The 288,358-nt window shown below is 39.1% G+C and overlaps 2 protein-coding genes, 1 non-coding gene and 1 pseudogene across 3 annotated transcripts in view; 2 read left to right on the top strand and 2 right to left on the bottom strand.

Moving 5' to 3' along the window:
- The window catches only part of DHRS9 (dehydrogenase/reductase 9), a 19,587-nt gene extending 14,472 nt beyond the window's left edge, over nucleotides 1–5,115 (top strand). Inside the window, exons 4-5 of the mRNA XM_019727493.2 lie at nucleotides 1,025–1,188; nucleotides 4,006–5,115. Coding sequence (XP_019583052.2) covers nucleotides 1,025–1,188; nucleotides 4,006–4,229 — 388 coding nt within the window. The 3' untranslated portion in view covers nucleotides 4,230–5,115. The remainder of the gene's footprint in view (nucleotides 1–1,024; nucleotides 1,189–4,005) is intronic.
- A 31,584-nt stretch (nucleotides 5,116–36,699) lies between these two features.
- LRP2 (LDL receptor related protein 2) lies at nucleotides 36,700–233,246 on the bottom strand. Its single transcript, XM_019727374.2, has 79 exons — nucleotides 232,968–233,246; nucleotides 197,299–197,406; nucleotides 194,960–195,082; nucleotides 189,229–189,345; nucleotides 175,999–176,109; nucleotides 175,590–175,703; nucleotides 174,279–174,395; nucleotides 172,698–172,850; nucleotides 171,227–171,346; nucleotides 165,796–165,924; nucleotides 163,931–164,100; nucleotides 162,750–162,973; nucleotides 161,195–161,401; nucleotides 157,568–157,770; nucleotides 155,542–155,682; nucleotides 153,581–153,784; nucleotides 147,908–148,100; nucleotides 145,810–145,935; nucleotides 144,817–144,947; nucleotides 142,032–142,169; nucleotides 141,424–141,705; nucleotides 139,831–140,073; nucleotides 138,602–138,721; nucleotides 138,380–138,496; nucleotides 135,971–136,348; nucleotides 134,503–134,751; nucleotides 133,046–133,257; nucleotides 132,087–132,271; nucleotides 130,839–131,067; nucleotides 129,723–129,900; nucleotides 127,634–127,762; nucleotides 122,288–122,454; nucleotides 121,130–121,273; nucleotides 117,002–117,111; nucleotides 113,050–113,227; nucleotides 110,677–110,890; nucleotides 109,342–109,581; nucleotides 106,710–106,898; nucleotides 103,824–104,744; nucleotides 103,522–103,687; nucleotides 102,980–103,138; nucleotides 101,269–101,558; nucleotides 100,325–100,528; nucleotides 99,015–99,257; nucleotides 96,135–96,260; nucleotides 94,655–94,774; nucleotides 91,855–91,986; nucleotides 90,290–90,491; nucleotides 85,425–85,720; nucleotides 83,854–84,370; nucleotides 80,933–81,085; nucleotides 80,250–80,420; nucleotides 78,244–78,467; nucleotides 76,688–76,865; nucleotides 75,372–75,568; nucleotides 73,997–74,242; nucleotides 73,178–73,306; nucleotides 72,043–72,162; nucleotides 70,797–70,913; nucleotides 69,932–70,048; nucleotides 68,933–69,070; nucleotides 66,413–66,535; nucleotides 64,813–64,941; nucleotides 60,892–61,023; nucleotides 59,631–59,762; nucleotides 57,449–57,592; nucleotides 55,829–55,994; nucleotides 54,042–54,170; nucleotides 52,747–52,967; nucleotides 51,781–51,957; nucleotides 49,224–49,343; nucleotides 46,559–46,649; nucleotides 45,651–45,718; nucleotides 45,384–45,501; nucleotides 44,782–44,911; nucleotides 43,584–43,685; nucleotides 41,890–41,997; nucleotides 38,486–38,557; nucleotides 36,700–38,307 (listed from the first exon to the last, which is right to left on the bottom strand). The coding sequence occupies exons 1-79, from the start codon at nucleotides 233,044–233,046 to the stop codon at nucleotides 38,146–38,148; spliced, it is 13,962 nt and encodes a 4,653-aa protein (XP_019582933.2). The 5' UTR covers nucleotides 233,047–233,246; the 3' UTR covers nucleotides 36,700–38,145.
- TRNAV-AAC (transfer RNA valine (anticodon AAC)) lies at nucleotides 215,818–215,891 on the top strand. Its single transcript has one exon. It is a non-coding gene; the product is annotated as a tRNA-Val (tRNA).
- A 5,074-nt stretch (nucleotides 233,247–238,320) lies between the features above and the next one.
- On the bottom strand, nucleotides 238,321–239,821 carry LOC109445257 (interferon-induced protein with tetratricopeptide repeats 1; annotated as a pseudogene).
- Nucleotides 239,822–288,358: the final 48,537 nt, after the last annotated feature.

The following is a 288,358-nucleotide window of genomic DNA, read 5'->3' on the forward strand; positions in this document are numbered from 1 at the left end:
CTCACCTGGTAAAGTTAATTGGGTGACTTAAAGTCATTTGTCCCTGGAGTATACGTCACTTTCATGAGTAGGTGGGGAGAAAAGTCTTCCCAAATACCCTTTTGGCACTGTTACTTTCCAAAACCCAAAGGAGATCAGAAGACAAGTGAGTAAAATACAATTAAGTTGAAAATAACCTTTTTTATTTTACTTCAAGCAACATACCTTTCAAAATATTTCAAGGGTCGAACTAATTTGCATTTTTATAAAATATACTTCAAAGTAAACAACAGGTGTGTTGCTAGAATGGAAGACCTAAGATAAATCATATTTTAAGTTCACTGGTAGAGTTCTTCAAAAGTCTTATGGTAAAGTCTTCTGTAACATGAATAATTGTTTCCCTAGGTATTCCTAGAGGAAATATAAATTTAATGTAGGAAATCATTATTCATATAGTAGTTTGCCATTCATTGGTCTGCTTTAAAGAAAGGGACACCATGATGCCCCTAAAAGCCTGTTGCCCAGTAAATGCAGACACTTTTGAGTTTCTCCAGCGATGTGATGAAAGAGCTCGCTGAGCAGCATAGGGAGCAGGTTAGGCAAGTCAGAGCTGTCACACTGTGTCCCTCAGCATATCCTCACTGGTGCTGCAATCTCCTCAGATTCCTAGAATGGAGGTGAACTTGTCTATCCAGGCAAGTCATTGGTCAATGTCACCATAAAGTACCCCAAGTACTGAACAGAAACCTGTCCTTAGACCACATGCTTCTCAATTTAATGAGAGACTACAGCTTAGGGGAAACACCACACTGGGAGAGGGTGCTCCCAGATCCCTTTCCTGTTCTGTCACTACATCAGCCCTCAGTTCACCACCCTGAACGTCAGTTTTCTCATCTGCAAACTAAGTGGGTAGAACAAGATGCTCCTTTCCAATGCACCCAATTCTGTGATTCCACGAAAAGATTCACAAGAAAATAGTCACCCAAATAGCAAACATTCTCCAAATAAACCTCCATTAAACATCTGCAATGGGTTCTTTTCACAGAAGGGACATGAAGGCTTTTGGTGTGCACGTCTCATGCATCGAACCAGGATTGTTCAAAACAGGATTTTCAGATCCAGTAAAGACGACTGAAAAAAGACTCGCCATTTGGAAGCATCTGTCTCCAGACATCAAACAACAATACGGAGAAGGGTACATTGAAAAAAGTGAGTTTCTGGGTGACCCCAGGGTCCTCTGGGATTCATTGTCCTAGGTACCATGAAGGAGACTCAAACATAAATTTAAAAATAAGGTTCTCATAGTAATACACCAACAGAGATTTTAAACCTAGGTCAGGTATTCCTATTAATTCCAGTGTCATCTCTTCGTTCTTCGAGTGTTTACAAACATTTATTGAACATTTGCTAAGTACCAAGTTTTGTACTAAGCACATGATAAATTACGGATATCATTTACTTCTCAAAAAAAATTTCAGGAATAGTGAACAGAGACATGGAAAGTGACATGTCCTACTCAAGGTAGGACAACTCCTCCTGATCGTGCCCGTACTGGAGCCCATGGGCTTCACCTTTACACAAAACTCCTCTTTTTGGTAAATACCAACCACTCACTCAACATTGCTCCAGGACTTATGAAGGTTACCAAATATAAAGACTCAGACTTTGACCCTTGACTAGTTTACAATCTAGTTGACAACACAAAGTAACTAAGTAAGGCTGGAAAACAATGAGACTGCACAGCATGCAAGAAAATTGATCCTTTACTTCTTAAACATAACCCAACAGGCCCAGAAGGGTGTTAGATGGTGTGGTCTCTAATTACCCAAGGAATTCACAGCAAGAAAAAAAAATCATTGCCTTTTTGGGACAGGCCAGGTATAAGTAAAGCCTGAAGGACAGGAAGGAATTCTTTGGGTAGAAGCTTTCTGGAACAGGAATGCATGAGAGTGGATATGGAAGGAGAAGTAACACAAGTCCAGAGAGTCAGTCAGGGATGGAGGAATAATAATAAAGATTAGACTATGATAACATATAGTGAACATTTACCATGTACTTGTCACTCTTATAAGAGTTTCATCTGCACCTTCTCTTTTAAAATGCCCCAAAAACCCTATGAAGTAGATACCAGCTTAATTTCACAGAAACAGAGGCACAGGTAAGGAACTTGCCTCAAGTTGCACAGCTGGTAAGTGGAAGAGCTAAATTTGAACCAGGTACCCTGACTTTGCTCCACACTATAATCTCAACAAGGCATTAAAGAGCTGGTCGAATTTCTGGTGTCAGGGCTCCACCTCCACCTCAATCCCTCTGGCTGGTAAAATTTACTTCATATTCTTTACACACTTACTGAGATCCTGCTTGGAGCTGAACAGGGCCCCACCTAACTATGTGTCACTCTCTCCCTCCAAACCGTGATCCTGCCTCTTCATCAGGCGGCTTGGTAAGACAGCCAACTGTAGTCAAGTTCACGGCTAGGAGTTTGCAAGGTGGAGCCAACACCAAGTCGGATCCACCTGCGTATGTTTTTAAAATGACTGACTCCCTCAACCACCCCACCCATGAGAGAGAGAGAGAGAGAGAGAGAGAGAGAGAGAGAGATACACATGTATATATCAACTGGAACATCTGGTTTGACAAACCTCCCAGTGCTGACATGTCACTATAGGTTTAAAACCATGGCTATTAAATGCTGTTTCTCACTCATTTACCAACTCTGAAGGCTCTAAGTAGATTCAGAAACAAAACCCTCATTTAAAAAGATTTTCCTTTGATATTGACATTGATACTTTCTAAATGCCTATGAATACATCATCAACTTCCATCTCAAAATTATTTTTGCATTGGCCCCTGGTTCAAACGTCCCGTCTCAGAAGTACCAACTGGCGTTGAGCCCAATTTTACACTGGTTGTTCTTATTGGAGTTTTCCAAGTCAGGACTTGGGAGATCAGCCAGACTCACAGTTCTGAAGTAGACCACAAATTTAAGCTCACCTTTCTTCGTTTCCCAGACTGGAGAAGTAGTAGTTTAAAATAGCCACTGAGATTTGTTAGGTAACCTCAGCTAAGCTCTTTGAACAATCCGGGGCCTGAAGTTGAAAGGAAAATTTAAAACAATAGATTTCCCTTGAGAAGACACAACTCAGGTATGTCTTAAGAGTGCAGGACGAAAGCTCCAAGCTACTACCAATCCCTTGATAAAATAACTGCCTCTTCAAAATTGTCTTAGCTCATTGCTCAAATACTTCATTTGCCTGAGAACCAGGATATGTTTAACTTCCTGAGTCAAGACCTTTGGGGGATGATTGTCTCTTTATTCACTGGATTATAGAGGCTTGTGGTATATGAGTACACACATATACACATGCACAAGTACACGTGTATACCCACGTTTCCTATAAACATAATACTCCCTGAAAACAAATTCGGAATCAAACCCATAACTTTCTGGGCTCAGGAGGCTCATAGACTTTATTAAGTATCTTTACCTCATTGCTTTAAAGTAGTGCTTCTCAAAGTTAGGTCTCTAGAGCAGCGCTGTCAGCTGCACCTGGAAACTTGATAGAAATGCAAATTCTTGGGCCCCACTTTACATCTGCCGGAGGTGGGACCCAGCAATCTGAGTTTTAACAAGCCCTCTAGGAGATTCTGCTGCTCACTCAAGTTAGAGCCAGTGGTCTAAAGAAAGCACTGCTAGGTCCATCCATATTTTGACTGGGGGTGAGGTGATGTCAGAGGGGTAGTAGATGGGGGAAAGGGGGTTATCACTGTGTGAGGGACATAAATGATAAATGTCTATTACATTACATTGTTTTGTACACCTGAAACTAATACAAAATAAAGAAAGAAAGAAAATAAAAATAAAGAAAGCATCGCTGCTTCCTTTTATGAGAAACAGACAGAAACCTGTCACAATGGGCCTCATTTATAATGGCAGATTCAGAGTTCCCACATATGTGTCTTCCCCTTGGCACCCTAACCACACATACCTTTGCCAAAGAGTAAACATTTTTTCTCTTTTTGTAGGCCTAGACAAACTGAAAGTCACTGCATCCTCTGTGAACACGGATCTCTCCCTCGTGGTGAAGAGCATGGACCATGCTCTCACAAGTCTCTTCCCAAAGACCCATTACGCAGTTGGAAACGATGCCAAGACTCTCTGGATACCTCTGTCTCACATGCCAGCAGTTTTGCAAGACTTTTTATTGTTGAAACAGAAAGTGGAGCTGGCTAATCCCAAAGCAGTGTGACTCAGCTGACCACAAATACCTGCCCCAGGCTATGAGTTCTGCTGGTTTCAAGGACACATCTCCTTTTTGAACTCATTCCTTACCTAATCCAACGTGGACTCATTTAGGTCACGTTTCTTTGATAAATGAAGGGATCCCACCATCACAGATGATGTCTCAGGGTCCCTTCTCAAGTGTTCTTTGCAAAGAAGGGCAGGGGTGGCACATCACTTAGAAGGGCAGGCATGGTAGTTGCCCAATATTTAGGCTTTGCCTGCTTGGTATGACATAAGAGAAAGTGAAAGACTTTCTCATCCAAAATGCTCTCTGTCACAGCTTGCCCCATGCTTTGGGACTTAGAGTAACTCCTGAATGTTAAATAGTTGTTTCTTATCAAAAAGTTCAGAGATAAATAGAATACTTTCCTAAGTGGATTAGAGATGTTCTGTTATCTTGCTGAGAATAAAACCCTGAAGGACTGTAACTCCATACACTTTGATAGGGGTGGGAAAAGAAAAGGTAATGAAGTATAATGTGACTGGTATGAGCTAATGGGCAGCAGTAGGAGGGAAGGAAAAGGAATAGAGGACTGAAAAAAAGAAACAGGTATAAAAGTGGAGGCAAAGACTCAAAACAAGCTGCCTATTCTACAGGGAGCTATGGAGGATGAACAGCCCATTCAAGGCCACCGTGAACACTGGTGCACACACCACTCTGGTGGAAAGATGATAACACCAGAGTGACTAACAATTCCAAAAGAAGAAAAAAGTAGGGAATATTAATGTGTCTCCTGGGGATTGTAAATATGACAAGACTAAGACCATCCAACTGAGAATGGTTGGAAATCCTGTATTTGAGGTGTCTCTGAAATCCCCTGAAGACAGAGCTAAATAAAAGACTCTCTTTAGCCTACCGTTACAGTGAGAGCCCTCTGCTTCTTGCTCATATTCATGGTTCTAAATTAGATTGATCCTGGAGCCACACCCCATCCGAGAGAATAGTTCTCTAAATGGATGCTTCCCCAGATTCCAGTACACAGCATCACTCACAAAGGTGTGTTGAATAATTATATGGAAAAGCCTGAAGTGTCAGAATACAACATTTGTTGCAGGGTCATATAGGGTAAAAGAGCCAGAGAATTTATCTATGGGCATGTGCAAACACATGCACACAACACACGCTTATTATGAAGATCTGCTGCTTAAAACGATGTCCATTTAAAGGTATCAGTAATTCTTTTCATTTTCATTCACTTTCATGGAAACATCTGTTTATGAGGTAATTTCCTTCTTTCAAATATACAACATATTGATGACTTTGAAAAATCAAATTATCAATGGTGTCAGTCCACCTGGACATATATTTCATTATTCTGAGGGGAGATACACCCTTCCTTTTTGTGTCAAAATGAAGAAAATCACAGCAAGAATCAGGTAAAAGAATTCTCAGGCAAAGTTAACTAAACTATTATCATTAACTCTCTGTGAAGTCATTTCCTGGCCCTAGAGACATTTCATCTATATACCTCTGATTTCCTCTAGTTATAATTAATCACCGATGGCTTAGGTGACCCTCATTCAACTTGTCCTTAGAGCTGAAGTTCATCAATATTGTTTGCTGGGGCTCCTCCTCCTCCTCCTCACCTTGAATTCCCAGATCTTGGCTTCATTTCACTGCTTTAAAAATATCTGGCCTGCTGCTCCCTGATATTCCAGGCCTCTGGGGCTGCCAAGACTTTTAGAATCTGCAGGAAAGTCCTTTGCTAGCTTCAAGCTTTTCAGTCCTGCTGTTGGGCTGACCTAATGGTGTTATTTCCTTTGTTTGGCCTAGACCTGAGTTCTTTGCTCATTTCTCCAAGTCGCTACAGTTGGGAACTCCCTGTTTCATCCAACCCAAAAAAGCTCTACTTAAATGAAAGCTCCCAAATATGGTAGCAGCTCAAAATAAAATCAAATATATTTAATTCAACAAAAAAAAGTTGGGGTGTTTGGAGTATAAAGATATAAGTGTCAACAAAAGCAGTAGGCCTGGGGGGAAGGGTGGGAAGGAGGGAGGGAGAGACATCACATCACTGCACCAGGAGTCTGAGGTATGGGTTCCTAGACTTCTCTCCATCTCACCATCACTTGTGGTCTCTGTGCTCTTGGGAAAATTGTTCCATAATGTTTTGGGGAACACATGTGCTAGGAATTCTAATGAGTACTGGCCTGTAGTATGGAACAAAATGAATACAGGCTCTTCCTTCACAGAGCTTAAGCTAATCCAAAGGCTGAGGGCCCTACTCAGGATGCCTTAGGGGAGCTTCTCCGGGAATCCATGGCCAAGATAAATTGAGATGTTGTCTTCTACCCTCTAGCTTGGGGAATCCCTCCTCACTTAGTTTGGAGGGATCAGGAGAATCTCCCAGATTTTCCCTCTGATCTGATCTAAAAATCTAACTGTGTGCTCTATAGCTCTATCTGGACATCTACAATATTTTCAAATCTAGAGTTTCTGTCTCCCTCTCCTTACCTATCCTTTCCCCGTCCAGCACTAACTAGTGTTAATTTTATCTCCTGAGGAGATCTCAAGCCCTCTACTTGTCTTCATCTCCAGGGCAACCATTTGTTAAAGCTTCCATCATCTCTTATCTCAATTATAGCATATTCACCCTTGTGGACCTTCAATGATTGGCCCTCACTGCAGTCACAATTGTTCAACATTAAAATCTGATCACTCTACTCCTCTTCCCACCACCACCTTCTTAAACCCTTCAGTGTGTTCCCACTGCACATTGCCTGAAGACTGACATGCATAACATAAACTACGTTACCCCGCGCTCCTCACTCGCCTCACTTTAGGCTACTATCCTTCTCATGTTGCCACCTCAGGGTCTTTGCCCATGCCCCTCCTTGGAAAGTTCCCATTTTACCTGCTTGTCTAGTTCCCTCATCCTCCAGATCTGAGCCCCACCCTCAGGGAAGACCATACAATTCCAAATTCTGACCACCACCTTTTCATCCCAACTAGGTTCCCATCTTATACAGTCTCCCCGTGCCCTATAATTTACATCAGGGCTCTCATCACAGTCTGTAATTATGTATGGTCAGTTAGTTAACATTGGTCTTCCCTATCTGATTTTAAGTTCCATGAAATCAGGAACCATTATGCTTTGCTTATCTTTATGTTCCCTTGCCTCGCACACTGCTGGCAGATAGGCCAGTGTTAAACAAATATTTATTGAATGAATTCAGAAATCAAGTCTATATTAGCCTTTCTGACTAAGGGGCAATCTATCACTTAAGCTCAAGCTTGTCGACTCGATTAGTTGTGCCATCAATGTGTCAGTTCAATTTAAACCCTGTAAATTCCTTAAGCCCTTGACACTTCCACAAGGGCTCCTTACCTCTGGTTCTGCTGTCAGCTTCCCCTAAAAGACTAGTCAGTGTTGCCATAGTGATTTCTCATGATCTGTTGGTCCAGAAACACTGTGAAGGAGCCTCCCTCCATGTTGAGCCATGTGGGACCCGGTGGTCACAGAACAAAGAACGTCAAGAATCATTTCATCCATTTCTCTGCCTGTAGACAGGACATGTCCAAGCCATCCAGGCTGAAGAGAATCCCTTCAACTTAAAATCTCTGCAGAAACTCCATAACTTCGGTGGGTAACCCAGCCCAATATTTAATGAGGAAAACTTCTAGGAGCTTCTAAGAAAAATGATGAATTTTAGCTCTTCTCCATACCATTAATCCCAATAATTCTCAAGAACATGAGAGATACAGTCCCATCAGTGGAGGAAATAGATAAACATTCTCAAAATGAAAAGCTTTTTAATATTTAGAAATCATTTGTGACAACTTAAAATAAAACATAGCTTATAAGAATAATACTGGCCAACAGTTTAATGAATTTTTACATGTTGAAAAATGAGACAATTTTGTTGATATTACTGACATCCTTCCTTAACTCTATGATTCATTTTTCTTTTAATGAGTAATTTCTCTCCTAGTATATAAAGCACTAAAATAGTCAGGGCTGTAACACAGTTTCTGGTTTAGCAGAGTTTCCAAATTCTTTTTTCACACAGCGCCTGCCCAAGATAGAACCAGATTACAGCTTTTCCCTGATTAGTCCCTAGAAATAAATAGCACTCCAGCCTGAAATAGGTCAGGCAAGGCAACATAGCATTCTACAACCAGCAACTGCCCTGAACAGTTCCATTTTAGTTCCTTTTGAGAGATTGGAGATGGAAAGGATTCTGCTTTAGATACATACTATAAGTGCTGGGCAAAAACCATTCAGTCCCATGCCTAGGTAAAATATTTACTCTCTGACCTCTAGGTCTGTTTTTTCCACCTAGATATGGCAACTAGAACTTGAGTAAGACGCCATCCAACGAATGGGGGTGCCTGGGTTGTGGATCAGGTAATCAAAGCAACCTGGCTTGCCACCAGGTATAAGAAAAATAATAATGTCATTTAATAATTAGTACACATCAGGTTCTTAATGCATTTGCACATTACATGAATGATTCCACCTAATCCTAACCATATCTAAGGTATGTGTTTTTGTTTGTTTTTAATGTGGTAAGAACAGTTAAGATGCAATTCAGCCTCTTAACAAGTGTACCATACAGTATTATAAATTATAGGCACAATGTTGTATAACAGATCTCTAGAACTTAATCATCTTGCATAAATGAAATTTTATGCAAGTTGAACAGCAACTCTCCATTTCCTCCTTCCCCCAGTCCTTAGCAACCACCATTCTACTCTCTCTTTTATGAGTTTGACTATTTTGTATACCTCACATAAGTGGTATCATGCAATATTTGTCTTTCTGTGACTGGCATGTTTAACCTAGCATAATGTCTTCTGGTTCATCCATGTTGTCACATATGGAAGCATTTTCTTCTTTTTTAAGGCTGAATAATATCCCATTGTATGTATATACCACATTGTATTTATCCATTCATCTGTTGATGGACATTTAGATTGTTTCCATATCCTGGCTATTGTGAAGAGTGCTACAATGAACATGGAAGTGCAAACATCTCTTTGAGATCCTGGTTTCAATTTTTTTGGGTAAATACCCAGAAATGGGATTGCTGGATCATATATTTCTATTTTTTAACTTTCTGAGGAACGTCCATGTTTTCTATAGCAGCTGCACCATTTTACATTCCCACTAACCGTTCACAGGGTTCCAGTTTCTTCATGTCCTCACCAAGACTTATCTTTTGTATTCTTGATAATAGCCATTTTAACAGGAGTAAGGTGGTACCTGACTGTGGTTTTGATTTGCATTATCTGATGATTAGTAATTAGTGATGTTGAGGACCTTTTCATATGCCTGTTGGACTTTGTATGTCTTCTTTGAAGAAATGTGTATTCAAGTCCTCTGCCCATTTTTAATTGGGTTATTTGGGTTTTTGTTTTTGTTTTGCTATCGAGTTGAAGGAGTTCCTCATATATTTTGGATATTAGGTATGTTTCTCAGACATCTGGAAATAAAGTCACAGAGAGGTGAATAATTTGCCCAAGTTCATACTGCTAGTAAGTATGGGCCAGACTTCAAACCCAGGCAATCTGATGCCAGAGTACTCAGACAACTGTGCTGTACTACAGAGAAACTGAGTCTTACACACTTTTCTAAACCTCCATACTGGGTCTATACAAACAAAACCTTTATTGAATAAATCTAAAAGGAGTCTTGCCTAGGCAATAATTATTATGCATAAGAATGATGCATAATTTTGAGCATATATAAATACGTACCCTTTTTGTTTGCCTAACTTCTATTTAAAAGTTTTTCTCACTTATGATACAATAACAAAAGTACTTAAAGATTACCTCTCAGGTCCTTGAAGTTTTCTAACTAGATTTCTAGATTTTTCTTCTATCTTTTTTTTTCTTTTTTTTTTGTTGTTGTTAATTGTATTTATTTATTGTTAATATTGTTGTTTGTTTCAGGAATTTATATGTAATCACGTTTTGCTAATCTCAATAAAGGCTTTAGATCATCTGTCATGACTAAAAACCAACTCTAAAATCTTTTAGCTTTTAAGATCAGAAAAAGAGAAAAGGACCTAAGACTGGGCTGTACCTCAGACTGTTTCCCTGTAGCTGTATCTTTTTTAATGTAGAGAAATGATGCAGTAGGTACCCTGGGAGTTAATGGGGGACTGTCCCACTGACGGTGGCTACCGCTAGCCCTGGAAATATTAATGAGGGAACTGAGGGAATCTTAGGAGGACCTAGGTCAGGGCCTCCTAGCGCTAATGTTACAGTCTAAAGTAGTGCTAGTAGAGAGCCAGACATTCTGACTTGGCTGAAAGAGGACGTGTAGCCTAGTATGTCTCACAGAGATGTTTCCACTAACAACATGCCCAGTATGGTAACTTTCTGCTCCAATACCACCGAAGGATGGGAAGGTCACCACCTTCTAATTACCTTATTGATTATCTCCAGTTAATAGAATGTTCTTTAATTATTTTTGAACCAGAATCTATCAGTGGAGAACACAGAGGGGAGAAAAGGCTACTGTTTCTGCAAATATCGCGATAATAATAGTTTCTGTTCATTGAGCCTTTAAAATGAGCCAGGCTCCACCCAGAGAACTGTCCGTGCATTTTCTCATGTAGTTGTTACAACATTTACACAACTCATCTCATTCCAGGTGACATAGAATGGTAGGGCTGGGGTCATGGATGGAAGTTACATAGAGTTCAAGTTTGGCGCTACTTAAAGAGGAGCTTTGCCAGTAAGAATTTGACTGAATGGCAAGCACAGCTGGAGGGCAAGCACAGAAAGGACAGCTCTCCAGTGGAGATGCTGAGAAGAGATTCAAGTGATACGTGGTGGGGGTGGCTGACTTGGGTGACATTTCAAGACTTTCACAAACCTAACATTCTATGATTGGAGCGAGGGGCTTTCCTCAAATATGGCACATACCAACAGGTAGACAGCTAAGAATTTCCAGCCCCTAAAGCCTGAGAAAGAAAGAAGCCAAATATCTCTCACCCCACTTCTCACAAGGCCTGAAATTTTATTTCTTCAAGCTTTGAAAGGTGGCCTTAACCTCTGACGAGGCGAGTGCTCAAAGGGGAGCGACCAGACATCCAGATGGACTTAAGTTAAACTTCAGTTCATGCTCAGAGGCAGCCTGAAAGTCAACACCGGGGAGGGAAGGCTGGAAGTATTCTTCAAGCCTCCGGGATGCTTGCAACCCGCCTGTCCTTTACTAGTGTAGTTGTGTGTGTGTGTGCGTGCAGTTATCGAAAACATATCGAAAGTTATGTTATCGAATACATATGCTTACTCTTTAAGATGGATATGGTTTAAACAAATACAACTGTGCAAAGAGTATACAGTGAAAACCTAGTTTTCCTCCCATCATACCTCTAGTCCTTAGATAGGAGCGTCCTCGGTGCCCTTGTTGAGATGCGTAGATAAATATTGATGTATAGATATCCTCCTTGCACCCATTTTTACACAATGGTACCAGTGCTAGACTCTACACACTTTTCTCTATAACATGTTTAAATTTAGTGAACAAAAGAGTAGAAACCTTTAAAACAAATCCTCACAGTTTCCTTTTTAAATCTGACCCAGCCATAGGCAATAGATGGCTGTCAGTCCATCATTTTACTTCTTCAGTGCCTGACTTAGACTAACATACAAAGTCATTAAGTAATGGTGCTGTTATTCTTTCATTAAATACATCTTAAAGTTTGTATTCCCTACACCCTGACTTCCTCTCTAATTTAGTGCAGCAATGGTCCTTACCCTGGATAAAATAATAAAGGAGATAAATGTGTTGATTGTAAGTAGTTCGTAAGAGTGTAATGCTATTTATCAACACATCAAACTAGGCGGTTACAATGCGTTAATAATTGATTCTGAATAAAAGTTGTTCCTCTGTGAGAGGATAGTTAACTCTCTTAGGAAACCAATTAGAAAACGCTCCACTCTCTTTTTGGGATATCTAATCCCTGAACAGTGTTTGATTCACTGAGTCCATTACATGTTATCAACAGTAAAGGGCTTCTGGGAGTTAGACACTGACTGAAACCTTCCTATTCACTCTTTATTCCTTAAACCTGTTCTTTCTGTTATTGTAGATGAAACCCAGAGATCTGCTTACTTGACTATTGGCCAAAAGTAGCAAATGAGGCATTAACAAAGTTGCTCTGTTTGATTCCAAAAGCTAAACCTCTTGGACAGTTCCCTGTTAAGTAAACCACTTCTCAGCTGAGGGGATATGGCGTCACCATGGTGGTTATTATTTTGACATGATAGAAGGGAGATATTATGGGTTGAATTTTGTCCCCTGCACAAAAAGATATGTTGGAGTCCTAACCCTCACACCTCAGAATGTGACTTTACTTGGAGACAGGGCCTTTCAGAGGCAAACAAGTTAAAAGAGGTCATCAAGTGGGCCCTAATCCAATATGACTGGTGTCCTTACAAAAAGGGAAATTTGACACAGAGACAAATATTCCTAGAGGGAAGAGACACAGAGAGAAGATGACCATCTACAAGCCACAGAGCGAAGCCCGGAACAGATCCTTCCTCCACAGCCTTTGAGAGGAGTCAACCCTGCTGCTACCTTGATCTCTGACTGCTGGCCTCCAGAACTAGGGAACAACAAGTTTCTGTTGTTTAAGCCACCTGGTCTGTGGTACTTCATTACAGAGCTATGTAGTGGTATTAATGTGGGATTGTTTTGGCAGAATCATGCAGTAAAAACAATCCTTAGGAGCTCACTAGTCCACCAACCTGCCTCTAAGCATCTTCCCCAGATGACTGCCCTTAAAAAATAGTGATAAGGCTGCCTAGAATTGCTTCACGAGTGGTTAAGAACAATAACTCTTTGACCAAGCTGCTGGAGTCAAAACCCAGCTCTGCCCTTAGCATTGGCTCCACCATTGGCAGGTTACTTCATTTCTGTAAACCTTAGTTTACTCACTTATAGACTAGGGATAATAAGAGTACCTACATCAGACAGTTGTAACAATTAAATTAGTGAATTCAGGTCAAAGCTTAGTGCTCAATAAATGTTAGCTACTGTTATTGTTCATTTTTTTGGCACCTTCTCAGATTTGCTTAGGTTCATGGCAGAACTTAGCTATAGGTCAGCGCCTTCTTGGCCTGGTGTTTGAATGGAATGGCCTAAGATAAGGACAAGAGCAACTTTTGTTCTTCTTAATTTTACAAGGTAAGTGTGATAAGAAGGTATTGGATCTATAACAGAGCACACAGAATGACGAAAGGGAGAAGAACCGAGACCTGTGGGGGAAAAACAGCCACACGAAACATCTGCTGGTCACCATTTTCTTATCACCCACTCTGTGGAGAGTCCTACCTGAGGTGCCGTCACTACAGAGGACAGAGTCCAAAGATGGAGGGCTGGCCTGCCAAGGGCTGCAGTTATTAGAAGGGTGTTAGAATCGAGAGTGGTGGAGTTTCAAGACCTTCAGATCTTTTGACCCATTTTCTAATTTCAAAGAACAGGAAATAGAGGCCCTGAAAGGTGGGGAAATTTGAATAAAATTATGTCAGATTCACAAGAGACCAAGGAAATGGGCTTCCTCTGTTGTAAGAAAGATAAGAGAGTTCTGTTATGTAAAAGGAAAACTGATCCCAGAGAGTGACTAAATAGAAATCTGAGAGGACCAACATCATCATGCCTGAGGAGCTGTGGAAATAAGATGATGATGATGATGATGATGATATTATGAAATACTGGGCAAGGACTACATGTACAGCACTATGTTAATTGTTTTACATATATGATCACCTCATTTAATTCTCACAAGACAACCTTGCAAAGTGGTTACAAAGAATATTAGAGCTCAGATAGGATACTCAACTTACCCAGCACCTAGAGCTAGGGGTTAGCAGTTAGGACCATCAGCTTCTACTTTGGACAGCCACTTAGAGGCAGCCACAAGCAACAGATGCTGCAAAGGGCCCTTCTCACACTGTGAGTACATATTTTTACAACATTCAAGACACAGCAATGAGAAGTTATATCTTTTATCGGTGAAGTAGATTCACTTGGTCTTCCATATAGAGTTTTGAACTGAAAACTATCATGATCAAAAATAACCACTGCAATCACCTTGGTGTAAAGACAGGTTCTCATACAAAATCTTTGGTGACATTTGGGTCTAGTATTGACTGCTTTTGTGCTACCACAGACTTGCTGAAATCGTTGCTTTTTGCTTAAGTAATGACATAGCAGTAGTTCCCCTTGTGCTTTTCTAGTACGATATAATGAAATGTAGTGAAAACCACAGGAAATACTGTGGTCAGGTTTTGAACTTGAGCCATCATGTGGACGTAAACACTGTGACAAGAGTTCTGTGGAATACATAAAAGGGCTGACATAAGTGGAAGGTCTTAGTCCTTCTTTAGGTGAAAAAGCAGCCTGTAGATGGCAAGAGAAACCTCAGTTGGGGGACCTGACTTATGGCCCTTGTTACAAATGTCTCCATTCAAATCCAAACTGAGGGCAAACCAGGGGGACGCCATTTGGGACACACACTCAACCTCCAAGAAGCAGTGTGCTGGCAAGAGGGAACATGGAAGGATGACTGCATGTGTAAGTCCTGGCATTTTTCCTAACAGCATTGTATTTAGCTTAAGTTAGATGACAAGCGTTTCCTGAGCACATTCTGTTTTCAGAGCCAAGAAGAGGACTAGCAGAATGTCCCGTTGCAGGATTACATAAGCTCTTCCTCGCCATCTCATCCTTAGATGGTTAAAATAGCAACTGCTCTTCCATTTCAGCAGGAAGTGAAGTAAGACCACCTGTACTTCTGTAAATTGCCAAAGAAGCTTGCAAAAGGTACCTTATGAACCTAAAATAAGTTAGTGCAGAAGGAAAGCATGAATGAATAGTTGTAGACATAGCATTTATTGAACACTCTTTATGTGAATGTGTGTTACAATACATTAGCTGACATAATCTTCTCAACAACCTTACGATACGTGCTATTATGATGCCTTATTTTACAGATGAGAAAACTAGAGATTTGGGAGAGGTGGAGTGACATGCGCAAGGACACAAACACACACACACACTCCTGACTGGAACTCAGTCCTTGGGCATCAGACACACATGGGTGCCCTGCTGCTCCTTCCCCCACACACAAGGCAAGCTTTCAAAATGATCTATGTTCTAATTTACTCCCCTTTCTTTTAAGTAGTTAAGGCTATAGTAAGAGAAGTGAGCCTGTAAATTATTCCAATCCATACCTATACCACCTAGGCTACCAACAATTTCTCTTTTCTCCCTCCGTAGTGAAAATGGAAGGCAGGGGAGTATTTTCTAATCAATCCTGTGATAGAAAAGCTGCCCCAAATAAAGATAAGGGAAAATGAGAAACCAAAAAGATATTTTAAAATATCAGAAAAATATTGTTATTTTTCAAATATTGTTAATCAAATATTGTTAGAAAAATATTTTGATATTACGTTGGAGTGCGTCACTAGGGAAATCTATGCACGACTTTTAGTGAAGCCTGAAGCAGTACATCAGCAAGACAAGAGTTGTCACTGTCTGGAGGTTCTCTGCTGGCAACTCCAGGGAAGGCCATTAGGGAGTAGATCACCTCATTCAGCCACCGAGAGTGTACGCTTGAAAGCTCAGCAGTTTAACACAACTGGCAAAGAGCAAATGGCCACATCTCAACTGGAAATGGTTGCATGAGCTATTTTATATTCACGTTTGAGGGCAATTTACTTTTTAAAATCAATTAAAACAGCAAAACAAAAACCCACAAACCCTTGTAATATTTTTATAGACGGAAAATAGCATATTCATGAAGCCAGCCCAGGAAGCTGTATCAAGTAAATTTGACCTGGGAAGCTGTTTCAAACTGGGATGAAGGACAGGAAAGACGCAAAAGGGACTGTGATTTACTAAGAGATACTTCACATGTTGTTTCATTCTCATAGTAACCTGAAAATACACTTATTCCTGCCACCATTGTGAAGGTGCCAACATCAAAAAGATAAAGTGCTTAATACAAAGTCACACTGCTGGTTGGTGGCTAAGTTAGGGGTTGAGCTGTAGTTTTAATTCCCAAATTCAACCTCTTTCCTCTGTTTGGACCTGGTCTCCTCGTGGTGACACTCGGTGAGTAAGGGAGCTGTGGACGTGGTCTGCCCTTTCTCCAAGTGGTATGGGTGCAGGACACAGCCGCTTCCAGGACCACTTCCTGAAGCTTCCTACCTCTCTTTCTCCCCCCAACACCCCTAGCCCCAGGGAACAAATGAAATTAAGTGAGAACCCCTCCTTACTTCCGCATCTGTGCTCAGTTTGGGTCTGAATTAAAGCATGCTAGCCCAGTGCTGCCAATTGGACACGAGGGGGCGCCTGATGCTCACAAAATCCCTGGGATTCCCAGGAAGGGTCCTGCAGTTCCTGTTTGACGTTATTGGCATGGAACACAATCTATCCCTGTACCCCTAAGGCGTATCACTTCTAATGAATCAAAACATACCATGTTTTGCAACAAAATCACTTTTTTTTTGTTTAATGGGCTTTTCCTACTGGAGAATTCTTCCTTTTAGACCATCTAAATCTGACATCCCTCCAGTTTAGTGCTATGAAAACACAATGAAAGAACGGTCTCTTTCATCTTATGGAAAACTATCATCCTCCTAGACCCTGCTATTCCTGGTCCTTAGGATAACCCAGAATAACACAGAACACAAGGAACAATGATAAATGTAATAATAAAAACAAAGGTGGGCTTTTCATTCAAGATGACAGAGTAGGAAAACACTGTGCTCACCTCCTCTCAGGACCACATCAATTACAACTAAGCCACAGGACAATTATTGAGAATCACCTAAAGTCTAGCTGAACCAAAGTCCTACAACTACAGACATACAGAAGAAGCCACCACAAAACTGGTAGGAGGGCAGAGATGCAGGATGGAATGGGCTGGTCTCACAACCATGTGTGACCATTAAAAATTAGATATCTTGGCTGTGAAGGTTCCCCCTCTCCAAGGGGTCCTAGCCCAGGGTTTCAGAGCTGGGGAGGGAAGTCCCCGTAATTTCTGGCTGCGACAACCAGCAGAGATTGTGGCTGAGTGAGATGGAGGGCAGCGTCACTCCCAGGTGCTACTTTTAAAGGGACTGTGCATGGACTTACTTGCTAACAGACTCATTTGCTCTGAGTTCCAGCCCAGGGGCAGCAGCTTGAAAGGCACCAAGGACATATGGGGAGGGACTAAATAGGCTAGCTTCAGGGCAAGGGCTGGAGGGGCAAATTTCTCCTGGTTGGAAGAGCTGGGGGAAGCCATGTTTTCTTGTTGGTCCCTCCTCTACCTGTGTGCAGATGCAGGCAGATGCTGTATCTGAGTCACCAACAAACTGGCTGTCACTTTTTGTGATTCCCTGAGACAATGCCCATCCAACTTTCAGGCACACCCAAGCTGCTTCCAGTGGCTTTTCCATATAAATGGCATGCCTTGGTTCATGCTGCAGACATTCCTAAAATCTCTCAAAAGTCCCAAACCCCAAACAAGCAGCATCTAGCTTCAGTTTCTCCCATACTTCTGCCTGAGCAGCCCTAAGCCCGACACTAACGACAGCCAGCCTTGGTTCGCAGCTTGGCCTCTCAAGGCAGCTCTAAGCACAGCATGGGTGACAGCCAGCTCTGGATTGCTTTGTGGCTCATGCCAGGTGGCCCCTGGCAGGGTACAGACTGAGGCTGAACTTGGCCTGCAGCGGGTCCCCTCCCAGGAGACCCCAGAACTGACAGGCCCAGTGAACAGCTTCAGACTTGGGCAGAACATCACCTCCGAGGACAACACATCCAAAGACAGACTGGACAGGCACCAGAGCCCACTAAAGCAACCCCTGCTCTGCAGGGTCAGCCCCTGCACCACAGCTCCTCCACTGTAGTCACAGCCAGTCCTCACAACCAATCAGCCTGTGCATCAATCCCTCCCACTGACATGCAAACAGCAATCTAGTCTCCATTACAACAGGAGGGCCCATACACACTTGGAGCACCCCACTCTGGTGACCAGGGAGACTGCACCACTGTGTCCCACTGAACACCTACTACATAATGCCTCTCTACTGAGACTGGGAGGCATGATAGCCCAACATAGAAAAAAACACAGGGAGGCAGCCAAAGTGGGGAGACAAAGAAACATGCCCCAAATAAAAGAACAGAACAAAGCTCCAGAAAAAGAACTAAACAAAATGGAGACAAGCAATCTACCAGACACAGAGTTCCAAACACTGGTTATTAGGATGCTCAGTGATCTCAGGGAGAACTTCAACAAAGAGATAGGAAACATAAAAATGGAGATAGAAAACATAAAAAAAGAGCCAGTTAGAAGTGAAGAATAACTGAAATGAAGAATACATTAGAGGGAATCAACAGTAGATTAGAAGACGCAGAGGACCCAACCAGCAATGTAGAAGACAAGATAGCAGAAAACACCCAATAGAAATAGCAAAACAGAAAAAGAATCCAAAAAAATGAGGAGAGTTTAAGGGGCCTCTGGGACAACATGAAGTACACCAGTATTCACATTACAGTGGCACCAGAAGGAGAAGAGGGAGAGCAAGGAATTGAAAACCCATTTGAAGAAATAATGATGATGGAAAACTTCCCTAACGTGGCAAAGGAAATAGATACACAAACTCAGGAACACAGAAAGTCCCAAACAAGATGAACACAAAAAGGCCAACATCAAGACACATCATAATTAAAATGCCACAGGTTTAGACAAAGACAGAATCTTAAAAGTAGCAAAAGAAAAGTGGTTAGTTACATACAAGGGAGCTCCCATAAGACTATCAGCTGATTTTTTCAACAGAAATTGTGCAGGCCAGAAGGGATTGGCAGGAAATATTCAAAGTGATAAAAAGCAAGGATCTACAACCAATATTACTGTACCCAGCAAAGCTATCATTTAGAATTGAAGGACAGATAAAGAGCTTCCCAGAAAAGAGAAAGCTGAAGGAGATCATCACCCAACCAGTATTATAAGGAATATTAGAGGAACTTCCTTAAGACAGGGAAAAAAAAAAAGATGAAAAATATGAATAATAAAATGGCAGTAAATACATATCTATCAACAATTACTTTTAATGTAAATGGATTGAATGCTCCAATCAAAAGATACGGTGGCTGAATGGATAAGAAAACAAGACCCTTTATATAGGCTGTCTACAAAAGACTCACTTCAGATCAAAAGACACACATGTGATTGTGCTTATATATGCAATCTAAAGAACAAAATAAACAAACAAAATTAAAACAAACTAATAGATACAGACAATATTTTGGTGGTTACCAGAGAGGGGGAGGGTTGGGAATGGGTGAAAAAGGTGAAGGCATTAAGAAGTACACATTGGTAGTTATAAAACAGTCATGGGGATGTAAAGTGAAGCCTAGGGAATATAGTCAACAATATGGTAATAACTATGTATAGTGACAGGTGGGTACTAGACTAGTCAGGGGGATCACTTTTTAAATTATATAAATGTCTAACCACTACGTTGTATACCTGAAATTAATATAAAATAATACTGAATGTCAACTCTAATTGAAACATTTTTAAAGGGTGGAAAAAGGTGAAGGGAGATAAGAGGTTCAAATTTTCAGATATAGAACAAATAAGTCATGGGGATGTAACGTACAGCATGGGAATATAGTAAATAATATTGTGATAGTGTGGTGGGGTGTCCGATGGTTGCTGGACTTAGCATGATGATTACTCATTTAGGTATATAAATGTTGAATAACTATTACGTACACCTGAAATTAATATAATAGTGTATGTTAGCTATATTTTAATAATAATCTTTCTTTTAAAAACGTGATCAAAAATACTCTAAGGCATAAAAGAAAAATGCCCCCCATCTCCCAATCCTGCCCATCTCCTGCGCCCAGGGCTCACTGTGCTTACATGTCTTCATGGAGAAAGGAGTGAAGATGTAGGAAGTCAGACACTTGGAGAAGCTGTTGTTCATTCTACGCAGGGAAGCGCAGAGAGCCGCAGAAAGAAGGGGAGTGGCAGGGTGTTCTCATCTTGTGAAGCCCTATGCATAGGCCCCAGGTTCTCCCCTACACGCTGAGGCCTTTCAAAGCTGGGCTCTTGGCAACAGCCTTTGAAATAACCAAGAGCTGGCAACACAGGTTTGACATGAATATGCAAATAAGAATACTGAAGTCTCCCACTCCATGCTTTTGGTTCTTTTTAAAAAATTCAGCCACTAACCATGACTAACAGAAAATAAAGGAGAAAGAAAAACTGGTCTGCCCTTCACTTAGTTTCTCTCACTGACCTTCTTGTGCTAGAGCCAAAGCACTTTTCAGATGAGAGAGAAAGATGGCTGGGGTCTCAACGAGGAGCTGGGACCACTAAGTGCTAAAGATATTTCCACCTCCCTTCTCTAACAAAAGCTTTGGAATGGATAAATGGGCACTACTCAGTTCTGTCAATCAACCTCCATTGCTCTATTTTCATTGCTACTAAGATGTATAAAAAGCTAAAGTTTGCTACAAAGCCCTCATCAATGTATTCAGGGAAATCATGGGGCGGCTTAATGAGTAATGTCTGTAAACTTGCCAGGACTCTAATTGTGCGTATCATTTCCTTACAGTCTCTCCATCCTGTCACTCTGGTCCCAATAATCACTTTGGCTTCCATACTTCTTCCTTTGTTTGCCTGCTCCCCGGAGATGGGCCTGGAGGGAGGTACCTCAGAGGCAGGCACGTCTCTATAACAAGATGTGACAATGAGTTTGGGGAATTCGCTGGCTAAACATAATTATAAAAAAGAACTTTGCATCATTATCCATTGCTTTTCTGAGGCACGAATGAGTGGTAAGGCTCCCCTGTTCCTACCACTCTCAGGCCTGGGGCCGGCACACAGCAGGGATTGACTAACTGACCCACCCTGCCTGTGGGGGAAGGGACACATTTAAATAAAGCCTGAATCAACTGTCAAACCAAACCTAATACAAACAGCTGAATGCTGAAGAAACAATAACATGAAACATGTTCAGAAGATTAATTACTCCCATGTTCAAAATTCCTGGCACCCTTTAAGAGGAATCAGCATTTTGGACATTTCTTTGCCTTGATATCATTAGTGAGCAGGGGATTTCAAGCTTTTGCCATGAGGATAGAGTCATAAGATGCAGGGTGAGAAATGGGGCAAAGATTATGTTTTTCTGCTAGAGCAGAACCAGGAAGAGGTGGCCTTACTGTCAAATGGAACATGGCAAACATACCAACATGCATAAAAAAGAAACCCTCCCAGGTCCCACTCCTGCAGACTGGTAGATTACCACCATGTCCCCAACCCACACACACCCTCCCAACAACATTCCCCAGCTCCTGGCCCTAATTGTCCTCCTGTTTTTTGATAACTGACCTTGCCTTTGGTATGAAACACAAACGCTATGCACCTGGAGCTTCTTATGCACCAACCGTCACAGAAACCTTCTCTGAGACTTCAACACCTTTTAATGTTTCTTCAACTTTATCTCTTTATTGATATCTGGACAGACATTAGGAGTCACATTTTTTAGATGGAAATAGTGAACCCAGGGACCACAAATGACCTTCTCAGGCACAGAGGACCGCAGCCACAATGAAGCATCCAGACCAACTTCTGCCAGCCCAGTGGGGACGGCGGCTGGAGGGGGTGTGCCTGCGTGTTTACCACCCTTGGCCTTTGTCTCCCCCTGAAGATCATTTGAGTCACCTCAGGGCCTTACAACCTCCACTGGGCAGTGGACACAAAGTGGCTTTATTCTAGCAACTGTCCTTTATGAGCAGAGGCGAGAGTGTGGGTAGGGTTGGAACCACCACTTAGGGTTAGGTTTAGGATTTACCTTCCAGCTTCTCTTATTCAGCCTTCATTATTGGGATTAATTGGGACATATTATCATAATTTTTGAAGATAACCTAATATTTGATAATCTTTAAAAGAAATTGCAATGTTCTAGAGAAACACAATGTCCAGATAGCACATTCGAAGCTCTGCTGCACTGGGGCAACTCCCAGTGTTCCATTTCTTTTTTTCCCCAATCCTTTAGCAACAATTCCTAGCATTCTTACCGAGGGCAGGGAGAGGGGAAGGAGACAGTGGGAAGCTCTCTGGCTGCCCTTTAAGTGAAACTGTCCAATCAGTTTGCTGTAGCTAACAAGGGGAGGCAAGGAACCAAATGGACACAATCGTACTGCATTGTAACCTGTTTGATCCGTCAACATTTATACCCATCTGGCACGCTCCTCACCTCTCTCCTCTCTCTTCCTTGTCAGAGGGAAGGTGGGAGGAGATCCCCAAGCTGAAATCTATAGGTAAATCCCCACATTTCAAAAGTTGTGAATTCCGGGAATCTTTTTATAAGACTAGCACTAGTTCTGATAGGAGCCAAAAAGGTAACATTCAGGTAGGGTGGGGTTGAGCAGGGTCCTTCTGAATGCCCAGCTGTGGACATCAATAGTCCTGCCAACTACCCATGGGCTCATTTCCCAGCACCCCACATCCCTTAGGGTGACCAGGTCAGTCCTCGGCGGCTGAAGAGTAATCTGATCATTCTCCCCACTTCCCCACCCTGACATGGCTCCTGCTGCTGCTCTCCCAGGTGAGAGGACACTTCCCACCAGCATGACAAACCTTTGATGGGATACCTAAAAGAGCACTTTCCTCTCTGGGTTTCTTTAACACCCCTAGTGGTGTATATCTTCCCTTGGCCCTCTCTGCCCATTTAATAAATGTCTTTCCCCAGGTAGGTGCCCCAGACCCCCTTAGGAGCCTGGCAGGAAGGGAATATGAACACTTAGATGGCCACACTCAAGATGGTCCTTGCTGCTGAAACTCAGCTAGCCTAGAATGTTAAGGAGCAAACGCATCTCTGGCCTTCAGTTTGCACCCCTCCAATTTATTCAAGAATTTCCTGCTGTGGGGCTGTCAGCCCCGGGTCTGCCTTCACTCTCCCTGGGGGCCTGCCAGGTCTTTATAATGCAAACAGAACTCCCCAATGTCCCCCACCAAAAACAAGCCCTGATTTGTCTGGACAAATCCAGGACAGGGTCCAGAATGGGTTTCCTTCTGAGACCAATGCCATTAATCATATGTTTGCAATTGAGAATAAATCTCATGGAAACAATGTATCAACTGGTTGTTCCGGTCCCTCTCCAGCTCGCAAGAGCCCATTGAACCAAACGTGGCTCAGCTGTAGAATTAACTGTAGTAGACTCAGTTCTGTGATTTGACAACAGAGGTCACACAATCAGGGGGGAGGGGAATGTAGAAAAAAGAAAAGCAAACGTCTTTCTCCTTTTCTGGGTACAGGGCCAGCCCTGGGAAAGTTTGTAAAACAAATGAAGCATGTTGCATCTTTGGCTTTCTGCCATCTCCCCCACGCATCCTTTCCCCAGGACCTAATGCCCATCCCACCAAGTCTTGCAGGACTCTTGCTGTTTGAAATCCCTCAGCTAGGCACCCCCTCAGGCTGGCCTACCTCTGAGCAGGCTTTAGGCACCACCATTCGTCCTGCCACCCCCTCCCACAGTCACTCTGCATAGGTCTGCCCTCTGCCTGGGTTGTAGAAGGAAGGCAGCAAAATGACCTACTGATCAAGTATGAGGGTGGACTGCACGTGGGTCCTCCCAGATGTGTGTGCACGAACCCCTGGTGGACGTTCAGGCGGGTAAGCAGTGGGGCGCAGGGGAGCCCTGGTGGAATAACATCAGTTATGTCGTTATGAGCATCGGTGGAGCTCCAGGCCCTGTGCTAAGTGGTTTATCTACATTATTTACTCAGCGATAGTTGAGTACCAAGAACAACAAGCACTAAGATTATAGTGCAAAGGAAACACGTCCCCGTCCTCATGGAGCTTACTTACATTCTTGTGCATTACCTCCATTTGTTTCCATCAACACCTAGAAGCCTACTACTGTCACGTTTACTCATTGAAAACTTGAAGTGCCTAGCAATTAAAACACACCTCAAGCGTATGCTGGTTAAGGAATGAAACTAAGACTCCAAGCCAGGCTCTCTGTGATGCCTGAGCCCATGTCTTCACCATCGGGTCTGGTCACCTGGGAGCCAGAGCTCCCCAACTCCCCACCCCCACCACAAATGGGGTAAAAAGCCTGGGCTCAACAGGCTGTTCCTGCTTTTGTCAGCCTCTTCCCTTTCTTGTCTTCTGAACTCACAGACTCTCTAGAGACCCCAAATTTCCCGCAAGCTGAGGGGAGGGAAGAGGGGCCAGGAAGGCTGGGAGCTGTGGGTTATACGTGAACTGCAGGCTGTCTTTAGTACTGTAGCCTCCATGCATCTAATTAGAGGTTTTCTCCTTGAAGCCTTTGAGCCCGTAAGTGTCCAAGGGGAGAGTCATTGTATAGATAGTGCCATCTTGAAATAAAACATTTAGTGTAACAAAATCATTCAAAAGCTATTACCTGGAATCTGAATAATTGGTGTACTTTATACCAAAACAATTAGAAAATATAAATTCCCTTTGCAATCTAGTGTAAGACATGCACACTCACTAGTCACTGAGTTGAAGAAGCAAGTAGAAACATTTAAAAAGGGGCCAAGGTTCCCGTGAGACCTGAAAGTGGTTGCATTTAGTCAAGGTTAGCACAGTCTCAACCACCCCTCACCTTTCTAGAACTGAATACCTGTTTAGTTCTTCAGGGTGACTTGTTGTTTTTCAGAGACGAAAAGAAACAACCGGGACATGCCTCCTCTGCTAACATTTGATCTCAGAGAAATGCCCTTTCCATTTGCAAGATCAGAAGGCTTCCCTTCTGTAATATAGAGCTTTAGGGGCCACCCAGCTCAGTTTCAAGTTCTGTATTCTCAGGAGACTGTTAGCCATGTCCTTCCATTTGGAACAGCTGTCACATGTGTAGTTCTAGTCAGCAAAAGGATTCTGACCCAGAAAGAGACTCCCTGACTCCCTGCACCATCCCTCCACCCCTCTCAGACTGCACTTGCCCATACAGAGGTGTGTGCCCCTTCCCACCCTGCCCCCTCAGCCTCCTTCCCCAGGGCAAGGCTTCCAAGAGACCAACCTCACACTGCTCAAACGCTGCCTCTGACAGCTTGGCTGGAGAGTATAACTAACAGAGGAGACGGCAATGAAAAGCGAGAAGGTGAGGGGCGACAGACTTTGAAAGAGCAGAAACGTAGCTCTTTGAGTTATTTTCAGTAATTTTAAAAGCCCAGTTGAAATGGTGTTTACCCTTTAATAGCATAAGTGAACAGGCTTGTCAATACCGATAAGCCAGTTTATTCATTGTTCAACAAATTCATTAAGCACCTACTAAGTGCTAAACCCTGAAGATACAATCGAGGTAAATAAGGCAGATGTGTTGCTGACCCATGCAGAGGCTTACATTCTGGAGAGCGAGAGAGACAAAACTAAGTAAACAGACTTACTACATAAAAGATTGTAGCTAAGATGAAGAAAGAAAACTAATTAGCGATGTGACACAGGAAAACAGAGAGTGGAAACTACTTGAGGTAAAATGGACAGGTAGGATCTTGCTGAAACTGGTAACTCTGATTTGACTTAATTAGTTAAAAAATGGAAAGCAAAGTAATTGTTACTCAATAGATATAATTATTTTGATAAATGATACTTCTCAAAGCATGGGCTCCATGGAATTAATAAAAGGGGGTCTTCCTTAAGGAAGATTTTAAAACACTAATCTTTGAAGCCCCATTTAAGAAATACAAAAACAAGCAACTTGTTGAGATCACACGGCTACTTTTTAGCCAACCTGGAATAAGACGTGGGTCTCCTTCTCTTCAGAACAGGGCTCTTTCCATTACATCCTGCCTCCGATCACAGAAACGACCCAGGTAGCAGTGCCCACCGAGGTTAGAGATGTGGCTCTGGACTGAAGCCTCCTGGGTTCGCAGCTTTGCTCTGCCACTTGCTAGCTGTGTGATCTTGAGCAGACTATTCTAACTGTGTGCCTCAGTTCCCACCTCCATAAAATGGGAATGCTGATAACAGCACCTCCCTCAGGTTGTGGTACACGCTACAAGAGACACAGCTGGTTCTTGAATAGTGCTGTTTTGATGAGAAAATAACTGATGAAAAACAAAGCCCTCTGGTTTCCTCCTACATCCCAAAGCTGGGCACATGAGGTGACTGGGCGTGTCTGCATGGTCCCAGTCTGAGTGAGGTGGGTGTGAGTGCAACGGAAGAGCGTCCCGTCCAGGGAGGGCTCCCACTGGCACCCTGAGCTGCTGGGATGGGCTCCCGCCACCCTTAGCCCTGAACTGAAATAAGTGGGTTGGAAAAAAATCATCTTACTTGTTTTCATACATCTTTCTTAAATGTATGTATATCAGTAGGCCACATTTATTTCAGTATTTAAGACTAGAAGTGTTTGAGGTCTTTATTTACAAGATTGGTGATGTTTTTGTGACTAGAAATATGCCATGGGAACATAACTCTTGCTTATATCAATTAACCTATGGTAGAATTGGTTTCGTTATATGTCGTTTTGCTTAAAGTTGCAGGTACCAAGCGTCTCCCCGTGACGCTAAGTGAGGAGTTACTGGGCTACGTGCAGCCCCCTCAGCACAGAACAGCGCACACTGCCTGCGTGGGAGACACCAGCTACCATGGAGCCTGATCTCCAAAGGCCAGAAACCTGGAGTGATTCCACCAGTGGCTCTCAGCAGCCCGGTTCTGTCCAACAGCACCGGTAAGTTTTAGGGATCAAGGGACACTGGAGGGGTAGAGCTTCTCTACCTACATCCAGGTGAACTTTCAGTAATGGCTCATTTCCTCTCAGTAATCTTTCTGGAGCTGTAAAATTCCCATTATAATTCCCATTATAATGGAGCTGAAAAATCCCCATTACCTAGTGATGTCATAGTCATCGTGCTGTTGTCACTATTGTGACATTGTGGCCATCATGACATTGTAGCCACCCTAATGTCGTAAGGCAACACATTACTCACGTGTTTGTGGTGATGCTGGTGTGAACAAACCTACTGTGCTGCCAGTCGTATAAAAGGAGGGCACATACAATTATGGACAGTACATAACACTTGATAATAATATTAAACGACGATGTTACTGGTTCGTGTATTTACTATACTACACTTTTTATCATTATTTTAGAGTGTACTCTTTCTATTTATGAAAAAAATACATTTTTCTGTAAAACAGTATGCTGTGATACTCCAGCACCAGCCTCATACATCTCTTGTTTATTGCATCTCTTGATTACATCATTTTATCTTGTGCTGATTTAATCTGTTTGTTTGTACAGTAACATGCTGCCCAGGCTTGTGGCCTGGGAGCAATAGGCTATATGTATCATACAGCCTAGGTGTGTAGTGGGCTCTACCATCCAGGTGTGTGTAAGTGCACTCGACGATGTTTGCACAAAGACAAAATCGCCTGACAATGCATTTCTCAGAACATATCCCCACTGTTTTTTTCTCTTTCTTTTTTTTTTTTCAGTTGAAGTTGATTGGGGTGACAATGGTTAGTAAAATTACATCGATTTCAAGTGTACATCTGTAATGCATCATCTATATATCATGTTGTGTGTATATCCCTATTGTTAAATAGTTCAGGACTGTATTTCCTTACTTAGCTAATGTTTAGTCAGCACCTATAAAGTGCCAGGTTCAATGTTAGGAGCTATGGGTGTAGGAGTGGAAGCTAACAATTACCCCTGAGACACTCACACAGGGTGGGGGAGACATACAGGAAGGAGGATGATTATAAGGTGTGACAAGACTAGTATGGAGGTGAGCTGAGAAGGTCAGTGAGAGTTCAGAAAAAGGGCATGCATTCCACTTGGTTAAAGAGAGACCTGCCCAGGAAATTACAAATAGAAATTAGGATAGGGTTAGCTGTCTAAGCTGTTTGACTCCACCATCTGTTTGGAGGTAGAGCTCAGAAAAGTCATTGGAGCGCCCTTTCACATTTTTCTGCCTCATTGTTTCCCAGGAACAAGCACTTTGCATGGTCGGACACAGCAGGAGGCCCACCACTAACATTCAGCCTGTCCTGGCAGATTTATTTCCCCACAGAATAAATCAAGGCATTGGTTCATTATATATTTAAATGCTAATGACTCTTGTGAAGAAAAGGTTAGTGCTGGTGGCCCAGCTAGTCAGGGCTGTCTTGGCCCTTCATTGTGGGAGAAGTCAGCACCCAGCAGGGGAAGGAGCACCCCAAAGCCAGGCCAGCACAAGGAGGTCCCTCACGTGACTGAAGTCCTCTCCTCCAAAGGCTCTTATTAAATTGCATTAGTGTCAACTGAAGGAAAGATAGTAACGCACATGGGCCAGAATTGGCTTCTCTGTCGTCAGTAGAACATAAGTCACTGAAGGATTCCTTTGGGCAGGAAGTTTTGATAAGAGTTAAGAAAGATGTTAAGACTAAGAAGCTGTTGGGCAATAAGAGCAGAATGAACAGGGATGGAGAAGGAGTCGGGTGTGTGTGGGTTAGGGCGGGATATTTCCTTGCCGTCCTATGTTAGAACTCAGTGTGGCATGATGGTGCACACCCAGAGGCCACACAGACTGTCCAAGTTACGGTCCTGCATCCAATGCTGAATAGCTATAAGACCTTATGCAAGGTATATTTAACCTGTCTTGCCTCAGTTTCTTCATCTGTAAAATGGGAATTATAATAATAATCGACTTCATAAGATTGTTGCGAGTATTAAATGAGTTAATACTTGGAAAGAGCTTAGAAGAGGTCTTGGCACATAAGAAACATTCAATAAATACCTGCCATTATTATTTTGTTGCTAGATAGTATAGGTCACTAAGAATCCACAGAATTAAAATGGAGGAAATAAAGGAAATTTTTTCCTAGGTCATGATTTTGTCTTAAAGTATGTTGTAGTGTGCTTTATAATTTACAAAGCATCTTCCCATATGTTATCTCCATTTTCTGATCTGTAAAATGGTGAAAATAGTACATCTCACAGAAGGCTTCTAGAAGGATTAAATGAAATACTTCACATAAAGTATTCAATAAATGTTAGCTGTTTCTATTCGATACTATTCCTTGGTACCTAGCAGATGCTCATTCAAAGTTTGTTGAGTGAATGAATAAATATTATTCTCATGAGAGCCATATGAAGTTTATTATCCTCGATTTTTTTTTTTTTTTTTTTTAGGTAAAAAAACAGAGAAGTTCAACAGCTTGCACAAAGTCAGCCAGCTAGTTAGGGAAAGAGTCGTGGCTCCAACTCTAGTTCACTTTCCAAGATACCAAAACTGACTCCTCAACCAGGACTTGGTGGCCATGTGCTTAAGGTATTAACACTGGTGGCTTTACACTCTAAACATCAGAGCCTAGACCCATTCTGAGAAGTAATTCACATGGTCATCATAGCTGACTATGGCATTTCCTGCTGGGCTGGGCTGAGCTGTGTTTCCTGACATCTTTTTCATGCACTCTGACAGTCAGAATATTAGAAGGAAATACCATACCACAGTGATTATCAAAGCCTTCTAAGGGCATCTTGAAAAGCAAAAACAAAAATAAAAAAGGCCCCAGGTACAACTTGTACCAGACTGATCATTAAGAATTCAAGTTTAAAAGAGAAAGACAAATACCATATGATCTCACTTATATGCGGAATCTAGACAGTTTTGGAAACATGGAGGAAAAACAGAGGGTTGCTAGAGGGGCGGGGGGATGGGGATAAGGGGAAGGTGAGAGGTTTTGGGAACGTATGGGGGGGATGGTGGATGGGGGAGGGGGGTTCACACAGTGTGAGGGATGTAAATGATAAACGTCTAAGTTTTGCTTTGTCTCGTGCACCTGAAACTAATAAAAAAATAAATAAATAAATAAGAATTCAAGTTTAAAGTTTTATGTGATATGTATTTTACTACAATTAAAAAATAAATTCAAGTTTATCTGTCAAAGAATGGAAAATCATGATTAATTTATTTTACTTCTAGATTCATTTGTCCTTTAATCTAGAGGCCATTCATGGGCCTTGTAACTCATCAGAAGTCAGCAGGATGCCCTTGGTTCTTCGCAGGTGGCTCTTGCTCCTCAGGCAATCCTCATTCTCTAAATCCCCTTCATGTGCCTTGGGAAATTTAGTGTGCGCTCAGGTGCCATGAAAGGCCCCTGTAGCCTTGGATCTGTAAATGATGTTTGCAGGAGTTTCCTGAAAAAAAGGAACCCTGAATGGCAACTTTCAGCCCTGCAATTGACAGGCAGGCTCTCAGACACTTCAAAAAAGAATTTACTAAAATGCATTTCTGATAGCTTACCTAGAGAGATACAGTGTTTGAGGATAAAAATTAATATGCTATCATTTAATCTGCCTTCTTTAAAGTTGCTATAACAAGCTTAGAACCTACTGAAGCAGCTTCAGTGATTTTAAAATGAACTAAATTTCAAATGAAGAGTGAAGTAGAAATAAATCATTGAACCGTAGCGCTTGAAAGCTAGAGGAGAACTTAGAGATAACCTGTCCGACCCCTTCATTTCCCAGATAAAGCTATTAATCTGTGGGGAGGTGAAAAGACTTACCCAAAGTCACAAAGCCAGTTAGTCAGAGCTTCACTCTCTCCTGAAGACCTACGTGCCAGTATGACTGCAGTCTGTGTCAGCTGTTGATATGAGGCCCTTGGCAAGGGCCAATGACAGACACGTGAACTCCCCCCACCCAAAGCCTAGGTACCAGCACCATAATATGAGTAACCAGTGGAGATTCTAACCATCCGGGGGGGACAGAAGGCTTTGGGAAATCCAGGAAATCCTCTTAAACAACCCACAAACAGACTCACTCGCTCACAGGAACTCACCTTGGGTTCCGGCAAAGAAACGGTGACTGGGGAAGGCGGGGAGGGTTGGAGACATGTGGGGGCGGGGTGCAGACTGAGGTTGTGGCTTCAGATGAGGGCTGGAACATAGTCACAACTTTCCCTGTTTGAGGTCTTTCTCCCGAGCAGCCAGCAGCCGGCAGCTACCATCTTTCTTGTGTTGAGCCCGCCCCCACCATGGCCAAATCTGAATCTGATTGGCCTGGTGAGCTCCATTCGCTCCATCCTGCTGACTCACTGAGATCCTGCCTCACCCAGCTCCATACCACGAGGCTTTATCAGTGCCTGAACCTTACAGGACCCGGCAGGTGGAGGCAAGCCACTGGGTGTCCTGACATTTTCCGGAACAACCCCAGACCCTGTACTGGTGGCAGCCATCCTCAGTTCCGCATGGCCTCTCCCAGACATCTCTAGGTCTCTAGGTCCAGCATAGTGACCAACTGGGGATTGCTTCGCAGCACCTACCAGGTAGTCCTTGACCAGTCACAGGCAGTGGCTGACCTGGGCCTGCACTGGAGCACCTCCCAAGAGGGCCCAGAACCAACATACTTGGAGGTTGGCTTCAGACCACAGCACAGCACCACCCAATTAGCCCCACAAGTGGTACATCAAAGGGCGATCTCAACAGACACCAGAGCACACGGGGTGGGGGTGGGGTAAGCCCCCTACATAGCAGCCCATAAGCTGTGGACATGGCCAAACCCCACAGCCAGTCAGCCTGAGGGTCAAATTCACGCACTGATGTGCCAATAGCAATCAAGGCTCAAATATAACAGGATGACATACACAACCCATCCAAGGGACACTCCTGGAACACCCAGCATAGGTGACCAGGGAGACTATGCCATTGGGGTTCACAGCGCACCTACTACATACAGCCATCCAGCTAAGACTGGGAGACATAGCAGACCTACCTAATACATAGAAACAAACACAGAGAGACCACCAAAATGAGGAAACAAAGAAATGCATCCCGTATGAAAGAACAGGAGAAAATGCCAGAAAAAGAACTAACTGAAACAGAGGCAAGCAGCCTACCAGAGACAGAGTTCAAAACGCTGGTTATAAGGATGCTCAAGGAACTTGAGGAGCACTTTAACAAAGAGATAGCAAACATAAAAAAGGATATAGAAACCATAAAAAAGAACCAGTCAGAAGGGAAGAATACACTAACTGAAATGAAAGGTACACTAGAAGGAGTTACCAGCAGACTAGATGAAGCAAAGGATCGAGTCAACAATTTGGAAGACAAAGTAGAAGAAAACACCAATTGGAACAGCAAAAGGAAAGCAGAATTTTAAAAGACCTCTGGGACAACGACAAGCGTAGCAACATTCGCACTATAAGGGTACAAGAAGAAAAGAGAAAGCATGGGATTGAGAACCTATTTGAAGAAATAATGACTGAAAATTTTTCTAACCTGGTGAAGGAAATAAACATACAAGCCCAGGAAGTGCAGAGAGTCCCAAACAAGATGAACCCAAACAGGCGCACACCAAGACATATTATAATTAAAATGGCAAAGGTTAAAGACAGAGAGAGAATCCTAAACACAGCAAGAGGAAGGCAACTAGTAACTTATAAAGGAACTCCCATAAGATTGACAGCTGATTTTCCAACAGAAATTTTGCAGGCCAGAAGGGATGGGCAGAAAATATTTAAAGTGATGAAAAGCAAGGATCTACAAACAAGACTACTCTACCCAGCAAGACTATTATTTAAAATCAAAGGACAGATAAGGAGCTTCCCAGACAAGAAAAAGCTAAAGTTCATCACCACCAAACCAGTATTACAAGGAATGTTAGAGGGACTTCTTTAAGACAGAAAAAAAAAAAAAAAAAAGATCAAAATTGTGAATAATAAAGTGGCAATAACTGCATATCTATCAACAATTACTTTAAATGTAAATAGATTAAATGCTCCAATCAAAAACACAGGGTAGCTAAATGGATAAGAAAACAAAACCCTTACATATGCTGCCTACAAGAGACTCACTTCAGATTGAAAGACACACAGACTGAAAGTGAAGGATGGAAAAAGTTATTTCTTGAAAATGGGGGAAAAAGCTGGAGTAGCAATAATTTTATTACACAAAATAGACTTTGAAATAAAGGTTATAACAAGAGACAAAGAAGGATCTAGTAATCCCACTTCAGAGGGTATTTATCTGAAGAAACCCAAAACACTACTTCGAGGGGACATGTGCTTCCCTATGTTCTTTGCAGCATTGTTTACAATGGCCAAAATGTGGAGGCAGCCTGGATGTCTGTCAATGGAAGAATGGATAAAGAGGAGGTGGTACATATATACAATGGAATATTGCTTGGCCATGGAAGGGAATGGGTTCTTGCCATCTGTGGCAGCATGGATGGACCTCGAGGGTATTGTGCTGAGTGGAGTGTCAGACAGAGAAAGACAGATGCAATGTGATTTCACTTATATGTGGAATCTAAAAAACAAAATAAACAAACAAAATTGAAACAAACACACAATATTATAGATTAGCCACTTTCATTTAGATTAGTAGTTCTAACCCACCTGCACATTAAAAATCACCCAAGGAGCTTTTATAAATAATTTATTTTTTTTAAAAAAAATCTCTTCCCTTCGCCTCCACTTAGCACATGATAACAACCATGGCTACTATGGATTGAGGGCTTCCTTTGTACCAGGCTTGAGGCTGTACACTCTTCACATGCATTTTCACGCTGGATTCTCACAGCCAACCTCCCAGTTTTAGAGTAAGGAGCTGGGGCTCAGAGAAATTAATGGCGGGAGGATCGCCTGGCTCCTCTGATGAAAATAATTGGTTGGGCAGTTGTCCTCTTGGCAAATGACTATCATTTGGGGACACTAGTTATCAAAACAGGAATATGTACCTTTCCTCTCTAGTCCACATAAGCTGAGGACGGCATCAATGACATCTAATAGCTTCTAGAGCTATTACGTTTTGTTTCCTATCATTTATTTCAGACTATCATGGACCCAAAGTGAATGCAGACGCTTGTTGATTTTCAAACAAAATGCTCTGGATTCACTTCCAGGAAGGAGCGGCACAGAATTGGTGTGACTGAAAACTTTTGAAGTGGCAGGGGGTCAGCATGACTGGTAACTTTCCAGAGTTGACACACCCAGGTGATTTTTTGGGATGTACCGTCTGCGGTGGTTGTGGGTAGGACCACTGGTGGTGTGAGACAATGCACTGTCTCCCCCGCCACACCACCCCCAGCAACTGGCCTTCCTTTCCAGGGCGTCAGACCTTTCACAATATAGGTCCGTCTAACCTCCTTTGAAGTTCCATTCGTGGCCCCCACTCATCTCCTCCATGCTCCCAGCTAAACTGTATTTGATCAACATGGACTGCTTACTATTCTCAAGCACCTTGTGTATCTTCCTACCTCCCTGTTTTTGCTCACGGTGTGTTTTCTGATCAGAGGATTATCCTCGAACTCCTTTGCTGGCAAACTGCATCTTTCAAGGTCCAACTTGAAGATGCGTGATGAGCCCTGCCTGCTCTTCTGTGCTCCCACATACCACATTATTGGGATTCGTTTCCTCCACCGGACTGTGAGTTCCCTTGGAGAAGGTGCCATAGGTCTGGGTTGAAGAGAACAAGCTCTGGAGACAGAGCTGGGTTTAAATCCTAGCCCTACTGCTTCCTAACTGTGTGTCTTTGGGAAAGGTATTTAATCACTCTGTGCCTCATCTGTAAATTGGGGGTAACAGTACTTACCTTACAAGATTGTTATGAAACTGAGATAAAACACATTAAGTGCTCAGAACTGAACCTGGCACATGGTAAAGCGCCACTAGCTATTATTTGTATCCCTAGTGCCTAGAACACAAGAGACTATGACTATTGAACTGGGTGCTATGGTGGCAATTTTCAACTGTGTATGATTTGGATCCTGAGGGAAGAGGTACTTGTGTGATGATTGGGCAAATACGATGAAAGGATGTGAGTATCTAACTTATTCAGGAAAATGGCAAACACACAAGAATAGAGAGAATAGTATGCTGAACGTGTACCCCATGTCCAGCCTCAACAATCACTGACTCATGGCCAATCTTTTTGTATCTACAATCTTCTCCTTGCCCTCTCCCCAAAGCAAACCCTGGATTATTTCAAAGCAAGTGACAGATGTGAGGAAAGCAATTTTATTCTTTATGCTTTTAAAAGAGCTTTCAAAAATGAAACACATAATAATAATATTATCCTCATTGTGATTTGTGCCTTGTGACCTAGATGAGTGCAGAGGGGAAAGCTGAAGAAAGGCTGAGGCAAGAGCAGCCAATGGCTCCAGGCTGCAAGTCCAGCGGTCTTTCCAGGACACCTGCGAAAGCCTATGCATCTCCAACCAGCTTCCTTAGAATCCTTCCTCACTCCAGGCCTAACTAGTTCTTAATTATCTTTGAGCCAGCATGAGCTATTCCACCTTAAAAATCAAGTAATAGTGGTGTTTTTCCCAATTTAGAGAAAAAAAAACAAGTTAATGAATGGAATTCTCAATTGAAAATTCTCCTCACATATTTTTCTTAAACTCATGGTCTTTGCTTCCATTTGTCTGCATCTGAGTGCTGGTAGAACACTGAGTAAGTTTGTGAATGAATGAATGAATGAATGAATGAATGAATGAATGAATGAATGAATGAATAGCAAAAAGAAAAAATCAATAGGAAACCCTGGAAACTGTTTGACAGCTTTCTGTGGACACATCTGCTGAAATTTTATATTGTGTAGTATAATACATGTCTGCTGGTAAAATTATTCCTGCTTCTTGGGATGAAATGGTGAGCAACATGAGCTTTTCAGTCCCCTAAGCAGTGCCCTGCCCTGTCCTCCATCTGGCAGAACTTCTGAAGAGCTGCTCCGCCTGGAGAGAGCAAGGAGGTGGCACAACCCTTGCTGGGAGAGCCTACCAGGAGGGTGACACGTGACTCTCCCACTCCAATGTCCGTGTAAGTCCCAGAGGAGGATCCCGCAGCAGCAGGCTTTCGGGTTCCCTTCTACGACAGACCCAGAAAGGAAGCTAAGCAGGAAACTCATTCTCATAGAAGAAATTCCCCAGAATAATTTCTTATTGAGCTTAAAGCCCAAGACAAGTATCAAAGCTAGAAATTACAACCATTTCCAAGGTTCTCTTGCCTCCCTTTTACTCTTGGTATTCAGTTTCTGATACAGAACTCACATCCGAGAGTTAAGACATCAAAATACACCCGCTGAAGCTTGAATTCCAGTTCTGAACCAAACCCTCTCCAGCTGTGACCATCATTGCGGCTCTTTGGTCTCAGCATGAGCAGCTCCAGGATCCCTCAAAAGGGGGTACCTCCCCTTAGATCTGGAACACAATTACATCCTAAACCAGAACCTAACCCAAGACCTAGGGTACAAGGAAGGAAAAGGGGAGGTGGAAATTGACTCTGAAAGGCAATTGAAGGGGCTGCTCACGCAGAGCTCAGGTGAGAACCCAAAGGAGGCTTACACTTCTTTCTGAGATCACGCTGCCAGGCCTGTCAGGGCTGAGGGCTCTGGAAATTCCTCTGGCCCTACCCGAACTCTGGGCATCCCAGTTTCCCGGGTTCTCCAGCACTCAAAGCCCTAAGCTCTCTGCACAGCAAAATACCAGATTCATGACCTGGGCTTAAGAAGCACACAAAAGAAGTCTGATAAAATACACATTTATTAGAAATTTTTCAGCAGCATCATTTCCATTTGCTTTTCTAATCAAAATACATTTCAAAGTAATTACAATGAGCACTCAAAATATGAGCAACAAGTATTTTGAGAACTCAGGAATAAAATAATCAGTAGTACATGTTTCATCCATCCATCCGCCCATCCATCCATCCATCCATCCATCCATCCATCCATCCATCCATCCAATCACCCACCCAACCATTCATTCATTTTTTAAAATGTGCAATATTAGCACAGAGAGCCAGGAACACTACTTAGTATGAAAACAGACTATTCCTGCCATGGTTCCAGTTATAGAGACTATACCCACTATTCAAGAGAAGCTGAACTCTACATTCTGATATAAATGTATGATTTAGCCAAAGGACCTAAAGAAGGCTCAATAAGAACGGTTTCCCTTTCTATTCAGTTCAACTTAGGAAATAAAGTTATTATAATGATATTTTCACACACGGAAACAAAAACCCACTTGAGGCTTTGCTTAACCAGGATTTGCTTGGTACCTTACTTTATGAAAACACAGATTGGGTTTTAGTAATTCAGCTACTGAGCTCCAGGACCACCTGAGAGTCCAGGCAAGGATGTAAACCGCCCTTTGGTCCATCAAGTGAAGCAGTTCATTCAATTAGATACAAACGCTTTGCCGACTAACTTGCACTTCATGACATGGGATTTTTTTTTTTCCACAGATATTACCAAATAAAAATGTTGCCTTGGCAACTAGAGAAATAACATATGAAACAGTGTTCTGGTTAGACAATGCAAACATGAAGAAGGGTGAGACTGAATTGCTTTTTCTACCTTCTGTATTATCTGTGGTATCTGCAGTCAAATCCCGATGTCTATACAATACACAGTGCCCTCTATCAATATTAATCAGGTTAACTGTAATATTTAACATTAAGTGCTGACATGTGAAAATGAACCCAAGAGTGGGGCCTGGATTCTTTCCTGGATAACTCTTGGGAATCTGAGTGGTGCCTCTTCTTTAGACATGGCTAAAGGCCCCAGGTCAATTCCTTCCTTCATTGGATCATTTACTGTAATGACCACCAACCAATTCAGCAGGTAGTTTTATTAGCAAATTTAATGATGTGATAATCTTTCCAAAATTTACAAATGTACAATATATTTATAACATTACCTTTAGATAGCTTCAGTGCAAAGATATACATATAGTACATTGTGATAATTATTTGTAAAAATATGAGATGGCCTTAAGTAAAAAAAAAAAAAAAAAAAAAACAGACACACAAGGCATAGTTTCCAGAAACTTCCAACTACAAGTGAACAGGGGGAAAAATATATTTTTTTAATAAAGTACTGAATGTTAAGATTTATTTCATCTGTTTGTAAAAAATATATGTGCAAAAGTGTGTTTCTAATTATTCCCTAAATAATTGTAGCGTAGCTACATGTCAGAGTCTTCTTTAACAAGGTTTGCTGTGTCTTTAAAAGTGTCTTCTGTTGCAGTGTAGGCTGGAGCTGGGGGTTTTTTCGGACGAATTTTAGCAGGGAGAGAAGGTGATGGAGGTGGGGCCACAGCAGCACTTTCCTTTGGTTCATTCTCCATCTAAGGCCACAAGGAAACATAAATTAGCCATTTATTCCCCCAACATGACTGGAAACAGTTTTGCATAAAGAAGACGAATCTTACCAGCTTGTTCAGAATATCGAGTGTATGTCCAATTTAGCCAACAAGTTATTGCTAAGGAAGAATGCCTGTGCTAAGAAAAATTGTTAATAATTACCTCTGCATATATTGGATTTTCAAAGTTGGTAGTTTGTTTCAGTTTTCGTTTGAAGATATTCCATTTTGTTGCCTAAATGAAAAGCAGGAAACAGAAAACTTTCAGTAATGATAATTTTTGTGAGTTTCTTCTCCCATGTCTAGGTTTTTAAATTTTCTTTTCATGAAGGAAAAAGCAATTTGAGACCTGGTACCATGTGACCTGGCCCATGTGGTCAACTGTTCAATTCCTCCCCGGAGGGTTCCTGAACATTAACTGAAACTCTCTGGGCTCTTTTCATTTAATAATTTTAAAACACTTCCTAAGTTAGAAATGTATCGTTTACAGAATCTGTGCCCATAGTGTCCAGAAGCTTTGACAGAGACAGGCAAGAGATTTTTTAAGGGGCTGCCTGAAATTTTAAGGAAAATGCCAGATTGTACTCTCATTTCCTAAAATGTTCTTGCTCCTTGGTCAACTCAAGCACATATCCCTTCTCCATTCATCATTTCTTCCTGTAATCGTATTAGGTTGGTGCAAAAGGAATTGCGGTTTAAAAGGTTAAAAAGGGTAAGGTGGTGGGGGGGTGGGAGATGAGGGTAAGGGGGATCAAATATATGGTGATGGAAGGAGAACTGACTCTGGGTGGTGAACACACAATGGGATTTATAGATGATGTAACACAGAATTGTACACCTGAAATCTATGTAATTTCCCTAAAAATTGTCACCCCAATAAATTAATTAAAAAAAAAGGTTAAAAAAAAATTTGCAAAAACCGCAATTACTTTTGCACCAACTGAATACTTTTATGGGAAACTTTCTATGTCAGGGACTCTTCTGAGTTTTACAAGTTCCTGACTTAATCTTCCCAACTACTCTGTGAGCTAGGGGCTCTTACTATCTCTATTCTACAGATGAGAAAACGGAGTCATAGCAAGATCATATAACCAACTGTAGGTATAAGAGCAGACAACAACTACAGGACTTAGAGGCCCATAAACTGAAGAACGAAAGAGAAATCATCCCAGATTATGGTGGATGCGCCGTCTTGTGGAAAAGTTGGCTGCGGTGGCAGTGGGCACAGTTCTGGCTTCCAGATGAAGGGAGAGAAGGGACCAGGAGACGGGGAACAGATCGCCTACTCCAGCAGGTAGCTAGGGTAGCCTATATGTTCTACAGAATATCTCTTGCTCTGTGAAAATAGGGGGCCAGCATGAGGGAGTGGGGAGCAGATGACTACAGGAGAAGAGGCCCTTCCCTTTAACCTGCATTTAAGTGAGCTCCCCCTACTCTGTGTACGGTCTCCCCCAAGGGGAAGATGAAGACACTCAGGTCAGAGCCCGGTCTCTAGAAGCTTACACTTAAACGGGGAAGGCCAAAAACTGAAACGTCATTGCTTCAGTATGGAATCGTTATTTGGAATTAAGCAATTATTAACAAGGGAAATGATGGTGATTTTCATTTTTATCTCCTTGGCAAATTCAACGCTTGTCAACATGACTTTTGGAAAATCATAGGACTGAGTCACAGGAGTTCATGTTCTTAACTTTTAAGTTCTTTGAGCATATTTATCCATGGGAAATACATTTGTGAGCCTCGTTGGCACATTAATGTCAACATAGGGTGACCTTCACTAGGGCCTCTATAGTTTTCCAGTCACACTGGCTGTTATCTCAGTGCCCAGGAGGCAACCAATACAGAGCATGGAGGACAGACCTTAAAAGGTCTCAGCCTCGCCTGATAAAAACAATAACTAACTAACTAAGAGGAAGAACTGACACACTGCAAAGATGGAGGTGAGAAATAAAAGGACTACAACTGGTGAAGACCTGCTCTTATCTGAAAGAGTCTTTCAGTGTTCGTTTTGCTTTTGATGACTGATGCGCTCGTCAGAGGGTGCAGGGGCCCCACCACGCTCGCCTTCCTGCTCTGTGTAGGGAGGAGGGTCACTGGACCACAATGGACTGGGCATAAAATGGCCCACTGCCTCGGGCTTCAGCCAGACTTGGGGAACCAAATAGGTGACGTTCAAGTATTCTGGTGTCTGTGGAAAATTAATCTTCAAAGTCTACTTTTTAATGTTGCTTGAAGAAAAATTTCAGTCTCTTGTAAAATATAAAACTGCAAATTCCTTTCTAAGACAACATTCGTGTGTGTGTGTGTGTGTGTGTGTGTGTGTGTGTGTGTGTGTCTCAGAAGAATATATTAGTAAATCCAATGTGAAAAGGGGGACAAAGAGCCCTTTGTTATGAGCTCTTCTCATCGGCATCATTTAGTGCAACTTTTATTGTGACCTGAACAAGAATAACAGGAACCAATCTCTGAAGTACTTGAAAATCCAAAATGATCTCCAAGCTAACTTTGCAAATACCAGCTCTGGGTATAGATTATGCAGTTTGAGAAATAAAGATTGTATAAAATGGTAAGATGTCTAACTACCCTTAGACTTGTGTTTATATTATTTCATAGAAGTCATAGAACCTTAGAACTGAGACATTCCAGATCGTATTGTTCTCACCTGCGAAGGTGGGGAGAGGATTTCTGGGCTCACAATGCACTGGGGGAGACACTCCTGGCACTGAGTGGACTGAGGCCAGGATTACTAAAATTCCCTGCGATGCATATCGTTTTATACCACAAAGAACCATCCCACCAATTGACCAATAGTGCCCTCAATGAGAAATATTAAGGTAAAATAGTTTGCCCAGAACCAAACAGCTAGATCTTCGATAGCATCATGTGTGTCCATTAAAACCAATAATATAGTATCCATTAATATACAGCTTTATATCAATTTTATTATTGAATTTCTCTGTGTAGACCAAATACTCTACAAATTTCAAGTGGCCTGCAGACATGGTAGGGAAGCTCTGTCTAGTGGTCTTTTTTCCTTTTAAGCTCCACTATTAAACGCTGTGCTTGGCACACTGAGGGCAATGATGTTGGTTGGGCAATTAGATGAACAAAGAGGGTATAAATTAGTGCCATCTAGTGGTGAACCTAGGTGACGGCAGTAGAGCTAAGAACAATATCCGTTATTAAAGGAACAAAGATGTCCACTGTAGAAAAACTGCATTACACAGGAAAGGAAAGGGTCTTTCCTATGTATCCTTGACACAGTGAACTCTTTATTGATAGTAAGTCATTCTCTCAAATTAAACGCCTCTAGTCTGAAGGGGCTGCATCCAGAAGTCTGTTGCCCTTCTTTTCGGAACATCACGCTCATCTCAATGTTACAATGTAGATTTATTTTGGTAGAAAGTTTTTCAATTTATAACTTTTCAAAATTATTTTTATTAACTGACGATATATCTTGGGGTCTGTGAGCCTATCAGGGTCTCCCTAGTTTGCGTAGGATTAACACCCCTAGCAATTGCAAAGTCCTTTACAAATCCCCTATTATCTGTCATCAGCCTCTGTTACCTGAGTTCCATCAGCACTTGGGGAAGTTGGCTTTGTGTCTGGAGCTACCTCAGAAGGGTTCATGGCACTTTCATAGTTCTTATTATCCACGTTTTCAGATGCAGTCACCTGTGCAAATATTAGAGGCCATTAACCAGTGTGGAAAGAAGTTTTGCTGTAAAGTTTCTTACCAAGTCTTTGGTTCTATTTGCTCTCCCACAGATCTGCTCTGGCACCATTTTTATTACATGCAACTGACCCCAGGACCCAGGAATAACTACCCCTCCCATCTCCCCAGAATCAGAACCACTAAGTCATTTATCTCATGCCTTAATCCTGGGAGGCAAATATACCCACCACTGGTCACGCGCTCACTTAGTCACAGCAATCTCTACTGTGTTCTCTGTACCCCCTTATTCCCACTGTTGACCATATTTTTGGATAAAAGATACTCTGGTTCTATATTGGCACCCGATATTCTAGAAGAATAGCATAAATCATTCCCAAACTCATCGGTGAACTGAGAATCTTATCTTTGGATGTTTAAAATAAAATTAATAATTCCAGAGGACTGCTAAAAGGGGGTTGAATTTTTGAAACAAGAGGCATAATGGAATTAATACTCCTCTAGACATTCCTTCTTAAGCCCAAATTACCGTGGATATCTAATTAATACATTACAGGTAGAAATTCACTCTTTCTTCTGTATTTTTACATTTGCTTCATTTCTTCTCAAACTTGGATATATGTTTGTAAACATGTCCTCATTTTGCTTCAAGGAAAAATGCCAACTAAAAATGTTATATCTATTTCACCATGTGATTCAAGTTTTCCTATCTGGATATGAAAGGATTAGACAAAATGCTTTCAAGAGTCAACTATTTCTGATCTTAAGAAAGCTATTCATAAAATAAACATTTCTATCTTGTATTAAAATGTACCATATCTTGTAAGTTCAAAAGAAGTGCCGGTGTTAACAATAAAACTGTATTTCGCTGAGGCTGCCATTGTTTGGACAAAGAAAGAGAGGCTAACAGTTGACAGACAGTGGGAGTGATGCTGGGGCCATGGATCCCAACCTAATGAAAAGTCGTTCCCTTCGTCCAGACTCCTAGCTCATCTCCCTCGTCCTCTTGAAGGTGAGTGAGTAACAGGGCTGCACCAAAGGGAATTTAGATATCTGCCTTTCAAGGGTGGAGACTTTTGTATACATGTTGTGCTTTTCAGAAAAGCATGAGAAAGGCAAGCGCAGGGAAGTCACCTCAAATCTCACCCTCATGATACCAACAAGAACCCAGAAGGGGATAGCCAGTCCCCACATCTCTGCACAAGGACGCGACAATCATCCATTCATTCATTTCACAGATATTTATGGAGAGTCTGCATGTGTCAGTTTGCCAAGCCTCTGAACAGACTCATCGCTCTTGCTCTGACCACTTAGAATGAAAGGGCTCTTAGGTCTGCACCCGCAGAATGGCTGTCAAACCTCAACGACTGTGCCACAGAACAGGATTCTGATTGTTTTCAAGTCTCATGTCCTTGGATGAGTCCTGCCACTGCAGACAGTCAGACAGTGAAGCTGAGGACTGGAGCGCTGTGTGTCCTTCCACGTGAGGGAAGGTGAGGCAGCCCGGCCCCTAGAGGGCATTCATTACGCGACAGCACCAGAGCCAGCAGCAGTGGCACCGAAAAGAAAGGACGATGCGACTTCTCACCTGTGGAGGCTGAGCCACTTTGATAGCACTGTCCCTGGTTGCATACATTGGGTTTTCAAATATTATGGGCTGCTTCCCCATCTCCATGGCAAAGTGATCACTCTGATAAAGAAAAAAAAAAATTACTGATCTGGTTCACACATAGAGGAAGGTGTCCCCCTCTCACCTGGAGGCATGCTAGGTACCATGGAGAAGCTCCTTTTGAAAGCCCAAGAAGAAACTGAAAAAATAAAAAGCGGAGGGGGAGGGGAAAGAGGAGAAGGAGAAGGAGAAACCAGCAGAGACACAAGGCCTCCATATGGCAAACCATTATGTAACGTAACATAAATGTACTAATCCATCAGCTCAAGAAAATAGAAACAACTCTTCCTATATCTACGGCTCCTTAGTACAAATACTCACTTAGGGACTGGATTTGGACAACAGAGAAAAGGGTGAATGGTAGAAGCAGAGCAAAGAAGAGAAGAGGGAGGGGAGAAAGAAGAAAGAATGGATAATATTGTGCTTTTAGACAGAGATAAAAATGAAAGCTTTGGGGAAAAGACAGAATACTGAAAATGATTTCCCAATACTTATTATGATTGTATGGATTATACTGTACTAGTCCACTCACGAAATATCCATTTGGTTCTCAAAGAAGGTATTATTGTACCCATTTTATAGATGGGGGCAGTGAGGGTCAGAGAGATCAAGCTCCATGCCCATTATTACATACTTAGAAGGTGGCAGAATTGTGATTTGAACCAACCATTGGCTCTAAAAAAAAATCATGATTTATTCCATCACTATACATTGGTGGGAAAATATATGAGACTAAGAAACATATATTTCCCTACTCCTTCCTTTAAACATACAAAAAGTCATCAAGTAAAAAGAGAATATCATGCCCTCTCTCCCCTTTCCCAATAATCATAAAACTGTTTAAGATTCCAATTAAATATTCCAATTAAACTTATTTATGATTCCAATTCAACAGCGTAGAGCAGGGGTAAATTTCAATTTTATTACTATTTTTACACACATTTCTGCAACAGACCTAATGTTTTCTAACTTTGTGTAGTAAACACTTTATTCTGAGAAATATAAAGTCTGTTTTTGTTTTCTAGGTTAATTTTATTCTTTATAAAAAGTGTCTTTTTCTTTTTTAAAGTAAAACAATAAAAATGACAACCTTCAGTTATTCTGAAACCATACTCACCATCACCATTGCTCTGTCAATAGCAGACTCAGGCCCAAAACCAGACACTCCAATATCCATGTTAACATCCGCCCCTGATCGGAAGGTCACCCCATTTCCATTTTCAGAAGATTTGACAAGACTGCTTAAGCTGAAAAGAAGTAATTAAAATAGAGTTCCTATTTTTTTGTCACAACCTTTTGCAATAGTACCCTTTTCCTCCATCATATTGCTAAATCTTACTTAAATGAAGTGTTCAATCCCTTCTCTGAATGTATACACAAACATGGTAGTGAACGCCCTTAGCTACCTGGAAATATTAAAGCTTTGGTACCCGCAGGGATAAAGCCTGGCCCATCACACAGCCAACTACGTTCTCCAGCGTGCCCACCATGGGGCACAATCATTTGGCCTATAAAATGGGATTAGCATTCAAGCTTTAAAGAAGCGCTTGATTAAGAAGTTGTGATTTGAAGTGACTTCTTTAAGTTCACTACTTTTTCTTTCTGCAGAATAGGTGAATTGCATATTGTGCTTTCTTGACTTAAAAAAAAATACTAAGTTATTCACATAGTCGTATCGCACAGGCTTCTAAAATCAATATTCCACACAGTGAAACTGACCTGGGCAGCTTGGGCAGAGAAGGCAAAAGGGAGCCAGTTTTCCTATAGTGAAAAAATCCTAATGTCGCCAGAGCTCCAATAATGATGATCAGAATGACTGTCAACAGCACAGCCATTGCTGCCGTCCAGGAGGGAAGAAGAGAACATATTAACATGCGAAGCAGAGGAACCATTCATTCTTCAAAGACTGGCTTAAAAAGAATATAAACAGCATTCAATTTAGGTACTGTGAAGTATTTCCAAGTTGTTCATATTCTTAAAACTCACTTGTTCCTGGAGAAACTCCTCTTGAAAGCCCTATTTCACAGTAATTTCCCATGTAGCCACTAGGACACCTGAAAGTAAAAGAATTGTTCACAAGGGGTTGCCCTCTTAGGTGTCTGTTGCAATTTATAAGTACATCTTGAGGTAGAGAGAGGTTTGACTGAGTAAATTAACATGTTGAACAGACAATGTATCCTGTATGACTTTCGTTTATTCTGCCAAGAGATGAGAGGCAGAAAGAATAGCAATCTGACTTTGGAAATTCACTTTCAATACAATAGCTGTGGCACCTACAAGGTCAGCCTTATCAAATAAACTTAACTGGCGTCTTTTCTAATCTATGGAATGTTTCCTTAGAGAGTGAAAATGGAAACCATGATTATGTCCTTTCCTCTGATGTACTTTCATTAAATGCTTTTTAAAGACCTCCATTTATCTTGTTCTGTTAGAGCTTTCTCAATAATTCTCTTCTTTCCATGTCTTTAGCTCAGACTCTGCTTGTCATGTGTGCCTGGTCCTGAAGCACCTCTGATGACAGCTGCTCTCCCACAATCCAATTGTAACTGACAATACCAGGTGAGTAAGAAAATGTGGTCGAAGTCATTTCTCTAACGCCTTGCTCCCCAAAGTGTGGCCCACACTTCTGTGGTTTGTCCCGGCAGCTCGTTGGAAATACTCTGTGAATGACATGAGCTTTTGAGCCAGACCCCTGCTGGTTCTTCTGCATGTTACAGTTTGAGAAGCACTGCCTTTGTTCTCTGTGGATCCCCCCAAGGGAGGGCCAGCTGGGTAAGGTGTGACAATTAGTGAACTGGCAAGGTTCCTGTACCTGTTTTTCTGGCTACTTTAAGGTCTTGAATTCCCTCAGAAGAGGCAAGTTCTACAGCTCAGAACTCAACATTCAGACTTACTTGCATTTGGGGAAGTCATTCTCATCAAAATAGCAATTTCCTCCGTGCATACACCTGCATGGGGCGGGCATGGTGATGGGATTTTCGATGGCTGCAGAAAGGCAAAGCCATGCAGGTGTTAGTGAGCCATACTCAGCACAGCACTAATATCATGCAAACCTACTTCCAGCCCAGGGTCTGAGGATGGGGGTGTGATGAAGGCAGGGAACTTAGTCTCCCTTTAAAAACATTACCTTCCCGTTAAGTCAGATGAATTTCCTTACCAATAATAAGGTCTTGGAGAATAACATACATTTGATGGAAAGAAAGGGGCAGTTTATAACATTTTTCCCCACCCACAAAACAGTGGAGAGATTCTAGACTCCTGAACACACATTAATAGTCAAAAGAAACTTGTGGTAAAGGAATCTCTTAGGACATTCACCTTCTCGTTTGAAGTGTTCAGAATTCTCCTCTATGAACCCAGTCAAAATCGAGAGTTCATGTTAGGCATACCTCCAAACTTCAACTAAACGCTCCAAAGCATCAGCAAACCATCAACCAATAGACAGACACATAGATACAGATATGTGGATGCTTGAGAGACAGGTGGTGAGAGATCTCTTCCCTTTTTTAAGTCCTCCAAAACTGCCTTTGCTCTGGGTCCCTGCTCCAGCTCAGACCCCCATATCTTTGGATATGCCTGATAGGTCATTAGAGTTTCCATGTCTTGTGCCTAGAAGATGCTCAATAAGTATTTATCACCTGTGTGTTTATTTAAGGAGTTCGGATACCCTTTTGGCTCAGTCCCTCAATTTGAGTCTCTACTTAAAATTCTCTTTATTAGAGAGGCCTTTCCTCCATCTAAAAAGGCAACCACACTCTCTTCCTTCTTTTGCTTTACTTTTCTCCTTTTACTTTTACCACCTGACATATATTTATTGGGTTCTCTACTTATGGTCCTATTAGAATATAAGTTCAACGAGAGCAGGGGGTTTGTTTGTTTTGTTCACTCTGTTATCTCCAGCATTTACCACAGTACCTAGTACATAGTAGACACTCACAAAACACTTATTAAATTAATTGATTAATTAATATACCAAAGCAAGACCCCATATGCAATGACTACCATCACTAACATGCTTGCTTTGGTTACAGTTCTTTTAAAAGAGAATCTTAATATAATCTACTTGGCAAAAACTGTAAATGAGGAAAGTAGCAAATGACATGACAACCTGGACAACACCTCTCCTTCAAAATGAAATTGCAATCAATGTAAGAACAATCCATCTACAGCACAAATCTCAAAAGCTTTAAATTGTCATTTTGTTCACAATGTTGCTAAATATTGTAATCTTGCCAGTATTTCCCCAGTAGCCCTGGAATGAGAGTAGGAGTAGGGGAAGGGAGGCAGAGGGAAGCCATTTTTATTCCCTGAGCTCATTATCTAAACCTGCCAACTTTTCAGCCTGTCTGTAGAGTCTACAGGTCCTGTCTTGTGTACCTGCTTGCTCCCCCTGGTGGTAGAAGGTGGTGGTTAAGCCTCTTCATTTCCCCATTGGCTAAAACTGGGAGACGTGAGCCATAAAATGGGCTGCTAGTGAACTGCAGGATGATTTTTTAATGTGCTTATCAAGCAATGAATAGTTAGGGACACTAGTTATTCCCCATGGCTTATTAGCTCCTCAATTTAGTCACTGAGGAAAGGTCTTGCCAAGCACAGATCATCCATAGCATTTGGTATGAGATTTCAACCACTGCTTCTTTACTCTAGCCCCCATCCCCCAACAACATAATGTACCTTTTAAAATGTGGCCCCTCTGCACTTGAAATGAGCATGTGAGGAAAACAGTGAACCTCCTCTAGCCCTCCTCTCTGTACTGTATAAGGCCCCCTACTGCAGGAACCTGGTCTTCCACCTTGAGGAATCCAGCTAAGGTTGAATGTATTCTGGGGTGATAGTCATCCAGTAAGGGGTGGAGAAAGGAGGGAGAGGCCTTACAGAAAATCACATTTCAAAATGTCTTTGCAAAACAACACAACAGTAGGTTTAGAGGCACTGGATCTATATCTCTGCTGATCTTAGCAAGTAATTCTCAGAAATCATTGGAACACAAGTTCTGTTTGGCCCCTTAAGTCCCATTCAGCTCTGTTCATATTTGCTCCATCTCTCCTTCCTCCTTCCAGCCACCTGTCATGTGAGGCGACCTGCAGGGTCTCAGCTCCCGCTCCCCGCATAAGAATGCAGGATATGGATAGGCCAAAAAGGAACACCAATGAAGCCATAGATAGGGGAGTCATACCACTATAGTCTCACTGGAGGCTGGATCCACATGACCTGCAACCTGCTGTCCGCTTCTCTGTGTGCCAACCAACTGACTAACCAACCAATGCAGCCACGATAGTTATATCAGTGGCTAATTGGCTAACTGGTTACAGCTGATGGCCAATTAGCTGCAGTTGATGGCCATCTACTACCCGAGCCAGCACCTTTCCATGTGAGGCCGAGAGCCTGGAAACTGCTCTCTGGAACTCTGTCACCACACCATCCCCACTCCATTCTGCAAAGGACCCAGTCCACAGAGCCTTCAGGCTCCTGAAGAAGGTGAAGCATGGGTAGAAAATCTACTAAAGAAGGCAGAGCAGCTCTACCAGGCCCCTGTGGCTTCCCAGGCTGTGCCCCTACCTGCATTACACTCGGTGATGCTCCCCTCTACAAAGGTAGACCCTTGGGGACAGGCGCAGCTGTATCCTCCAGGTCTCAGGAGGCAGAGATGGCTGCAGATATTTTTACAGCGGTTGGGCACTGGAAAGCAGATGAGAACAGCAGTTAGGTTCTGAGGAGGAAATGAATACCCCAACCAAAGATATGCCATTCAACTGAGTTGTGGCCCTGCCAGGTGACATGAAAGCCCAGGCAGCATCCTAACATCTCTAGGCCACGTGTCACCTGCCACCCCACCAAAGTGGCACAGTCCCTCCCGCTTCTGCACTACTCACATTTTCTGCTGACATCGCTTGTCTTCTCTATTGCCTTGGCAGGTTTGGAAGGCAGTCTGGTCACTGTACAACCTCACAAACTAATCAGTGCTAAGCAATTTGAGATAGTTCAAAACACCAGTAAGACCCCATTATTATATCAAGATTTGTCAGTACCCAAATTTGGACAGGTCATAATGGTGGTCCATCCAAAGCCTATATTGGATGCAATTTCCACCCTCAGCCTCCAAGGAGAATTTCCTTATTTGTAGGACAAGGATATTTAAATCTATGATTATCAGGATCAACAGGGAGCTATTGACAACGATGGATGCCACAGAAACTCGTATTTAAATTGGTCTGAGGTAGACATCCAGTATTACCACTAAAAGTTCTTCAGGTAATTCTAGAGTCTTCTGAATTCTACCTTAGCATATATTATGATCTATCCAAGGATTAGATAATCTCTAAATTCCTTCTCAGACTATCATTCTGTGATCCTGAGTCTTTATCATCCACAATGTAACCAGTGACAAGGCATGTCGATAAAATAAGGCATGTCCCGAATGCCTCACTCAGAATCTGTCCCATTTCCATTTCTTCAGCTCTCTAGAGCAGAGGTTTTCAAACTTTACTGTAATATGAAACAACGGGGGAATCAGATTCAAAACTGCAAGGATGGGGTGACAGTCTGCATTTCTAACCAGCTCCCACATGATGCCAATGCTACTGGTCTATGACTCCCACGTTGAGCAGGGATTCCCCAAATGTGGTCCCTGAACCAGCAAATTAGCATCAGTTGAGTACTTGTTAGAAACTCAAATTAGGCCACCTCAGGCATATTACATCAGAAACCCCTCAGGTGTAGCCCAACAATCTGTGTTCAACAAGCTCTCTAGGTGATTCTGACACAAGCTAAAATGTGAGAACTATTGGTCCAGAGTGAATGCTAACTGGGCATAGCTGGGTGGGGTCTCTGGCCTACACAGCACCCGGCACTGGCCTTTGGGGGCTCAGAGCATGGGCTGAGGGCAATGCTTCCCCTTCAGAGGAAATCTCCGGACTTGGCTCTGTCTGAATCCTAGGCAGTCTTCTCTGCAGGGGCCAGAGGGGGCTCACCAGGTGTACTGTGCTCTCCCCTCCTGCCTTTAAAACTGCTGAGTGGGAGAGCCACAGGAGCTTTTAGGACACGAGAGCTGGAGTGTTTTGGAGTATCAGCAATTACTACCAACACAAGGCAGTTAGTCCCTAGATAGGGCCTTTGCCACCAGTGTCACTTCCTGTGAGGCTCAGCTCTGACTTCCAATTTGCCAAGGCTGATTCAGGGTCTCAGATTATCAGTGAATTCAAGGGGACCTCAGGTTCCACCTTTGTTTCACATACAGGGATGGGAAGGGAGGTGACTTGTCAAAGGTCACACAGCTGTAGAGATCAACCTGGATCTAGGTATACTGATCACGGGACCAGAACAGAAAGATGCTGAGCTTTAGGTTGAATGGAATTAAATTTAAAGATCATTTCTGTTTAAAACCCATCCGTTGGTTGTGTAACTTGGGCACACGAGTTATTACATCTCTCCCATCCTCAGTGTCCTTATAGGTGACATGAGAATAAAACCTCATTATACAGTTTTGGAGAATATTAATTAAAGTAACAGATGTCTGGGTTAGCACTGAAGAGAGAATCTGACATATAGAACTTAAAAGTTCAGTTCCTTTCCTCACTTGAAAAATGTCCCTTCCCTTTCAGCTTATTCCTTACGATGAATTAGACCTGATGAAGCAGAACCAAGAATTAAGAAAATGAGAAAGAGGAGAGGGGGTAGAAATGCATCTGATGGACAGTTTTAGAGTAAGTCTCTTATAGCTCAGGATAACTTGACTAGTCTGGTTTTACAATTGCAAGAGCGAGTAAGACTAATGATGTCCAGGAAATCCATTTTGTGACTTATTGACCCAACTCACACTTAGCAGGGACCTGATGCCTGCTGGATTCTGTGACCTAGAAATATAGATCCGTAACTCCAAACAATGAGGACTGAAATATTTTTACTTCATTCTGCTGGTGGTGTACATAATTTCATTTGACCTCTAATTTTCTTTCTTTGGTCAAAATAATTAAAATACTCTCTCTCTCTCTCTCTCTCTCTCTCATTCTCTCCACGCACCAAGAGATCAGCCTATTATAATGCACTACCATTTTCCAACAATATAGCCATTAATTTGAAATAATAATGAACATCATATTCCAAGGTTGATGATTACCTGACTGATTATATCTGTGTTGATGAAAGACTCGAACTTGCGTGAGCCAAGGGCTCACTGTCAGCATTTTCTCTTTCTCGTCTTGCCCAAATTTATCTTGTGTCCATACTTCTCCCTTATCCTTAGATACCCAGTATAACCGGCCTTCAAAGATGTCCACACTATAAGGGTTCATTGCTGCTTACCCACAGGGTCAAAACAAAACAAAACAAGGTTACTGAAAAGAAAATACCCTAACCCCACTTCTCCATCAGACAACATTCTGCTTGAAATGATCCCTAAAACCATGCCTTGAAATTCCAGGAACATTCAGGCAGACTTTCCGTATATGAGACTGCAAAAGTGTGCTGTGCTGGGAAATCAAGATAATCGATATTAAACTAGATTAATGCCTACCGACTAACACAAATCATAGGACACTTGCTCACTTTTAAGTTGCTGATTTTATTTTATTTTTGGGAAATGTTCTGTATGGCAGAGATTTTTTTTTTCTTTTTTCTTTGAACATAAGACACCACTTATCAGGTAAACCTGATATGTGCTGGATTGTTGCAGTAATGCTGAGTCTGGATAAGAAAACAAAACACTTCTTTTCTTCTAGATGTTTCCAGTTGTACATAATAAATAATCTAGCACATTAAAAACAAATGTGTCTAGAAGTGGCTAGACATGGATGACCACTGATACACATGAGTGCTGCCTCTACAAGACAACCTAACAGGAAACAGTTATTTTGATACCTGCTGCTGAGAGCATTTCTTTAAAATTATGTAAAAAGAACAAAAAGGACTTAATTATTGCTAATAGTTTCATTTGCATTTAAATCAGCAACTGGGAGCTGGAGGGGAGTGGTATCTAGGAAACTATATAAACCATTTATTAAAAGCAGGGTTCCTTTTTGAGAAAATGAGCAGAGACTGGAACTAGATGATTTTTTAATACATTAAATTCTAACTCATTTCTCACCTGCACTGGCAATGATTCTCCTATCAGTCCCATCATATTTTATGGTTTCAATAGTTTTCTCTTTGAAGTCACTCCAGTAGATCCGATCATTGTTCAAATAATCAATAGAAAGGCCAGTTGGCCAACCAAGGTCCTCATGAACCAGGGTGTTCCGATGCTGCCCATCCATCCAGGCAGACTCGATTTTAGGTTCTTTGCCCCAGTCGGTCCAGTACATCAGCCTGTAACAGAAGGTTTCTTCATTGCAGCATTTCATCTAGTGAGCCATCTTCCCTGAAAGGAAGCATGGACTTCCAAAAGACAAATCAACTGTTTTCCTGGGTGCTAAGTGACACTATTTATCTACTTTACTTTAGAAGACAGGGAGAGAAAGGGGGTAGCCAGTGCATCTGGGGTCTAGCCTTCTGGAACACTGCACTTCCTCCATAGAAACTGCCCAGCACTGCCCGAGGATATACATTCAGACGCTTTAAAATATATATGTAATTACAAAAGCTGTTCCTTCTTCAAAAAAATATTTATTGATGATTGCTGTGTGAGAGGCACAATTCTGTGTTTGAGATGTATCAGAGAACAAACAAGGATTCCTACCCTCATGGAGCTTATGTCCTAACTCTTTTAAAATGTATTATTTTCCATCCAATGAATACTTAATTAGAGAAGAATTTCACAGACCAGGGATTGCATTACTTCGAATACCTAAAAAGGACCAGGCAGGCAAGATAAATGAGTGGATCAGAGCAGTGACAAATGTTGAGTGAAGGGGAAAGCAATACCCTGTCTAAAGGTTCCAGGCAACACCGAATCAAGGAAAACATACCTACCTAGTGTTATGAGTCCTTCTGATTTTTCAAGGCCAAAATACAGATTAAAAAAATTTTTTTTACGTTAGCAAATAAGTAAAACAAAAAACTTAAAGCTCTGTTAGTTCAAATCAAATATGCATATGGGCCATATTTAGCCGACCAGCCACCACTTTGCAATCTCCAGTCTAAATCAATCATCAGGCATAGGCCAATCCTTAGATTCCATTGAGGAATGTGTGGGCTATGGAAACAAGGTTGCCAGAGGCCTTCCCCTTACACAGCATCAGTCTAAAGCCTGCTTGGTCCTAAATGATCTTTAGGGCACATTATAATTCTTAAAAAATAGTCATAGATACCACTACAAAAAAAAAAAAATCCAAGAAATGTTCAGTACAATTAGGAAAAATATAATTAAACATGCAATTTTTTTTTTTGAGAATCCAGTAGAAAATATCTGTTAGAATGTTAAAGACTCTTTCAAGTACTTACCCTAGTTTAGGATTCACAACCACTGCAGCTGGTTGATCCAGTTGGGTGGAAATCAGCCACTTTCTATACCTTCCATCAAGTTTAGCCACCTCAATCCTTTGACTCCTGGCATCTGACCAGTAAATATGCCTGAATTTAAAGCGACAAAGTTAAACGCCCGAAAAGTATAGACTGGTCACTTCTGGGGAGGAGGTTTGAAAATGACAGCATTTAACTTGGAAGTTCTGGCTGGTGAGACAGCTACTCAGATACTGTGATCCCAGCACAGTATCCCTCTCTCGGGAATGCCCCAATCTCTGCAGCCAAGGGGACATTTGGAAGGTTCCAAGTAGAAAAAGGAGGCAAGGAGGGGACTCCTGCCTGACCAGCCAAAAAGCTGAACCAGCCAAGATCCAGCATGAAGATGGACCTCACATCTGGCATTAGTATGAGACATGTACTTCTAGGGAGAAGTCGTAAACACGGTTGGGCTGCCCCTTTAATCCTCACTGGCTGTGAGGCGGCTGAATCAGCCAAGAGCCCCACTGGAATCAACAGGAATATGGCTTCAGTTCCAAGGATGGGAAATAGGCTTTCAAAGTAACAAGCTCAGCCAGGCCACCCTGTCTTCTTCCATCCCTAAAACTGCAGGTCTCAGTCTCTCACAGGCAGAGACCGTTCCTTCTGTTTCTTAATTGACTCACTCATTAGGCTGAGAAAGAGGTAAAAACTTCAAACAAGAAGACACGTGTGCTATTGCCGGCTTGGTTTTCAGAAGGAAGTGTTCAAGTCTAGAGTTTCAAGTTCCTGAATCTCTGAGGCCTTGTTTCCTGACAGAAAACGCTAAAATAAGTCTCCTGTTAGCCTGCAGTCAGAGTGGGGACTTAATTAACTTCTTCAGAGATGTTCAAGTCTTCCAGAAATACCAGACAAGTTTATTTAAAGGTTAAAATTAATAAATATGGTGAATGACTCTCCATTCTCCCAGAGGGCAGCAAGTCCCTGAGCCTTCTCTCTCCAATCTTTTTCCATTATTAGTTCATTTTCAAGGACATAAGGGATTCTATGAATGCTTGAGCTCTGATTCTAATGTTACCACTTTTCCACAAACATTGCTCCAGTGCAAGGCTCTTTGATAAAGAAGGAGCTTACTGACTTTTCCATATCAGTTTGTGTCTCATACATCAACCTGATGATAAACCTACTTAAGGTTCTTACTTTTAGGGCTCATCCAAAATGTGTGGCTCTGGTTCCTGGGGTTCTAGAAAACCTAAAAGAGCAGAATGGAGCTTACACTACCTCTATTATCAAAAAAACCCAAAGATGAAACAGGAGAGTCAAATTTCCAATTTGTTCAGACAACATAGCCTGTTAAAAACACATGTAGATTGTTCCTCCCTGAAATGATGACCACAGAGAAAAATGTTTCATCTCAACTACTTTGCTGGGAGAATTGTGAAGCTGTCCCATTTCTTCACAAAATAAACAGTGCTGAAAAGTTAATTTTGGAATCTAGAACTCTGTTGGCAAGAATGTTCTCACAGATATAAATATAGAATCTTGACCTTTTGCTTTCCCAAACTTTGTCATGGTGCACATAGGATACAGGAAATGATAATGTTTCTAGGACACAGTGGGGTATGCAGAGGTGGTCGTTGGGGCTAGAACAAGCCCAGGCATCACCCAGCTGCTCCAGCGGCTGAGCATACCCATGTCTGGTCCAGCTTAACTCATGAGCCCAGGTGTGCAGGAAGCAGCTCTGACCAGGAAAATAGAACAAGCAAGAAGGGAATGTGTGCTAAACTTACCTTCCTATCCAGTCCACTGCTAATCCGTCAGGCTGCATTATGTACTTCAGGCCCAGGTTAATTACCTGCACATGATTATTGCTGCCGGATTCAAAGTTGGGGATGTAGGCACGTTTGATAGCACCAAAATCAGAGCCATGCCCTAACACAGTGTAATATAGGACACCTGCAGAGGCAAGACACACATGTCAGTTTCCTGTTAAGAACATCAGGTAAGGGAGGAACTGGGGTCTAATTAGTTGAACTACTGTTCAATTACTGACATCTCTATCTCCTCATTGTTCCGATAATATTAAAATTCAATAACATCAATACGATCAAACCTCAAAAACTATCATACTTGAAGAGCTATAAGCAATGAATGTTTTAATTGATAGCACTAATACATACTTAGTCATCTCTATTTGAAGGTAATGCATTAAAATATATTTCAGCCAAGAGCTTATTTACTCTCATTAGGATCAAGTTCTGTTTTCCAAAATAGAATTATAGATAAACCAGGAGCAGGCTGTTCCGAGTCTGAAATCATACTTGGTAATAGTGACAATAAAGGAGCCATGTAGATAAGTCCTATTTATGTACAGAATAAAGGATAGTGGACAGCAGACATTTTAAAAAGCATAGGAAGATTGTGACTTTTAAGGCATATACTTTCCTAGCTATATACTAGTCTTAAAAAGCTTATTGTATTGCATAACTAAGTATGAAAACACAATAATAATAAATCATACACTGCATAGTTACTGAGAGTTTGCAAAACAGTTTCCCATCTACAATCTCATTTGATCTTCAAAACAACTCTGAGTTAGGCAGGAAGAAAAGATTACTGTTCTTATTTTATAGATAAGAAAAGGAGATCCAGACAATTCTTACAATTATGTAAGGTCATAATACAGCTAGTAGATAACGGAGACAGGAATAGAAGTTTTCTAACTCCTGCCCCATTACCGTCTCCCACACACTGACCAGAGCCATGACAAACTCAACAATAAGCATTCTTCATTTTTTCATTAATTGCACTAAATTTTTTGAGCTCCCACCACATATATTGCACTAGATGTTGGGTCAGGTACTAGGCATGTAGACATGAATTAGATTCAGTCTCTGGTTCCAAAGAGCACATGGTTAATGGGTAGGGAGAAAAATACGTGAACAAGTAGCCGTAACTCAATGTAACATGTGTTTTGGTAAAAGCATGGATAAAATGCTACAGGCTCACGGGTGAGCAGTCATGGAACTGTGCCAGGAGGAATTCCAGAAGATGTCACTGAGAAGGTGACACCTGAACTGGGTCTTTGAAGTTTGAGTAGAAATTTTCTAAGTGTACCATGGCGGGGAAGAACAAGATTCGCATGAGCAAAGACAAGGAGATACTAAACAAAGGGCTATGAAGTGGTCCTGAAAGTATTAATCTCCAGAGACGGCAAAAGGTTTGGTGAGAAGTTGGGAAAGGTTGGCTGGGACCCACAGCCATGCTAAGGTGTCTGGAGCATGCTGGATTGGAGGAGCTTGCTCTTCTGCTCATGGAACAAAATTCACTCAAAAAATTAATTCTCCAAGCTCAACACCTTGTAAGTCAATCCAATTCACATCAAGGACATATGCAAAGCGGATACTCACTGAGCGCTATGCCCTCAGGATCCCAATCATAATCAACGGCCTGAATATGTTCCTGTTCTTCCAGATAATCCCCGTACTTCTCAGATGAGAGATTGTATTTTCGAATTCGCACATTTTCAGGAAGCAGCAACAAAGGAGGGTTACCTGTAAATAAATGAAAGCTGCTTTATCTGTTTGAATTCTCCCTGAACTTTCTAAATATTAAGTATATAAAATATATTTTATATAAACTAGTACATATCCTACCCCCATTAAAAAAAGTAACATGAGTTTTTATAGGAATCTGACTCTCTCTGCTAATCAATAGAGTTGACTACCCAACTGGGTTGCAAAGTCTAGGACCGTGGGTTCATCTCTATTTCAGGTGCAACGCTAACATTTCTGTTAGGGACATTATCAGTTCTTTATTCTTTGTCCTCAGTGGGCAACAGTTTGGAGGAAGGCAAGACTGAGACCCCTAGAAAACGTCTTCTTTTCCCCTGAAATTTTTTCTTTATTCACTGACAATCAGACAAGATTGTAGGCATTCATCCTCACAGAAGAAATACATTATGTATAGATAGTCTTACTAAAAGTTTGCCAGTAAGTCCTCATTCCTCACTCTTTACTGACAGATTTTGTGATTCTTTTAATGGATAATCAGCTCCATGACCCAATTTAGCTTCTAGCTAATGACAAAGAACAGCTTGTTCTTGATTTAAATTTTTTTTTTTACCTACAGCAGCTATTCTAATGGTGACGCATCCTGAGATGTATTGTCTATTTCTTTTTATTTAATGTACTTGTCTACTGTCAGTTGAATCTAATTTAAGTTACATTTGAAAGTTCATTTTATAAATTTCCTATCTTGACATTGTTTTCTATGAATATTCTAATTTATTTCAGTCATCTCCTTAGTTAAAAGATTTAAACGCTTTTTAATTTGCTGCTTAATTACCAAACCAACTGTTCAAATGCCTTTACCCTAGTTTTCATTCAGAGTCAAAAATGTTTGGAGGGTAAAATATTTAAGTACGCTAGTCAAATATATGCATTAAAAGCACAATTTGTATGAAGAAATTAAACAGCCATTTACCCATAATTTGCAAAATAAAATGCTCTTTTCTTATCAAGTTCCATAAACTCTACTACAAACTTCAGATTCAAATCTGTAAGATGATAAAGACCTATACCTCTTAACTGGAATATGCTGATTTAAATCAGACCTCTGGAAATTTGGACTATAATACTTCTGAATTAGTCATTCTCTCTTTTTTTTTTTTTTTTCATTTCTACCTAGTATGTATTACTGCTTTCTATCTATCAGGCCTGATTCTCAGATACTGGCCTTAACCTGAAATGTAGAACTAATGATTGAAATTACGAATGTGCCAGGCTTTCTGGCACATTCTTTCTATCTGTGATCAGTAGTCCATGGACCATAAAAAAGGGACATGTCAACCAGATGTGTTTGATTTGCACCAATTGAATGTGACTGTTTTTATGATCCATCTTGGATTAGAGGGTCTCAGACTTTGATGTCAGTGGAGTGGGCGCTGTAGAGCTAGAGCTTCATTAATTTCATTCTGTCAATGATCATTCTATGAGAAAGCTTTTGTCGTTTGAATCTTCTGGAGGGTGATATCCTGTCCACCTTCTGAAGTTTTTATCAAGGTGGACAAGAGGCTAAGTCCAGAATAATAAGTAACACCTGATTCCTGTTTGATTCCTACCGTGTTTCCCCGAAAATAAGACCTCGCTGGACAACCAGCTCTAATGCGTCTTTTGGAACAAAAATTAATATAAGACCTGGTCTTATTTTACTATAAGACTGGGTATGATATGATATGATATGATATGATATGATATGATATGATATGATATGATATGATATATGATATAATACCAGGTATAACATAATACTGGGTCTTATATTAATTTTTGCTCCAAAAGACGCATTAGAGCTGATTGTCCAGATAGGTCTTATTTTTGGGGAAACGCGATATATGTTTGTTGGGAGACTAGTTATTATTTAAATCTGGCAAGGGAGGAGAGTGGAGAAGAGACTGGATGGGTTTTGGAAGAGAAGTAACTGATGAATTAAAAATAAGACTGAGAGTCTACAGTTTATTTTCTGGTATATCATACTCATCCGCATTTATTTCACCAAGAGTCAATTAATCCCGACATGAACCCATCGTACCATCAGCTTCGCACCGTTTTCCATAGATGCTACTCAAGGATCTGAAGCCTTCAGCACAGTAACACTCGTAACTTCCTTTGGAATTTTGGCAGTTCTGGGGACAGGTCCCAAATTGCTCACATTCGTTGATGTCTGTAGGCAAAATAAAACCAAATACGCAACATCTGTTCCCATCCATTCTTTAGAAACCCTGCTTTTGTTTAAATCCATATTCACAAGCAATGAGGACTGAGAAGACTGCAGATGAAAACAAGCAGATACCAACATGTATAGAACACTTACTAAGTTTCAGATACTGTTTCACATGCTTTCATGCTTTTTTCCCTTGTTTAATCTTCCAGAAAGACTCTATGAGGTATGAACTATTGTTAAACCCAAAGTCCCAAAGCTGGTAAGCAATGAAGACAGGGTTTAAACTGAAGCAGTTTGACTCTGTACAATAGCAGAACAAAATTTTCCCTTTCAGGAAGCAGATGTTCTTTTGTTGTTGTTTGGTACCACTTCCCCTTCTGCTAACTAGCTTCAGGAATGTAAGTCATTGATTTGGTTTTTCAATAGAGTTCTTAAGCTTCAGCTTCCAAAAGAACTGTTCCAATCATCTGAGCATGGCACGTCATGAATTAGAAACAGTAAATTTAAATAATAAAGGACACTTACAATCATACTCATCCCTTGCCATCTTCATAAGCTACCTTCCGACTCTACCTTAAAACTCATTTATGTCTCACATAAGTAGGCGTGTAATAAATATGTTGTTTGACTTAAGATGAAGAAAGTAAGACTTGTGTTTGTTAAAAAACAATGGTCTCATACAGTGATACAATAAACAGCCATCATCATTGAGGCCTTCATAAATCATATCAATTTCACAGATTTTACTGCAGATGAGCTATCTGCCCAGTGCTCTGCTAGGCACGGTAATATAGCATGGAAAAAAGCAATTGGCAAAAAAAAAAAAAAATTGGCATTCCCTGAGCTTTGGGGTTTTTTTCACAGCCCAACAATTTAATGAGGAAAATAGATCTTGACATTTGTCACCATTGGTTATATACATCATGAATGTAGAGCTCACTACCTCATTCAGAACTGATCATTACTATCTAACAGTAAAATCACTGTGCACCTGAGTTATTTTAATGAGCTAGAACCATGAGGTTAGCCCCATTAAGGGAATTAAACAGTGGTTTAACAAAAGGGAATGAATAGAGAACATAAAATGTACACGTTTCTCCTAATAGGAATTGGAGGAAATACACTCTACCATCACAGGAGTTTCTGTCCAAAATACTGGCTTTGAACCCAGGTCTACAGGAGCAGATAAATCCTCCTTCACTTAATTGGGTACAATTTTGTTCACATAGATTTTCAGTACATGATCTTTCTTTTCCTTTATCTGTAAAACAAAATACCAGCATTACAAATGGAAGGTATAAACTAGATTAGTCACAACTACACATTGCTAAGTAAGTTTGGGACAGCATGAATAAAATGCATGTAATTAGTCGTAATTCATACTACTGTTATTAGAACCATAAATCAGTATACATGGAAAGGAATTTTGCAATAAGTATATATCAAAGACTTCAAAAATATTCATACTCTTTTACCCAGTTATTCCACATTAATAAATTTTCCCACAAAGAATAACAATATGCAGTATGATTTATGTTTAAGGGTTATAATATTATTTATAATGAGAAAAATTTGAAAACAACTTGAATGTACATTCAACAATAGGGAATAAATTATGGTGTACTGTGTTTTATCAAATCTAAGACACCACACTTATTTTATGTAACAGTAAAAATAGAAAAGATCTGGGACTTACACTATGGCATGTTATGAATTGTAAGATACATCCTGGTTTCAGAGATATTAAGAGTGAAAATAAATATGCATCTTAAAATCAATGAGTTATGATTATCTACATGATAGATTGCTACGCAACCATTAAAATTCATGGTTTCAAATGATGCTTTGACATAGTAAATATCTATAATAAAAATGGAGAAAAAGATTGTAACAACATAAAACATTTCTTTAAATTTTTTTAAATACTAAGAATGATTTTTTGCACATATATGTGCAAAAGAAGACAACAAAAGTACATCAAACTTAGATTAGTTTTCTCTTAACAATGAGATTCAAGCAACTTTTACTTTTAATTGTTAATATATTTTCTAAATTTTATATCTTTCATAATAAAAATATTCAACTGATAGTTTATCTTTGTAGGGCCCATGTGACTGGCCCTTGTTATCCCTGTTGTTCTGTGGTCCAGATCCTCCAGGACAGACTTTTAATAGCTCAGACTCCACTGACACTACTTGCTCATCACCGCCCACAGTTCTTGTCTGTGCCAATTTCTGTCCAAGCTATTTGGCTTTCATTCTTATCAGTTTGCTTCTTTTATCCTGAGTCCTCATCTACCTCCAGACCTAGATCTTACAGGGAAGCTGACAAAGATAAACACAGATAGTGAGTGATGATGGGATGTGGGGGGCTGAGAAGGGTAGTTGCCTCCACAAAGGATTCGAGCTTCATCTACTTCTCAGATGGTCACAGCCTTCTGAATATTTTAGTCAAAGAGACTGTGGTATCTCCTGACTCAATTCTTTCAAATGCAAATAGATTTACATCTACCTATCTTCTACAGTAGGGATGAGGTGAACTTAACCACTTCTCAGGGACCCTTAGGGTACAGTGACTATATAAATATATGTGGTTTAAATAAACTAAAAACATTGACTTTCAAAAAAAAATAACTACAAAATAAAACACAATAGCACTCATGGAATGCTTCCCTTGGAGTTCATACTTCAGAGCTCTACACATGAAAGCCTTATAATAAAGGTTTAGTCTGAGCTCTTAACAACTACACATTGCTGAATAAGTCTATTCATATTTTCTATTTCTTCTGGAGTGACTTTCAGTGTTTCCTGTCTTTCTAAGAATTCATCCATTTCACATAAGTTGTCTAATTGATTGACATAAAGTTTCTCACAGTATTCCCTTATTATATTTTAAATTTATGTAAGATTGGTAGCGATGTCTCCTCTACATTGCTAACTAAATGTGACCTATTTTTATTAACTTGGATAGCCTTCAGCCTGTCACATAACCTCTCTGAGTCTCATGTGCCTAGACTCTAATCTCCTCCCAGCTCTAAAGTCTATAATGTGATTAGAGGTCCCAGGAGGTAACAATTTGTGGACAAACTGCTCTCTTGAGTGAGTATACTCATGTGAACAAGAGTCCTTAACAAGAGCAGAAACCACATAACATTATGAGATTGTTCCTCAAATTTGAGGGCCTTCTCATAACTTCTTGCATTTGAAAACAGTCACCATTTTAATCCATATAACAACAGATTTCTCCAAGTCCAGACATAGGACAATTTATTTTTAAAATAGACACTCTATTTTCCATCTTATGAAGAAGGAATAAGAACTCACTGAGACATAGCAAGTCAATCTACCTTTATAATCACATAAATAATATTTGCAACCTAAGGTTAACTTCTTTCCTTTATACCTCAATGGTACTAGAAAAAATATTAATGTCTTTCCTGATTTAAAATATTTTTTAAAAAAGCAAATATATGTCCTGAACACCTTAGTGATCCTGTTTAAAAGAAAAATAAAAGAGGAATAGGAGATAGAAGAGGAGAAAGGGAAAAGAAAGTCAAGTAGATTAGATTAAGTCTTTGTCAAATTATTAGCCGATAACAGTAAGACTGAATTCCATGTCACATATCCACTTAATATCTAAACAGAAATGCTGCTTTTATACCTAAATTAATGTATGCTACTTATTTCCTTTAAATAAACCTTGCTTTCAATTAAACATCATTTGAATACAAAGTACCGTAGTCAATTATAAGCCGTTTAGCTGGCACAGGCAACTGAAACAGAAACCAATGTTTGACCCAAGCCCAACTTGGAAATACTCCCAATTCCTAGAACTGCTCACATAGCAGTCTTGGAACATCAAACCCAAATCTACCATCCAATTTTGCAAATCCTGTCACATTCATGCTTTTTAAAAATATTTAATCAAGTACTGCATTATGTCAAAAACTCTAAAACCCCACCGAGAGAGTGTATGACGTCAACTCTGTAGGGCTGGTTATTCGTCCCCCTTTGCAATCCATGCAGCAGAAATGTTTGGGATGCCTCAGAAAAAAAAGTGATGAAAGCCGAAGAAGTTGGAAACACACGGAGCTGACTAAGGTGACTACGTCAGAGACTCCCAGAGTTTGAAGAACTCCCTCCTTTCTCCTGTGAAGAAACAGAGGCCTGGAGAAGTCAGTAGGTGCCAAAGGGGCACAGCTAGTGGCAGAGGAACTAGAGGCCAGCTCTCCTAGCCTGGAGTCACGGGACTGTTCAAATTCTGCCTCTCCCACTCTATGTAATTTCACGCAAGTTACTTAAGCTCTCTGAGCTTCATTATATAGTCATTACAGCAGTGCCCCAATGGGGCTAACTTGAATGACAAATTAAATGATGTATGTGAAAGCATTTCATAAGAGCTATAAAGGACTGCAAAGGTGCAAATTATTAACATGTCTCTTGGTTGTGTTCATTATCCTTTTCCCACACACATTCCTCCCTCTACTTTAAAAATAAAAATAAATGTTCCTTCCAAGGTCCACTGTGATAGTCCCATCTTTACCAACTACCTTTAGAAGCTTTTTCCCTAAGTGCCAAGGATACTGCATTTGGCTTAAGGTGAAAAAATATGCAGACTGATAAATAAAAAATGTAGCCAGGAGGCACCTAGTGAATTGGGAAGAGAACACCTAGTGTTCTGCAGTTAGATAGATCAGAATTCAAGCCCTGACTCAATCTCTTTATGGCTGAAAGACATGGCCAGTTTCACCTCTAAACCGGTTTTCTCATTTGTATTATAAAAAGGGAGAGACGGAGGGAGAAAGAGAGAGAGAGAGAGACCTAACTCGGGATTGTTACAGGGATTACATGAGGTAATCCCTGAAGCGTGTAGCACAATGTCTGGTATAAAGTAAGTGTTCAATAACAAGCAGCTGTGGGCTGGACTACAGTTCAAAGCACAGTGTACATTACAGAGAAATATATGATTATCATCTACTTTTATGTCATTGCATGCTTTCCTTCTATAAGCCTGAGTTACCACAATAAAGTAAAAATAAGCATTTACTTACTGCAACCCATTTCATCAGACTGGTCACCACAGTCGTCAATGTCATCACACGCAAGGTGCTGTGAAATGCAATGCTTGTTGCTACATTTAAATTCATCTTCTCTACAAGGTCTAGGGGTTGAACCTACACCTGTAATTTAAGAACAAGTAAAAATCAAAACATTTTCTTCTGAGACACAAGATGCCTCCCTCTGTGGCAGAGACAGTTATTACTCACAAATAAGCCCATGCTTCCTGGCATTTCCCAGTCTCCCTGGCAACTATGTTGGGATCATGTGACTAGCTCTGGCCAACGGACTATAAGTTGGAAGTGACATGTGTCACTTCTGGGCTGAAGCTATTAAAAGCTCATGTGCCACTCCCTGCTTTGGCCACGTGTTTCAGGTGGCCTCGCTACAAGATGGAGGAGGGCTGTGTAACCTGCACTAGCATTTACGTGAGTGACAGAGAAATCATTGTGGTCACACCACTGAGAGTTTGGGATTTGTTGGTTGGGACAGCTAATATTAATTACCCTGAATAATACAGATGCAGGGTACTTTCATAACAAAAACCTAAAATATTTGGCATTGTCTTCACAGTTAAGAAGCAAACGATGCGGAAACAGATGCTGGAGGCAGGAAAGATGGAGACTTGTGTGATGCAATGGTAAAGCATTTGGTAAAGCTGTCACCTTGGAAAAGTTGAAAGGCAGGCCAGGCTGACTGAACTTGTCAGTTTCAGCAAAGAGGGTAGAAAACAGAGAGTTAATGATATGCATTGCTTGCCATTACCTGAGTTTGGCAAGGTAGTATAAGAAAGAGATAAGCTCAGAGAAGAACTGGCTGATTTACAAGCAGTACTGAAAGAAAGTCAAGTCTGGAAATTTGCAGTGTGGGAAAAGCTGACTGCATTTAGATCCCAAACAGTGAGAGTCTAACGTTTAAAAGGCTTTGAGACACAAAACCCCAGTAAAACCTCTTAGTTGGATGAAATGACTGCCCGTCTACTTTTCTAAATGGCCTGAATGTAACTGACAAACAGCTGACACAAAGGTGCATGAGGGAAACAAAACAAAGAAATAAAGCAGATTCAAGAACTATGTCTCAAAAGGAGCACAGAGTGAGGTTATTGACTTTTATAAGTGACTGGAAACAAATAGATCCAAAGCCGACTGTTTCTAAGAAAAATATATGACCAAATAAACCAAAGCACTGTGACTGAGACTTTTCAAAAGCTCTTGGGCCCCCACCCTTTACAAGCAGGAAGTGGGCTGAGAAAGCTGGTCATATTCCTGTTTCCTCTTCACTTGAAGAGGAAACTAGACAAGGAGGCAGAGTCAGTGCGGAACAATGGACACAGATGTTCCTTCCCGAGCAGCGCCATGGACTCTGCAATGACTGTCCTTCATTCCCCATACCCCATGGTGGGGGCCTTCCCTTGCCAATCTCTCCCTCAAAAGAGATAAGAATAAGTAGAGAAGGGTTGCATCTGAGTAATACATGTGTTTTTAGGGTTGGGAAACAATTGTCAGCAGCGATCTACCGTCATAGGTATAGCTCAAGCCTCTACAGAACAAACTGAAATCCCAGAGGTCCTTTCCCCTTTTGACTTTTGCTTACAGTTTTCCTCTTTTTCATCACTTCCGTCTCCACAATCGTCCACATGGTTGCACACCTCATGACTGTAAATACAGCGATTGTTGTCACACCGGAAACGGTATGGTGACTCACAGGGAACACTCACTAAAACAAAAGACAAGAAACCAAAAGTACAAGTTAAGAGTAAAATACGTGTCAATATTTAAACACTCCTATGCCAGCACCAGGCTTGCTTGATGCATCCATTCATTCGCTCATTCGATTAAGCAATGAAACATCCCTCCTGAGTATCTAGCACATGGCACAGCACTGTGCTAGGCATCAGATCCAATGGGGAACAAGGAAGGCATGGAACTCTTAAGGAAGGCATTGTCCTCATGGAATCCTCATCCTAGCAGAGAATGGGACTTTACACATTAACCATTCAACTACAATATTGATAAGAGCCACAAAGGAAACACGCTCTGAAAGCATCTACTGGGGGTACCTGATACAGATCTCGGGGAGAGGGGTTAGAAGAGGTTTCATGTGGAAAGGTTCTGAGTCAGGAAGGTGCATGGCAAGCTTTCGGACATGAATAAAAAGACTCTGTGGCTGGAGCACAGAGTGAGGACAATTGTGGCCGTGAGGCCGGAGGGCCAGCAGGACTATACATGAGCTCTTAGTCTAAGAGCCAGGCGGCCATTGTTTGTCCCTCTCACTGCAGTTGTCATTGAGTCTCCGGAACATGAAGTCTTTTCATGAAAATCTTACACCATGATGGCCTTTCCTTCCTTTATTCCCTCACCTATTACATTTAAAGTTGATATCTCACAATCAAACCCGACTCATTTTGTTACCCAGAGTTAGACCTCTAACTGCTGCTTGTGCACCTATGGGGAACCCAAGACCCAAGGATAGGCCCCAGGTACCTTACTTGTTTGGTACAGGGGCAAGGTCCTCTATATATGGACCAGGAATTCAGTGACCTCAACACACGTGTGTGTTCTTTTTTCACATGGAGGACTTGGGCTGTTTGATTTCCTTCTGCCTTTGTACCACACATGGAGTAAGAGGAAAGACTTATAGTGATATTGGTTGGGGGAAAGATCAGGTTCAAGAGCTGGTTCTTGGAAGTATGGTTAATAGAATTATTCAAAGAATTATTTGCTATGAAAGGCAAGTTCAACATTATAAAACAGTGTTGGTCACTTTTTAATGTGGCTGTGTCTCTGCCTCTCAAAAGTTTAATACTACTAGCTACAAGCACTTTATCCCATAGAGGAAAGTAACTTCCTAAAGATGTCTTTGAAAATTACATATGCTTAAGATATTTTTCAAGATTCATCAAGTTCAAAACAAAACGAAACATGGATAGTTCCTAACAAAAACAAAGGTGGCAAGAAAGATGGTGGGATGCCACTGTGAAAATATAATGTATGCCAATTACAGTTCTCTGAAGGGAAGGAAATATGCTGATATATCATTTTCTAGAATCAAATCCCTGGGTTAAAATGAATAGTGATGAGTCTAGGAAACCAGAAGAGGTGATGTGAACTTGAGAAGCAGATTGCAGTGGAGTCAGAATAGGAGCTAATCAAGAGTTCCAGCAGGAATGTTTCCGGGGGTGCCTTCTCCTGTGTTGAGGGTTTTATTTACACAAAATTCTTAACCTTTAGCTTGTATCAGATTCATCTGTAGGGCTTATTAAGTGCAGAGAATGGTGGGCCTCACTGCCGGGGATTTGGATAAGGTACAGCTGGGGTGGGCCCACGAATTTGCATTTGTAACATGTTCCCAAATGATACCAACTCTCCTAACACAAGGAAGGCACTTTAAGAACTACTGCCCTAGAGTCTCTCCAACTGCTTCAAGCATGTAGGAAAATAGTCAAAACAAACTCTATTTTAAATCACTTTGTCAAAATCAGTAGTTTTCAAACACGGGACTAAATTAAAAGCTAAGGAGTTTTTCAAATGTACATTTGCCCAGCCCCCATACATGGAGAGTCTAGTTCATTAGGTCTAAGCCTGGTGTGGGCTCAGGGCATGTGATTTTAAAACACTTCTCCCCGAGTGATGCTGATGTGTACCCCAATTGAGTTTCACTTGTTTAAAAAACAAATTTACATCATATGACAGAAGGGAATTAGATGGCCTTGAATTATAACGTAAAGGAAAGTGACTTTGGGGTTTGGAAGAGATGCTTTTGAGGGGCACCGAAAGTAGGATGAAGCAGGAGAGATCCAACACATCCATGTATTCAGACTTCAACCACCACAGATCTGCCTCTATTTATGTATATTAGGTTTCCAACTAAGACTTCTTTTGAAGAAATTGTGTTCTAAGGCCATTAAATGTTTAAAGCCATGGATGTTTGCCAACTTTCTCATGTTCCAAATAGAGAACTAAGCAAGAAGTCCAAGTGAAATTACAGTAAAGCAGATCATGTGTCTGGTACTCAAAAACTGTACAACTGTCTTTAAGGTCACATGCTCCACGTAAGAGACATTGAGATTTTGCTAACTAGCACTCCCATTCACTCCATTTCTCTCCCTCTTACAGCACAGATGAAGTTCTTCATCGGAACCATCGCCACAGTCGTTATCGCCATCACATATCCAAGACGACTGGACACAAACATGATTTTTACATTCGAACATAACAGCTGGGCAGTAGGTACCATTGGGAAAGCGAGTGGCTGTTGGTGGGGAAGACACATATTCAAATTATTAGAAGCTACGGGTTTTGATAAGTCAACCTGCTATTTCTCCTTTAGCTCTTTCCATTATCGCCTGCTCTTTCTTACTCATGCAGAAATACCATGGCCTTAAACTGAAATTCTGATGGAATACTTCTTAAGGAGAGTTTTCCAAGCCCAGTATTCAATGACATGAGTCATTCGGTGGACAGCACTGGACTTTTCTTTATAGGCATGTGCAACTGTTCAGCTCTGTCAGCACTGGCTTTACCCATGATCCATGTATACAGTCTCGTTGAAAGCAGCTTTTAGGAAGTGGCAGCCTCATTATCAACAATATCTACCAGGGAGCATCATCAACAGTTATCGTTTATTCAGTGATTCATAAAGACTAAAATATGAATAATCATATTGACATTGCATTTTAAAATAATTTTTATATGCCATCACGCAATTCAGAAAAATTTTCAATGCTGTAAATTCATTATATGCTAATACCCAATCCAAGTTCTTTATACCCATTAATTTATCGCTCAAATAGTCTTCTTTTACCTGCAATGTTTTTATCCAATCAATGATTTGTATAGTAGCTGACACTATGTAAATACTTTTGATAGCACAGATACTTAATGTATTCTCTATTTAAAATATTATTAATGAAATGCCCTTGAAAGACTACTGTGAAATATATGGATATGGTGACTCAGACCCTGGGTAAATTGATAATTATCAATGAACGCTGACTAGAAAATACCTATGGCCTTTTCATCTAAGAAGTGGTGGCTGATGTAAGAGGTGGGGATTAAACTGCCATACACATACAGTTCAGATAAACAATGCCACAGGCATCTAGGCACTTACGACAAGCAGTTTCATCAGAGGCATCCAAACAGTCGATCATTCCATCACATTTCAAGTCGTCAGGGATGCAGTGTCCACTCTTACACTGAAAATATTCGGGATGGCAGGTCCTCATCTCTGAAGAGAAAAGACGGTCATTCCCAGAATGCTTTGGTATTCTCAGACAGGTATTAGCTCCGTGGAATGTCATAAGCACTCCATCATATTCCTAGCCATACCCTGTCACTGGCTCACAGCAAACCCACAACTTGTGGTTCGCGAATGAATAAACTCACAAAACTCACACCTTCTCCTTACAAGATAGGGAGATGGAAGTAACCATCTCTCCTCTGTTAAATAATTTCTATCTCGTAAGCTTTTCCTTGGAAATCTGAGTTCCCCAACTTTTAATGTTTGCTTATTTTTCTCAAACCCAACCCTTACCCATTAAAGACTTGGGGTTTGACTCCTATTCTAATGCTCTGACCTCTACACCGGGGAACTACAGTGCTATAACCCTTAGGGCCACTTTCTGGGGAACAGTAAGACCAATGTTTCTATTTGTTTACAAGGCCGATGCAGATTAAAATCTGCTCCTAGGAAATGTTTAAGCTATAATGAGATTTTAAAAAGAAAGAATGAAAGAAAGAAAACCTCTTGCTATTTTCCCCTATTGATCTAGACTGCTGAAGTTAAAAATAAAGCATAGAAAATACAGAGCAGAAGGTACTGTGTAATGCTAAGGTTTAGGTAAGATATAAATTACACAGAAATCGTTTCACTCTAAAACCTTATAAACACTCCTTGGAAGTCCCTGCTTCTGTCAAATGTGCGGACATTAGGACGAGACGCTACAGAACGCCCCTCAAAGGCCTCTGACAGTTACCACAGTCCCGCTCATCTGAGTTGTCGCCACAGTCATTGTTAAAATCACATATCCACCGCGAGGGAATGCAGCTCTGATCGTCACACCGGAACTCACTCTCTGTGCACTCCCGAGGGACTGAAAGGGAAAAGCACGTGGCCATCAGTGGGCACCAGGAGTCACGTGCGGGACAGGTTCGTGAGGGGGTGGCAGTGCCCTCAGTGCCCAATGGCCTCTGGTGTTCCAGGTCACAGAGATTTGCTTGGGCGGACTGTCCATCCTCCAAAAACAGACCTTCCTCCTCAATTTCAAATCTGTAAGTGGTGATTGAATCTTAAGATAAATTTGGATTTCATGAGACTCAAAGCTAACCTCCAATAGGATTCAACACGAACTTTCTTATAAACAATAAAATCCCAGCTGGATTGCCCTTTTGTGTAAGAAGTTTTTCACCCGATTGATATTTGCAAGTGTAATCAGCATCCTGATTTTCTCAATTGCCTATGGCAAATGATCACATCTTACTTCTAAAAGGTGACTCCGATTAGAATGTATTTCGTATTAGTCAAACTGAAATTGACATATATCACGAGTCAGTGGTATATGTCCAGGGAAGGGCCTCATTAAAGCCACCTTCAAAAACGTATCTAATTATTCATGACTATCTAGTTTGGTGGGATCCAGATCTTTGGCTTCCTTTCCTCGTCCTTCCTGTCCAATTTCTTATAGTCAGCACCTTCACTGAGAGCAAGGAACTAAAACCTGACCTGTTATCTAACCATTAGACCTCCTAACATAGTCAGCTATTCCAGGAAGTTTGAAAATCTAAAATATAAGTTCTCTTTCTTTTGCTATTAAAGCCATTTTGGGGCAAGAACTTTAAAAGCAGGATCTTTGAATTCCTATATTTCTCTTGGTCCTGATTTTCTATTTCTATTCTATTTATCTTATTATATTTGTCCTTTATTATAAGTCACCTCAAGGTCCTTTTGGGAAAAAAAGTTGGGTGTAAATAAATTCGACAGACAAAAGATGTACACTTGGGTAAACATGCTCATCCCAAAGTTTGATTATAAGCATCTCAGAAGGAGATGCGTATGCTTTTAGTTAAAGAAAAAGTAGAAATGCACCAGTCAGCAGAAAAGAAGAGCAGGTAGCTGTCATTCTAGCCCTTGAGGACGAATGGCACAGACAGTGGAATAATGAACAAACAGCAGATATCACAGCTGTGGTGCGGCGTAAGGATGACAGACCCCTGAACACTCACCACAGTTTTCCTCATCGGAGTGATCTCCACAGTCATCATGCCCGTCACATTTCCAACGAAGAGGGATGCACTGGTGATTATTACAGCGGAAAACCCCCACAGGTTTGCATGTCATCTCCTCTGCAAAGCAGTCGTTGCAAAGAATTCAGAAGCCAACGAATGGTCAAGAAATGCCAAAATAGCACTGGCTTTCTTGTGAGACAGCCTGAGAATTATGCTACCATATGCTCAAAGCTCCCAGAGGGAGGAGGAATGCCAGCAGCATTCATTATCAATATTCCTCCTTTGGCTAACCTGAACCTGTTCTTGAAATTAGATCCATTCTCTTTTGTAGAAACTGTTCTAAGAATGAATTGGTATCTGGCTTATCATTTGCAACAAAGGCCTGAAAAGGAAGATTAAGGGATGCTACCAGCAAATAAATCATTTCCATCACATTGATTAGATTCAGTGTCATTATTAAAATAACCTATTATTTCCCTATCTCTCTTCCAACTAACCCTAACACACACACACACACACACACACACACACACACACACACACCCATGCATAAACATTTTGGTTTCAAGTTAGAGTATATGCCTAACCTTGACAAATTCCATTAATTCTTTTGGCCTTTTGGCCCTAAGTTCTTCCCAGGTTGCCAGAGTGACTACAGCTGACCAACAGATGATATGGAAAGTCATAAAAACATTCAGAATACAAAAATCTCCCCATATGAAATATTAATTTTGAAATATCCTGTTTGGTGGTAGATACCAAATCTTTTCTCTACCCACCCCATCAATTTCAATCAATCTGCAAGAGTAGACAAGTAATTGAAACTTATCAAGTATACACAAGAATACTACATTAGGGAGAAATTTTACAAGTTCTTAATATCTTAATAATGTCTTCCCCAATTATAGCATCCTTTGGGATGAGATTTCATTTAAGATGCTATAAATTAAACTCCCCCAATAACTCTGTAAAATGCTACCAAAATATAACATGTTATCGGAAGAATCAGTAGATGGCCCTTTTTCAGAAGTAAACAAGGAAAAGACGACATGGGAAATCCACTCATCTCCTAACAATGGCACTGGACACTTCAATTTTCTTGTCCCCTCCCCCTCCCTGCAGTGCCTCCTACCGCAGCCTTGCTCGTCACTGTTGTCCCTGCAATCATCGACACCATTGCACACAGCCCACTGTGGTACACAGCGGTAATTCGTCTTACAACTGAATTCCGTATGGTTGTCACAGCGATAGGCAGGGCCCACTGAAAAGAGAGAAAGTAGCGAAGTCAGAACTCTCAGACCTGCCAGGAAACAGCACCAAAACACACCTTTCCATTGTCATGTTTAGGGAGTGATGCTGATGAGTAACAATTGCCAAATTGACTCGGGCAACGTGTCTATTTTCGGCGTGATCTGTTCACCAAGAGGAGAAAGAATCCTGTTTTCTCACTATCTCAGTACCACTCATTTGTGTTGTGGTGTAACTTTGTGGGAGGAAAATGGACTGGGTTTGAAATAAAAAACTGGGGTTGAAGTGTCAGCTCTGCCACTAAATAGGAAGATGCCCATCCCCTGAATGTGAACCCCCGTTTCCTCATTTATAAAATGGGAATTGGTAACAACCACTTTTCCTACCTCATAGTGTTTCTCTGAGGCTCAAATGAGAAAGTGCTAGATACACAAAATGTAAGTTCTTGTTATCATATTCTGGACAGATAGACATTCAGTGAGGAGAAACCAGCCACTTCAGATACAGGGGTCTGGTTCAACTTGCAGGCCATATAGCTGCACTTCGTCTTGCAGTGCTAGCGTCAGCAGAGAGAGCCAAGGGGGGTGACCCATGGGCTGACGCAGGGCACTCCACATCCTCTCTCAGTCCTCACAGAGCTTCTCCTGGTTTCCTGCTCCTGGTCAGGCCACGCCCCCCTCCCGCTCCCCCCACAGGCACGTACTGCACTCCTGGATGGGCTCATCCGAGTAGTCTCCACAATCATTGTCGACGTCACACTTCCAGGACTGAGGGATGCAGTGGCCATTGGCACACTTAAAATAGCCCGGCTGGCAGATCCTGCTGGCACAGTGGGAACTGTCTTCATCTGAGTTATCCCCGCAGTCATTTATCGAGTCACACTGCCAGGCTTCTGGGATGCATCGTTTGTTGGCACACTGCCATTCGTTGGACTCACATTGGTGGTGCTCTACAAGCAGGGGCATTTGGTTATCAGCTTGTAGCGTCAGGAACAGAAGCTACTAATGTACACTGATGGATCCTGGAGAACTCAATCTTAATTTCCTTTGAGAGGAATTGTGTCCTCATGCACTTATTATCAACCAGTACGACTATATAAACAGTTATCCCCTGGACTATTACTGTCTCCTAAATTCTTAAATATCTTTTCATTAGGTTGGCGCAAAAGTAATTGCCGTTTAAAGGGTTAAAAATAATTGCAGGGGCCGGCCAGGTGGCTCAGGAGATTGGAGCTCCATGCTCCTAATGCCCCAGGCTGCTGGTTCAATTCCCACATAGGCCAGTGCCAGATGGCTCAGTTGGTTGGAGCGCGTCCTCTCAACCACAAGGTTGCCAGTTCGACTCCCGCAAGGGATGGTGGGCTGCGCCCCCTGCAACTAACAACGGCAACAGGAGCTGGAGCTAAGCTGCGCCCTCAACTAAGATTGAAAGGACAACAACTTGACTTGGAAAAAATCCTGGAAGTACACACTGTTCCCCAATAAGTCCTGTTCCGCTTCCCCAATAAAATCTTAAAAAAAAAAAAAAAAGTAATTGCAAAAACTGCAATTACTTTTGCACCAACCTAATACATGCAAAATTAGGGGCTAAGGACTGAATCACTGACGGCCTACTAAACGCACCTTCTCCAGGCCCTGTTATCCTAATGAACAATGTTTTTCAAACATTGTGTTTGTTGCTATTGTTGATGTGTTGTTTTAGGTTGGAGGGTTTTTGTTGTTTTAGGTTTTTCTGGCTTTTTAAAAATGGAAACATAAACATTACACCTGAGAGTCCTTGATTAAAATGAGGGTGGGAAACCCTCATTTTGCCCTCAGTGTTAGCTCTCAAGGAGGATTCTATGCATAGCACATGGTAAAGAACCAATATAGTCAACTTACTATCTACCTCAACCATTTGCTTTACAGAGACCTTAAGAAATCTAAAACACTTTGTAAAAACAGATCTAGAATGGAGTTTTCTCCTAGGTCTTTGGACTGCTTTTTGGTTTATGACACACAGAAAATCCTCACAGAATCCTGACTGTACACAGTGAACTATAGAAATGGGCAAAGAAGGCATAAGGCAATTCAACACACCGCAAAGAATAAGGTCTTCATCGGACCCATCAGGGCAATCTTGGTGGGCATCACATAGGAAGTATGGGCTGGTGCAGTTGCCATCCTTGCACTGGAACCGTCCTAACCGGCAGTAGCGCGGCGGGCAAATGGGGGGTTCATCGGAACCATCTGAGCAGTCTCTCTGTCCGTCACATTTCCACCAGATAGGAATACACCTGCATAGAGAAAGTATACCTCATAGCAAAGCACCGAGTGGGGGTGATAAAGGAGCGGGCAATGACTATCTGAAGAGAATGCAAGTCATGACACGCATGAGTTCTCGCATGGCCCCAGAAGAGGACAAAGTAAACCTTGGTTACTGTGTGTATTTTCAGAGAAAACAACTAGATGAGCTAGAACAGGTTTGTTAACACTTAGATACATGCTGAAAAAATGCTTTGAGTATGATGATTAAAATCCTGCCAAAACAAACAGTGGTGTGTGTTTGGAGCTATGGTTCAGGTAGTGGTAATTGACTAGGATTGTCTGTCAGAGTGATAAAAGAGACATTTGGGTATTGGTTGGGAAGCTGGAGGGCACTAACATTTCTTGAGATCTTACGTCATGATCAGTGTATGCTAGATTCTTAATCTAAGATATCTTATTTAGTCATCAAAATAATCTGCCATTGAATCGTAGATGCTATGATTTATATTAACACCTCCCCACACACACACACTGCCTGACTCAGTCACCCTAATCATCAATGGCTTGTGGCCATTGTTAGGAAAATAATCTATAGTTATGTTTCACAGCAGACATGAATGATCAAAAATGGATTAGAATGTGTAATCCTAGATCTTCTGCCATAGTTAACTAAGGAGCTAGGCCAGTATATGTGTTAAAAAGACAAGAGAAAGTCTATCACTCTTCTGTAGTAGCTAAGTAAACACAATAAAAATAAATGTTTGGCTTATAAAAAAAATAATAAAAAAAATCTTACAAAGGAAAAAAAGAAAGTCTATCACTCTTGAACGCCATTTTTCAGTGTATATGTATATTCTGGCCCTGACACTTAGGACAATTTATTAGAAATGAAAAACACATAGTTTGCATCCTCTCTACAGACATAAAACTTGCATACGTAGGTACAACCACATGGTTAACAAATTCCTTCTACTTATCTAAGAAATTATCTGAAGTTGGAGACTGAGAGTCTTGGTACATTCTAAATGAACCACTTTAATTAGCCAAAATCTTGGTTCATTTGAAAACTTCCATACCCTGGAGCCTTGCAGTTCAATGTGTATCTAAGGAATGGAGAGGCAGTGGGGAGAAGGAACAGAGAGCCTTACTTTTCATTGTCAGCACACAGGAATTGGGTGCTAGAGCACATAGGCAAGCAATGGGTACTGCCATCGAGGCGGATGGTCTTGAAGTCATCTGGACATTCGCAGGTGAATCCTTTTCCTCCTGCTTCGATGAGGCAGAGATGAGAACAGCCACCGTTGTTGGTACCACAGGGATTATTCACTGGTGAAAGAAAGAAAATAGATGTTCATTCACTTAAAGAGAACATCAAGCACAGATGAGGTGATTACCCACCTGATTAAACTTATCACCTCTTAGTAACAAAAATCATTATCCTAGTTTCATGCTTTTTCCTAAAGTTCGTAAGTAGGATGAATGAGAGCTGAATAAGCAACCCTGTGCTTTGAGAAAATTGATGTATGTGCTACCAGAAGTAAGGCATGTCCAGGGTGTTTGGGGCTACAAAAGATGTGTTTCTCCAAGTCTTTGGAGAGTAGGTGGGAAAGTTAGCTTGCATTCATGTGTCCTGAACCTAAGTTAACGTTTTAACTTCCAGCAGATGCTATATTGTCTCATACTAGGGATACAGGCAACAGAAGTGTGGCGAAGAATGAGGTGGATGGATCAACTGTGGAGCATATCTACTAATTTTCTGGGCTGCTGCTTGGAAATGAAGATTAATTTGAATTTCTGCTAAAATAATATTAAGAATATTAACTTACAGAAAAAAATACTGAGCTTATTTTGCCAATTCTCATTTTTCCTTACTTCCAAGTTTATTGTATGTTTTAGCAAGACACCACAACAAAGCAGGCCCCCAAATTCCATTCTACTCCCAAAATATACCAGACATTTGCTAGATTATCTCTAAGTTATAAAAAAAGGCTTTAGTTGTATGAAGAGGAATATAACTTCACAAACAAATAAAAAAAAATTCCCTAACTTATGACACACTGAAATGTGTTGTTCTCGACATTAATACCTTCTTGAAAAACATACATTCAATACACAATGTCATATGCAAATAGGCGTTTAATAAATGATGTTTTATAATTAGTATTATTTTCTTTTAAACATTTCTTTCAACTCAATTACTTTAATAGATTGATCTTGGTATTAAAAAATGTTATAATTACATATAAATAATTATAAGACATCTCTTAGGTATTATAATTTATTGTAGTTGTATAGGAAATGTCCTTATTTTGCAAAAGTGCTTTCTTAAATATTTAAAGCTGAAATGTCACAATATTTTTAACTTGCTTTAACATACTTCAGTCCTCGCACCAAAAGAGATGAAGTAAACATAGCAATATAACTGTTAGTTCTCATCAAAAACAAAAACCCAGATTGATCATTAAGAATAGAGCCACTGTTAAAAAACAAAAAAGAGAGAGAGTTTTACACAGCCTTTCCAGGAGTAGGGGAATAAACTCTATAGATATTTCCATACCCTCAACTCTCAACATCTGCCTTATAGAAAACATTAACAAGTAACACCATTCCCTTTATAAATCCTGATGTGTATGCTTAAAGAAACAAGAATGACATGCTCAAGAACTGAAAGCAACTGTGCCAACCTTCTGGATCACCTACTCACCAATTGGCTGCCTATATGGATGATACACACGGATGTCATATGGCTTATGTGTTGTGTTCACCAGCATCATCCTATCTGATCCATCATATTTGTTTCCCTTTTCAACTGTCCTTGTATTCCAATCTGTCCAATAAATAGTGTCTTCAAAAATGGTAAGAGCAAAAGGGTGAGACAGTATCCCATCATACACTGCGTGTCGATGGCGGCCCTCCAAATCAGAGTACCTGGGGTAGGAGGAAGAAAGTCACTCAGTGAAGATAACTCCTCTCCTATAATGCCTTTAAGGATAGAGGAATTGATAAATTAATTAATAAATTCTACCTTCTAGAAGTAACTGAAGTTCAGATCCTCCCTAAAGCCCTAATCTTTATTTAAAACAAAAATAAACTAAAGGATAAAAATATCCTTTACTGAACAAAAGATGGAAAAGTTGACAAAGCAATGCCTTAAAAATCGGAATATCCAGAGGAGTTTAAATAATCACAAATTCCTTCCAGCACATGCAGCTAGTTCAGTTGTTGTAGGTTAACAACGTCTTACATTGATGTTCTCCATTAAGCATCGTTTTGATATCCTAGGATGAACACCAGTCTTGTTTCCTAAGGCATCAGAAAAAATCATAGGATAGCAACATAAAGCTGGAGTTCTGCCTTCTCATGAACATTTCAGGAGAGAAACTGTTCTAGGAGACAGCTGGATTCTCAGTACAACCTGAGCAGTACGTGCTTGCTGAATCAAACTACAGGGCTGCACGGTTAACTTGCATACACTGGCAGCACACTAATTATTAACCACCCCCTGGGAACTATTAATGAGTAAACCTCCACAGGAGATTCTGTGATTTCAAGACGTCACAGAGCATCCACAGCCAAACATCCAGGCCCTCCTACTTCCAAGGGCTCGTTCATTTCTGAGTCTATGTCAGAATATCGATATTTGAATTTTGGAGCAGATCCTAAAACTCAAACAGGAGTAGAATGAGCTAGCAACTAAGAAGCTTGATAATGTTACCCATGTGATGTTAGAAATATTTTTCAAAATATCCCAATTGATAGTCACTTATAGAAGCCTTGAAAGGAAAACCTGAAGACCTTCTTGGGTTCTGTTGATAAGACTGCAGATAAATGACCAGAACTTAGTCACTATCCATTTCTTAAAAAAAAAATATTAAAAAAAAATCATAGCCCAGAAAGTAGTTTTGAGATCTTCCTTTTCAGTTCTTGCAAGATCTCTCTCTACATGGAGATCTCAACACACCATGATGAGTGTTTTGTCCAGTGTAGACCCCCAGGCACACCTACAAAGATGTGTTGGCACATCCCAATATGTACAAGAAATGGACTGGATGCTCTATGGAAATCTATTGATTTACACAGTCTATGAAATCTATTTCTGAACACAGGCATTGCCATCCCTTCAAGAGCTGATCAAGTCAGCATGAGCACTGAACGGGCTGGTGCAGTTGGTTCATTCATTCCAAGATCAGAATGCCTGATATTATGATTTGACTTTTAGACAGTAACCTAGTGCCTGGATTTTAAAATACAGCCACACAAATTTGATCAAAAAGCGAACAGAATATTGAGTAGCTAGAACATTACTTTCTGCCTCTAACACTCCTTAAAATACTATCCATGTGTACACTGCCCATTTCAGTTAAAGCCCAAGTACAAGGAAAAGGAAATTAAGATGAGTTGAGCACTAAGCTGACTAGCACAGGAGAGAGCTTACCAGCTCCATTTTTTTCAGATGAAAAAAATATGAAGTGAAAGCACCAGGACAAAAACCTGATCTGTATAACTTCAAGGTTCACTGTCTTTCTAGTGCATCATACCACAGAGCTCAGTGAATTGCCTGTAGGCTGTTTTAGATAGAAGTGACCTCAGAGTGACTTCCAATTCACAGGCCAGGTAGAAGCTGCCTGAGAATGATACATTGGCAACACAAGCCCTGGTGTTTGGAATAAACAGTTACCCAGTTGACTTCATTCTTTGCTGTATACGTACTCAATGTAACCCAGGTGAGCATCGGCCCAGTAGAGTAGATCATTGGTGTAATCAATGGTGATGCCATTGGGCCACTCCAACTTGGTAGAGATAATCACAGACTTATTGAGTCCATCCATGCCGACTCTCCCAATGTACGCTCGGTGAGCCCAGTCTGCCCAGTAGACATACCTGTTGGAGCCAACACAAAGGGTCAGTTCCTGAAGCCAAAAGAAGTCAGCAGCCAAAAGACATAGCTCTTCTCCGATGAGAGAAATAAAGTATACATTCTACAGAGCTTCTCAGAAAGCAATGAGAACTAACAGAAAATAATCTAAACGGGGATGATATACAGGGAATATTCAAGAATGAACATGATTAACTAGGGGATTTCACTGGGCTTGATGTGGAAAGTAAAGGTCAGTTGTTTTGTTTTTACCATAATTTTCTTTGCATGCAGCCAAAGTATGTGACTTGAAAAGTGAAATGAAGAGTCAAGGCAAAGAAAACAGAATAGCTCATGAATATCATTGGAATAAGCCATGCGTCTACCCATTATACTAAACCATTTACCAGTTAAGAAAAGCAGAAGACAAATCCCAGCAAGATATTGGCCTTGAGATAACTACATGAACAGCCTTTCTGGCAACAGAGGCAGAATAAGGGCATGAAACAAGAGTCCAGGGTTACAGGGAAGACAATACCCATATTGAGGGTGAAGGGCAATTCCTCTGGGGTTATCAAAGCAGAAGGTGTTGTTGGCATCCAAACAGTGCTCGGCCAGCTTGCGGCGGTATCGACCATCAAGGTCAGAGACAGAGAGGCAATTCAGGTGGGCATCCACCCAATAGAGCTTTCTGAAATGCAGAGCCAGGAGTTACCAGTACATCCAATTTGCTTGTGAAAATGCATATTTAGCCACCCAACCTCCTATCCAAGCTACCTTGGAATCACACAGACAGCTATTTGAAGGCACTTTCCCCAGGCAAACAAGGACAAGGGGAGACAGTTGGCCTTCCTGCAATGAGGCAACAGGAGATGCAAGAACATGTGCTACAATTCCCACTTTAAGATGATGTCACATAGGAAATTCTGGGGCCACACCTCACACAGGGATTCTGGCTTTACTTTCTTTGTGTAACGTAAGCCATCCTTCCCAGGCAATGCAAAGGCTTAGAGGAGCAGGGGAGCAGAAGCCAGAACAATGAGTGTCATGAACTACAATTTAAATGGTTGAGCTGAGGAAACAGACTTGTCTAAGTGTATCACTGAGGCTGCACAAAGGAACTCTGAATTACGGCATCCTTAAAATAAAGAGAAACCTTACGCCACCCTGGCTCTGTCAGACTGTTGGCAAAATGAGTTTCTTACCCTGTGCCAAGTTTTACTTAATCAAATTTAAAAAGCTTTAAAAACGTATTGTAATCTGTTAGAAACTCCTATCTCAAGGATATTTCAGTTCTAAATATTTCTATTAAAAAAAGTCCATTTATTTTCTACAAGGCAGGGGTTCTTAATCTGGGGTCCCTAACCGGACATCAGGGTAGCTTGGGCTTTAGGGAGCCTGTGTACCCTCTAAAATTGGTACAAAATTGTGTGAGCATAAATGTGTTACGTGCTTTTATCCAGAAAGGGGTCCATGGTGTTCACCAGAGTCTTAAGTATATATAACCTTCCACAGGGTTCAATGCCCCTAGACTTTGAGTGTCATTAGAGTCCAACAATCAATTCCAACTGGAAGAATGATTTTCCTTCCTGGATGTCTCCTTGCAAGAAGTAAGCCCTGATCCAACCATGCTGGATGTGATAATATTGAACTGTTAGGACAGCAGCATCCTTTCAGGCTTCAGGATGAGGGAATGGGTATGCATAAAAGCGCAAGACTTGCCATTTAGTTAGGTAAATCCTGAGGAATGAGATCGCCACCGTGTTGGATTCCATCATCACAGAGGCTAAGAATAGCGATAATAGCAGCGACCGTGTTTCCCCGAAAACAAGACCTAGCCGGACCATCAGCTCTCATGCGTCCTGTGGAGCACAAATTAGTATAAGACCCAGTCTTATTTTACTATAATGTAAGACCGGGTCTTATACTAATTTGTGCTCCAAACGATGCATTAGAGCTGATGGTCCGGCTAGGTCTTGTTTTCGGGGGAACAGGATATGCCTTGAATACGTACTAAATGCCAGGCATTAGGCTAAAAACCCTTTAAAACATTATTTTATTTAAGCTCACAACAACCCTAGGAGTAGGTGCTATTTATTATTACCCCTGTTTTCCTGATGAGTCTGTTGAGACCCCGGGGTTGTATGATTAGTAAGTGGTAGAGCAGGAATTCAAGACTGGCTACACCACAGTGCACTCCACTCTGTTAAGCTTCCTGCCAATTCATTAATTTCTCTTCATTCCACTGTCAGAAGACTGACCCTGTGAGCACTCTTTTCAAGAGAATGTGGAGAAGACACTCCTTCCCCACTGCTGGAAAAATTAAGAGGACTGAGAGCCAGCAAAATCTTCCAATGCGCACAGTGGTGCTTTTAAAAACGAATAGGTCAAGTTTAAGGGCTTTGGAAACTAAGCACCCTCGTGTTAGCAGTGGGCATCTTTATTGATATTGGGGAAACCGTTTCTCATTTCAATGCAGTTCCAATCTTACAAATGTCCCCTAAAAACTTAAATGTAGTTACGTTCTAGGCTTCCTGTGTGTTTTAAGGACTGTTCGGCCTGGTTGTGCTTCTCCTTGAACATCACTATTCTTTTTGACACCTCGTAAAGCCCCTATACATAAAATATTCATATTCAGTATGGTATTCATTGTTCAGCAGGCACTGATTAAGCACCTATGGTAGGCCAGATAGAACTAGGGAGCAAACTCCCCACTCCCCATTTTACAACTTTACCCTTAAGAGAGTCAAATACAAAAGATGCAGAAGAGTCCTCTGGAGGTCTGGGCTGACTGCAGCAATAACATTGGCAGTATACGCGCCTCCAGCTTCATGTCTGTTAACCACAAAGCCAACTACTTTATGCTGCCAGGTCTCTGACAGATGGAATAGTCAATAGAGATGTTAAGAAGTGTGGTTGATATGATACAGTTTAATTAAAATATCCCTTGCCTACCTTAAAGATCCTCTTTTTCTTGAAGGGCTACCTCAAATCAAAAGTTTCGGGTTAACCATTCTCTATTTTATGACCAGCCCAACGCTGGGAATGACTAGCGTTGCAAGCTAGCCTGTGAACTCCAGGGAAGCAGGGGCTGCTCTAAACCCCTAGGGCCTGGCAGAGCACCTGCCATGCAGCAGTTGGAAATGACTGAATGCACCAGTGAATCCCTTAACAGCATTTCCAGTTAACTGAATGGCCAATAAGAACAGAGCTCTTCCCTCATTTGTGATGCCCCTCCCCCCAAAAATGATACCATAAATTCTTAAAATCACTAGATTTTAGGTTCTGTGGTATCCCACTTGAGTATTAGGTACACAGCAGGGAAAAAAATGCGGAAGCATTAAATGTATCCATATATTAACCCACGTTGGAAAGATCAATTCTCTGTTAAGATGAAAACAGTTAGAATTTTTTTTTTTATTAATTTAACTTTTAAAAGGCTCCTCCGTGTTTTCTTACCTGGCAACCCAGTCTACAGCCAGACTTTCTGCAGCTGGTAGTTTGTGCTTCATGATTGTCTCCCTGTTTGTCTTATTCAGAAACATTCTCTCAATGACTTTTTTCTCTATATCAATCCAGTATAACCTCTTTTCTACTCGGTCAAAATCCAATGCCACAGCATTGCCCAGTCCTTGCAAAATGAGGGAGTAAAAAGAGCCATCTATAGTTAGATTTCTCAAATAGTAACGGTTGCTAAAAATGAGATAGGGCTCGATGTTACTGTTCTGCCGGCAGCTCTTTCCATCTGGTTCTCGGATGTAGCCTGGGGCACACTTACAGATGTAGGAGCCCATTACATTCTCACACCTCTGGCTACAGACAAAGGGCGTCTCCTTGCATTCATCAATATCACTACAAGTCCGCTTGTCAGACATAAGCTTGTAACCAGGACGACAGGAACAATAGAAACTGGTTAAGGTATTTGTGCAGTTTTGGTCACAGCCACTGAGTGAAGGGTCATTGCACTCGTTAATGCCTGTAAGTAAAAGAAAGTTATTAGAGAAGCTAAATGTCAGCAATGGATCCACCATAATGGTCCCAAGTTAACATTTCCACTCCACTGTACAGCACCAATTCTTAATGAATCATGCTACAAGTCGACAAACAATAAGGGATTTCTCAAGGCCATATGCTATTCAAAAGTCTCCAATTTAATCCTTCACCAGTGGTTTTAACAACTAATACAACTAACAAGCTTAAGTTCGACGTTGAATCCTATACACGGCAAACTTCTTTTAACCAATAATGTACAAAGTAAAATGGCAAGAGAGAGGAGAAAGACAAGCAAAAGGAAAGAGCCTGGCCAGTTGTGTTCTGGTCAAACAGGCCTCCAGGCTGGGGTGTGGGCATTGGGAATGCCCTGATATGTAGCATCTTCCATTTTGGTGGTGTGACTACTTATACTGTGGCCAATTTCAGGCTACCAGTGTGACATCACTGAACACTGGGAAGAGATGCACACATTTGGCTCTCACAGATGGGATGAGCCACCCAGCACTCCACTGGGTATACCTCTGGCTGGTCCTGTGACACATGGCCAAACTCATGCAAAAACTCAGGGAGGAGAACATGTTCTTATTAATTCTATATTTTATACATTGTAGAGTGGTTTACTTCTGGAGGTTGGGATGAGGAAGAGTTTAAAACTCTTCCCTTCAATCATCTGAGTATGAAGATGAAAAACGGGCTAAGAAATTCTTGCAGAGGGGCAGTTCAGGCAACAAGTCATTCGAAGAGTTCAAAGAGAATCAACATTGTTTGCCTTGTATAACAATACGATTGGGCACTGGTGGCCAGACTTTGCTCATCTTCTGCTCTCTGTAATGAACTAACTGACAAAAAGCCTAAAAACGTTTGTGTACTGAACTTATATACCAAGAAATCTTTGCTTTTGATAGATAAGGAATAGTAATTTTCTGGTAATTTTTTACTTAGAGGACAGACTGGAAAGTTCTGATAAGTCATAAAGGGTTGCGAATCCATATTCGGTCTCCTCATTTTCCTTTCCCCAAATCTTACGTCACACTCACCACATCCTTTCTCATCACTGTTGTCTAAACAGTCATCTAGGTGGTTGCAGACTTTCACCATTTCAATGCAGTTCCCATTATCACACTTGAACTGATGAGGGGGGCAGGTGGCTTCCGGGGTCTGGCACAGGTGCTCCAGCTCATCAGAATCATCTCCACAGTCATTTTCCCCATCACAGGCATAGCCCTTATAAATGCAGAGCCCGTTCTGACAGGTAAACTGATTCTCATTGCAGGTGGGGTATGAACAATCCCTCTCATCACTGTAATCACCACAGTCATTGTGCCGGTCACACCTGTGTGATGAGACCCAGTACAACTCTTAGAGAGGTTGACGAGACTCAACGATCTCCTCTACCTGAATGTCAGGTCCACCATTAACAAGACCACCCATGTCCTTAGTCCCCTCAAATCTTCATCTACCCCACCAGTCTTCAGCTCCATAAGAATCTAACATTTAGCATTTCACACAACATCCCCAGAGGATAGTTGCTACCACTGGAAATGTGGGTCTAGAGCTACTAAAAATAATTGCATTCATTTTTTTTCCCCAGTTGACTGATAAAATACAACTTTTATAAATCTGGTGTTCATCGGATATAATCATCAAATAATAAGACAGTGTATGGGCACAGGCAATATCCTGATAGCCATGTGTTAGAAGTGCCCACACCCAAGTAGATACTCAAAGGATAAGTGCTATATATTATAAATGATGAGATTATTAAATGTGTCCTTGAAGAACACATGTCTTCTAATAGAAGTAACACTTACACTAGCAGTCCTGTTCCTTCCATCTTTCGTTACAATATTCCTGCCACCTACCATGAGATATGAGTGGTTATGGTGATAGGAAGGAGGGAAAACTAGTAGGTTAGCATGGATCACTGATTGTCAAAGGAAAAAGGCATTTCATACTTCTAGAAGCTGTTTTGGGACCTAACATTTCTAGGCATCTCGAGGACAATGTAATTTCCTGAAGTTCTGTAAGCCAGATTAGTCTTTCTTGTCTACATTATTCCAAGATCCCATCAAAGTCATGATTACTGAAGGGTGTCTTGGTAACAGTAACGAAACTCCTCATAAATATAAAGGGATCTTGAATAATTATTGGCAAAACTAATGTTTGGCAATTCATAAAAGAATTTACTTTTCCAGACAAGAAAAAGCTAAAGGAGTCCATCATCACCAAACCAGTATTACAAGAAATGTTAAAAGGACTTCTTTAAGAAGCAAATAAACAAAAAGTATTAAGAAAATATCACACAGAAAAAAATTCACTGACAAAGGCAAACACATAACAAAAGCAGTGGATCAACACTAAAGCTACAAAAGTTAAAAGACAAAAGTAGAATGATAAAGTGTAATTACCACAGTAAATTAAGGGACACACACAAAGTAAAAACTAATGACAAAAAAATAAATATGGAGAGAGTGAGTAAAAATAGTAGTGATTTTAGAATGTGTTCAAACTTAAGCAACCATCAAATTAAAATAGACCACTATAAACATAGTTTGGTATATATGAAGCACATGGTACAAATTTAAAATCTATAAGAGATATACAAGAAATAAAGAGAAAAGAATCTAAACATAACACTACAGAAAGTCATCAACATACAAGAGAGCAAGAGAATAAGAAAGGAACAGAGAAGAATTACAAAAATAATCATAAAACAATAAAATGGCAATACTACATACCTACCAATAATTACTTTAAATGTAAATAGATTAAATGCTGCAATCAAAAGACAAATGGATAAAGACAATGTAATGCAAAAATACAATGGAATATTACTCAGCCATAAAAAGAATGAAATCTTACCATTTGCGACAACATGGATGGACCTAGAGAGTATTACGCTAAGGGAGATAAATCAGAGAAAGACAAATACCATATAATTTCACTTACATGTGGAATCTAAAAAACAAAATAAATGAATAAATAGAAACAAACTCATAGATACAGAGAACAAACTGATGATTGCCAGATGAGAGGGGCGTTTGGGGGCTAGGTGAAAAAGGTGAAGGGATTAAGTACAAATTGGCAATTACAAAATAATCACAAGTATAACATAGGAATATAGTCAATATTATAATGTTATAATATAATATTATATGAGTACAATATTGTAATAACTATATATGGTGTTAGGTTGGTGCAAGACCTATCGGGTTCACTTTGTAAGTTATATAAATGTCTAACCACTATGCTGTACACCTGAAATTAATATAATATTGAATGTCCACTGTAACTGAAAAATTAAAAAAAAAAAACTTTAAGAATTTACTATGGAGGGCGTACAAGTTGGAGGCAGATAATTAAAAGATGCTAAGGTATCAAAGCTGAATGTGGTCAATTTTACAACTCCTTTATGGTCAGGTCTTCTAATCAGCACACCCCTCCACAAACCTAGGGTATTGCAAATGTGATTTATATCAAAATGTGTGCATGTAACTGTAAAGAAAGCTTCGATCAAAGCAAGCTGGCTCAGCCCCATTTGGCCTCTTAGGAGCTATTTAACCCATTTCCAAATGATTTAAGATACCAATGCTTTCTTTCCTCCAGCTTAGATGCAACTCAAAAGAAAAAAAAAAAAGTCAGGTAAGCAAATCACCAGTTTTTAGACACAATTGCGTGTCAGTATTCTAGCGAGCTGCTTACAACTCTGTCTTATCCAAGTTCTTCAGCAACATCAGTAATGAGCCAAGAGAAAAAAGTCGTTAGGAAATACGATCCCTTGTACCACTGCACCAAATGCGGGAGCACTATTCTGCCAAGCAAGAGAGAGGGTGCACGTTAAGGATGCACTTAGTGGGGGCCACTGGCACTCCAGGCAAACAGAATTGGGAGTTATTTTAGACCCTACAGCTCAGGTTTCCAGACAAACAGTATTTCTTCTCTTCTGCCATAGCCCTTGGCAAAAACAATTCAGAAAGCTCAGACAAGGGGGTGTGGGGGGAGGGAAGGGAAGAGAAGATGAATGAAGTCAGTTAAAGTCTGGTAGGGCAAGTAAGTCAGCTGTGAGATCACAGTAATACTGAAGGCAGAGCTCAGAGAGATCAGAAAGGCAGTGAAATAATGTAGATCAAATTAAGACCTGATATAATTCTATTCCTTAGATCCTATGTCTAGGTTTTCTAAGATAGATAGTATTAAATATTTATTAATGTCAAAAGGACCAGATCTCAGTACAAATAATAGAACTGTTGAGCAAGTAGGGAGAAAATATAAAGATTGATTCCTTTCCACTTACAAGGACTAAAAATCTACAGATCACATCCATATCAGATAAGTATAAACAAAGCATATTTAAATGCAAGTTCACTACAAAAGGAAAGAGTTCTGTCTCCTGAATGTCTTCAGGTTGTCAGTACTCAGATGACCGCCTCTCAGCAATGTCTGTGTGGGCTTCGTGGGAGATGAGTCATTGCACAGGAGTACACAGAGTACATTTCCTAGACATTTCTCTAACTCTTTAATCACTACCATTTTGGGGAGCAGAATGCCAAGTCCCTGTGCTTTCTGCATCCTTCACAGAAGATAACCTAACCTTCTCTGGCTTCCTCAGGACCACCTTCATGAACACACGGTTCTGCACCATGCTGTATTCCAGCCGTACCTCAGGGCCTGTTGAGAGGCTGCCTGCCCCTAAGCCAATGGCCCCGGAAGCTCTGCTGCTCTGATCTTGTGCCTGTTTCGTGTATCTTTTCCATCTCCTTCCTTAGCAGGCTGTAAGCTGACAGTTCTTGTCTCAGTATGCATGTACGTCCTTAGTGCATGTAATATGTGTATCTCTTCTTAGTTCCAGCTCCAGGTGTCCAAATGCCTAGTACATATTTTCACCTCAGGAAGTCCTACTACATCAAACTCACCTTCCACCTTAGGCAAACTCCCTTCTGCACTCCCCTTCCTTTGTTAATGCTCTTACTATTCTGCCAGTCAGGATGGAAACCTACACATCATTTTTTTCTCTATTTCCCTCTATATCTGAAAAGTTTTTAAGTGGGAATAGTGAGCAGTTGGGGCACTAAAAATATATAAACCTTTGGAATGTCCTATTTTGGAAAAAAACGATAAGAAATCAAACACCAGAATACTACAGAAGAGGTCCCCAAAACTGGCAGGCTATCAGCTGAATCTGTTTGACTGACACAGTGGTAGAAGTTTCAAATCTGTTTTAAGCATTTAAAAATCAAAATATTTCATAAGAAAATCCAGATTTCCGACGTCTCATTACAAAAGAGCTAAAAGGTGTGGCTTTCCTGCGACTCCTGCATGATGCTGAACGGAGCCTGCGCTCTCCTCTCACCCCACCAGCCCTGCCCTGTTGCCTCATTGACTCTGAGCCTAAGTGCCGAGCTCCATTGATCATCATGCTGGCACTGCTATTTTTCTCACAGCAGAGAGAAGAAAGTGAAACATTTCTTATCCCCATGCCTCCTTTCTGAATGGAAAACCAAAAGGGTCACCTGCTTCAAGAGAAAAACTTTCTTATTTCAAGCCCCCTTTATTCATCTCCCTGGCCCTCTGCGCAGGGTTACATTGTGCCTTTTATGAGCCCTAAGCACTTTCAACTTCACGGGCCCCTTCCTCCATAAAAATATTTAAAATTATATTTAATGACAGCATTTATATAAAGGTAGACGTACATTCATGTTATATATTAAATAAAATACTTTCTTTGACCTAAAATTTCTCCTTGTTTTCCTTCTGATTTTAAAAGGAAGCTAGACATTTTCACTGGCCACAAAAAATACCACGGGCCTGAGGCACTGTGACCACCTGCCTAATGGAGAAGAAGGCAGCTCTACTCCCATGGGTGCAGGAAGTTTATCAGGAAATGTTTTAATCCCCAATTCACCTGTATGAGTCCGGGACACACTGTCCATTACTGCAGGTGAAATCGTTTTCAGAGCAAGAGCCTCTGGTGCAGTTCTGCCGCTCGTCGTAGCCATCAGTGCAGTCTGCGTCTCCATCGCACACCCACGACTGGGGAATGCACCTCCTGGATGGAGGCACATTATTTACACAGAGAAACTCAGAACTTGAGCAGCTGTGGCTCTCTGAAACCAAAGCACATGAGAATCAGAAACCACAGGAGCGCTCCTGTCAGCAGGCAAATTCATTCTGAGCCGCTATTTCTCTTGCTTTATGTTACTTAACAGCCTGAGAGACAAAAGGAAATGAGGGGAAAACAAGTTGACACATCAGATTGCTATGGTAATAACAGATCATAATAAAAATACCGCCAATAATTTTAATTGCTTTGGAGCTTGGATTTTTTCAAAAGTAAGAAATAAACATAATAAAATACCTCACTTAGTTTTCCATAAAATTAATGTGCGATCATATTTTTCCCTTAAGGCTTCAATAAACTACTCCCATTTTGTTAACTGGATACCAAAAATGCCTTACGTTTGGTAATATCTTTTAGTTTACAAAGTGTATGCATGCAAACACAATGTGAGATAGGTATTTTAATGCCAATTCTACAGATGATAAAATTGAAACTCAAAATGGTTTACTAGATGGCTCAAAGTCATAACACTTTCTAAAGAGCTAGGGCTTCAAACCTAGGTCTTTTTTTTCTCCAAATTTAGTGCTTTTTAAAGTGCATTATAGATACCACCCCAAGTAGAATTGGGGTATATAGGAGAAACATATAAACAAGAATTGTCAGAAACCAGGTTAGGAAAGAGATGAGATAGCAATATGTAATCATTAATGTCCCAGAATAAAAGAACAGGTATTTTATTTAATCTCATTGTGGGTGAATATGAGACAAATAGAAGGGACTCTTGGTGAAGGGGTTCAGAGAAAAGTATATGCTGCAATCCATGTCTGTGCACCTGCCTACCACCCATTTCAGTGGTTGGAGAGCTGTGGACCAATCACCAAAGTCACTGACATGAAGTTACGATCAAACGCTAACCATCCAGGATCCATCATTTTTATTGTTCTACAAGGGAAAGACACTTTTCTAATACACCTTGGCTAAGACTTCCATGCCCTGTTGGTAATGGCAAATGGCGTTCCAGTCTGTTCCATAACCCTCCCCCAAATAACAGCTCTACGGAAAGAGATGAAATTGGAGGCACAATTAATGCTACACTGTTAAAGCTACTAATAATATTAGGAGTGGCCTACTTAGTTGTCTTTATCTGCTCTAGAAATATAGGAGATTATTTCCCTTAGCTAAATGAAAGAGAAAAAAATAAACATTAACATCATTTTTCATCATCTAAAAGCATTTAAGTACTTGATATTAAACAATTCCAGAATGGAAAAATAAAGGTAACTTTCTATCGGTGTGCATTCGATTAAAAAGGAATCTGCCTGACAATCATATCTCCAAAGACGGAAAAATAAATCTACTGAGTTTCTCTGGAATGGGACTTTGCCAAGGAATTCATTGGTTTCACTTACCACAGTGATGTCTTTCATCCTCATCACTCATGTCCCCACAGTCATTATCACCATCACAGATCCATTCTCTTTGGATGCACCTTCCACTGTCACACTTGAACTCATCACTTAGGCATGTCGACTCATGGTACACTGAAAAAATAAATAAAAAGCACTTTTGGTAAAAAGAATAGTTTGTAGTCCAGAAATCTTGAGAGAAGTCTGCTACAGCATAGGCTGTCTGTAACACTAATACAAATTCTTTAATCATATCCCCACATGTGCCTATTCAACTAAGCAAGTTGTCAAAGACCCATAAATTCAGGGACCCCTCAAAATTTTGCCCTAGAGCAACAGAAAATTTAATTTTAACTATTAAAACCACGGCACAAGGATGACAGTAAGGAAAAAAAGGACCTTTCATAAACAGATAAGAAAGGAGTACAGATCGTCACATATCCCCTTTGACAAAGCAACACCACTTCTAGAAATCTAGCCTATAAGAATGTTCCCATATGCGCAAAAAGAAATTTATAATAGGATATTGAAGGGAATTAGAATAGGCCTCCTAGCCAAGATGTGTTACTTTTTTGGCATGTAGGTTATTTTGAGCTGAAGGCAATAGAGACCCTGTGGGCTCAAGAGAAACCTTTACCTCTCCCTTAAAGAATTTACACTGGGGGACCCTGATCATAATAAGAATATCACCAGAAATAAATTTTTATGACCTATCTATAGGACAGGGCAAACGTCTAATTACTGAACATCTGCTCTCCTTACAAACTTGTGAATGACCTTCCTCCCCCCTGGAGCCCAAGGAATCATACCTCATCCTTCTAACTTTGTGTCTCTGAAGTTCACAGACAGAGCTTCATATGTGGGGCCTTTGACTTCTCATGTATGTGGGGTTCCCATATGTATGTATGTAATTAAATTTGGTTATTTTCTATTATTAATCTGTCTCATGTCAATTTGATTATTAGATAAGCTGAAAGAATCTAGAAGAGTAGAGGAAAATTTCTTCCTCCCTCACAATGTTCATTCTAGCATTAGTTTTCATAGTGAAAAAAATGGAAACTACCTAAATGCCCATAAGTTAGGAAAGGAATAAAATCACATGGAACATCCATACGTCACAGTAATATGCAGCAGTGCAAAGTAATGAGATAGATCTATATTTGCTAACATGCTGACACGATGTTGCTAAGCTAATTAAAAAAAAGTGGGGGCAAATTGCAGAAAAATATATATACTAAGATCCCATTTGTGTTTTAAAAGCTACCTATCAGGATATATGGATAAAGGTGAGAAGACATCTACCAGACAATAGTGATTATCTCTGGGGAATGAGGGGATTGAACAAGAGTGAAGAAATGGGAATTTTCCTGTTTTGCATACATCTTATTACTTCTTTAAAATAATTCCTCTGCATATTATGAGAATGTATTCATATATATAGATTCTGTGTTTATTTTTATTTAAATATGTCAAGTAGTTGGTACTAATTGCTATCACTATGACTTTGGTTCTCATGGAAAAATCTGGAAACTATATTCTTCATATAATTGAACCCCGAATTCATATATTTAAAGCAATCTCTCATACTATTCTACTCACATTATTTCCTTTATAGCTTCTTAAAACTATATGTGCCCTTTGTTTTCTACAAAACTTTTAGTGTTTTGTAGGAAAAAGAACTTGGCAGAGCTTCAAATACCACTCTCCAACTATTAGTCCCAGAATTTGAACCAGAAAGAAAATAGGAATAGAAGATCCTCTGAATTCAGCTGCAAACTATGCTAACAATTCTAAGAAAACATCTCCCAAATAAAAAGTTTTATATATGATGGTATTTGCTGCAGTGACATTTATAATAGAGGAAAACTATAAGCAATCTAAATGTTTAAAATAGAGGCAGTTAACTCAATGACAATACAATCACTCAATGGAATATTATATTGCTGTTTAAAAAGGGATATAAAGACAATATAATAAGGGTCAGAAAACTTTCTCTTAGCCAGATAGTAAAAATTTTAGGCTTACAGGCCATATGTTCTCTGTACTTGACACTACCATTGTTGCAGAAAAGCAGACAATATGTGACCACCTTCTAATAAATTTTTTTTTTTATAAAGACAAGAAGTCGGCCCATGGCCATAGTTTGCTGACCCATATACAGCAATATGATTTATTGACAGGTAAAAAAAAAAATCAGTGTAAAAGATTGTATCTTTATATTTTTATATTATGCAAAAAAAAAGTTCATGGATCTAGATTACAATCTGGAAAGGTAGCAGCCTGCAAATATAAACAAGCACAACTTCTTCCAAGAATATACCAAAAGGTCCCTGGAACTCTTAGGAATTTCAGATGGCCGTGGACCTTACCTCACAAACTAGTACATAGACCGAACAGGAAGAGGGTGTGTGTCCCTTCCTTGTGTATATGATGATTCCAATCCCTTTGGGATCCTCCCACAGTCTTATGGGTCAGAACTCAGCCAAAATCAGAAATTCCATTTCAGAGTCTATTAAAATTAACTGAGTTCTACAAGCCAGGCACCACGTTAGGAGCAACACCAACATAGTCTCATTTTATCAGCATCAATCAGCAACCTCCATATCCTGACCAGCAACCCACACCATGCCCTGCACAGCTAACACATTTTTAATGAATGTCTGCTGAATGGTTTCAGCATCTCAGCTGAAAATAGGAGCAGGGCGTGCAATCATTTAGTCATGAACCCGGTCTATGTTTGAAGTAGTTGGAAGAGGTTCTCTAGCTGCATCATAACGCATTTCATGTTTGCTTCCTCTCTTACCACAAGTGGTAGGTTCATCAGAGCCATCAAGACAATCTCTTTCTTGATCACAGTACCAGTGGCTAGGAATACAGCGTCCAGACGTGCAGTGGAACTCACTGTGGCTACACGTGTGAGAGGCTGTGAGAGGAAGGAAAGAAGATAAAAACCCATAAGCAAAACATAAGCTTGTTCCCATCAGTCTTAACAATCTACCTATATCTCTGAACTGAATAAATAGTTGCCCAAAAAGGAAGATGGAGGCTTAGGAAATGAGCTTTTGTATATGCTTTCCATGAAGAGGAAGGAGTATGGAAGGGAGAGAGGGCAAGCAATACTGCCCCAATTTTCCGGAATATTTTTTTCCAGAAATACCAAAATAAATTGTATTTGTTAGAAATAACAAAGTACTATCTTTTTGATACGGGACATCGCAGATTAATGTAAGTGAAGACATGCTTCTGCCATAACATAAAATTAAATAAGTTCTATGGAAATAATGATTAAAAGCAAAACAATAACATAACCATATCTGAGCTCACCACACACACACAACCTTTAGCATGTCAGACCATGATTCTAGAGAATTAGCAAAGTTCTGGTCTTACCCATCCTTGTTATATGAGCTTTTGTTTGAGTAAATGACTCTGCCTGTGCTTGAATATTGGTTCTTTTCTCCAGGAACTTTAGGTAGCTCAGGCCAAAAGTATTTTCCAAATTGTTATGTGGATACAAACTAGAATCAGACCTTGTAATTCTTTTGATCTACAAGGCTCCCTCGCTTTGGCCCATGATTTTGCCAGGAAAAAACTAGTAAGAAAGCAGAGGTCCCTAAAAGAAACAGTACTAGCTCCTATCTGTGTGTCCTTATCTGACAGCTACATCCTGAATTCTGTTTCTTCTTGCTGCTGTTTCTATAACTGACTCCTGCTCTTGGACTGTAACCTGGCCTGGTGATAATTACTGAATTCTTAAATTATGCATCTATTTATACTAATAGTCTCAAAATTATCAAGTTTAAGAAAGGCCTTTTAATTTGAGCTACAAATACAGGAAACTGTGATTGAACCAAATTGCTAAATACGAAATAAAGGTTTCTGAAAATCAAACATATTTAAAAATAGAAAAATCCTTTAAATTATGAATGGCCACCATACCCATATTATGAGTAAATATAACGGCTTAACATGCAAATTATGCCTGAAGTTCCTGAAGGCAAAAGCCCTTCCACTTTCAGAAAAATGGCTCTGCAATTGTAGAAGATTAGGTATCACAGCAGGTCTCTGGGGAAATAGATGGAGTCGGACCTCCAACCAGGGAACAGAGAGGGGCTTCTTATGCCCCTCCAATCATCTCCTAAAGTAACTGCCTATTGCTTCTACTGACAAGGTCAATTTGAGATGACAAATTGAAACTATCCCAAACACCCAGGCCATACATCTTGTATTAGCTGAAGGCATGCATCCTTGGAACCACAGAAAGAGAAGCAGGCTTATATTACCGCAGAAGGTTGGGCTTTCGTCACTCATGTCTCCACAGTCATTGTCTCCGTCACACAAGTAAGTACGAGGAATACAAATATTGGTACTGTGACATTTCGTGAATCCAGGCTGGCAAGTGCGATCAGCTTGAAAAAGACAACCCGATAAACATTTGGTATATGTCCACCACATATAGATACCATAAAGAATGTTCATGCTAACAGATCTATTGCAGAATTCAAACCATCGGAAGGGAGGCATTTTGAAGGCTATCACAGAGGCAAGATCCATGACACTTAAGTAACACCATAGAAAGATATTTCCAGCAGATATATACTGCAGGGAGGGTAAGGGACACACAGAGAGAGAGACAGAGAGAGACAGAGAGAGAGATGCTTGTATTAAAAAAAAAACAATGAAAAAATAAACGAATTTAATTGTCACCCTATGGATAGACTGAGAATACTAGTAAGGAGGGAACAGGGTGGAGAGGACAGGATGAGAAACTTCTGTCATATCATTTCGTCATATCATTTTGACTTTGGAACCATGGACATCATTTTGAATAAATAAAAACAATGAAATAAAAATGGGAAAAAGAATATAAATCCTAAAATTTGGAAATAGTAACAAATGAAGGTAATATAGTTAGTCAAGTTGATAGCATAACCATACAGAGAAAAAAAATTCAAATGACTTTAAAACCAGTATTTTTAACTGCATGTCCCTAGAGGGAAATAATCTAAGAACAAGGACCTAAAATCTTAAATTACATTTGGTAGATTTATTGGTAGTGGTATTATTTGTGTGGTTATTTTGAAATTATTATAGAATAAAGCAAATCAGTTATTATGTTAATGTCATTAGAAACCAAGATTTTTAGCATAAGAAAAGAGACAAGATTATAAAATCTAGGAAGTTAGGTAAAAAACCTGTAATCTTAAATTAAAATGGAAAATACCAACACAAATTTATATTTTTCCTTAAAAAATTGTATTTCCTAGTTTTAGCCACTGAAAAGGCTCAGAAGCAATGAAAACCAATAGGAATGGGTACTCCAACCCTACGGTAACTTTCAAATACCATAAAAGGAATGAGGTCTCCTTCGCTAGGTGGTTACTTCCAGGTGTGAGACAGGAAATGTACAAGTCTGAGCTATAGAAGACTGAATGGACCATGTCAGAATAACAGAGGAGCCAACTAAGCAGAGCTCTGCTGGCCTGAGATAGGACCATTGAACATCCAAAAGAATAAATGACTTTAGTGCCTTAAAACTCATGTATGTAAAATATGTCAAATATGTAAAATCCATGAGTTTAACAAAATACTAAAAGCAAAACAAAAACTTAGAGCTCATTATTCACCAACATATTACTCTGAAAACTGACAAAAACAGGAAAAGCATCAAACATTTATCCTACATAACTGTATTTCAGGGTAACAAAATAGTTGATAAGGGAAATTTCTTCTTTATGGACCTTCAGCTAATCAATGTGGATGGAATAGCAGAGTTTTTAAATGCCTATTTTGTAACCCTTAAAGAAGTAATGGATTTATGCAACAACCATCCGTGGATGCTAAAACCATTGGGTGAAGGGTTGATGGGAACTTCCTAAGGGAAGATTCAGACTGACTTCTAATCCACTAATTAATTTTTTCATCGCCTAAAGAGGAATCAAGCACTATGTGCCTCATAATGTGATGCAACAGGACCTACACAGTTCCACCAATGAAGTATTCTTACCCAAAGAATTGAACCTAATGCATTCAAACCTCAAGGCCTAAATACCAGTTAGTAAGAAATAAGAGGAATAAAGTAACATATTAAATGGCTCAATTATGCAATTAGTCACATCCAGAATGTGGAACATTCCACAAGACAATTCAATAGCATTTTAAAACAATGGCAACTGTTGTGGCATAAAAGATATTAAAGAGTTATAACAATCAAAATCCATGTGTAGACTTTGAATCTTATTGAATAGAGCAACTGGAAAAAGACATTTTGGGGATAAGTGACAAAATTTGAATATGTACTGAGTACTAGAGGATATTAATTAAGTATTGTGACTTTACTAGGCATTATAATGGCATAGCAGTTGTTTTTCAAAATGTCTATCACTGATATGCATGTCTACTGGAAGCTGCTTTAAAATACTCAGAAAAAAAGTGGAGGGAGATAGATGAAACAGATGGGCCATGTTGAACCTGGATGATGGGTATATTATATAATTCTTTTTGCTTTGGTGTATGGTTACAATTTTCTGTAAGAAAAAGTTCTTTTTGACGCATACCCAAATAAATATTGTGGTAACTCCCTACAAAAGCAGCAAAGCATGTAGATGTATCTAAACTGAAAATACATTTGAACTTACACTCTGCTTTTTTGTTTTCCCAAGATGCTGAAGGGCAAACCCCAGAAATTTTGAATAAAATCAATTAATGAAAAAGCAATTTCCCCCCCCAAAAAAAAATGAAAAGAAAAAAATCATTTCCGTCAACACTATACTGTATAGCTTTTTGCACAACAAACATTCCCCACAAAACATTTATGCAATAATTTCTGTCAGGAAATATGTTGGTAGTTTTAAAACAATCAAAAATTTTGTCGAAAATGAAATTTTTAACTGACAGATATATAAACCAAGGATAAAATATTTAAGGTGATTTAAGTAATCAATAATTGTATGGGTCCATAAATTTATGTAAATAATTCAAATATTACGTAGAGTTCTTTTTAAAAAATCATTTAGTAGATATATTTAAATGAAATTTATGTTTTACATGAATATTTAATTCTTTGTTATTTCATAAAGACTTTGTTTTTATATAAAAATTTCATCTTTTATGATGTAAGACTTCAGACCCCAAAGCACAATAAGTACTTAAGATGAACTTACGGCAATTTTTCTCGTCTGAAGTATCATTATCATGGCAGTTGTTTACACCATTGCAGACAAACGCAAGAGGTATGCACCTTTTATTATTACAAGTAAATTCCGTGGTGGCATTACAGTCACTGAACAGGCACCCTTCCTCATCACTGTTGTCACCACAGTCGTTGTAGTGATCACAGCGATAGCGATATTGGACGCATCGCCCGTTGTCACAGGTGAAGGCTGTCGAATGGCAAGTGTGAAACGCTAAAAGGAAGAAAACACAGTGAAGTAAACTCTTGATTAAAGCATTATCCTAACTTCTAAAAAGATGTAATCAAATAAAATAGACACTTCAAGTTTACCTTCCAAGGCAAAAACGGCTGCAAAATGGACTGCATGCAAAGTGAGACAACACCTTAATTTAGTTAGACAGAGCAAAATATGTTGCGTGCTTTTTTTAAGCAAATGGCAAAGTTACTCCATTTCTCTATCATCTCAATTTCAAAGTTTATCTCAATCATAGAAAAGCATGAAATAGAGTGTCTTTGGGGGGAAAAAAACTCTTCGCCATTATATAGTCTACTAGAAAAAGGTCACTAACCAACCTCAGAAAGTCTTAAGAAAGTCCATTGTGTTTTACTCACCCCATTCAGATGGAAGCTGAATATTGGGAAAGATTTTGGTAAAATTATTGAATTAATGATCCTTCTTCTATGAAAATTAATAAAATGATAATAATCACCTATTGGAGTTCTTAGTTCCATGCTGTTATGCTTAACAGGCATCAAGTCTCATGCTTTCTTTTTATATATTGTTTCTCTTATGTCTCACAAGAATCCTCGTAATAGCTCCATTTTACATATGAGATGCCTGAGGCTCAAAGAGGTTAAGTAACTTTCCCAGGGCTATTCAGATTGTGTAAATGGCACAGTCAGGATTTTTATTCAGTACCTTTGCTCTTAAACACTACAGAAGGGCTTCCTAATAAAGCATCAAACGCTACTCCACAGCATATACAGAGGGAGTCAAAAACATGTATACACGTTTTAAGAAAGGAAAAAACTGCATTAAAATTATAATACTTGATACATACTGATACCAAACATGAATGCAAGTCATGCGTATACATTTTTTTGGCACCCCCAGTATATCAGTTTATATGTGATTTAGCAGAAATGCAGTCTGGATACTCAGAGTAACAGGATTTTCCATTCTAACAGGATACTGAGGCACAAAGCTCAAAGCTATTCACACACCGCAGGATACTGTACCAAATCCTTGACGTAAAGACTTCATGAGCTCCTAACAAACGTCCCAAGAGTCCAACTCACCACAGACACTCTCCAGCTCATCACTGCCGTCCCCACAGTCGTTGCTGTTGTCACATTTCCACTGCTCCAAGATGCAGTGCCCGTTGAGGCAAGTGAAATTGGAACCATCACACCGTATACCATTGTCCACAATGCAGTGCTTATTGTTGTTGGCCAGATACCAGTGGTGCCCCTGTGGACACTGGCACTCAGCACCATTTGGACCTGAAGAAAAGTAGGTCCAGAAAAAGCAAACGATTTGTGTAGCAAACATTCATATTTTATTCTCCTCCAGAATAGCACTGGTAACAGCTTCTATATTAAATGTGCTATAAGACAAGCCATGGAAACTGCTCCCATCAATCTTTCAACTACATTCTGAGTCATTTTTCCATCAGAACAACAACCACCAATTAATAAATGTAGCTAATTCACCCTGACCTTTAAACAACTACCTTTTGTCTACATTGAAACAATTGCAATGATTCTGCCTCCTCAGCAAAGTCTGCAAAGCAAAGGTATCAAAAGGCACACTTTCCTATGAATTTGTTGTTCTGTATAAAACACACTATGAAGCACATATCACACATCATATTAGATATATTGCAAACTATAAATAGTACTTCCTAAGTGAATGAATTAAATCCTTTCATAAGAAAGATAAACTCAATGATGGAATTTCTATTCAAATCATAAAGTGTGGCAGCCAAACCCTCATTTTTCTTTCTATTTCCATCAAGCTTGAATTAAAAATGCTTTCGTAAGAGAGCTCCATATCTAATAGGGAACAAAACCTGTCAAAATCTTCCTGTCAACATGCAACCCCCCAACTCTACTTTTTAATTACCCTGAAATCAAGGAAAATTTGTTCTCCTGTTAGCGCTTAATATTCCTTCAGCTTTCCCTACCAGTTGTCATCATTATTATTACTCTCCTTGATTCTATATCCATGGGCAATGTCTTACCTGGTGCACAAATATGGCTGCAGCCCCCATTAAACTGGTCGCAAGGATTACTGCACTGCTGTGGGTGGTCCTTTGCAACAAAGCGAATACCCGTAAGCCGGGAGGGAAAACTTGGGGTCATTGCAGTCTGGCCTGACCCATCATATTTGTTAGCTCGGTAAATTTTTCTTGTGGACCAGTCAGTCCAGTAAATGTACTGGCCATTGATAGTCAAGCCAAAAGGACGAAAGGTTGTGCTGACAATGACCTCCCTCTCCATGCCCTTTAAAGTGCTGCGTTCAATCTTGCGCCTAAAACAAAGTTTAAAAAAAAAAAATGCTGTAATCCAGAAAGAATAATTGACATCCCAATGCCAGAGCCTAGTCATTGCTTTACACATCCCTCAACTTTGTTTTCAAGTAAAGCATGTGCCAACAAGAAATGTTTCTTCTGGTGGTTTGCTTATCAAACAATGGTCTATATAAATCATTGATTTCAAATATCAATATAACCTACAAGTAATCCTATAAATAGAACCAGACTCATATTAGTAATAAGAGAATATTCTGAAATAATACATGTAATCTGTGGAACTTGGTGTTTAGCACATAAAAGTCACTCAAAATGTTAATTACTTTTCCCTTCCCACTCCTTTAATGACTTTTTCAATTTGTCGTTTACTAAGTACCTTGAGGTATTTACCTGGAAAATAATCCAAATTTAGACACAAAACATCACTGCTTTGTCTCAAATGAGAAAATGAAAAAAAGATCAGGTTGTTAGGTGCTCAGTGTCACAAGACCTAAAACATACCCTGTTTCCCCGAAAATAAGACCTAGCCAGACAACTAGCTCTAATGTGTCTTTTGGAGCATAAATTAATATAAGAAGACCTGGCGTTATGTTACTTTATGTTACGTTATGTTACGTTATGTGACGTTATGTTACGTTACCTTACGTGACGTTACGTTACGTTACGTTATGTTATGTTCCCGGTCTTATAGTATAGTAAATAAGACTGGGTCTTATACTAATTTTTGCTCCAAAAGACGCATTAGAGCTGATCGTCTGGCTAAGTCTTATTTTCGGGGAAACACGGTAATAATATAAGCAAGAAAAATTAAGATTTCTGACATATAGATACTAGTCATAATAAACAAAATCATCTCATCTCTTCAACTATTCCATTAGGATAATTGGAATGTGAACAATTTCAAGGGTTTCTTGGAGAAGTATATAAAATATAAAATTAGAGTTGACAAAAGTTTCTAAGGAAAACATGAAATTGGCTGAGAAGAAGCTGGCTCAACAAGGATCTATTTGAGAAGATGACCGAAAGTCAAGACTAAAGGAAAACGTTTTTATAAGACACTGAACACTAAGGCCCAGAGAGAATATTCATGTGCATTTAAGTCATTCATATTTTATGGTAGTTACATGGGGTCTGTAGATTATAAATTGAGTGATTACATTTGTAATTATGGCTGAAAATAACTCTAGTAAAGCATCTTGAGATGCCTTTTAGTTCATAATTATTCAATCTCATGACATAGATCACTTTTCACAGGTATGTTCACCAGGCTAGAATATCATTCATAAAACTGTGATTCTACTATTTGGCCATGTCTCTTTGGCATATTTTATTTTCATCACATTATGCAAATCTCTCTCCTTTGGAAACAGGAGAAAAACTCTTCGTATCAACACCTGTATGAATAACCAATGACACATACAGACTAGCATCTGTCCAGTACAGAAGGTCTTCCTCATGGTCCACAGTGAGCCCACTGGGCCAGACCAGGCTGCTGTTCACAATGGGTTCCCGAAAATTTCCTCCCAGTGTGGCTCTCTCAATTTTGGCAGTAGTACCCCAGGAACTCCAGTAGATGTACCTAGTCATCCAAAAGGAGTCATAATTAACTCATCACAAGAAAATTCATAATCTTTTTTAGTTAAAAAAGAATGGCAGCATTCTTTAACTGTAAATTGACATTAACTTGACAAACGTAACCCTACTCCATTCCCACCCACATAACTTGCCCAAAGGGGGTCTACTGAGTCAGAGGATTGACTCCCTAGTATGCTGCCAACCTTTCTAGCATAACTATGATTTCCTTCCCAGGTAAAGTCATACATGACCTTTCACCCTTGAGTCTGTAGCTACACTGTTACAAGCCCATAAAATGTTGGCCCTCTATGAATATAAAATAATTTCAGGCCCCCATCCCTACAGAAATAAGTAGACAGAAATATGGTAAAGAAGACGATGGCATACCCTCCGCAAGGATCTAACACAATTGCTCTTGGCTTTGTAACGTGGGCTATCACAGTGCGCTTAGACCCATCCTCAGCCATGGAGTTAATCGTCTGGTTGGTATAGTCACTGTAATAAATTCTTCTATTGACCCAGTCAAAAGCAATGCCGTCAGTAGTCCCTATATCTGGACACATACCAACAAACACACATACACAAAGACATTAAAGTCTCAATATGCATTTTAGAATTACTGGGTCATCCACGTGTGTTGATCCCCTTGTGTCAACTTCTAAGATAAGCTGCACCTGGAGAGCACTTACCTGAAACAATGACAACGGGAGAACTGATCCCTGCATTCATGTTGACATAGGAAATCTGGCCATGTCTAGCTTCTAAATTTTGTGTGAAGTAAATTCTGTTATTCATGCTGTCATAATCCAGGGCCATGGCATATCTTCCCACAGTTATTGCTTGGAAAGGTGGGCTATGGTCTTCAGGATCCAAGTGTAAGCTTCCCAAGGAATTCTCCAAGGCAAAGATGAGGAAATTTTCTTTTGGAATGGCACAACTCTTGCCATCACTGTTCAGAGTCCCAAAAACACAGCCACATTTTGGGGTGTGTGATCCAGGAAGAGCAAAGCAGAGATGGGAGCACCCACCATTATTTTCCAAGCAAGGATTGTTGTTGACCTCTGCTGGTGAACGGGGCTGGACGCTCTGGTCAAAGATGGTCACATCTCTTAGCCAGTTGATATTGTCCCTTATCACTGCTGGCAGCTCTGTGTTCCCTGGCTCCTTGCTAGCTTGGAAGATTTTTTTTAAATTTCTGTCTACCCATATGATAGAATCTCCAAAAACAGTGATGGCATAAGGAGTTGGGTAACGACTGCCATATCGAATCACTTTCAATTCCTTCCCCTCAATATTGATCCTTGAAATTACATCTAAAGTATCATCAACCCAATAAATGTAGCCACTGCTATGGTCCACTGCCAAGCCCCGTGGTGTGACAATGCCCTCTGATACAAGCACAGTTCGATTGGTACAGTCAAGAAAAGAACGTTCAATCTTTGGGTTTTGCCCATAGTCAGCCCAGAAGAGGTATCTGTTCTTGGGGTCTACAACAATATCCCTGGGCATATCCACTGTGACTCTAAGGAGAACACGGCGGTAGGTGGTATTGATCCTCAGAACTTCTATCAGTGCTTCAGATTCAAAGGCATTGATGAAATAAAGATTTCCTGCAGGAAAGTAAAAGAGCATGCTGATGAATGGAAAACCAAAAAAAAAATAAAATGAAATAAAATAAGAGGATACTTCTTCAAATTCAGAACAAAATACCTTGTTGAACAAAAAAACCTTGAGGTTTGGCTCAATATATATTGTCTTTTCCAAGATGATAAATGTCTCCATTTAGACTTAGAAAAATAAATATTAACTCTTAGGATCTAAAGAGATTGTTTCTTCAAATTTAAAAGAGAACATGCCCATCTTCAGCTTCTAAAGCACATTAGAATTCATAGCAAATGTCATAACCTACTTTCTATTGAAACATGTATTTTCCAGAATGTCTTTCCTCTTTTACCTGAATGTTTAACACCTGAATCTTCAAAGACTCTAAATATACATTATCATGGCATAACTTCTTCTCCAACATGAAGAAAGGAGCAAAGAGAGAGACCCAGCAGGATCACAGGTTGTGGATCAATGTCATCACGTGATCTTTGTGCTTAGCATTATTAACATGGGATCTTTTCCTAGCCTTTCTAACTACTGTGCTTCCCCGAAAATAAGACCTACCCAGACCATCAGCTCTACTGCATCTTCTGGAGCAAAAATTGATGTAAGACCTGGTATTGTATTATATTATATTGTATTATATTATATTATATTATATTATATTATATTATATTATATTATATTAGACCAGGTATTATATTATATTTATTATATTATATTATAGACCTGGTTTTATATTATATTAAAATAAGACCGGGTCTTACATTAATTTTTGCTCCAGAAGATGCATTAGAGCTAATGATCCGGCTAGGTCTTATTTCAGGGGAAACATGGTAGTATAGGTGTTCTCATCACATGTACCTTCTAAAGCCACCAAAACAAAAGTGCATTTGCCTTTGAGTATTACAGAACAGTGAAGATGCTAGAACAAAAAGACCATGGTGTGAAGACAGTATAATGAGTAGAGAGTGATCCCAAATTGATTCCATGTAGTTGAAAGTCTGTCATTAAATTATCTACCAAGGCACATCTACTTTGTTCTATATCTGACTCAAAATGGCTCTAGAGTAATCAGGCCAATATGTAGTATTACTGATATACTCTTTTCATTACCTATCTCTAATTGCACTATATGTATACTCCAACACTTTAATCCAGGGCTGGCAGACTTCTTCTATAAAGGGCCAGATCATAAACATTTTAGGCTTTTCAGACCATATGATTTCTTTTGCAAGTACTCAACTCTGCCATTGTAGCATGAAAGCAGCCAAAGATGATACACAAACAAATGGACATAGTTGTGTTCCAGTAAAGCTTAATTTACAATAGGCAAGTGTGCTGCATTTAGCCCATAAGCCACAGACCACTCACGCTCAGAAATAACATAGTAAATCTGTAATCAGGAATGGGATTTAGGAACCCAATTAAAGCCTTATTTGACCATATTACCATATTCACTATTTGCAATAAACTCTATTATAGTACCTAGACTTTTATAATACATTTTAGAATTTCTATGTGATGTCTACTTACCAAGATTGATTAACACTCAATGATACCTATTTTTATAGAATGGTGTTATATTCTAAAAATTATAATACATTTAATACATTTGTTTCTCAGTGTAGCATTAAAAACGAATGGTAATTCAAAATTAAGTACATGAATCAATACAACTAAGTTAATGTAATATTGGGCCCAGCATTTCAACAGAACTACAATTTAGTGCCTAATGATCAAAAGAAATTTTATACATTAACAAGAGGAAGCAATTAAGAATTTGGCAACTAAAACTGCTCAGCTTTAAAATAAATGATTTCCATTTCATGGTTTACATTATATTTTATTATCAGAGAAACAGATCTGATGCATATATAATGTTAGACTAAACTTTCTGGCACAAAATAAGATGATAGAAATACAAACACAAAAGACCTTTCAATGAAATCACTGTACAGCTTACCTACCTGCTACCCAATCCACTGCAATACCCCGCACTCCATTTTCTCCTATTCCTTGGGTAATGATGTTTGTAAAACCAGATCCATCTGGTTTGACTCTACGGATTGCATTATACGATTTCTCAGAGATGCTAAAATCACACCAATAAATAAAGCCGGAAGCTATATCCACGTCCACATGCAGTGCATTTCGTCCTGGAACGTTTAAAAAAGATCATGAAACAAGGCTCTTGCTGGAACTAGAACTTTTCAATGCCTACCCTTCCTCTCAAACCCTCATTCCCAACTGTCTGCTCTGACTATGCCCCCGTTACAAAATAGAACTGTTTGTTTCCCAGGCGAAACAAGCACACCTACCACCCAGATCTTGGTTTCTCACATTTCCCACAGTAAGGAGCACTGGCTCCTGGGAGAAATGGATGATGACAGCTTGATGTAGGGAAGTACGAGGTGAGCCTGGAACATCTCATGGTACCAGGAAGCAAGGAAGCACTCAACATGAATGAGATCATGTCAAAAGAACACAGCCACTTTGAGGATCCCCCTAGTCAAAATGGACCGACTGGAGCATCAGAAGAGTAAATATGTTAAATGATTGATAACACATTGAGTTAAAAAAGAAAAATCTGGAGTTCATAGTGATAATAAATATTTTTTAAAGATTAACCGGGTAAAAAGGACAGCTTTCCTAGAAGAATATTACCTAATAAATGTAGAAGAAATGATAGAATAAAAAAATTACCATTTTGCAATCCTAATTAATCGTTTCAAATAAGAATCATCAATAGCTGCTAAAACCAATGGGTAAAAGGCACTTGGAGAACAAGGTATTCATTGGGTGCCAAAGTATGACCCCAAAGATTTCACACCAGTTACAAAGGGAAAAAGACGCGTATACAGTTAAAAGGCTGGGATTTCATGGTGACCACCTTAACCAACTGATCAAGTTTAAGTATCACAAAGAGAAGGACAAGTGACATTATGTTCTTAATAAGATTCTGTGTCAAGTACACAGCATCACCTATGAAGTATTCTTGCAAAATTGGTGTTCAACCCCAATTTAATCAAACCATTAGACTTAATTTTCATTTCATGGGAAGTACAAGCTGTAAATTGAAAAAAAGTTTAAATGACACCAGGAGACATTCCAAATACAATGGTATGGGCAGGTATGAATCTTGATTAGATCTTGGCTGGAACAAAACAACAGCTATAATAATATTCTGAGGCCAACTGGAGAAATATAAATATGAATATTAGATGATAATGTCCTTAGGAGCTACATGCTAAAGTATGTAGGGGTGAAGTACCATGGTATCTGTGATTTATTTTCAAAAAGTTCATTAAAATGTATATATACACATGCATACACACCCACATACAACCACACAGAAATTGAGAGCTCAAATGTGGTGAAATGTTAACAACTGTTGAATCTACCGTGTTTCCCCGAAAATAAGATCTAGCCGGACAATCAGATCTAATGCGTCTTTTGGAGCAAAAATTAATACAAGACCCGGTCTTATTTTACTATAATATAAGACCGGGTCTATTATAATATAATTTATAATACAATATGATAAAATATAATACAGGGTCTTACATTAATTTTTGCTCTAGAAGATGCAGTAGAGCTGACAGTCCCGCTAGATCTTATTTTCGGGGAAACATGGTAGGTAAGAGTTTAAGGATGTTAACTGTACCTTTCAACTTTTCTGCATTTAAATTTTTTCAAACTGAAAAGTTGGGAGAAAAAAATGATTGACTTTATAATATCTTTACAAGATGTTAACTCAGATGCATAACTTTTTAGATACGGGAAAACAAAGATGAGCCATGAGTACATGTGAATCCAGCAGGAGCATGTGCAGTGCCAGAACACTGACAGCTTTCACCATAGGTTTTCTGTCTTTTCTGACCATTTCTCTCACTCCTTCATTCCCTTCATCCTTTCTTCTTCCCTTTCTTCATTAGCCTGTGACATACTGCTTATGATGCTACTAAACACTTAGCTCCTCTTGTGGTAACACACACCTAGAAACCTCTTGGCTCATCTAGGAAGCGAGTGATCCTTTTCTATGTTCATGGTACGCAAGCCAAAAGCGCTGCAAAAATATTAATTATTAAGAAGACTAATACTCAACTCATCAAATATATATTGATAAATCAGACTGGGGACTATTTCATTACTATTCTAAATAGTAGTATACTTGTACCCTAAACCTCCATTAATTAATAGTCAGAAACAGGGTACAGTTCTTCTGAGCACCAACTCCGTAATACTTCTCGTGATCTCCTGCTACATTGTGTGTTGCTCTAGGCCTGTCATTCTCAGGGTGGTCCAGGAACCGGCAACGTCAGCATGCCCTGGGAACTTGTAAGGAATGAAGATTCTCTAGCCCTACCCCAGACTATTAACTCAGAAATCCTGGGGATGGGGCTCAGATCTGGTTTCAACAAGCCTTCCAATTCTGCTGCACCCTCTAATTTGAGAACCACGCGAGGCTGAGACAGTTGAATGGGAAAGACAAGCTTCATTACGTGCTGAATCTAAACATAGAGACATGATTTATGGCACCAAGGATTTCCATGTGGCACCAGATGGAGTCAAATCTGACTTATATTGGAGTTGGCATACCTTGGCCTGCCACTGGCACCATGGCTTCTGAATGATCTGACAAGTCCAAGCTAAAGCCTCTGATTGCAGACAGCATCGAAACAACAATGAAAGAACTGTATGGAGAGCAGGTCTGATTATCAGGATTGAGTTTAAATCCAGTGGCACAGGCGCATGAGAACCGTCCTCCTGGTACGGGCAGGCAGATCTGCTGACAGCCATTCACATTGTTGCTACAGCCATTTGAGGATTGGGCAGAATCTAAATGAAATCAAAATCAGTTTATAAGTTTTGAGCCTCCATACTTGCCTCTCCATCTCAAACATTTAAAATTAAAGCACCAAATAATGCACTATAAAAATAAATAAGAAAATATGATATCTGAGTTAACAAACTCAAAACAATATTAGAGAAACTAGAATTTATGCAACTAACACCTAAAGGTATGAAAGCAGGACCACACCTATTATATAATAGTGAGAGAATGGAGCATCAATTGTATTTCTTCCACAAATCTTGTAAGAATTAAGGCAGCCAGTATACAAATTCTAATTTTTTCCCACTCTTGGCCTAAGTGCTGGCATTTAAAATTATATCAGTTTAATTATATGATCAACAGTGTGATGTGCAGTTTTTATAAAGTATATTAATAAGAGTATTTAAAGGGTTTTTTTCCACATGCAATAAATATAAACACCAAGTGGCAAACTAGTTACAGGACAGCTAACAAACTGATAATCTTTGGTCAGAGAGTAAAATAAATAATAAAAAATAATCTGTAGGTGATAATGTTAATTTAAAGGGTCAAATCAAAAGTTAGATTATTTCGGAAAAAATATGTTGACACAGGCAACATCTAAGAGTATTCCTTTTAAGATTAAAAATTCTATCTGGTTAACACTTTCCCAGCAGTAATTCAATTAATATTTACTGAGCACTTCAATGTGCCAGAACTATTCTAGTCACTGGGTAGAGAGCAAGAAACAAGACAGATAAAATGACTGCCCTTATGGAGGTCACATTCTAACACGAAACACAGGAAATAAACAGATAGGATAATATGTCAGCGAGTGCTATGAAGCAAAAGCAAAACAAGGAGTTTAAAGTGATGGGGAAAGAATGGAAATAAACTTACACTGAAATCAATCTGGCCTTTCAGATGCCAAATTGGTCTTTGACACTTAGCCATGCTTAAGACATTTAAGACATTATCATTTTTTAAATATTTTGGGTAATAGCCATTTGCATGCATGTGTATGTACATGGGTCTGTGTATGGGCATGTGTTTATATAAGTGTATATATGTAAATATATTGTTCATCCATGAATATATATGTTTCAGTAACAAATACTTACTGTGTCTGTGATAAACTCGAAGGCCCCTCAGATCTGGAGTATTATCTCGAAAGACCACTTTGTTGGACCCAGTGGCCTTGTCAACTCTTTCAATGACCTCATAATGTTCATCAGTATAATAAAGGAAAGGCCCATAAACAGCAATTCCCCAAGGATGGGAAAGCTGGTTTACCAGGACCATTCGCTCTGTACCATCCACGTTTCCTCTTTCAATCTAAAAGATCAGAGTTTTCATTATAGACTGATTCCTGGTGAAATGAGACACACATTTAAAACTAATATTCTCTTAATAATACCTCAAATTTATACAGCACTCTGTCCTTTACAGACATTTTTCATATCTATTTTCTGATTTGATAGTCACAACTGCACAGAGCAGTAGGTCAGGCAAATGTCATTGTGCCCATTTCACGGATAATGAAGCTGGAGTCGAGTAAGTCAGTCAACTTTTCTCAGATCACATGGTGAAGAAAACGGGCCTGCATGTGATATTCTAGTCAAGGACACGCATTTAATGTCTAACTGTGGGCTATTACACAGTTGACTGACCCCGCATTTAACATCTCCACCAACAATTTCTGCAACGGGGATAGGAAACGTGCTCCACACAATCACAGAAGACAGCAAGACTGGATGGGGCAAAGAGTAATGCTGTTATAGCAGAACAGGTAACAAGCCTTAGTCAAAATGATTTGGTAAACTGGAAAAGAACACACAAGAATAGACGTCCCAATGGAAAATGACAAATTGTCTGCTTCTAGAAGAAAAACAAATTATAGACATAGCTCGTTTGATTTCATTCCGAAAACATGTCTAAGTACCTCCTCTGTGCCAGGATGTGAGCTGAGCACTGGCAAGAGAGGCAAACAAGGTCTCACGTACTTCCTCACTGGACAAGGGAGCCCAGCAATTACAAGAGCAGGTTGTGCCCGGGAAAGTGACGGAAGTTCCAGAAGGCTAGAGCACGGAGGATATAAGCTTGTAGGGGAGTTGCTGAGGGAGTAATCTGGACCCGATCAGCTGACCAAGCATGACTGAAATATTTGGAGCTACTCCTCTAGGCCGGGGTTCTAGGCTGAGCAGTAATCTAACCTATTTGCTGTGGTTTGATGAAGACAACATGCCTCCATCATGAAAGCAGGTCCAATAATGAGGGCCATGGTCTAGTCAAGGCTAGAGAGGAATGGCTCAGAATGGTGGAGGTGGCACAAAAAGGGTTGGACCTGAGGAAAGAGGCAAAGGACAAATTACCAGATTTTGTAATGATTAAATAAGGACATGGTTACTAAAATGAAGAAAAAATATGAGGATTCTAGTCTCGGAGAGAGGTTGGAGACTCACACCATTAACAAGCTCACAGATTCAGGAAAGCAGATCAGAAACAGAAATAGGAAGGGAGGGAGGTGGTAAGTACTGTGTAGGTCATGCTAAGTTGTATACAGAAATCATACCACGTGACAAGAGCTTCTTCATTATTGCACACATGTATCAAAGTCTGTAAAGTACTTTCACATACATCACTACTTGTTTTTAATTCCCAAAGTTTATCACCATTACAAGTACAATTTATTTATTTTTTTTCAAGTACATTTTAGAAGTAAGATTAGTCAATGAACTGAAAACCAAATGTACTGCACAATATTATGGACAGCACCAATGTCAAAGACAGATCTCAAATTACTGCCATTTAAAAAGCAAGGAAGAGACTAGCACACATTCAATTCCATATCCAAGGCAATATTTTAATTGATCAGTAATTATTGACTACCATCTTTGTGCCTAGTCCCAGCTCAGCTGCTTAAGCATAGCAGTGAAAATCAAATATTATTTCTTTGAGTGAATGAAATTATATAGTTTCTGCTTCTTATTGCAGAATATAATAAACTCAACCTTAAAGTTTAAAATTACCAGTAAAGGTTGTTTTCACATATGTTCAACCATGTTATGATATTATAAAATAATATGTAGCTAGGAGGGGAGGTTGAGGGTAGAAATTTGCTATATATATATTTTTTTTTTCTTAGTCTCTACAACTGGAGAGCCTGGAGAACTTTCAAAGAAAAGCACTGAAGTCACTAGCACATGAAAGAAATGGCTCTTCATGGACAAATAAGGAAGAAGAAATGGAATTATTTTATCTAGAAATGTAAACATTATTCTATAAGAAACTATGCACATACTATAAAAAATTGGACTTCAACTAGAGCAAGATTTGCTCAAGGGAAAGAAGTTATTGGGAGAAAAGGCAATAAAACACTGGTACAAGTTGCCACGTGAGATTGTTCAAGACCCACTGCCAGACAACACAGAACAATCAGCGTCAGCTACGCAAGCTCAGCAATGACGACCAACAGACAAAAAGGGTGCTCATACCACGCCCCTGCTGGTGACCGCCCAGTAGAGTTTCTGCTCCTCCATATCAAGGGTGAGAAACTCTAGGTGTTCAAGGTTCCCAGTGAAGAGAGTCTTTGGAGATGTGCCATCCATGTTAGCACTTGCAATCTTGGCAGGAACCCCACTGTCAGTTCCTTGGTCTGACCAGTACAGTTTCCTACAACCATGAAAAACACCAACATTTAATGAGACAGAAGGCAAATTAGAGTGAATGCCGTTTCTAATTCAAATATTTAAATGAAAAGATGTGGGTTTCTTTGTCCTCAAGATGCATACAATTCAATGGACAATGTCTGACACATCAATATGTTGGTATATACGATGTGGAGGAGCGCTTAACCAGTGTTCTATCAATATCTGTACACTTCCTAGATATTATTGGGGGAGACGCCATTTTAAATGGTACATAACTAGGAGGTTAGTATCTTCCATTGGTGAGTGACCCTTTAGGTTGGTCAGGCAGATGGAAAGCTTATGACTAAGAAGAAGCCTACATCAGTAGTCAATTCCTTTCTAAGACTCACATATTGCCCAGTACCCTGGGAAGGGCAATGTAAATGTTGTCAGGTATCTCCCTGCTCACTTCTCAGGCTTTGTACTTAATTCTCCAAATCATCATCTACCACAAGACCCGCTACTTTCTTATCTAATATGATTTCAGTGATGAAAAATAAAAAGTTTGACGTTTAACACAAAAAATAGGAGAAAGTAAGAGTAATATTTTTCTGAGTGCAATCCCATTAGCATGCTAATATCAGGAAGTATGTGAACTTTTTCTTACCTTTCCATTTCACAGTGAGATCAATGAATTAACTAGACTCAATTTGCATACTTGAACCCTAATCGCCATACAGAATTACCAAACCTGTGATATATGAAAGGTCATCAAAATATATAAAGGGTTCTTTCTATTTCCACTGAGGACATAACTTCTAGACTTGAATCCAATTTTCAACTCCTTTCTATCTCTTCTCCTGTTATAGCCAACAGACAATCCTTTCATACCCTTTTCTCACAAGTCCTCAAACTCCTTAATTCCATTCATCTTTATTTGCATACCTCTTCCACCACCAATCCAATATACCCATCCCACAAACCTCATCTTCCTCTCTATACTTCTCTCCCTCTTAAGTTCTCAAACTTTGAAATTCTCTTTGACCAAACTCTCCCATCTTTTCCCTGCTTCTATTTTATTTCTCCTGTTGAATCTTCTTTGCCCTTAAAACTTGCCTGAGCTCCCAAACCTCCAGTCCTTCCATGCCTAGACCTCATGTGTAACAATTTTAACAACATTCTCATTTATTCTCTTTATCTCTCATTGTGCCTATCTTTCTAATTGCTAACCCTGCATTCTTGCCATTATTGTCTTTTTCCTCTCCCATTCTAGGCTACCAAACTATGCTGGACAAAGTCACCAAACTCTTGTGAATTCGGAGTTCATTAAAAATTTAAGCTACCCAACCCTAGCTGAGAATATTCACCCTTAGCTGACTTCATATCATGTTCTTCATATAGGTTCTTTCAAGATCGTTCCTATTTTTCATAAATTTCTAATCCCTGGCCCATGATTTTCACTCTCAGTTAATTATTTCTCCATCATTGATCTTTCATCTGCTTTTAAAAATATGCTCAGGTTTCCCTATTCTAAAAAAAACTTTTTCTGCTACATTTTACCTTTTTCTAATTTTTCAGTACCAAACTCCTAAAAATAGTCACAGTTCCTCACCTTCCTTTCACTCTTTAACTCTTTTGTATCTCTAATGAATATCTTGTCTCAAATGTCACCAGCAATTCTATAATTGCCTCAGCCCTTTATTAGTGATCATCCACAGAAGTACTTTTTGCAGCAATTGATTCAACAACATTAACCATAACTTTCTCAAGAGTTTCTTTTACTGAATATACAAGACATCACATCCATGAGTCTCTGTCCCGTTTCCCTTCCCACTTCCTCGAACAAAATTCTAAGCTCCTCTTTGCCTCCTAATCAAACTTGTTGCTCTTAGTTACCTGAACATGTCCTCACTCTTCTGTCACTGTTCTTGACTTCCTTCCCTCATAGAATGGGAGGTATCTTCAAAGCTAGCTCTGCCTAGTGAAATTCTAGGTGTCTTTTAAGATCCAGTCTAAATGGCATCACCTCCATCAACCTGAAAACGTCTCTCTGCAGAACTCTCAAACCAATTTTTTTAGCCTCTCTTATGGCTCTTAAGCATATATAGACCTGGTTAATTAGTGTCTATGCATAGGCTTTATCCTCCTTACTAAATTACAAATTATTGAGGTACCAAAGTTACAGGTTATGTCTTATAATCTTTGTATCTAGCCCATATACCCCCGACCTTGGCAGAGACTGCTTTCGCTGGCCAAAATCAATGTCTCCCTCTTCTTTCTTAGTAAAAAGCTGGACTATATGTTCTGCCTTCTTTGCAGTTAGTTGTGACCATGTGATTGAATTCTCGCTGAAGGAATGTCAGCGGAGGGGGTATGCACTACTTGTAGGCCTGGTCCATAAAAACTACCCAGCACATTCCTGAATGCTCTTCCCTTTACAGCCTAAAGATATCAACACCCAGGGTGACCCTGAAAGTCTCCTACTAAAGATGCCATCAGCCTGAGCCTGGGTTCCTGAATGACTGTGTAGAGTAAAACTTCCTCACACCCTCTGCCCAAATGAAAGACAAATAAACTTCCTTTAAGCCATCACACATTTTGGAGTTTATTGCAATAGTTAACTGATCCAAATTAATAGACCAGCCAATGACAGGAGTACAATAAAGAAGTGTCTGATGAATGAAAAATGAATAATGAATGAGCTTGAGTCTCAAAAGTGGGACTTTAAATCTAAGATAGTCCTTCTTCTGGAAAGGATAACTGAAAACCAGGACAATCAAGCAATCATGGAATAGAATTTTTGCTTTTAGTACCCTTTAAGAACGAGTTTGATTCGCACATCACCGTTATTTGAAGTAGGGAGCTAATACAAATTAGTTCTTCAGCTCCCTTCCAGGACTAAGAATCTGCTCACTTTCAAACAAAAGGTCAAAATCCACTTGGAATGTCATAGTTAGTTCTTTAAAAAAAAAAAAAAAAAAAAAAAAATCAATGCTCATATTTTATAATTTATTATTCTGGTTTATAATTCAGTATCGTAGAGCAACAAATTGAATAACTGATCAAACAAACCAGAGGACTCTAACCTCTGTCCACTAATTCCACTTTGTCCTAACTGTTCTCCCTGCCCCTGGCCTCTTCTACTCCAATCCTAAGCAATCTTTCTGAAATACAAATTTAGTTCTATCATTCCCTTCCTCCAAACTCCCTGGTGGCTCCTAATTTCTCAGAAAAACTAAAATCCACCTCCCCAGCATGACATTAAAGTCTCTCCATGATTTGTCCCCAAATATCTTTAGCTACTGTATTTCCCATCTGGTCAACTGCATCCTACCCTACGCCTCTGGTTCCAGCCCTCTACACAATCATGCTAAATACCACAATGTTTCTACACCTTCAGCACTCACTTGGTTTCAAGTACAACTACCCAGGGCAAGACAGTCTCCATCTACTGGAAGCCTTCTCCTCTTACAAGATCTATTTCAAATGTTATCAACCCTCTTAAAGCTTTCCACATACACTCAAAGTCAGAATGTATACTTCATTCGTATAATTCTACTTTACTATTCCTGAAATTCTTGCTTGTTTGGAATTAATTTTCAATCTAATGTCATTAATTTTAAGAACACAGAAAAAAACACATATCTTTCACATTAAATATAACACAGAGCTATTTCTTTTCCTCACCGATCTATATTTTTCAAATGTCGGCATATGAAATCGGAAAATGTCCTAAGTTTGAAATCTTCCATTTAATCAGACCATAACACTTCCAAACACAGTGCTGTACAGGTGTGAGCCATCTTGGAACACTCACCCATTAGCAGGATCGATAGTGATGCCAACCGGAAAACCTACTCCAAGAGCTGTTCCATCATTGGTAATAAGTGTTTTTCCATATCTGACATCTCCCCGGAGTGTCAAAACCTAAGACATAAAATCACGTATTAGAACTGAGTTTCATAAGAGGAAAACAAAGAAAACTGAGATGAAGGAGAACTTGACACATACAACAAATTCCAAAGCATGATTAGAGATGAATGGGAGGGTTTGGTGAGGTTTAGATATAATTCCTAATTGCATTTCAGGGCTATGAGGAAATCAGCTCAATAGAAAATGAAAGTAAGAAAAGCAAAATCACCTCTCAAATTCCTAGTTTTAATTCACCTAAAATTTCAGAAGAGGAAAAGGGTATGAAATAAAAGATTCAAATGGGCGGACATAGAAAAATCACTGCTGGAGAGAAACTACAAAAGTGCCATCAGAAAAAGATAAGACTCTGGAAGACAAATGGGAACCCCACAGCTCTCCTGCACCCCAGTACCTGAGCCATAGCACCCCGTGGCCCATCACTACAACATAGTTGATCAAACAGTGAGAATTTACTTCAGAGTTCAAGTGAATTCTGTTCCAAGTTAACAGCCTGACTTAAAACCCAAGAGTTCAAATCCCCGCCCTGCCACATCTGACTGAAACAAGTAACATCACCTCTCTGAACTTAGTTTCTTTATTATTACAATGTGGATGATAATGGCACCTTCTGCTTAGAGCTCACAGGATTACCATTTCTCATGTAAAGCATTCAACACAGAACCTAGCAAAACTTTGTTTAATAAATGTTTCCTAATTTTTTATTTGTCCATTTATTGGGCACTTACTATGTGTGCAATAACTATTGTGCCCAGGAATTCTACTAAGCATTATTTAATTCAATCTTTACAATAATTCTGCGAGATAAATACCACAGAATTATATTATGCCCATAATTCTATTATGCCCATCTAACAGATGATGAAAAAGAAGCCTGAAAGGTTTATTAACGTTCCCAATGTTATCTATTTTGAATTATTATTGCTATTATTGTTATAATCACAATGTTAGCAGAACCCTGACGCATCACAGAAAGATGTGGATTACTGGACTAGAGGCAGTCTCTTATAGGAACAAGGCTATTTTAATATGCACCTGAGACGGTCTGAGAGGAGAAACAACTAGTAAGAAATTAGAAAATGCTTGTTGATTTGCATGAAGGTTTTTCTATAAAATTGTTTTTCAATGCAAATAGTTACTTGTGTGTCTGTGTTTGTTTCTCTCTCTGCCCCTCTCTCTGTCGCTCTGTCTCTGTCTCTCTGTCTCTGTCTCTCTCTCTGTGCGCGCGCGCGCTCACACACACACACACACACACACACACACACACACACCCTTCTTCTCCCTCAATCTTCTCTCTAAACCTCTCTCTCCTGTCTGCTATCTTTCTTTCTTCCTACTTGGACTAACATGATTTTTCTTTCTCTTTGCCTCTTTCTGCTACCATTTCTCTGCTTTTCCTAGGCCTAAGGGTCTCTTTAGTTCAAAGGAAAGTTCCTTCCTTGTTTTTTGGAATACTTCAAGCTCTCTCTCACACACCCATTCTGTAGGCTTCACTTTTTAGTTACAAAATGGCTTTTAGTGAATGGGCACACAGCTACCCCTAGTGGAAAACTATTTCTTAAATGTTTCTCTTTTATTTTCAAGTTGGAATTAAATATGAATTACTCTTATGCTGGAAAAGATTTTGTACAGGTAAACAGTAAGTGAACACTATTCTTGTTTTCGTAAGCAATCTAACATTGTCCTGGAAGAGTCACAATTGATAGAACCAAAGGGGAAAACCAATAAAAGCACTAAAATAGCAATTTATCTATGGATCATTATTCTCATAGGTTCTTTATAGATAGTCTAAATATATTGGTGATTTGAGGGAAACAGGGCCTGAGTATCATGAAGTACTTTCACTTATTGAATAATTAACCCCATTTTACCAATAAGAAAAGAGAGGCTCAGAGAAGTTTAGTAATTTTTCCAAGGTCAAACAGCCGATGAGTAGAGGAAACACTGTAGTGTTCCCAGTCACAAAATACATCTTCGTATCCCAAGGTTTTCAATAAAGTATTTTTCTCTGCCTTGACTGCCTTCTCCCTACTTCTTCATTTGGCAGAAATAAATATTGGTCATCTTTCAAGACTGAGCTGACAAATAACCACTTATAAAAAGGCTGCCATTCTCTCTCCCACACTTTTACCTCTGCCCCCAACCACACAGCACTTTATATTCACTGCTTCTACCACACTTATCCCACTGCAGCAAAGGTATTTATGTGTCTAGTTCTCAGATGTGTGAGCTACTTAAAAATCAGAAAAAAAAAACTGTTTTATTCATCTTGGAATGTCCAGGATTAACCATGGGATTGATCCATAGAAAGCACTTACTAGTGTTTGTTGAATGAATGAATAAAAGAGCCAGAAAGCTAGACTCAACGCCAGGTCTTTGGACTCCAAAAGCAAATTACCTTTCCCCCATACCTCACTGCACTGGGGCACAATCACGAACTTCAGGCTTATAAGGATACATAGACATGGACACGCACATGCACACACACACGTGCTCAGTTACTTTTCAACTGGCACCTTTCCAGTCTACCGAATACTAATGCATGAAACATGTTCCCTATTTTGGGAAAACTATCAGTCTAAAAGGGAAGACCTCCATTTACAAAGCAAGAGATCAAGAGATAGAATAGAAGCATATTAATTGTCATTTGGAATTAAGGCAGCTTTGTACTGAGTGGAGTCTGGAGAGATATGAGTTCGGTATTAAGGGTCTTAGGCTATAAATTTTGCCTACATTTTGATGGGAGAAGATATTTTTGTTGAGATTATGAAAAATACCTTCCGTCACTGTCAGAAGGGGTTACACCAGGCTGGATTGCTAGAGTTGTGGTTTATAACACGGCAAAGTTAGAACATTGCCCGGGAATCAGGCAGTGAATGTTGAAGCCAAATTTTTAACTTCTGTGGGCTTCAGGTCTTTACTAAAAAACAAAGGGCTTGAACCAGATGAGCCTCCAAGTTTCCCTGTTAAAGGAGTTGATTCTGCCCAGTTTTCTACATTCTGGGGGTTATCATTTGTGCATATCACAAATGCTCCTCTCATTGTGAATGATTGCTACACTTGCCTGCCCTTGGGAATACTGTGAAGATTAAATGAGATGATGTTTACGGAAGACCTTTGTAAAATGGTAAAGCACTGCCTGACATGAGCTGCTCCTCGCAAACCTGCTCTAAATTAGCCACTTGGCTGCTGTGTGCCCTCCTCATCTTCAGTATCTCTCTTTCTGAATGCCCTAAACAGCAACTGACATTGTAGCTGGGGCGTAACCCAGAATGGTGGATTGTCACTCTCCACGGCACTGTTAATGGTCCCTCTCCAAGACCCTCACTTTGCTTTAGGACGTTTCACTGTCAAAATTATTATGAATTAATAATCCCTTACATGTTTTAACCCTGTCCCAGAGTGGAGAAAACCAACACTAGTCAAGTTACTTCTGATTTACTTCATATGGTTTCATACCTGCACCCCATCTAGAATTTCTTCTGGGAATTGGAGTAAAAAAGAACAGTTATCGCAAAGAGGAGAGTATCAAAGGAATTAGAATCAAGTTTCTACTTTCTGTTTCACTGTTAGAAAAACTGTATTGGAGCCATAGAAAGATTTCCATCTTAGAACAGAGGTAACTTATAAATTTCGTGTGGAACTGAAATAGCATTGAAGATTTGATGAGGAAAGAGAGTGAAAATTCTCTGCCTACTATAATCTTCCCTTTATGCTAAATTCCTTATGTAATTTTTTACCTTTTTATATATTTTTATAAATTATCTAAAATCCTTTTATAAGAACAAGTTAGTACTGATGTTTGGGAGGAGACAAAATAGAGTGGTAAAGATTCCAATAATTTATTTTTAAGTTGGCTTTCCTCCTTACCATCAGAGACTTTGATAGCTAATACTCTCTTTGCTTTTGCTTCTGCTTAAAAATAATTTAAAAATCCATGATAGCATTTCCCGATAATAGATTTTACAAGAATCAGAAAACAGTGCTTGTGTAAGTAGTATTATGGAATCATTACCTCAATTGACTGAGTTCCAGGATTGGTATAATAAAGATTTCTTGATATCCAGTCTAAGGCCAGGCTCATGGAAGAACCCAAACTAGATAGAGGAACAAACACTGTCCTGTTGGTGCCATCGGTCTTCACTCTGTGAATTTCACCCTGAAAATAAGGACAAGAAGAGAGCTGTCTCAAGTCCACCGCTTCTACATGGAAACACTTTCTTCACCGTGGCTAGTGCCAGCTACCGAGGAGTTTCTTTAACACTCCCCAGATTTGGAGAAAAGGCATGGGTTCAGCACCATTGGGTGGCCTCATTGTGTATAATGCTAATGCCAGCAACACTGAAAACACTGAGTTTTAAGTGTGTCACAGGATACACAAGGCTTACCATTCAGACTATCTCTGTTACTGGCTACAGAGCGTTATTTCTTAGCTACCACAGGCCAGAGTCATAAAAATAACCCAAGTTACAAGTGCGAATCAGGCCAGGAGTATATTCTGCATAGTGGTGACAAGTATCAAACACAAAGATCTTTCCTTTCTCCCTCATTTGTATTCTCTTTGCCCCGTCCCCATCCTCACAGGTTTCATTCCTAAAGGCTGAGGAAGGGGCCCAAGGGAATGGGAAAGGAATTGGAAAAATGTTCTTTTTATCCTGGAGGCAAAGATTCTAAATGAAGGCCCTAGCAGCTACATCAAATGCTTTCCTGGAATTCCTTTAGGGAACTACTGCTTTTCATCTTGAGTTATGATCATTTTTATGTTAGTCTAATACCTTCTACGAGTTTAAAGCTCCTTAAGGACAATCTTTGTGGCTGCTGCTTCTAGGCATGTATTCTGCAGTTGAAAGCAGCTAGTTCAGTGCAGAGCAAACAGTAAGCACTTAATAAACACTTGCTGAATGAATAAAGAATACCCAATAGATCAATGTGTTTATTATTCTAAAGCTAAAGAGTTTTCCAACCTTTTCTTGAGGCCAACCTCCGATTTACATTCCTCACTGAGTCAAAACAAATAAATAAATAAAGGGAAAAAATAAAAACTCAGTGGTAAAGTAACTTATTTCTGGACCATTTTCCTTTTATCCACCCAGCCAAAGTTTGCTTATAAGAAGGCATCAGTGCAGGTTCTTTGAAAACAAGTTATATACTTGGAATGTTATTCAAAACTTACTGGATTCTCAACCCAATAGATGAATTCCTCTGAGTCATCAAATTCAACATCATAACCATTCTGTATCCCTGATATGGGAACCATAGCATTGTTGCTCTTCACCTCAGGGTTAAGGGAGATTCCAAAAATTACACTGCGTCTTACAGTTATTAAGAAAGGTTGATCATCTGTAAAAATAGCAAAAAATCAGTCAACATTATATCCCACTATTCTCAGACATTTAGAGTAATAGAACACAGTGGATTGTTACCATCTTTTTTTTTTTTTTTAAAAGATTTTATTGGGGAAGGGGAACAGGACTTTATTGGGGAACAGTGTATATTTTTCCAGGATTTTTTCCAAGTTGCTGTCCTTTCAATCTTAGTTGTGGGGGGCGCAGGTCAGCTCCAGGTCCAGTTGCCGTTACTAGTTGTAGGGGGCGCAGTCCACCATCCCTTGCGGGAGTCGAACCAGCAACCTTGTTTGAGAGCCCACGCTCCAACCAACTGAGCCATCCGGGAGCTCAGTGGCAGCTCAGCTCAAGGTGCCGTGTTCAATCATTAGTTGCAGGGGGTGCTGCCCACCATCCCTTGCGGGAAATCGAACCTAGCAACCTTGTGGTTGAGAGCCCACTGGCCCATGTGGGAATCGAACCTGCAGCCTTCGGAGTTAGGAGCACCGAACACCAACCGCCTGAGCCACCGGGCAGGCCCAGAGTGTTACCATCTTACAGGATAAAATACCACTGCAGCACTGCAGCAATAAATATAATGCATGGAAGCTATTCCATCAGGCAATCCAGGGCCTTCCATTGGATTTCAGTGGGTCACTGGGTCACCAGACCTCCAACTCCACACACAGTGCTTCTGAGCTTTCCCAAGGCAGATCAGTATTTACCTTACTCTTCATCAATTCCCAACTTACACTGATAAACCATCCACCTTCACTAAGCATCACATTCAGGAAGTTCTTCCATTTCTACCCACAGACAAACCTCGCTAATACTGAATAACTTAGGGAAAGGACAGTTGAATTTTGCAACAAAAAAAAAGTGAGAAAACATATAAACAATTCTTGGTGAATGGCAGTTTACTAGTTTTAAGTAGGCTCAGAAAATAAAACAACAAAGCATTGCCTGGTGTTTATTAGAGACTTTAATTACAAAATAAATCCAATTTATAATCCCACCAATTGTTTGACTAATGAGTGTCTTCCACAATAGATTCTAACTCTCAAAAGACAGCGACTATGTCTAATTTACTCACTGCTATGGTCCCAAAGCCTGGCATATTATAGTTGCCTAATAAATAACTGCTGACTAAATGAATGACCATGTAAATAAATAAATGGACGGATGCATAAGTGAATATGTAAATAGTGTCTTCTAAAGTTTTCAAAAGTATCTGTACATTGCAACTTAAACAGCCTCATAATACGTTATTCAAACTATCAGTTCACTTAGCCTCCTTAATAGATAATAAAAGGTCCTTTTTCAAAGATAATCTTTATTGTAGCTGTAGTCCCATTTTCAAAAAAAAGGAATGTAAATTAATAAAATTCAAAAGTGGGGTTTTACTTTATAATTCCTCTCTGAGAAAAGGAAAACTTTGGAATGTGCATTTTGGGTTAAGACACATAATGAGACACATAATAAGCTATGTCGCATATTAAGACACAGTGTAAAATGATTAATCGTTGCATAATTTTCATTGGCTAAAAATGATGTTTTATTATTTTAATAATCTGGGAAGCTTTATATCTTCAGCGGGATTATTTTGACACTTTTTTCATTAATTTTCACATCTCATTAGCTTTTCCTCATTCCTGGTATATTTATTACTGAGAAATAACTCAGCATTTGTTAACCTAATACAAAGTTAAAGTAAATTTTGCAGCTACTAATGCTTTCTGCTTTACAAAGTTCTATAATATATAGCCTTTTGTCTTTTACAACAAGCCTGCAAAGTTGTTTTTAACTGAGGCCGATGAGACTCGCAGGGGCTATGTGACCTGTACAGGAAACAATGCGACAAGGATTAAATCACAGGTCCGTCTTCTCTTGGCTACTGCACATTGCCCCTCTTCCAAACAACTGCAATAGCCATAATAATCACCCCCATTTACTGAGAATATATGTCACACAGTATGTACCAGGCAAATATTATTTCACTTAACTTATCTCCCGGAAGCCTCATAACCCTATCTGTTAGATAGTTACCACCCCCATACATCCACACACAACTTTCAAATGAGGCACAAAGAAATTACTAATTTAACCAGTCACACAACTAGGTCTCGTGGACTCCAAAAACTATGTTCTTAATCATTAATTTGAAAAAAGTGCAAGTTGGGTGCTACTTGCTGCATATCCATTACCACTCAATCCATTTGACTTAATAGCAGTAACAAAAAATGAAAGCTATGAGTTCAGATATACCTTGAAATTATATTGACATGATATTTACTTATTTATTGATTATATGTTATAAATGCTATTGGTTCAGTAAAAACAAGAAATATTTCCCAATTTCACAGAGGACGAAATTTAAATTTGACTTACTCAAAACCTAATCCTGCCCTTTTAATGGGTAATTAACTGGAGCAATTCTCAACCAAAACACTGTTTTAAGACCTAAAAAGCTTTGAATTTCTCATCAGACATGGGCCTTCCTGATTCCTCTGACGCACTCTTCTCTCAAGCACTCCCCAGCTCTACTCCTCCTTGGGCCATTGCCCCTTCCTGGGGATGTGTCTCAGGGCCTTTACCTGATTGCTGCTGGGGTACTGAGAGGGCTTACCACCAATAAACATTTGTGGGCAATGGACTGGCGCAAAGTGTGAGATCCAAGGTGGATGATGTCAGAGATACACTAGAAAGGAAGTGACCACTGAGACCAGTGGCATAGGAGGGTGCATGAAAAGTGCTCTGTAGGAAAGAAAAGAGGAGGAGGGATTTTATGACACTGCACACGTATAAAGGAGCAAATGGGTGAAAAACACAGGACTGCAGAATGAACAGGGAAATAAAATGATAATGGAGGATCTGTCACTCACTCAGCATTTACTGAGTGCCACTATGTATCACAGGCAATAATGTACATCAGTGAATCATGTGGAGGCTTTACCCTCAAGGAACTTCAAGTCTGAGGTCAAGACAAAGTATATGGGCCTTACGATCCCCAATGTCAATAGCCAGGAAGGAGTAGGCACAGAAGAACCCTGGGTTAGATGGAAAAGAGTTCAGGAGGAGGTGATATTTAAGCTTTCCAAGGTCAGTATGTCTCAGTCTTTTCAAATGAAAGAGCATCTCTTCATTTTTACGTTTCATGTCATGATTCCATTTAGATTAGTGTTAGCAGAGAAGTAAAGAGACGACAGTCAGGAATGGGAAATTTATGTTGTAATTAAAGGGTGAGATTTATGACTCCCAAATCTAGATCCCCCTTAACTCAGAACCTTGCAGAAACTGACCAGCACTGCAACCCTTCCTAGAATATGGGCAAGGAATGTTTGCATCTTTTTTTGCACATAATCACTGAAGCAATTGTCTCGTGTCCCTCAGACTGAGTCAGAAAACTATTTTGGGTTTGAAGTTATTTTAGGAGGTGCTAGGGAAATGTATTGGTTTGAGTTTTGTTTATTTGTTTTTGGCATTATAGGGAACATATTTTCAACAGAAAAACTATCTCATACGAAGAAAGCTCTCACTTTAAAATATCTATAACAAAACTAGGAAACATCCCCAAATTCCCTACCCAACTTTAACCACTATTTGGCATGTGTGGTTAAGTCTTCCAGGCTTTTTTAATGCGTGTTTTTATGTGTCTGTTCCTAGACAGCACCTGCTTTTTCACTTAACCTTATCACATAAGCATTTCCAAAGACATTCCACTTAGTAAACACTATTTTAAAGGCTATTGAACATGTACGTTAAGTCAAATGTTTTCATCTATAAATGTTAACAAGACTTCCAAGCTTCTTGTTGAAAAATATGTGTGACCTTTTTGTAGTCAACATGTATTGACACTCAGTTACCTAACTTGTACTCAGAAACCAGTGGGAAAATAGCAGAAAGTTCCACTTCAGTTAAGTCGGCCCATGGAAAAGCCAGTAGTGGAATTATTTGTGAAACAAAAGGTACTGTTTAGAATTAATATTTACCAATCACCATCAGATAGTAATATTGATGACACCAATCCCCAATGCACAATTCAACCATCTTTGTGTGGTGAAAGAATGCTTTGTATCCAAAATGTCTATAGCCCAGTTTAATCTTCTGCTGAAAGACTCTGAGGACACACTAAATTAAACAATGTCAACAAGGATTAGATGCATAATAAATCTCTGAAGAAAAATGGCAAATGCCAATCCCTTTGTAAGTGTCACCAATAATTAAAATCTTTCATCATGGACATATCATTGCAAAATATTACACGCTGTTGGATTAAGCCTGCATCTGCATAATTTGTAAACACCATAAATTTCCTGGATTCAGCATATATTTTCCATTTGAAAATTAAATTTCCTGGTAGATCAGGATTCTATTTTTTCTTAATGTAAGAATTTTTTATCATTAAACATTTAATTTTCTTATCTACAGCCATTTTTATGAGTATCAAAACACAGTCACTCCCCTTCACTGAGAAATGAAGGAAACTTAAGCTTAGAATAACTCATTAGATTTTTAATAAGCAAAGGCAAAATGTTTTTTTAAGAGTTTATTATACATCAAGTACATACTTCAGAAGAAATCTCTTTTGTGGGTTGATTGCATCTTTTCCTTCCTTACTTCCTAAAGCACTGAGTATAACCCTTCTTCACATACTCATCTATCAACCCAGCAAAATATCTAGGATGAGATAAAGATTAAATTGCTCAAATAATCACTTAAAATATTTCAACAAAGAGAACTTCAAGTATCAGATAAGAATAGTGAAGTTATTGAAATTAGAGTCAGAAGACCTAGACTACAATACTCATCACTGACTATTGGCTTTGAGGATAAAAATGAGATATGGAACCTGAAAAATGAGGCCACACACTAATGTAGAGAAGTTTTGCTTCTTAGATGCAGAATTTGGAACTTTCCACTATCATAGCTTGTCTAACTGTAACCAGGTAAGAGAGAATATGAAATTAAAGATTGGTGAATCACATACACACGTAATATTAGCTCCATATACAGAAACTATATTACAACTGAGGTGTGCAATCATATCACCCCAGATAGCACACACTCCACAGATACCTGCCAAATCAAAGGGTACACAGCACACACTCCGTCAGCAAGTGGTTTAGAGTTTACATTGCTTTGCACAAACTTTGGCAAGCTCCACCTTCAGGACACACTTTAGGGGCATACAGTACCTCTCAAGCAGGTCACAGAATCATGTGAGAGACTCCATCCCGAAGCACAAACACAGGAGTAAAGCTGTGGTTTCTGTGAGGAAAGCAGGCATAGATGGCTGCAGGGGGCAGAGGCACATGAATTTATGCCTGCAATAAAAAGAAAGAAGTAAACGTTGCTGAATGGAAACCATACACACACACGAAAGTGCACAGAACGAATGGATAAAGAAAATGTGACATATATACAAACACACACACACACACACACACACTGGAATATTATCGGGCCATTAAAAGAAGAAGGAAATCCTACCATTTGCAACAACATGGACGGACGTTGAGGTGCATTATGGGAAATGAAATAAATCAGACAGAGAAAGGCAAATACTTACATGTGAATTCTAAAAAAAAAACAGAACTCATAGATTTGTAGCTATGTGTGGTTATATTCACTAAACATTGTAGTGATCATTTCACAATATATGCATATACCAGATCATATTGTACACCTAAAATTAATACAGCATTATGTGTCAATATGTCGCAATTTAAATAAATTTTTAGACGTGCACAAAGTCATGCTGTTACTGTGCTCCCAGAGGCCCCAGGTATTTGGAGTACACAAAGTTACCTCTGTTGGTTTGGTTCTTTTTCTGAAACTGTTTTACCCTTCCCTAACATCATGTTTTCAATATAAAATTCATAACAGTCATAAGAGGAAGGAGTGACTTGCCCAAGGTTACAGATAAATCCAGTCTATAACTGGATTATGAACAAACAGCCACTGAGTAATCCAGGGCTTAGTATAAAAATATGATGCTAAGTATTATGTGTCTCCTTGCCTGACATAAAAGAGATCTTTTTATATTAAATGAAACCAAGGCATGTGATCCTTATGTGACCTTGACATTTACCTACTGTTGTCCAAATTTTGGTTAGATAATAATTTTTTAATTTTTTATTAACGACATCTTTGTGTGTCTCTGCTCCTTGACAAAAGGATCCTGTGTGCATCCCAAGCTCACAGGATGTTCTCTAGATCTTACATGTTCTTATTATATATATCTTGTTCGATTCATTAATCCATTCAGTCACTCAAAAAAAATGGTGAGCCATCACTATGTCCCAAACACCATTCCAAGCACTGGGAATACTATAAACATGGGGCAGATATTCTAACAAAAGGAGACAGAACTAAACTCATAAATTGTGTGATTTCAGAATGTGAGAATAAAGAGCAAAATAATCATGAGAAGGGAAGGCTATTTTAGATATGGTGGCCAAGGGCCACCAGGGAGTATTTGGTAGACTCCTACGTGACATGAAGGAGCAACTCATGTGAGATCTGGAGGAAAGAAGTTCCAAGCAGACAGAAGAGCTAGTGCACAAGTACAGAGGTGGGAAGTAGTTTGGTATGCTTCTGGGGCCAAATGAAGTCCGAGGTGGCAAGAGGGAGTGGGAGAAGAGACCAGGTAGATAACAGGGACCAGATTCTCAAGTGTGATGAGAAACCATGTAGAGTTATACGGAGAGAAGATTGAGGACGTATTCCCTTCTCCCACCAGAAAGAACACTACCAAGGCCAAATTTTTAAATCACCTAACCACCCACACCATGCACTTAAGGATGATTTGACATGGCTGCAAGAAGACACCTACAGGGCAATGGTGCCACAATAAATCAGTCCTAAAAATAAGTTGCTTTAAACCGCAAAGTGGTAGCGATAAAAGGATCTAAGGGACTAGCTGTCTGGTCTATGCTATATTTGTCAGCCAAGGAAACTGAGACTCAGAGAACAGTCACACAGGCAACAGCCAATTGCTGAATAAAATGACACATTAGATCTACTGTTGTTACATACAAGATTTGAATTTTCCATGACAAATAAAAGTAATGGAAATGTTAGGCCCAGGGTGGTAAGTAAAGGAAAATGTATTGCCCAAACAAAAGGGGTCTGCAACATTACGTATTTTGCATTCCCAGAATAAGTGTTTTCCAAGCCACTCCCAGGCAGGATGTCTGTCTGTCTGTCTGTCTGTCTGTCTGTCTCTCTCTCTCTCTCTCTCTCTCTCTCTCTCTCTCTTTCTCTCAATTTTATCTCATTTACCACTTGGCTGTTTCGCAGGATGAACCGCAACAATCCCAAAGGGCTGGTGGACATTGTAAATTACGACCGATTGGTTCCCTCCATGCCACTTGTTGGCTTGAGTAACCTGTTGAGTAATGCGGTCAGTCCAGTACACGGAATCTTCAAAGAGAGTTAGGGCATAGGGATGCCGCAGTATCTGTGAAGCAGAAGAGAGCAATGAGATCTCGCCCAGAAATAAAAACCAAGGTGAACAAAGTAGAAAAGGGTGCCCAAGGAGATGGTTTCCTTTAGCATTTAATTATTTAAGAAAAACATAGGGAAGTCATTGTTCAAGAGACAGACAAAAAATATACCGCTTGACCTACCTCGCACTATACCACTCAAAAATCCTTTCACACACGTGTCATTTAGTCTTCATTTTTACTGTGATAATCACACTGGGCATCCTCTTTACAAACGAAAGCAAAACCAGAGTGCAGAAAGTAAAGTGACTTATCTGGAGCCCTTACTCCCAAGCTCTAGCGGCCACCCCATTATCTACATTCCTTATCCAGTGTTATTTCCAGTCTGGTTCTGCCACTCACACATGTACATAAATCTGATAGAGCTTAGACGCATATTTCCTGAAGGTGGGGAGGCCCCCCCAGGGTCTCTTCAAGTCATGGAACTGTGAACAATGACAATCTTAAACAGAAATCAATAACAGTTCTTTTGGTAAAGTACATATTTTCTGTATAGTCTCATAACTTGTGAAAATAAATTCAACAGAATTTCCTGAATGGAAATACAAAACATATAACAAGCTATCATTTAACTGAGACAGTAAATATAATGGTTAATTTTTGTTTAACACTTATTAAAAGGCACAGGAGCAACAGATTAATAGCTATAGATCAACTAAATCACACGAGTAATTGATCCTTCCTGAACATAACATAATCTGACATGAACTGAATTTTTAAAATATGTGTGATGTTACTGATAAAAGCTGAATTGGCCCTTATTCCTGTTGATATTTCCTGGATTGACCATGTAATGTCCATGACACAAAAATGAAATTCTTAGTTTTGTTACTCTATTGCTTTCCAGGAAGCCACTATGATTTTAGTTTAGTTTTCCTCAATACCAACTTACCAAATCACTGGCTATCACCTGCCTCCGATGGTGTCCATCATAATCACAAAAGTCTAAGTAATCCAGATAGGCATCCAAGAAGTAGAGCAGTCTGTTGGGGTAATCAATAGTCAAGCCATTGGGCCATAAAACCTTGTCCTGGACAATGACAGTGCGGAAACTGCCATCCATGCTGGCTCGCTCAATGCGAGGGTGATGGCCCCAATCAGACCAGAATATCAGATGGTCACTGTAAAAAGAAACCAATTACCAATCGGTGGGGACATATTTCAATATGGAAAATAACTGTCACCTAAAGTATTAGAACATCACATTTATGCTCTGCTTAAAAGAAATCATCTCCAGTTCAGAATATATGCACAGAGCTTATTTTTTCCTTTGAGTGTCACAAAGTAAAACTGTAATCATGTCATCAAAAGCCATCTGGGTGTTTTTATAATGTTCATAAAATGTGCCGTACATTATGACACTGCAATGTCTCAATGCCAATTCATGTTTCTGTACAATCCACAAATATTTGATCTAGAAAAATTCATCTATCCTTGATTATCTACCCTGTTATGGTTGAGATAAGAGAATCAATTTATTTATCATCAGACATTCATCTAAGTTTCAGTGGTGTGTAATACTCTACAATATCTAGAAGTCTGTGTCACACTGAACATAATTTGCCCAAATAACCATCGTGCAGAAAAGAATCGAAGTGAAGAATCAAAGTAAATTCAAGGAAGGAAGCCCTTGGAGGTGTCTAAGCAAATGGGAAAATTGAGCCTTCTTCCCTTTAGGACCAACGAACAAAAATGTTCTTCTTTATATGATGTAAAAGGAAGTGCTAGTAAATGACTTGAAACCAAAGTAGGAAAAACTGGCTTTTTTGTTATACAACCACGAGGTATCAAAGCTACAACAAACTGGTCCATCTGTGGAATATTACTGTATGCGTTCATTAGAAAGTTAATTATATAATTCTACAGCAATAATTTCAGTAATTGTATTTCCTGGCTAATAAATCAAGGTGGTCTCAAAGTGAGCAACCACTTGCTCTTGTGTACTTCATGAAGAAAACTTTCAGATAAAGGAAAGATAGCAACAACCAGCTGGACGCCTACCATTTCTATAGAGATGTTTAAACAAGGGATCATTTTAAATTTTATGATATGAATATCAGCCTGTTGTTTTACTGTTGTTTTTCCCTCATTATAACCATGTCAAGGCAACATCATTTAAAAACACTGAAGAAAGTCTTACCTAATTCTGGGATCTAACGCTAGTCCCCTTGGCATTGTCACATTGTCACTAATCAGCACAGTCCGATGGCTCCCATCCAGTTTAGAGACTTCAATTGTTTGCAGAACATAGTTTGTCCAGTAAAGATTGCGACCTACCCAATCTACCACCATACTTTCAGTCATGGTGCCACCACTATCAAGCACCTAAACACAAAAGTGAATAAAGAATGAATTCTAAAAGGAATCATATGAAGATCTGGCATAAGGCATCTAACTTGTCCTAGGATTGCTTGTGAGCATTAGAAAATTTTGTCTTCCCGTGTAGATAACCACCAAATCAACAGTAAGTTTTTGTAGGAAAAACATACAAGATTTTGAAGAATTCACTACTCTAAGATAACTCTACAGTTGGATAAGTATCTAGTTTCGTTTTGGTTTCAAAGTGTTTGCAATTAAAAGAGCTCTATCCATTCACTAAATTGGCAATCCAATGAAACTTTATAATGTCCAGATGCCAAAAGTAACATCTTTATTAAGTACCAACAATTATGAAATAAAGTTCTAAGGGGCAGACGAAACATGACCATCAAATTGGCCAAGAAATTGAAATTGGATGATGGACTGAGAAACATAACTAAATTCAAACCAAGAAAAGCAACCCCTTAACTCCCCTGCATTTTCCTCTGCTCTCATCCACTAGAAAAACTTTGCAAAGGGGACCTCATAGATTTTGTGAAGTCTCTGTGTTGCGTAATCTGGAATTCAGAGTAATGGATCTGCCTTTAGAGGCTACATACTTATCTAAAACACCCATAAATTAGTCTTGGGTGTTTTACACCCAGGTTTCTTGGGTACAATGTGGCCCAGAGGGGAATATGAGTTACCCAAGATGAGGTAGGGCTTTCTTTCACTCACAAGTAATAGCAAATAGACCCAAGACAGGATAATTAGGCCGAACATCAGTAGAAATCTACTTACCACTTTTCTATCTGTTCCATTTTGTAACACACTCCAGATTTTACCATCAGTTCTATCAGACCAAAAGACACGACCACTAATTGAATCAAAATCAATGGCTACAATGTGAGAACCATCCTCAATAAGTGCATAGATATTGTGGACACTGGAGGTGATATTGTCAACAATAATTTGATTCTGACTTGCCACGAGTAACAAAAGATTTTCAGATGCTGTCCAAGATGAAAATGCAAAAATGTAAGTAATTCTGGGAGAAAACAAAACTAAAGTGTCTCAAATATTTGATGTAATACTTTTGGTAACAGAGAAAGATGTAATTCCAAACTACAGTAATGGGAAAAACAAACAAAAATCCCCATAAGAATTATTTTTTAATCATTTCATTCCTCACCTAAATAGCTGATTTTTATGAGTATCTAAAATAAGCTTTTTCTATAATATTTTTCTTCCTTGAATTATACTTCAACATTTGACTAAATATCAATCTGGAGTGAACTATACTTGCATTCTTCCTATTACTATAATTACTTTTGTACTTTGCTTATCTTCCTTCCTAGATTGTAGGCGTCTTGATAGCAAGAATCATGTCTTAAATACTTTTGTTTTCCCCAAGTTGTTCAGCTGTGGCAGAGACTTCTAATTATCTCCCAGTATCCTCCCTCCTGTTCTTCCTTTTTAGTAATAAATCATGCCAAGTTTTAGATTGGCACACAGCCACTCAGCTTGAGATACTTCTCTGCCTCCATTTCAGTGTAGAGTGACCATATCACTAAGTTCTGACCAATAAGATGTGAGTAGAAACGATGTATCAAATTTCAGGTCACATCCTTAAAGGAAGCTACTTGCTCTCCATTTTCTCTTGTCCTTTCCTATTTTCTGAGAGAGAGCAAAGACTGAGGCAGTAGCACTAGATCCCTAGATGGAAGCCACACAATGAGGATAACAGACCAGCTTTACCCCCTGGATTGTCTACCATCTACGCTCCTACTTAAAAAATAAATTGTCTAATTTTTTTTTTTGCCTCCTTTATTTGGCCACTTTTAATGTACCCAAATTAATATCCTAATACATAGTATAATCACTTTCACATAGTAGAAACTGAAATTAATATTGGGTGAATTGAATTCATTAAGCATTATATAAAGATGATTAAATATAGAAATCATTTTTAAATAATATAAAAACCATTTTTATTTACTCTAAATAATAAAAAAAAAACTTCTATCTGTATATGTTTTAATGCCTATTTTCCAAAATATACCAAGATCTTTATGCATAATAGCTCATGTAATCCTCACAAGAAACTGAGGTTTAAGGAGGTTATATAACCTATCCAGGATTCAAGTCCATTTGACTCCTAATTAACAGTCAAATCTCTACGTGCAACATTTGATCTTAAGCTCTGGGGTATGTTGTTAATAGGCAGAAGTTAGTTCACTTTCAAGTTCAGTCATTACCTGTAACTTTGCAAGTCTTTCCATCAGTGTCTAACATGTATTCTTTATCACACCAGCACCGGAAAGAACCTCTTGTATTGTAACAGTGCTGGCTACAAAAGCCTGGGATATCACATTCATCTATGTCTTCACAGGTCTTAGAATCATTGGCAAGCAGGTATCCCAATGGACATAGGCACTGAGCCCCAAAGGGCCCTTGAACACACTGGTGAGTACAACCAGCATTTAAATTTGAGCAGCTCTCCTGGTCTAGAATAAAGAAAAAGAATCAGAATGGGCAAAAGTTAGGAATTTTTGCTTTTTGGTTCACTCTGTTGTAATATTTGTCATATAGTCTCAGGCCATCTTCAGTATAATACTCCGGTAAGAGCTAAGAGCAGCATTCACCTGGATGAACTCTACAGGCTATTTATTCAGTGTCTGCTCTGATTTGCCTAAGGATTTACCATCCTTCACATCCATTGGGCCTGGACCACTTTCTTCATTACAACTCTCTATTAAAACTCCATTTAGTGCAATGAGGGAAACTTGGGGAAATACTGTTGACATCAAGAAACACAATTGTTATGGATAAAGCATGCAAAGAGACCTAAATTACTTCCCACTTGCTTCCTGTTATTCTTCTACCTACACAGAAATGGACAATAAGACTTTGACATTTAAGAGCAAGGGCTGGAAGTTCTATGAAAATGAATACATGGAAGGGGAAAGGCAGTTGGAACATTAGAAGGCACAGATCCACTAACATGCCATTCATTATTCTTGACTTTCTGGGCCCAAACGGCAATGCATGAAGTCACCCAAAGTCAGTTCATATGCCTGGGGATGCAAATGCCCTCTATTTCCATGTGTATTTTATCTTAGTTATGAATCAGGATATGAAACATGCACTAGAAGGGGAAGTAAGTCAAAATGATTAGGACATTTTCAGAACAAACAGAACACATATAAAATCATAAGAATCGAAAATACTTGGCAATCATACCTGGCTGGGGTTCATCTGAGAGTGAGCATTGATTAAAGAAGAAAGAAAGAAAGGACAGTAATTAGGATTACATGCCAATCACAGACTTTTAATCACAGCAAACACAAATCCCCAGACCTCATTTGTTTTGTGGCAAGTTCTGATTGAAATTAGAAAACACTCAAGTTAGAAAAACTTATGAGCACATTATCAACAGAACCAAATTTAATTTGACAATCTAATGGCCTCAATTAGTCTTATTGTATTAAAACAAAATGATATAAAAAGAAGGAAAAACACAGAACCAAGTGCAAAAAATTTAATGAGAGATATTATCCAGTGATTTATTTGAATCATGATGGTTATCCCTACACAGATTTGAACTCAGAGAGGAACTGAAATCCCTTCCTCAAAAGCTACATGGTGACAATGACAATGATGATGCACCACAGGCCACTGGTCAAAATAAATTTAAGTCCAGTAAACTGTGGTCAGGAAACTTACTGCAAAGTGGGGACTCATCTGTCCCATTAGGGCAGTCAGGGACGCCATCACATACTGCACTCAGATTCACACAGATGTTATGGCCGGGGCAACGCCATTGCCAACTGGGACAGAAAAAGGCCTGGGTGGGGCAGTCCTTCTCATCACTCATATCCCTGCAGTCATTGTCCCCATCACAGAGCCACTCTCTGTGGATGCAGTTTCCGTTGTCACACAGGAAATGAGAAGGAGGGCAGGTCTTGAGCACACAGCCGTGGTGCTCATCCGAACCCTGGATGCAGTCTGGGTGCCCATCACATTCCCAGCTCCCTGGGATGCAGAGACCATCTGCTTGGCACTGAAATTCATCTGGGTGGCACATACCAGGAGGCCTGGTTTCTAAGAGAAAAGCATGGGGAAAATGGGCTTGTGAGTGTAATTTAGAATCTCTTTTATGCAATTCCTAGACTCAGAGGAAATGATTTTAGATCAATGATAGGTTTATACTAACTATGACAAAATCAATATTAAAATCTAAAATGATACATCTAGGGTCTTCTCCAACATTGTTGTAGATAGAAATCTTTATATGTGTCTGATTAGTGGCTCTGACAATAAACTAAGAACAGGATGCACAACTCAAATCGAAGATAAATCCCTGAGTCAAAAGAACATCCTGGGGCCAGCCAGGTGGCTCAGGTGGTTGGAGCGCCATGCTCCTAATGCCGAGGTTGCCAGTTTGATTCCCACATGGGCCGGTGAACTGTGCCCTCTACAACTAAGATTGTGAACAACGGCTCTCCCTGGAGCTGTGCTGCTGTGAGCAGCCAGAGGTTGGCATGAGCTGCTGTGTGCTGCTATACGTGGCAGGCGACTGACTGCCTCAGCCGGGTGGTGGGAGCACAAGGCTCAAAATACCAGCATGGGCCAGGGAGCTGTGTCCTACACAACTAGACTGAGAAACAATAGCTTGAACCGGAGCAGGGAGTTGGGAGGGTTGGGGGAGGGGGCAGAAAAAGGGAGCAGGAAACAATTATAAAATATTTTTAAAAAAACGACTATAAAATTTTTTTTAAAAAAAGAACAATCTCTTTTCTGCATTTCTAATGTTCATTCAATTATAGATTAAATAACACAATGTATCTATCTATTAAAGAATCATCAGAGCATTTCAATAGAGCTTAAATAGCTATGGTCACTTTGAATCTCATGTGTTTAATATCATACATTTGGATGTTATTATAATTGTTCCTCATATGAGCTGTATCCAAAGATACCATCACACATTAAATAAACAAAAGGTGACAGAAGTCCTTAATTCTTTGCAAACTTTCTACTTCTCATCAAGCTGTCCTTGAGAGATAGATTAAACTTGTATCCCTGTTTCACAGGGGTGACACCAAACTCCTTCCCAGTGACCTAGTAGGTCAACAGCAAGTCACTGGCAACTGGAAGTTTAACCTCATATCAGCACAGAAGTCTATGTTTTTAGTGTGAAACAGGAAAATCAATGATTAAGAACTTCTGGGTGTGGTACACACCTTTAAAGTATGCAAACATTTTGTTCAACTATTCATTTCATCCACAGAGTTAAGCACTTCTTTTCTGATTGGGAAGAAGAATTGATGGAGACCTACTTTTTATGGTACAAAATATCATTTTTCAAACAAATGACCCCCTCACTGACAATTTTTTACAAGTCTAAAATCCATTTAACACAAGAAGCAGACAATAATAACTCCTGGTCATTAAAGGATTCTGGCCTGTAGAGATTATAGGTCTAACAGATTTCTATCCCACAAAGTCCTCCTGGAATCCTCTGACTAGGAGGAATTTCTTTTCTCTGAGCCCTCATAGGATTTTATCTGTATCATTTCTAAGGCCCTTGTAACTGTCCACTTAGCTTTGTCTCTTACTTTCTATAATTTCTCTTACCAGACTATAAGGACAAAGGCCACTTATATTTTAGCAGATATTCAACGAATAACAGCTGAAAGAATGAATTTATTAGAGTCAATATCTAATATTGCTCCACACCATATCCATACATGATTTGACCTCCCTATTGAGATTTAAAAGAAACCATTAAAATACCATAAAATATATGCTAAGTCTCAAAAATTTGAAACATACTAATTTGGGATGCCCTAGTGAGAACAAAAATATCTCTAAGAAATATTTAACCTACTTAAGAAACTATTTGAAAGTGCCCATTTATACAACCACTTGGTTCACAAATTATAAAACATTACTTAGTAATGCCTCATCAACTTTATTATATATTCAATACAGCATTTCTTTGATAATACTTTGTACTTTTGGCCGTCTTCCCTCCAGTATGTTTGAGTTAGAGAAAATTTATGGTAATATCAATGCTGGTAAAATAAAATTATTCCTTCACCTGAAACATGCTGGGTATATGGTACTTACGACAGTCTTTCTCATCAGAGTGGTCATTGCAGTCAAAAACACCATCACAATGATATGTGTTGCTAATACACTTATCCTCACTGGCACATTTGAATTGAGAAGAAGTGCAATTAATTACTAAGAATGAAAGAGAAAAGCATTAGAAATGAGCTCAAGGAGAAAAATGACTCAACATTGAGATTTTTCTGAACATCAAGAATAAAAATCAAGCACTCCACTTACCACAACCATCCTCATCGGATCCATCAACACAGTCTTTGTCCCCATCACAGACATAAAATATGTCAATACACCGATGGTCAGTGCAGTGAAACTGACTAGGTAGGCATGTCGATGTAAAGTCTAATATCATCCAAAAACAAAACCAAGTAACAGTTAGTGCTTATTCAACGTGGGCCAGCGCCACACTCAAAAATGCTAAGAGAATCGTTATCTCAATTGTCTATGTGTTCCAAATTCCTTCAAATCAGCCACATTGCCAAAGTCAGCCCAGCAACAGCAGTCAAAGTTAGGACAGTTTTTTAGAACCAGGAATAAAAAGACGATGGGCCAAGTCAGAAACTGTGATTACACCTTTAAAAAGAGGCCACACTTAGAAAGTGAGCGTGATGGGGTTGGGCTGGACGATACCCCATGAATGCTGTTAAGCCCAAGACTCTACACCATAGCTAAGCAATGGAGCCTGACTCAGCAGCATGGTTGGCACGACCCATAGACCTAGTAGCAACAGTGTATAGACAGATCAGGATAACTGAATTTAATCCAAACTTGAAGCAGAACAATTCTAAAACCAGGGTGCTCCTTTGCTGAAGAGACACAGCCCTAGAAGTAGATATGCTGGCTGCCCCACCCACAACATGCAGTTGTATTAAGTATATGCATAGAATGTGAATGCTGGAAAGGATCTTAAAGCTCATCTTTGCCAGAAGGAAAGTGACTGGCCTAGTCACATAACCAAGACTAGAACTTAGTCCAGGGAACTTTGCAGACATGAAAACAACCTAAGGGAAATTAGAACTGGCAAGGTGAAAAGCAGGTGGATAAGATTAATGAAAAGTTAAATGTGCTGTGCCTCTTTATTCTATTGCATTTTTTTCCTGTCAAAAGAAAAACCAATAGTCAACAGTCTGGATATGTTTATATGATTTAGCATAAAAAATTATTTTAAATATCTGAACAATTAGTTGAGGGATTTCTTTTTTTCAGTTTCTATTTGGGTGTTAGATTTCAGAGGCAGTCCTCATTTCGCTTTCATAGAACTCAATATTTAGGACTCTCTAATTCCCATGTCTTTGCTCTTATGGCCAGTTTGACATGAGGATTGACAGGTAAAAGTGGCTAAGAGACAATGAAAATTGTGTGAGCCTGAGAGGAAACGTGTGCGTGGCCTACTGATTGTTCACATTTATTTACTCAGCTGACCGACCAAGAGAAATCAGTGCAAAACTTACTGCAGTCCTTTTCATCAGATCCATCCCCACAGTCATTATCTGTGTCGCAGACCCAGTTCCTTGAGATACACAGGTTATTATCACAAGTAAAGAAAGACGCAGGACAGGAAGTGGGCGTGTGGGCGGGGCAGTTCTGCTCATCACTTCCATCCACACAATCACTGTGCTTGTCACAGCGCCAGTGGGCAGGGATGCACTCTCCTCCGTGGCTACAGGTGAACGCTGATGGTGCACAGGAATTGTCTACAACAGAAACGAAGGGGTCGTGAAGACCTGTAAATGAGTTCTCACCTTGTAAAGACCCAATTCTTTTTCAATAGGTGCATTATATAAAATACGAAAAAATGTCCAAGTCATTTAAACCATCATTATCATCATCACTGTCTGGCCTTTATTTAGCAATGATCATATACCAGACACTTTTCTATGTGATTTATATGTTTTCTTCTCTCTTAATCCTCACAAGAACACTGTGAGGTACATGTAATTATCTGCAGTTACGGATGAGGAATCTGAGGCTTTGGGAGGTTGAGAAATCTGTCCAGGATTCAAGCTCTAGTTGGTGTGACTCTAAGGCCCATCCTTTACTTTTAAGCTTATACTTCCTCCAATAACAATTGCACACTCAGTCTACAGAAACCTCAATAATGTGTCATTTGAAAAATGCAAGTTAATAAAATATTTGGGTAATAATCTGCACTTTTAGAAAGAGGGAGATAATACACAAAAGGAAAGAAAACTTCAGAAATTTCAGAAAAATGTACAAGTGGGAACTAATATTTTCAAATCTGTCCTTCTTTTTCTCTAAAAAGACAGATTATTATTACTATTAATCTCACCTTGATAGAGACTTCTGAGATTTCAACTGTTCTCTGTCTTTTTTTTTTTTTTTGATAGAATACTTTTGTCTTCTGCAATAGCATTTATTATGCTCCAGAATTTATAGACTGGATTACCATCAACAAAAGAATATAAAGGTTAAGACCACCAATTCACCCCTAATTCATTTTACACCAAACGGCAGGGGAAGAGGAACATAAGCCATTAGATTTTCTAAAGCTGTGGGTGGCCCCATGGCTCAGGTGGTTGGAACGCCGTGCTCCTAACGCTGAGGAGCGCAAGGCTCATAATATCAGCATGGGCCAGGGAGCTGTGTCCCACACAACCAGACTGAGAAACAATGGCTTGAACCAGAGTAGGAGGTGGCAAGGAGGAAGGGGATGGCGGAAGAAAGGGGGGTAAAAGATTTTCAAAAGCTATTATTGCAAGTACTTATTCTCTCAGATGCTAAAGATTACATCCAGCTTATTTTGATTTGACTTTTTGAGTAATGACTTCATTGGTCCAAACAGCCAATGGCAAAAAGAAATTTTATTGAAGATCATCCAAGTCAATGCTAGAAATCATTTGTAATATTATCTATGAATGATATTTATTGTCTAGCTTCCTAAAAGCATTTGGAGTACATGTTTAAAAACTGAAATTTTAAAACTTTTTTTCCCACAGAGATCACCCAGGCTTCTTTTCTTTTCTTTTTACCCCCACCTCTCTCTGTTCATCCCAGGAAGTATCTCCAGTGTATAAGCTACTTACTAAATGTGCCACACAGATGCTCATCGCTGTTATCATGACAGTCATCAATTCCATCACAGCGGTAGTAACTGGGTACACATCTGCCGTTGTTACAGGGGAAGGAAAAGGAGCCACACTGCGCCAAAGGTGGTTCATGGGACGGGTCTTCCAGGCACGTTAAGTGATTGGAAGTCAGGCTCATTCCGTAGGGGCAACCACACACCCGCTGGAAATTTGGCACTGGGAAGCAGAAGTGGCTACAGTCGCCATTCGGATGGGTGGGTCGATTACAATAGTTAGAGCCTGTGTGGTTTGTGCAGGAAAACAAATGAGAAAGAACATTTTTCATACCCAATACTAAAAAGTACCTTCCTCTGGGAAATCAACATGCCAAATATAACATTCAACATAAATACAGAGAAGTGCTAAAATGTGGTTTTTTTCTAGCAATACTTTTAGAGTTAGTAGAGTAGAGCAGAGATTTTTAAGTCTTACACTAGTAAACTATTTGGGTAACAGGAATATAAAACTATCAGGAACTATATTAAATAACAATTACTGAAAGATAAAAAGGAGCCACCATATTAAATAAATCCACCCATATAAAAGAGCCCGGCAATCTCACTCACCAATTTGAATACTGTCATCATATGATTTCACATGCATTATATTACTGATGCCACTTCGGATAACAGTCATGTCTCCACCATCTGTTTTCCTGACTCGAACAATAGCACCCAGTCTCCAATCAGTAAAAAATACGTAGTCTAAGAAGAAACATGGGTGATTAGTACGTTTATCACAGCTCACCTACAAATAACTTGAAAAAATGCAATAGTTTCATAATGCTTGCCGCAAATGTGAGAAGATTCTCCCATTAATATCTGTAAAATGTTTGTGTAATCATTTTCCATGACTTGTTACTCTCAAGAAATAACTGTTAAAGAGCCTATATATTTAATAATACTAGGGTTTATGTTAAGGTAAGCATGTATGGAGCAGTGTGATGGCATTTAATAGCAATTAGGCTCAGACTTCTATGGGTAAAATTAAAAAGCCTCAGGATTCTTCTACAGAGCATTAAATGGAACCTCAAAAGACTGAGTTTATATACCAGATAAAGTACTAACCTGATGAGTGCTCTAGGGCAAACACTTAACTGTGTGAGGGCTCATTTGTCTTGGAAAATTAAGGCAGTAGACTAAATCGTCTCTAAGCTTCCTTCCAGGTCAAGCATTCCATATCCCATGTCTTAATGGGAAAATTTTTAAAAAATTTTTTCACTCAGTTTTAATAAGAAGCTATTGAGAAGGAAAAGTACAGATCTAGTCCAAAAAGGAAACTTAAGTATATGTTTCGAGGTCAATAAAATTATCCACAGAAGTGTGCCTATACCTATAACCACATTAATGTTTCATGAAGCTCATTATAGTAAGATAATGTAAGATTCTAAACATCAAAAGTTTAATCATGTTCACTTTACACTAGCAACTGAAGCAGGGAAATAAATGTATACATTTCAACAGTTTCTAAAAAAAAAGGAGTTAAATTCTCTTTAACAATAGCTTAGCTAACTAAGAGTTCCAACTAACCAGAAAATGACTAAGATGTCACAAATATTATCATTAGACCAGTTTTCCTTAGGCATGGTCTAATCAATGACTAGTCAGTCACTGCACTCACTAAATACCTAGACTGACTGGCAATCTCGGTCCCATCACTCATGAAAGTATCTTATTCTTAAATACAAAGGAGTTCAATAAACATTTTAGTCCTGTGTGGTGTGACAGTCAAGCAAATCCAGGCTTTGTGTTTTTTTTTTTTAAAAAGGCATAATTTCCATGGTGTTGCACAATAAAAGAGATTTCCATTAAAAAATTCATAATGAAAGACAGTGTTGGAAGAAATTATTATTATTATTATTATTATTATTATTATTATTGTTATTATTTTGGGAATGTTGTATTGTTCCCCTGGGTATGCACTCAAATTTTTTCATACTGGTAAAACCACAAGGTACTGAACTGCCTTTTTATTCAATCCCAAAACATTCCAACAAAGAGCAGAGAAAATTTAACATTCTTATAAAGTTCCTATGTGACAGCAAATAGCACATGTCTGATATCGTTAGTAAAAAGGGAGTGAATGCATGGGGGCAGGGGGCTGAGTATAACTGACTCATCAAAAATCTCATCAAAGCATTTTTAAAATATTTGTGTGTGTGTGTGTGTGTGTGTGTGGTGTTTCTTTCTTTTTTTTTAATATATTTTTAAATATCATGCATTCCTCCACAGATAAACAGACATCAGGATGGAATATGCAATTTACTAACTATTCATTCCACACTACATGGGTGTGAAAAAGTCTTTATAGTCAGTGTCTAGGTTTTTGTTTTGTTTTTTAAAGCACTGTACTAACTACTCAGAGTAGGACATTTCAACCAGGGACGCAACTAGCTGTTGGGTAGTGTCATTGGTGGATCACAAAATGGTACCCCCTTTAAGTGGACGAATTATAGTTTATCAGGCAAAAGCCAGGTAGATTTTAAGTGTCTGATATTTAAAAATAGATTTTAGTCTCTCCTCAGCCTCTTGGTCAGGCACTTGAAGCCATACAATCGTTCACAGAAACCCTGTTTTCAAGACTAAATAAACCACCTGTTTGATGGCGCCAAGCTACATTCTTATTCCCAGCAACTAAACTCACAACAGCGTGTCTACACTCAAGAGGAAAGATGAGAGAAGGAAAACAGATACATTGGTGTCAATGTTGTTGCTGTAGTTTCCCAGAATTCCATGCTCCCAGCAATCTTTCCTAGTAACATTAAATTATTTGGAAAGGTTGATGAAAACAAACAACTGTCTTCATAAGCCATATCCTAACATTGCTGTGTAACAAAGATGTTGTCAGCTACCCAACACTGTGATTAAAAAGCTTCAGTTATTCAGTGAGTATACAGTTGATAAGTATGTGCTCATAGTTTTTCCACAATGATGCTAAAGAGGATCTTGCAAACATCAGAGAACAATGAAATGCTACAATAGTTACTACAAACAGCTCTTGCTGTTTATTCTTGGAAATGATGAAGGCAGTAATTTACTATTTCTTCGTGTGATATTTATATAACAGAGAACTTGGTATGTTAAATTATATAATACATGAAATCTACATTGAGCTATACCAATATAAGTTGTCAGTATTATCTGAAAGTGTCTAAAACAAAAAATACACTCTAAAAGTGAAATATTCAGTCAACAAATCAAATATTTTGTCTATACATAATAGCACCATTCTAATTTTTGTACTCTAAAATGAGATTTAGCAGGATTACGAAATTGCCAAATGAGGATGAGTCTACTGTTACAACCTGCAATGTACAAAAACAACACAAATGTTTATTGCTTCAAAATTTACCTTGAAAGATGGTAAGTCCAAATGGATGTGTCATCTGCTGTATGTGGCCCAGGACTCTTCTATCTAAACCATCAAAGGTGCTGTGCTCAATTTTATCAAATAAGGCATCTACCCAGTACAATCGTAAAGCACTAAAATAATAAAATAATTCGTTATTTGTTATCCAGAAACTAGCAAAGCACCCTTTACAATGAGGGCATACAAAAACAGTATATTCAGTTGACACATTTATTAAAGTTTTTAAAACTTAAATTATACTCATTAAAACTTTAATAGTTTCATGTCCACCCCTGCGCACACACACCCCCAGAAACATACAACTACTTTCATGAAGTGATTTTCAATTAAATCTTTGAGTTAGGAATTTTACTTTTCTCCTTGTTAAATCAATAAGAAAAACATTGGTAGTAAACTTATGTTTAAAAAGTTAAATACATTTCTTCCCTTTTTTCTCCTATAAACTATTTTGGCATTTCATGGCTGTAACCTTATTTACCCTGTTACTTTTACCTATATTCCCAAATAGATCATCAAGTTTTTGAGAGCATACCTTATAATTCAAATATTCTCCCGAAGTGAATATAAACAAATATACAGTTGTTAATTGACACCAAAGATTTCCGAGCGTCGAGATGCCTCCTATAACAATTAAACATGGCCTCCACTTCATCAAATCCCTATCCTACTTCAAATAAGGCTTGGGTCTTGTCTCTTCCACATTGATCTCCCACAAGGTCTTATCATTCTGCTTCCTCTATCATTCTGAATATTCATGAACGCATTAGTTTTCATCCCAGCAAAAGCTGGATAACTGTGTTTGTGTTTTTATGCTCTTATATCATTCTATGTCTTTCTCTCATCACCAATCAATGATGTAAAAATACCTAAGGGCATGTAATACCAGTGTTCTCACTCCATCATAGTTCCACACATTGCCTCATTCGTGTTCCTCAGTAAGTGAGAACTCAGTATTTTAGGATGATTTCTACTTACCCCCAATCAATGGCCAACCCATTTGGCCATCCAAGAGTAGTATTTACTATAGGTAAAAGGTTAGATCCATCACACCATGCTCTCATAATTTTAGCAGGACGGAACCAATCAGTGAAGAATATATACCTAGAAAAAGAGGTAATAAATCAAAGATGTTAACACTTGGCAAATTATATGGCTTAGTGAGATATAGCACAAACACAGGTTCTCCAGATACTTGCTGCAAGTAATTTCATTTTTTGTATATGTTATTGGGCTTAAATGATGAGGAGGGAGGAGAACAGAATCTGTTTATTAAACAAATTGAGTGTACAACTTCTCTAATTCTTAATTAAAAGTTTAGTTTTCAACATATAACCAGTCACAAATACAAATGGCATTAAAATGGACATCCAGAGCAGAAAACCACTATGCTATACCTAGGACCCAAAACTATTGTCACCAAGTAGATTCTTTAAAAAGACACAATTCAGGTTACATTTTAAATACTCCAATGTTGTTCAAATGAAATAATAAACTATGATACAGAAAACATATTTTAATCTCTCTCTTTTTCTCTGGATTAAACATCCAAGATCCACTAAATCTCTCTTTGGTCATCTTCCACATGGAATTGATAAATTTGCAGGAAAGCATTTCATCCCTGATGAAGAATGCATTCAAATCAACACCATCTTACCCAAGGCATCTCTTTTTATTCTGAGGAGTGGAAAAAAAGGTAAGTCTGGGGGAAAAAAAAAAACTTTTCTCTTTCATATGAGCCTCAGGAACAAAAATAAGTTTTTTCCAAAATGTAACTTTCTAAAGTGTGACTTCATATTATTTTTAATACAGGAGCCATTAGGAAAGGAATTTAACAGCTTTTCAAAACCAAATGCCAAAGATTTAAATAAATTCATTAGAAAATCAACTCTCTATAGGGCAATAAAATTTCTTGCCAATTATTATCAGTTTTAAAATGTTTCTTACATTTATTTCATAAGGAGAAAATTAAAATATAAAATAAACATTCTAGAGAAAACATACAGAGTTGTTAGACCTACAGGCTTTCTAGTCAAACAGGCCTGGACTTTGATTAACTGTTTCTTAAAAGCTTCGGGTCCTTTAACGAGTTATTTTATCTCTCTGAGCCTCAGATTCATTATTTCAAAAACAGGTATTATACATACCTTGCTCACAAACTAGTTTTTGGATTAGACAAGAGTATACCGGGGGTGCCAAAAAAATGTACACAAGTGGACACTTTTGTCAACATTGCTCAAGCAGTAATTCGTGGTAATCAGAAGTGTCTGGATGCTGATAGTAACCACTTTGAACACCTCTTGTAATTGTAGAAGTCAAACGTATCTTGTATTCATCTTTTGTTATTGGTATATATTGAGTATTACAATTTTAATACAGTTTTCCTTTCTTAAAATGTGTATACATTTTTTGGCACCCTCTGTATATGTAAAGTGCTTACTATGTGCCTGCAGTGAATCAGGCTTTGGTGAATTATCAGCCATCTTTTTTTCTTTTTAATTATTCCATTCAAATATAACTACCTAGTTCAGACTTGTTCTAAACAAACATATTAGCTATTAAACATTAAATAAGAAAGGTAAGAACCTAAAAAGAAATAGTGTAAAGTGTTCTGTCTTTTCTTGTCTGATACCACCAATTATGGAACGGTTAAACATGAAACTTTACCTGTGTCTGAAAGATTTTATTCTGAAAACTACCGAATGATTAAGCAAGTTTTACTAAGCTTTCTATCAATACATTAAAGCAGGGAAGAATTTGAGCCTTTCCTGATAATTCTGTTCATATTCATTTCTTCCCTAATGAATCTGTATCACATTATTTGGTCCTCTGCAATTGTGGAAAAAAAACACACACATCAGTGAAGACTGGGAAAGCTGAAACTAAAGAGAAAGTTTTTTGAAGGAGATAAAGTGATTACTTAAGCTTATGCTACAGGGATAAAATTTAAGGTGATTTCAATTTATATAGTTCAATCTCATATTTGTTGAACTTGCCAAATCCCTATTACATCATTTTTCAATAACTTTAAAAGACATACAGTTTCGAGCTCTCGGGAAAACATGAACACACTTACCCAGCAATAGGATGAACTACGATTGCTCGTGGATTATTTAAATTCTTGACTATTTCACGTCTCGATTTATCAGCTAGCCTCATGACACTGACACTCCTGTAAGAAATGTCTGTCCAATAGAGATTCTTTGAAATCCAGTCAAAAGTCAAACTTTCAACACTTTCCACCCTGTTAGCTGTGAGAATTTCTCTTCCTATAAGTTAAAATATGGACATGGTTTAAACTAAGCATATTTTGTAAGATACATTTTCATACTACTGTGCATTTAAATTTTGTGCAATATATCAGAGTTAGAGCAGATTTCAGTAACACGTAAAATTCTTTTTTAAAAAATTGTAAACTACTGAGCAACAACATGAGATAAACCTAGAATCTATCCATTCGCAAAAGTTTAGATCTCAAATAATAGATATGATTCTGATAAATAGAACCAGGAGTGGTAGGCCTAGATTTACTCCCTTGTTCAAGCTTCCAGAAAAAAATTTCTCACTGCAGAACATCTGAAGAAGAGATACCTGAGTTCACATACTCACAAACACCGCCCACAGACAGCTCTGATAAACTGACACTGCCAGGTACGCCTGGGGGATGTCTCGGAGGTATGACTGCCCAACGCTCTCACCGACAGTCTTTTATAGCCACAAAGTTGCCAAGTTTGAAAAAGACCAAGTTTGAAACCAGAAAGGAAATCAAAACTGGGTACAAGAGAAAAAGGCCACTTTCCTCTTTGTGAAAATTTATGCCTTTTCCCCTATTTTTCCTTTTCTCACCAAAGGAAATCTGAATCAGAGTGAACAATCACACTTCTTTCTTTTGAAGTAAGAAAAGCAATCTTTGTGCTTTTTCCATGCTTGTTCAGAAAATTGTAAAAATAAAAAATTCCTCCATACTAGACATTTAGGAAACATAATACTGCTAATAGTATTTATTAATAATAATAGCTTATATTTACCACCTTCTTTGAGCCAGGAACTGGCACACGTACATTACATGGATTCATCAGCTCAGTCAAGAAGGAATTATTAGTAACCCTATTTTACAGATGAGGAAAACTGAAGCCTCTTAAGAGAAATGTAGACACTGCCTTCAAGATATTTATAATGAATGGGGGAGAAAGGAGGAGGTAATTATTCCGAGAGGCAAAAATAAGAGTAATAGGAGCTGTGCTGGAGGTCTGCACAGGATGGCATAAGAGCACAGACTCTGAATGGAGCATATGGCTAGGTGGAGGGATGGAGAGGTTTCCCAAAGAAAGTGGTGAATTAGGGGCTGTAGAAAAGCAAAGACTGGGGGGGGGGGGGGAGAGAGAGGTTGAGAATTCCACATGTTTGGATCATGGTTGGAAGTTAATGACTTAATGATAGGTAAAAAAAAAAAAAAAAAAAAGGAGGAGAAGTTTAGGTAACCACCAGATTTCTGGGAGGAAATGGGAGGGGGACAGCGGAGGCAGGGGGAGTGGTCGTGCTCTTCCCTGGAGGCAGGAGGTCTGTGAGAAATGGGATAAAAGTGTCCAATTAGGCATATTGCTTTTGAGGTGGCTGTGGGATGTCCAGGTGAGATACCCAAAAGGCAGTTGGCACTGTAAGTCTAAGAGATTTGGATGGAGATTCTGATCACCACCTCCAAGAAGCCTTCCCTGACCTTTGCCTCGTTCCCCAGGTTCGGAGGAAAAACCCTCAGTGAGTGCCCTCTCCTAAGTGTCCCCACACTGATTTATAATTGCTACACAGATGGAAATCAAAGACACGGAGGGTGCAAAAGTAGGCTGGAGAAGATGCAGAATAAGAAGAGGACTGATGTTGAACACTAGAGATCACAGTTATTTATAGGATAGGCAAAGAAAAGACCTCTAAGAAACACTAGAAGAATGATCAAGCAATAGAAGGAAATCCAGAGTGGTGTCGGACTGGACTGTCATGTAATAAAACATTTTAAGAAGATGACCAAGTGCCAAATTTAAGAACCGAAAGCTTCCAACAAAGAGACTGGAAGTGACCAAAATGAGAAGGGTTCCAAGTGACATAGTGGGCAGATTGGGATGAGGTGAGGAATAAGTGAGAAATGTGGAATTGGGGACAGGAATGTATAGACCAATCTTTTCAGAAGCTTGTCCACGAAAGAGAGGGCTGTAACTAGAGAGGCTCATGGAGTGGTGGGTGGGTTGATTTTTGTTTTGGGGATGAGAGAGACTTGAGCAAATTGATGGGAGAAAATCAGCAGAAAAAGAGAAGCTGGAGAAGAGAAGGGATAATTGATGCAGCAAATTCCCAGAGGGCTTCATTCAGCCAATCCTGACTTCAATTTGATTTCTGACAACTCATTGACACTTATTCTTCTCCCAGGAAAAACAGAGCAGTGTAATACCTTCTTCACTGAAGCATAGAGAGTTTATCCACTGACCATAAGAATAATTTAACTTGCTCAGCATGTGGACTTGAAATTGACAAAAAGCATGATGAGAATTGCAGTTTGACGAAGCAGAAGGAAGCTGACCTGTCGAGGTACCTGCAGGAAACCCAATACTGCCTTGTGGTGAGAGCTGAGATTGACTGGAATTCTCTCAACTCAGCAGACCTAATTCTAGTCCCCAGAAAAGATGGATTCTGCTTCAAAAGAGCAAATTAACCACACATATTTACCTCCTCTTCCTTCCAAACTTTATCAAAATGACAGTAAAAGAAGAGCAGATGAGAGATTTCCACCGTATGGAAAAGAAAGGGATCGGAGGAGGAGTAACTCACTAAGTGGAGGGAGAAAGCTGCAAACTAAGTGCCAGCAGAGGGGAGACCCACACGCACACACATGCAGAAACCTCAGCATATGTGCACTCAGAGACACCAGGCTCTGTGAAAGGCAGAGGCAAACAACTAAGAGGCTTAGTTAAAAGTTAGTATTAGGAGCAATTAGACCCCCAGGTCCCTCCCAGACCCTAAACATCTATTCTACTCCCTTCCATCTACCTCCTCTAACAGAACAGAGATTTTCTTTTCCAGAGGAACTGAAGCAGAGAGGCTATGGGTTCAGGACACAATGCACAGAGGAGAGTCGGGGACACTGAACTGACAGGTCTGCGGCTCCCTGTCCTCTGTACTGCTCCAGACTATTGCCAGTCAGCTCCCCCACCTCCTCTTTCCCTCCACCCTGAGGGGAACAGAGACATCTACTAAGGAAAAACTGCCTGTCTCCAGAAAAAGATTTACTAGTACTGACATTTGTGAGCTCCCCAACCAAAAGGCTGCCTCATCACCTGAAGTTCGCCAGCTGGTGAGGCCCATCCATTAACCTTGCTTTTAATATCAAACAAGGCTACAGAAATTGAAAGAAAGTCTCCATCATGGAAAAGCAAGTTGAAAATAAATCAAAAGGAAAAAGGAACCTAAAAGAGGAAGATTCACTTTTTAGTGTAATTAATATCTTCAGAGAAATAAGATATTGAATTTCTAGAACAAGAACAAGTTTTATGGGGAAAAAGGGAATAATCCAAGAACATAAAGGAGCTCTTCAAAATTGAAAACATTATAAATAAAATTGAAAAATTCAATAAAAGGGCTGAAAACTAAAGTGCCAAAAAGAAAAATAAAATCTAACAGAAAGGAAAACAAAATGAAAGACATTAAAACTAGGAGAGTAAATAAAAAAACAAATAGATGGTTAATTTAACATTTTACTATTAAGAATTACAGAGAGATTAGAAAAAAACAGAGGCAAGAAACTCTTCCAGAATAGGACATAAATCTTCAAATAAAAGGGATAACAAAAAGATTCTAAAACCTTCCGGAAAGGAATGAAAACAAAACAATAATGATAACAAGCCCAAAAGGTCAAATACATTGAAACGGTACTTGACATGATGTAGGATTCTCAACACTGGATACTAGAAGACAGTGAAGCAATGTCTTCAAATTTACAAGGTAAAATTGTTTTCACCCTATAACTCTATACCCAGCCAAATAGTCAAGGTAGAAGGCAAGATAAAAACACTTCCAGGCATACAAAAACTCAAAAACTATACCACTCTGCTCATTTTTCTTAATAAGCTACTAGGTCCTGTGTTTCAGCAAAATGAGGGGAAAAAATCTGGAAAGAGAAATAAATGTCCTATGCAAAACAGGAGATCCTGCACTGGAACGGGGCAAAGGGAAGTCGAAAGACAAGAGCTATGCACCAGATTCAGAGAGAAATGAGTCTCAATGGAACAGAGAATAGAAGTCTCCAGAGGGGGAAAAAATTTAATCATCTGCACTTTATAGATAGATAGATGGTAGATAGATAGATAGATAGATAGATAGATAGATAGATAGATAGATAGACATTTGATACATCTGTTGGAACATTTGGGGGGGGGGGGGAATATATGATAATTATATAGGAAACTGAGCAAAAGAAGGTGGGGCAATTGATAACTCCAGAAAAAAAAATCAAAAAATGTTCAAGAAATACCATCACAGAATACTACTTGGCTTAGTAGTGAACAATACTAATATTTATATCATTTCAATAATATAAACAGCCTAGTATAAATTTAATCAAAAATTACAATCTAGCTTTTTAAAGAGCCTGGGCAGAGAGGGAAGTTGGAGGAGCGGGAATGTAAGAGTTAAATCCTCATTTGTGACAAGGAAGTAAATAGTCTAAAATGACAAGAAATAGTAGTATAAGCAAAGTATTACAAACATGGGGACAAATAATGGAAGTGCTGAAAACATGGAAAGCAATTACTTCTGAAGAGCAAGTCTGGGTTGGGGGAAGGATAGAATAGGGTAATACGGTTTTTCACTAGTAACAAGTATAATAATAGCTAATATTTCCTGAATACTTACTATTTTCCAGGCATTATTTTAGGTGTTTTACATGCATTAGCCTAAATTTTTCTCAATAACTGTACAAGCTATGTAATAGCTGCATTATTATTATTCCTATTACACATTTAGGAGAGTGAGATAGAAAGAAATTAAGTAACTTCCCCAAGATTATAAAACTAGGAAATGTGAGAAGCCACGGATCAAAACTCGGCAGTCTAGCTCCTGAATTGCCCTTCTTCGTTGTTATGTTTTACTGGCTAATTTTTTTCAAACTGCAGGGTTGCAAAATCCAAGTTCTGGATCGTACCATCATCCAATAAAGTACCCAAACGTAAGATGAGACTGACTTTAATTTATCTTTCTGTGATCAATATGAAGATTTTAACACAATTCCAATCAATTAACAATTTACAGTAAACCCATACTCGCATATAATTCATGTCTTTTTAAAAATGTTATTATTCCAAGCCCAGCATTCAGGGAGCACAGCATTCCTAAGGAGAGTGGTCCCATTGGATCAATCTGGCTGTTTGCATATGAGGAACAGCCTCTCGCCAAGTAACCCATTAACTGTTTTCATGCACTTGACACTCTTATGGAGTGTCAGCTCCGTTTACACTGCTTTTGTCATTGTTAAAATACACCCTCATTTATAACTTATTTTGAAAATAAAGGAGAAGTATTCATTTTAATTTAATTTGTAAGAAAAGCAACTGATTTCTTTCCCTGACCTAAAAGTATGTAGCAAGCTTAGTAAAAGACTCTGCTTAAGAAGTGAATGCAAAGTTTTCTAATACTAAAGCAAATTATTAGCATGGTTATTGAAAACAGACAAAACATGCAAAAAAAAATTTTTTAAACCCTCTCTCACCTGTGCCATCGACCTTTTGTTTATAAATCATGTCCACTGATGTATCTGAAAAAAAGATAGTATTCTCCTGGGCATCAAAGTCAATTCCAACAAAGAAAGAAGGATTTCCTGTCACTGGAACCATGACGTCTTCCTGGGTAGAGATAGTGAATGGGATCCCACGAACAGCCACTTCAGATGAGAAAATCAAGAACTGCTTAACAGCTATAAGGAGAAGGACAGAGAGCAGTCAGGCACAGGATGGTTCTTGCCCTCTCTGAATTCCAGAGAAATTACTTACACATCAATAAAACAGATTTTATAATTCTGAAACGTAATTCTGAAATAACATAAAAAATAAATCTGTGGAAAACATACTTGGAGATAATGAAGGCATACAAGTATTACAATCTTTATCTTCCTGAGAAACTTATTCTTATGATGCATGTATATAAAAGAGGGTGCCTATATGCTTTATTTTTAAAGCCGCATAAACTGAACTGCCTAGTAATTCCATCAAAATTCTCGAGAATATACTTTTGTCTAGAGATCATTACCAAGAATCCTCCTGCAGTTTTTGAGATGTCAAGACCAGTAAAAGAAGAAGTAACAGCAACCAGGTCGATTATTGAGAAGAAATTACAGGTGTGAAAAAAGGGGAGAAATAGAAGAAATAGGAAATGAGTGTTGTTTAAAATCAAAAGAGACAGTGACAGTATGTCAGGAAATCAGAGAGATAAAAGATGTATATCCAAGACAAAGATACAAAAATTGCAGAAGGAGCTTAAAATCAAAATTAGTAGACAACATAGTATTGATATAATAGTTAGAAACATGATTTTTTTTTTAAATCACGTTTGCTTTGCATGAAATCTGTAGCATGCAGATTTTAGTTTAATGATAATTGTCAAGACAGCTCTTCCTAGCATGTTATCTTTGACTAAGACCAGATACTAAAAGAGATGTTGGTGGATAGTGGCAAATGGCAAGAAAACATCTAGAATACATGATATTTGGATGGTAAAATTGCATTTTAAAGACAGAGTTGGATTGACTGAAAGAAAATTTTGATGAAAATACATATGCTGTGCTGGTATGTTCTGCAGGTCTCTGGAGCCATTTCTATCTAAAACTGAGAAATATGAATTTTTAAATGAGGGTGATTTTTATCTATATCTGGGATTATTTACAAAGCTAACAAATTTATCTGAATTGGAATAAGAGAACTTACATACTAGGCCAGAAGAAGCACCATCTGAGGAGCAAGAATTTGTCCAAAGCATAAAAAGGAGCACTGTCAAAGTCAGAATAAGAGAAACAAATACTGTAGAAGTTGATTTCATCAGCAGCAGAGGCCAAGGCAAGGGCTGGATTATGAGTAGATGTGTGAGTAATCAAAGAGGGAAAAAGGAAGTCGTTAAGGTAAGACTGGATCCCAGAGTATAAAGGCAGATATAAAGGGAACATTTGAACTGAAAGGAGAAAAATAGATGAGGAAAGGAGCTGCCCCAACACTTGAGTTTACGTTGGAAGATAGCAATAAAGCCAGGTGGGATCAAGATGTGATTACCTGACTCAAAGTGGCATAAGTAGCAGTCTAGGACAGGTCAATCAAAGTGATGGGAAGTGCTAACATCTAAAGTGGAAAAGGAATACATAATAGAAAAAAGAACTCAAAATTAAATCCTATGGAATTTCAAGAGCATAGTTTATAAAGGAGACAAAGATTTCAGGAAGGAGACAAAGGGGAAAGGGAGCCCCAGGAAATCCAAGCTGTGAAATTAAAGGCGAGTCCCAAGGGACAGACAGAAAGGTACACAGCTCTGAGCAGAAGGGGAGCGGTGCCCACTGATGACGATGCCCTATGGGCTACAGAACACTTATTCTCAGTGAAAAAGTGTCACAGGACGCTTGCCCAGTCCAAGAGCAGCACGTACCCCTGTGGTGCCTGCCAGAAAGACAGTCCAAAACGGATTTCTTACCAACGCAAAGGTGGCCATCCACATCCAGGTTGAAGCCAAAAGTGCACTTGCAGCGGTAACCCAAACCACCGTTATCTGTTCTGTGACTGAGGACGCAGACCTGCTCACAGCCCCCATTGTTACTGCCACATGGATTGCTAGCTGGAGGGGGGAAAATGCACAGCGTTAAATCTCAGTTAGAAACGTATAATTATCCCCAACATGGAAAGCCACTTTGAGCCCTGTAGGTGAAAGTAAATAATGGGTTTAAAATTCGGAGACATCACTACCGGTTGCTACATCCGCATCTAGATGCACTGGCCCTCCCAATCTCATCGCTGCTCTCCCATCTACTCAAACAGGTGGGGGCAAAAAGCAAGATTCCTACAAAAAAAAAAAAAAAAGCAAGATTCCTACAACTGGATCATTCTGGGGGTTCTCTCCCCCCAGTAATTGTGTCTGCTAGTCTCAGTGACTAGAAAATAACTGCTTCCCAAAAAAACTTTGGCGCTCTTTTACCATTCATAAGATATAATAAATAACTATAACTCACTGGATGTTTACTCTATAAGAAAGCCAACTTACAATCAATGACTCTAAGACATAAGCAGCAGTACCCCAATTTTGCAGAAAAGGAAACCAAGTCTTCAAAAGATGAAACAATTTGCCCAAGATTATTCAGTGGATAAACAGTGACACTAGATTGAAATTCAGATCTGACTCCGAAACCCTACATGTCTGCAACACAAACCAGTTTGCACTTCCAAAAACCATCCTCAAACACAGCGACCTCAGAAAGTTCACTGTACACAATGCTGCCACAGCTAAAAATGTCATATGTGCTTTTCAAATTGCCTTCTTGACCTTGACTTATTTTTTAAAATAGTCTCTTTACCATCTCAGGTGGATTGATTTGGAGTTTACAACAGCCAGACATCATTCTGAGGCAAATAACAGAAATAATTTGGATGATAAAATTGGGTAATATTTTCGGTCATGGGCAGATTTAAATAGTTCGTGAACTGACAATTCCAAAGAGAGATTTCCAAAATGTTTTCAGATACAGTATGTTTTCGGATAAAGTATGTTTTCCCAGGATGACTACATTAAAGGATATTCATTCATCTGAATGGTTTCTTTGGGAAAAAAAAAAAAAATCAACCTAATTATAGTCTTTTTCCATCAGCCAGATAGGATCAAAATGTGATTATCTGACTCCAAGTGACAAGAGTGGCGGTCTAGGAAGGGTCAGAGACCCATCACTTAACATGAGAGTTTCGGAGTGAAATTTGTCATTCTCTGAATTACTGTTCATTGATAATAAGCATTCTACCAATATAGTCTAGTTGTTTATATTTCATTTCTTTGCTGCACAAGTAAATACAGAAAAGAGCCATATATAGTCTAGACAGTCATGTCAATTTAAAACCTTGAAACACAAACAAAGTGTACTATAAAATAAAAGAAAACTAAACAGTGTCTGAATACAAATATTTCTCTTTTTGGATAAGTGACCATCCAGGGTCACCAAACCCAGTCAGCCTATGACAGATCGAATGGAAACCAAAGAACAGGTGTCTGACATATACAACAGAGAAGAAGAAAAATAAATGGCTCTGACAGCACCTAAAATGATCACTTAGGCATGTCATTGTCTTCTTCTGGGCCTCAGTTTCCTCAGCTGTAACACTAGAGGATTGAATTACAAGATTTCTCCCAGTAGAATGAGTTTGGTTTCTTTCCTGCTATATCACTTGTATTTAGACACGATCTGGCACATTGCAGGTGACAATAAAAATCTGCTAAATTAATCTCTAAGTTCCCTGTAGCTTTGACATTTTAACTCTGAAATACGTCAATTTCTCAAGCATGCCCAGGATCTGAAGAGCCAATTTCAGAAGGTTTAACTCTCTAGATAACTCTTCATATATTTGAGAATATCATCCAAATCTCATGAGAACCTCCTCATCATTAACTTGCATAGCTTTGAGAAAACCTTTCTACCAAGGCCAGTACCAAACAAGGTTTCCATTGTTCTGGAGCTTACCATGGGGCTGCCGGAGGGAATGGTAAACAGTCACTCCAAAGGGCCTCAGGGAAGACTGGTAGTACACTTGTGGGTTGGTCTCCGTGAACTTGTTTGCCTTCATTACAGCCATCTTTGTCCAATCAGTAAAGAATACACTCTCTTCAAACAAGCTTATTCCAAAGGGATGAGGAATGCGTGAGCCTCCATGAAGCACTGTTTTCCTGTTGCAGAAGATATATATCATACAAGTTTTTGTTTGTTTTTGCTTTACTTTGATTAAAGGTGGAATTACTTCAAGCAAATGCTTAAAAAGCTAAATTTCTTCTTACAAATATAGAAGACATAAATAATATACATTTTAAGATACCGGTGTATTCCCACCTATATTTGAAAGAAGGATTTTCATCTCTTGGACAAGACCTTTGAAACTTCAACTCTAGTCTCAGTCCTAGCTTGTTCTAGATTTTTTAAGAAATTACTGTTTTCTTATCTGCTCTTCATTCTTTTAAGGTTGCCCCATATATCAAAGGACACAGATGGGACATATCATTTTGAAATCCGTAAATGAGAGAGTGTACGAGGGAATGGCAGTCTGCGAGAGCATGCCTTCCACACGTACTTCACACTGAACCACTGATCATTTCTCAACAATTAGGGTGCAGGACAGTGAGTTATAAAGTTCAACCCACCGCAAACACAAAGACCTGTTCCTGATGTCACTCTAGGGAGAGAAAAAAACAGTGCTACCACTTTTAGGGTTCCTCTCAATGAAGCCACCAACTGACCATACATGCAGTGGAGGCATAGCGTGCCCAGAGCTACTTAAATGGGAAGAAAACAGAAGTGAAAAGTGCTAAGGGGAAGAAATCAACAGTGCCCACTATGACTACATCTGCATAAATGATGATTCAGTTAGGCCATATTAAAAGTGAGATGGAAGATGGCTGATGAGGAAAACTTTTTTTTTCTTTTGGCATAATAGACCTCAAAGAAAAATCTTAGCAGCCTCTCAAAACTAAAAAGCACAATACAGCTCTAGGAAGACTCAAAGATACTAACACTAGAAACATACTAAAGGAGAAAAAAGAAACTAAGGTGACAAGTTACTGCACACTTTGAAATACTCAATAATGACATGATACATTAAGATTGGAGAATGGTGCTGGGAAAATTAAAAAGTCACATGCAAAAGAAAGAAACTAGACTGCCATCTGTCACCATACAGAAAAATTAACTCAAAATGGACCAAAGACCTAAATATGAGACCTGAAACAAGAAATTACATAGAAGAAAACATAGGTGCTAAACTTATCTTGGTCTTAGAGAGGATTTTATGAATTTGACCTCAAAGGGAAGGGAAGTAAATGCGAAAATAAATAAATGCGACTATATCAAACTAAAAAGCTTCCACACGGCAAAAGAAAATGTCAACAAAACAAAGAGGCAACCAACCAAATGGGACAAAATATTTGCAAATAACACCTCCAATAAGGGGCTAATATCCAAAATATATAAAGAACTCACACAACTCAACAACAACATCAAAAAGCAATCCAATTTAAAAATGGGCAGAGGACCTGAACAGACACCTCTCTTAAGAAGACATACAAATGGCCAACATATATATGAAAAGATGTTCAACTTCACTAGATATTAGGGAAATGCAAATCAAAACCACAATGAGATACCACCTCATACCTGTTAAAATGTCTATAATCAACAAGACTAATAATAAGTGTTAGAAAGGTTGTGGAGAAAAGGGAACTCTCATACACTGCTGGTGGGAATGTAAGTTGCTACAGCTACTATGGAAAATGGTATGGAGGTTCCTCAAAAAAATTGAGACTAGAATTACCATATGACCCAGCAAACCCTCCTCTGGGTATTTACCAAAAGTCTGAAAACATTTATCCGTAAAGGTACATGTATCCCTATGTTCACTGCAGCATTATTCACAGTAGCCAAGACATGGAAACAACCAAAGTGTCCTTTAACACATGATTGGATAAAGAAGATGCCATTTGTGACAACGTGGATGGATCTTGAGATTATCATGCTAAAAGAAATAAGTCAGACAGAAAAGGCAAGAATCATATGATTTTACTCATATGTGGGACATAGAACTGAAAGCAACAAAAAAATAAGACAAACAACCAAAAACTCATAGACACAGACAACAGTTTAGTGGTTACCAGAGGGTAAGAGGGGAGGGAAGGGTAAAGGGGGCCAAATACAAGATGAAGGAAGGCGATTGGTGGTGCCTTTGCGTGGTGAACACATAATGCAATATACATATGATGTATTATAGAATTGTACACTTGAAACCTATATAATTTTATTAACCAATGTCACCTCAATAAATTTAACTTTAAAAGGGGGGGCACAATTATTGATACATCCACAAAAAAAAGGATTGGAGAATGTTTTTTTCAGTTAGCAAATTCCAGAACCCTGAATGACACCAAAGCAAGAGGCAATGCCTATGGTTTCAGCTACACTCATGAGCTTTAACATCACTTTAATGTTTCTTCACAGCCAGCAAACCACTCAGATTTTTCTGAAACTCTATTAATTTTTTATCTTTTATGTTTCACTTTAACCTCAACGTAAAAATATTTGGACTATATAATATATGCTGTGAAAGAGAAAAAAAATAAGCAATTTCTCAATTATTTTTATATGACTTAATGGGTTAACTAATATTTTTTTCAATAAATTAATTCATATTCTCACTAAAGGAACCAGTTTCAGTGACAAGAAGCCATAGTCTTAATACCCAATCACTTTATTTAACCAAGTAGAGACTGTTCCAAGAATATAAAATCCAGTGACAAACTGTGATACCATCCTTACAAAATAGCTAAAAGAGAAAACGAAATGATAATATTCTTTTCATTGAGAAAATAATAAAATCAAGTCATTTAGAAAAGTTTAACTGGCCAGTTTGTCTGCTGGATGCACAGAATAATTTTTGTTGGTCAAAATTTGAAGACCATTTTTAAACCAATTTTTGAAAACACCAAAAGGAGAAAATAGTTAACAATTTAACTAATTTTTCAGTTAGTTTTAATCAGATTAAGAAAATGAAGAAAAACTATGCCACATTCTACATTCAAATATTCTAAGTATCTTTGAAGTATACCAGGTAAAAATACGAGTCAGAATTTCTCTTTGAAATTTTAAATATATATAAGGCCAGAGAAATATCCAATTAATTTCCACCAGAAAATGTTAAATGAATAATAAAGTACTTATTTATTGGGGGAAAGTTAGAACACTAAAAGATAAAGTGATCTTTAGAAACAAAGCATAAGGGACTCAGAGTATAATGTGCCTGGGTATAAATAGACTCAGGAGTTAATGAAAAAAATGTGCTTTATCTGGGAGTGGAAGAGGAGCTGGGAGGAGAAATCGAAGAACAAATTTCTAGGCAATATTTAATGATTATTATTATGGAACACAAGAAAAGTTAACAAAACTCAAAGCAGGTCACATCATGCAAATGTCAACACAAAGGTCATTCAAACCATAATTTCAACCAAAAAAGCAATATTTTAATTCTGGTCCATTGATATTCCTCTCCATAAATTTTATGTACTTTCTCCAAAACTCATAAAGTTATAAATATATATATATACTTCTTACCTTTGAATTCCATCATAAGTTACAGTCTCAATGTAATCAAACCGGGAATCAACCCAATAAACACGCTTTGATACAATATCCAGAGTTATTCCAGCAGGCCATCCCAGCTTTGTTTTTACCAAATCTTTACGGTTAGTGCCATCCATGAAAGCCCTTTCTACGGTAGGTCCCCCAGAAAGGCTCTCCAAATCTGAGAAAAATAAATAACTACAAAAGAAAAACAAAAGATGAAAGAGTCAGTTATTTTACAAGTTTAGCTGGAAAATGTATTTTTAGATCGTGTTTAGATCCATGGAAATTTCATCCAGCTGATTAGAGAACTATGGGGGTATAAAACAACAAAGAAATTAAAAAGTATTAAAAAGCAGAGACTATGAAGGTCAATCAGGAGAGGCAACAACCCCAGATAGCAACTTTTAAAATGCATTAAGGGGCAGCCAGGTGGCTCAGTTGGTTAGAGCGCGAGCTCTCAACAACAACGTTTCCGGTTCAATTCCCACATGGGATGGTGGGCTGTGCCCCCTGCAACTAAAGATTGAAAACAGCAACTGGACTTGGAGCTGAGGTGCGCCCTCCACAACTAGACTGAAGGATAACGACTTGGAGCTGATGGGCCCTGGAGAAACACACTGTTCCCCAATTTTCCCCAATAAAAAAAATTAACCAAAAAAAAAAAAAAATGCACTAATACGGCAATCTAAAAATTCATATTTACCCTCTTAACTTTCTCCTCATTCCCTGGCTCATTCATTTCTCTTTTGCAAATACATTTTAAAATAAGCTAACAAGCCATTTCCCTCCTTAATTTCCCATTCTAAGGCATAGTCTAGAGAACATATCCATCGTTTTCAAGGAAGAATGGCTGATATCATGCGGTAGAAATGAATAATCACTATTAACCAACACTTAAGTAGCCCAAAGTTTATACAAGCGTCCTAAGACTCAACTGTGAAAACCTAAGAGAAAGCTAAGTCTCCGATCACTGTTCTCAAATTTGGAGATCAGGAAAATTTGGATTTCTACCTGAAGAACAGGAAGCATTATCAATCTTGCTGCATTGATTCACACTGAACAACTGGTGATACAGGATGAGCACTGACATCTCCCCCACAGGAGAGCACTAAAAGGGATAGTTTCAATCTTATTGTCCCAATTTAAAAAACTTTACAGCTAGTTTATGATAAAGTGATCATCTTGATAATAGTTGAAACGAAAGTTTAGTTGCAACAAGATTATTGGATTGAGTCAGAACAGAGTTCAATCTCTCAGCCAGGCAAATATGGCCAACACTAAGAACAAAGTTCATACCCCAGAAACATCACATAGTTTTAGTATACCAGTAAGTGTGTTTGCATTACATATCCTCAAATGAGATGATACTTAGCCAACTCCTTTAAAGCTTCTATGAACAGAGACATAAAGTAAAATGGGTTCTAGAACACAGAGCCTAAAAGAAATCAGAATTAACCTTTAATTAATCCAATGGATGTTTTATGCATAGGAGAAGACATAAAACTCCAAAATACTGGAATCAGTGTGTTTTCACATCACTTACCCAACAGTGGGGTCCAGCGCAATTCCTCTAGGATGCCCCAAGTTTTCAGTGATAAGGATAACCCGGTGGCTTCCATCCAAATTAGCCATATCTATGCGGTTGACCCTGGTCTCCACCATATAAAGTTTATTATTAACCCAGTCGACAGCCAGGTTCTCTGGATCATCAATAGAAACATTGAGAACTTCTTGGATATTTGAGCCATTAATGTCAACTGAAAAAACCTGAAAGAAAAACCCAAATTATTATACTTCTTAAGCATAACTAAACGGGCACTGTTTTCCTATCCTTCATTCAGTGTATCTATGTTGTACACGTCAGTCATAGACTAAAAAATTAATTTCACTGGTGATTTGCTATTTTACAACATGGGATACGGGGGGTGGGAAGAACTTCTTTTAAAGACTATATGAGGTAAATATATCAAAAGTTTAATTAAAGAATGTGGACGTTTTGGGTAGAAACGGTAGTGATAGTTTGTTTCGATTTTTAGCTATCATCAGATCAGAAAGGCTAATAATCCAAATTCTCAATTCTTAAAAATTGCATGCAAATTATCACTTAATGGAATTAGAATTTTATTAATGGCACAAGGAAATATAAGAGAAATAAATAAAGTTCCATAATTCCTCAGGAGTCTATAAAATTTGTTTTAAAAATCTCCATTGTATTGCTCAAAGTTGCAGTTAAATCCATCACACTTTCCAAATAAGACAGTACAATGAAAATTTGGCTGTTAGACAAAATACTGTCAATATTTGTTACCCAATCCTCAATTATGGTTCCATTTAGAAGATGCAGGTAAAATCTGATTTTTATCATTCGGGAAAGCAGAGTACTTTTTACATTTTAAATGATCAAGTTTCAAAAATTACTACCAAATATCTATCCAGTTTTGAAAGAATGTCTACTATTTCTTTTAATTAGGCTTTTGGACTCCATTTCGAATAAAATTAAAAGTTGCTCAAGGCTAATCCATATAATAGACTGCTTTGTTTAATAGGTCCCATGTAATAGTATAGCATGGAAAAGGTGCTGATTAACATAAAATATCTCAAGGGCCTTTTTTGTTAGAAAACAAAGGAACTTTCCCCTCAACTCCCCCCAAAGTGAAAAGCTATCAACACTTTGTGCTTGGGGTTCTATCAGCTCCAAGCTACGCTCCTGAAATTTCTATTTACCTTATCTTGCACGGTGTCAGTCCAAAAGACTCTTTGTAGGTGATAGTGAAAATCCACACCCACCGCCGCTCCACGATTTTGAGACTCTACCAGGACCGCAAAGGATCTTCCATGAATATCACCAATTAGCAAATCCCGACCATGGGAGAAGATAATGGAGGCCTCGCCAGCTAAATGTAAAGGAAGGCATTATCACTCTTTCCAGTGAGCAAAGATAATGAAGTAACTTACAACTGATATGCTTTCTGCTTTTTCAAATACTTTCTCCTCTGTCTTCTTATTTGATTTTAAAATAAACTTCTGACCCAGACACAGAGGTGCCATTCCACCCATTTTGCCAATGGGCAAACCAAGGCAAAAAGATGCTTAATGAAGTATTCAAAGTCACAGTAAATTAAGAACACAGTCTGCCAAGAATTCAAGTGTCCCGACCGCTAGTCTAATGCACTTTCGATGACACAGACGGGAATATATCACATATTTTCAAGAATCCTTGATAAAATGGGCACTTTACCCCCGGTGAAAGTTTAGGTTGTGTAAAACACAGAACTCATTTTAAGGATTACTAGGAAATCACTCTCTGAAAAACATTTCAAAGGCAGATCCAAATCACCTCTGCCTTTATACTCACAAGTATGCAAAATGAATAAGGTTATCCATCACAGTCCTGTTTGCAATAGTAATGGCCATAGCCTTTATGACATAGAAGTCTATCAGTAGGGCACTAGTTAAATAAATTATGCACACCTAAAGAATAGAACATTATGCCACTAGAAAAAAAAGAATGAGAAAGACCCCTCTGTGTTAATATGGAAACCTCTTGAAAATATATGATGTAACATTGGCAAGATACAGACCTGTGTGGGTAGCTTACTACCATACATGTAAAAATAGGATTAAATAGCTATGTTTGTATATCCTTATTTATGCATTTAACAATCCCTAAAATTGAAATTGACAGCAACTATTCATGGGAGAGGGGAACTGAAAACTGGGCAGAGGGGAAGAGATGGAGGAGACATTTACTATTTTCTTCTTATAATTTAAAATTCGAATATATGAATATATTATCTATTCAAAAATAAATAAATTTAATTGTTAAAAATTAGTTGTCCCTAAAAGTTAATGCACAGCAAAACAGGTATTTCTACACAAAAGCAACTAGAAAATGGGTCATTCAAGCATGTGCGCAGATAAGTTTCAGAAGGCCACTAAAGGTACTATAAAATCAAGTGTAAAATAAAAATAAAAAATTAAAAATAAATGGAAAAAGGGAGTAAAGTTGAGATCTTCTTATCCAGAAATTCATGGTAACCAAAACACTTCAGCAGGGAGGGGAAGGAAGGGAAGAAGCATCTTTTTCAACAGATTTTCTCCATAACTTCTGTACTACTATATTCTTAGATTGATTCCAACAAAACATGCAGAATGAGGGCATTTGGATAACAAACTGTAATCCAGATTTAGCAGTTACATTTTGAAACACCCTTAAATTTTGCATAAACAATGCCAAAATTATTTCTACAGATGCCTTATCACCTACATTTGTGATGGGTAAATTAAAAGTTAAATGCCCAAGTAGGTCAAATGTAGGCATAAAATTTATTCCATGATTAACTGTGGTGGATGACATAATAGCCCAGGCCCAAAGTGAACAAGCAACCAATTAAAAAAAACTATTAATAATGGTCATCATTAATCCACAAATTGGTCCCTAATAATCAAAGTGTAAAATTAATGTTGAGCCATTCTTCCAGCAGCAGGAGACACTACTGATTTGTGAATTTCTTTCGTCATCTGCTGTAGAAGGAGGATATTAGTCAGGACTTTACTGTACAGAGATACAAGTGCTCTAATTTACTCACAGGATGTATTAGCTTTGCAATGCTGCTCATGCTCCAAGATATACCCTTCCGCACAATGGCACTGGTGGTGGCCAATTCGGTCTTCACACATCTGGTCACAAATTCCCCATATCTGGCAATCGTCAAAATCTGATGCACAAGAAATGAACATTTGCAATCATGTTTGCCAGCATTTCTTTATCACCCTCTAAAAAAAAACTTGGACAAGAGCTGTACAGGAATATGGTGATGACCCTGTCTAAATAAACATGTCTGAGGGTAGCACAGATTCTAAGCATACAATAGGAACTCAGAACTGGCTTCTTCCCCCTAGGATAAACCAAGAACATTTATACAGGTTTATAAAAATCTACATAAAGGATAACTTTATAGAAGATGCACAATGTTGCTTGGATTCATAGTCTTGTGATATTGCATTTCATTTATTAATGTTGGCTTACAAAATATCTGAATTTTGATGTAAATACTTTCCTTTAAAATTGTGCTTTCCAATATGGTAGCCAATAGGCCTCTATGGCTTCTTAAATGTAGATTTAAATGAATTAAAATGAAATAAAATTAATAATTCACTTTGTCAGTCACACCTGCCACATTTCAAGTGCTCAATAGCCACATATGATTAGTGGTTACCATGCTAGAAGGTATAGATATAGAACATTTCCATCATTGAAGAAAGCTCTATAGGACATTGCTACTTCAGAATAAAGTAAGACCTGCCTTATAGCCAGACCCTTAAGAAGACACAAATCTGTGACTGCAATAAAGTATTTGGAAAGGTGTATTTACGCAGCTGCCTTTCCTCCGATGTCAAAAAAAATCATAACCAAATTAAGTTGAAATTATTTTGAAGACATGAGAAATATCTTCATTAACTTATTATTCATTCATTTAATAAATGTTTATTGAAAGCCCATTACATGATAGAAGCCTGTTCAAAGCCACAGTTGTCCCAGTTCTACTATGTAAAAAGTGATTCAGTATAATTGACCTATAAGCAATACAATATTGGGGGGGAGAACAACACGATCTAAAGAGTGTTTCTCAAAGATTGTAAAGCTTAACGGGTACAGAAGTTGTCCTCTTCTTGACAGATCGATGCCAAATGCTTTGTTTGACCTTCCAAGATCATGTCCATTCTTCACCCTGCTCTCTTCCCTGAAAGGATGACTTCCACAGCCTATTATCAACAAGGTTCCCAGGCCCGTGAGCTTCAGAAAATTCTCAAGTAAATTATAATTCCTGAAACCATTGTACCCTCAGGCCTAGAATTCTCCAGATTTCTAGGATCTGATTACATTTGCAGTAAATGTAAGCGTTGCAAATTGGGTTCTCCCACCCCTGCTAGAGATGGCTCACCATCTCATGACTCCTTAACTAGAAAGCCCAAGAAGAACCTAGAAATAAGCTAATGGTTCTAGTTTTCCCAAACATCACAACATGAGCCAGCATATCTTTCTTTTCAAGGACTGTTACTAACCAAAGAAAAAAATTAATCCAATTTGGACATGGCAAGATGAAAGGACATCTAGGTATAAACAAAAAGCCCTCATGGATCAATCTCTTCTGTGCCCTCATCTGAGCCGTGAGAAAATACCACCCGAGGCTTCACCTCAGCAGGAATGAAAGTACAGGACATTCGCCCTCCAACTCCCAGAATGTCATGACCTCATTTTGAATGCAAGACTGATGAGACTATGCTTAAGAGCCTGGAGTCACCTGGGAGCAGGAGTTCTGATGGCAAACGGAAGAAAACCAAAGGTGGAGAAGCCAAAACTAGGAATTTGTGGGTACAAATGCCCTTCCTATCACCTGGACTACAAGTACTTGAAAGGTTTGAATGAGCTTATAAAATTACTGTCACTTTTAACGACTAAATAAAATTATATTCTGCATTTGGGAAAAAATAAAGGCTAATTAATATTCATAGTCAATTAAACTGAAGACAAGAAAAATGAAACTAGTCTTGAGGATTTTCATGAGCACAGGAAAGACAGTGCAAACTATATAAAACACTAAAGTAATGCATTTCAATACCCACCTTCCACCCTATTATTTGTATTTCCTTTTTATTCTTTGTCCCCTCCTGCCAAGAAATACTGCTTTGAAAATATTCCAAAAGCCCTTTTTAGCTTAGACCCCCCTGGACATCCTCTGATCCATCTGGCTGTGTGAAATCCCACCATGCTGAATGAACTTCCTGCCCTAACTCTGCACCACGACGTCATTCCATCAACAAACAGCATGGCCTGTCAATCAGAAACAATAACCCCAGTAAACTGCTTCAGCATGCCACCAGGTCAAGATTACCAGCAGCAGATGAATGGTAGAAAGACACAAGATTTCATGTCAGGATTATTCAATTTTATTATTGATTATCACTGAGGCATTCACTGCGGAGCCAGGTCTAAGATGATAAATGTTGTGCAGATTTCCAACACCTGAAGCCTCTGTAATGAGTCAGCCAGGCAGAGAATTGCAGCCCTACAGAGTATTTGTTGAATTGAAATGCTTCAAAGAGCAAACCAAAACAATTCTCTTAAAAAGTCAGCTGAAACAAGTGTAACTGGTTTCATAATGTCATGTATTAAAACTAATGAGTTCTCTTCACAAAGAGAGCAAAACATCGCCTTCTTTGACATAAATGTTAACCCAGCCTCAAAACTCAGGGGTCAAAGAATACGTTCTGGAAGGACAGAGAAGGTCACAGAAAAGGTCTCTGCAGGTGGTAGGTGCCTCCAATTCACTAAGGCCTTCAAATGTAAGCTTTTGAGCTGATGTCCAAACGAGGGTATCTGTACTAAAATCCCAGGCACACACTCAAGGAATTGAAAGATGTTCGTCACGGAACATGAAACTAGAGCCCAGTATCAGATCACACTACTACTTCCAGTGTGCTCTGAATTGAATGTTTTCTCTAAATCCTGAAATTATCTTGTGCGTGATACTGCAACTTTTTATATTACATTCACTAATAGGTTCAAGGTAAAAACCCTGTTATGACAGTTTTTCATTTCTTAATGGCTACAAAAAAAGTGGAAGTGGCCCAGACCTCTGACATATGAGAAGCCCTAGACCCTTGGATATATAACCCAAAGCTTATAACTGACTTAGACATCGGGGAAAGACGTTGGAAAATGTGCTATCTGGACTTCAGGGTAAAAACAAAAACAAAAACAAAAAAACGCTGAGAACAAACAGGTTGTGGAGAATCACTAGACTGAACTAGGGATTCTGAAAGAGTAAATCATTTTTACAGAAAAGACATAAGGCCTGTCAAGTTTCAACTGCAAGACGAGCCAGCCCCAACTCCTCTTTAGGGGCTGAAAGAGGAAAAGCTGATGTAATACTGAGAATGTGGCTTCTGGTATTTCTATTGGAATTCCTTTTCTACTAAAAGAAAGGGGGAGAGCCTGGAGAACTGAAACACTGGAAATCGGATTGGCAGCTGGGTGGCAGTAAAGGGGGGTGGAGAAGCCTGACATTCGCCAAAGACAAAGAACAGCCTCACACCCACAGATGAGCACCACACAGAGAGAAAAGGGGTGCTGCCCTCACAGCGATGCCAGGGACACACGCAGGGGTGCCAAAGTCAGAAAGCCGCCGAACAAAGAAGGGCATTCGTGTGAAAAGCATTTTTAAATGTCTTAAATGTATCCCCAATGTAAGGAGAATGATAAGAAAACACAGAACGTGTTCTCACTTAATGCCGGTTGCAAATCATGTTTTATTTACAAAATGTTTTGAAATGATTAGAAATTTGCGGTTTTCTCAAATAATTCAGCGTTCTCTGTGAGTCTTCGGCTTCTCTAGGGCTGCCTTGCATAAAGCACGTGATCTTAAAATGTCAAATATAGTTACTTAAAAGGAGCAATCTTTGGGCAAACTTTGAGATACGGTCCCTGACATTAGAAACCTAAAATTACCCACTTTGAACAAAAGGACAACTTCAACTGGATTGCTTTACCAGATATAAAAATCCTGTTTTTCTTGGCATATGACAGGGAAATCAGTCCCATTTTTATAGTTCTCATTAACATTGAGGAATAGCTTTTCTCAACAGGTCCAAGTTTAATTTGTAAAGCAGAGTTTATTTCTGGCATTAAAAGTTATTCTGGCTAGAGTGGTTATAAAGATCAACCATAACTGTGAAAGTATATTTAAATTGGAAACCATGAGCTGAGACTAAAGACTGAATAAGTTCATTAGGTTTTTTCTAAAGTCAATCTTTTTGACCAAATGATGTTAATATTTTAGATGTTATTTCATAAGAAACAGTTTTATAAAAGTACTTCTTATGTATGCCATGTTTTGCTTTTATCCAGAAAGCCCTGAAGCATCTCAAATGTCTATGGAATATCAAAGAACAGGAAAAATTCTGAATCATCTATCTTTTGGAGATCTATAGATGACTACCAAACTTAATTTTAATGAATCGTTTCAGTTGCCTTCTAGATGCCTTCTCCAAACACCAGCAAAAACAAAGTTTTTTTTTAAACCTCTGTGGTCATTTTCTGCTACTACATTTGTCATTCACATGTCAAAAATTAGAAAGAAGAAAAAAGAAATCGGAGCATTAAAAATTCATTGTTCAAATCCTAAAAAACTGACAATCAATGATACTTGGCCATGTCTAATTCTCCCATCATAAGACCCCATCCTAACCTCAGTGGGATACAAATCTAGCTCATATCGAATTCAAAACTTCCCAGTGAGAGAAGTCATTCTTATGATTTGGGTAGGAGAGGTGTGGGGAATATTTGGTGCATTGGTGCCTAGTTCAATGTCAGCCACCAGCTGGAAGCAACAGGGTAGAGTTTGTCCTTCTTGAATGTTAGCTTCCAGGAGAGGTTAAAAAAAAAAAAAAATCAGTGGGATTAACCACCAGCACAGCTCAGTGTGGCAGTGTGATCAGCGGAGCAGTGGCCTGGTGCTCTTCTGCTATGAACCCCACTTTAGTTGCTGGATCCTGGAACGGTCTGAGCATACTGGGGAAGAGGCCAGAGAAGCGGGGTTGGGGGGGGGGGGGACTTGATGGGTTCCAAGCAGCCACTGTTTACCAACTGCATGGCAGTATTTCAGTATTTAACACCCAGTATGGCCATACCAACCCTGCTTCCAAATACTCAAAAAGAAAACACAAAAAGACTATCTCCATCTTCAGGTAGTAAAAGGTATCCATGTAGCTATCAACTCACTCAGCACAGAACCACTGTTTTGCCTTGTGCACCTCACAGAAACTTCTCAGAATTAAAATTTCACATCATCCAGGTTTTCTGTGAGCATTGTGCTGCCCTTTACCATACAGACCATCACTCCTATGCACAAGTATAAACTTCTTGTCAAAGGTCATAGAACCCATCAGAACCCATCAGAACCCATCAGTGTGGCAAGCACTGTGACGAAAGCACAGGCTCTGCCACCTGTCACTTACCAATACATTTACGGGTGTTATTTTGGTCGACAACGTAACCTGGGGGACAGTAACACGCCCCTCCAAATGGCGCCATGTGGCATTGATATTCACAGCCCAAGAAAGGACACAAGGTCACATCTAAACAGAGAAAAAACACTTTGTTAAATGAATGGTGACCTCTGGACAAGACTTTTACCTATGAAGTAAGAGCTTCTTTCTTCAAAACTAAAAGCTAAGAAAGCATGTAGTCGAGGCACAGAAAATCTGTCACCATTCAAGCCTTACTGCGATGTTTGTTACATAATTACAATACAAAAGCTCAATTCATATTTTTTAAAAGAGTCCTTTTTAAAGTTATAACTATGTGCAAGAATTAATGTAAGTCATCATTAATGTAAGGGCTATTTATGGAAAAATTGGGTTGTAAGTCTACCTTTGTGTCTACGTAGTAGAAAGGGCCAAGAATTACCAAGTGACTGGATTGAAAATAACACCAAAAACATTAACTTTGGCTAAGTGGTGGGATTTCAGGTGACTATATTTTTTTTCTGTTAATTTTCTTTTCTATTTTGTATTGTATTTTGTACTATTTGTTTTTATTTTGCACCATAACTATGTATCTCTTGTTCATTTTTAACACTTTTTTTAAAGGGCTCCTAAATGAAACAGGGGGAAAACAGAATGCCATGTAGTCTCTGAATATGTAAATATTACAAGTTTTTTCAAAAAAAAAACACAAAAAACGACCTTATGGTTACAGGTACATGGCCACTTCTAGGCAAGTACTAGATAATTTAGAGAATACACCATTAACTAAATCAAGGTCATAAATTGTTATTCTCTTACAGGACAGTCAGCTGTCCACAGAGTTCACGGGTTGATGGTGGGGTGAATATTCTACAGCCACAGATAAAGAAGGGGGAAAAAAAACTAACTCAAAGTATATGTCCCAGGAACCAAAAATTTCTTTTTCCATAAATACAAGCCAGGGAATAAAATCTGCAGAACATCTTTAGAGTCATCAAAATGGCCATTAAAACCATTCTGCCTGGGTGAAAGAAAAAAGCCACAAATATTTGAAGCTCCTCCCATCAAGAGATGGAATCTATTTCTTCAATCCATTGAATCTGTGCTTGGCTTGACTTGCTTTGGCCAATAAGACACTGAGCAACATGACATAAGCAGAAGCTTAAAAGAGCTCATGCACTAGAGTTTGCCCTTTCTACCACTATGTAAATAAGCCTGGACTAGCCCAAGTTTTTATCGCCACATGCCACAAGGGAGTGAGCTGGCCTAGGTCGGAAGAACTACCGAGTCAACCCACAGAAGTGTGAGAAATAATAAATATTTGTTGGTTTAAGCCATGAAGTCTTGGGATACTTTGCTATGCAAACTACAACTGATGTTCTCTATACCTGGGGATGTGTTATAGAAAAACAGAAACATCTTTCTCTGAATGAAAGCCACCCAGATAAATTTCCATACTCACCACAATGTCGACGTACAGTGTCATTGGCTTCATCTTTTCCTGATGGACAATCTAAGACTCCATCACAAACTTTTGAAATTGGAATGCATTTCCCAGACTCTGGACAGGCCCATTCACCTGGGTAACATTTATGAAAATGATGAGGACTGCTTTCTGTGGAGAAGAAAAAAGAAATTTACAGGTCACATGATAAGTGGAGCCAGCTCTTTTTAATCCACGGTTAAGAAAGCATACAGATCAGGAAGACTAGAGAAGTCTACGAATGTTTTATAATAAACCCGTAGTTTCTAACTCTACCAGTAGACTTTTATTGAGATTCAAACGAGTGACAAAATGGAATTATTGAAGTTCCACTCTTTCTAGAGGAGGCAGCCCCCAGCCAGGTTATAAAAGTAAGATGCAGATATGGGCCTGAATTATCAACAAATTAAATAACCCCTAGAAGAAGATCAGTTATTTACATCACGAATTATAGAACTAAGGCTATCAAGGTAACACCAGGGTTCCTGACTTTTCATTTTGTTTTTGTTTTTGTCTTTTTCAGTTGTTTCATTTGCTTTGTTTCTTTAGTGAAATGTCAACAGTGAAAGAAAAACTATAACCCAAATGTAGGAAGATTACTTCTTGGAACACCGAAATATAAGACCAGTGGCTGTTCCCAAATCAAGCATCGCTCTTACTATACAAGGGTGCCAAAAAAAATGTATACACATTGTAAGAACGGAAAAAACTGTTTTAAAACTACGCTGATGGTAACCACACTGAGCACCTTTTGTAATTCCGGAAATCAAATGTGACTTGTATTCATCTTTTGTTATCGGTATATATTGAGTATTACAATTTTAATAGTTTTTCCTTTCTGAAAACATGTATACATTTTTTGGCACCCTCTGTATTGGGGGCTGGAACAGTACAGGTAACTTGTTCTAAGATGTGGGTGTTAGTCACTTCTGAACTGTTGGAGGCACTGCAGAATGAAGAGGGCAAATAGTATTGGCAATTTCCATCCCATAGAATCTTTACATGTTTCCCTGGAGAGCAGCCCCTCCTGCAAATACCAATCCCTAGCTCCATCTCTTCAGTTACCTCTGTGGCTTCTCTCCCACCACTGGAAGTTACTCATTATTTGGAAACCAGAATTTGAAAACAAAGCAAAACTGAACTGAACTTTCCCTGAGGTTAAAAGTCATTTTTAAAGGTTAGAAGGTCTAAGACAAATCATATTTTATCCTATTTTCCCACCTTCCCCATCCTACTTCTTTTCTATGCATATGTCTAGTTTTTAAAAAGCAGGTTTAAAGGGTAACAGAATGTGCTATAGAAGAGGGAGAGACTGCCCTATCTCTGGTGCCTTCATAACAGGAGGGAGAGAATTATAATTTATGCTATATTTGCTTCTGGTTGTTTTTAGGAAAAGCTAGCAGAGTCACCTTCTTCCCCATCCACTAAGTCCCTTCAAACTCGGACAATCCTGCAACTTGGTTGTCACACAGATAATGTCTCACAAGGAAAGTAGGAAACACAAGTTCTGAAAGACACTTTAAGACAATGCTTTTCAGTCAGCATCTCTCCCCTCCTTACCACATCCATCTTCGTCACCATTATCTGTGCAGTCATCGTCTCCATCACAAACCCAGTTCTGATTAATGCAGTGGCCATTGGGGCAAGTGAACTGATTGCCTTTGCAGGTCCCATAGTCTGCAAAAAAAGCAACAGCTGCACTCCCAAGACACAAATCACTTGGAAAAACTCAAAATGTTTCACCTCAAAGCTCCCCTCACTGCTTACACTGAGCTCCTAGAAACTGAAATTTCTCTATTTAGTCCTCTAAGTATCTTGACAAAAGTGAAAAAAGGAGGAAGAGAAGGAAGAAGAAAGAAGAAGAGGAGAAGAAAGAGGAGAAGATCGCAGCTTTGGGTCCAGGAAATGAACTCAGTACCCAGTCTGTTTCTCAAGATCAAAAATAAGACAGCAAGCTATACAGATTGACACAGAACAGAGAACACAGACTGGTAAAGATGCTACAGATAAGCCAATGTCCAACATTCTCCTCCTTTACCACAAGCACTGTAATTGCTATTTAAGACTGAATGATTCTGAGTCACCCATTTCATAATGTCACATTCTTTTAAATGTAGTTGCTGAAATAAGCCCAGATGCCAAAAAAATCGGTCATCACTCATAGAAAATGTGAGTGATATTGAAAATATTGAACCACCCCTAAGGCATGGGCACCAACCCATCAAAACTGTATGGAAAAATCATACATTCTAGTAAATAACTGACCACAAAAAGCTGCCAACTTATTAGAATTAGTAAAACACTCCCACGGAGATTTCATATATAATAAAATGAGTCCAGAGGTGGCAACAATGAGAGAGAGATGGTTTGCACTGCAGGCAACAGCATGAAAGGAAAAGTAGGAAGCAAGGAAAGCCACCTGCACCATACTGAAACTTTCCCGACCCTCCAACTTTTAGGTGGTAAGAATTTCACAGTAAAGAGGAAAGTTAGGAGCACTGCTATCAGGGACCTTCCTCTCCCTTTCAAGCCCTTCTCTCACTCTACTATCAAGGTTATCAGACCCATTCCTGAGGTATGGGTAATTTGAGAGTCCAGTGATACAATACACCCTGCACCCTTGTAGCCTAAGGGAAGAATGCAAACTGTCCATCAGCAACCCTTCAACTCTATGCAGATCCTTGGAAGATAAGGAGCCCAGGTCCAGTAACACTGCTGAGGCTCATGCCATGGGTCTTAAATAATCTTCTGGCCCTATCTGCCATCAGACATAGTGACCCTTTTGTTTGCAAAGAGTGATACAATGGTAGGGAAAAAACCCCCACACACACACTCCTAACAACGCGACCCAGCCTAAGGAAATCACCGTACTGCAAGAGTGTTCATCACTGCCGTCTTCACAGTCAGGGATACGGTCACAGACATAGTCGTGAGGGAGGCACTCCCCACTGTCACACTGAAACTGGTTGTGGGAGCATAGCTCAGCTGGAACACAAGGTTACGAAGGGAAAGAAAAGAGAGAATTTCAATTCCACTGTAGTCACTTGATGTCACAGGAAGATTCTGTCTCAAGTGTAAAATGGGATTCTTATTATGCAGTGGTATGCTGGTGAATGTTTAACAACCAGTTCTTCAGGAACAGAAAGGCGCTGACTTGTAGTGTTTGCCAGTTCCCATGGTTAAATGCGCCCATCGTGGCTGACTTGAGAAGAGATGTGAATAACTGGCCGGTAGAAACGAGCGTCAGCACACCACCGCACATCTCACGCAGGTTACTTACTGCAGTTGACTTCATCAGAGTGGTCTCTGCAGTCGGCTTTCTGATCACACCTTTGACTGGTGTTATAGCAGGCTCCATTGGCACAAGTAAGCTGCGCACATACTGGGTAGCCTAAAGGAATGGAAACAGCACACAAACCTTAAATTAAGACATTCCTATAGCAAACACTTCTTGAGTGACTACTACCTGCTAGACATTAAATGCTGAGCATCTACTGGTAAACAAGAGACATGGAGAGTATAGCTGGATAGGGGAAAAAGATATTAATTGAATAATGACACAGGTAACAAACTATAAACTGGATTATATGCTAACATGGGAAGTACAGAAAGCTGTGAGAGTGCATCGTAGGGGGGTCTGGGAGCCCAAGGAAGTCTCCCCTGAAGAAGAGACTTGTCAGCTCAGAGCTAAAGAATGAGAACCAATCTAACATTTCAAAATGGAACTTTCTTTTACATAATCCAAATAACATCCCAGGAAACTAATGTACCACCACACATGGCTTGGGAAATGAAAGGCCATTTCTTTCGCTGGAGGGTCCAGGCCTAGAAATCAGGAGAGCTGGAACATGGACTGCCGCTCAGTAGCTATTTACTCTTACTCAAAGCTGCTGATCCTCTCTATGTCACCACTTCCTTATCCACACATTTGGATAATTTACTTCACAGGGTAGAGGGACCTCAAAAAACAATGTGTAGTAAAGCACTTTGAAAAGGGTAATGTGCTCTACAAGCACAAATAACTATTATCACATTATGCACACATGGTCACCTCACTGCCATTAACCAGAGGCTTACCCCTGGTTTTCTGGGTCTCAGTGGAAAAATCAGGATGTCCCTTGCAGGAATAACACGCTATCAGTCCTTCCATGTACTTCCCCAGACTTGAAATACATATTTCTCATGATCCCTAACTGTAGGCTTCATTCTGTTGGTTGTTTGTCTGTTTCCCCCAAGGACATAAGGAAACCCTCTGAGATCAAGGAAGGGTTCTATCTCACTCACTTTAGATTCCCCAGCACTTAACACAGGGACTGGTCATTACTGAATGTGCTCAAGAAATGCTTGCTATTGCTATTGAGTCATCGCAGGTAAACGTTTTAGTTAAAAAGCTTTGAAAACTATTTTGAACTTCTACCATTTATGGTCTTTTAATATACTCCTCAAAAGTATGATATCTTGGTTTGACTACTTTTTTACATTAAAAATTGTTTTAATGATTCTGATTGTCTTCAAATTTCTTCTTAACTAAGTTAAAAGTATGTCTTACTTCGGATCTCAAATACCAGACAGTGCAGTTCCACTTTGAGGCTCAATTTTGCAGTTAAGAACCCAACCTGAGGTTTCGTAAACATGGACAGATACTTCAGGTAATTCCTTGGATAGTCCCAAGGTATCCTTCAAGCAGAAGCAATGTACAAAATTCTGTGCTGAAACTATATTAAACTTGTCCCACATTAACAACTCGCACTTTTAAAAACGATGAACTCGCAAGTGACCTTTTTTTGTATAGTGAAAGAATAAACCCAAATATTCTCATCTCTGGAAGTCCAAAACTAGTCTACTAAGTGTCTTTAAATATCTAAATTGCTAAAGTTACATGTAGTCAATCATATATTAAAATGGAAGGCATTTTAAAATAGCTGATTAAAATTTTAAATTTTTTCTGAATTTTGTTTAATTTCTCACTTGTCCAAGAATCAGCCAGTGATCAGTGTTACTGCTGTCTTTTCATCACTGAGATGGTATTCGTCGCTAGTGTGCCTTCAAAGAGTCACACAACTCTGTTTACTAATTCTCCCTTCAAGAGATGCAAGAGGCCAGCTGAGTCAGGCAAGCAATTCCTTTCCTCTTGTGTCCTGGCTAACTCCTAGAGTAAGTATGTTATCTAACCTTTTAAGAGCAGGAGCAAGCAGGAGAGCAATCTTAGAAAACCCAGCTCTTCGCAGTAGATAAGATATCTGTCAGGAGGAAAATTTATTTGGGCTTGGGCTGTGACTACCTCATTTAAGGTGATTATTGTAGATATGAAGGATCTGGGACAAATATGCTAGATGGATGTCTTGTTCTCCCTGTCCTGCTCTTTGGGAGCCAGTGCCATAAAACTGGAAAGGGAAGAACTAAACCAGTACCCACTGACATGATAAAAAGTTTATTGACATGGCTCATCTCCCCCTACAAACAACAAGGCCAGCTTGATGTCATCAGGGAGCGTATGGGAATAGTCAGAGGTCAACAGCTTGACACTCGGAATGAGGAACGAACAGCTTTCTTGTCTCCATCGATGCTGATAATGAATCTCAGGCAGCAGAGGACCTGTCTCAAGCCCTGCACACTTTCTGGTCACTTCGGTGAGTAGTTAACCATAGGTGCACACCCAAAGAAAAGACGGCACAGAGCTACCTGATTCCATTAAATACTGAAGATATTTGGAAAACACTTGCAGAAGATTTTCCCCCTTTGGAGACACACACAGAAGGAACATGCCCAAGTTGTTCACACTGGGCAAAGTAACAAATGAACATATTCTACTTCCCTTAATGACTTCTATTGCTAAAGATGTTAACGAATGAGTTTCAATCTACCCGTGGAAATAAGAAGTCACAACACTTTGGGATTGGGAGATATCTAAAATCTTATTTTGGGGTTTATTTGCTTGGCACATCTGAGTCTAGCCCTGTAAACATTTTTCCATGGAGCAAAGACATCATGTTACTTGCAGGATTTTAAGGGAAAGTATAATAAGATAGGAGGTAATATACAAAAACAGAGAAACTCATCCTAAGTTCTGTCTCAACGGAAAGATTGACAACTACTCATTAAGCCTTAGACCTCTAAAGTTTACCTGACACAAAAATGCAAGATCACCCTTGCTCACTCCACGTCTTCCCGCTCCCTTCCTTCCTTTCTCCAAATTCCAAATGATACATGTTCAGATTTGTCCCCCCAGATCTGGGAGCTACCCCTAAATATACATAAAAGATTAGTACTTGAAGATTGAAACTTTTTTTCCTTTGTGAATGATTTGGTTTGGAGCAAGAGAGTTCCATGTTACAATTCTATTTACGTTATCAAGGAGGCAAATGTGGTGAGGACCTCACAGACCTCCAAGAATAGAAATCATTCACAGCACAGTAAGATACAAATATTAGACACTTTATTATCTGAACAGGAAAGCTGTAAATACACTCCACTCTCAGAATTTTTTTAATGGCCCCAAAAAATGATAAATTGGTTATAAAGAAAGAGAAGGTATCATAAGCCAAGATTTAAAGGAAAACAAGAAGTTACTGTTACAAGTCCTGCCCAGACACCTGGAACTTTTCAAGTTCCTAGAGTCATCCTTTGTAAATAACGCTGTATTACTCTGGTTCAAAGAGGCCAATCCAGTTAAAGTAATGATTTGCCTGAAAAAGCTTACTTGTTTGGCCACCAGCACCTAGTTGCAAGCACTGTACAAAGTTAAATAAGCAGTAACAATAATAATCATCAATAACATATACGGAAAACTATGTGTCAGACACTTGTCTAAGTACTCAACACGTATGAATCCATTCATCCTTATAACAACCCTACGAGGTAGATACTATTATACTATTACTCCCATTTTATAGATTTATATTTTATCAATATGTGCCTCTCTGAGACACAGAGACATTAAGCAATTTGAAAAGAGTCATACAAGTGGTAAATTGGAGAGCCAGAACTCAGTTCAGGCAATCAGGCTCCACAGTGCATGTTCCTAACCACTACAATAGGTATAGCTACTGCTCAAAAGCTTCAGGAAGAAGCAAAAAAATTACAGAAGAATGAAAATGAATGAAACGAAATAGAAAATCTTTAAAAAGGTAGTATGAAAAGAAAGAGAAGAAGTAACCAAGGGGAAAAAAGGTTTTCTTTCTTCCATTCTGTTTCCCGTTCCACTGTGGGAAATCTGGAGAAATGAGGCCAACTCTAGATTTTGGCAATTTATGGCATATTCTACTAAACACTTCAGTCTGGTGTAATCTAGGAATTCCAGGAAATCCTACACTAGGAAACAGTTTTCCTGGAGTACCAGGACCAAAAAAAAAGTCAATAACTCCCCCCACCCAAAAAAAAAGCAGACCACAAAGTAGCAGGAGACCCCCTTTACCCTCGCTCCCCACCCCTCACCTCTGCCTCAGTCAAATTCATGTCCCTAAAGTGACTGCCATCACAGACTAGCACCTGGGGAGTACAGTAATAACAAGAGAACAGAAGGGTATTTCCTGCATCTTTCCAAAAATAAGTTGAAGCTGCTCTCATTAAAAAGCATATACTAATACGATTTATAAAACAGAAACAGCAATTCAGCACCTTGGAAAGGGAAAGCAAATATAGTCATCTCAAGGGCTGGCAGAATTGGACCGATGTCAAGTTTAATCTGAGCAGCTTTCAGGAAACTGAAGCCAAAAAGGGAAACACTTTCAGTTATCTAGTTTTCCTTACCCTGCTCTCTTTGAACTACTGGACCTTAAGTCCCAAATCCCTATCTGGTCTCTATCCATGCTGACCTGATCATAGACCTAAATTAGAAATGTGCCTGAGAGGCCTACTGCAAAGATTTTGGATATACAGTACCTCTTTCTTCCCATGCACAGAACTATCACCAAAATCTGCATAGAAAGTAAAGACTCACATAATTCTACATTCTTAAAAAATAATAAAAATCGCACATCTCACATGAGCCTTAGTATAGGAGTAACTGAGAAACAAGATAGAAAATTGTGTATCACATGCTCCAAGAAATAGCGTGAAGTAAAATGGCTTCTCATGAGTGATCAAATACTTGTGATGTGCACCAGATTTAGTGGTACTGGCTCTATATAGAAGGAGTTATAGGGCTATATGTTCTCGTTCAGGGCCTCACAGCACCTTGGTCCCATTCCTATCTCTTCCTTACGATTAACCTCAGTGACTCATCTGGGTAGAACAAACAGGCAAAGTCTATAACCAAAGAGACTGGAAGACTAGCTGTACCCCAGAATTATGAGAGTGGCCACTTTCAAATCACAAATGAAAATGGGGTGGCTCAGTCTGCCTGCTGGGAATCTGGCCCCAGATAACTGAGTACTTGTTAGCAAATCATTACTGACTGAATATCCGTATGCTAGAAGCCAATTACCCTACAGACGGCTACCTGCCTTAGTTAAAATTTTATCCTGTCCAATATACATGTATTGAAACCACCTCCCTAGATACTGTGCTAAGAATTGAATAAAGAAATAAACAAAATTACAAGTGAAGTCGGAACCCCCACAGAATTTTTTTTTAATATTTCATTAAACGAATAATTATTGCACACTATAGGAGTGCTAGGCACTGGAGATAAAGTGATGAACTTCGTAAGGTTCCTCCCTACTCTCGTGGAACTTACATTTTTATTTGGGAGAGTGAAAGGACAAACATTAAAATAAATATCACGTAGAAAAAAATAGTACGGAAATATAGCAGGGTAGACTAGTAAAGAGCAACACGGAGGAGTAGCTCTCTGATAAGGTGATATTTGAAAAAGAACCATTAAGTTTAGCAAAATGGAGGTCATTGGTGGCATTGACAAGAATGTTTTCAGAAGACTGGTGGAGATGAAGGACTGTTTTCAGTAAGTTCGAGAAGGAAAGGAGGAGAGGAAATAGAGAGTGATTAAAGACAACTCTTAAGTAACTTGTAAAAGGGAGCAGAGAAATTGGGTAACAGCTAAGAGGGATCTTAGGTGGGAGATATTTATAATGTGCTTGAATGATGGAGACTAAATAAGAAATTTTTCTCTTTTTTCAAGGTTTCAGGGCTCTGGATCTTATCTCAAATGTAAGAATGCTAAAAAGATGCATCTGTGATGTTATATGTAAGATGGGGTCGGTCTCTCTGCGTCTGCTTTCTCACCTTGAGAACGGAGAGTCAGGGCAAGACTGATTGGGCAGCTTGCGTATGGAACTGAGTTTGAGGAGCATATTTTTCATGAGTCATCACATTCCACAGAGTGACTTTAACCATTTTCTCTACTCCCCTCCAACTGTTCCCCAGGGTAGACTTCAGTAGTTAGATACAGAAAATGTTTAAATTCTAAGGAACAGAAAGTCAATAGAAATAAAACTTCAGCGACAAAGCAGCCCCAGTCCAAGGCAGAACAAACACTGCTGATTACTTGCAAGAAAGCCTTCATTGTGACAGGGATTTTACCCTTTCTTTGGCATTCCTAAGTAACAAAAGAAAAGTACTGCAAACCAATGATAATTAGCCATAGCTTTACTCACACCAAAATCATTCTAATATGGTACTTGATAAAAACAAAATAATCTGTTTATTTAACTGAGGGGAAAAGGTACTATTTTTGAGCAACTGAAAGCCACCTCAATATATTAATTGAATGACCCATAATTGCTGCATTGTTCTGATGTTTATCTTAGACTGCATGAGTGGTTTTCCTTGAGGCTAATCCCATTAGAAGGAAAATGGACTGCAGTTTTGAATCTCTCTGTTCCTTTAAAAAAAAAAAATTAATTGAGAATTTGTTTAATAGCAGGTACCATTTTACAGATGGCCAGATTGAAGAGTAAAATAACTTAGGAAAAATGTTTCATGGCTTTTAACATATATGTTCAGAAATAGTTCTCAAACAGTAGAATAACCAAAAATACCTTATGCATAAAGAAATACAGCAAACAAAAGACCAAACAAAATCAGAAACTTTCATACTACACCAAATTTATTTCAAGGATAATCTTTTTATGGGGCGTATAATGCCCTTGCCTTCCTCACCATCTCACCCATTCTCTTACCTCCCCTCTCCCTGCCTCCCTGAAAGAACTCTTACACACCATTCTTTGTTCTGTAAAAGGAATGCCTGGAATGGACACAAGGTGCTCTGTCTGAGAACTCTAGGTCTTGATCTTCTAAGCTTGAAAGGGTGGGACTATGACCTAGGGATCTGGTCTGATGGCAAGACTGAACTGCAGAGGCAAGCTTCCTGATCTTTTCAAATATTTAGGGAAAGAAATTAGTCCTTCTTTGGAGCTTTGCCAATGGCCATTACTATATTGAAGTGGTTTCTAGGTGCTTAATGTACTAAGACCGGGTTCCTATAGAAAAAGTGACTTCTGAGAAATAGAAAAATAAAAGTCATATTCATAGGCTGATTCTAAGTGTGTCCACAAGTAGCAATTACTATGCATCATGACTGCAGAATAGAATAAAATGTTATGCCTCACTTAATCCTTGATCATGTGGGAACATTCTAATTTAAAACAACTAATAAACAGCCGCTATATATATAAAATGACATTGAAAACAGCTAAGTACTTCTTTGACTAAATGGATCAACAAAGATCATTAATGGCTGCTAACATCACAAAAAGAGAGACAGACATTATGTGCCTCCTGCTACAAATATATACCTATATACGATGTATGTTGCCCCCCAACACACACAAAGAAAAAAAAATCCTTGCATCATTTGTTCAAGCCTCTATACTAGTGCTATCCTGAACTGGAGCAAGGAAAGGGAGAACATTTTGCTCCTGGGTGACATTTCACATTGTCTGGACACATTTTTGGTTGTTACAACTGGGAAGTGCTGCTCGCTTTTCCAGTAGCTAGAGGCCAAGGATACTGTTAGACAATCTACAATGCACAAGACGGCTTCACACAATAAAGAATGATCTGGCCCCAAATGTCATTAGTGGCAAAGTTGAGAACCCTTGCTCCAGATCTAGCTATCAATTTCCAGGAAACACAGCGGATAGAAGAACATGTTAAAGGACCTCAGGGGATGCAATGAGCATAACCGAGACTGGAAACTCCAGGATAACTGACTTGGGTTTTTTCAATAAATAAATTGCAAGGAGTAAAAACAGAAATGGAAGGCAAGCCTACAAACTGAAAGATAGCAACTAAGTCTAACATGGAGATTTAATTTGGATTTTGATTTAAATAATCACACTGCAAAAAATAATAACAGGACAATTGAGGAATTTAAAAAATTGATTGACATCCGATTATTTTAAAGAATAGTTTACTTTAGATGTGATCATGATATTGTGGTTATGTTTTAGTCCTTGTATCTTAGCGATAAGTACTGAAATACTTACAGATGAATTTATATGTCTGAAAACTGCTTCAAATAATGGGGAGAACAATAAAGAGATATAGGTAAAACAAAATTAACTATGAGTTGATAATTAAAATAATAAGGATGAGTACAAAGAGGTTCATCATACAGTTCACTCTGTTTTTGATTATGTTTAAAACTTCCCATAATAAAAAGCTTTAAACAATAATTTTTTCAAAATAAAAAAATAGCTAAGTAACCTTCAGGCAAAAATACTCTGTAAACTTCTCTTACTAAAGCAAAGTATTCTGAGAGCACAGACATGGGGTTTAGACCTAACTGAAAAGCCTGGCTCCTCCGTCCTTGCTTCTTGACAATCCTTACAATCTCTGTAAAGTGGAGATGGTCGTCTCATACCTTGTGGGACTAATGTAAAAACTGCGTAAGATAGTGTGACCGGTGCTTGGTGAATGGGACTTCCTTCTCCCACTTCCCACAAGAGCTCCGAACAAAGAGGGAAAACAAAATGAGGCCAATCCTGCCCCCTATACTGGCACTCTCTAAAGACTTTGATCCAGGCCATTCATTTCCTGCCTATACGGATCTGGCAGTGGCCAGGAGATCAAAGCACCAACAAGGAAGCACAAAGATTCTTTTCTTAATTTCCTCTGATAGATTTTTTTTCAACTCTTCCATAAATCGCACATAGCAATAAATAAACAAAGTGGAGAGAAGTAAGAAAGAGCACCTCATTGTAAAACCCCCTTACATGTGTGAGATTCATTTTAGGGCCATGAACAAGTTATGGGTTCATAACTTGTATAATTCAGAAACAATGAGCTAGAAATCTGGTTCTTTCCTTAATACATCCTTGTTTCACCAATTACTTGTACTTAAAAAACTCACAAAAACTTGATTAAAAACTCCTGCCTAAATGTTGTGTAAAGCTCACTTCCTTTCCTTCCTTCGTCTCTGTAACAGTTGCTTGCATTCACGTACCCTGCCAGCTTTTCTCGGGAAGGTACATTGGCAAAGTCGTCGGGCAGTTGGACTGACTTTAGACTTGGCTACAGGGTGTTCACATGCAATAAATCCAAACAGTCTGATTGGGCTGCCTTTTATTTTCCCTGAAGTAGCATTTCCTTCAGTCCCATTGCATTTACAGTAAGGCATTCATTCTTATCCACTTGTAAATAAGGGATAAAGACACAGGCGGTTGGCTGGTGGCACATGCCTCTGGCTCCCTCTTAAACTTGCACAAGGTAGGACTTTCTCTTTCTGCAAATCAAGTCCTTCATGAAGAATCATCACCAGACTTGGAACCATAAGGGTGGAACACTAGCTCTACCACACATCATACAACCTTGAACAAGACACTCTACCCTTTCCAGTTTCAGTTTCTTTATTCATAAGAGAGTATAAGTATAGAAAAGGAAGCCTCTTCGATAAACGGTGCTGGGAGAATTGGAAAGCCACAGGCAAAAGAATGAAACTAGACTGCTATCTGTCACCGTATACTAAAATTGACTCAAAATGGATCAAAGACTTAAACATAAGATTTGAAACAATAAATTGCATAAAAGAAAGCATAGGTCCTAAACTTATGGACCTTGGGTTCAAAGAACATTGTATGAATTTGACTCTAAAGGCAAGGGAAGTAAAAGGTAAAATAAATGAACGGGACTATATCACACTAAAGAGCTTCTGCACAGTAAAAGAAACCATCAGCAAAACAAAGTGGCAACCAAATGAGTATCAGAAGATATTTGCAAACAACATCTCCAATAAGGATCGAATACCCAAAATATATAAAGAACACATATAACTCAACAACAAAAACAAACAATCCAATTAAAAAATGGGCAGAGGACCTGAACAGACACCTCTCCCAAGAAGATATACAAACGGCCAACAAATATATGAAAAGATGCTCAACTTCTTTAGCTATTAGGGAAATGCAAATCAAAACCATAGTGAGATACCACCTTACACCTCCCAGAATGGCTATGATCAAGACAAATAATAACAAATGTTGGAGAGACTGTGGAGAAACAGGAACCCTCATACACTGCTAGTGGGAATGTAAATTGGTACAGCCTCTATGGAAAACAGTATGGAGGTTCCTCAAAAAATTGAGAATAGAATTACCATATGACCCAGCAATCCCTCTTCTGGGTATCTACCCAAAAAATCTGAAAACATTTGTCCATAAAAATATATGTACCTTTGTGTTCACTGCAGCGTTATTCACAGTGGCCATGACATGCAAACAATCGAAGTATCCTTTGATAGATTATTGGATAAAGAAGATACGGTACATATATACAATGGAATATTACTCAGCCATGAGAAAAGATGAAGCACTGCCATTTGCAACAACATGGATGGATCTTGAGATTATCATGCTAAGCGAAATAAGTCGCACAGAAAAAGTATAGAACCACATGAGTTCACTCATTAGTGGGATATAAAACTAAAAGCAACAAAGGAACAAAACAAAGAAACAAAAACTCATAGACACAGGCAACAGTTTAGTAGTTACCAGAGGATAAGGAGGGGAGGGGGAATGGTGGAAGAGGAAAAGGGGGTCAAATATATGGCAATGGAAGGAAAACTGACTCTGGGTGAAGATACAATGCAATATATAGATGATGTTTTATATAAATGTATACTTGAAACCTATGTAATTTTACTAACCAATGTCACCCCAATAAATTTAATAAATAAATAAATGTACATCTGCCCTATTGTCCTCATTGAGAAACTTAATGATGATAACAACTGGACTTTATATAACATTTTGAAGTTTACAAAATACTGCAAAATATAATACAGTCTTGTGCCACATAAGGACATTTTGATCAACAACAGACCACATATATGACAGTGGTCCCATAAGATTACAATGGAGCTGAAAAATTCCTATTGCCTAGTGACGTCATAGTCATCCTAAAGTCATAGCACAATGTCTTACGTGTTTGTGGTGATGCTGGTGTAAACAAACCTACTGCACTGCCAGTCATATAAAAGTATAGCAAACACAATTATGGACATTACATAATATTGATAATGATAATAAACTGTTACTGATTTATGTATTTACTATACTATATTTTTATCATTATTTTAGAGTGTACTCTTTCTACTTATAAAAGAAGTTGCTGTAAAACAGTATGCTGTGTTACGCTGACAACAGCCTCATGCATCTCATGTTTATCACATCTCGTGATTGCATCATTTTCTCTTGTGCTTGAATTAATTTTGTGTTATTTGTACAGTAACATGCTGCATAGGCTTATAGCCTGGGAGCAATAATAGGCTGTACCATTCAGCCTAGGTGTGTGGTGGGCTCTACCATCTAGGTTTGTGTAAGTGCACTCGATGATGTTTGCACAATGATGAAATCACCTAAGGACGCATTTCTCAGAACGTATCCCTGTCATTAAGCAGCACACGACTATATATGATTTACCACTATTATTAATCAAAAATATCTTCTTTACTTGCTTCAATACTTGGCAGAAAGAGAGAGTCCTTGACTCATGGACTTGTTATTTTGTGACATCCATACATACACTACCATCACTAAAATTGCCAGTGCGGAGTCTAAATTCTCGGCAACATGTCCAAAGTGAAGGGGTACCCAAATAAGAGGCAATCTCATCTCTTTCAAAAGAGAACATTTAACTTGGAAATTATACCACAACAGAACTGTACCAGAAACTCTGCTAGGAAATGGAGATACAAAGACAAATAGCACAGAGTCCTCTCAAAGAAAAATAATATACAAGGGAAGAAAGCATTGGAGGTAAATAAAGTATAGTTTTTAAAAAATATACGATGAGATGATGGTATGGATGCAGCATGAATCTGGGCCTGTTTGGTCATATATACAAGTATTTCTTCCATTAAGAGAACATTTGAACAATACAGTGAGTAGGAACAATTTGTTCATGACTAGTTTACGGTAGCTCCTCCCCTAGGTATGGTACCGTAGTGGGAAGTGTAGCAAAATATACAGAAGATGGTTCTTTCATCCAAAAGCATAAAATATACCACATGGACCAAAGGAAGGAATTTAGGGACAGTACAGATAACTAAAATTATATCAACATGATCAAACAATAGCCCATGAAAATAGACTAAACGTTAAATATTTAGATGGAGACATGATAACTAAGAAGTTTATGATCAAGGTTCCTGAGGTGCACAAAATCTGTCTGCTGATTATTGGAATATTGGAATATTAAAGTAACTCTTTAAAGTCTGAAATATAAATTTAAGAGCAAAAGAAAGGAAGTATCTTAGTAAGAAAAAAAAAACAGAAGCACATAGTAAACTTATAAAATGCAGTATACCAAAAGGAGTGTCAGGAAAAAAAATGTATAAAAACTCAAGGAAGTTCTGGATAAATTCATAAGTGATAAACTTATAAGGGCTTTTAAGAGGAACTGGGTATGTCTGAGACTTAAGTCAGAGTCGAATGGACTGTAGGACTGACAAGGTAGAATAATACCTATATTCTTATATTCTAACAATTCTATATAAACCTCAAGAGAGACAGATTACTCTTTATTTATTTGTAAAATGTCCATATGCACCATGACTGCATGTCTTATTTTAGTTATGATGATATTTAAACATTATACACAGAATACTGTGATATGTCTGATCTTGTGGCGATCAGTTACAAACTGATATGGTATGCTGCCATTATAGGGAAAGCAATTTTCAAAATATAACACTTTTCCAGAAGTAATCTAGAAAAAAAAAATTTAGCCCATAACAGCACAAAAGCTAATAAGACATTTGACCTAGTAATTTACCATAGTAATGTAATGACAGTTAAAATTGACCAAACTGCATTTTGTGCTCAATGTATTCAGTGACCTTTCAGGATTCTGTGTTAATGTTAAAAGTTTCTTACTTCAAAAAAATACAGAAAACTGATGTGCTCAAGCAGGGCACACTTAGAACGTCTTGGTAAAAATAGACTCATATCAGAACATCACCTCTAATCCACAAAAGAATCTGCCACGAGATTTCAATAACAAGAGGCATATTGTAGGCATTTCTGTCCATCAACAAATCTAACAAATTGATTAAAATGCCAAAGGGACAAAGGTGAAACCAAATAGAGTGCAAAGACTGAAAGGGACTCACGGCAGTCTCTCTCGTCAGTTCCATCTGAGCAGTCTCTCACGTGGTCGCACCTGTATTCATTCGGGATGCATTCACCACTGGAGCATGTCATCTGGTGGCTTGAGCATGTTCTCCCAGCTGGGAAGGGGAAAAAATATTACTTTATAATTACTGCTAAACACAGACCGATCCACTGACATTTACCAAATATGAATGAGGACATTTGAAAGGCAAGCAGAGTGTACACTGAACATAAAGTTCATAGGGTCACAAGGTAAAGCCCCCAGCCACCCCAAGGGAGAGAGCTTACAATGCAAAAGCAATGATTTTATTATCAGAATACTACCAAACGCCCATAGAATCATATCAATATTCAAACATGTTAGTGTATACAATTATCTTATCAACATATGTTGAGAACACAAAGTAGAATAAAAATCTATTTGATAAAAAGAGGACAAATAAAATAAGAATTTTGCAGTTATAGGCATTACTCAAGGATCAGTAAGGGCCCCCTCATTTAAATCCTGTTTAAACAAGAACGAAATATGCCAAAGGGTTAACAGTCATTAATTCTGAGTGGTAGGAATATGGGTGATCATATTTTTTTCTCTAGAGTTCTGTTTGTTATATAAACTCTCTACATTGAACATGTGTCAATTTTATAAACAGAAGGAAAAAATTTAAGCTAGCTTAATTTTATCCTATGTTGATTAGGCTACCGGAAAGCAGGCCATCAGTTTATTGAATTTGCCTGCAGATAAAACATATAAAATCAAATTACTTGATGCCTCAAGCATCATGTGAAAACTATTCTATAAGTCTAAGGTAGGAATTATCATGAGATTTTTTTAAATTGTCCACATAAAAAGAAAAGCATTTGGGGAAAATGTGATCTGCTAAACAAACAATATAATCAAAATAATATAAAAATCCCCCTGAATTTTTAGTTTGTTACACTTCTGTATAGTGAAGATACTTCAATTCAGCAAAATTTGGGTTTTTCAATAAAATTATATCTTTTAAGGGATGTGCCATCAAAACTTACTGAAAAAAAAACTTTCTAAAAAAAACAAATGAACAATGACAGCTTTAAAGTGAGTACTTGAAAATTCAAATATGTAAGGAATACCATGTGATAAATAAGATCTAAAAAAATTAACAATAATTACTACCCTTAACTGATTATATCTTTCCTGTCATTTTGTTCCTTCTTTCTGTTTAATATAATGGTTTCATTATGAATGTGTCATGTAATTCCTAGATAGCAAATAAAATTTTCCTACTCAGCCTATTTCTGACACTTGGGCAGTATGATTTCATATCTTCTCCTGGATATCTGTGGGTTAAATTTTACTTCTATTAATAAAAGTAGAATAGATCAAATTTTCTAGAAGTCATTTAAATGTCTGAATTCTGCCCATGACAGAGACATAATTTAATGTGAATAAGATTTAAAAGATTAATATTTCCTGAGAGGTAGTGTTTATTAAATTCCCATGTAACTTATTGAAGTACATATTGCCAATTTCCACATAAAATTAAAGTTTCCTTTTTTTCCTAAAAAGGCAAGTAGTCTCAAACAAAATATGAACAGAAATTATATCAATTGCCAATATCATTTTAATTATCTTGGCTTTCTTTTTTTATTTTATGATACACAATAAAGAATTCATTTATTTGTTCTCTCGCTCTCCAAGTTTTTAGCAAAATAATTCAGATCCTGATTTTCTTTAACTTGCAAAAACATATTGTTTCCCAGAGTTCAGAGTCCTTCAGAGATCTGATATCAGCTTCAGTTTGCTTTCTTCTTAAACTTAAGCCCAAATCATTCTATATTTTGTGTTTCAGATTTCAAAAGATTTACATGGGAGCAGTTAAAAATTCGTTCAAACATAGAGAAATGACAAATTAAAATTATATAGTTCCATCAACCAATCTAATGCCTGGATTCACTTATTCATCATGACATAAATATCTACTGAGGGCCTATTATATGCCACAAAGTACACCAGCAATGGGAATATAAGATGAATAAGGCACAATCACTACCCTCAAGGAGCTCATAGGTTTCTGGGGGAGACTTCAAAAGTAATTAGAAAAAAATTATGACAGTGAATTATAGGCACATGGAATTATAAAAGCATCAGGACAGGGTGCTTAATTCACTCTGGGCTGGGAGCAAGGACAGGGACAGCTTCCTTGGGGAGGAACATCTCATGTGGGTCTTTAGGAGAAGTAGCAATTAACTAGGCCAAACGGAAGGAAGGCCCGTCTAGCAATGAGCATCCAGGCAGCGTGCACAAAGGCGAAAGCCGGGGAACTCTGCATGATATGCCCAAGGGAACTACAAGCACTGCTATGGTCCCAAATGGCCATTTCAAGGCAGGAATGGCGAGTGATAGGCATGAAAAAATAAGAACAGACCAGGTCTTAGAGGCCACTGTAAACCATGTTAAAGAGTTGGAGTTTTCTCCTTGAGGTGATGGAGGGCTACCAAAGGGTTTGTTAGATCTTTCCAACATTGGTGTCAGCGAGAACCCGAGGAAGCACAGAACTGGAGGCAGGGAGACTGGTCCAGAGGCTTCTGCGGTCACCCAGATAGGAGATGGTGGCAGTGGTGGCATAAATGGGAAAGAGATGACCTTCAGAAATGTTTAAAGGCAAATTAGACAGGGATGATTAAATGTGGACAGGGAAAGAGAGAAAAGAATCAAGAATAACTTCCAAGTTTCCGGCTTGGGTGGCTAGGGAATTGTGATATCTTATTCATGCTTACTGATTGCATCCTTAATATCCACCTACAATCATCTTTCTTTTTCGTCTAATAACATGTCTCATGAAATTCTAGACTAACAAGGAAAACAGCCTCAATCTGCCTATTTTGGATAGTTTGAACCAATTTTGCATTTTCTGCTAGTACCATATAGTGGTTAATTTTATTTCTATAATAAAGATAATACATGTAGACCAGCAAGTATAGAAAGAAAAAAACAGTTCAGGGCAGGAGATGATTGATTCTAGTGGGGACACCTTGAGTTTAGGGCATATTGGAAATGCCCGACGGGCAGTTAAATATACAAGACTGAAGTGTGGGCAAGAAACCTGGGTCCTAAGCATAGATTTGTATGTCATCAGCCCATTGAGGGTTATTGAAATCATGAGAATGGCTGACATTATCCCGGAAGAGCACATAGAGTGAGAAGAGCTGTGGAGGTCAGACGGAGCAACATCAATACTCCAGGGCTGGATAGAAGAAGATAACAAAATGGAATGATCAAAGCAGTTAAGAAGAAGGCCAGGACAGTGGGAAGTTATGGGAGACCAGAGTCAAGTACAATAGAAAAGCCCACCCAGTATGATGAGGAAGAAAAAGTGCCCACTCTATTTGACAATCAGAATTCTCTGGTGACCTTAGTGAACATAGTATTGGCATATGCTGTCTGTAGTTAAAGGGTGTCTAATAAAGACTTTTATATCATTTTTAAAAAGCAAGAATTACCTTAGGAAATCCATACTCATTTAAAATGGTATGTAACATTGCTTATAAATTACTGCTATAAAGTTATCTCCATTCTCTTTCCCTAAGCAGTGGCCCTTTGTAGTTCCCATCCCCTCTATAAAGTATTATTATTAGTAAGCGGTCATCCACCACACTTTGTATCACAATCTACAGTTCAGTTTTCTTCCCACTCTGTGTGGGGAGCAAGGGAAAATAGAACCAAAATGGCATATCCAACCAAAAGAAAAATAAACCACCATTCTTTCATTCAGAATCCATTTATCAAGAACCTACTGTCTCCCAGACAAAATGCCAGGCTTTAGGGATGCAAGTTGAATAAAGCAGTCACTACTCTTCAGAAATTCACCATCTAGCCCCAACCTGTTCCCACCAAGTACCTGCTATCTGTAGGTCACCCCATCTTTCCCCTAGGACCTTTGAGAGGCTAGCCCAGACTAACTTCCTGGAAACGAAGATTTTTTTCCTGCTTCCTACTACATCTGGCATTTTCCCTTCCTTCCTTCCTTCAGTACTTCTGATCTCCCCTCTCCCATCTCTCTCATTCAGATCTCATAGTCCCCTTTGGCCACTCCCCATCAAATGCTGACACATAACAACCTGATCTGGATATGCCCATTTGGCCTTGATTAGCTCCCGTCCATGCCTTCCTCAGGACTGCCATTTGTCACCACCACCAACCTCCATGGCCTTACATAGTTTGCTGGTTTCCCCTGAACCACTTTGTCCCAAGGATCACCATCCCTTTGTTGCTGGCAGACCCCACGATCAATACTGACAAGCCCTAACAGGCTATTTCATTATACAGTCTTCCTTTTAGGTTTAAACCAAAATCAAACTCAGGGGTATTTTAAGAATTTCTATTCTCTTCCTCAAAAGACCCTTGGCATCTAGTGGCCTGGCTGAAAAGAATTCAATGCTGGATTCAAAAGTCCTGGGCTAATTTCCAATCTTTTATAAATGCATCCAGGACCTACTGAAGGCCATGAAATCTCCATCGCTGGTCTACTAACGATTAAACAAGTTCCCACATGAAGTAGCCATCAAAAACATCTGCTTCTTCTTTGATTTTTGTAGACAATAAGTATGTGAAAAAGCCAACAGGATCTTAGCTGACATCTTAAAGCCAGAACAAAGAGATAATAAATGTCCGTGATTCATGGGACGTGCATTTAATGAAGCAGAATGTGGTGAGACTCAAAGGTGAATGCCACACAGTGACCGGAACTGGACACTGATCACTTTTCCTCCCATAGAGGAAAATCAGGGTCAAGAACCTGACCCTGGTTCTTTATAGCCCGACATCTTTTCTCCAACTTCCAACTTGGTCCAACCCAGACTTATTAAACCCTGGAACAACCCTGCATTTAGACTTCTTGTTATGTGAGATAATAAATTCCCTTTCGCTTTACTTTTTTTAAGTTCCATTTTTCATTCTTTGCAGCTAAAAACATCCCCATTGACATAAAAATGATTGTAAATGATACAAATGTCCTAAATAAAGCAAAGAAATGATACGGGTGATGGACATATTTCTCACATGTTGTCATCTCATATTAACCCAAGATTATTCTCCCACCCAAAATTATTTTCAAGCCCAATAAAACTCTCTTTTCCAGTTTGACCCCAAAGAAATTAGAATTTAAGGGTTTCTTCCAGGTCACTGCCCCGAACCCCCTCAATGTCCAGGAATGCAGCACTTGCTATGGTCGTCTTCATTACTATTATTTTCTTTCTTGTGGCCGCTCGTCCTCTGGTGGCTGTAGCAGCAGTCACTGAAGCAACCACCACCAACGCCTCCAACGAACCTGCCTATTTGCTCCACTCAGTCAAAATGAAGAGAGTTTAATACCGAGGCAAACGGGTGAAAGGTGTGAAAGCAGACTGCATACCGCAGGAACAAAACGACTCATCCAAATGCCAACCACACAAACAAAGACCCCCCCCTTTAGATACCGTTAAATGCTTTGCTTCTTTCTTGAGTAACATAATCCAAATTAAAGACTGGGAACCTATCTCATTTCCAAATTGCTGAGGTATATTTATAATTCTTCAGCATGTTCATACGTTCAATATCATCCAACCTGAGTGAGATTCCTGGCATGGGTTCCATTGCTGTTTAAGGCCCAACTCCGCATTTATAGAGAATCATCCCATGGTGTTTTGTATTTGTTCCCGGTTCAATTTCAGGTGTCCGAAGGACCAAAGCGAGATTCCTCCATAAACACTTACGGCAGTGCTGGTGTTCATCTGAGCCGTCCTCACAGTCCTGCTCATCATCGCACACCCAAGAGTTAGGGATGCATAGCTCTTTGCTCTGACACTGGAAATAGCCTGACTGGCAAGAGGCGGGAGCTAAAACAAACCAGAAAAGGACTCATGAAGTCAAACATCCACTCTATTATAACAACAAGCAATGCTTATCTCGAAAGAATGTGTGTCAACTCTGCTCAAAATATTTGATGGCAAATAGGACACAATGCTATTCTAGAGCCTGCGGACCCTAATCAGAGTTCACTGTCAAGTAATCTCAGCAATGGCATCACAACCAACTGATGATCGAAATCAATACAAAAATACAGAAAACAGCCCAAACACACACACACATACTTATAACAAAAAGTATTAGACTAAAATTTTTAATTCAAGTAAAAGTTAACCATGAATTATTATTAAATTATTTGAAATGGTTTGTAATAACTAATAGTAAAGCACTGTGATGAGTTGGAAAACCCAGGAGATTTGAAAAAGAAGACCCAGAGTCAAATAATTATTATTTCTACAATTTCCTTGCTTTAGAATCTTTGGCATGTTCTCTGCGCCTCAATGTTTGCATCATAAAATGGAGACTATGCTTATTTCATGGTTTGCTATTAAAAAATAAGTTAGATAATATACGTGAAAGTACCATGTAATGTTAGTTGCTATCACTTTTTATGATCATTGTTATAGGATACAGAAATATAACAATTTCTGAAGAGTTGTTGGTATAACTGTTCATTTATTCCTTTATCCCAAAATATACTATTCTTGCCTTTTTGCTCCTACTGTTTAATCTAAAATGAACTCAGGAAGCCCAGAGAAGTCAAACAGATGGCACATGATTATGTCTCTACAAATAGAACCACTTTCTTACTCAAACTGTGGTTCAGAGACCAGCAGCATCAACATAATATGGGAGTTTTCAGAAATGCAGAATCTCAGAAACCATCTCAAACACATGGAATCCAAATCTATACTTTAACAAACTCTGCAGGTGACCCATTTGGGCACGACAATGTGAGAAACTATGTAGGATCTACTCTCTCCCCTCCCCTTTTCAAATGCTTTGTCATCCAAACATTACACCAAAGTTTGACTGTTTTGTTGTGCCATAATATGACCAACAATTTAAAAAAAAACTTATTTTTTCACTTGCTTTCCTGATTTTTGGATGGTAACCCTTGTCTGTTCACCTATCATCATGAATGAAATGGCAGGAGTGTGACTGACCATCTATGGCAAATGCATATAATGGGAAAGCAATGGACGTTAGGGTTGGAATTGGTGCACCAAATGGGGGACCTTTAATATGTGACTTAACTTCTCTAAGCCTCACTTTCTGAACCTGAATATTGCTGAGAAAAACTAAATGAAGAAACACATGTAAAAGTGGTTTTATAATTAGTTAATTTGGGGGTTTACAATATTACCATGTTTTTAACTATAATTTTTTAAAACATAAAACCACACTAGCCACTTCTGTGATCTCTGTATGGTAATTCACACAAATTATACTACATCCTTTATATTAAAACAGACCCTAGAGTTGCAAATCACAGTAGTTCAGATAACATTGTTTTGTTTGTTTGTTTGTTTGTTTGTTTTTAACATTGCTTTTTTTAAACAAACAAAATACCTTTCTTTTTATTTTTTATTTTCTAATTTATTTTGAATACATACAACATTAAATTAATTTCAGGTATACAACAAACTGTTTCTGATTAGTTCATTCATTTATTCTTTTCTTTAGATTCCACATATAAGTGAGATCATATGGTATTTGTCTTTCTCTGTCTGACTTATTTCACTTAACATAATGTTCTCTGGGTCCATCCATGTTGTTGCAAATGGTAAGATTTCTTTCTTCTTTATGGCTGCATAATACTCCATTGTATAAATGTATCACAGTTTCTTAATCCAGTCGTCTACTGATGGGCATTTCAGTTGTTTCCATGTCTTGGCTATTGTCAGATAACATTATTTTTGTTTGTTCTTATTGGTTCACAAAATTTCCAGAGCGAATAATCTGAAATAGTTACTTATAGGTTTCAGAAAACCACTCACAAATTTGTTTCCTTATCAAGGTGATGGGATTAAGGGTAAAATAGAAACTGATGTGAACTGAACCCTTCCTCACAGAGGAGTGAAACAATACCATCAGTCCTCTATTCAACCACACAAGTCTCAAAAGACTTGTGCCCAGTCCTGAATCTATCACTAAAGACACAACTCTTTTTGTGACAGCTGAAATCACTCTGAAGAACTTACATTAGTAAAAACAGAGCTTAGCCTGGCCCCTCCCCACTTACGGCAGCCAATTTCATCAGAGTCATCCAAACAGTCTTTGGTCCCATCACACCTCCAGGATGCAGGAATACAGTGCCCATCTTCACAGCGAAAATGCTCACTGTCACAGTCTGCAATCCCATAAGCAACAGAAAACCAGTTAAAAGGAAAAAAAAAAAACTGCCACACAGATATTTCACAGAAGAAATACAAATTTTTAATGAAAATGAAAAATTATTCAACGTAGTAGTAATGAAAGGAATGTATATTATTTTATAAAATTAGGACAATATTTGTATAATGATTAGAATCTCTGTTTTGGGGTCTACAGGAAGGTTGTTTTCATACACAGTTGATGACTAGAGTGTACACTGATGTAACCAACCTGGAAAGCAATTTAACATGCATCTTCTTTTTTTAAAGTGATTACTCTTAGTACTTTTACTTCTAGGTATTTTCTTCTAAGGAACTAGAGATTTTGATCACTTTGTTATTTATAATAAAGGAAATTGCAAACCTCCTAGATATCCAAAAGGGAATAGGAAAAGGATTAAATTTTCTTATATCTATATGTTGACATATTAAGAACTCATAAAATCATTATGCTGACCTGCTAAATGATTAAAAGAAATATTTAAAATATAATGTAACAAAGACAAGAATGCAAAATTTTACCTATAACAACAGTCACACGTGGAGCGGGGGAAAGTGTAGAAAAAGATCAGAATGTTAACAGTGGTTATCTCTGACTGATAACATCATGAGTAACTTTTCATTTGCTTGACGGTGCTATTTTCAGTTCCCCACCCTATAGTTTTCTTAAAGTGCCTTCTTGTTACTAAATCATAGATGGCAATTGATGGTCCCTCATTCTTAGATTCAGACCCATATTTTGGCTTTTGTTTTTTAACGAATTTGTAAGATGCAAGGTCTGTAAGCTCATCTCTGCAAACACATATTTAAAAATTAAAAAGACAAAAAACAAAAAAATCTCTGCAGACAACCAGAGTGCATAAACTTGGCTCTAAAAGTTGCCACATTCCCAAGTGGCAGTGATTATCCCCTAGTGATGCCAGAAAGAGAATATAACTTAAACAAGTTCATTTCATTTAACCAATATATCCTTCAATTTTCCTGGTTCTCCCCAGGAGACTAATTTGGCAGTTGGAAATCCTCTGAGTTTCCCCCCAATATCTGACCAGTGATCTCCTCATGCATTATGTGCCAAGGAGGAAATTTTTTAAAGAGAGCAGCCAACACCAGCCCAACTTGGAGAAGACTCAAAATTATTTTCAAAAACCCAAGACGGTAGAGAAGTAATTTGGGGGTTAGACGAATAATTGTATTTTCCTCACGTATTTAAGCAATCATGCTAAATTACTCATTTCAGTTTGTGGCTAATTAACCCCAAATTAGGTAAATATACGGACCAATTACCTACTCCTAAAATAAATAAACAATGTGCTATCCTGACTTGTGTAAATGCAGGCATATCAACAGCATGACATAAACACAGTTAAGTGATCTATTCCTAGGGGATATAGGCTACTTTGTTCATGGAATGTTCAAATCTGATTGTCTGGTAGTGACAGACAATCCTGATTTATAATGTATGCTGCAAATGGTCAGAAACTTCCCTTGGCTAAATGGTGGTACCGAGTGGTACAGGAATACGTACACCCAAATACCTTCTATAGCCTAATGCATGATGGTGGTTGGTGGTGCAGGTCTGGGGTTGGTGGTGCAGGTCTCTTATCAACTACCTTTAAAACACAACAACCTCCCTTGCAAAAATGCCCCTAAGGAATGTACAAATTCACTCTGGAATCCCAGAACTTCTCATTGGATTTTGTTCTACAAAGCAATATTTCCATGGGAGATTAGGGGCTTTGGAGGTTTAGCTATTAACACAACATATATTAAATCACTTTTATCAATTAGGTCTATTGTTATAATCCAAGGTATTACATTTGAAAGTTCAGTACATTTGTTTCCCTTAGTATCTAATAACTTCTGGTTCAAAAATTATAACAATCTAAAGATCTGTCCACTTACAAAGAGCTTCCTTCACACTGCTATGGGAAAAAGAAAAGCATAAACTTAGAAACTAAATATACAGAATTAAATTCTCAAAACAATATATTGCCTGTTTTGAAAACACATATATTTAGTACTATTCCTTAAGCAACTTTGCTTCCAAGTCAAATTTTGAAGTTTGTTACTTTTGCTAAAACACGAAGTTAAACACATCATGAAAAGAACACAAAATAGACACCCAACTCATTTTTTTAAGCACTTTGAAGTCAGTAATTTAAAATCACTTACATAAAAAACTTAACTGGTAGGGGAAATTTTGCAATTAAGTAACTCTTTATAGTTAGTGTTTTTCACATTTGATGTCCCAAATACTCAGTTATCTAAAGTAATATATCAAACCCAATTTACTCAATTTATCAATAGATCCAGGATAATTCATTTGTCAAATTCACCTTTTCAATATTAACTTACATGCTTGTTATAACTCCCAAATGACTATTGTTTGGAAATATCTATCCAGAAAAAACAAACTGATACTCTTATCATTGCTGGGTGGCCTCTTAGCAATCAACCAAAACGCCCCACTGGTGTCAGAAGCCTGTCATTCATTCTATTATAAAGCGAATGGTGCTGTTTCAAAACAAACTGCTGGTGACTAGTCAAGGTCTGTTCACAATTGCAGGTGCCCCTGATTTCAATTGGTCTGTATTCACCTTATTTTCTGAATGTTTTAAGTAAGTAGCCTTTACTCATAACCCCCCTAAAAGTTACTAGATATTATCTATATTTTATTGTTTAATAACTTGAAGCCCAAAAAAATGTGGGAAGAGGGGAGAATGGATTTCATATACTGGAGCCAAACACCGAGTTTATGGCAGAAAAAAAATCTAAGTAGAGAAAAACTTAAAACTTTTTTCAACAAAGAGTGTCTAAACATTCATAATCAACCACTCCAGATTTTAACCAAGAGGTAGTTTTGTAAACAATAACTTTTATAACTTTAAAATATTTTCCTCTAGTAAAAACCAAGGAAGAAAACATCATAACACGTGCTGAAATAAAAACCTTTTGTGAAGAACCAGGTTTTTATTTGACAAAGAGTCACTGGAACCAAATGGAAAACTTACGTCCCCAGCACGAGCCTTTCCCAAGAATCAAAATAAATGGTGCAAAGATGAAAAAAATAAACATGTGGTGCTTACATGGCATGCACTGTTCTAAGCACTTTGCCAGCTTTAAGTCATTTAATCCTCATAACAACCCTATGGAACAAATGCCATTATTACGAACATTTTATAAATGAAGAAATTAGGTGCAGAGCAGTTCAGTAACTGCCTAAGCTCAAATAGCAAATATATGTAATTTGGACCTGGCAGTTCTGGTTGCAGCATCCATGCTATACTGGTCATTGTTGTATGTTCCCTTGCACCAAAAAAAAGGGGGTGGGGGAGATTATTCCACCAAACTCAAGAATGAAGATGTAAAAATTTGATTTTTTTTCCAAAGTTGCTACCAACATTACTGAATTCATTAATTGGACTGGTGTGGCATCCATACTATATGCTCATATAATTCAACTAGAAACTAGTAATCCACTTGGCAACAAACATTGCACATAAAAACTCTTGGCCACAGGAAAATTCACAACAATCAAAAGCAACACAGGAAAGTCAGAGTTTCAATCTCTTCAAAAAAAATTGTAGAAGACCTAAGGATAAACTTATTTTCCAACCTAATAGAGCCCCAAGCTGGAGAAAAAACAAGAGTAATCCTTTCTTCATAAATAGTCACATCCCAAGCTTTCCAGTCTGTGTTGGACTAAGAATGTGTTAAGATAATAGAATAACAGGTAATGTCTAGGAGGGAATAAGCCATTTGTTTTTCTCGGACAGGATTTCTTGAATAACACTGGATTGAGAACACCACTTCTGTATCCTTTACTGTCTCTAGCACAGCACTAGGCACATATGGGATAGTCAACGCATATTCAACAGGTAATGAAGATTCCTCTTTGTGAGATTCATTTTGTTGGGATCATTATATATCAGAGATATAAAAACCCATCAGGGAAAATAATGAGACTTTAAATTGGAGTTTACCATCTTAAATCCAAACAAAGAAAAATGAAATCTGGAATAATTTAAAACAAGAGGAATATCCAGAAGTTTTTTAAATATTATGAGATAAATATTGAGTCATAGTAATAACAGTTTCATTCTTTTACCCTTTTCTTGTAAGTTTCTTTTCCGGCTCATGAATTGTCTTCTTAGAAGAGAAAGGCAAATCTTAGTCAATAGATCGTTGTCCAAAGTTAACAGAGGAAGGTAATTTCTATGGCAAATCCTATTTTCCTGCTAGACCCTCTTAACATGTGCTGGTCCTTCCAGACACTTGGTCTGCCTGAAGAGATACATGTGCTCTTTCTGAAAACATGAAACACTACATGACCAATAGTCCTACTTCACCGAACTCAAAGAAACAAATATCAGGGGCAATTCCTTAATTCAGCTATCATTTTACTTCATTTTTTTTGCTGTCCTTTATTTTTATTCCCTTTGTATTGATATACATACTTCCGATGTTTATAAGTTGGGTGATGATTCACTGCAATTCTCACACCTTATCCACACGAGCAGGACCAGTCCCCTTTTGAAGATTCAATCACTGACTTATTTCCAAAACTTTACACTGCAGCCCTGACAGCCAAGGGTAACAGATTGTGGGGAAGACCCTGCTCTGCATAATGTCAACTGGTGGAACAGGCAAGGACTCAACTGATTGAACTGAAACAAGACACACACAGCAAACGAACCTACTACTCTTTCTGCACAATATGTTATCTGCCTGGTTTTATAACACAGCTAGATCACCAAATAGGTGGCCAAAATTCTTTTTATTTTTTATTTTTTTAGCCCATTTTACAAACCCCTCAGTTGACTGCCTTTTCTAAATTACTGTTTCAGAACCCAGGTGGTTTGATAGCGCAAAACAACAGTAAGAGAACATTTCAAGAAGTCAAAGACTTTGAGGCAAAAACTACAAAGCCAGTTGGTGAGAGATTGTGTACACACATCATTTAAGTGCAATTAAAAAATAAAAAGGGCCAAAAGAATACGATGTCAGATTCACTAAAGTCACAAAAAAGTCACACCTACTATGTGCAAAACATTGTTCTAGGGTTTGTGTAAGAAACAAAGAAAGCTAAATGATCCTTGTTATAGAACTTACAAATTTACTTATACATTATAAATTAAATAGACATGCAAAAATAGCTGCTGTATATTGAGAAACTGCTATGTATTGGACCATATGAAAAGCTTTACACATATCCATTGGATCCTCTTAGAAATGTTATAAAGTGGGACTTCTACTTATTTCATAGAAGGGGAAATTGAACCTCAGGTATATTAATAAACTTCCCCCAGGATAACAGAGGTAGAAAACCAGGATCTGATTCAGACCCAGGACCTGTCTGATTCCAGAGTCTATGCCTTTTCCATTCCACTTCCCACAAAACAAACGATAGCTTTCATTTACCCAGAATTTACTATGTGCCAGAAGTATTTTAAGTGTTTTCCATAGATTAGCTCACTCGTCCTCACAACAAACCTATGAGACAATAGTGATAGCCCAAGTTCATAGATGAGGAAACAGGCTCAACCAAATCTCACAGCCAATGAACAGAGGATCAGGGATTCACATCTAGGTAGTCTGACTCCAAAGCTATGCCATATGACGGTAGATGATTTGGTTCCAAATAAGCAGCAGGGATAAGTAAGAACCAACTGGTCTCACTGCAAGCCTTCATGACGGAGAACAAGACGGCACTGGGCCTTTGTGCATGAGCAGGAGGGACGGGGCATTGCGTAGGGCCCAAACAACTAGAGACAAACCTCGCATGGGTGAAGGCCTAATGAGCAGTCTCCATGGACAAAGCACAGAGAACCTCTTGTAGAGCAGTGGCCACCAAGGTTGGGGAGATGGAGAATAAAAGGCCTTGAATACCAAGCAAAAGAATGACACGATTAAGTGGGCTGAGAGTGAGAAAACTTAGAGATCACTAGTCAGTAACTGTGTTAAAACTAAAGGCTGCTGTGGGTAGATGCCAGCCTGAACTAGGACAGAGACGCTGGTCATGAGAAGGGTATGAGATTCCATTTCATTCCCCAGAATGTTTCCTGGAGCATGAGCTCAGTAAGCAGGCTTGTGAGGGGTTTGCCAACAGGCTGCCAGCAGAGATGGGCCTCACCTCGCAGCCCCTCCAGTTTCACGAGGCCTGATCCAAAGCAGCGTCACTTGCATGGTAAACGGCCAACAGCTTCTACAGGTGCCACCAAAATTATCCTACTGTCCTTTCTCCACCCTCCGCTCCAAGCTGAATGTGTCTGAGCACCCAACCTACAGAATTCAGTCAACCCAAGATAGCCAGTTGATCTCAAAAATGGCTTAAATGATTGCTTAATCATTTTTAAAGTATCTTTTCAGTGGTCACAAGCCAGCAGAATAATGTGATGCACTGTCAAAATAGCCTCTCACTTCTGAGAATTGGGAAATTAAGTTTCCACCTTTTCTACTCGAGCTACTCTTCTCCCTTTTCATGTAAACACTCACTACCTACCTGCCTTTCTTCCCTTCTTAGTCTCTCACATGCTACTTCTTTTTCATTGAGTACCTCCTACCCCACAACCAGCGTCAATCAACATTGTGTAACATTATATATAAAATCACACTTCTCAGGGGTTCTCAAGAGGATGTGATTGGCATTTAGGGTGAAACAATTCCTCCATTGCCCTTGGCAAAGCAGGCCCTGACATGAGGAATACCAGTAGTGCCCATCCCCCTGTCACTGTGACAACAAATACCCCCATACAGGCCCAAACACCCCTTGAGAGTGGTGGTACCACTCCCAGTTGAGAACAACTTAGAACCTCTAAGCAGCTTGGACCTTCAGAGCTCAAAACGTCTTAACCCACATGAAAGAGATCATCTAAGAAAACCCCTATAATAAATTCTTGCCTTCTAAAGATAATAAAATTTCTTAAACAGCAATCCATTCCCTCCCACCCATTAATATGAGGGCCTGGGATTGGGCAATATCAGGCTGCAGCTGCTAGTACCAGCAACGTGAAATGAACTCCCCTGGGAGTGTGATAAAGAATCTAAGTTCCAGGGAGGCCTGCTTCACCCTGGAATGCTCCACCGTGCATCCACAGGCATCCCCACTGGGGGGGGGGGGGGGGGAGGTCACACCAGAAAAAACATAAGCTGAAGATCTAAAATCCTCAAGCAGTTCTTCATTAATGTAAAGGGTTGTTGCTATGAAACATAAAGTCCTAAACACACCTGCTTTATAGGGAAACCTTTTCCCATCTGTATAATTACCAGAACAAAATAATTTCTTCAAATGTCCTCTCCCCACCCCCACCACATACACTCACTATATATGTAAGCTGACAATCACTTAAGTGCATAAAACATTCAAAAAAATCTCCAGGTTTTTACCAAGAACACTCAGCAATGAAAACTTCCTGCCAGCCAGTACCAACACTGAAATATATTTGTATTAGTCTTCTCAGTAGTACTTCCCCGAATAATTCACGCAGGGCTTTCTCTGTCAGCTGAGTTTGATGAAGTTCCTGTAGATGAACTCTTCCATGTGGAATAAAACAAAGCCCAAAACCTTCATCCCTACTCCCCCCAAGGCACTAACTGGTTATTTACTTCTTAAATGGCCAAACAGCTACACTTAGGGTGTTGAAAAGAACGCTATCCAAACAGAAGAAAACTTCGGCTAGTCTGCCTGCTCAGTAAATAAGGACCCAATGAATCAAACTACTTAAGAGTAAATGCCCTTCAGCACTTAAAGATTTAATACACCTTGTACAAAAACTATAAATCACCCCCCTTTAAAGGACTGATTTCCAGCCCCAATTGCCCAAAGTATTCTTCTATGGCTTCTTAATTAGCAATATAAATTATTGGAAAATGGTTCAATGGAATCAAACACTAAAAAAGAAAAGAGATATTTGTGAGAAATAAGCAACTATACACGTGTCTGGGCAGGCAACTTTCCTGCTTAAGGCTTATAAATGGTGTGACAGACGCACTCAATCCAAGCACAGCCTTTATCGGCAGCATCAAACCAGGGTTATTCTGATTAATTAGACCCAATGTTGAACCATAAATCAAATTAATACAGATGTGTTAAAGCTGCAAGCATCACTGCTATTTTGGTCATCTTAACAAGTAGATTGTGATCAGGTTATCAAATGAGCAATGGCTTAATACTGGAAATTATGACAATAGCAGCAAAAGAAGAAAATGAATCCCAACTGGTAGACTTGGTGATTCTTTATAATCGTTGGCTAAATCACTTGTAACTACTTGACTGAATCCCGCAAACAGCTTGCTGCATTCCTTCTCTCCTTCTCCATGTTATTTAATTCTTGACTATCACAATAGTTACACCAAGCTCTAAAGACTTGAGCAGGGAGTGAAGAGGAAGAGATAGAGAGGAAGAAAGGGAAAAAGAGAGAAGACGAAAGAGGGGGAGGTGAGAAGAGATGTCATGGTTAACAATCAGTGTCCAGACACTAAATTTAATGAGACCTAGCATCTTGCACCCTAACCTCAATTTGCTACAAAATGGTAACTTACTTTTATTTAGTCATCTCCCAAATCCATATCGGATCAGTATGCAACTGTTAAGTGGGCGTATAGGTCACAAATGTCATGCTAGGATGACATTATAGGATCTCATTATAAATGTGTACATTTTCAGAAAGTATAGATCAGGTATTTTTACCTATATTATATATAATAGGTAATATAGTATATACAATATAAATATAACACTTATAATTGTGTATATGTATATATATATATATGTGTGTTTATATATATGTGTGTGTTTATATATATATATATAATTTACTCAGAAGCAACCAATGCTTCTACATCAGTAAGCAAGTCTGATGACAACTCGGATTAAGAATGTTGGGGCCGGCCCAGTGGCTCAGGCGGTTAGAATTCCATGCTCCTAACTCAGAAGGCTGCTGGTTCGATTCCCACATGGGCCAGTGGGCTCTCAACCACAAGGCTGCCGGTTCAACTCCTCGAGTCCCGCAAGGGATGGTGAGCAGCGCCCCCTGCAACTAGAAAAATGGCAACTGGACCTGGAGTTGAGCTGCGCCCTCCACAACTAAGACTGAAAGGACAACAACTTGACTTGGAAGAAAAGGCCTGGAAGTGCACACTGTTCCCCAATAAAGTCCTGTTCCCCTTCCCCAATAAAATCTTAAAAAAAAAAAAAAAAGAACGTTGATGCCTATGGTAGGACTCATTACATTATTTACACAAGCGCTGACCTTTACCAATCGTTCACTTGTTAGATGAGTTGAGGTGCACACACATGCATGACTCAACCTTGAATATTTAGCTTAGGGGCATGTATGGTCTCTGTCAACAAAAAATTGTTTTAAACTCTTAAGAAATACTGTGCAGCAAGAATGTGGAAAGATTTCCACCAATAAGTTTAAAAGCCTGTTCTTGGGCAAGTATTGATAATCATCTGGTAAACTGAAGTCAACATTTTTAATAACAACATACTATGTCATTACTTTTTTTTAAAACTGGTTTTGCTGATGTTTTACACAGTGTTTTTTTATTTTTCTTTCCCCTTCTAGTGACAGGTTGTATCGCGGGAAGGATTTTATATGCAGAAAGAATTCTCCTACTATGTCCTGATATATGATACACAGAAGTAGATGAGATGAAGGGCCAAAACAAGGATGATAGCAAGTAGCAGTAATTTATTATGATTCTACGATGAACAGAACATTATTCCAAACCTTAAGCTCCTAAGGGCAGGAATAAATACTTCTGTAATCGCAGTGCCTAGCACAGTCCAGATGACTTTCAGTAAATAAACAATGTATGATGCATTAGAATATATGGGTGAAGTCAAGATGATTTCCAAAAGATAAAGTCTTGAGATCCTGATGATTTGTGGAGTTTTATAAGGGACACTGCTGTTTAGAGTCACTGTTTCTTCCAATTTAATGAACAATTCAGCATTTCAACAGTCATCTTCCAGGTTGACCTCCATGAGAGGCCATAAAGACTCTCAGAAGTCAACCCCAAATCCTTGGGAGCCTATTCACATGTTCAGGTCATTCTCTGCTAATTCAGTAAAGGAGGGGACTCCCCCCCCCATATTGTAAAACATTACATTTATATCCACCATTACTCTGAAGTGAAGAGTACTCTACACCCTGCCCCACCCAAAAACGACTGCAAGAGAACATCTGATTCTACAAATCAAAATTTGTAATTTGTATTATACACATTTTGATAACATAATAGAATCATGATTTTAGTTTCCCTATATAGAGTCAAAGGTAAAGCTGATTTTGTTAACTTGAAAATCTATAAAACAGAATCTGTTATATTTGCAAAGACTTTCATAGTAGAATGACACTAAATCTCTTGTGCATCCTCTACTAAAATCAGTCTGATTTTAACAGACTGAGCAAAAAAGAACTTCAGAACATGCCTCTCCTGCAGGTTGTTTGTTACATCAGAAGTTCTATGACCCTGGTTTATTCTGCCTAGGTGCAAACAGCATTTATAGGTCTCCAAATCACTTCCAGGCTCTATAAATGTCATCACGTCATGTTATAATGTGACTGTGATGACTTGAAACAACTCAATAGTTTGTTGATACAGAAGCAACAACATTATACTATTACCAACTGGTACCCATGTGTACTGAAATGGTGTTTGGGCTTCTGACTACATATGGTGAAATTATAATGTCCCAATATTAAGAGTAGCTTAAATGGAATTACCATTTCAACTGCCATGATTGTCAGAAGCAAAAAGAAGAAAGGTAGAGTGTATTTCCTAACACATTGCCTAATCCGTATTTTAACTATCATAAGTAATGGCAGTTAAATACCTATTGTCACTATTATTAACATACATTTTTAACCATGCATTAAAATAGAAACTTAGAATTTTAATACTGGAAAACGGTAATTGTTTGGGAAATAAACTATACTAGAAAGTACATAGAATAAAATGTCTACCGACACACAAATAATTAAAATCATTGCTTACTGAAGTTTTGCTAGTGTTACACTTTTTAAAATGGCAATCACAAGAAAATAAACTGATATTAAGGATTTGGTCAAAAATTGAGTTTTTCAGTGGCCGTCTCAATTCTGGAAATTGGCTATCTATTGACAATCCTGAATTAGACAATGGTATTGTAATAATTGAATAAAATCTCAACTACATTCAATAAGAAATTCAGACTTTTCAATACGGGCTAAAATAAGATGTTAATGGAGAAAATACTAGACTAAGAGCCAAGAGACACATCGGTTCCAACCCCTGCAACAGCACTGACTGTCCCCAGATCAGTCTAAACTCGAAGTTCCATGAGGGCAGGAACTGCTTCTCTTATTTACCACTGAATCTTGATTCAACAAATATTTGTTGCTTAACTAACTTAGCTTGAGTGAACTTGGATTTAGAGTCTCCGATAAGCAGTGGCCTGAACTGCAAAATTTCTGACCTACAAAATCAGGTTCTGGTGAGGATTAAAGAGCTCCCTGTGAACCTTTAGCACAATGCCTGACTTCAGCAGCCCCTCCATGAAGGGGAAATGCCCTCCTGGGCACTCCCACCCCTCATCCAACTCTAACATTCAAACAGTCTAGGAAATAAAATACTCAGGGATCGATGCCTTTACCAAATAAGACCTGTTTATTCCATTAACATCTAACTGAGAAAACTTCCAAAATCTTGCCTGTAGGAGCCTCCTTGCTCATAGGAGGCTCAGCATTGAAAACAGGGATGGATGGAGGACGAACAAAGTATCTACTGGCCCAGTCTGGGGTCAAAGGCAAGACTCAAAATCAAGATTGATTCCAGGAAACAAAGGTCCAGCTAGAGCCAAAATCAAGCTTGCCACTGGTTTCCTTTTTCTTCTTCATTCATCTTTCTATTTTCCTACAATAAGTATTTTTATATTTTTGTCTATTTTAAATCATTCTATCCCAGGTGATCCTCTGGAGTCTTTATGTGGAATACTGTAAATGAATAATTTCAAGACCCAAAAATCACGATAAATACAAAGGTTTTCCCAGAGTAGACCTTAAATCATTATACTGCACATTAAACTTGGACATGGTCACCTTTTTATAGTCACAAAAGGATTCCTGTTGACCTCTCAACTCATGCCTCAACATATGGCATAGAACTGGGGACATAAAGAAATTCAGGATTTTAACCAACTGAAACGAAGCTAAAAAACTTTCCATTTAGAAAGTTCAGAAATTCTCCAGGCCCTAGGTTCAAAAGAATGAAATTTTAAGTTCTTCCTAAAAGTGGTGAGATACTCATTATCCTAGTTCTCTAAACTTCCTCTTACAGAAAAACGCTACAAGTGCAAACATATACTTCAAATACAATCATTTGTGATCATGCCTTTCTAATACATTCAAAGGAAAACTTTATCATCTTAAGTTATTACCTTCTTTCTGCTTGAATGAGAATGGATTTATGTAAACCTAGATATCCAAAAGGAGAAATAAAATATCCCACTGGCGTAACCACAGCCCTGGGCGTCCCTGGTGAGGAAAGAAAGAGACCTTACCACCCTCCTAAGTATTCTCTGCCTCACAGAGCAGATGTTCCACACTCAGTACAATCCAACAAACACACACTGACGCTCTGGCAGACCATTTGTCTGTGTGCCTTTAAGGAGGCAGAATAACAGCTGTCAGGACACTACTGGAAAGAGAACAAGCCCACAGCAATTTGGCTCTCCTAAAGCAAACGAACACAACCATTTCATTTCCTGCCAGAAACGAAGTGAGGCCAGTTCTTCCCTGAGAAGGGTTATGTTCACTGTTTACTAAGACCACTCAACACTTCACTGTTCCGTGGGTAAAAAGTTACAAAGAGGGAAAAGCAACTTAAACTTAAAAGGCTCTTCTGATAGTCCAGGAATGAGGCGATTAGGGCCTTATCTAGTTAAATGGTTCTACCTCTGCTTCATTTCCCCCACCCTGTTCTAAAAATCCTTTTCTTCTCTCTCCCTTGGATCCCCATACTGTGGCTAGAGTTTTCATGGCTCTCAACCTTTCCTGAGTTAGACAATGAATGACCCCCAAAGCCTGCTCCCAAAAGAACTTACTCACAGCAACGTTTAAGTGATTTTTAAAACCCTTCCATGGGTATTTGCACTTTCAGCAGAAAAGAGGAAGCCGTCAAAGGAATGAATTTTCTAATTGTGTCATTTTAGACATTCTCTAGCACCCGAATATCTTCCTCACCAGCCTGATGGGGCAGATTTTAGGCAGATAGAGTATCTTATCAGGGCTCCTGATATCAAATCACGTTGGTTGTGGGATGTGTACTAGGGCCATCTTTGCTGATACCAGAAACCTGTCAGCAGGGAGATAGCATTTTTCCACATAAGCACAGGCCAGTTGAAGCCTTTCCAGGAGGATTTGGTGACATCTCTAGATCAATGTCTTAGATTAATCTGGGCTAAAGGAAAAAGCCCCAAGGAAATATTGCCGAAGTAATGATTTCAAAGACCTAGAGAATTAAGTAACAAATGAACATGATTTATTGAAACACTAAGTTTCGTTCTTTTGTAAAATGAAACCCCTTACTCTACTATTTGTAACTCAAAGAACTCCTTCCACTGGAAACACAAGATTCACCAATTCCATCCAATGCACATGTGTAATCATGCATGTACACACACACACACACACACACACACACACACACACACACACACACAAAAGGCCACTGTTAGAAAGCTTGCTGATCCAGGAATGGCCTTGACATGCATTCCTAAAGATGCACTTTGGGAATGCACATTACGTCAAAGAGTCTATATTTCCCTTCTTCCATTCAGCCCAACATGTCTAAAAGTCAACAGCTTTTCCAGAGTCTGAATAACCAGGAGGCTATATACTTGATACACTACTCTCAAATTGGGGGAGGGGATTCGGTGAGGAAGGGGAGAGAGGAAAGGAAGACTGCTTAGAAGCCCAGTAACTCTCCAGAGGTAAGTCCCTAGAGTCATACAGCCTGGGTTGAAACCCCAACTCTACCTACCTCTTACTAACACTATGACAGGCATGTAATTTAATTTCCATGCTTCCGTTTCCTCATCTAAAAATGGGAATAATAAGGGCTCCTACTCATAAGGTTAATATTAAGATAGAAAAAGGACTATGGGCCTGGCACATAGTAAATGTTCAACAAATGTGAGCTATTGTTACTATTTTTAGCCAAGTGTTTTGTGATACTTTAAACACTATATACATTGTCTCCCTTTGAATTTTTCAGTTTTTTTCGTTTCATATATTTTTGCTTACACTCTAGCACTTCTATATTCATAATCTGCAACGCAGTGTGAGAATCTTTTTAAATTACCCTAATGAAAATGATAGTTGAGGTCGGCCAGTTGGCTCAGTGGTTAGAGCATGGTGCTCATAACACCAAGGTTGCCAGTTTGATCCCCATATGGGCCACTGTGAGCTGCACCCTCCACAACTAGATTGAAACAACTACTTGACTTGGAGCTGATGGGTCCTGGAAAAACACTCTGTTCCCCAATATTCCCCAATAAAATCAAATAAAAAAGTTTTTAAAAAATGATAGTTGATTCCCAAAACAGCTGATTCAACACAGAAATTTCATATTATTTTATTACATTACCACTATTTTAAATTATACCCTTTCCTTAAATAAATATTTCTTATATCCCAAGTTCACAAGAGAAACACACACACACACATATTCCAAATAAAACTGAACTAGAAAAATAGACCTTAATTCACAAAGACAGGCAAGTTTTCACACTCTTTCAAAAATACATCACTGCTTGGTATAATAAGCTAATTCTTTCCTAGTTTATCTCTCTGATTAATAGTACCTCTGTTTTTCAGACATTTTCAATAATTACATTTCAAGAGTGTTTAAAACGTTTAGTAATATAATAATAGTAATAAAATATATAATAACAATAGTAATAAAAATGTTTAACTAAATAATATTAACCAGTTGCCTAGATACCGATATCTTAGTCCAAAGAAGTTGATAGTGACAATATTTATTGGATTACTGAGTTAGACAACATGGAATTACTAAAGTTTGATCTTAGTATCTACAATCTACGAATTCTCCTCACTTCACTCTAAGCATGGAAATTGTTTCTGACTCAATGACCTTTTGAAAAAAGCTAATCATGAAGGAAACAGAGGCTACATTTCACAAAAGGAAAAGTCCTGAGTTTTTCAAAATGTAAACTGCTAACAGTATCACCCTACAGAAACCATTAAGAAAAGGTGATTCTGAGGTGAAGAACCCAGAGAACAAGCAGTATTTCTAACCTCAAAATAAGAGACTCACACATGCATATATATGGTATACATCTCTACTATATAAGGTCTTTACTATATAACGTTAAAAGAGACCTTAAAGGCTAACTCCAACATTCTTCTGGTGCATGCTGTATGCCTACAACTTCCTTCCCATCCTTTAGAATCATTAATAATAGGCTTTATCTTCTTCCATAGGATAGAATATTTGAAGAGAAAGCCAGCTATTATTCTCCAGAATCTTCTCCAAAAGAAACAGCCCTGGTTTTTCCATCATTCCTCCCATAACATGGTGTGCAGTTCTCTCATCATGCTTGTTTCTCTCCTACAAATGCAGTTCAAATTGTCTATATTTCTCCCAAAAAGTGGTCCTCAAAGCTGCACAAATGCCCAGTGTCATCTATGGTCAGGACCACAGCAGCCTACCTCAATATTCATCCCCCTTCCTCTTCAGAAACTGATCCCATTGTCACTCAGAAGAACCATGTGTTCAGCTAAAAGGCTACATTTCTCAAACTTCCGCTAAGTGTTGTCATAGGACTAAGTCTTGATCAATAACATGAAATGCAAGAAGTAGTGTTGTATTGGACTCCCAGAAAGTCTTTTTTAAAGAGAGAAGGCACACCCTTCTTTTTCCTTCTCTATTCTCAATCCCTAGCCTGGAACAGAGATGGTTATGACTATAACAGTTATTTTGGACAAGGAGGCAAAGTTAGGGATGGAAGCCACCAGCAGAGAATTGTGGAGCAGGAAGATAGGTTCCTGGTTCCCCGATTATACCATGGAAATACCAAACCAGCCTTCTGCTGCTGGTTACATAAGAGAGGAACATATGTTTACCTTGTTCTGCAACAGCAATCTGGAGTAAAGCCTGCCTCTCACCTCCCCTAGGTGATGACGTTGCTTTACTACAACTTATTAATATGTAGTTCTTTTAACTTTCCCTGAAGCAAAGATTTCTTGAGTTCTAGCTTATGCATGGCTCTGTGCCAGACACAGGATACCAGAGGAGGCGGGTATAACTCTTCTTTTTTTTTTATTAAATTTATTGAGGTGACAATTGTTAGTAAAATTACATAGATTTCAGGTGTACCTCTTAGCATCAGTGGTCCTTTTCTAGAGGAAGAGATAAAATACATACATAAATAATTATAATTCATGGCATGATGATAAGTGCTGTGAGAGGTTCAGATAACATTCAGTGGAGATCAAGAAAGGGCCTGTGGATGAAGGTGCATTTATGCTACAATATGTGGGTCTGAAGGGAGGCTATGCCTGGCAGAGGAACAAACTAGAACTGGCAGAGGCAAGAAAGTGTAAGGCATGTCCAAGAAAGAGCCACATTCTTCATCCAGTGCTACTGACACATGCCTACAAATTACAAAGATCATGCTTGAGGCAGATTATCTTTTATATGAAGCAAAAAACAAATTTGCAAGATCGTGGCACCCTCTAAAACCACTAGATGCCTCCATGGAGTCAATTCAATTCACCAGACATTCATGGAGCATCAATTGTTTTATCACCAAAGAAGAGTTTCTCTCAATCCATGAAGGCATTCTAATTTTAAACAAATGTCTCGAACATTTTCCGTATTTTAAAAAACACTTGGAGGAGATACTTTACCAATATCCTACTGGACTGGAAGAAATGTTTCCAAGAGGTATATTCTGAAATTTGATAAATTATTAGTACACAATGCAAATGTATTTCTCTTTTTCCTCTTATAATGGATCAATTTGTTTTATTAAATTGAGGATGTGTTCAATAAAAGTTACAGAATCAAGAGAGTAAGCATGTGGAAATAATAGAGCATTAGAGTTAAGCATGCAAGATTCAGAGACAAACCTACCTTGCCTCAAGTTTAATCATTTGTAAAATGGGACTAGTAATGGTATTTCCCTCCCTGGACTGTCATAAGCACTAAACGATAGTTACGGCCACTGTACCTGAGACATGTAGTAAGTTTCAAGAAATGTCAGCTCTTATTACCAGTATTATTCCTTCCTGCATCTGTGTTTACTCCCTATCAACCAAGATGGGGCCTCACAGAGAAACTATTGGCATTTGGGATGGGCGAGTTCCTTGCAGTGTGGAACTGTCCAGTGTATCGCAGCTGCTTTAGCATCCCTGTCCTCTGCCCTCTAAATGCTCGCAGTAACATTCAGGCATCGTGACAGCACCAAAAAAAGCCCCTCCACATTTCCAGCTACCTAAGGAAGCTGTACCAACTAGGAATCAATGAGCTAAACCCCCAAAAATTGTCACACACCATGTGTCCAGGTGGTCAATAACCTAGAACTTTTTCAGACAAGGGGATTCAAGAAAATACCATAAACTATTTATGAATGTAAATAACATATGCATATCAAAAAGATACGTCTACTACTCCCATAAATAAAATATATCAACTAATAAAACAAATAGTGGAATGAGCAAAAAGAACAACAAATAAAAGCTTCCTCTACATTCCGTGGTGACTCTCTGCCCTTCTGGCCACCTCCAAGTACACAAGTTCAGTTCAACCTTCATCATCTGTCATTCAGATAATTACAGTAATTCTTTAACTTATCTGGCTGATCTGCTTTTCCTCATTGTAACAAGCATTATCTTTAGAAAATGGAAATGTGATCATTGCACTTCCCAGCTTATATTTCTTCAAAGGCATCAACCTTACCTTGACGTACAAAGTCCTCCGCAGCCTAACCAGAGCCCACGTTCCCAACTCCATCTCCTGCTGACACACGTCCCTCAACACTCGGAGCAAATGCCGAATCTGTGCACTCTTCCTTGGCTTGCTCAGGCCTACACGACTTCACAACTCCCGTTCCTGCGTTCCCAAACCTCTATTATAACACCTCTTACCTTGTAGCATAATTGTTTATTTCCATGTCTTACTCATCTCTGAGTCTCCAGTTCTGGGTACCACAGGCTCTCAGTAAATGTTTGTGGAATAAATATATTCATGATCAAATTCACTGTAATTATTCACTAAAACTAGCTTTATAGCTTTCTCACCTGTTGAACTTCTCACTGACATTTCTCTAGTTTCAGGGAATAAGAAACTGCTGTAAAAGAAAAGAAACACGGGGTGGCCGGTTAGCTCAGTTGGTTAGAGCATGGTGCTAACAACACCAAGGTGGCCGGTTCGATCCCCGCATGGGCCACTGTGAGCTGCGCCCTCAAAAAAAAAAAAAAAAAAAACCCACATCATTGACTGTAATTCTTACATATTCTGCTTGAAACTTCCCACAAAGCCAAGTGTTCATCTTCAAATATACTCTTTCTTCTGGAAATGCTTCTCCTTGACCAGAGAGCACACTGAGTTCTTCTTAGACCCCTGTTTCCCCATCATTTTTATTCTCAGAGTCATATAGACATCATCAGTCAACTCTGCCCAGGACCAAGCTTACAGGAAGCATGTACAGGACACAGGAAATGGAAACACTGGCTCCATGGAGAAGGTTGCCATTCTCTGTAACACGACACTTTGGATCTGTGCTTTCGGGACCTGACAGGGGAAGGACCAAATGTTCTGGGAGTATAAAAGCAGATGACAAGCCCTGTCTCCCAATGCCCCCTTGTCTGATAGCTTGACCTCCTTAAAAAAGCTGGTCTTTCCCCTGCAATTTCTATGGATAGAGGATTTGACAAGTGGTTCCTTTATTTCAAAAGACCACAGCATGGTGGCTGCTCTGATACACTGACCTAACCCAAAGCGGGTCAACTATGAATGATTTAGCACCAGGTTCCCTATGGGGCCAAATGTTTACTGAATGCTCACCAAGTGCCAGGACTTTACAAGTTCTTTAAATGTCCTTTAAATATTCCCAGGAACCTCTGGGGTAGAAATTACTAACGCCGATTGCATAGTGCAGGAAACAAGCTCAGAGAGGTCAAGTGGCCCAAGGGTACACATCTGGGAAGTGATGGAGCTAAATCTCCAAGCTCCCACACCAGGCAATGTCTAGCACCAGAAAGGGTTCAGCCACAGGCTAACTATGTCCGGGGTGGATCCCTGAGAATGATGCTTCTTGGGCAGGTGAAGAAGAAGCATGGCCGGAGTTTCTACAATAGCAGGAAGAACCCGCAGTTTTGCTTGGCAGCCGGAGATTTAAATTTACATCACAGGTTTCAGCTCATTCCCACAGCTTAGCCTACCGTCTATACCGTCAAGGAAACTAAGAATTTTCTCTCTATAAAATGTGAATGATTTTAGCATAGAATGCCTGTAAATATGTACTAACTCTTCAAAAGTTATTCAAGATGCCAAATGTTCCTTCTTGAAGCAATCCTAAACAAACTCATATCATCCTTCCTGCAATGCAGACCCCCAGGTGTTCAATGCCTTTCAGGAAACGCAATGGCAGATTTGAGGTGAAGGGAGATCATTTTGTAATGTTCTTGCTTACACGCTTCATTGGCGACCAAGACATCATAAAATCATGTAAGCAGGAAGAAAATCTTCAATTATAAGGATTCTAAAAAGTAACAACATATTAGTTGTATATTTGTATGGTATTTTAAAGCTACAATCAAGCTTTACAGACTAATGCAATCAATATACCCCAACATTTTTTATAAATTCCCTCTAAATGGAGCACCCAAAGTATCCATTCAAATTCACGTCTAGATAAAAGCCAAGTTCTGTTTCATTTTATTATATCTTCATTCGGTTTTAACTTAGAAACATAAAACGCTTTAAACTTAATAGTAAAAGCTTATCCTAGAGTGAGTTTCATCATTACTTGCTACCCCCATTCTCTTTGAATATTATGTATACACTTACTTATTAAGTTTTATTTCCCTAAATCATTCTTTCAAATTGTGCTGAGATGAAAGAGCAAAGGTGTCCTTCGGCCTTCTTTTCCTTAAAACCATATATTAAAATTACCCTGGTGTGTTCCTCTGAACCTCTAACTAGCTTAAGAGTTCTTATTTGTAAGAGTAAAGCTGGCAGGGAGGGAATGAGATGAGAAGAAAATCTCTAATTTGTCATCAATAAAATAAATCAGGAAATAACCTTTAATCTTAAGAGTAGAATTTACTGATTTAGTCATTTATTTACAAAACTGATGGAAATTGTTAACAAGGAGTTAATTGATTTAAGTCACCTGATTACCAGTTAAGTAACCACACTGACTTAATCTTCTTTGAAAACATCAACTAATCATTTCCCAGGTGTCAAGGGGTAAATCGTTAAATTAAAAAATAAACCTCTGTCCTCCGCTCCAAGGGAGATTTCTTGAGTATGTTTTCTTTGCAGATTCCAATATAGCAAAGAGACAAGTGCAAGGAAACTTTTTTCTTATATAGTTATACTGAAAGAGTTGCCATCTTTCCAGAGTTTTTTCCTCCATATAATAAAGGGGAAAAAATCAGCCTTGCAAGCTTACCATTCATGTCACTTTGAATTACTTCAAAAATGAGCTAGGAACACGTCTTGAATAAAAATGAACAAAAGAAAGGAAATTGAGACTTTCATATGGGAAAGTGAGTTTTCAAAAAAAGAATTTAAAACCTACTGTTTGTAGGATGTGTCTACAAAGCAATAGCCTAAGGGAACTTGGGGGAGGTGATTGAACTGTTCTAATCCTGACTGTGGGGGTAGTTACACAAATATATACAGGTATTAAAATGTATAGAACTATACACATACATCAAGTCAAATTTAGTCTATATTAATCTTTAAAATAAAATAAAGCACTTCATTCATGCTAATACTCAAAGCCCGCCCCTATGAGAATTGCAAAATTTTATTCCCTTCTTGACTGATAGAAAAATTAAGGCCAACCCTTTGCTCCCCACCTAATAAAGGTGGGGGGGGTGGGGTCCTAAGAAAACCAGCAGTGTTACAGAAAATCAGAAAGAATACATGCTATGTGCCTTCTGTCAATCCAGTTCTCAATTAGTAGATCCACTGCTTCTCTGCAGGAAAAACAGAGCCAATTGTGTTTGATCTACTAATGTACCCACAGCAAGAAGGATGTGGAGGGAAGCAAAGTCCCAGGTCACTGTGACAAATCATGCCTAGGCCTCCCAAAGGGAAAGAGTGCTAGGGCCTTAATAAAACGCCATTCTTCTTCCCTTCACTTTCTCAGTCCTTCAATCACAGCAAAATACTTGAAAAATAAATCTGGATTACAGTGGGATTTTGTTGCACATTTCACAGTCAGCACAACTATTAAAGACCTCTTTGATTTCTCTTACAGGGAAATGAAAGTGTTAAATACAATATGCGTTCTTCTTAGCTCAAGTCCTGCTTAGTTCAAGACCCATGTTTTCTCCTGTCTGAGCTGCGGAGTTTAATTATTTACAGCAAGAAGCATCTAACTTGCTGTCTTCCAGTTAGCACGTTCAATTTTTAAACCACGCATTTTGTTTTTCACTAGAACCTCAGTTTCCAATGATTACTTAGCAAATTCTTTCAACACCTCACTGCACCAAATATTGGGGAAGAAGTAAATTTTTACGTCAGAGTGAACTGAACAAAAAGCAATTCAGAGTTTGGTACGTAAAAATTAACTATTTCGCAATTTACTTGGGAAATGTGTGTATTTTACTTTTTTCATTTGCAAATTATTTTTTGTTGCATACTAACTAGAAAAAAGATAGGATGTCCTATCAATAGTCATCATTATGGTCTAGAAAAATTATAACTTCCAGGTATATTAAATCTAAGAGCCCCCTCTCAGTCTTATTGGCACTGATGAATCCCCAAGGAATGATTGATAGAATCTTGCATCTTTATTGTTTTAGGGTCAACCACTCCTTTTGTTCTAACAATCCTATTTCAACTGAGCTAACTAGAGGGAGGAAAGCCAGGCTAGAAGGTAAGTTCTATCTTTGAGGTCCACTTGATAAGATTCACAGCAGAAACTCTCCATAGAGGCATCCTAAGAAAAAACACATGCAATGATACATTTTGCACCAGAAAAGCTGACTTAGGCAAAACAACAAAAAAGTGTAAGTTGGCTCCCTTTCAAGACTACCTCTTACCTTCTTACCTTCTTTCATCTCCCACCAAAACATACCTGCATTGGGTCTCATTTTCTCTGAAACTTCTGTGGCAAACATTTACTGTGCTTTACTATCTCAACTAACTACTTTACCTTACAGGGGTAAATATTTTTGTACTTTAACCAGAGTTTCAAGGGGAAACATGGTCTTATTCTAAAGAACTGGCTGTAATGGTGACAGAGCACACATTTTTGGCCAGGGTGAGAGATGCTTTGGACTCAAGAAACCTTTCAGCACATCAAACCCACAGACAAAGGCCTTCCCCATCTCTGTAAGAGCCGCCTCCTCAGATGTAAAGAGACTCAGTTCTCAAGTGGTTATTGATCACTTTCTTCTAGAACTTTGAATAACAGAACTTGGTAGAAATTTTTCCATCAGTATTAAACAACAACAACCTTTAAAAATCACTGTCATCCCTAATGGAAAGTTGGAATAGAACTCTATGCATGGGTAAGCATCTTTTGAACTAAAAGACATGTAATTATAGAGACAAGGACATCGCCAGATAATGGAATGCTAGTATATGAGAAAGCCAGCAGACAGGGATGGGTCAGTACCTAAAGAGCATGTAGACAAAACTAGGTTAAAGTAGAAATGTACTCTTCTCAACGGTAAGCTGTTTTGGACAGGCCTATATCGCAGGAATCTCTCTATCCTTTGTTGTACCTAGTTACATCATGTCTGGAACATGATAAGGTCTAGATAAACATGTATTGAATGAATGAATAACTGCCAAAAGTAGCACAAAAATGTCTAAGAGTTGGGTTGCAAAGGTGCTAACCTCTAAAATGAGGTCACCTTCTCTTAATATGAGCCTCATTAAGTGAGGCTTTGTCTGATTGCATAGAGGCACTATCTTCCACTTGCTCTTACTTATCCACAGTGATAACATGGAAGAAGGACTCTAGGTTCAAATCTTGGTTCCACCACTTAGTAACTGGATGGCTTTGCGCAAATTATCTCACCTGCTTTTGCTTGGTCTTTTATCCATAAAATTTGGACTGTTAATGAAGAAGCAGGTAAACTAATACTTGTAAAACACTTAGGACAGTGTTAAGCACATAGAAAGCACTCCAAAACATTTAGCCATAATTATCTAATTCATTCCCCCACGTCTCTACCCTTACATGAATGTAACTGAGTCATTCCTCTGCCTCTAACCTATTTGGTCATGGTTAAAATGGAGTCCTCAGAAGAATGGGGTCTGAAATGAGAAAGATTGTGCCCAGGGGACAAACAGCCATGGGCATTTTTCAGCATTCTGGGGCTATCTTTGGTTGGGCCCGTTTTTCCTTCATTCGTCAGGAACAAGATCCATGAACATCCTGACTAGATGTGCAATGTTCTTTCCACCACAGTCCAAGCCACCTTCTTGAGTAGAGAAACCACTACCCTCAAAAAGGGCCTTTTATCTGACCAAGGCTGTTTTCACTGTGCTGTGGTCTCAGACAGTTGTGTGTGTGTGTGTGTGTGTGTGTGTGTGTGTGTGTGTGTGTGTGTGTTCTGTTTAAACACAGAACAACAGTCCACTAACATAACGGTCTAAAACTTTGGCTTATCTCTGTAAAATCTATTGTATCAAATCTGTCCTAAAAATAGCAGAATGCCCACTTCTTTATGTATGGGAGATTCTCACAGGATAATGAAGTATCTGGGATGCAAGTAAAAAAGACTGATGCAGAATCAGCTACTCTCAAACACATTGGGAATCAGCAGCAGTTGGGGGCAGCAAGGCGGAGGAAAGGGGACAGTCAAATGGAGAGAAACAGCGTTGCTAAGCCACTTGTTTTCATAGAGACAGCAATTTTCTTTTTTCTCCATCAGGTCTTAATGGGGCCTCCAGGAGCTTGGGACAACACCAGGGACATGGTAATGGACTGAAATGCCCTTTCTTAGCTTTACCATCCCTGATGCAGCATCTATCCACTCATTCAACTTATATTTATTTATTTAGCCCTATTCTGGATACTAAGGATAAAGCAATGAATAAAAAAGATTAAAATCCTTACCCTGGTGGAATTTACATCTTAAGGATGGAAAGACAAAAATAAATAAACAAAGTACAATGGAGAAAGGCAATCGGGAAAGAATCAGAGAAGGCCACACTAGGAAGGTGACCTATGAGCTGTAAGAGGCAAGGAGCAAGTAATGCACAATCTGAGAGCAAGCAAGTACAAAGGCCTCAAAGGCGCTCACTACTGGGGAAAAGCAAAGCTGTTACTGCACATAGAGCCCTGCGAGTGGGGAAAGGGAGGAGATAAGGTCAGAGAGGTAACATGGAGGCAGTTGGTTAGGGTCCTATGGACCATTGTAAGGACTTGGACTCTGACTCTTTATGAGATGGAAAGCGATAGGGGACCCACCGGAGTCCCCTTCAAAGACTCTGCATGCAGTCAGCTCCTTTGGGGTCCACCTCAGCTATAGAAAGGCACCTTCTCAAGATCATGCCCTTCCGAGGACAGACACATCTAGTAACTAAGGAAGGCCACTTCAGCCTGACACAGAACATGCACAGTCAACTGTTGCCCCAGAGACCCCCCTTTAGATGGACTGAGGCCTTGTCATAGTTCAACTTCTTCTGCCCATCTCTGTGTTCTCTTTCCTTCATGGACATTAATCTTAATTAACATCTTGCACTTCAAACTCCAACTCAGTATCTATTTCTGGACAACCCAATTTGTATGTGACGGAAACCAACTGAGCTTTTGAGCAGAGCAGTGACATGATCTGACTGATGTTCCAAAAAGGTGTCGAGCATAGACAGAAGGGGAACAGGAGGAAGCAAGATGCTCAATAAGGAAGCTATGGCAATATTCCAGGGAAGAGGGGACTTGAATCGTGCACAACAAGTGAAGATGGTGAAAAGTGATTAGACTCTAGATAGATTTTAAAGAATGAAATAATGGGATTTTCTGATGGATTTGGATATGAGTCATAAAAGAAAAAGAGGAGTCAAAGTAGAGTCTGAGGTTTGGAGTCTGAGCAAAGATGGAGCAGCCATATACTACGTGTGGAAGTTTATGTGGAAAGCAGGTTTGGGGCATCAGTGAAGATCAGGAGCTCAGTTTTGGACAGAAGTCTGAGAGGACTATTGGACAGTCAGGTGGATGTGTCAGACAAGCAGTTGGACATACGGTTCTGAAGTTTAGGGTAGTGGTCTGGATTAGATTCATAAATCTGGAAGTTGTCAGCATACAGACGGTATTTAAAGCCGTAAGACAAGATGAGGCTACCAAAGAAGCAGCAGATAGAGAAGCAGATGACAGAGATGAAAAGAAGTCAGGGAGATGAACAGGAACAAGCCTGAAATGCCAGGGAAATACTAAGGAGAAGCCAGCAAGGAAGGAAGGAAACCCGGAGAATGTGGTTTCTGGGAAGCCAAAATAGGTGTTTCAGGGAGGAAGGCACTGCTGAACAGTTAAATAAGTCCAGAGCTGAGAATGAATGGTTGCAATTAACACCATGGAGTACATCAGTGATCTTGGCAAGAGAAATATCTGTCGGAAGGAAGGTGGCCTACATGGCATGAATTTGAGGCAAATTCGAGCAGAGAAATTACAGTGGATATAGACAAATATAATAAGGAATTTTGCTACAAAGATGAACAGAGAAAATAGGGTGACAACCAGAAGAGAATGTGGGGCAAAGAGGATTTTATAAGACAGGTGACAATGGCTGTAGGTTGAAGTACAGGTGACGATGGCTGAGTTATGGGCATTTGTAGAGTTCTCTTCTGATTGCTTCTGTTTTCAGATTTAGAAGAAGCAACATCATTTGAACAGCTGATAATGGAGGTTTGAAGAAAGAGAGGATGCAAGGAAGTAGGAAAGTGAGTGGTCTAGCCAGGCAGTAGGTCTTAAAGTTGAGATGAATTTAAAGTGCGACGAGTCAGCATAGTCCTGTGTTTTTCTCCTGGCACATTCAGCGACAGCAATGCAGATATGGAGAATTAGACTCAACCAGGACTACGGTTTTGCAGAGCACAACAGAGCAAGATAAAGGTCCAGGCTGCTGAGGACATAGTCAAGGAAGTGATGCTAAGGATGGGCCACAAAATATTGCTGAGGAAGTAAATAAATGAGGGATTCGAAGGACAGTGAAGAGATGGTAGGATCAACAGACTATAAGTCCCAGTGGGGTCAACAAAGAGTTGGATTTAGGATATAAAAAAAAATCCTATAAGGTTTCCCAATACTCCATTCCAACCATGGAATAGAGGTGGCTTAAAGCAGACAGACAGCTGCTTTAGATGCCAGTGGGCTCTGTCAGGGATACTCTGAGATGAATCCATGACTTGGGTTAGAAAGGATTAGAAGACCAACAGTTGTTCAACTCAAAGAATCTAAGGTTCTTAGATGGGAGGAAGGGCTTTAAGAGTGCCCAGGGAAAGAACAAAGAATACAATTAAGACACAAACAATGGCTAAAGGGAGAGATTGTCACGTTGGCCAGGAAAGATGTCCAGTGATGGGGGCAGTACTTCCTATCACCTTCAGATGTGAAAGAATAGTTTTCCTTGTCACTGTAACTACCTTGCAATTTCCCCACCCAAAAGAAATAATAGATTTAACAGTTCTACTTCACTGCCACTGGAAGTAATTGGCCATGGTGTTAGTTCCTCTCTGAGTTTCAGTTTACAAAAGTAAAATAAAAGAGGTTACCTAGATCAGTAGTTCCCAAGCTGTCTGACCCTCAGAATCACCTGGAAACAGAAAAAAACAGATTCCTATACTCCTGATTTATAAGTGTAGGTTTTGGCCTAACTATATATCTTTTAAAGCTCCCTAGGTGATTTTGATGATATGCCAAGGTTGGGGAGTTAACTAATTTCTATCTAGGGCCCTTAGCAATTATAACATTCTGTAAGTTGCAATGACAGCATGTTTTGAGAATATAACTGAAATCTTCTCAAAGTTGAATTGCCCCTCGATCAAGACAACATGTAGCCCCATTTGCCCTGGCAGCTATAATATAACAATATAGGAAGCCAGACTGAAAACCAAGCTGAAACCTAGAAGGGAGTAGAGTCAAGAAAAACACAAAGAAAGAGAACTGGAGCCCTGACTGCACCTCACCTGAACTCCTCTCTGCCTCAGAAGTTTTTACTTACAAGAGCCAATAAATACCCTTTATTGTTTAAGCCAGTTTGCAATGGGTTTTCTATTTCTTGATCCTCCACACCCTTCCCCAGATCAAAATTAAACCAGCGTGGAAGTACATGCAGGATTTTCTCCTCTTTTTTAGTAAGAGTAAAATGTAGGTAAGATTGAAATATTTCAAATAAAAGTTGAAAATAAATTTAACTTAAATTTAACTTTATCTGAGGATCACCCCATGAAATAAATGATTTTTTTTTATTTTTTAGCCTTTACTCGGAAGTTTCTCCTTGTTAATGAGATTAAAAACCAAAAACTTGGGCCCAAAACGACAAAACAAATCTCTAACACTATCAGACAGGATGTTTTCATGTGGGAATCCAAGAAAGTCTAACATAACAGAATTCAGAACTATAGCTACTGTCTTCTTCCCCCTTTTCAGATTTCCTCAATACCTGTTGAACCCTCAAAAGTAGATTAAGTTGTTAATGTGAATCAGTAGATCAGTGAGTAAAGCTTATTTTCAAAGTTACTAAGAATCTTCATGTATTATTGGCTGATAGCACATAAACTTAAAGGAGACCTCTGGTATTGCTTACAAACTTGGATCTCAAGATCTGGACAATAAACAAGCCATTGTATCCATGGTAACAGTGCCTTAACTTTTCAATGAACAGAATGGTAATTACATTTACTCCTTGCATTCATTTCTCACTGTTTCCAATAACCTTGGGGGTCAGGCATGACCTGAGGGTTAATGACCAAAAGCATAGGGATTTCAACATGAAACTTCACATTGTCTAACCTGTCATTTTTTTCTAAGAGACTTGTATTTCCTTGCTTTGGCACTGCCCTAAGTCAGAAGTACCCGAATATAAAAGTTAACCATCTTACTTTTAGAATGATAATGTTTCTAGTTTCTCAGTATATGCTATTAGAAGTAAGACTTAAAGACAAGCAAAAAAACAATCAGCATAGAATGCATATATTTAGTATTTCTGATTTAACCCAGGGATGTGTGAAAGATACCTGGTATACTATACGAGTATATGGAAGAAGTCCCTAGGGTAAATGCTACAGACTCTTGGATTTGCACCAACATGTATTCTGTCTCCATAGAAGTATCTTAATATGCCTCCAAACCTGTCTTCTCTCTTCTTTCTCTCTACCCCATCTCATAGCTGAGGTCTAGTGTCTGGAAAAGGGGCACAGTATTAGGAATATAAACAAGGGAGCAGAGTAAGTTAGGAAAGGAGCATGGGCCTAAGATTCACTGGAAACTGATATCATCCAATGAACTCAAGAGCTCCTGTACTCTAATCTTTCAGCTCATTTTCCAGAACTTTCCTGTCCATCACAAAGGCATTCTCCAAATAAGAATTCTTTTTTCTTTTTTTTTTAAGATTTTATTGGGGAAAGGGAACAGGACTTTATTGGGGAACAGTGTACTTCCAGGACTTTTTTCCAAGTCAAGTTGTTGTCCTTTCAATCTTAGTTGTGGAGGGTGCCGTTCAGCTTCAAGTTGTTGTCCTTTCAGTCTTAGTTGTGGAGGGCGCAGCTCAGCTCCAGGTCCAGTTGCCGTTGCTAGTTGCAGGGGGCACAGCCCACCATCTCTTGTGGGAGTCGAACCGGCAACCTTGTGGTTGAGAGGATGTGCTCCAATCAACTGAGACATCTGGGAGCTCAGCGGCAGCTCAGCTCAAGGTGCCGTGTTCAATCTTAGTTGCAGGGGGCAGAGCCCACCATCCCTTGTGGGACTCGAGGAATTGAACCGGCAACCTTGTGGTTGAGAGCCCACTGGCCCATGTGGGAATCGAACCAGCAGCCTTCGGAGTTAGGAGCATGGAGCTCTAACCGCCTGAGTCACCGGGCCTGCCCCAAGTAAGAATTCTTTATGCTACAAATAAACCTTCTCGAATTCCTTCTTTCTCCTGTTCTCCTTCTAAACTTAAAGCTGCAACCTGATCACATGAACAGAGTCCCATGTCTTTTGTTCTAATGTTCCCAGTACTTTCCCTCCTTCAATTCATTGAGTTATCTATCCCAGGACTGCCTGCTCTTGAGAAATTTCTATAGCCTTTTCAACTCTGTCTTCATATATAAAATGAAAATATAACATCAGTTGGTTTTATCTACTAAGGTGTAACCTGTTGTTTTTGTACACCAACATCTAGTCACCATCCTCCTGGTAGTTTTACCCGTTTCCCTCTGGGGTCCATCCTTAGTCCATGACTTCAAGGACCATGCGTGTGACCCAAGCGTAAGCCATGGGCACACTTCATGGCCCTGGATAGACTGATTGGTTCTCCAATGAGCATCTGACCTAAGCAGAGCCCCTAAGATGCACCTGAGACTTCTGCTGAGAACAATTAAAACAAACACTCTTGCTCTTAACTGGTGGACATAACATGAAAGGATATGGCTCCAGGAGTCACAAACAGCCATCTTATAACAACAGAGGAGAACAAGTTTGAGAACTGTCATCTCAGAGCCAGGAGATTGAGAGAGAAACCAGATCAGCATGACATAGACTGAGCCCCCATTTTATAATAGGTTGAGCCAAATGAAATTGCCAATATTTCATTATTTATAACCTAGAAACACAGTAATCCCATAAGGTTCAACCCAATAGCTGTATCTTTTCAATTACATACTTTAACAAACTTCTTTTTTGGCTTCAAAGCAGTTTAACTTAGGTTTCTGACATTTACAAACATAAAAGTCCAGACTAATATGTAAAGTTGTTGTAGCAACTTTATGTCAACATGCACAAGTACATCATTCAAAGGACTACTTATTAAAAATAAAAAATGGAAAAAATAAATAATGGAATATATATAAAACTTAAATGCTTGATGAGGGTAATAACGATGGATAGAAATACATAGGAGACTTCACAGTCTGAAAAACTTTTCACACTCACTGTCTCACTTAATCAGCACAACTACCTAATGTGCCCACTTTGCATATAAGAAAACTGATCCAGAACAGTTGAGTATGTTGTACTGAATTTCCCAGGTAGTGAATGGCAGACTTGGGATTGAAACTGAGGTCTTCTAACCCCAAAATCTCACTCTTCCCACTTCATCTCACAATGCTGAGATTATTGAAAAATTGCTTAGGAAACATTTGCCCAGATCCCTATGGAACACATGAAGCACCAAAAAAGTCTCTAACATTTCAAAACAACTACCAATCTGATCATTTTAAAGAAGCAGCCCAAAACTGAGGCTGAAACATGTCAAATCTTCCTAATGTTGGTAAGATCCTGACCAGGGTTATTAGAAACTAGTAAACGATTACCTAAGAAGCTTAAATGCAAAGTTGCTGTCTACTATAACTGTAACCTAGACCCCTCTTTTCATTTCTCATCCTCCTTAACCTCTGTTGTATTGGTACTACTGACTCACTGACACACTGGAAACACTTCATAAATGCTTTTGTGGAACACCACAATGCTGACAATGTTTAAAAACTCCTTAAGATCACAGAGTTAATAGCGTATGATATGACCATTTGAGTTATGCAACAAAGGCTCCATCAGACTCATTTTCGCCATCGTAGAACAGGGCTTCAAAATTAGTACCTTTTTAGTTGTTCTATATCATACAGTCAACTGTGAGAATCCCTTTCCTTTCAATTCAACCAACTTTTGTAAGCACCTTTACTTTTTACATACTTTGTTCTAACTACCAGAACTTAACAGAAACCCCAAAGCTGATACAGCGGTACCTCGGTTTTTTAACATAATCCGTTCTGGAAGACCATTCGCATTCTGAAATGTTCGAAAACCGAGGCATGTTTTCCCCATAGAAAGTAACGCAAAATGGATTAATCCGTCCAGACCTTTAAAATCAACCCCTAAAACTGCAAATTTAGCATGAATTTTACTATCTAATGATACCACAGATCCATAAAATTCATGGTGTTCGTAAACCGAAATGTGCGTCAACAGAGACGTTCGAAAACTGAGGTACCACTGTATTATAATGTGCTTCAAATAACACAGGAAATAGACCTAGGCTCCCAATATCATTATTAAAACTGATTTAAAATGTAATTAAACATTATTTAAAAGTGAACAATGTTTTTAGGATGCCTGCTTAAAGAACGTGGACACTGATTCACCATGACCTAATAATTATTACCTTGAATAAAATTAAAAACCTAGTCACGTAGCAGCCTGCACTATGAAACCCAGAGATCTTCAGGAATTTGCTTTGATGGGCCAAGATTTTGACAAATGGACCTGAGGGTATGGTCTTTGGGAGTTGGAGCACTGTGATGACGTAAGTTCTAGACCAAGCTGAAAGCATCCGGTGGATGGTCGCATTAATCTATCATACGATTCCTCTTAGGCCTGGGATAGGTGACCCATCCAACTTTTTAAGCTTCACCAAGATTATATTTTCAACATATTTTGCCTCATCTGATAAGTCAGGATCAACAGAAAAGGAATCTAGAAAATTCCTCACCAGCCAGGCTGGGGAAATTCAAGGGACAGGTATATAAACATGGTTAAGTGGCAAATGAGGAGGCTTGGGTTGATTTTAGCTCTAGTGAAAACCATAAGCCCTTAGGCAAGACACTTAACTCACATTCCCTCTCACTCCCTTCAGTCCCCTCCCTTCCCTCTGGGGTTTAGTTGCTTCCCTATAAAATAATGCAATTAGACCAGTTGATATCTAAGGTTTCCTCCAGCTATAAAAGTATAAGTTTCTATTAAAACAGGACAGCCACATGATTGAAGGGAGTTTAAGCAGAAAACCTATAAAGACAGGCAAGGAAGAACTTCAAGCAGAGAAAGAGAAGCCAATTGCTGTGAAATAAAAGCTGCAGTGAGGTATCAGAGATGTGATAAAACCAAAATGTTGCATGTTTGTTATTGGTCCCACATTCTTTTAAACATAAACTTCACTGGAAACTGGAATTGTCATAAAAGCTGATATTAACTATAAAGGGCATAACCAACCTTTTATTGGATGAAAGGATTTAACTTTGTTAAAGATCAATACCATTTTCTCAAAAAACTTCAAATCACATCCTTGGATTTTGGGAATTCCTCAAATGAAATATTAGTGAAAAATGCTTAAAGACTTTCCTATGTGCATTTGGAAACTGAAAATATGAATAGTGAGCAAAAGAATGTTACTTTAACTGTTGGACAATTTAATAAATAAATATTTGCTAGTTTATGATCAATGTCTATATGCCTTACACCATATTAAGCACTTTTATCTCTGTATGTTGATAAAAAACACCACAGAATCAATTATCTTATTATCATATCAATTTTGCAGATAAGCAACCTGATCAATGCAAAGTGAAGTGACTTCCCCAAAATCACACAGCTAGAAAGTGGCAAAGCCATTGCTGGGTTCAGGCTTTGCAAAACTTTTTTTAAAAAAGCATTATACAAAATATGAAGAAAGTGCAAATAATTTTTATCTGCAGATGTGCCATGATTATTTAAAAAGACAAAGGATAAAGCACTCAGAGTTCTTTTCTAATGATACAAAGTTTGCAGTAAGATCTTACCTAAAACGTGGTGCTAAAATAAGGGCATTTACAATGTCATCCTACTTTACTTCATCTGATAAGTCAGAATCAAAAACAAGAATCTAAAAATCTTAACCTTCCAGGCTGAGGACATTCAGAGAACAAGTACGTAAAAATGATAAAGTAGGAAGACTGGGAGTGAAGATACTTGGGTTTAGGTCATAGAAATGTGAAAAGAATTTCTGAAAAAAAATGTCTACAGTTAGGGAGCAGCAGGTGGATTTTACCTCATGTGGCAAAGACTTACTTACAAAATGTCCCTCAGCTTCTTTAGTCACCTCACACATGGGTAGTAACTTAAGGAGCACAATATTTTTCATACAAAACAAAAGAAACAGAAAAACACAGAGAGAGCCAGATACTTTAGCAGTTCAATTATAGCCTCCGGAGTCAGACTTTCTTGGATTGCCTCACAGCTCTGCCATTTTCTAGCAATGTGACCTTTGGCAAGTCACTTAATTGCTCTGTGCCTCCATTTCCCCTCTATAAAATAGAGAGAGTAAAAGTACCTACTTTAAAGGGGTCTTAGGAAGATTAGATGAGTCAATAAGTATAAAATACTTAGAACAAGACCTGCCACACATATAAGTGTATATGTTACTATTACTATACATATTATGTTATACATTATTATTATAGAATAAAAGACAGATGGATCTAAACTACCAAGAAGAGTAAGTATAGGTTATTTGGCGACTAAACCACCAATCTAGGGGAGAGAACATCTGTTTTAGTTGTATGGGGACAACCCAGATGTATCCCAGATGAATCCGGATAAGATTTCCTTTTGCCAGGCAATAACAGGAACATATAGTAAATCCTATCCCTATATTTAGGACGAGATATATATAACCCTAAACGCTGAGGCAAACCCTCCACAATAATAATAAATCTTCTTTCTGTGTAACCAACACTGAGAAAAGGTGTTCAGAGTAAGAATTATTAACAGCTCCCCCTGCCTCTCCTCCCTTTCCAAAGATTTTTACAAGACCAGTGGGATTTGTTGGCGTTTCCAAACTTCTTCCCAGGAAGTCTGAAATGGGTACTGCTAGGAGTTGCTGTATAATTACTTAGTTGATTCCCTCTAAGGAGCTTACGCTAAGAATTGAGGAAAGAAAGCAGATTAACCATTTGAATACTTGCCGCGGCCCATCCACAAGCCCTCCCCAATCTCCGCCATAAATGGGGGTTTCTACAGTCCTCACCCGTCAACCCCAATATGTGATCCAGGAAAATCAATGTATTGCTTTGACTAATCCTACAACAATAGGGGTTTCGTTTTATTGTGGGGCAATTAAGTTGTCCGACGTAAGGAACAGGAGAGAGGGTGGTACTCTCCCATCCCCACAGACAGATTAGCCCCCGTGGAGGCAGCAGCGTTCTCTGTCTGTCTGGTGGTGGGTCACACGCGGCTCCCGGCTGCTACCTAGCAACGCAAAGCCGGGGAGAGACCTCGCGGGTTCCCCTGCCTCCTCCTCTTCACACTTCCCATTCATCCCTAGTGCCTAGTGTTTCTCTCTCTCTCTCTCTCTCTCTCTCTCTCTCTCTCTCTCTCTCTCCTTCCTTCTCCTCCTCCCCCTCCTCCTCTCTCTCTCTCCCCCCCTCCCTCCCTCCGTCCTCTCCCTCTCCCTCCCTCCCCGCTGCGCTCCCGGTCCTCAAGCTCTCTCCCCTTCTTCTCTTTCTTACCCTCTGTACTTGCTCCTATTCTCTGTCCTCTTCCCCCTTACAGTTTTTATTCTCTCCACTTCTTCCTCCCTCTCTTTCTCTGCCTGTTTCTGTAAAAACGTAAACTCTCCGACAACCTGAGAGAAGTTCGAAGTGTTTCATACCAGAAACTTTCTCCATTCGAGCGCTCAAAACTCTGGCCGCGCAGACGCGCCCCATTCATCAACACAAAAGCCCCCACCACCCGGATGGAAAGGAAAACCTTTCAAGAAAATGCTTGAGTGTATCAGCCGCTCTCTCAGCCAATCCCACTTCCCAGCCTTATCTTGGCTCGCAAGTGATCTGTATCAAGATGCGGTCTCTTGGGGGTCACCGCGGGACCAAGTTTCGCTGGTGGAAAGAGGCGGGGGTGCTTTCGCCCGCAGCCTGGGCGAGCAAAGGGATCTCCCCCGCGGGGCGCTGCAGGTGGAAAACTGAGCAAGGAGCAGCGCGGAGGACCGCTCAGCCCTGGAGAGTATAAACAGGGGCAGGGGGGAGCACAGGCTGAGCACTGATAGGGGAGACCTTCATTCTCAGGGTTCCAACCGCAAAGTGCTTTCCAGAAGAGTCGGTACAAACTCGCGTGGGAACAAAGACGGGGTCCCCGTGGGGTGCGCTGTCACCAAAACCGGCGGGGCTGCTTTCTCAAGTTTGCGGCTGCTCCGTTCCCGGGCGGGCAAAGGAGGGGCGCTCCTGCTTGCCTCTCACTGGGCAACCTGAGCGCCCCCGGGGGAGCCGCTCCGGCGCCGCCGCCCGCCCTGGCCCTGGCCGGGCCTCGCTCTGCTCTGCCCGCCTGCGGACTCGACCCTGTCACCGCCGGGGAAGTCCGGCGCTCCGAGCGGAGCTCAGCCGGGAAGGAGCTTACCTTGGCCACTGGCCGGCGCCAGGCAGGCAGCGAAAGCCAGCAGCAGCGTGCACGCCACTGCCGCCACCCTGCGCTCCATCCCGCCGACGGCCGAGGGCTCCGGCCTCGCCGTTCCTTCCCTGGGAGGTGGGCGCGCGTCGCACACAGCAGCAGCAGCAGCGCTTCAGCTCGCGAGCGCTCTGTTAGACCCGCGCCTCGGCGGGCTCCTACTAGCAGAAAGCTGGCCCGCCCGAGGCGTCCCGTTTTTCTACCCGCGCCAGTCCCCACCCTCCAGACAGTGCATAAAGCCCTTTAGACCCGACCGCCCCGGAACTAGCATGCGGGAATCCAGCGGGGAAGGCCCCCTGCCGCCCGGCCCGCCCCCTGCATTTTGCCGCTGAGAGGAGTGGGGACTCGAACGCGTGCTCACACGTGCACACTCCACACGTACTCAGTCATACATAGTTTCACACAATCGCACACACTCCTCACTGTCACGCAAACGGACACACGCAGTTCACGCGCGCGTACAAACGCCTCAGTCACACATACACGTGTGCGCGCACTCCACACTCAAAAACACTGACACACGTGCACGCAGACTTCACAGCTACATACTCTTCATTCAGACGCGCTCACACGCCTCACAGTAACACACTCATATGGGAACACGTACACTGATTCACACACGCAGGCACGAGCTGTCCTAGCCTCTCCGCAGGATTTGCCTCCGCACAGAAGTCGGGTGGGCAATCCACGGGGAAATGTGCCTCCGACACAGTTTTAAAAGGAATAAAAATAAGAGAAGGAAGAGAAAGAAAGAGGAAAGGGAATGAGTTAAGAGCCTGCTGGAGAGATTTGTGATCATTCTCTAGTCTGCAATCCCTAGGCTCCCTCGGACACCCAGAGAGTTCAGGCTTGGAGATGGAGTGCTCTGTGTTTTTACGTTGTGGAGGGGGTTGACTCCATGTTGGGGAGGAGGTTGGATCCTTGTTTAGCTTTTCTTAAGCACCATATCTACAGGTGTCACGGCCAGATCGCATTTCTTACAATTCTGTTCATTTTGAAGTAAAATTGCAAAGAATGAACGTCTTCTCGATCGTGCGGGTGCCCCTTTAAACGAGGAAGAAGCGTTAAGGGGTTCAGAGAACTCCGCCGCTCCCTTCTTTGGTGCAGCGGTAAGTCTGGCTGACCGGGAACCAGCCCCCAAGAGCACTGCAAGTGACCCTTACACTCCCCGTCAGAGCATCGTCCTCAGCCGGTCCGTGACACCAGAGCTGACAGAAAGAAAGGGGGGGTTGGTGCACAACCTACTCCCTGGCCCTGGGAGCCCTGTGTGAGGAAGGGATGCTTCCAGACCTGAGGTCGCCCCCAAAATCTCCTGCCCCTGTTCCAGGACGAACTTCGCATTGGAGCCCCAGGCTCCGAGTCCTGGTCCAGACTCAGGAGCCCTCTCTTCCAGAGGCTGTAACCATGCAGGCGGCAGCCCACTTTCCGCGTAGTCCCGGGGCAGGGTCCCTCCGCCTCGCCCTCCCCAGGGGCGAGAACCTGCCAGTTAATGCCACCCCCTCCTCTCCAGAGCACGGATCGTCGGGAGCTCTGCTGATCCTCAGCAGTCCGGATCGCGTACCCTCCGTGGGTTTTAGAGGTTTATGAAGCTTTGCGGAGGTGGGGGTGGGGGGGTGACAGGTATTACTTTTGAGACTAAAAGAGAGAGGGAGAATTAAACGCAGAAAGAAAAAACTAAGCCTTAAAGAGTAGGATGTGAGAAAGGGCGGGAGAGATTTCGTGGGTTTCTTTTCGAGATTTCTGAATTTGGAAATCCAGAGTTCTCTGCTCTGGCCAGTCACCGGAACGCTATTTGCCTTACTGCCGCGCGGGGGATGAGGCAGGATTGGGGACCTGAGGGGGGGGGGGGAGCCGCGAAATGAGGAGGATGAGCCGGGTGGGAGGAGAGAAGCTGTGAGGGGGCAAGAAGCTGAGCTTTAGTCTTGGCTGATTTATGCCGGTTCCGGGCGGCCGGGGCGATGGTACGAGACCGCGCGGAGGTCAGGCCAATCCGACGCCCGCCGGGGCCGCTGCGCAGTCAATGAGCGTCCCCGCACCCGCGCGTTGCGAAGAACAGCGGAGAGTGCTAGGAAGGCGCGCGCCTGGGCCCGCGGGCAGGCTGGGGGACTGCATGCGCAGGAGGAGGGTCGCTCCTAGTACACGCGTGGGCGCGAGAGGGTGAGAGAGTGTATGTGTGCGCGCGCGTGTGTGTCCTTTCACTATAGCAGCCGAGGCTCCAAACATTCCTTTCTGCACTGAAGGGTTTTCTTCCTCATTGTTGTCTTTGTGCTCCTGTGTTGCCAACTTACTGGAATTCCTGACGTGGTTGCACAGCAGGGCTCAGGCTGATCGTAGGAGCCAGCTGCGTTTGTGTACAGGCCGACCCCGCCGGTAATCCCAGAATAACGCCGGAGAAGGGGGGGGGGGGGGGAATGGAGGGAGAACGGGAGGGAGGAGAGCAGATAAAGGTTGGGGATAAGGGACGACTAACAGCACGGTCCATCATTTCCAACACTGTGTATGTAAACTCACACGTTCACACCCTCTTCCACTAAAAAGAAAAAAGAAAAAAACCGTAACTTTCTCAGTGCAACCCAAACTCGTGCCGCTTTTGCAGCCCGCACTAAGTACGTGTTTATCTCCGGCATCTAGTCCGGAGAATGCTATATTTGGAGGGTTAAATCTAAGCACCGAGCTCTGGGAAACCCAGGTTATTGCACTTGTGATTTAAGTCAGCATTGTTTCTATACCATGCAAAAGTGTAGTATCTTTCTTTTCTACATTGCTGTATACATATATTTACATGAGACTTTACAGAGTGGTTAACCAAAAGAGGTGATGAAAGTGCAAAAAATGAAATTTATCCTAATAATTGTATGTCAATTAACTTCCTTGGTATACTTTTGACTTGTCTGTATTATTTTACTGATGAGTCTCAACACCAAATTACTGGAAATATTGTCAGAGCATTTTTTTTCCTGTCCGGAACCAATTTCTGATTTTTGCAATGGGCAAGAAGTTGTAAAATCTCCTTGAGTAAAATCCAACTTCAGTTTGCTATTAATTCAACCCAGATTGACCTCCTGAGCGCCAGAGAGCCAACTACCCACTGAATGGCTCCAATCCAATGTTCCTAAAACCAGAAATTCAACATGATGGAGCCTGAACCAAAAACCTTCAGTGTTCCTTATCTCAGTAAGAGGCACCATCATCTGCCCCAGAGGCCAAGGCCTTAACCCATCATTCTTGACTCCGCCCTCTTTTCCCCACCCCCATATGCAATCAATCATGAAATTCTGTTAGCTCAAGTTCCTCAATCTATTTCTCTCTCTCCAACCCACCCACTTCTCTCAACCTCACTGCCAGGAGCCGCAAACCTCTCATCTGAATTATGGCAAGAGCTTTATAAAGGGCTGATTGCCCATGTTGCCCCCTCCCATCTATCTATCTATTTTCCATTCTGCAAGCAGACAATACAAAGTGATATTTCCAACAGACGAGTGCTTTCACACTAAAGTCATTACCCATTAGAGGGTTCTGAAATCAATTTAGTAGGTCAGACAGAATAATTTTCAAACTAAATAAAACAGAATAGGAACTAAAATAACCTTCATATAGAAAGGATATGTATTGTTTTACTAAACTCTTTTTTCAGATATATATATACAGTATCACCATGTAAAATATGTTTCTTATTATACATCTCAATCGAAAATATTTTGAAGTATCTCTCCACAAATTACTTATTCTTTTTAAAAAGTAAACAGTAATTTTAAGTGGAGAAACTGACATGTTTTAATAGGTTTTATTATTATTTAGGTATGGTAAGGTCAACAGATCAGGAGAGGACTGCCATTGAAAAGATAGTTTCTTATACTCACAGATCCCACTAGAGGGAATACAGATCATACCTTTGGGGGCCACCCAGGGAACCACCGAAGTCTTCACTCTGAGAGGGACAGTAGGGGTGGGGGGAACTATGGGCAAGCACCTCTACTGTGGTTTCCAAGGGAAGGAGCAGGTAGGCAGTGTAAGCAGGTTTAGGACTAGCTAGTTAGTATTTGAAAAGCACTCCAAAGGGAGACAATGAGGGAGGCAGAAGGTCAAGGCAAGGTGACAAGGCATACTAACTATCAGCTTGCCCAAAACAAGGTGTGTCCAGCACATGCTTGCAGGGCAGGTGTTAGGGCATCAAGATTTCAGGAATGTGGTAAACACAACATATACCCCATGGTATTACTGACAAAAATGCATAATCTGAATCTAATCATGAGAATGTGTCAGACAAACATAAACTGAGGATCATTCTTTAAATAACCAACCTGTGTTCATCAAAAAATGACCAGGTCATGAAAGACAAAGGAAGGCTCAGAAACTTTTCACAGATAAGACAACTAAGTGCAACACATGGTCTTGGGTTGGACTTGGACTGGGGGATAAGTAGCTCTAAAGGTATTATTGAGAAAGTCAGTGGCATTTCAACATGGACTGATTGGATAATAGTATCATACAACCTTAAATTGTCTGATACTGGTTATAAAAGTGAATGTCCTTGTTTTTAGGAAATATACCGTGAAGTACTTAGGGGTTCATGATTTTGCAACTCTCAAATAATTCAGAAAAAAAAGTGTGTGTGTGTGTGTGTGTGTGTGTGTGTGTGTCTGTGTCTGTGTTAGGAAGAGAGAAAAGAAATGGGCAAGAGTATGTGGGAGTTTTTTGCACTATTCTTGCAACTTTTCTGGGAGCTTGAAATTAAATTAAAATAAAATGATTTTTTTAAGTTTGAGAAATTTTGCATTAACTCATAAGTTCCACAAGGATTTTTCCTTTCTTTGCTCCTATTATTCCCTTTGTCTAGAACACTCTTTCCTTCCCATTCCTCCCCTTCCTCTGGCTAATTTTCCAGTCTCATCTAAAATATCTCCTCTTCTTCCAGGAAGCTTTCCATAACTCCCCATACTGACTTAGAAAGAACATCTTCTTTTTTTTTTTTTCTTTTAATGTAATTGTAATGTTTTATTTGTTACAAGTCTACTTAACAAACAGTTATTTCTACTCTATAGCATTCACAGAGAAATGGTTTCTCTTTCCCTCTTTCTCACACCTACAGATATATTTTTTTATTTCACTAACTAATGTTTTATCAGGTTTGAGTAATTGTTCAAAATTACATTATTACATAATACGTTTCTGAAAGCAGCAAGCAGAAAAGATGGTTAGTACCTGTTAACCTAAAAACAAATGAAATGTGACAGTGGTCCATATTTCAGGGCCCAAGGAACATGTCCCACTGAGTTCTCAGTCAGCAGCCAGCCTCAGGGCCCACTCAATGCTGCAGGACTTTATCCAATTTGTATATGAACCCAAGGATGTTCAAGCTTTCTATATAAAAAGCATTTCTCCAAAGTTTCTTTAAAGCCAATTTCTCTAAAGAAATTATATTTTATCCTTTAAAAACGATGCCTTTTCTATTTTTACTGCTTTTAAATAATAGATAATTGCATCAACTTCCTATTTCCTTTGAAATTCCTAAAATTGGCCATAGTAGAAATATATCTCTTACAATTTTTCTTCAAGAGATTTCATGCATAACACTTTTTGATAAGCGTCTTCACATTTTCTGCAACTGCCTGTTTCTATGTACATATCTGCCAGGCTTATGTAAGCAAGGTCAAATGTGGGCTTTTGTTCCAGAGCAAATTCAAAATGAGATATGGCTAATCTTGTCATTCTGTCATTTTTCACTATCCTGTCCTTTAGATTGCCAATTTGTAGCTTTCTTTATTTGAAAAACTTGTGTTCTATAGCAAAGCCGTATCTGGTGATGCAGGAAGGCAGAGGAGGGTGTTGCCTGCAAGGCCATTTTTAAGAGCTGAAGAGCTTTATCCAAAGAGCCTTTTCTTCGGCAAAACTTGGCTGCGTATCCAAAAGACGTAGGTCTGCAAGGACATGTTGTTCAGTGCTTCTTCAATGTACTTTTGCCCTTCAGCTTCTTGTCCTACATCTAGAAGCTTCACGGAGAGGAGAGTCTTAATAAATACATCTTTCAGATTTAACTTGATGGCCTAGGGGGTGCAGAGAAAATGTCTCACTAATCTGTGATGTTTTGTTAAAGATGTCCAGGTGATAGGTGGTGATTGCATACCCAGGGTTGAATTCAGGGTATGAGGGGTCCACTTCCAGAACATTTTCCAAGCAGGCCCTGGCCCATTCATAATTCTTCCCTTCACATTTCAGCAAGGCCCATCCTTCCTCACAGTCCACCTCAGAACACTCCATTCTATAGCAGGAGGGACTGCAAACTTCTTGCAAATATTCTCCACCGTGTCCAGGTAAATCTGGACTTCTGCCAGTCTTCCAAGATAGCAATACAACCAGGTATACCGTGTTTCCCCGAAAATAAGACCTAACTGGAAAATAAGCCCTAGCATGATTTTTCAGGATAACATCCCCTGAACATACATCTTAATGCGTCTTTTGGAGCAAAAATTAATATAAGACCCGGTCTTATTTTCAGGGAAATACGGTAGTTGTCCCCAGGTAACCAGCCTTCTCCATCCGAATAGTTGGAATGTTCTTCTTGGATTAAGTCTTCAGCTTCTTTCAAGCTCCACAGGCTTTCCTCATTCTGGCCTTTCAGGCGGTTCACATAGGCCAGTAGGTTGTGTATTCTCACATTGTATTTGTTGTGTAGGAACTCAATCTCATTGAAGACCCTGCTATCTAAATCAGACATTTCAGTCATCAACTAGCAACTCCTATGTAAAGTGACATCTCAACTGCTTCAGCCTATCTTTGACCTGATCTTCATCAGCACTCTTACTCATAGCTGCTATGAACTAGGTAGCAGTTCCGCAATGTTTTGTTTAGCTGGATGGGCTCCTCTGAAATCTGGCCAGCAGGAGGCCCTTCTATATTCCCTCATTGCTCTCTTTATTTCCCTCAGCCCAGCTCTGGTCACACTTGTCTTCCCATGGCCCCCGCAAAGCTTCTCCTTCTATAGCCAGAATAATTTGGGGGCAGTCATGCTGACCATATCAATCACTTGGTTACAACTCTCCAATAGTTTTACCATTATTCCTGGAATAAAATTCAAAAATTTTAGCATGATCTACAAGCTCTTGCTTATCTGGTCCCTGGCCATCTTTTGAACATTATAGGACAGTCCAGCCATACTGGCTTCCGCTTCCTTCCACGTACTATTTCCCCAGCTTTGAGGATGAGATTAGAGGAGAGAGAAACTGAGTTCATAGAACTGCCTAAATTCCTGACCATGCTCTAGGTCTAGTTCCTAACCTAGTATCTCCTGATAGTAATCCTCCTTGCTTGCAAGCTTGAGTGGATCTCTGCCCCTTGCAAAACAGAGCCAGACTGAAACCATCAAAAAAGTGCCAAAAGACATCAAGGTAGCTCACTTCCAGACAGCCTCAGTATGCTTCTGATGTAATAATAACTGTAATTCACAAGGGAAGAACATTATATTTATGACCCACCCCCACCCTCACCCCCAGCCCTATTTTTACCACTTTTGACTTGCCAGTCTCAGCACCAGGTCCTGAGCCAGAAGTCAGCTGCCTATTCCTGGTGCATAGCCCGGGCCAAAAACTCCACAGCAAGACCTAAAGGGACAACCAGTGCAGCAGCCATGTTGTCCAAACCAAAAATGGAGTATAATGTGACAACGGAATCCTCCTCATGTCCAAATATAGTCACATGAAAAGTCTTGGCAGAGGTTTAATGAAACAACAGGGACTCTAACAAGTCTCATTGATTTTTTTAAAAGTTCAATAAAATTGGGACTTGCCTAAAAAATTTTAGGACGTAAAGACATGATTGCAGGAAGCCCTGAGAATCAGGTGGGCCTAAGGGAGGCACAAACATTCTGATCAAGTCAGTACCACAAGCACCGGAGCCAAGAACCTGTGCAGGGGTAATTCCTAGTGTGTCGTGAGGAAGGGGTCAGAGTAGTTAGCCTCACAGCTTTTAAATTCCTTTCTCTTAGCAGCAATGTCTGCAGGCAAAGGTAGTGAAAACATCTGCCTTGATAATGATTCTTGAGAGCAAGATCAATACAATTCCATGAGTCCCACGGTCCATGTCTTATTTCAGGAATTGTGAAAGGGCTGAAGGTTGTAGAAATGTGAGAAGGAGTGGAATATGTGTGAAGAAAAAGCCTATATAAAGTTAGAATCCATATATGATCCTTCAGGTGAAATCAACTACTAAGACCATTATCTCAGCATCACCACTACATGTAAATCTAGTCTTCAATGTCCAAACGCTTAGGGGCCTGCACCAGAATTTAACCAGCTCCCTATCAAAGGAGCTGAGTCTGTCCTGTTCACCACCAAATACCCAGAACCTAGCACACAACCTGATACATGGCAGGCCCTCGATAAATGTTTGGTGAGTTGATTAATTAATTAATGAACTAAAACCGCATAAAGTCTGCATTTGGCTACTGGCATTTCACCCAAATCAGACCTTACAAGATGCAGCTTCTTCTGAAGCGATCTTGAGATCTCATATGCTATGGGAAGCATCTTCAGCGTATTTCATAATTTTAACTTCTCAGCAAGACTTGCTTTTAGGGCCTACCATTAACTAGGCAATCCGAGTTTTTAAAGGATCAGTATTTCTCTAATGTTACATGGGGACATTTGACAATATTTGGAGACCTTTTTGGTTGTTGCAACTGGAAGGTTCTACGTTCATCTCAGTAGGTAGAGACCAGGGATGCTACTAAATATCCTACAATGAACAAGACAACCCCCCACCACAAAGAATTATCTGCCATCAAATTTCACTAGTTTAAGGTCAGCAAATCCTGATATAGAGCAATCAAAGGGTTTGTGACAACAAAATCTTTACACTGAATTTTATTTTAGACCTTTAGATCAAGAACAGAATAATAAAGTTTGTTTAAAAACCACTTCTGCTAATTTCATCTTCCTAATAACTGGACAATCCCGTGGACAAAGGACTATAATTCCATATATCAGAGTTCAGTCAAGAGAAGAAGATGGGGTATGCCAAGAAGCATTTCAAAATGGAGAAGCTGCATATCAGTTCGCATGCTTCAGTGATGTTTCAGCAAATGAAAACTAAGCAAGAAGAGTACTTCTTTCCCCTCTTCTCTCTGGTTGACCAACTGCTATTTTTCCCTCAAGCCTCAGGTCAAATATTTTCTCTTTGTGGTAAAATCCTCTCCACTTTTCCCAGAGGCCTCTTTCTTTTCTAATTCCTTCCCACCAAACACTTACCTTCATTAGGATTCTTGCCACATAGTATAAATTCTTTGATTACACTCATATCTCTTCCAACAAACTGTACTCTTTGAAATCTTTTTAAATAAACTTTTTAACTGTAAAATAGATTTACATAAAAATTTCAAAGTACGGAGAGCTCCCATATATCCCACACACATTTTAGCATATTATTAACCACTTACATTAGTATGCTACATTTGCAACAATTAATTAGCCATATTGATACATTATTATGAACTAAAGTCCATACTTTTTTTCAGATTTCCTTAGTTTTACCCAATGTCCTTTTTCTGTTCCCAGATCCCTTCCAGAATACACACGATATGTAGTCATCATGTCTCCTTGGTTGTAACAGTTTCTTAGACATTTCTGTTTGTGGTGACTTTAACAGTTTTCAGGAGTACTGGTAAAGTATTTTGTATAATGCCCCTCAATTGGGATTTGTCTGATGTTTTTCTCATAATTAGACTGGGGTTATGGGTTTTGGGAGCAACACTACAGAGTAAAGGACCATTCTCCTCACATTATATCAAGAGTCGGTACTATCAACATGACTTATCATGGTGTTCATCTTGATCGCCTGAGTTGTCAGCTTTCTCCACAGTAATCACTCCTTTCCCCCCTTTTCATTCTTTGCTCTTTACAAGGAAGTTATTATGCACAGCCCACACTTAAGGAGTAGGATGTTTTATACTCTACTTCCTGAGGATGAAGTGAGGGAACTCTTCTGCCTGGATAGATTCATCTATTCACTCCTATTTATTTATTTATTTATTCATTCATTCAATAATCTATTTCTATTAATATGGAATTATGGATATTTACTTTATAGTTTGGGTTATAATTCTATTGTTCATTTTATTCCTCAAGTTGTTCTAGCTTTGGTCTTTGGGAGCACCTTCAGTTGGCTTCTATGTCCCTTTCCCATACACCTATCATTGTGGGGGTTTTGTTTTTAGTTTTGAGCACTTCCTTACTTTCTGGCACTAAAAGATGTTCCAGGCTTATATTGCATATTCCTGTTACTAGGGTGTCGCCATTCATGTATCTTGATGGAAAACACTCTATGTTTTCCAGGACCACTCCTCCTCCTTGGAGGCCTGAACTCCAGTGTTAATCTCACCAGCACCATGATGCTACCAAAAGCTCTGATTGATCTTTGCATCCACTTCATATGAGACATCTTAGTTCAATGCAGTTTGCAAGTTGGAAATGCCTTAAGGAGAAAAGTAGCAGAGAATTTCGGGCTTACCTCATTGTTTTCCCTTTCTTTTCTTGGATCTTGGTCTCTCAAGTGCTAGATGTCTTGTTGCTCTCCAATGCCTATAAACAGTTCTTTTGTATTTTAAATTTTTTATTGTCACTCTTTGCAGATGAGATGATGCTATATATAGAAAACCCTAAAGACCTCACCAAAAAGCTACTAGAAACAATCAACGAATACAGTCAAGTTGCCAGCTACAAAATCAACGTGCAAAAGTCCCGTGCATTCCTATATACTAACAATGAAATCTCAGAAAAAGAAATAAAAAAACAAAACACTTCCTTTTCCAACTGCAGGAAAAAGAATAAAATACCTAGGAATACACTTAACCAAGGATGTGAAAGACCTATATGCTGAAAACTATAAGACATTTTTGAAAGAAATTGAAGAAGACACAAAGAAATGGAAAGACATTCCGTGCTCATGGATTGGAAGAAAGAACATAGTTAAAATGGCTATATTACCCAAAGCAATATACAGATTTAATGCAATCCCGATCAAAATCCCAATAACATTTTTTAAAGAAACATAACAAAAAATGATCAGATTTGTTTGGAACCACAAAAGACCCCAAATAGCCAAAGCAATATTAAGAAAAAAGAACAATGCTGGAGGTATCACACTCCCTGACTTTAGCTTGTACAGGGCAACAATAATCAAAACAGCATGGTATTGGCAGGAAAACAGACACATAGACCAATGGAATAGAATTGAGAACCCAGAAATAAAACCACATAAATATGGACAGACAATTTTTGACAAAGAAGCAAAAAACATACAATGGAGAAAAAACAGCCTCTTCAATAAATGGTGCTGGCAGAATTGGAAAGCCATGTGCAAAAGAATGAAACTGGACTGCTATCTGTCACCATGTACCAAAATTAATTCAAAATGCATCACAGACTTAAGCATAAGACCTGAAACAATAAACTGCATAGAAGAAAACATAGGTACTAAACTTATGGACTTTGGGTTCAAAGAGCATTGTATGAATTTGACTCCAAAGGCAAGGGAGGTAAAAGCTAAAATAAATGAATGGGACTATATCAAACTTAAAAGCTTCTGCACAGCAAAAGAAACCATTGACAAAATAAAGAGGCAACCAACTAAATGGGAGAAGATTTTTGCAAACAGTGCTTCTGATAAGGGGCTAATATCCAAAATATACAAGGAACTCATGCAACTCAACAGCAAAAAAACAAACAACCCAATTGAAAAATGGCAGAGGACCTGAAGAGACATTTCTCCAAAGAGGACATACAAATGGCAAATAAACATATGAAAAAATGCTCAACATCACTAATCATCAGAGAAATGCAAATAAAAACCACAATGAGATATCACTTCACCCCAGTTAGAATGGCTATCATCAACAAGACAAATAGTAGCAAGTGTTGAACAGACTGTGGAGAAAAAGGAACCCTCTTACACTGCTGGTGGGAATGCAGACTGGTGAAGTCGCAATGGAAGGCAGTGTGGAGTTTCCTCAAAAAAATTATGAATAGAATTACCATATGACTCAGCAATCCCTCTCCTGGGTATCTACCCAAAATATATGAAAACATTTATACATAAAGACACGTGTGCTCCAATGTTCATTGCAGCTTTATTTACAGTGGTCAAGACATGGAAACAACCAAAATGTCCTTCGATAGATGAATGGATATAGAAGTTGTGGTATATATGCACAATGGAATACTATTCGGCAGTAAGAAAAGATGATATAGGACCATTTGTGACAACATGGATGGATCTTATGGAGATTATAATGCTAAGCGAAATAAGTAAGAAAAAGCAGAGAACCATATGATTTCACTGATATGTGGTATATGAAGCAAAAACAACAAAAGAACAAGACAGACAAATGAGAATCAAAAACTCATAGACACAGACAATAGTTTAGTGGTTACCAGAGGGTAAGGGGGGAGGGGGTGGTAGATGAGGGTAAAGGGGGTCAAATATATGGTGATGGAAGGAGAACTGACTCTGGGTGGTGAACACAAAATGTGATTTATATATGACATAATACAGAATTGTACACCTGAAATCTATGTAACTTTACTAACAATTGTCACCCCAATAAACTTTAATTAAAAAAAAAAGAAGTGCACATATTTTAAATTTTTTTAATATAATTGAAAAATAATTGACTATTCTCTGATACTATGCCAAAACTCAACAAGTTATAGTTTCTTAAAGGTTATTTACAATATGGAATCTGAAACCACATCAATAGTTTTTCATCCTCAGTTATATTGAAATCCATTGTTCTATCCTTCACTTTGAACAGATTTTGTAACATTTTGCACTGGTCACTTGGAAAATATCAGTACACTCTTCTGAAGTTTTTCTAAAAGCTGATATATTTCATTAAAGAATTTTTAAATCACTTTTGCTAGCATCACCACAAAACTCATCCAAAGAAAGTCTTTAAATATTGTTAAGCTATCAAGCTCCCAGTCACAGATACAAGTTTTCCAAACTTCTAATTTCCCAACTGAAAGCATAACATGTTCTGCCTAATGATTTCAGGGCACCTTACTGTTACAAGAACTTCTTTAGTAATAAATATGTCACAAAAAGAATAGCACACTATATTTGAATATACTGTGAGACAATATTTGGATGATATATTATAAACAGTATAAATAAAATTGTACCAATATGCTTCAGAATTTGTACATCCTGTCAACATATTATTAAAATAATATTTAAGTCCAGAAACACCTCAACCTGAAAGGCAAATTAGACCAAACAGAAATTTTTTTTTCTAATTAGGATACAAATAAAAATACAACCTGTCGTGAACAGTGTTTGGGAGGGTGATTAGCAGAAGTACATCGATCCTGCTGCCATCTGACTTCATTGACCCTGGTAATTGTTGACAGAAAACTGTTTAACAAAGTAGCTCCGAAATTCATTCTTTAAAACTGACTTACTACTTATGTGACTCTTTATAGTCAAAAGCCTTGCTATTTCTCACATTAGAAAACTGGAGGTACTGGAAGAGAGATGTGCAAATTCTTTTCTTCCAGCATAGCCCCTTCCATTAGGCAGATAAAGATAAGGGTATTTTCTGTACCTTAGCGTCTTTGCCACTGCTGCCTCAGAGTTGGCTGGTTTCCGTCTGAGTTTGTGTCTTCACTAATCAGTCATGGGAAGGCTTCTCTCTATTTTCCCTTCTTGTTCGTATAGTATCTTCAAATAATAATTAAATAATTGTCTCAGTTATAACAGAAGAGAAAGAGTATTAGAACTAGGACCTTACAAATTGAAATTTAAAAACAACTTTATTTGCCTTTCATAAAATCCTCTGTATGTAAATTGACTCTAACTCAACTGCCATGTCACTTCAGTTACTAGAAATTTAAAGGATTAGTTTATTATAAATATTAAACATTATTTTTATATTCATAAAAATGTTCAATACATCAGTTTGCAGATGAACATGCATTATTTGTGCTGCTTGTCAAGCTGCATTCGTGTGTGTGTGTGTGTGTGTGTGTGTGTGTGTGTGTGTTTAGAGAGAAAGTGAAAGAAAGAAGAGATGCATAAAATCAAGTCCAAGAATGAAATCTACTTGAAAGAATAGTCACTAAAGCAGTAAAAGTATTTAGCACCAAGTGGTGGAATTTGGGATTGTTTTTTTAGCTTTTCTATATTGTTTAAATTATCTACAATGAACATGTTATCTTTATGAAAAGAGAAAAAAAAATTAATTTTTTGGCCATAGGACAGTTTTTGAAATTTATTTGCTTGCCTATCTCACCCTTCATAGCTTAAGAAATTGGACGCAAAAGTGGTTCTATGGAAAGTAACCTCAGGGTGATCTGATCATAAATTCCTAGCTGGGAAGGTCATGGTGGGTAGTCATATCTCAGGCATATAAGTTCCATAGTAAAAGGCTTATTTTTACCTTAAGCAAAGTCCTTTTCATTGTTTCTGTGCATCTAGGTTAATGCACCATTAAAATAGTTCCTTTTAGACCCCTTCTTCTGAAGGGTGATCTGATCATAAGCAACCTCAACCAACCCAGGGTAAAGATGGCAGAGTAGGTAAATGCTGTATTTGCCCCTCCCATGACCACGTCAAAATTATAACTAAACTACAGAACAACCATCATTGAGAACTGCCTGTAATGTAGCTGAACAGAAGTCCTATAAGGATATACAGAAGAAACCATTTTGAGACGTAGAGATGTGGAATGGACTGGTCCTACACAAACATGTGGTGATTAAAACTGAGAAGGATATCTCAGCTGTGGAGGGACCCCTGAGGAGCAAGGGGTCTCAGCCCCACACCAGGCTCCCCAGACCTAGGGCGAGTGCCAAGAAGAGAAATACTCATAACTCTGGCTGTGAAAACCAATGGAGACTATGACTGAGTGAGACAGTAGGTGACTGGAGTTCCAGGTACTCCTCTTAAAGGGCCCACACACATATGTACTTGCTGAAGGATTTATTTGCTCTGAGCTCCAGTGCTGGGGCAGCAGCTTAAAAGGCATCAGGGGCACACAGGGAAGAACTGAATTGTCTGGCTTCAGGGCAAGGGCTGGATGGGCAGCTTTCTCTCAGATAGAAGGGCTGGCAGAAGACATTGTTCCTTTGTTGAGCCCTCCCACAACTCAGCCTGCACTCGCAGTTGATGTTATATCGGAGTCTCCATCAACCTAGCTAATACTGTTGGCCCACTCTAGTAATTCCCTAAGGACCCCACCCACCCAAACAGTAGACCCACCCAAGCCAGTCACACTGGCTTTTCCATATAAATGGCCCATCTTGGCTCATACTGAGGACTTTCCTAAACTCTCTTAAAGGTTCACAAAACCCAAACAAGCAGCATCTGGCCTCTCTATGCCCTGTACTACTTGCTAAGCAGCGTCAAGCTGCCACTAGCAGTAGCCAGCCTCACTTCACAGTTTAGCCTCTCCCAGGCACCTCTAAACCCAGCACAAGTGGTGACCATCTGCAGATCACTTTGTAGCTCATACCAAATGGCCCTGGGCAGGGCAAAGGCAGCAGCTGACCTTGGCCTCCACAAGAACTCCTCCCAAGGGTCCCAAAACCAACACACTCAGTGGCCAGTTTCAGACCACACCAGAGTACCATCCAACCACCTCCACAAATGCCATACCCAAAGGGCAGACTCAGCAGGCACCAAAGCCCTGCTAAAGTGAATCTTGTTCCATAGGGTCAGCCCACACACACACAGCTCGTCCACTGTAGTTATAGCCAGTCCTCACAACAAATGAGCCTGAGGGTCAATCCCTCCCACTGACATGAAAACAGCAACCAAAGCTCAACTACAACAGGAGGGTACACACAATCCACAAAAGGGACACACAAGGAGCACCCAGCTCAGGTGACCAGGAGATTGTACTATTGGGCCCCACAGGACACCTACTACGGAAGGCCACTCTATCAAGACTGGGAGACATAGCAGCTCTACCTAATACATAGAAACAAACACAGGAAGTCAGCGAAAATGAGGAGACAAAGAAACATTTCCCAAATAAAAGAACAGAACAAAGCTCCAAAAAAAGAAACAAAATGGAGATAAGCAATCTACCAGATGCAGAGTTCAAAACACTGGTTATAAGAATGCTCAATGATCTCAGGGAGAACTTCAACAAAGAGATAGGAAACATAAAAATGAAGACAGAAAACATAAAAAAGAACCAGTCAGAAATAAAGACTAAAATAACTGAAATGAAGAATATAATAGAGTGAATCAACAGTACATTAGACGAAGCAGAGGATCTAATCAGTGATTTAGAAGATAAGGTAAGAGAAAACACCCAATCAGAACAATGAAAAGTAAAAAGAATCCAAAAAAATGAGGATAGCTTAAGAGGCCTCTGGGACAACATCAACATTCACATCATATGGGTACCAGAAGGAGAAGAGAGAGAGCAAGGAATTGAAAGCCTGTTTGAAGAAATAATGACTGAAAACTTCCCTAACCTGGCAAAGGAAATAGATATACGAACTCAGGAAGAGCAGAGAGTCCCAAACAAGATGAACCCAACGAGGCCCACACCAAGACACATCATAATTAAAATGCTAAAGGTTAAAGACAAAGAGTGAATCTTAAAAGTAGCAAGAGAAAAGCAGTTAGTTACCTACAAGGGAGCTCCCATAAGACTGCCGGCTAATTTCTCAACAGACACTTTGCAGGCCTGAAGAGATTGGCACAAAATATTCAAAGTGATGAAAAGTAAGAACTTACAACCAAGATTACTCTATCTAGCAAAGCTGTCATTTAGAATTGAAGGACAAATAAAGAGCTTCCCAGGCAAGAAAAAGCTAGAGGAGTTTGTCACCACCAAAACAGTATTACAAGGAATGACTTCTTTAAGAAGAAGAAGGGAAAAAAAAGAGATGAAAAATATGAATAATAAAATGGCAATAACTACATACCAACATGACATACAACAAAAAAATGACATACTGCATATCAACAATTACTTTAAATATAAATGGATTAAAAACATAGGGTGACTAAATGGATAAGAAAACAAGACCCTTTCATATGCTACCTTCAAGAGACTCATTTCAGATCAAAAGACACACAGAGACTGAAAGTAAAGGGATGGAAAAAGATATTTCATGAAAATAGAAACAAAAATAAAAAAGCTGGGGTAGCAATACTTACACCAGAGAAAATGGACTTTAAAACAAAGGCTATAGCAAGAGATAAAGAAGGACCCAGTAATTCTACTCCTGGGTATTTAGCTGAAGAAACCCAAAACACTAATTCAAAATACATAGCATCCATACGTTCATTGCAGCATTATTTACAATAGCAAAGATATAGAAGCAAATTAAGTGTCCATCAATAGATGAATGCATAAAAAATGGTACATATATACATTGGAATAAAAAAGAATGAAATCTCACCATCTGCAACATGGAAGGATCTAGAGGGCATTATGCTAAGTTAAAGAAGTCAGAGAAACACAAATACTGCATGATTTCAATTATATTTGGAATCTAAAAAACAAGATAAACCAACATACACAACAGAAACAAACTCATAGATACAAAGAACAAACTGATGATGGTTGCCAGAGGGAAGGGGAGTTAGGGAGTGGGTAGAAAAGAGGAAGAGATTAATAAGTACAAATTAGTAGGTGCAGAACAGCCATGGAGGTATAAAATACAGCATAGGGAATATAGTCAATAATATTGGAATAACTATGTATGGTGTCAGATGGGTACTAGACTTATCAGGGTGATCACTTCATGAGTTTTATAAATGTCTAATCACTGTGTTGTACACCTGAAACTAATATCATATTGTATGTCAACTGTAATTGAAAAAAATTATATATATTTAAAAGTAGTAATAAAAATACAAAATAAAAATTTTTTAAATGAACTGCACCCAGAATTCTGACCCACCAAATCAATCAATCAATCAATCAATCAATCAATCATGACCACACTTGAGAGCATATACTCATAAAAAAAAAATCTACAAACTGTATTTCTCTGGAACATTTGAGATCTTGGTGCCCAGCATATGTCATCAGTTGAGTTCAAATTAACTATTATAAAAATTCTTTACATGTTTGAACATTCTTTGAACATGTTTGAACATCAACAGAACATTTGAGAAATTTCCTAAAGTCACCAACAAGCAAGTGACACAGCCAGAACCCAAATTCAGATATACTGACTAGTAAACTAGGGTTCTTACTACATTCTTACTGTTTTTTTGTTTGTTTGTTTGTTTTTGGTTTTGGTTTTAGTTTTGCACCATAACAGAAAATGCAGCCGAAATTGACTTTGCTAGGAAGTTGAAATAATAAGACTTTAAGGAAGCTGAAATAAGCTCTTCCCCCAAAGTCCCCAGTTTGGCATTTTATGACACCCCAGATCTTCTCTCGAAACACCCATAGGGTTGACATTTTTTTCTTGAGATAATATCCTCAGTTTGCCAATTTTTTGTCATTTTCTGTAAACCACAAGACCCTTCATTTGAATCTATCTTAGGATGAAAAATAGGGCACCTTAATGGAGGAAAGGGGTGAGATTATTAATTATTTTTCTCATTGGCTAACAGATTGGCACTAATCTTCGGAAATAGTAAATGTAAAACTGTGAATGATGAAAATATGGGTTCTCAATCTAGTTCTCACCAGGCTACAACTGATCTTGACATTGGAATTCCTTTTCCCTGACTAATACATGGCAGGCCCTCGTGTCCTGACTTCATAATTCAGAGCAATAGCAAATGATAGTCAGCAAGGGCCCTCACTAGCATGATCTGGCTTGTGACCCTTCAAACATCCGAAAAGGGAAAGCAAAGACTGTTTGCATTGGTGATGTCAGAATAAGTAAAGAATCTGAAGTTTTTAATAAGTTTGCTCAGGTGTTGTCCCGCCTTCTACCTGTGTGTGCATTTCATATATTCTTCTTATAGTATAATTTATTTCTTTAAGAAAACAACTTGACAAAACTTTTATAAGGCCCAGGAACATAGTTTTTCACAGACTATATAAATAAATCCTGAAGGCAAGCCATGAAGGACTTCTCAGATGGTTAAAGTTGTAATGCTCTCAATTTGGCCTGTACAGATTTACCAAATACCTATGTGTCAGGCACTGAGATTAGCTAGATGAATAAAACTTTGGTCTCTTTTTTGAGGAATTTATGGTCCAGTTAAGCAATACATACAGCCTGATAAATAGTATAACCGATGTGTTCACAGAATGTTATGGAAGCACAAAGGAAGGTTCATCTAACTCTCCTTTGGGAGGGAAAAATAAAGGTTGGAGAATAAAATGATCTATAAGCTGAATATTCCAATGAGGAAAAAGGAATATAATAACAATCCTTTATTTAGTATATTATAGTTCTGAAAAACCTTATGTGATAGGTATTTTTGTTTACCCAAGATCATCTTACCATGTGTTATTTATATCCAAGTTCTTGTTTTAGGTATGTTTTTGGAGACCAACATTATCAATTCCCTCATAAAAATTCTTTCATTGATAAAAGTATTTACTAGATATTTAACAGACCCTAAAAAGTTAGGGGTCTTAGAAACTGGTAGCTTTGAAAATGGGTAATGTAGAAATATCTTAAATATTTATGCACTAAGCATATTACTTAGACAAAAATTTACCTGCCTATCTACTTATTCAAGGGATAGTAAAACATTATTGGACAAATTTAAGATTCCTAAAGCAGGGATTTTATATATCATGGTCATTTTAGCTTCTAGCTAAATTTGGTAGATTTGCCTAGACCCAGAAAAAACAAAATGTAATGAATAAAATTGACAAATTCCTAAAGCACATAAACTACCAAAATTGACTAAGGAAAAAGAGACAATCTGAATAGACATATGATAAATAAAGAAATTGAATCAGTAATGCAAAACCTCCCAATAAAGAAAAGCCCAGAACCAGATGACCTCACTTGCAAATTCTACCAAACATTTAAAGTATTAACACCAATCATTCCCAAACTCTTCCAAGAAAATTGAAGAGGAGAAATATTCCATAACTCATTCTATGAAGCCAGTATTACCCTGATATCAAAACTAGAAAAAGACACTACCAGGAAAGAAAATTACAGGTTAATATCCTTTATGAATATAGATGTAAAAATCCTCAACAAAATACTAGCAAACTGAATTTAACAACATATTAAAAGGATTATGCACCATGACCAGGTACAATTTATCCTTGGAATGCAAGGGTGGCTTAACATACAAAAATCTACTAATGTAATATATCACATTAATAAAATAAAGAATAAAAACCATATGATCATTTCACTTGTTGCAGAAAAAGCATTTGACAAAATATAACAACTTTTCATGATAACAAGAACAAGAAAAAAAGAACACTCACTATACTTGGAATAGAGATAAATGTCCTCAATATGATAAAGACCACAGCTAATATTATACTCAGTGGTTAAAAAAAAAAAAGAAGAAAAGGAAGCTTTTCCCCTAAGATCAGGAACAAGACAAGGATATCCACTTTCACCATTTCTACTCTACATAGTACTGGAAGTTCTAACTAGAACAATTAGATGAGAAACAGAAGTAAGAAGCTTCCAGATTAGAAAGAAGTAAAATTATCTCTACTTAAAGATAACGCGATCTTGTATGTAGAAAATCCTAAAGAATACACACACACACACACACACACACACACAGTTAGAGCTAATAAATGAATTCAGCAAAGTTGCAGGACAAAAAATTAGCACACAAAATATCACTTGTATTTCTATACACTGGCAATAAACAATCCATAAAGGAAAATAAGAAGAAAAATTCTACTTACAATAATATATATGTGAATAAATTTAACCAAGGGGACAAAAGACTTGTATATTGAAAACTACAAAACATTGCTGAAACAAATTAGACAAGAATAAATGGAAAAACAAACATCCTATGTTTATGGATATTTATGGATTAGATTTAATATTGTTAAGATGGCAATTCTCCCCAAAATGATCCTCAAATTCCATATAATCTTATCAAAATCCCAGTGGCATTTTTTGCAGAAATAGAAAAGTCAATCCTAAAATTCATACGGAATTGCAAGGGACCCCAAATAGTCTTAACAATCTTGAAAAAGAACAAAGTTAAGCAACTCAAACTTCCTGATTTCAAAACTTATTACCAAGCTACAGGAATCAAAACAGTGTGTTACTGGCATAAGTAGATACATACAGATACACAAAAACCAATTGAGAGTCCAGAAATAAACTCATACATCTATGGTCAATTGGTTTTTGACAAGGGTGCCATAGCCATTTACTGGAGAAAGAATAGTCTTTTCAACAAACGTTGCTAGGAGAACAGTATATCTACATGCAAGAGAATGAAGTTGGAACCCTATCTCACACCATAAACAAAAATTAACTCTAAATGGATCAAAGATTTAAATAAAACTGTAAAACTCTGAGAAGAAAACAGGGTCAAATGGCCCTGGATTTGGCAATGGTTTCTAAACTATGATGCTAAGGATACTAATGGTTTCTAAACTACTTCTAAGCAACAAAAGAAAAAATAGATCAACTGGACTTCATCAAAATTTAAAAACTTTTGTGCATCAAAGAACACAATCCACAGGGTGAACAGATAACCCACGGAAATGGAGAAAATAGTTGCAAATCATATATCTGATAAAGGTTTAGTATCTAGGGATATATATCCCAGGGGTGCCAAAAAAAGGTATACACATTTTAATAGATGTTATCTATGTTCAAGCAGTAGTTTGCCGTAATCAGAAGTGTCTGGATGCTGATGGTAACTACTTTGAGCACCTCTTGTAATTGCAGAAGTCAAATGTGACTTGTATTCCTCTTTTGTTATTGGTATATATTGAATATTACAATTTTAATGCAGTTTTCCTTTTTTAAAATGTGTATACATTTTTTGGCACCCTCTGTATGTGTGTACACACACACACAAACACCCCATGCACAGACACTCAACAACAAAGAGACTAACAACTCAATTTAAAATAGCCAAAGAGCTTGAATAGGGAGTTCTCCAAAGAAGATATGCAAATATCCCAGAAACACATGAAAAGATGCTTAATGTCATTAGTCATTAGGGGAATGCAAATCAAAACCACAATGAGATACCACTTCACACACATTAGGATGATCATAATAAATTAAACAAACTAAAAAAGAAAATAACAATGTGGAGAAATTGAAACTTTACTACACTGATGGTAGGAATATAAAATCATGCAACCACTGTGGAAAACTGCTTGGTGTTTTCTCAGAATGTTAAACATAGAATTATGATATGTCCCAGTAATTCCACTCCAGGGTACGTAATCAAAAAATTTAAAAACAGGGACTCAAATGTTGGTATGCCAGTGTTCCCTTCAATACTATTCACAAGAGCAAAAGGTAGAAATAACCTGAGTGTCCATCAACAGATGAATGGACAAACAAAACATGGTATATACATACAATGGAATATTACTCAGCCATAAAAAGGAATGTAGTTTTGACACATGCTAAAACATGGACAAACCTTGAAAACACTATGCTTAGTGAAATAAATCAGACGAAAAGGACAAATGCTATATGATTCTATCTATATGAGGTACCCAGAGTAGTCAAATTCATAGAGACAGAAAATAGAGTGGTGGTTACTGGGACTTTGGGGAGAAAGGAATGAGGAGTTATTGCTTATGGATACAGAGTTTCTGTTGGGGATGATGAAAAATTCTGCAATGGTAATGCAACATTGTTTGTACTTAATGCCACTGAATTTTACACTTAAAAATTATTTAAATGGTAAATTTGATGTTAAGTATATTTTATCACAATCAAAAAAATTCAAACAATAAGAGAAAAAGAAACGGAAGTCAACAATAGAGAGCCAGCTTTACCCTATTTCTTCTTGTAGAAAATCTAGCCAGTGATCAACACAAACTGAAAAGTGATCAACATAGACTGGAAAGTTTCTTCAGACCTTCTCATGTCTTTGTCCTCCTTAGGAGCTTCAGAACTTCTTGCTCTTTTTCTGCACACTGATTCATACCCTACACACCCGCTTTTCAAAAGTAAATGTGTAATTAAAATCACTTATACTCCAAATGAACTCAGGAGGTTTTGTTTGTTTGTTTGTTTGTTTGTAAACCTCCAAATAAAGGGATTGCTACATTATCCATTAGGATTTTTCATGGCAAAAGTATTTCAACGGGTTTACTTTGCTTATGTAACGTTGTACAACAAAATCCATCACTGTTTTTGTTTCTCCAAACTTCCTTATAGCTAAAAGACTTAAGAGAATAAATATAATGGTCATAAACCATTCACATTTTCTGATTTTTTTCAATCATGCAACTATGTCTTCTTTTTATTCCACATTAATTCCACAAATAACATGACTGGGCTACTGAAAGCTTTTGTGACAGGTATTGTATGGGATAGACACCAAGTTGTCTAGCCTGCTTCTTGCCTTCCCAGGACTAAAAATCTTGAATAGTGTGCAGCAAACTGTAGGCCAAATGCACCAGCTGCCTATTTTTGTACAGCCTACAAGCTAAGGATACTTCTTACGATTTAAAATAGTTGAAAAAACTGAAAAATGGAATAGTATTTCATGACATGTGAACATTATGTGAAATTCAAATTTCAGTGACCACAAATCAAGTTTTGTTAGAACACAGCGCTACCAGTTCATTTATGTACTGACTATGGCTGCCTTCATGCTACAACAGCAGAGCTGAGTACTATGACAGAGACCAAATAGAGCACACAGCCTAAAATAGTTACTATCTGGCCACTTACAGAAAAAATCTGTGAACCCCTGATCTAGACGGTGAAGTGAAATGCAAATGGATATAACAGTAAGTGCAAGCAGCTTGCGCTAACTACCCTGTGACCGACGCCCGCCCAGTGCTGAGTGCAGGAGATTGCAAGGAGGGCAGGGCAATCAGAGAAGGCATCATGAAGGAAGCAGCTTTCAAACTGGTGCTTGAAGGATTACAAGGGTTTCAATAAGTGACAATTCAGAAAAGAAGAATGTAAATAATGGGAAGAGTTTGCACAAAGGAAGGAGAAGAAAAAGTATAAGCTGGAAAGGGCTTTGGGGATACACCCCAACTTTACAATAAAAAGGAATTATTAGGAGCCAAGAACGTGAATATCCCAGTGGTTGTCCCCTCTTTATTACACGCTACCAATCACTAATAACAAACATCAAATGTGAAATATAAAAGCACTTTAATTCTCAACACTCTCATCAGGAATTCAGTGCATTGCAAAACCTATGAAAGCAAAGTGCATTAAGAAATGGTATAGTCTGAGAAATCGGATTGGTCAATAACCACACTAGTGGTGATTTGAATAAAATGGACATAAACTTGGATGGTTGTGTTCTTGGATGTGTCGCTCTACTCAGAAATGCCCTAGCATTTTATAACTGTATTTTTATATGTCAAGTCTACATCCGCATGTCTGGTGGCTTAAAAGGCAGTTAATAAAAATGTGCCAGTCTCCAGAAATCCTACAACTTGCCAGAGTAGATGAACTGTGTCAGTAATCCAAAGGTCCTGAGCCTCCTGCACTGAGGGGCACTAACTAGTCAATTTTTTACCCCTTTGCCAAGATGTTTTCTTTCTTCTTTTTTTTTTTTTTTTTTCCAAGGTGTTCTCTTAGTTAAGAACCTTCCTAGACAGTCATCTCTTAGGAAACAGCAAAGTTCCAACCCTTGGACCCTGAGATGGTGAAGGTAATTGTTTTACTTGATAAACCATGGGGGAGGTTAAAAAAGGAAATGTTTAGCTCTTGCTGCCTTTTTGTACACATTCAAAGTATAAGGGGCTTCATGGGCAAGCTTGGCTAGGTGGCACCAACACCGGGGCCAGCAGCACTTCACAGGCGAGCCTTGCTGGTCGTATAGAAAGACAGTATTTTCAGCAATTTTCCCCCAGGTCCTCCCAGTAATAATGACATTGAGCCTACACAGGCTCTGTCACAATTAAAGCTACATTGCTCAAATCCCAGCTCTACTCCCCTAGCTATATAACCTTGGCAACATGGCGTCGGCTTGTAAACTCCTGGTGACTCAATCTCCTTATCTGAAAAAATGGGGCTAATACTAGTGTTTATCCCATACAGTTTTTGTGAGGAATAGTATTCAGTAAGTATCAATTATTCTTATTGATGGGTCCAATATTTAAGTCCTCCAGAAACCCAAGATACCCACTCTTCTCTTCCTGTCAGGGAGTCTTCAGGCTTTCCCAGAGTCCATTCTATTAATGACACCACATTTTCCATCACATAGTATAAACTTCTATTTCTGTTCACCGTCTTTTCTTACCACCATTCATCAGACCCCACTATAGTCCTTTATGAGGTGTAATAACTTCAGCTTCAGCAAAGACCTGCCCTTTTCCTTTTCAAGGAGGAACAGGCTAGGCTCTATGATTAGAGGTATCTGTCTATTTCTGATAGTCAAGTCAAGTTAAAGACCATCTAAAACGTATTATGTTTACAGCTGATGTTTCCACAGCTGAGAGTGGGCTATAGGCACCCTTAGATCTTCCAAGGGTCCCCCCAAATCTGTAAGCCTTTGTTGACTAAAGATACTCCTCTGGCTCAATAACTAGGTATGTGACTATTAGAATAAGAATCAATGACAGAGGCCACTTTTACTACTCAAGAAGTGTCATAGAAACAAATCTAAAAAGAAAGGGGATAGGGTGAGGGGGATGTTGTTAAAGAATTATCCAGAAAAAGTCGGCTGTTTCAAAGTGGCTTCACTAAAGATTGAAATTGTTTTACTTATCAAAGACCTGATATGGTGTTTAATTTCAAGCCTCTTCAGTGAAGATGTGATTTTATTTTTGGACTTAAGAAGTATCAAGATCCATTTGGGTCAATGGATTAATTCTGATGAAAAGAGAAGCTCCCAGAAGCAGTCTCACTTGCTTTGAAATCTTCCAAGTACAGCACCAGAGTACCTTATGAATCATTAATTTGTTTCTTTTGGGCTGCTGTGAATTGATCACCAAAAATAAACAGAATGCTATTTTCCCTTTTCTCGTTCAACAAATACATTCAGGTCCTTGTGTTCTGAGTTTTGCATTCCTTTGCTCCTGGAGAGATAACAGTGTTTTGTGTGCTTCCTAAACTTTTTTTGCAGAAGGCTCTGCCCAGGCAAGAAAATGATATTAAGGCCTCTATGCCTCCAAGAAAAGGAGGGTTCACCTGGACGCCCAAGTATTGTTGGATCCTTGCAAGACTGGGAGAGGAGCGGGATGGGATTCTGGGAGGCAGGGAAGCCTCCACTAGCTTTCTTGCAGTGCCCAGAATGTTGAGGAAGGACTGGGCACAGGGAGGCCTGGGGAGGTCATCAGCCTTGGGAACAGCAGTGGGGCTTTCCATGGCCAAGCCAGCAGAAATGTGAGATGACCTCCGTGAAGGAGTTCTCTGTGGTATATCTGGAGCCAAACAATGAAGGATCGGGGCACAACAGGGGCATCAAATGGGGGAGGAGTGGCTTGATCATGGGGACTGCTATAGTTCAAAATCCCAGCCGTCCTCCAGCCAGCCCGGTGGCTCAGGTGGTTCGAGCTCCGTGCTCCTAACTCTGAAGGCTGTCGGTTCAATTCCCATATGAGCCAGTGAGCTCTAACCACAAGGTTGCCAGTTCAATTCCTGCAGTCCGGCAAGGGATGATGGGCTCCACCCCCTGCAACTAAGATTGAACACGGCACCTTGAGCTGAGCTGCCGCTGAGCTCCCGGATGGCTCAGTTGGTTGGAGCGCATCCTCTCAACCACAAGGTTGCCAGTTCGACTCCCACAAGAGATGGTGGGCTGTGCCCCCTCCAACTAGCAACAGCAACTGGACCTGGAACTGAGCTGCACCCTCCACAACTAAGACTGAAAGGACAACAATTTGACTTGGAAAAAAGTCCTGGAAGTACACACTGTTCCCCAATAAAGTACAGTTCCCCTTCCCCAATAACATCTTTAAAAAAAAAAAAAGTAAAAAAAACCCAGCCCTCCTCATCATGTCCATAAAGTCAGGCTTCTGGTGCAATCCAAGGGCAGGTGAGTTGTTTGTATTGAATTGTTTATTGATCTTGGCAACCAGGAATTCAGAAATAGATTCAATTTAATTTCAAATATCAAAACAATGTGATAAGTCATTATGGAAAAATTCATAACTATTATTGATTGTCTTACTCACCTATAAAGTAGGAATAACAATAATTATATCCACCTCAGAGGTTTTTGGTATGACCAAATGAGATCTACTGTGTAAAGTATAAAGTACACTCGAAATGCTTCTCACACTGTCATAGACATGTTTAGCATGGACCTCCCTTCTCTTGCTGGAGTGTTGACTAACCATTTGCCCCAACATCATTTCTCTCTCCTTTGTACTGAAATAAGTTAAGTCTCAGTTCACTGTAGCCAGCAAGTGCATGTTTCCCCAAAAACAAGACCTAGCCAGACCATCAGCTCTAATGCGTCTTTTGGAGCAAAAATTAATTTAAGACCCAGTATTATATTATATTATATTATATTATATTATATTATATTATATTATATTATATGACTGGGTATTATATTATATTACATTACATTATACCCGGTCTTATATTATATTAAGATGGGGTCTTATATTAATTTTTGCTCCAAAAGATGCATTACAGCTGATAGTCCAGCTAGGTCTTCTTTTCGGGGAAACACAGTATAAATGTCAGGAATACATTAGTATAATAGAGACAGACCTATGGCCAGGCTCTGCTCTTTTGAGTTATCGTCCCTCTTCACACCAGCACCAAGTGCTAGTAGCATGATGCCATGGGACAGAAGCTCAAATTGATGTCTAGGCTGCACCCCAGCCCAATTAAACCAAAGTCTCTGGGAGTAGGGCCTGGGCATTGTTAATTTTTAAAAATTTCCCAGGTGATTCTAATGTGCAGCCAGATGGAGAACCCTGACCTTAGGGATGCTATTGTTTGAACAATATTAATGATGTTATAGACCTGTGCAGACAAGGTAACTAAAGGAAGGGTTTGAAGGTAGTTGAATTTTCAGTCAATAATATAAGATTTCTATTGGCTTTGTTATGAATTTCATTTGTAAAATATATAACTATGAAAGGATTTTCTAGGTCAAGTCTACTTTTCCAGTCCAGGGAAATTGATTTAACCCTTTTCTGCACACACACACACACACACACACAATGGAATATTATGCTGCAATAAAGAAGAATGAAATCTTGCCATTTGTGACAATGTGATTGGTTCTAGAGGGTATTATGCTAAGTAAAATAAGTCAGGTAGAGAAAGGCAAACAGGCAAATACCATATGATTTCACTTAAATGTGGACTCTAAAAACAAATCAAAACAGAGATCAAAGGGAGGGTTACCAGAAGGGAGAAGGTGGGGGTGCGTGAAAAGGGGATGGGGAATATAGTCAGTAATGCAGTGATAAGGGTGCATGGTGACAAGATTACTAGAATTAATGGGGTGATCACATTGTAAGGTATAAAAATGTTGAATCACTATATTGTACACCTGCAACTAATATAACCACTATAAGATTATATACTAAGGATACTAAAATTATTTTTAAAAAGTAAATAAATAAAAGTAATTAGAGGATTTCTTGATTAGCAAAACTTTTTGTACTGGGAATAATTACTCTCTACTACTTCTCGAAACAACCCAATGAGGGGGATGTTATCTCCACTTACACAAGAGAAAACATTACAAGAACATTTAAGCAATTTGTCCCAAATTCCAAGACCTAGGCAATGGCAGGGCAGAGATTGGAGCACTTATCTGTCTGAATCAAAGTCTAGACTCTTGACTATGAAGTTCTAGAGTTATTCTAGTCTTCTGGATAATAGCACCAAAAAATCTTTTGCTAAAATCTTATCAAATCCAACCCAATTCCTTCCTCAAACAAGAGTCTCAAACTCAGAGGCCTACAGGGCCCAGGTTGCCAGTTTGATTCCCACGTGGGCCAGTGAGCTGCGCTCTCTACAGCTAAGGTCGTGAACAACAGCTCTCCTTGGAGCTGGGCGGCAGAGAGCTGCCTAGCAGCGACTGACTGCCTCAGTAGCCGGGAGTGGACTTCCTCCTTGCCACGTCCGCCAGGCTCATAATACCAGCATAGGCCAGGGAGCTGTGTCCTACACAACTAGACTGAGAAACAATGGCTTGAACGGGAGTGGGAGAGGAGGCGGAAGAAAGGCAAAAAATAAAATAAAATAAAGTATGTAACTTAGCTACAGCTCAGCTTCAGCCAATTACTGTCCTGAAAGAAGTTAACCTTGGTATTACCAGTCCCTAATTTTGTAACAGAAGCCAGAAATTTGGATTCTTGTGAGAAACACCCAATTTTCAAATGTTGAAAATAAATTGACATGCTTGTTTTTAGAAGGACACTACATGGGACAACAGAGCAGGCTGAACTATGTGGGCCAAAGTTTGGCGAGAGAAGGGAGATTCCTCCAATATTCTTCTCTTTTAACTTCATTACATACAAGTAAATGACTTTTTGAACAACACAAAGAGAGAAAGGAGTAATGCCCATAAGTCTGTGGTAGGAAAAACAACAGTCAGCTCATTAATTAATCAGAGTCTCACTTATATATACACCATGGAAATAAATTTTGGTGATATTTAATAAGATTTTATTCCTTGTCAACAATAGTAAACATATAAAAATGTTGTATACTAATTACCGAAAATGTAAATATTATGTGAAATTTATGCATATTTCTTTTGACAACAAATTCACTGGAATAATTTTAAGCTAAATCAAAATCAACTAAATCCTTTATCGCAAAAGTTCTCTTATCTGCAGCAAGCCAAGGAAGCATTATCAAGCTTGGAGGTAGGTTTTTGCTTTCCTCCAGGAATGACAACTTAAATGAAAAGCCCTCAGGTTGAATTACAGCAAAAGGAAAAAAATTCCTATTTTCTAAAATCTCTCTTTAACTCTGACTCTCAGATCTCTGAACTAGAGATAGGGCTGGAATGTGCTTGCAGACGGGAGTAGTAGCACCGGAATATTTTCAATGGAAGTGCTTCTAAGCGCACATTTTTTAAAGAAGTTTCCCAATTTCACTCAATGGAAAACAATATTTAATCCCTGGGTCTCAAAATAAGTACTGAGCCAATACTTGGGTCTCCTTTTCATTTCTACCAGCCATTCACATTAATGACTATAGTATTCTCATTTATCCACTTGTTTTAGTTTTCTCCTCTCATAAAAAGTCAAATTCATAGAAACAGAGTAGAAAAGTGGTTGCCAAGGGCTAGGGTGGGTGGGGGAAATAGGGAAAGGTTGAGGAAAAGGTACAAACTTTCAGTTATAAGACCAATAAGGTCTGAGGATATAATAACCTAATATGTAATATGGTGACAATAGTTGATAACACTGTATTGTATAACTGAATTTTGCTAAGAAAATAGAACTTAAATGTTCTCACCAAAAAAAAGCAAACATGTGAGATGATGGATGTATTAACTAACTCGATAGGGGGGGAATCTTTTCACAACATATACTTATATCAAATCATATTATATAGTTTAAATGTCTTACACTTTTATTTGTCTATAGTACCTCAATTAAACTGAAAAAAAATAGGGAGTCAAAGACAGTGAATGATTATATGAACTAAATTAAAACATCAAGGGTCTTGCCATTTCTGAATGCTTCGGACTATGTAAAGAGAGCATTTTTCATTGCTAAAACGATGTGTATATTTTTTAATTAATGTTTTCCTTATTTCAACCAAAAAAGGGAAAGTGAGATTGAAAGAATTTCCACTACACTTCAAAAGAATTATTGAACAACTCTGGATGCAAAGAAAAAAAGCAGCTTCATATGGTGAATTTGTCATTAAAAAAAAAAGTAATTAATGAATGGGAATACAAAACCTTGAGACAACTATCACTATATTTCTAGAAAGCTGATAGTTATTCTAAATATAAAATGGCCCAGGTTTTCTATAACTGATTTAGATTTTTTAAAATCTATAAAAATACAAGAACTGCACTAACTCTGGTAGGCCTATAAGAATGCCAAAATTTCCATGGCAACACCTTAATTAAAACTTGTAAAGGTGGAAATCATGGCAAAAGATCAAAGAACGAGAAATAGGTGGCAGGCCATAGTTCTACATCAACAGCATTCAGCCGCCTCCTCTTCCTTTTTCTTGATAAAAACCTATTAATTCCCACTCCCTTCTGTGCTAACATTCATTTCAAGAAATATTTGTTTGGATCTGCCCTGTATCTGCTTTTCACACTGTGAGGAGAAGTGTAGAAACATGCTGAACATCTGAAATAGCTCTGCTCAACTCATGGCTGTGTGTCTGGCACCTCCACCCCTCCTCCACCCACATGCAATGACCTTGCAAGGTCCTGAGGAGGAATTATCAGCCCCTTTAAGGCCTGGGGTGGAAAGATCTGATAAGGGCATGGAAAAGGTTATACAGTGACCAAAGCATTTCTAACCCTAGGCTCATAGTGATAACCAGAAAAAAACTGACGGTTGTTGGATGGGAGCGGGGTGGGGATGGGGGAGAAGGTGAAGGCATTAGAAAGTACAAATTGGCAGCCACAATATAGTCAAGGGGATATGAAATACAGTATGGGGAATATAATCAATAATGTTGTATGGGTGATGTAAGGCGCCAGATGGGTACTAGACTTATCGGAGGGATCACTTCATAGACTGTGTAGATGCCTGACCACTGCGCTGTACACCTGACGCTGGAGTAGAATAACATTGGATGTCGACTACAATTATACATATACCGTGTTTCCCCGAAAGTAAGACCTAGCCAGACAATCAGCTCTAATGCGTCTTTTGGAGCAAAAATTAATGTAAGACCCGGTCTTATTTTACTATAAGTCTTATAGTAAAATAAGACCAGGTCTTATGTAATATAATATAATATAATATAATATAATATAATATAATATAATATAATACCAGTCTTATATTAATTTTTGCTCCAAAAGACGCATTAGAGCTGATTGTCTGGCTAGGTCTTATTTTCGGGGGGAAAGGGTATACTATATTCACGGGATGTAAAGTACAGCATAGGGAATACAGTCAATGGTATTGTAACAGCTATAAACAAGGTCAGAGGGGTGGTAGATTGGGGGGTTATCACTTTGTGAGGGGTATAAATGTCTATTACATTGTGTTGTACACCTGAAACTAATAAAAATAATTTTTTTTAAACCTACTAACCCGTTTTTCCATGCAATTTGGGCAAAAGATGCCCATGGGGTAGATTTTTACCTATAATATTTCTTAAATATTAATAAATATGCTTATTTTGGAGAAAATTGATTTCCAGGAGAGAATAAAAGGACAAAAGTGGAGGATTAAACATGCCCTTTCTAAAATGTGAACCTCGGCCCTACCATTCATTATTCCTTTCAATCCTTACTTTCGTGTGGGTAAATTATAGCACCTCAAGGTCTTACGTATAGATGGCGCCTAGCCAGTCTATATCCTTCTAAATAAACTCTTTAAATTAAAGAGTAAAATACATACACAAATCAGTAAGTATACAGTTGGATGACTTTTTAATTTTTACAAATTAATCCATGTAGCCAGCACTAGGTGAAGAGACAGAACATTACCAACATCCCAGAAGCTCCCTTCATGACCCTTTCCAGTCATGACACGCTTTCCCCCAAAGAGTAACCATTAATCTGACTTCTAACCACACAGATTCATTTTAGGAAATATAATTTAACGCAATTGAATTGTGTCTTTTTGAGTATTGGGCTCCAGATAAAATCTGAAGATATGTATTGAACAAGCCTAGCTATCCCAGGCATTCATTGCTTGACTACTTGGCTATACTGAGTTCTGCATAGTGTGGACAAAAAAAGGGGGTTATATGGAAAGTAACCTCACAGGGTGATCTGACCATAAATTCCCAACTGGGCAGGTCATGGTGGGTAGTCATGCTCCAGGCCTATATCTTCTTTAGTGAAAGGTTTTAAACCAGCTCTGTCTTTTGTTCTTGTACATCTAGGTTAACACACATCTAGGTTAATGCCAGTAGTTACCCATGAAGGGGGTATTAACCCTCAAGGGAGCAAATAATCTGATTAACGACCCCTGTCTCGCTTTCTCCCACTTCCATGTAATCTTCCTTACATTCCCTCCTCAATTTCAAATGCATAAAAGAAGCTGCAGAACTGTTGTTCTCCAGAGCATTTGAGATCGTGTTTTAGGGCATATGTCATCAGTTTGGCTTAAATAAATTCTTATAAAAATTCCTACAGGTTTAGATGTGTCTTACATTGACAATAGTAAATACCATTTTGGGACAAAAGACCTCATATTTAGTACCTGCACCACCATATTTAGTTGTGATCTAGAGGGACTTCTCCGTTTTGGCCATTAAATTCCTCTTTGTAAAATAAGTACATTTAATTAGCAATAGTACAAGATCTCTTCTGAATAAATATAATCTTCAGAATGAAAATATTAAGGGTATATGCTTTTAACTATATAACACTTTCAAGTATATATATATATATATATATATAATTATATACACAAATATATATTCATATATACTCAGTTAAATATATTCAATTATATATATAATTTATAATAATATATAACAAGAGGGAAAATGATTCATAAAATATGTGCTCATAAAAAACTGTGCTCAAATACAAATATTTATTACAGCATTGTGGCATTACACAAGTGGTAATAAGACCATATCTGGGGTCCCTTCCCTCACACAGTTTCCAGTCTTGCTCTAACTGAAGCAAAGGAATTAACAAGTGACTAATAATGGAGAGAGAGAACCGTGGGACTATATACATGAGTCATTAGGTGACATTTCTTTCCAAAGGGACACATAATTCAAGGAAACAGAAGAGCTCTATATAGAATTCCAAAGTAAAGGAAGTTAATCTTTGCCGTTCCTTTACCCAGTGGGAACTCTTTTTCTTCCCCAAAGTGTTCAGGGCCCTCATTGCTCTTTATCAAAATCTGTTGTTAAGATTAGTTTATTCTCATTAATATGTAAATCATGTCTTGCCTGAATGTTCTCTCTCACAGAAGTGTTTACACTTATCAAGACATTTTGATTTGAAGGAGTGAATTTCTAGTTACAGAATGTCAAGTAGGGCATGTCCTCTTTTAGACAAGGAACAACTAAAATCACTCTACTCCCCCAGTAACCATGAAAGCAACCTTCTCTTCTAATATTAGTGGCCACTATTTACTGAGTTCTTACAATTGCATAACATTGTGCCAAGCCCTTTACAGACATCGTCCTATTTATTTCCCCAGGTTGTACCATTATTATCATGTTTATGTCACTGATGAAGAAACTGTTAGTATCCAGCCTAAGGGCAAACAAAAAAAATGGCACTAAATCTCATATTTGCCTTTCAGAAAGGCCAATCTGACCCGGGGTTGGGGAGCAGTTACCAGCCAGAGGCAAAAGTAGAAACTAGAGGCCAAAGTCTCCAGAACAGTTCCAAGAAAGGAACTCATTCTTCTGGATCACTGGTGGTAGAGGCCTGAAAGGCAAGGAAACAGAGCCACACTTTTTTGTGATTCTGGCACCTCCGGCCCTCGTCCTTTGGGCTGGACACTTTCAGAAGCTTCATTAATGCTTTCAAGGCTCTGAAAAGTTAAACAAAAGCAAGGTTCTAAAGGTACATTAAAATGCTGCTCTGGAAGGCCTACAGAGCCACCTGCCAGGTGCCCCTGACTTACAGTCATTCCCAGCCAAGGTGTTATGGAAGCTTCTAAGGCCAATAGGGACTTCAGCTGTAAATCAAAGGCAGCTTCTGCACATCCTAATGGGGCCTAAAACACCTAACATTCCTCTGTAGACTCAAGCACTGATCACGTCTCCTAACTCTTAGAAAGCAATACTGCAGAGTCACTCCAGAGGGACCTGTTTTAAAGCCCAGAGGCTTTTCAAAGGGCCATTTACTAACCAAGGGCTCTAAATACTGTGCTGACAAAGAGAACACAGCTTAAAAACAGGTATCCCCCAGCACTTAACCGTTCCACATCGCTAATGATCCCAAGGGGTCTGAAGCAATACTGGAAAGTGCTCAAAACCTAGGTGTAGCCTCCCACAGTGCTTACAATGGGGGAGGATGTAGAAACCCAACAGCAGAATATATTAACTCCAGAAAGTTAGGAATCACTGGCTACCTGCTGAAGCTATATCTCAACACATGCTGATTGCATTGGTTTTAGAAAGATTACTGGCATTTTGTCCAGAATGGTCTCAATGTCAGTCCAACATAATGGAAGGGTAAACTTGGGGTCATAGCAACCCACAATAATTATAGAGACTCATTTGGTGCAGCCCTATTTATAGGATGACAGATTTCAGTCAAACTGCTAAATTAGAAAAAAATGAAAATATGCTCAATCCAGTTCAGTGGCTCCAAAAGGAATGAAACCAAGCAGTATTGTTTAACCCAAATGAGAGGGGTTTTGTTTTGTTTCGTTGTTATTTGCAAATATCCAACTTTGCCTGATTTTATGGTATGTTTTCTTTTGGGCCTTTATAATGCTATGCTGTATCTTAGGGGCTGTAATATGACTGTGGCTTGGCTGAAGTGGACCACCAACTTCTAAAGAGACTTATCAGGGAGTGTAAGATAAACAGAACTTAGAGGTATGTTCAGAATTGTTGGAAGGGTTTGGAAGAAAGGAGGAGGAGAAGGGGCATCAAAGACTTGCAGACCATCAGAGGTGAGGACGTCCATCTTCTGAGTTCTTTTTCCTCTAATCTGGATTGGCATGTCTGACTAAATTCTTGCCTTGGTACCACTTTTAAAATCCTAAGAGATGAGAACATCAGAGCAGTATTTATGATCTTTTAAGAAGGATGGTCTCAGTCCAGAAAGAGGCAGATCTATATTGACTGATATGAAGTAACTACCAAGATATATTACTAAATATAAAAAGAAGAAAGTTTTAGAATGGCATATATACCGTGCCATTTGTGTATTTAAAAAGGGAGGAGATACAGCTACATAAATGCTTGTGTATACATAGCGTATCTATACATAGCACAGGAAGAGGCAAAGATAAGGGGATACTGGGGCTGAGATGTGCCCTTACACATTTTGTAGTTTTACCTTTTTCCTGGTTTGAAAAGGTAATCATAAAATAAAACGCATCATTTTACTAAAAGAGCTATATTTTCCAGACCAATATTTGAACTACGGGACTTTGAAATTTTACATAGTCAGAGTACTATGCAAAAATAAATTCCCCCAATGATGTCTTCCACAGCTAGTCAAGCTTAGCCCAGGAAGATTTTAAAAGTACAAATGTCAGTTTATTTTTGTTAAAGTTGCTGCTGTTTTTAGTATTTTTTTTTCTCCTCTGACACTCTCAAAATTAAAATCTTCATGGTGGTGAAAGACAAATCACAAAGACTTCAAAAGAGAAAATGTGTTATTGTTTTAGCTATTAAATAAAATTGCTCCCCTAACTCTCTGGAGAGAGAATTGTGAAGAAAAGCTGAAGTCATTTAAGAGTTCTTTCTGAAACTGCTTGTGAATATGGATCAAGATTGACACCCAGTGGCCAAATTTAATCCTTTTTTTTCTTTTCACTAAAATTTCTTTTCTGTGTGATTAGTCATTTTCTAAAATTTCCCTTCATCTGTTTTCAGTTAAAAATATTATTTAAATCTATGATTTATTCACTAAAAGTGAATTGTATTTTATAAAGCTAGATTAAATTAGTAACTCTTGTTTCACATATAACTCATAGATTTATTTCTGTATCCAATTTGTTTGCATTTTTTACCTAACATTAAAAAGCAATTATCTTTCATTTGACAAAGTAACGTATTCAATTTCTAGTAGAAACTAATGGGACAAATTGGAATTAATGTAGCAAAACTAATTAGTATAATTTAGACCCTTAATTTTTCTATATCAAATAGCAAAATCACCAATTTCTGGTAAGTTACTTATAAAAATTTAACATTCAATCATTTTAAAGTCTTGAGGGTGATATAATTGTTCATAAAATACACTAATTAGAGAAACTTATCAGCATTTAATTTTCTCTCTAAAGAGGAGGAAAAAAGGTATAAAATATATATTTTTTAGAACAATCTCTTATATGAGCACATTTGAAGTTTTGTGATAAGATTTAGATGAAATGTGCATTGTGGCATCCATTTTAATGGCTTTAAAGAAGAGAGAAAAAAACCTTGATTTTTAAGAAATTAATATTTTAGCAAATACGTTTGACATGTTTAACACCATTACCAAACAAAAAAGTAGTGAATTTAAGAGTCAGAAATATCAAAGCCCAAATTCTAGTTGGGTAATCTTGGGCAATTTCAATTCCCTTGTCAATAAAATGGAGTTATTAACACTGCTTTGCAGAGCCATTGTGAGGATTAAATGAGATGTAATTTAAAATGCGTATCATGACATCTGGCAGATAAATATATAATAGTAGCTATTATTACTACCAGTGTACCAGAAAAAGCAAGGTTACGAAAGTCAAACCCACATGAAGCAGACATCTCTTCTTGAATCACTTTTCCAGTACCTGGTTTGATGCAGGAGAACAGTGGCCTCAGATAATTTAAAAGTATAATTAATCCAAAATATCAAATAATCCTAATAAAAACATTTACAACTGTTTTTTTATACAATATTTTTATGGCCTATTTACTTTCACAATTATTTTTTGTTTGTCAAAAATTAAAATTGGTTGAAATCCAGGCTCTCCAAATATTTTTCCTTTCAGGAAAAAAAAAAGTTTAGTGCAGCCCCCACAACTCTTTCTATATGATATATGTAAAATAATTTATTTTTGAATCATACACACATACTATTATACTATTTATGTACATTAGAAAATATGCTCAAAAATAGAAAATTTTAAAGTATGCGATAAATAGAAATCAAAGTGGAGACATTCTCTTCTGTTCCCCAATAGAGTATGTGGCTGAGGTGGGTCCTCCCAACTCTGCAGGCCGTTCCCCTGACAGTTCTCTGATTTCTCACCAATAAATGGGAGAGAAACCAATGGATTGATGACCGTGCACAGCGGAACAAACAAGGACTTTGAGGACCCCAATCCTGCACTAAAAACGACTCTTCTATAGATGGCCGCTGTTGCCTTGGCACGCTTCTTCATCTCTTTGAGCCGCAGTGCCCTCCTCTTCTTTCAAAGGAAGGTGATTATAGCTACAAATGATACTGTCCGTAAACGCTGTGCTTGGAGCACAGTATTATTATTACTTAGAGTTGAAAGAAACTTTCAAGGATCACCTAAGACACTAAGGCTGGAACAACAGTCTCCTGGATTTTCAAATCTGGGAGACTTGCTGAAAGCCACGAAGCTGGCTACTGACAAATCCAAAACCATCCTGTTCTCTACTCAGCTCTTGGTGGCCTCAAAATGTACACTGTCAGACAAGGTTCCCCTGGGACTGGGAATTTAAATTCTGCCATAAAAGTTCCCATAAATTTTACTCCATATATAATCTACATAGAGATACAGTTAAAAGTTACCCATAAAAAATGAAAAATAAAATAACGAAGAAAAAAGTTACCCAGATATTGTTGTTACTATATGGCCAAAAAATATCCCACAAGTCACAGAGGAAAATATGTCCTACTACCAGCAGTAAAAATCCCTTCAACATATTTAATTTTTAAATCTATACAATGGGAAAAGTGCTAGTCCAGAAGAAATGCTACCTGGATTCTAGTCTCAACTATGATATGGACAAGTCACTTACTTGATCATTTTATACCTTATTTGCCTCATATATTAAGCAACAATGACAATATTTACATTTGCTGTAAGTATAGTATACAATAATATAGGTTAGTGAAAGGATTCTACAAATAACCATTATTATTGCCAATGGTCTCCCTCCCACAACAGCAAAATTGCAAAATTGCAACACACACACACACACACACACATAATTCTTGAGTACTAAGTATCCTCCCAGACCAAAAGATCTGGTCTCTTTAGAGAAGAAACCAAAGACCACTCCACCAGGTCACAGATAAGTTTTACCAGCAAAAAACACTGACATTTTCTCTCTTCTCTGGTTGCCCTTTTTGTCCTCTGACCTCTATAGGGGCTGGTTGCAGCCCATTCGGAGCCATTCCTTACCAGCAGCCCCAGGGCCTCCAGACTTTATACAAGGTCTACAGTTTGCTAGAGATGGAATTACACATAGCCAGGCCACAGCATCTCCTACCTGACTTCAATCTGCCCAAGGACTCCGAGTCCTTAAGACTGAGCTCACCTGTTTGGAGCTCTTGTCCTTCACTAGGACTGATGTCTCAATCAATTAAAGTATAGATGCCATAGTATGGGCCTACTACTGTGCTGGGTATTTTGCATACAGTATTTCCAAGCCTTACAACAGCCTATGAAGTGGTAATTATTATTCCATTTCACAGTTATGAAAACTGAGACTCAGAGAGGTTAAGTAACTTGCTAACGTCACACAGCTAGGAAGAGGAAATGCCAGGATAACCTTTTCAGTCTGGCTCCAAATCACATGCTCTTTCTAAAATATTTCACATCCTGATTCCCTGCCTAGTTGCCCTAATTTAGTCGTAGACGCTGGATCCTGTTTCTTATACCCTTGCAGAGGTCCTGCTAGGAACCACTGGACTAGCATACACCACACTCCCCTGCTTCTAGATTTACCTACTAAATAGAGCACATATGGGAGCCCACGGAAGCATTCTTCTACACGTGCACATACCTGATTCACTAATTGCCTGACAAGCTCACATTGGTAGCTCTGTAGGCCCTAGGCCCAGGGCGCTGTGTTGCACGGCCTTCCCACCTGCACACTTCCATTTCTCTCCCAACTCAATCCCAGCTTCCTCCTGTTTCATGCCAGCTGATGTTCTGAGGTTCCAGCATGCTTCACGTGTCTACAGTTTTTCTCTTAATGGTGAATCACAATTATCCATCCAAATGCAATATGGTATTTTCTAAAGTAGTAAATAATTTGTCAGTTTCTTAAGTCATCATTCTAGGGAGAAAATAAGGTGATAATGACTCTTATATACAGTATTCCAAGTTCAGATGCTTCACATCTGAGTCTGCCTTAGGTACCATACATACAGGACATTTAGGTTGTCTCTTAAATGCAAATAGTCACTTGAACTAAAAACATCTGTGAGTATCAAAAAAGCAAAAATCATTTTAATCTCTATAGCTACACAGGGATCAGAGCGAGATGGGTCCCACTACCACCACCACCAGCACCACCAGCACCACCACCAGCCTTTTTAAAATTCAGGGACACTGACACCAAGCCTCAGTAGAGGGCAATAACCCACATGAAATGTTAATGAGTTCACCCAATTCTCCAAGTTCAGAGAAATGGAAAAAACACCACAATCACGCTTTTACAGGCATTTGAAGAAAATATTTAGAATGCATAAATTAACTGTGATGTCCTAAGAATGAGCCTTGCAGATCTCGTACAGTGGGAAAGATGCCATACATGGGCTGTAGGTCACTTTACCAGAGACTTAAAGTCCTGATTTAAAAGAAAGGTCTTGCACTTCTCATGCTCTAGTGAACAAAGCTATCTTTAAAGTTGGAGCGTTAGCTAAGATCCCAATTATGTAAATTTAGGAATCAATATAGCAAAATTCAGACCAGTAGCAGAAGGTAGACAGGGCTCTTACAAAGGCCTTCAACTCCTAGATTAAAAAAATAAAATGTGAATGTGTGCAACAATTATTTAAACAACTATTCTCGAGATTAGATAGGGGTAACTCTATTTTGATCCCCAAGAAAGTGTCCAGAGAAATGTGCCAAGGCCAATGATATCTTTGCTCTAATTAGACTTCAAGCTCACTTACAACCTTTTCTCCCTTCCTGTCTGGGGACTGACCAAGTCTTACAAGTGGAATCCATCTGAGGCAGAATGATTCAGTAAGATCAGGTAGATGGAGAAAACATATTCCCTTAAAGTGTGTTTATACTTCAACACGTACTGGGCTTCTCTTCAGTTGGCACTGTTTCCTTCTGTGTCAGAAACTGTAAAGCCAAGTACTCTACCATATTGGTGAGAAACAGTAGTACATGCCCCCGGCAGCACTTGTACAACAGCCAAATTGCTAAGAAAATCTTAAAGGGTAGAGATCAGAATAAATCAGTGTCAGGGCCCTAGCAAAGAGCTAGAGTCTGCTCAAAACGTCAGACTTCAAAGAGGACAAATGTTAGTTTCCACACAAGTTCCCATCAGTGTTGACAAGGTCATGAATGTCAACCTGTGTCAGGTTTTTTCATGACTTGCTGCTATAATAATATTGTGTCTCTAGACAAGATTTCATACCAAGGAAACACTCTGATTCTTTTAAATTTGCTATCAAAAAAAAAAAAATCAGAAATCTAGTTAAACATAGAAACTGGCCTTTACTTTTTCCTGCCTCTAACAGGGATGATTTCTGCTGATGTTATCAGAAGGGAACTCACTCCGACACCCTGGAGCACAGGAGGTACTGGTGGCCTAGCGGGTTATAATTTGATATTGACATTTTGGTTCTTTGGTGCTTCTGTTGCCCATTGGTTCAATAATTGGGAGGGATCCCAGAGTAGTTTCGGAGTCATAGGAATTCTCTTGCCCTAGGCCCTTGTCTTTTTATCTATTGCTAATAAATAACAGGCTACACAGCATAATCACCAATTCCGCTGATTTTCCAAGGGAAATGACCACCCAATTTTTATTGAAAACTCATAGTTCCATATCAAATCTCTGCTACAGTAATCACAACTTCACGTTTAGCAATGAAGCAGGGCCCAGCATCATCCCTGGGTCACCTTTCCATGACCTACCTGTAGCTTGACAACAGATCATCCCCCTGCAGCTTGAGCTTGGAATGGTCCCTGTCCCTCCCAGTTCTCTGTTTTAGAAAATTACCCTGAAACTTATGATGAATATCCCCATGCTTACTGATCACAATCTTTATGGCCTAGCATTCTTTCCAGGTTGCTGTCATCCCTGCTCCTGGGTTGATGACCACAAAGGAGAGCCACATCACCAGAGGGAAGGCTCCACGCAGACCCCTGGAACCATCCATCACATAGCCCCTGGAGGAATGCCCAGATTTGCTCTTAAATATCCCAGGCTGGTCTGAGAATGTCAAAGCAGTTTTTGGAGGTGTTAACCCGCTGCCTTCTCACACCAGTGGTGCTCTGATAATAAATGCTTAGTCTATGACCCAGGTGCTCTGATAATAAATGCTCAGTCTATGACCCAGCTGCTGTGTCGCTCTACTGGCTGAGCAGAGCTCAGTTGGTCTCCAGTTTCAGCAACACATGGGTTGGTAGAACACTAATATTTTGACAATATACTCTTAAAAGATAATTTGTTTTAAAAGGTAAGATCATGACTCTCACATAGCTATAAAAATGAACACGTGTTAAAGATTTTATTTAACTCAGTGAGAAAACTGAGGAGGTGTTATAACCAATTCAAAGGAGAAATAAAAAAAACACAGATTTACATGGAGTAAAGAAATGTTGAAATGAATGTGCAAATGGAGGCAAAACTAGCTTTTTCCACAGTGGGTGAGGGTTGTCCAATGAAAATTTGCATGTCTATAGATAAGAATTGTTTTACATTTCTATCAGTTATCTACGATTTACAGAATTCTAAAGTAGCTCCCACAGAATCAGATAACATGGAAAGGTGTCCCCTAAATGGTATGTAATTTTCCATTGAAGCACAAAATGTTCCCTACATCGATATTTATGCCAAGATGAGATTAAGGAATTAATGGATAGGTAACTTGTCCAAGTAAATAGTCTGAAAGAATGGTACAAATTATCAAAGATCTTTCAGGGAGCACAGCCAATAAAACTTTCCCAGTTTCATACTATTAAAATGTCACTCCATGTTTAACAATAGTGGTAAATACTATTAGGTTGGTGCAAGAGTAATTGTAGTTTAAAAGGTTAAAAATAATTCCACAGCCTCAATTACTTTTGTACCAACCTAATATTATGTGTCTAATGGTACATACAGTTAGTTTCAGAATTCTGATTTAAGCATTTTATTTCATGTTCCTTGAGGAGTTACAGCCCAAAACTGTATATTTGGGACATTGTTCTTCTGCACCTAAACTTCACTCATTTTTTTTACCACAAGAGTAGGATCTGTGGAACTGGATAGAAAAGAGCTCCTGACACCATAATTGAGGTAATGATGACTTTTATATACAGTGTTCCAAGTTCAGATGAGCATTCAGAATTGCCATATTGATCAGTAATAGAGGTCTTCCCCTTGTGTCTCCTCTAGTACCATCTGGCTTTGATTTTACTTAGTTTTATTTTATTTTATTTTTTTAGCTCCTCCAACTGAGATCTCACAAATCCACAAAGTGAAGGGAAGCGATGATTCCTCTCTAGTCATAATTGCTGCAGTAGAGTCAACTGATATTGCTACACTTGCTTGTATAACTTAGAGACAAACTTATAAATGGCGTTCTCTCCCTTGTTACATTATAGGCCAAATGGAGATCAGTGGAAATATATGCCATGGACCTACTACTGCTGTGAGGCAGGATATTTTTTTAAATAGTAAACTGATGCAGTTTTGGTCTCCTAACCCCTAGTCAGTCCTTGTTTCCCTGAGGCTTCCTATTTACCTAGCCTAGAACAAAGAAGCCAGTTAAATTACTTGTCAGCTTCTAAAAGACACAACAGTGTCAAAGCAAAAGCAAAGGGACTAAGTGGCAAGTGCTTGAGAAAACAGTGATGGTTTTGTTTTGAATTGCAACCGGATTTGAGTTAACAAGATCGGAGCCAAAACCAAAAGGACTAAGCGTAGAGTTTTATATCAGCCATAACAACAGTGCCATATAAAAAGTAAGGGCAGCTTTTTCTCCCCATAAGGAGGATAAGGATGGGGAAGGAGGGAAGTTCAAATATAAGTGAGTGGTCTGCTCCTTGGTTCCCTCCCTTCACCCTAGATGAAGTTCAGGCAGTACTTTTCTGGTCATTCTTAGATTATAAAAAGCCCAAAGGATCACATTAAGTTGCAGACAAAAATCTCAATTCAGGAAACAAAAGTGTGCAATCTCAAGTTATTACAAAAACATTAAATTTGATTCAACAGTTAAACTTCCCCCGTCTTTTAACCGGGGTCTTTGTAGGGAGGTCAACCATAAAATGGAATGGGATCCTATTTCCCCACCCTCAGCTTCTATCCCTATTTTTCTATCTTGCTAGCTGTGTTTTCTGACTCCTCGAGAGTCTAAGCAGGAGGAGGAAAGAAGGGAAAGGTGAGCAGAGAGGGGAACAGGAAAGTTGTTACTTGATCAAGACTGTCATAAAATGTCCTTGTCCTCTGGTCCGAAAGATGTTTAAAGCTGGTTCTGTGACTTACAGTCCCCTTTGTGGATCCCTTCAGAAATCCTCATTGGGAACATTCAATTTTTTTTCTAGCCCTTGTGGATGCATTTTCCTCTAGCTAGCTGCTCCACCTCAGCATTCCACAGTCACTGTCTCCTTCCTGTTTCCAGGACTCAGTCAGACTTCGCCAAGATTTAAAAGAGCCTCAGGCCTATTCTTTCTCAGTGACCACATCTGATCAAGGAAGCTCTCATGCATCCTTTGCTCCCGCCTTGGATCAGCTGAATACTCCACATTCCTGTCTTTTACATTTTTCAGTAAAAAATCAGACACTAGTCCACACTGCCACCCTCCACCTTGAACTGCTTAGACACATACCAAGATTTCAGAGGAACTCTTCTCACCAGGATTTAGATGCAGGAAAAGGAGGCAAAGAGAGTTCACAACAGAGCTCTCTTCAAAGACATCACCTATCTAAGCCTCCCTTCCCATTCCCAACCCTATCCTTTAGAATTTTAATATGAAAACAGTTTGCAGTCTTCCCTTGAAATGTTACAAATCCTACTATGTGATCTCACAATGCACTCTGCCATCTGGCATTTGTCATCTTAGGATCTCATTTAAACTTCCATTTCTGGCTCTTCTTACATGGGTTTTATACTAGTAGAGGAAACAAGGACTCATGAAGAAGGTAGGTGCAGTTACAGAGGGAGAAAAAGTTAAATTTTAACACATCTAAGTTATGACTAAACGTTGGTCCAGCTTGAGTCTTATTTACCCTCAATACAATACATGCATGACATAGAGAGGCCTGGAAAACATGGGTCCACAAAGGACCCAATGGACACAGCAAACAACTCTGTGGCCAAGAGACAAAAAACAATAGAGTGAAAGGGTAAACAAGTTGGCAACCATCTGCAAAAAGACCAGGTTTTCTCTCCCCCATTAACATCAAAAGAGTTTGTGTGCCCATAGCTCTGCAACCCCAGAAAGATGTATAGACAATAATTTAGTCAGATGATGGCTAATGCTTGCTCTACATAGTCAATGGAAGCAAGAGGTAAAAATGTTCACAGCGAAAAAAACAAAGACAGCTGAGTCTGGAGCAACAGTGAAAAGAGAAGATGGTTAAATTGGAATGAACTTAAAAGAAAATTCTGATTTACAAGATTTGCTGTTTGCTGGTTCTCTCCTGAGTGTGCCCAAGGGCTTAAATACTCACCTACAAGAGAAATTAAGTGGTATTATTTGCAAATTAAATAAATGAGTTGTACAGCTTGGAATCATGTGTAACTCTATGTAAAGTCAGCCCTCCTAATGTTTCATATGGTTCCATTTACTAATCTTCTTAACATAATTTCATGTCAGTATTACAAATGCTGTGTTTTATATGTCACCAAGAATGCTATTAATATTGGGGATAATGTAAAAATCCTTTAAGTCTTCAGAAGAGAGCATACAAAATCACATACAAATGAACAGAAATGAGAATGGCCTTAAACATCTCATTAATGACCATAGATGATAGAAGACAAAAGATCAGGAGTCTTAAAATTTTTGAAAGATAATGACTTTCAACCTAGAATATCAACCTAGAATTTTATACCTGGTCAAGCTTTAAAGTAGACTAAAAGCATTTGCAGACACACAAAGGCTAAACAAATTTACCTCTTTTCTTAGAAAGCTAAATGTATCCAGCAAAATAAGCAAATGCATCATGAAAAAGAGAAACCATGGATTCAAAAAACAGAGTATCTAATTTAGGAATGAGTCAAAGAATAGTGGCAGAATGACAGCTGACCTATAGAATAACCAGTCCAGAGTGATTCCCCAGAGGGTTCTGAGGGGAAACTTCGCAGAAAAATGAGTGAAGTTAATAGACTATCTGACATGTTCAGCATTTGGGAAACTATTGAGCAAAGTTTCACAAATTTTATGGATCAAATTAAGGATAAGTACTGAAAAGTATGCAAACAAAACAAATGTTTAAATCATCAACTTTGGGGAAAGCAATTACAAGAACTATAGAAGCAGAGAAATTAATTCATAATATATTATTTGGCTCAATAGTGAATAATATTTACACAGTATGATGTTATCCATGACTGTCAATTGAACCAAAAATTGTCATATAATTCTATTATAATGGAATGCTGCTGCCTACCCAACATTCCATCCTTCCCTCTCCCCATCTATATTTTGTTCAGGTATCTATCATTTTTTCTCTGGCAATGTGCTTTAGAGGAGTCTTATCCCAACACCAGCCTAACCAACAGGATAGGCACCCCTGTTACATACTCTTATAACACCATACCGTTATCACAACAGTAATCAAATAATTATTTCTGTAATGAATTCTTTCATGTCTATCTCCCCCAGTAGACAATAAGTTCCATGAGTCACAGATTATGTGTATATGGTTCAGTTTTACAGAACCTAGCACAATGTACGGCACATATGTGTATATGGTCAATAAATATTTGATAAATAATTGAAAAAAGGAAAACAAATTAAATGTAAACATATTAAAAGATGTTTGGCCTCCCTCATAGATAAAGAAATAAAAATGAAAACTTCAATTAAATAATTTCTACTCATCAAATTGAAAAGGTCAAGAAATTGGATAATACACTATGTTGTTGGCAAGAGTGAGGTAATTTGACAGGTTGCCCTTGTTGGGGGTGCCATAGGTTAGTAGTCTCTGAAAGAGACTTAGCAAAATATTTCAAAATTTAAATGCATACACCCTTTCACTCAACAATTTCACATCTAAAATTTTATTCTGTTATACTCTCATTTATGAAAAGACACATGTACAAAGATGCTCATGATTTTATTTGAATAGAAAAAGAATCCTAAAAATCATACAATACAGTTTAATCAATTATGCACAGCCATATAATAAAATTCTACACAACAGTAAAAGAATGAAATATATATGTATAATAATATCCAAAATACATAAGTCGAGAAGATAAAATGCCAAACAATGTTTATATTACATTCCTCTTTATTGTTATGATGGTTTTAAAAGGATATATACATGCATATAGAATATATCTGGGAACAGACAGAAAAAACTGGTAACAGTAGTTGCCTCTGGCAGAGGAATACTGGGAAATTGGGATCTGGGACAGAAGACTTTCTTTTCATTCTATACCTCTTGTACTATTATAATTTTTAGCACGTGCATTAATATATTTTTAAGTAGAACAGCTGATTTAAAAATCTAATTCTTCAAGGAATATTTTTTAGACCCGATGAATAGACTTTCCACTTAGATTTTTTCTTTTACTCAATCTGCAATTATAAATACATAAGATGACTGAACTCTGATTTAGACTATTTTGGAGATGCTCTCCTTAATGTACATTTAGTATATGTCTCTGCTTAAAATAGAAATCTCTTTTTATATAGCTAATAATTTTTTCTAAACAGAGAAATGTAATAAATGTCCACTAAGGAGAATCTCTCTAAAGTAGCTATATGCTAACTGCCTCCATTTAATGTACAAGGTACATTTTTCTTCTGAAGTGGAAGCCATATTTATTCATTCATTCATAACAATAAATCTAATTTAATTTCTGTGGCCATGCATTTCATAAGAACTGTATATTTTATTAAATAAATTCCAATGTGGGTTTAAATGTTATTAAAAATAATTGTTAATTAAGAAATTAAATTAAATGTCAGTAAGACATTATTTATTAACATTAAATATTTTTAAGAAAAATAATACTTAGGTGAAACAGTTCCAATTATTAGCTAGTTGACGCACTGTCATAGCTGAAATATAATTTTATCAGACTACAAGTCAAAAAGTACACAGTACGGGAGAGAATATCTCACATGGAATCCCAGTGAGAAGACTGCCAAACATCATAACCATTCTACCAAAATCCTGCCAAATTGAAGAAGGCTTTCAGAGTATTAGTACTCCTGAGCCACAGAATTGTCCTAAAGAATATGGTCACTTGTTACCAAAATAGCATAACCTGGCATCAAGAATTCCCTATCGAGTAAGAAAATGTCAACGCATTAAGACATTTCTAGCTACTTCCACTTCAAGAAATTAGTTTTCATCAAATATATGGTGATGGAAGGAGAACTGACTCTGGGGTGGTGAACACACAATGGGATGTATAGATGATGTAATACAGAATTGCACACCTGAAATCTATGTAATTTTACTAACAATTGTCACCCCAATAAATTTTAAAAAAAATTAGTTTTCAAATAGAAGCTAAAAGATCAGCAGTATTTTAATTAAATCACTAATTTTGTGATTTAATCACTAAGCAGAATGCTTTTACCTAGCTTGATTAATGTACAAGGAACTATAGTTTATTTTTAAGCTATCATATATCACTTTAATTTTAACATTGTAATTTCTATATAAATGGACTATTTACTGATTCATGACTTTATATTAACATTAGTTGTGAAAATATCATTTTTTTAAACATTTTTTTTTAATGTTTAGAAATTTAGCAACTTTTTGACCAGGCTGAAAGGCACAGAGCAAAGATTGGTTCTGTCATAATGTCAGTCTGCTCAAAACTGAAAAACAACTGCCTTAAATTAAAATGTCACGTTTCTGTCAAAAGTTAACTCATTTTAGACAGACAAAAAAAAATTTTAAGTGGAACCAAAGCAATGGTATTCAAGTAAATGAATGGATAAGTATTAAAGTTCTAGGAAATTCAATTATCGTTTTAAGCAATTCAAATTTTAAAAATCTACTTCCTTAAAACTATCTATATTGTTTTTGAAAAATCATTAAGGCATGAATAGTCTCACAATTTCTTCAACTCAAATCAATTAATTTTAAAAACAAATCTTAGATCAGATGAGATAACGTAAGAGGCCACCATATATATTCTGTCCTACAAAAACTGTTCTCAGCTGCCCAACCAGGACCTAGTTAGTACTGGAAGGAGCAGGAAGCAGGGCAGAGGCTGCTAAAATGCATCGCACAATCACTTCACATACTATTTTACAGATTTTCAAATGGAGTCCAAGGGTGGCCACACATGTAAGTCCAGTGGAAAATGATGATATGCTGAGTCACCAGTGTGAGGCTGCAAGGCCTGGTGTGAAGGACCACAGAGGGAGGCTTTCTGGTGAGTAGCTGAGTTGGTGAAGTGACGTAGGATCAGGCAGGAGCCTTATAAACAGTGCCCTAAAATACTGAAATACAGCAAACGCTGTTCTTAGCCACGGAATCCCCTAGAGAGTACCCCTTTCCCAGCCTTCTCACCCCCAAACCTCTAGCAGGAAGAACTGGTATCTGATGAGATTTCAGAAGATGCACGTTTTTTTCTGCAAAGCCAACCAAGAAAGAGTTTCTTCTTAAGAAAATATGATCAGAGGCTCCGCCTCCTCTGCAGGCCACCCAGCCCTTTCTCAGTCGGCTGCCTGCCCACCCGACAGGCCGGTGCGTCTTCCTGACCCCACTCTAACACCTCTGAGGTTCTTCCCTGCAGAAGGGCGGAGTTTGCTGAAGGGCTTGGCGGCACCTCCAGGTCTCCAGGCTGCACTGAACCCACCCATCACTGGGGCTGAGAGACAGGGCTTCCCAGGGAAGCTGGAGGAAGCTGGTGTGCATCTTCCAGGCCACCGTGGCTTGGTGAGGTATGGCAGGACATGGGAAGGCTGGGAGAGAAACCTGGAACAATCCCCAGAGGGAGGGGGAAGGGGCAAAAGAAAGAGAGGGCCGGTAGAATTCCTCCTGGACCCAAAAGGAGTTGCTGTGCCAGAGGACAGTCCTAGAGCTGGAGGCAGAGACCCTCGGAGACCCCAGCTAGACTGCTCAGGTCCCTGGATCCACATCCCTACATCCTTCTATCCCCACTGGGCCAGTGCTGAGGCTTCTGAGCCATGCATGGGGGGCTGGTCTGTCTTAGGAGAACCTACAAGTTCTGTGCTCTCCACACAGAGCAATCTCTCCCGGTTAGGTTTATGCGTGAGATATACAGACAATAAATTTGATTATAGAGGATGTCTGAAACAGCATTCTTCTTCTCCAGAAGAGTGGTTTATCCTGTCCCATATGCTGCAATGAGCCTTCGGCTCTGGAAAAACTAGGTCACCCTTCTCTATTTAGTGACAACGATGTAACATAAACCCTTTTACAGCACTGCAGTCCCACGAGTGTAAGTAGCCGGCGGGGGTAGTTAGAGAAGGCTGTGGCTGCCGGAATGGGAGGGAAAGGGTCTCTGGCGTTAGAGACAGGGTTGTGCCTGAACAGAAACATCAGGGTGAAGCTGCTGGGGAGCCCCATTAGAGCTGAGGGGGCCTGCTTATCACAACTTAAATATTCTACAAGGATTCAGGAGAATGTTCCACAAACTTATTGGCTCCTCAAGGATACAATCGTAAGAAAGATACTTTCAAAGTCTAGATCTAATGGGATTATCAGTCACCCAGGACAGATGCCAGCAAGTGACCAGTGTCCAGAATCCTCTTTTGTCAGGTCTTAGACTCCTAATCACAAAATTGAGACAACCCAAGGCCAAAGTGTTGGCCTGGGAAACTTTCAGTTTCTTTAAGGTATGTCTTCCCAAGTGCCACTGTGGTAAACCTATGTTGAAAGTGAATTCCATCCTTTCTGTTCTTATTTCAATTCTAAGCAAAGCCATTTTGGTACTTAATAAGGACTTAATACAGAGTAACATGTTGGACATTGACATCCTTTATTTTAAGGTGCTGTCTTGTCCAAAATAAATATAAAGAGATGTGTTTTATTTTAGCCAGCAAGCGGGACATAGCAATCAACTGACTTTCTTTGTGAAAAACCAACTAATTTAGGAACTAAAGCTAGAGGCTTAGTCCAGCAGAAGCTAAATTAGAATCTTAAACTAGAATTGGAAAGTTATTTAATAAATTTAAACAATTACATCATTCAGAGTCCATTCAGGAAACCAAAACCACATCAGTGGTTCCAAAAGAGAGAGACTTTAATATAGGGAATTGGTTAAGTAGATCTTGGAAAACTGAAAAAGCAAAAAAAGGAAGTCTCGGGTGTTATAGAGATGGTAACTGCAGGAAGCAGCTATGACCCTGAAGCCTGGGGGGGTGATGGGAACAGGCAGGAGCCACGAAAACTTAGAAACTCAGAGGAGGGGTCCTATAGGTCTGGGACTCACATCTCTTACTCGAAGGTGCTGCCTAGATGGTGCTGTTACCGCTGAGGTTCTGGGAATGTGGAAAGATGCTGAAAATTGGAACCAACTGCTATTCATGGTGCAAAGACCCAAATAATACATCAGTTAGGGGCTGACTGATCAATTCACCATGAGAAAGAAAAGGATTCACAAGAGGAGAATCCTTTTTTGCACAAAAGTAAAGCCTGCAAAAAAGGGCAGAAGAATTAAAACTCAACAGTGAAAAGATAAATAACCCAATGAAAAAAATGTATAAAGGAAATGAATAGACATTATCCAAGAAGATATACAAATGACCAATAAGCACATGAAAGGATGCTCAACATCACTGCCATCAAGGAAACACAAATCAAGACCACAGTGAGATACCACCAGACACACAAGGATGGCTATAATAATAACAGTAATTTTTCCTTTTAATTTTTCTTTTAAAGGACAGTAACAGTGTTGGTGAGGATGTAGAGATGTTGAAAACTTCATACATTGCTGATGGGAATGTAAAATGGTGTAGCCACTGTGGAAAACAGTTTGGCAGTTCTTTAATAAGTTATAGGTAGAGCTATCTTATGACCCAACCATTGGGATTCTGAAAATGTTCTGGAATTAGTGGTGATAGCTGCACAATTCTGTGAATATACTAAAAGCCACTAAATTATAAATGGTTTTGGGAAAACTGGACAGATACATGCAAAAAAATGAAACGGGACCACCTTCTTACGCCATACACAAGAATAAACTCAAAATAGATTAAAGACTTATGTGTAAGACCAGAAACCATAAAACTCCTAGAAGACAACACAGGCAGTCAACTCACTGACATTGCTCTTAGTAATATCTTTTCTGATCTGTCTCCTCAGGAAAGGGAAAAAAAAGAAAAAATAAACATAGGAGACTACACCAAACTAAAAAGTTTTTGCACAGCAAAGGAAACAACCAACAAAATGAAAAGACAGCTTACTGAATGGGAGAAGATGTTCATCATTATCTGATAAGGGCTTAATATATCAGATAAGGGGTTAATATCCAAAATTTATAAAGAACTCATACAACTCAACACCAAGAAAAAAAAACCCTAACAATCCAATTAAAACATGAGCAGAGGGCCAGAATAGACATTTCTCCAAAGAGGACATACACATGGCCAATAGACATACGAAAATATGCTCAACGTCACTGATCATCAGGGAAATGCAAATTAAAACCATAATGAGATACCACCTCACACCTGTCAGAATGGCTATCATCAACAAGACAAATAGTAACAAGTATTCGAGAGGCTGTGGAGAAAAGGAACCCTCATACACTGTTGGTGGGAATGCAGACTGGTGCAGAAAACGATGTGGAGTTTCCTCAAAAAATTGAAAATAGAACTACCTTATGACCCAGCAATTCCTCTTCTGGGTATTTATTGGAAGAAATCCAAAACACTAATTTGAAAAGATATATGCACTCCTATGTATATTGAAGCACTATTCACAATAGCCAAGATATGGAAGCAACCCCAAGTGGCTGTCAATAATAGACAATTGGATAAAGAGGTGGTACATATGTACATATAATGGAATATTGCTCAGCCATATAAAAGAATGAATTGTTACCATTTGCAACAACGTGGATGGACCTAGATGGTATTATGCTAAGTGAAATAAGTCAGACTGAGACAGACAAATGCCATATGATCTCACTTACATGTGGAATCTAAAGAACAAAATAAACAAACAAACAAAACAGAAACAGACTCAGAGATACAGAGAACAAATTGATGGTTATCAGAGGGAAGGGGGAGTTGGTGAGCTGGGTGAAAAAGGTGAAGGGATTACGAAATACAAATTGGTAGTTACAAAATAGTCACAGGGATGTAAAATACAGCATAGAGAATATAGTCAATAATGTTGCAACAACTATGTATGGTGCCAGGTGGATACTAATTGGGGGATCACTGCATAAATTATATAAATGTCTAACCACTATGCTGTACACCTAAAACTAATATTAAATGTCAACTGTAACTGAAAAAAATAAATGATTTTTAAAAACCCACTAAATTGTATATTTTAAAAGGGTAAATTTTATGGCATGTGAATTATATCTCAACTTTAAAAGTAATTAATGACAGGAGAAAGAAAAGATAAGAAAATCATAGAAAAAAAATAGGGACAGTTTTTTGTACAAGATAATATTAGACCATATATATAAATTTGTCTCGTGTTTCTGGAACATCCTACTCAACACCCTCCAAGATCAAAGTGCATTTTGACTTTGATATCTGTCATTCAAAATATGACTAACTAGTCGAGCCCTCAAAAGAAACACTAAAACAGTACATAGAGTGCTTTCCCGATTAACCTTCATTCACCCATCCAAGAATGCAGGGAAACCTATAAACTTTTGTGTCCCAGCCTTATCCACCTTATGATCTTGGCTCCTGAGATCTGTGGCCCTTGCTGGGTAGGAAGGAGCACCGACCTTTCCACCAGACTCCTCCTATACCCTACCTGACACTGTTGCTCCAATCTTGGGCTCCTACAACATGCCCACAAGCTCCAGGACAGACACCAGTAGCAGATGAATTAGCAAGATTATGGACCAGGAACCCGTCTACTCAACTACCCACTTGGTGTCCACATTCTACTACCATCACTCCACAAATTCCTCATCATACATCCTCTCTTGGCTAGAAGAGAGCCAGAGCCCCAGAGGAAACAGGAATATCTCCAGCGTAGGCTTGGTATAGTTAGACACCATTAGTCCTGCTAATGCTTTTGTCTCAGGATTTTCCCCATCCATCTCTTCTTTTACCACTGCTGCTTCTTAGTTTGTGCCTGGATTGTTTGAACTGTCTCTAGTTTTCTGCTTATAGTCTCTCTCATTTCTTATCATCCTACACACATCAAATAACCTTCCTAAAACATTTTCTCCTTGTCACTCTCTGAAATCCCTCAGTGCTTCACCACTGCCAATTGAATGTTAATAAAACTTACCTTCTGAATCTGGTTTTAGAATCGTCTTATAATGTAGCTCTAATTTCTTTCCAGATTTAAACAGTCTCCCAATTGATTCCATATGGTACTCCACACTCACCCCAAAATTCCATTTCTGTGCTTTTATTTATGCCTTCTCTCCAGTTTCTAATTCTCTCTCCATTGCTGTCTATCAAAATTCTTCATCTTCAAAACCTATTCTTCAAGGCCGAAATCAAATGTTAGCTTTTCAAAGAAGACTTGATACCCAGTTGAGATTAAGCACTCTCCTTGAAACCATCATTATTTTCTCTACCATTTGGCCCTCACCACTCACTGCTTTGTAGTAGAATCACTTCCGAGCTCCCTAACTCCACTCTAAACTTGAGGAGGACAGTGGAGCTTTGGATGCCCTGAAGCACTGGTCAAGTTCAGATTGCACATCCATTCTGTACAGTGATTTTAAAACGTTCAGTTTGTTGTTGTCGATATTTAAAATTTGGAGGTTGCTCAAAGGAAAGCTGGATTTCCTTTCCTCTCAAAAACTCAGAAAGTATTGCCACACTGGCCCTGCACCCCTGCTTAGAATATGCTGAGGGCAAGTAGTGCCACCTCTTCAAGATGGGGCAGTGTTCTCCAGTTCACAAATGTTCCCATTTCTCAGAGTCCTGAAACTTCATATATACCCTGGAGGCATCTGAGTTTATGATCTCTGCTTCTAAAACCTCTACAGATTAAGGGAAGGAGGGAAGGAAGGAAGGAAGGAAGGAAGGAAGGAAGGAAGGAAGGAAGGAAGGAAGGAAGGAAGGAAGGAGGGAGGAGGGAGGA

This window comes from Rhinolophus sinicus, linkage group LG01 (assembly GCF_036562045.2).
Source record: "Rhinolophus sinicus isolate RSC01 linkage group LG01, ASM3656204v1, whole genome shotgun sequence".
NCBI lineage: Eukaryota > Metazoa > Chordata > Mammalia > Chiroptera > Rhinolophidae > Rhinolophus > Rhinolophus sinicus.

Coding starts and splice junctions, on each gene's coding strand:
- LRP2 (XM_019727374.2), bottom strand. CDS start 233,046: ATGGAGCGCAGGGTGGCGGCAGTGGCGTGCACGCTGCTGCTGGCTTTC. Junction 113,228..117,001: donor ACTATCGATCCTGCTAATGG/GTGAGTGTTCCA, acceptor TCATGGTTGTAG/GAAACTGTACTGGTCAGACC. Junction 44,912..45,383: donor TCTCTGCCCAAGCTGCCCAG/GTCAGTTTCACT, acceptor ACTTCTTTTCAG/CTTAAGCAGTCTTGTCAAAT.